This window comes from Lepisosteus platostomus, chromosome 27 (genome assembly GCF_059453375.1).
Source record: "Lepisosteus platostomus isolate fLepPlt1 chromosome 27, fLepPlt1.hap1, whole genome shotgun sequence".
Taxonomy (NCBI): Eukaryota; Metazoa; Chordata; class Actinopteri; order Semionotiformes; family Lepisosteidae; genus Lepisosteus; species Lepisosteus platostomus.
The window spans coordinates 6,064,352-6,334,165 of NC_142637.1; the positions used below are offsets into that span (position 1 = coordinate 6,064,352).

Consider the following 269,814-nt stretch of genomic DNA (forward strand, 5'->3'; position numbering starts at 1 on the left):
TCAGATAAGATGTAAAACCGAGGTCTTGAGTATCTGTGGTCATAAGAGAGTCAGGGCGTTTCTCGAAAAGAGTAGGGGTGTTACCTTGGTGTCCTGGCCAAATTTCCCCCCTGGCCTTTACCAATCATGGCCTCCTAATAACCCCCATCTCTAAAGTGGCTTAATCACTTTGCTCTCCTCCCCACTGACAGCTGATGTGGAGAGAGTTCTGGCGCACTACGGGTGGTGGTGGAGGAGAATCCCCATTACCTGTAAAGCGCTTTGAGTGGAGTGTCCAGAAATGAACTATGTAAGTGTAAGCAATTATTATCAATATTATTATCATAGCTACAGTACTGTGTCCCCATCACCTGCATGTACTGGCATGTGCTCCAGTGTACACTGCAGCCCAGGATTTCCAACAGGGCATGAAATGCTAAGGAAAGCTTTGCTCCAGTGGGTTTTAAAATTAAGCAACACTTTTTTTTGTGAGTGGAGGGGAGTAAAATATTTTTTGAGCACTTTCACCTTGCAGAGTTCCCATTTCTACTGAATTGAGGAGGAAAAAACAGTGCGTCACATGGCGAGAATAAGACTCGATTCTTTCTCACCACATCCTGAGGTGTCAAATAAACACGACAGCAAAGGTACCACACCCGTTTTGATATGATAGCACGGAACCAGCCCGTTAAACCTCAAGGTGATTGTGAGTTGTTTTTTTTTTGGGGGGGGTTTGCAACTCTCAATGTTTTTTTTTCTGGTTTTACAATTTAAATACCAGGTCAGCACTACTCCCTGAACTGCCAGTTTGATTCACTGGGAATGAGTTCAAGGTACACAGGCAGAACAAATCCTTAGTCACGGGCATCGTCAGCCTGATGAGGACTGACGCAGCTCATAACACAGCTGATTTTGTTAGCACCGCAACTACTTTTAACGGGCTACATGCATTTTTTTTGTAAGCAAATCTACCCAAAGAAGAATACACTGTGTCGTTCCCAAGAAAACGTAGGCTGAATGAAAACGCAGTTTTAAATCGGGAAAGCGGTAAACCAATGACTCTCGGAAGCGAATTTAACGTTGAAGATCGCGATTTTTTTTGATCGCGATTATTTCATCAATGCATTTGACCGCGTCTCGGTTTTACGTCTACAAGGCGAGACCCGTTGCGTTGTGTCGATTTTAGAATAGAAGAACGTGTGTGTGGATAGAAAACGCAATGGCATCACGCTAGCTAATGGGCGACATGATGGCAGTAGAGTTCGCCAACTGAAAAAAACAACACGCATATTGTGAAAAAATGCCAGTCAGCAATTTTTTTAAAATAATTTTCTGGAGTTTCAGCTCTCCCCTACACGCACACATGATCTGTACACAAATTATGTTTCACAACCTTCAAAATTTATCATAACAGGAAGTGGAGGAAAAAAAGCGACACTGCTCACACATGGTAAGTGTGTGTGAGGGTGCCCCACCGTTCATTTTAAAAAATATATCAAGCGCAAACCCTGTCAATGAAAAAACTGCTCAATGCAAACACACCTTTTTTCTTTTAAAAGCCCGTTTTGAGCGAAACAAATGTCAAATATTGTGACTACCCAGCCTTGCTGTTGAAACCGCTACCCTGGTTTCTCTCAAGAAGCGGATGGGTGAGATTCGTGGAGGAATGAATCGCTCATTACCAACCGGGCCAGTTGGGCCCAGTCGCCTCCTCTCATGTGCTGTTGTTCTTGTGTTCTGATTAAGACAGGTTTGAGATCCCTGGTTCTTGTCAGGAGGTGTGCAGTGGGCTCTCTGCAGCTGCCTGCCAGTAGAGAGTCTGTCACTAAAGCAGAAATGGAAAGCAACAGGCCTAAGGGCTCAGAGGTAGTGTCCTAGGAACAGAAAATTTGGTCTATTTTCAACCTCCTAATGTTTTCAAATCGCAGTTAGCATGAGATATTGTAATCCATATCTCCCACACAGACACGATAGATATACAGTATAAGCACAGTGGACAGGCTTTCATATGGATGCTGTTGTCCCCTTGAGCAAGACTGTGAAGAGTGACTGACATTTGTGCCTGTTCATACTGCTGGATATTTCACTCTAGGAATTTGAGTGAAGAGTCTTGCTCACCTGGGATTTGAAAGCACATCCATATGTGTATCGCTTCACACTGGTAGCCACCATCGCCCCACCCTCCCGGACAGTGTGCCTGGGCAGTGCTCAAGCCCGTCGTGTCAAATGCGTCCTGGTATTTGGAGTTTTCTTTAAACTTCTCAAGCTTAGCCAAATTTACAAGACAAGACGAAGAGCGGAGGTATTAGTTTCTGAGATTTGACAAAGGTGACACTGATGAACATTTTGTCACAAGGGTTAAATATTAAGAAACAGCAAAGGCATCAACACTTTAGTGGTTTTTGGTAAAAAAAAATGTAGCTTCTTATTACAATGAAAATGTATTTTCCTGAACCTGGACACCAGGAGCGAATCAGATCATTTTAAACCGGTAAAGATATTGCTGCAGCAGGACCTGTAGGTAAGGGTTTAGGTTTGCTGCCACTGCTGTTGCTGGGGAGCCATGTGTCTGAGGGCTTTAAATGTTCAGGAAAGCTCTCTCACACTGATGCTGCAGATCTGTCGAAATACGACGAGAGGGATTTCGTCAAGCCTAGAATTTCCTGTTTTGTTAACGTAGACAGTGCGAAGGCAAAGATTGTGACGACCAACTAGGCTGTGGACACACTGCAACTGGTTCAAAGGGGTGTGAAATGCGGGATTACTGTATATGAGCCTTGTTTTCTAATATCATGGATATAGCTATGACTCTGACATGCGATGCCTAGTCTCTTCTAGATTTTGTCTTACTGTTCTCAGTTAATTATACAATTAACCAATCAATCGACTGCGTCATTGTAATTCCTTTTTTTATAGATAACTGTAGTTTTAATGAAGAGAAAGATTCCTTTCTAAACTGTACAAGATCTTAAGAATCATTCTGTATATGTGCAAGTGAGAATATAATTACATTAATAGCTAAACTGACAACTGAGTTTGACGCCCCTCTGTGAAGCCATGTGTCGGGACAGGGAACATCTTCACTCGACAGCATAACATCACCATCTGGAGCAAAAAGCAAGGGCTTGATTTATATGTGACAAATACACTTAATCACCAAATAATTAAATTATCCAGCCTGGGGATTATGACAGATTACTAAAAACAGTTTCTAAATCCAGGTTCCTAAAACGAGGGTGGGATTTGCACTCCTATGATGGGAACAGCCCAACTAATCTGCACAACAAAATATTTTATTCATAAAAATCTATATATACAAAACAACCATACAATAAAAAAGTATATTATGGGATCATCCAACCTTATGATAACAGAATGTGGAGCCAACAATGCTACATGACATATTCACCCAGTGTGATTCAAGCAGTAATTAAGTAAATCCACTAGAAAACAATTTGTTTAGAAAAACATTACAAATATGAGAGGGATCCTTTCATCCTGAGAAGCGCCTTCTTTAGCACCTTTAAGTCTTTCAAATTTTTCCTCCAGCAGGAAGATCAAAGAATTGTACTGTAGGTTCTTTCGTTGGGAGTTTGTAAAAAAGGCATTGAAGACCCCGCAGTTAAGACCCTATCAGTCCTTGTTTCTCTGGAACATGGTGTTTAAGGCCAAGTAGTTCTGTAGTTAAAAGGTGCAGGCTGGACTCTGCTAGTTCTGCTACAACACTGTGAAATCCATGGACCGCTGAGAGGGTGTTATATCAAGGCAGTGTTCAGCAATTAAAAAACAAAACTGCTCATCTTTCTCCGGGTCACTGGGAGAGCTCAGTTCCCCTCTGCAAGTTTCTCCGGACTCGGGTTCGGATCCAATGTACCAGGAAAGCCAGTGATGACAGCCCGGCCACTGAGCCCACAGCGGAGCTCACAGACACAGTGACATTGGAATCTTCTTGGGTAACTGGAAAACAAGGAAAGCCAGTGATCAATCTGCAAAGGTGCAGGTTGTTTGTGTGGGTAAAGTGAAGGTAGCCTCAATAAATTCCCTAGAAGTTTAGCTGAACTTTAGATTTAGGAATTGCTTAAGCCAGCAGCCATATCACCCTGCAGCTCACAGCTGGCAGCACACTGAAGCTCAGCAGGTGTGAGCCTGGTCAGTACCTGGGTGGGAGACCTCCTGGGAAAAACTAAGGTTGCTGCTGGTAGAGGTGTTAGTGGGGCCAGCAGGGGGCGCTCATCCTGTGGTCTGTTTGGGTCCTGATGCCTCAGTATAGTGACGGGGACACAATATTGTAAAAAAGGCGCCGTTCTTCCGATGAGACATAAAACAGAGGTCCTGACTCTCAGTGGTCATTAAAAATCCCAGGGTATTTCTCTAAAAGAGTAGGGGTGTTACCCCCAGTGTCCTGTCCAAATTTCCCCCTGGCCCTTACCCATCATGGCCTCCTAATAATCCCCATCTCTGAACTGGCTTCATCACTCTGTTCTCCTCCCCACTGAGAGCTGGGGTGTGGGGAGCGGACTGGTGCACTGTGGCTGCTGTGGAATTTATTGGCACTGTGGTGGGGGCTACATATTGGTGGCGGTGGAGGGGATCCCCATTACCTGTAAAGCGCTTTGGGTGGAGTGCCGAGAAAAGCGCTATATAAGTGTAAGCAATAATTCTTTATTTATTATTATTTGTTGTCACTGCTGATTCACTGCAATGCTCACAAATCATGCCACTAGCTTTAGAGAGAGGTAGGTGAAATCATTTCTCTAACGTGTGTTTTAAAAAGGATAATTCTGGGACTATAAAAACTAAAAACTGATTTCCTATAGGAATGCATTTAAATAGAGAGGGATGCATGTTTATATAATGGACTGAAATGCTTTTTTAAACTAAATGTTTATTCATTGCATGTAAAATTAAAAGGGAAAAAACATCACTGTTCATGATGAGTCACAAACTCACCTAATCTGCATAGTTAAGTTTGGTCCTTTTACTCTCAGTGAGCCTTTTAAGATCACTTTATTAACCGTTTACAATTTCTTGCATTAGGAATTATCTTTTCACATACCCCAGCTTGCTCTCTTCCAAAAACACAACCAAGAGAACATACCCAGTATTTCAAAATTGTAATCTCAAAACGATTTTGTTATCACCATACACTAACAAAACAATGATGGTGTATCTGCCTACAGCTTCAGGAGACCTTCCTGCAGAATGTCCACGGGGACTCACCGAGAGTTGGTACAGTGCTGCTTCTAGGGTCTTTCTGAACGTCAGGTTTCACAAAGGCCGAGTACGTCGCTTCAACTTCAGCTGGAATAAAAACCAAGCCTTAAAATCAAAGTGGCCATTTCACTCTGGGTAAGAGTGTGGGAATGGAACACATGAAATATGACTCAAACTACAGTAATGCTATGGCCTGCTGGATTGTCTCCCAGATCCTTCTCAGCATAACGTGAGTGATTAGGTTTATGCACTAAATAAAGATTTTAAGGATATTCCCCTTCATTGTCTTGTTATCCACCAAAATTCTACAGAATGTCAATAAGTCCTCCACAGGCGTGCAGTAGTGATGAGGTCGAGTGAAGGGTAGGGTTAGTATAAACACTACTGTGTATGTATGGATGCTGTATTATTATACTGTAGAAGCCCACAGTAAAACGATAATTAAATCCAGACTCAAAACCTTCTTTAGAAGAGCATTCACTTAACTGGTTCTATTCTTTACCCCCCTGCTCCTACTGTATTTGGTACCACCATCTACTGTCTCCTCTCAGTGTGTATCGCCATCATGCATATCTTGTGTATTTTGTTTATTTTTGTTGTTGTCATTCGGTAAAGCGCTTTGAAAGCCATCTTTAAAAGCGCGACATAAAATCAAGTTTATCATTATATTATCATGAACAGAATCTTTTAGACCTAATTTATACAGCTCAAATGCAAGTGTGATGGCGAGATCTTCATGCTTCATGATCAGGGTGTGTTTTCATAGTATTAATAGCCCCATTGCTGGTGAGGGGTGAGATAGCGGTTGTTATTTAACTGCAGCACTCACAGATCACTTTCTGCGTGCTTCGGCTCAGGGCGATGTCTATGTTGTTCCAAGGAAAGGAAGTAGTTGTACCCTTTGGCTCAGCTGAAAAACAAGAACGGACAGACCAAATCAGGGTTTCGCTTGGAGTTTAACCTCACTGTTAAATCCGAAATTGTCATCCATGTGGATTCCGCTGCAGTGCACACAACAGGAACTCACATGGCTCTGGGGCAGTGCTGAGGTCAGGGTAGTAAACGTCATTGGATGTCACACTGTCCTTGATTGTTGTGGACGAATCTGTAGGGGGATAAAAAAATAAAAGTGGTCAATGCTTCTACTCTGTGGGTATCAAAGTCTGGATTTAATTTTCCACGCCCTTTTATAATACAAAGACACACCAGTAGTCTCTTCGTTTTGAACTGCTCAGGATAATGGCTGCTCTAATGTTTTTGAAAGAAGGTACTCACTCAATGACACCACTGTGCTGTGCTCAGCCTGATCGTCATGGGCAGTGGTCTGGGGGACTGCACTTGTCCTCTCTGGGGCATCTAGGCATCAAAAGCAAAAGCAAAGAGATTCATAATTATTTCCACGTTTTTAAAGCCGTGTAGTGTGATTGAAAATTGTTGCAAAACTCGGGATCTGTTGTCATTATCTCTTCCTTTTAAGAATCTCTTACTAGGCCAAGTACTACAGTGATAATCTATTTCAGACATCTTGAGGAATATGTGTTTGAGCAATGTCTGTGTATTTGAATGTTATCTACTGTATGTACTCAGACACCTAATCTATCAGAAATAACAAAAATATTAATAGTAATAATATTAATGATTATAAAATAAAGTGCCTGTAATGACAAACACTGCTTAAAGGCTCTGCACAGTAAAAATTCACTACACTATTTGATATACAGTGTAAACAATTTGCCTATTAGGTTTTTATTATTTCAACATCATTGCACAATATTACATGATACTCATAATACCCTTACAAAAAAGCAACCTCTTTTCATTGTCAACACCTCCACCCTGCGGAACGGTGGTGCAGAAGGATGACAGAGGCGTTTAACCTCGATGTGGATCTCTCAGTTTCGTACCTGTGGCTCAGAAGAAACAGTCATTTCTGTCTTAGAAATATTTCTCAAACTGATTGTTGTTTGCAGCTGGTGTCAAGACATTCATTACACTATAGCCAGCCAAGTGAAATTAACTGCTTGTAAACTATTCATGGTTCGCAGTGCTGTAAGCCATCAGCCATACTCAACATTGTAATTGTAAAACTCCTATAATTTGTATTATCATTACTATTATAATTAGGAGTAGTAATGGTTCCAATAATAATAGCTTTGCTCAGTGATACACTGGCAGCTTAGGAATATTGTGTCACAGTGACAGGAGATATGTCGAAATCTAAAGAGAGCAATCTTTATCATTTCTATAGTTTCCTGTTTATTACCGGTTGAGTTGAATATAGACAGCCCTGGGGAAATGACAGTAAAGACCAGTGTGCTTTCAGACACTGCCCCTGGCCTGGAGTTTTGTGAAATTCTCACATGCTGTTGACTTCCCTAGTTTTATAATGATACAGTGGTTCCATTGCATTCGACATTCCTAAAGACACAGCAATCAAACATTTCCAATTGATCTTATGGGTTATGAAAACTACCCTTTGCGCATAAGTTGAACACAGATATCCCCTTCACCCCAGCTGTTCTGCTAGCAGTATTTTAGAAAGCTGCTGAAAGCAGCCTGTCATCTAGCACTGCAGAGTAACTGCTGAACAGGAAGCCAGAGGTATGAAAGGCGAAGAGCACTCCAGCAGGCAGTGGATGAGACTTTAAATCAGGTTGAAAGAAAGAGAAAATCTGCAGATCTTGCATTCTGTTTTAGCCCCTGTCAGATCTCTTGGACTTTGTCCTCTGAATTTGTATCGCACCTCTCCATGATTTGTGAACAATCCTGTCATTTCAAACAGAAAGGCAGACTTTGGTAAAGAAATGTGGGAAAGACCTTAAAGCATTTTTAACTGGTGGAACTGAGGTCTTGAAAGAGTCTGGAACAGTGGGGAGCAGTGGGGCAGCAGTGAGATTTGGGGAGCAGTGGGGCAGCAGTGAGATTTGGGGAGCAGCGGGGCGGCAGTGAGATTTGGGGTGCAGTGGGGCGGCAGTGAGATCTGGGGAGCAGTGGGGCAGCAGTGAGATTTGGGGAGCAGTGGGGTGGCAGTGAGATCTGGGGAGCAGTGAGGCTGCAGTGAGATTTGGGGTGCAGTGGGGCAGCAGTGAGATCTGGGGAGCAGTGGGGCAGCAGTGAGATCTGGGGAGCAGTGGGGCGGCAGTGAGATTTGGGGTGCAGTGGGGCGGCAGTGAGATTTGGGGAGTGGGGAGGGGCTGGCACAGTGGGGGTCACTCACCCTGTACGCTGAGGGAGATGGGCCGGCTCAGGGTTCCCAGAGTGTTCTCCATGGAGCACAGGTAGGTGCCGCTGTCCTCGCGCCGGGCCGCGGGAGTGCTCAGGGTGGACCTGCCCTGCTGGGTGCGGGCTGTCCAGCTGGGGGGGGGCACAGCGCTGTCTTTGGTCCAGGTGATGATCGCCGGGGGGTGGGCGTCCCACCTGCAGCTCAGTGTGACAGGCTCGCCCACTCGGACCGAGAGGCTGGAGGGGCTGCTTTCAGCATTCCTAGGGCCATCTGTAAGAAAATCACAGAACCCCCTCCCCTTAAAAACCTTTTTCAGAGAGCAGCTTAAACTAGAGGTTAGGACTCCAAGGGTCTGGGGCTCAAGTCATTACTGTGCCAACCATCCCTGGGAAAGGCTCTTGATCATGACCACCGATCCAATATGAACAGTACCAGGCCTGCTGGGATGTGACCAGCTTCCCAAACAGGGGGCCGTCTCGTATTCTGTCTGCTCATGCTGCTGCAGAGACCTACACAGGCATAAACTGTTTCCTTCTAAAGCTTAATACAGGGAGGCTGTACAAGAGACTCCTCTCTGTCCTCCATGTCACTCCTCATTCTAATATCACAGTCTATATTAATAACTCTGCCAAGGCAGGTTTCAACAGAGATTGTGCTAGGATCCTTCTAGCAGAGGAACACCAGAGGCTTTTTTGGGGACATCTAAGGATGTGCAATGGTTAGTACTCAAATGTAATTATCATCTCTCTCACTCATGTTGGGATCTGCAACAGAAGGAGGTGGCTGTCCCGCCTGCCTGGGATTTGGGTTTTGGGTTTTGGGTTTTGAGCTGGCCCGAACTATTTTGGGATCTAAGAGTGACACCAGGTTGCAGGCCCATGTACTGTAACTACTGTACCAGCCCTGGCCAGTCTTGCGTGTTATCTGAGAAAACATAGTGGTGCACTGAAAAGTAACACCAGGCCTTTCAAACAGTGATTTAAAAATAAAACGATTACCACCTTCTTGTAAAAAGTATCATTTTAAAACATGATTTATTACAGGAAAAAGAGCCAGGGGAAGTTTTTTTTTTTCCTCCTGCCTCCTGAAAGGTTGTCAGGAATGATGGCTAACAATAGCACTTGTGTATTAGGGAAGAGATAAGGACACTGTACAGAGTGTACTATTTAATTCAGAACACTGTGGAGCCTAATAAGGGCTAACCTCGTTCACCTCTCCTCTCAGAGGACAGGGTCTCTGCCTTGGAATCACATGCTCTGTGTGACTGTGGCTTGCTCTGGCCTGCACCTCAGCCCTTCACATATAAAAGCTACAGCAGCTAACACAGACCCTTGTCCACAGGGGTGTCTGGCCAGTGTGTCCAGCTTGCTGGGGAGAACTTTATATGGAACAACAGTTTAACTGTTCATTCTTCTTTCCTCTGCTCTTTCTTGCTCTTCCCTTGCCCATAAACAGTCCAAATATCAGGAACCTCCCAGCTGAAGGAATCATCTTGCCCTTGAGGATCACATCCTCCCTGGCCAGAGCAAGGCTCTGCAGCAGCGGAACAGGCAGGTCATGGCCACTACACCTCAGCACAGCCTCAGTGAAGGCTGTAATTTGCTAGAAGATCTGGATGGTAAACAGGATGAAGATATTTTAGCACCCTGTAGAAAACACAGCCTGTTATGTTCAAGCTGCTCTCGCAGAGGCAATTGTTTAAGTAACAACATGTTATTTAATGGAGGTTCCTAATATTTTGGCCAGTGTGCGTGTGCAGCTGTAGTTAGTCCTACTGTAGATTGAGGAGTGAACTGGCCACAACCCCCCCCTGAACTCTGGTGTGGCTTGAACTCTGTGCTCTGATCGCAGAATGACTTTGGTAAACAGGACACTTCTCTCAGCACATTAGGACATTTATGCTTCTACTACATTGAGGGGAAACGTTTAACTCTTAACCGGAGGGTCTGTACTGTGCCCACTATTCCTGGGAAGGGCTCTCGCCCCTGTGGACCACCTCCAGGCATGCGCTGCGCCATATTCTGCGATTCAGAATGAGGCAGCAAAACATCCAGTGAGGTGAAGCGGCCCTGTGGTATCGAAAGCCAGCAGGTTTGGGAATACGTCTCTTTGAATCCCACAGAAACATTGCCCCTGACCTCGAGACCGTTTTGCCAACAAATACTTCTGTGGTCAAACGTCTGCTGTGCAACCTGTATTCATTCATTCCCTCGGACGGCTCATCACATTAGTCATTCCAGGGACTAGTGAGCAGGAAGGGCGGCTTCACGTCCCAATTCTCGTGCACTCTCGCGCTCGCTCCTGGAGAGACCAGGAGCTTGCATCAAAATGTTCTGCTAATTTTGACATACCGTCAATTCAATTATTGCGTTACCAAGATTTAATAACTGCTCTGAGAAATTCAGACTTCAGTTCCCTTGAATGCTGTAGAGACCTAATCGGCTCCCTTGTAAAGCCCAGTACAGCGTTGCACCCTGGTCTCCTCTGCAGTCATCGCTAAGCAGCCCTCACTGCCCGGTGTACTCACACAGCACGTCTATGCTGAGCCCCCGCCTGACCTGCCCCGCCTCATTCTGGAGGACACAGCTGTAGTTGCCACTGTCCTCCACCCGCAGCTGTTGGATGTCAACCTGCAGCCGTCCTGGGCTCCGGGTCTGTCTCCAGCGCTGTGGGAGCTGCCACCCTTCGGTGCCTTCCTTCTCCCAGGAGATGAGCAGGGAGGGCTCGGGCTGGGCGCGGCAGGAAAAGGAGGCCGAGCGCCCCAGCTCTGCGGCTATGGAATCTGGGGACACCGACGTGATCTGTGGGAGATCTGAACACAGAAGAGAGCATGGGTCACCAGAGGTACGATTTCTGCAAAACGCAGTGTATGTATGGATTGTATTGGTGCCCCACCCCTTGACTTCCCTCTGCCCGGGCGGCGGTGTAACAAGAGAGGTGGGAGACTGGAACGGCAGCTCGCTCATTCGTGGCCCTTTGTGGAATACAGGGGCGAGCCCGGCGCTCAGGAACAAGGGAATGAAGGTAGAGAGGGGAACAAGCTCAGCTTGGGGTTTGGCGAGAGAATGTGGGAAAAAGGGAAAGAGGACCCCTATTTATAGAGGAGAGGAAAGGGGGAAATGAGTCTGCGAAAATGTGTTCAGGCTCCCAGGCTTCCTGTGTCTGGAACGCTGCAGTATATGTACATTGTACTTGTCTGCTATAACCAGCTCTAGCTGTGTCAGTCTGAGGGGTCTTAGACACAGCATTGGAGTGGTGATGCATTTGCTGGGGTCTGTCTGCTCTGAAGAGGTACTGTAAGTGAACGTGAGAAGTGTCTCAGAGTGAGGCCACATAAGCGTTATTTCAGGGCGGTTTGGGAGGGATTTAAATGCTGTTTTTTAAAACAGGTGGGAGGTGGACAGGGCCTTGGGGCAGGTGAGAGCTCTTTGTTGCAATGATGATTTCTCTTAAAGTCATGTGGCTGGAATGAAATGCAGCCACTGTGTCAAGGACCAGGACAAATACCTTTGCCCAGAGTTCAGCTCTGAAATCACAGGTGTCACTTATTTGTGAGAGCAAATATGTTTTTTGTGTGTAATTAGCCATTTAAGCCATTTTCCACAAATCTTCTGGCAGTTCATCCAAGTCTGTCTAAAGATGATTTTAAATCACATTACAAAGCGAGATTAAATCGGTTTCATTCACAGGTAGTGGCAGAATGAAAAAATGCATATTGCGTACCTTTAAACTGGATTGGCAGAGTCGTGTTTTTGAGTAAGACCTGCCCATTTACGGTCAGATCTGCTTCACATCTGTATTCCGTGGAACCGGCCCCAGTCTGGTTTGTTACTTTCAGCTCATAGTTTGAAAGCCTGGAGTCCTCCTGTTCGCTTTCCTCGGGCTCCGAGCCGAAAGCCTTTCCCCCGTGAAACAGACGCAGACTGGCCTTTTCAGGAGGATAGACGCCCCTCCAGGAGCAGAAGACATCAAAGAGCCTGCCAGAAATGGGGTTCTCCGGGACGGTGCGCACAACCGGCTCTGGGAACGCTGGACCGAGAGAAAAGCCAGATGGGTTTTTATTCCTTCTCACTTTCACTCAGACTGTAACATCAGGTATTCGTAGCGTTATTTTGTTTGTTTTTTTACTTTGACGCATTCATTGAGCCTCTTAAGACAAAATCGGAGTCATTTCTCAATGAATAAAATAGATAAGCAACTGAGGACGTACAGTAATTTGGAACTGATCCCAAAATTTCTGCCCAGCCTGGCTCCTCGGAGCCCTGTTTTAATACTCTGTTGACTGATATTTCAGGATTTCTCCTGTCGTTCCCCTCGCAGTGTCTTCTTACTAACAAGCCCCTCCTTTACTTACCAAAAACATGCACACGTGTTTTCTTCCTTTTGGTTGCTTCCCCGCAGCGCGACAGGCAGGTGTAGTCTCCCTCGTCTTCTAACTCGGCGATCCCGATTTCCATCGTGCTCTCCTGAGCGGTGCTCCTCACCAGGAAGCGACTGGCGTCGATCCCCTTCCTCCACGCGGGTTTCCCCGCGGGGCAGGTGGTCGTACAGGTGACGGAGACCGGCTGGCCCACCTGCACGGCGGGGTTCTCCGGCTTGATCACCACCTCGCCGGGGAGCGCCGGAGCCGCTGGTGGGGAAAGAAAATGAAAAAAAAAAACTTTGGAATTACCGAGTTATATTATATATTGCTGTGTATAATATATTAATATCATATATAACATATAACTAAAAGGGGGTGTGGGGGAGCGGTTAGCGTTTCCGTTTTTTATAACCGTTTCATTGCACTTGTGCAAATGACAAATAAACTGAACTAATATATAATAATATATTATATATAGCTGTTTAATTCCGTATATCAGTACAGTATAATTCCTTACTATATCGCACTTTTCTGGATACACGACTCAAAGTGCTTTACAAGTAATAGGGACTCCCCTCCACCACCACCTGGGTGATGTAAATCCAGAATTATACCTTTCCTGGCATGATAACTGGTACTTTAACGCCCGGGGGCTGTAATACCTGTCAGATGTGCGGTATTGAATCAGATCTGAGCTGATGCTCTTTTGTGAACAGTTACATTTTGTTTGCCAGTCACACGGGCTGATCTTTGTTAGAAACAGCGGACAGCGATCAGTGTTACCTGTTGCATTTGAATGGGCAGTAAGCGCCAGTTTGCATCTCAGAGAAGTTGTGTCACACTGAATTTTTAATAATTAATATCTTTCAGTTTAAAGGATGTTAAAAAAATCCCTTCAAGTCTCCTCGCCTCTCAGTGAGCATGCAGCCACAGAGTCACCCTACTCCTTAATGTATTAACATAAATTACTGATGGGAATAGATTAGACAAACAGAACAGCATAAAGTCAAATCTGTGTTGTTGAAAGTAGAATTTGCTACTAGCTGCCATATCTGTTAGAGATCATCTTCACTGAACAAATCATCACATTTTAAAGAAAAGCATTAACACGTATAACCATAGCATCATAATCCAGGTGCCGTGGACACCCAGTGTCTGCAAATGTTTGCGCCAATTGAAATCTTCATTATTTAGCCCCACGTTTATCTCACAATTATCTAGGCAATTGTGTAAATCCCTGTGATTGTAAGACATTTCAACTTTACCTATAAATATCAATCATGTGAAAACTGCATATCTGTAGAAAAAAAACAGTCAGTCCCATTAGTAGTTCAGCCAGCAAAGGTCAAAAACCAGCAGACAGTGGAGTTGTGAGGAACCCGTGTCCTTACCCTGAGTAGCCAGCTTCAGAAACAAGCACGCGAAGGAGATGACTTGCCAGTGCCTCATCGTGGTTTCCATTAGCGCACAGAGACTGGAGCAAAAACTCCGGAGGTGATCTGAAGGCTTCGTTTCACCCTCTGACTGTATCCACCCCTGCAGGTGACCTGCCTTATGAGAACTGGACACTGGATACCATACTGGCACCCTGCCTTCCCCTGCCTCTTAGCTTTACTTCATACCCCCCCTTAACTCCACCCCTTCCTGTAGACCCAGACACACTCATCTGGCTTCTGGAAACATAGCGGGACTTTACTGTAGACCCCCCACTACAAGCATAAACCTTTGAGAGGACATGACCTTTAAATAGTGCTGAGACTGCAGGAGGGCATAAAGACTTTGCTACTATGGATGTCTGCAAGGAAGATAACACAGAATAAGGGTTACAAGTGACAGCAGGCTCTTCAACGTTACTCAATGTGAATAAAATAGCGTCAGGACATTTAATGAAGCGTCTCAGGTAGATTTAGTTTCCACAGTGTTGTTAGGGAGGTTGTTCCAGAGCCTTTGTGGGAAGAAGGCTGTTGAATGTTTCTCAACATAGCTTTCATCTGTGTCCAGGGGTCACAAAACACTGAACTCCCAATTCATGGTGTCCAGTGAAAACCTATGGTTTTCTCTTCTTTCTCTCTCCCCTCCTTTCACATGTCCTTAAATTTTTGCCTTTTATTCAGCTTTCACTTTCCACCACTGAAGCATCTTCCACCACTCTGCCTTTCCTGAAATAATAAACAACAACTTCAACAAAAATTCTAAGGAATTTCACATTATATAGCCCCCTTACAGGGAACTTCTGGGAGAGCTTTACAGGAAAAGTGAAAATAGTTAAAACAAAACAAAACGGTTAGATAGGATGTAAAATTAGCACAAAGAAGCAGAAGAGGTTAGAAATGCATTAGAAAACTCAAGGTGCAGAGGCAGATACCAATTAAAAAAAATTTTCTAAAGAAGAAGGTTTTGAGGCTGGATTTGAAAGCACTTGGGGAAGTTGACTGTCTGATATCGCTCGGGATAGAAGTCCAGAGCTTAGGGACATAGCAAGAGAAGACCCATTAGAAGGCACACAGGCTTGGGTGACAAACAGGAGACCAGAATCAGATGACTGCAGTTTGCGAGGTGGGGAATGCATCTGTTTGTTTTATTCAGCCCCTGATACACAGCTCCCTTCATCCCAGATATACTGGAACCTCTCCCACGTTCTTGCAGTTCCTCAGACCTTGTTGCTTGGGTAGCAATGAGACGCGCTGAAACGCAGACCTCAGACGAAGGTTTTTATTTCACTGACAAAATAACGCTCAAAATGTCCGCACCGAAACCAAAAATAACCCTCGGATCAGTCACATAAGGAATTTCAGAGGTACAATCCCTTTTGTCCTTCCCTTCTGCCCCCAAACCTTTTCATCCCCCTTCGCCATTGTATAGGATGACCATTCAAATGGAACCATTTTCTTTCAATCCCAGCATTCAGCTCATACCGTTTGACTGCCTCAGACGTACTGCTTTCCTCCCCACTGCTGTCTTAACCACTCAGAAGCCTTTCAAGACAAGTGCTTTTTACAACAGCAGAGGCTACTGCATCACCTACAAACATTTCCAACAGATGGTCCCTCAGGATCGCCCAGAGGTGACGAAGCCCTTTTCCAGGTGACATAATAGTGGAAGGCCACAGGGATCTGTACTAGGACCAGTGCTCTTTATTCCAAGCAGTTATCTAAATCTGGTGTAGTTAGTAAACCAATAAGGTTTGCAGATCATACCAAATTAGGAGGATGAAGAAACTTTAGAAGCAGCAAATAAATTAAAAAAAGATTTAGATACACAGATGATGTGTACTGCAGACCCAAGTTCAAGATTTTGCAGGCAAGGGGTAAAATTCCAAACTCCAGGTACAAAATGGGAAACACTGAGATAGAAAAGCCAAAGTATGAAAAATAGAGGCCTTTTATGCTGATGCATAATTTACATCTTCTAGACAATGTGGGGAAGTGATTAAAATGTGATTTATTATTTGTTTCCAGGCATGATGTATTAGAACAAGCTAGGAACAATAGGACAGGGAGGTCAACGCCCGGCTACTACCAGATTAGAGTTTATTCTATCATTTATCTTTGTCGATGATACTAAAATAGGAGCATTAAGACAAAGTTTAATGGCAGAGTAGGAGTTTTTTAAAGACTTAAGATACAATTTTAAAGACTGGGCAAACACGAGGCAAATAGCGTTTAATGTGGACCTTCAGAGGGTTACTTACAAGTAGTAAAAGCATAAACTATAAAAGATGGGAAAAAACATTAGAACATACAGTTTAATAATAATAAGAAGAATATTGTTGTATGGAATAATTTAGAACACTGGGTAGACTACTTTTCAGGAAAGATGCATCTGTGAAGTGTGAAAGGAAGTCATAAACATTGTGCTGCAGGAGCAGGAAGGATCGGAGCTTGTGTGTTAGGAGATGGAACGAGGGGAGAGCACACATCAGATACAGAACACTGAGCTAAGGCCAGGGCAGGATGGGGAAAATGACACAGAGTTAAGATACAGGAAGGGCAGCACAGGGGCTCCGGGTTCAGTTCCAGACCTGGGGTGCTATCTGTGTGGAGTTTGGATGTATATTTCTACTGCTTTAAGTCAGATCTTCGGTTGTCTGTATCTGGTATATTTAGGACTTAAAAAGTTCAAGTGGGTAGCTGCGGCAGCAAAGGAACCAGTAAAGGTTTATTCCATGCTGACTCACTTACGGCCAGGACACTGACACTGTATTTATTTCTCTTCCTGTATTACCAGTTCTAAGGGGTTTATCCACACATTTGCATTGCATCCTGCAGCCCACTGAAGCTCAGCAGGTGTGAGCCTGGCCAGTACCTGGATGGGAAACCTCCTGGGAAAAGCTAAGGTTGCTGTTGGAAGAGGTTAGTGTGGTCTGTATGGGTCCTAATGCCCCAGGATAGTGATAGGGACACTATACTGTAAAAAAAAAGGTGCTGTCCTTTGGACGGGACCTACAACTGAAGTCCTAACTTTCTGCAGGGTGTTACCCCGCTGTCCTGGCCAAATTTCCCCCCAAGCCTTTACCAATCATGGCCTCCTAATAATCCCATCTCTGAACTGGCTTCATCACTCTGCTCTCCTCCCCACTGATAGGTGACATGTGGTGAGTGCACTGGCGCACTATGGCTGTCGTCACATCATCCAGGTGGGGCTGCAAACTGGAGGTGGTGGAGGGGATCCCCAATACCTGTAAAGCTGTAAAGGAGGTAAGGAATTAATGAATTTGCAGCCCTTCTAACAAAGTGCTCTGGAGAGTCCCTCAGCTTGGCTGTGCATGTGTTGGCCTCACCCGAGTGATGGATTATTTAGACGGAGCTGATGCTGGCGGGATCGGGCTCGGGGCGAGAGCAGCTCCCTGGCGCAAGGAGAGAGGGAAGGTGGAGGCTGTGTCCAAAGAGTGAGTAATTGGTGTCAGTGACTCAACTGGAAGATTTTGCAAAGTGCCAAAACGGGCCGAGTAGGGGGAGCGGTGTACAGTACGTGGATGATGGACTTTCCAACTCTGTCCACCCTTCCCGTTCGGTCCATGTGCCAAGTGTGGAAGTCCGGCCTTCTGGGAGCAGCTGTTGTTCGGAACAGTACGGGGTCACTCCTCCAGTAAGACTTCAAACCCCTTCCAGTTCCCGAGCAGCATGGGACACTGGTCCCAAGGACACATCTGCCATTTTCCAGCCAGTGGAAAATCCCACTTGTCCGGAACTACTATGGAAATTGGTTTCTTCCGTACAACTGGGAGTCCAGCTGCAGGTCACGTAAACCCATCCATCCATTTTCCAACTACTTTATCCAGTACAGAGTGGTGGGGGAGCTGGAGCCTATTCCAGCAAGCACTGGCCGCAAGCAGGGTGCACACTGGCCAGGACACCAGGACGCCAGTGTGCCAGTGCATCGGGGCCAGTTTTCCTAGCAGCCAATTAACCTACCAGCATGTCTTTGGACTGTGTAACACCTGGAGGACCCCCTCAGACACTTGGGGAGAACATGCAAACTCCACACAGACAGCACCCCAGGAATCAAACACAGCATTGCTAACAAGTGTGCTGCCGTTCCACCTAGGATGTTTCACCAAGGTGCTTTAAAATGTGGAGAACATGGTGATCTTGCACTTTCAATTGCATTTTTGTTCTCCAAAATATTCAAAGTATATTTAAAATAAATCCCTCTCCCGATGTTGTTCATTAAAGAATGACAGGCCAAGGACACAGTTCTTGCATTTATCTTGTACAGTACAGTCTAAGCCATAAGAAATAGTGAAAATTTATTGCTTATCTGAGGCCAGAAGGAAAATGTTGCTCCACCCAGTATGCCCCCTCAGAACCTTAAAATAAATTTGTCTTGCACTGGTCAAGGAACAGAAATTTATAGTTGGAGTTCCCCCCAACTAACTGTGTGGACAAAGGATCATATTCTGGGGAAAGTGTAGGATCACACTGCCAGGGGATTTTTTTTAGTTAATTGTCTTAAATTTTAAGACAACTCTGTGTTTCCCTTTTGCACCATGCACAGGAAATGTTAACTGTAAATAGACAAGAGATAGGACTTTTTCTTCAGTTCGAGATGCTGACCTGAGGTTTTACAGTAAAGGTAGGGATAAAAGGATATAACCACTTAATGTTTGCGTGTAAATTACCAATAGATCAGACTCGGGGGTTGACGGGGGGGGGGCGCTGATTTAGAATCTGGAATTGCCGATTGCTTTCTCTTTTATGTCTACCCAACTTACTGTCACGAGATGTTTGGAAACGAGATTTAGATACAGCTCCCGTAACAATCTCCTGAAGATTTGTGGGAATGGGGGGGGGATCTGGGGGGGGGGGGAAGAGCGAAGAGCTAGGCTCAGAACAGTGAAGTCAGGGGCCTTTACTGCTCAAGACAATCAGGACATCTCCGGACAACGCAGGTTGTAGAGGCGTCTTTAATCCCTCACCTGCTGAGGACAGTAATGAGGGCCAGCGAATTCAATTAAATACCTAAGAAGCAAAAGCATTTCCAAAACTATTCAACCACAGACCGTGTGAGGTTGTATTACAGCTTAACAAGATGAATGTTATCCATCCCTGTTGTTGCTCGTGAATAAAAACGTAAAAGAATCTTAGACTGTATAAATGGATTATTCTACTAATGTATTTTGGGGGGAAAAAAAACAAACAATCATCGATCATGTACAATACACCTTTAATAAATAATTTTGACATTAGTTTTTCATATCTACAATTTGTACACATGTATTCGCATATGTTTTAGGCACATTAAGAGGCTCTGTCTTTTCTCGGGCCATGGAGTGGATTCCACCAGGGGTGGTCAGTGTGAGGAGTCGGTCCAGGCGGTGGCACACCTAGCCCCATGGTCTGTTCATCTTAAGTGTGCACACCTCAGTGTCTTCTCTCTCACGATACACTCTCTATCCCCGCCTATCAGCCCGAAAACAAAACCTCCTTTAGTCTCGTGCCCCCTCCTGATCTTTATGGGTCCTGTGCCTTCTAGTTATCATTGAAATAGAGCGTAACTGAAGACCCGGTTATAACCTGCTTAAAGTTTTCCCTTCTTTGAAGTTTGGAAACTTCAATAATCAGTTTATACTGTAACTCACTCGGCCACTTTGGAATGAGGAAACTGCTTATCTGAGCAGTTACGCCCCCTGCAGGCTCCGCGGGTCCACACAGGAGCCTTAGCTGAGCTCATCCTGCACTGGACAGCTGTGCTCTGCCATGGAGACTGGAGACTGATTATTGACATGACCCACTGCTCTGGGGGTCCGCTGTTACTCATCGGGCTAGATGAGAGCTGTGAATCAAATACTCAGAAATTATTTTCAGTGCTCCATCACCTAAGCCCTTAGGTCCCTAAATCTCCACTGCTTCCTAGGGGAACTGAAGTCTCTGAATGACTTAAAAGGGCCCTTGATATCTTTCAGTTAACTATAACAATTCTAAGCCGTATCCCACTTTAAATAGAGCTTAGAAACAACAATGTCTCTGCGTTTTAGTAGTTCAACTAAGATTACAACTAGGTTTAGGGGCACGGAAACTAGGAGAGACGGGGGTTGCTTGCCCTATAATCTAAAATTTGGAAAAACTAATAATCCAAAATGATAGCAAAAATCAAAACCAAAGCTTTTGAGGGACTTTGAATAAGAACGACTTAACGATCCCAACAGTATAACCTTATCCTACTGGCTATCAGAAGTGCAGCACTTTAGATGAAACTCCAGAGGACTTTTTTAAATAAAATACCCAACACCGTGTGTGAATTAATTTCATGAGGGATCCACAATATGCCACCTATATTCCAATTGAAAGGGTGAAAGGATTGTGCAGTCAGTTCATCCACCCATCAAGATGCAGGAAGAGCCAGCTGCTCAGATGCCCACAACAGGCTGGATGGCGAACAGCAGTGAAATAAGTCCTGAAATATGGAAGCGCTCCTCACTCTATGGTCACTGGGCTACCGAGATAGGCTGGGATCCTAAAAATCACCCTAAGACTGAAAGCAAATCGCATATATTAAACCTTACACTTTTGTGGAGATGAGTATTTGTGCTTAACAGCCATGCAGTAAAGCAGTCATAAGAAGCAGCTTTGTTATTCCTGACAGAGCAGACTGGATCAACAGCTGGTCAGTCTTCTGTTTGTTTAGGAGAGCAGCTTGCGAATGAAGTCTTGTAGATGATATCTAAACAGAAACCTGTCACTATTTCATGAGTATCTGCAAACATAATAACCATGAGTATTCATTTTCATTGCTTTTCTGTGAGGTCATAAAGACAAAGCGTAATGTTTAAACATTTGGTAACCGTTTAAAGGTAGTTTTAAAATCCTGCCTCAGATTATCTCAGTAATCAAGGAGCCACACTACAACTCAATCAGGGATTCAATCCCATTTGTATTCCTTGAGATCCATCCTGCGGGGAGCAGAGAGCAGAACTAGAGCTCGAAAGGAGATATTGCCGCCAGGTTCTCACCTCAAACAAACAGGCAAAGTGGCGCTAGGACTGGTTCGGTTAATAGAATCAGGAATAGTAAACTGCGCAGAATCAGCTGGTGTTGGTCGTACATTAACAGCTGTGTAAAGACTGTACTTGAGCTCTATACAGAGAAGCTGCTGGAGAAACGGTGCCCCTCAGACTAGCCACACCACTACCATAGCCCAAAAAACAGTAGCTCACAAACGGATTCTGATAATTAGCAATGATCACGGTCCTCAAAGTCCAAAACGGCTGTACTGAACAATACATTCTAGGTCAATGCAGCCATAAGGAGAAAGATGAAAACTTCAAAACCGACACAGAAACGGGAGCTTTTCGCAACCAGATGAGTGAAACAAATATGGCACACACGTAAAACTCTTCATACAATGCAACATGGAAAAAAAAAAATGTCTGATAGCTTTATTTTAATTTACTATTATCTCTTCCCTAGCTTACGTTTTGTGATTTGTTTGCTCCAATGCACTTGTGAATAATATTATAGAATTCTAAGACAAAAAAACTATTTTTCTGATGTACAATAGTAAATCACTCCACTTGTTGTGCACAGTATATTAGATCTTTTTTTTTTAAATCCAAGACGAGACATATTCCTGAAAAACAGAGCACCCTTTTCTGGGGAAAAATAGTAATCTTTAAATACTTTTAAACTGTTAATAATTTAAATCATATACCAATTACAACATTTATATATCACATTAAAAATGTAACATCTGCGTCGCTTAATGTCGCTCTAATGCATCAGTAAATACATACCAAACACGCAGTGTCTCTACTTAAGTCAGAATGCTAACGAACAATATATTTTTAAAATAAAGCCTGTGCTCACGTACTTGTACCACATTTAAGAGCGAAGACTTTCAGCAGCTCAGACTACGAAAATGTGGTCGACTTGGGTTTAAAGCAGCGTCGACCTGTACAAAGTTTGTAAGAGGTGTCAAATATAGAAGGACAAAACATCATGGATCTAGAAATGTATATGTGCTCCTATGGGAGCAATATTAGAAATTACTAACCCATTTCAGAATGCATATTCTTCATTCAGGTAATGTAATATTAGTATTTTAAAGGCATTTTTTCCCTATGACAATTATAGCACAACTACCCCCCCTAGAGGAAGAATTTGGAAAAAAAAGCAGGACCTGGGGATATAGGCAAGGGCTTGCTTTGCAAAATCCATAGCTGGTCCAGCGTACAGGATCTGCATTAAAGTGGCAATGAGTTTTTTTTTCCCCATAAAAAACCCTTAACTATATAGCTCGTTTTTAAAATCACATACGGTTGGAATACTTGAATGACTCATGATATTAACCGATGTCTACATGAAGAAAAAGTGCATTAGAATCCTCTCTTCATCAATAGGAATATGAGGTCATCTCTTGGACTGATCGTCATTACAGTGGTGAAGTTCCATTTGCGCCTACGCATCTAAGTGAAGTGGTTGAGCCTGACATATTTCCTCCTTAAAATCTAAAAAATAAGCAGTGGCATCTGGGGACAATCCAGTCTTAAACGAAACACCAAAGCAGCGTCTCAAGTTGGTTTCCACCCAGCCTCAGTTACGGATGAGGTTAGACTGTGCAAGGTCAGTTACTTCCCTAGGTTTCTTTGGATAGGGGAACGTTTTGGCTGTTTGGGAGAAATGAAGCTCTAAAAACAACAAGGACAACAACAAAAAAAAATATCTACAAGCTCATTAAAAGTATGATCCAGCCAAAATAAAAGACGCTCCTCGATCGGCCCTCGTGTCCCGCGGGGCACGGCCACAGACCTCACCCCCACACACTGCGTCTTCAGCGCAGGGCAGCGTTCCCCTTGGGCACCGACTCTCTGCCAGCTTCCTCCGGTGCCCCCCTAGCGGCGGGCTGCATCCAGCAGCTTCCCGGATCCGACCAGTCCTCAGAGCGGCCTTCCGTCTCCAGCTTTAAAAAGGGTGTCTGGCAGCCTCCTCCGAGCTGTGAAAGCCAGGCTTTCGGGAGCTCGGGGCGAGGGCAGGGGGGGTAGGCAGCGCAGTCCCTCCGGGGCTATACGCTGCTGTCCTCCAGGAGAGGCTCCTTGCCCTCTGTGCCCCCGGCCTGGGGGCTGTGCGAGTGGCTCTGGGCGCCGTTGCTGTGCTTCTTGTAGCTGCCAGCTCGCAGGTTCAGGCCGCTGTGCTCCGGGATGAACAAGGCCACCAGCAGGGACAACAGGACGGAGCACGCTCCGAAGAGGAAGGGCGGGCCCGGGATGATGGCGCTCTGGTAGAGAGGGGTCCGGGGGGGGGGATGAAAGGAAAAGAAACATGAAGGCAAAGCCAGTTGTGAATGAGGAGCTGAGAAGTTCCCGCCCTGGCAGATCTTGTGTCTCTGAGAAGCTGTGTCAGTCTGGCTGCTGAGAAAGGTGACAAACTAAAACGCACTTGTAACCAGACTGCGGTCTAACCCGAGTTTAACTGAACCCTGTGCACTCCTGCCTTTCAGAACTACAGATCGTGCTGATCTTGTGACCCCATTCTAGCTCTTGCGATTTTAGATTAGCATTAGGCCCCGTCTTTATAGTCGTGCAATAGCTCAGAAACCTAAGTCACTGGACTCCGAACGTGGTGACAACACCAAGCTTCCCTCGGACTGAACGCATGCTCCCTCCTGCGCGGTCGGAAAGCGGTCCTTACCTCATCCGTGGGATTGGCCATGTTGGGTTTGGCATCTTTGCCCGGACTCTCCACAGCGTCCATTTCATTAAGTTCGACATGGAACAGGTAGAAGACGAACCCATAGAGCGCGGGACCCAGCCCGTTACACAGCCCTCTGATGCCAGTGATCATGCCCTGGACCACACCTGCACGCGGACAGAAGGACAGACAGATGGGCTGAATACTCCACATCAGCAGAAAACTCTCAGGAGGCATGCACTCCACTGCAAGAAATCCTCAGAACTGGGCCACATATCAGATTGACTACAGGAAGCCTTGCCCCTCTGCTGCAGGGAAGATAACTCCTTCCTTTATTCACTGTCGCTGTTTTGCAGGCATCTTATCCGTCTTTCACTCACTTCAATTGAAGAGATTACTGCCCAGCAAACTGCCTCCAAAGCTGAACGTTTTACAATAAGCTGGAGCTACTGCAGCAAGACAGCTACTGAGTACACGATTTCTGCAGCCTACAGACATTTCTTGTTTATCTGAATTCTTGCTAAAGCTGTAAGCTGGGTAAGGGAATGAGGCCCATTTGTGGTCATCTTCCAGCTTCTCTGACCTGACCTCTGATCTCCTCTGGCCACAGTTGTGACACCCAGGAAGGCCTGTCTTTGCTGTTGCTCTGGGTCTCAAGACACCCCTTCGTTCTCTCTGTGAAAAGTCATAGGCTTGTACGAAACTATTTTCATTTAGCTCTTTATCTCCTGCATTCCTCCCTCCCCCCAACTATGTAATATGTTAAGATCAAGAGAACCATACCTCTTTTAAATGTGCTTCAAATAAGTATTATAGGATACTCATTTCAAAGTGATTTTTCTGATTCAATTAGTATCCGTGTCAAAGGCACTAAATGTCTAAAAATCCAAACTTAAAATGTCTTATTTTTCTTCCAGTACGAAGTTTAAGAAAAACCTAAAACTTTTGTGTCTGGTTTTTCATCTGAACATGCACTTTAGGAGATCAATGTGTTGCTTTCATATCGCAGGTGCTCTGTAATAATGAGTACAGGGACGATTTTCTTTTGCAAATCCTTTACGTCCTCCAGCAACAGCACCTGGGCTTATCCCGAGTCTGTTCAAATACGTGAGGCTGCAAAGACGCGATAGTGTCAGAGATCTCAAGATCGCAATCCTTATTAGACGGATAATACTGGAATTTTGCCACGTCTGGGATCCCAGGAGGTCGCGCAGTGCCGCGTGGCCGAGACTGGCTCTTACCCTGCTGGTCCGGGTCAGCGTTCCGGGAAACGATGGCGCTGATGGCAGGGAAAGTAATGCTGGACATGGCTGCTACTGCCCCAGCTGCCCACATCATCCTGCGCCGAGACAGAAACACAAACCCTTGCTCATCACGGCATCACGGTCTCCCCTCTACAGTCCAGTGAGCTATTGCTTTTAACGTTGCATTTCTGAATATTACTTGCAGAGCCTTCCATTTAAACAGAATTCATTCTTTCTGGATTTTGTAAGTGAAATATCTACAATGAGAGCCTGCCCCTTAGGCTCACAAGACTTTGGGATAGCAATAAGCAGTTTCACTTTTTTTTTTTGCCACACGTGACGATTAAAACACCTAATGTAACAGAACATTCGTGAAACCCTGTGTCAGAGCTCGGAGCAAGCTTCACCAGGATCCTGAAGTGACGTTTCTGACACAGAGGTTGAACATCTGGAGATACGACACTTACCAAGGCTGTGATCCAAACCCATACCAGGCTAACTGGAGGATCTGGAACCCCAGTCCGAGCAGGATGGTGTTCTTGTTTCCTATGGATCTCATCAGGATTCCCAAAACTACCGTCTTGGGGAAAGAAAAGCAGTGGGTAAACACGTCACAGCTTCTAAGGTAAACCTATAGTGTACTGGCTCCATATTTTAGTGCCTATAAAGCCAGAAATGCACTAATCATAAAATTAATTTTATTTAGCTCTGGTAACTATGGAAGCGCATTGTTGCCAGCAAGAAAATTATTATGAGACAATACTGCATAGCTTATGTGAAAATGCACTTTAATCTGCATTAGAAAAAACACTTTTTTCCACTTTTTGTTAGGAAGGAATTGACACTATTTGAGTGTGACATAGCCAGTGCCCATATACTGTGGCTCTCCTTTTATATATTAGAAAACAAAACATTTTAAAACAGAGGTTTTAGAATATTTCCACTCCTCATCAGCTCCAATGAAATTGTATTTACAATCTAAGCTCTTGAAAACCAGGATGGACTTTGAGACCCATGAAACAGTCACATCTGAGGGTCAAATACCTGGGCTAAAATGGAGAGAATCCCAACCACAGCTATGAACGCTGCCACAGTCTCAGACGTGAAGCCGATAACCTGGAAGTGAAAGGTCACAGAACAGATGTGTTTCTGAAGAAGCCCTGCACTACAAAACCATATCAGCACAGAACCAAAGTCAAAACAGTCCTTTTTAAAAATTAAAAAAATAATCCTATATGGCTACCAGAAAAAAAGATATTTGCAAACAATTGAGCATTTCTTGGCCTATTACTTGAACAGGACAATGTGAAAGATTGGAATGAGAAAGACAGCACTTTCAGTTTAACATTAAAATATATCTTGAACAAATTTACGGTCTCCTACACCATGCATGTCTGCTGCCATTCGTTTTTGTTCTGTTAATGAGATTTTAGCTAGACGAGACAGAGACAACGGCAGCTCGGTAGCGTGGCAGCTTTGTATAACTGAAAGAAGTGTAGGCTTCACTAAATGTTGTCACTACGATCTTGAGGAGAGTGCTCTTAATGTAACATGAAGATGCAAGTCTTCCACTCCTTGGCAGGGCTATAATGGAATATGTGAAGCTTTCTGAATGCACCGGAATGAAATTAAAATCTGCAGATAGCCATTATTGCAAAGTGGTTATTAACATGCCCTGGGCGACACCTGGTTTTCTTGTGCAGTCTGTTCACTGCAGTTAACAAAACCGATGCCCAATATCTAATCCTGCCTCAAGGGCAACACTGTGAAGCCACAATGAAAACCTCAATTACAGCTGGCCTACTGTGATCACTGCTTTGTCATCTGGAAGGGCTGACAGTGCTGGACTAGCTATTCCAAAGACATGCCAGAACCTCACATACCTAAGAATTGACTTATTACAAAGAAAAAGACTTTGATATACCCTGTGCTGTTGATTACTACCTAGACATGCACAGGATTATAATGAAGAACGATTCTGGCTTTAATTACACAATCCAGTTGATGATGAGTCCTTAAACACACCTCTAAAAAAAGCTTTGCACTCATTTTTTTTAATTCCTGCCATAGAGCCTCGGAATAACTCACTTGTGGCCCAGAGGATAATCTGAGCATTAGTATCTAAACTCTCGTTTTACTAGACTAGGCCAAACAAAATGCTTTGACCTCTGCAAGCGTCCACGAGGAAGGAAGATGCATAGGTAAAATGCAGCCTGGGAAACATGAACGTTACCTGTCTCAGGTATAGGAAGAAGCTGGAATATTGCCCTGCCTCTGGGAGGTAGGAGAGAAAAACAGTGATGCAGATGAGAAGGACTGTCGAGTCCTGACCAACCTTGCGAAGAGACTGTAGAGAAAAAAAATGTAGGGGAAAAAGAAAGCACTGGATGAGATTCTTGGGTCTGTTAGCTACTAACTACAAATAAAGGGCCAGATGAACCTTCTCTCATTTGATGTCACATCTTTATGTTCTGGACCGCTTACAACTAAACTAGGTAGGTTTTCTACAGAAAACCAGGGTTCTTTCATTTTCTTAGGTCTTACTGGCAGTTTTTAATGTCATTTTTCAATTGCAATTGCAGAGTCATTGGAACAGATGCTAAAGGTGTACAATATACTAAACTGTTTTTGTAAAACAATTTGCTTTACAGCGCAAACAGGCAAAATTACACTGCTGATCTAACTGACTTAAAAGGGGGGGCGTGTGAAGCACTTGTTCAATATAGCTATAAACAAGATTTGTTTCATTCTCACTGTAGTGCCTCTTACATACAGTAAAATTACCGTTCCAAACATTTCCATGGTACTAAACCTTAAGCATTTGCTCAAAATGCTATACGGTCTGCACAATTGCCACCTGAACTGCACACTCTTTCTGTTTTGGATCCTTAAAGATTATACAAGCCAAATAGCAAAAACAGCAGAAATTGATGAGATTTTATACTTTTCTCTTCAGTCTGTTTGAGAGCCTAAAGTGTCTCAGTCTATTAAAATGCAGGAAAATAAATTGACAGCACTCTGTAAATCACTGCCAAAGTCCTGCAGTCCAATCACAGGTTACAAAGCTCAGATGTTACTACAAGCTCAAGGACCGAAGAAAATCAGGACCATTGACACTCACAGCAAAGGGGTCTGCCTGCTCCCAGGAGATGGGGGCACCCCAGGAGGCGGGGCGCATCTTCTCCGGCAGCGACTCCGGCACCGCCACCAGGATGAAGCAGATGTCCAGCAGGGCGATGGCCGTGGCCAGGATGACCACCAGCGTGTCCCCGTAGGCCTGCGACAGGTAGGCCCCGATCGCCGGACTCGTCACCAGGCTGGCGGCGAAGGTGGCGGACACCTGACCGCAGCCCGCAAAAGCAAAACAAGAGTCACTCAGCGCCCGCGGGACACCTCAGCCCTCATCGCCTCACCCAGGCTCTCTTCGAAAACACATCTCAGACGTTACGCACAGCGCACTTCATGCCTGGTTCCTAATAATAACCACACTAGCCTCCCTGACTCAGGCCTCTGATTCTCCCCCTGTCTGACTCCTCCTTTAGAGAACAGAATTGGATCAGAGCTGAGTGAGGTCAGTGGCATGCATTAACTGTTTTCTAAACCACAAAATACGGCACTTCTTGCTGTAGACGGTTACCTGAAATATCCTATATTCAATTTATTAGACTCAACCATGCGTCTTCCTATAAGCATCTATATCTATGTAGAGATGCATAAAAAGATTAAATTCAAGTCTCCTTTTATCAGTACTCAGTTTGCATGGCTCGCCTTGTCCACATTGCGTCATTCCACAGGGCGGCGACGTACAGATTGTGCTGTGGGCCGTGGCTGTTTTTTTGCAGCAGTGCAGCTGTAATCCGAGAAATCCCCCAGCATTGCTCACCAGGCCGTAAGCGGTGCTTCTCTCGTGCTCCTGAGTGATGTCTGCGACGTAGGCGAAAATCACGGAGAAGGTGACGGCAAAAACGCCAGACATGGAGATGACTGCGAAATACCACCTGCAGCGGGGAAGACAGGGAGGAGCTTACGGGAGGCATGTGTATCCGAGCAAACGTAAAACGGTAATGAGTGCATACGGCCATCTCAACTCCCAGGCATGGGAGTATCTCCTGGGGCAAGTTAAAACTGAGACATAGTGCTTCTTATTGAAGACGGATGAAAATAAAAACAAACCGGGACCATTTACCCTCTTTGAATGTGTGATGTGATCAACCAGTATCTAAACCGTGTATGCAAACGACATTTGCACAATGGGTACTGCTTGACAAGAAGTTTATGGGAAAGTCAGACCTGAAAAGACTAGTAACAAAATGTTAACTAAGGTGAAACTAAGAAACCAGCAGTTTGTTTTGTTGTAATACTACTTCCAGATTTAACGTAACTGCATGCTGGTTTGCATTCCTCTCCGACGCCGAATCATCTAAAGCTCATTAGTCTTGTTTCCTAAATGACGCAAGCTGACAGATCCACAGGCTTCTGAAACGCAGCAACCGGGGGGGGGGTTGGGGGGAAGCAGGAGCCTCACCAGGGGCTGATCCTCATCAGGGGGATGGGGGCGCAGGTGAAGAAGACCGTCAGCAGCAGGAAAGACTTCCGGCCCCAGACGTCCGACAGGGCGCCTATCAGAGGGGCGCTCAAGAAGGACAGGAGGCCCTGGAAGACAGCACAGGCAACCGGGGGGGTCAATGGGGCCTAGCAAAGTGTGTCCTGTCCTACCAGCCACCCCCAAATAATCGGGGATTTAAAAGGAGCGAATTCTGTCAATAATGGTGTCAGAACTGGAATCGCAACTCACCAGGTTGACATTCAAACGTCCCAACTGGAAAAAGTTCTTCCCTTTCACTGTGCAGCCCAAACAATGAACTTTGCAAACCCACACCAAACGCTATCTTATTCTTTAACCAACTGCCCCAGCGGCTTATTAATTTAAGACACTTTACACATTAATGTACAAACGTAACAGGAAAAAGCAAGGTGGTAGACTATTCCCTTGTGACCGATGCGTGCCACACTTTAGCATTTGCACAGGTATTAGACGTTTCACAGAAAAACGCACCTCAAACCAATGCTTCACTTTAATGATATAAAATATAAAACCCTTTAACTGCTGTTCAAAAGGTAAAAATGTGTGGGGAATTTCAAAATCATGAGGTCATTATTGGATTTATAAATAAATCAAAGGGTTTTGACTTCTTTCACAGACCTAACAAAACATGGTTGTCAAAGCAAAATACAAACCTATTGACAAATACCTGACAGAGCCTACCACTAGCTATGTCACTAAAAGGCATGCCTGATGATTTTATTCTCAAATGCACATTGCACTGCTGATCATGCAAACAGTTTCTGTGTGCCTTATCGGAATAGTCTTATCTCACCTTGACACCATGAATAAGGCCGTTCATCAGGAAGGTGTGCTGTGGGAAGGTCTGATGTAAAACCTGTGCAAATTGACACAAGCAAACAGCAGTTAGCTTTCAGAACCCACTGCAGTGTAGCAGCTCACTGACAAATAAAAATGTGAGTTATTAGTGTTGGTTGCCATGAACTAGGTAAACAGTCTAATTTACTTTAGAAGTGCATTGACTCTGGAATACAAACTTTGTGTTTCAGCTGGGTTTTTTTTCCCAAGGGTAAGTGATTCATGTGCCTGTTGTTTGCAACTGCTCTGAGGAGAACAAAACACAGATCTGCTCTGAAAGAATCATTGTTTTAGGGCTGAGTGAATGCGCAAGTGTTATGGAACAGTTCACACACAATGAACCTCTGACAAGGAGCGCTATTAACCTGGGATCGAGCAATTCACAAAAACAATACAGAAAAGACGCACGACTGCAGCGAGGAAATGAAACCTGTTTCGGAGATGGGCACTTGGAGCCCCGGGTTATTTTTAGCCAGCACGGATTAATTCAAAATGAGGCTGAAAAATTAGAGTGAGCTTCCGAGGAGGCTGCCTTTTCTAATCAGGTCAGAAAGGCCTGCAGAGTGACGGTGGTGTGAAGACTCCTCGGAGACCGAACGATACAGATCTCAACGCTTTCTGGTCCAACTCGCTCAAAAGGTTCCAGAGTGAAAGATGAGGAAGACAGCCACCTGAGTTCTCTGGGTTACTACTGACAGCCTGCAGCACTCCAGAACATCTTACCAGCCACGGGAACACACTGTGGCTTTCGACAGTGCCTTAAGATACCTACAGTGCAATTGTTCACTTGCACACCAGCAGCCTCTGGTTGGGGATTTGGAGCCTCAGCATCAAAAGAAGCTGCCCAAAGCTGAATGTGAACAAACAGATTCACCTTAAGACTGATTCAGAAGGGAAGAAACTGCAATTATGGATGTTTAAAACATTGAAATTGCTTGTCTAAAAGGGTGAAATATTGTCCATAGCAGTATGAATAACACTCAGATGAAAACGCCCATTTTATGTAGTAAAAGAACTGCTACAAGGCTCACAGTGGCTTGGAAAAAAACTTAGATCAATGAACGCGCCATCATCCCCAGTCTCCACTGCTTGGACATGGATATTTCTGAGCCTCAGATGCAGGATTTTAAATTTATTTTAGATGCAGCGAACAAATACTGGCTTTCTTGTTGTTACTGCTGAAGCTACAAGTACAAAACCAGATAACCTTAATACAGAGCATGTTGTTATAGAGATCTTTGGCTACAGGTTCAGATGACTAACAGACCCATCAAAAAACACAGGGTGCTTAAACTCTGTATAAACCATTAACACAAAACCTACACACCAACAGATGAAAGAGAAGCAAGCTGAAAAATTGTACTAAGGCCTGCAATTAACCCTGGATAGTTTATAAAAAAGGAAACATTTTGGTTGCCTTGACTTTTTTTAAAAACTACATTTAAATCCGAGATAAAACAACAATCCATCAAATTATTTTTTTTCATGTAAAATTAACAGAATGAAAGCAGCAGGTGCTTAATGCTATGGTTGATAAGTGATTTGAATCACTAACCATAAGGATTCAGGGCTCACCCTTTTGAATACCGAAATATATGTACGTTTTCAGCAACACCTCTAACTGGATCCAAACCATTGTTCCCTCAGATCCTCAATTACATAAGTGATTTTCAATTAAGCAATCAAAAATAGATTCTGTAATTCAAGTATTGGAAGAGCCAACAATGCCCGCCCCAGTCGGAGAGGGTATATGCCCAACTGCTTGATATTCAGGACAAGAGAACGTTTTGTAAATCTGTGCGCTGACAAATTGCCAGCAAGGTTGCCTTTATTCTTTTTTTTTAATTGTACAGTCATCAAAGCTTTTGTGCGTTGCCCGCTAATGAAGTAGGGAGTAACACAAGCAGCCGATCATAACTCAAGATTGTTTTGATAGAACTGCATGCAATCATTTCTCCCTCATCACAGAAAATAATGAGCAACAGCCAAGGCACATTCAGCATCTAGACAGCCTTGCAATGGTAACTGCATTAACATTCAGCCCATGCAGAAGCATTAATTATCAATAAATAATGCAACAACAAAATGTACTGCTTTATTCTTCACTGCACTTCCTGTATAATATGACCTATGGCAGCCTGTAGCGCACCCTCAAGGAAAGATAAAGAGGAGTGTAACATAATGGCCTCTTTTGCAAGTCAAAAGACTACTGGATTATTCTTACATCTAAAGTGTTTGGAGAAGCCAAGCGCACAAAGTTGTGTTTAATTAGAATCTCCAAGCAATCTGTGCTGACTGAAGCCGAGAATTTGCTCAGCAACAACATCAAGCCTGATTCACATCATCTAGAGCTGCACTCTACTGGAAAACGAAAGCAACAGGTAGGAGTGCTCTCCTACACTGGCTTTAATAAGAAAAGACAGTAGGCAGATTAAAAACAGAGGCTTTTATGCTTAACGCTTTGGTAACACACAGCTATGTTTTAACAAGTGTGTCACTGCACTCTAAGGTTAAGAGGACCGGTGCAACACTGAGATGGCCAAAGCCATACAACAAACTCTGTCACCCACAAACCCTACGAGCGCGAATACCGGACTTGTCATCTTCCTATTTCTGTTTATATGTCAATCAAGTATGTTAGGGCATCATTCTGTCAAGTCATGTTCTTGTTGAAGCAGGGTGGGCGTTGGATGGAGGAGTAACACACAAAATCAGCATGAGAGATAGGACCACTTACAGTGAGCATTGGGGTAGTAAGCAAACCCCAGGCAAAAAACTCAAGGAAAATGACCACCACTGCATGGTAGACGCTGGGCTCCCCTATCCCTTGGGGCTGTAAAAAAAAGAAAAGAAACAGCATTACTTTACAAAGGTAAGGGCAAGACAAAACACAATGTGACAATAGTTGTGTACCTGGTACATCCACTAGGATGTTGCTCAGGCATGCATTTACAACACAGCCGTGGTACAGATATGAAGGTTTGTTGAGCGACAGCTCTTGAAACAAAATAGTTCTAAATATTTTTCAATATTCAACATCAAGAGTGATTTCCATTTTACTTATTTTTCCCTTAACACACCAGTTGCCCTCCCCTTCCCACTCAAACTGCTTACTTGTCTTGTGTTTGGTTAGTTGGCCATTTTTTAGATCAATGGCTTAATGAAGGACCTTTCACAAGACATTTTATTGTTTGGTACAAACTCCACCGGCAAGAAAAAAAAAAACAACATTCTGAATCACTGTTAATCATCTGTGAGGCTTGCCATGCACATGGATCATTTCTGGGAATAATGATGAAAACTGACGCAGAAATGTTTCACAATAACACCTTTGCTAAGCGTGGACAACCAGCTATGTGGGTCCACTGAGTAAATCAAGCCACTGTCCGCAACTGCAGCTACAGTGCCAGCTAATCAAAATCAAATCAAAAGCATTCCAGCCAGAATGTTTCGGGACAAATGTGACACATTGTCTGCGGGTTATCCACCCCAAGACTGAATCTGCAGCTTCTGTGCTCCATTTGAAAAGCAACATCCCACTGGAGCAGGGTGGAAAAAAATATCCACCACCAAATGCGGAATTACAAATGATGCCAATGATATTGATTCTTCACACTACACAGCGGCTGGAAATAGGACAAGCTTCTTCTCTGGACTCTTTCATGACAATAGAAGGGCTGTTTTGTAAAACGCCACACAAGCTAAGCAACTGTACACTCTGCTCTGTCCGAGAACAGTGTGTGATTTGAACGGTTTATTTGTACAGTGGCGTGATTACAGGTTAGTTACAGGAACCATGTGCTTAACTGCTGGGAGAAAATGGCTTTTTTCGCAAATCTATCACCAACACCTGCTTTTGCTCAGAGAATTACTACCGATCAGCTGAACAATTTAAAATGCCTCAATTATTCTTCCAGGATCTTGTCTCAAAACAGCGATTACTTGATTGGAGGCATCGTGGAATGCAAACAACTCTTTTAACACTTCAGTTTTAAAAAAAAAGTATAGGAAATATTTCTTAGATACAGTAAGTCTGGCTGGTGATGAAAACGGAATTTGAAATATGGAAACAAAAGGGGAGATAAATAGCTGACCAGACGGATTGAAAGAAAAAAGTCAAACTACCATGTGCCACAATAAAAGGGCTTACAAGGCCGGAAAATGCACTTTTGTGACAAGACAAACTGGCAATGTGCATTCAACAATTAGGCCAAGATGATACATCAGTGTGCTGTGCCAGAGTGGCAAAACTTTAAACTGCTGATAATGGGGAGGCAAGTGAATAAGCGCACATCAGCTCAATTAAATTGATTCCAAAGAGCAAAGCCAGATAACCACTTCCTTGCAAGCCATGCACAGAGACATCCTGCTGGTAATTGGTTTTTAAGTCCTTCCATTTACATGCCTGTTGGTCTGCCATTCTCCATCCATTTATTGGCAAAGATCAGGTCAGAGGACTGCATTAAAAAAAGGACTCTGGCATCCCTAAAGTCAATACATACGCTTGTGATGAGCAAACATTCCAGTGATTAACCTTAGACTACAAAAGCAAATGAAGGCTCTTCAGTGAGAGTCTATCCAGTGTTTTTATTTTACTTATTTCAAATAGTCTGCTGGAATATTTTCAGTGGGAAGCAACCAGTGAAAGCACTAATTAAGATTATGACAGGACACAACAGACCTAACCCTTATCTTTCTTAACTCAATAAACAAACAGGAGACTATCTTAACACACTGCAGACAAATAAGAATGATTCAACTGATAGAAGCACACTAGGGTTTAACCCATTAAAGTACAGGGAAGCTTTCAGGTAAAACAAACTGAAGGGCATCTATAAGAGCTTAAGAAGCCCGTTGCAACATGTTACTGTGAAGTCAGGCAATGTTATTCAGAGAGGGTCCTCACTCACTGGTGTTCATTTATTGCTTTTGTTATTTAGCAGAAAAAAGCAGGAATAACCTGCATGAATAACCAGGGATCCCCCCCTGAAAGATGCTACTGTCAATAAAATTACAAAGTACTATTACCGCTTCACCATTCTGGGGGGAGCTCTTAAAGTGAGGGTATTTTAAAAGAAAGTTATAAAATGTACCGGATTAGACTGCCCTCTCCTAGAACATCTATCTATACGAGAGCTGGGTCAAAAACAACTGGCTTTCCAGCTCTGTGCTTCGCCTTGGTGCAGCTCTGCGTTTCAATACAGGAACAATCTCTCACTTCCACCTATTCTGCACAGGGCTTCCCATGAGCGCTTCCTGTTTCACAAATCAGTAGAGTACTTCCACAAACAGGTTGGCTCAGAGAACTGCATTTCTTCTGCAACGCTGCCAATCAAGGAATCTTTTATGTAAGAAGGTATACCAGCAGAGAAGAGTCTTTATCATCTCCGGGGCGGTTTGTTTTCACAGCAGCAGACAGTATGAAGAAAAACACACAACAAATAAACAATACACATACAGGGAATCATCTGTTTGAGCAGGGTGATGGCCTCAGGGATAAACGAGAACTTAAGGCTGTTTGTTTTTAGATTGGGAAATCTGGATCTGCGTTCTGAGGGGAGTGATTGGGATTCACTAAACAAAGGGATTGAAGGATCCTCTACATGGAATACGCTTTATGCAAAACCCATGATTGGTAGATGTGGGATAAGGCCAAAATATCAGCCTGCCCCAGTGAATTCCTGACACAATCCGACAACACTCTCCAGCTTGGTTTTACTCCTCAGGTTCAGATGCCCAAACCGGTGTAAAGGATGAAGCATATTCAATAAAAGACATAAAACATGATCTACAACGAATTTCCCGAACTGTAAAAGGAGGAAGATCAATGGGATGCTATCCTTATTAGGACTCAGGCTGTTCTGTCTGTTGGATACCAGCTCACGTTTCCTGTAATGTGTGTTATTCTCTTGAATTAGCGTTATATATTAAATCTGAATCTAATACAATTAGAGGTCGCCAGGAGCACGCATCTCTGCTTCGGGTTTAAAAAAAGAGAAACCTTTGGATTCCCCCAGTTCTTCCGTCTGGAAAATGATTATAAATGTATTTCTCCTTCTTGTTCTGACCTTGCACAAACTTACGATGAAACCTGAATCACAAAAATATTTTGAATTGGTTTTTCAGCGATTTTATTTGACCCGTTCTCTTCTTTGGAACAAGATATTTGTTTTGCAAGAAAAGTCTAGTGAAAACAGGGAAATTACAGCTGACCCACAAGCTTACCCTGAATGCTTTAAGATAAGACGTTAAAAAGTACTACTTCGTATCTAACGCGAAGCATCACAACATAGAAATGCGATTTTAAAGCAACCATCTCAATTAAATCGTATAGTGACAGTTTATTTTTCACCAACGCGATGTCACTGTATCAAGCAACTTTATAGATCTGTTTGAGTCGTTGCAGGAAAAAAAAAACACCTAATTGATGAGCGACCATCCTTGGGTTTAAACTGAAACTGGCTGGGGAAACGAAATTAAGAATTCAGGAGACAACACTGCCCAATCCGCTGGAGAACACGCCTATGGACTTTACTGAAAGTAAACAAGCCCCCCGCCCTCCTACACACATACAAGCCAGGGAGACGGGCCGTCTTCCTGGCATATAAAATCATTATTAATTACAGTTGCGAAAAATACAAAACAGAAATGATCAAGTCAGTCCGTGACGTAACCTCACCAAGCGTAGTTCCGTGCATAAGCCGGCGGGCCTTGCTGATATGGAGCAAGAGCGGGGTAAAAGTCCTTTACCTTACGTATTTCCTTTTTTTTTTAAAAAAATGACATTTGAAAAGAGAAACAGGTAGCCAAGGCAAACATGCAGTTTGCAAAACTCTCGTTTCGGGACCCTATGTCAGCGAGCGTCAGAAGCCTGGAAAGTAAATGCGTGTGGTTTATGTTTTAATGAGCTACAGATGTTAACATGAGCAAAACAACCTTTTATAAACGAAATACTGTAGCAGAGCGGACACGTCGTGAACAAATGACAGCATGCAAAATGCCCAAATGTACCATGTCAACAATTTGATGTGGGCCACCACTCCTTGCAAACCGATGTTTTAAACTCTTGCCATCAAACTTGAAAACGTCAAAGACCCACAGCACCCACTTTATACATTTTACGAAGCCAAGAGTACGTTACCAATGGCTGTCTATTGGCAAGGAAACGTTTCTATGTAGACTTGGATCCTTCACAACAGTGCTGCAGGGTTGAAAACAATTGTAAGCCCTCCGCGACGTTACAGAGGGTGTACTTTTGAACAGATAGCACAGACCAGAATTGCAGTTTTACAGCTAAACCCATAACGAAATAAATATTTAACTCACACTGCCTCCATCTTTTATAATAATTTTCTTAGCCAGCAGAATACTGCGGTTCAGTCGCTTTTTCTTCTTTTTCTCCCCCGTCATGGTTAACTCGCATCCATTCTTGGGCGCAGAAAAGGATCATATATATTTTAAGAGTCCCCCCCAAAACGTAAAATAATTTAAATGAATCCCTAACCATCCAGCTCACTTAGCCCCATCTTCCTGAACAACGTTTAATCCCGCCTCCTCCCGCACGACGCGAGGGCCCGATTGGCTGAGGCGGCGGGCAAGGGGAGCACGCTCCGCCCTCGATTTGCGAAGAGATGTGTTCGTCAAGTTGTAGTTCTCACGCTCATTGGTCGAAATCATCAGATCATTTCATGGTAATGAAGTTTGTGTCCGCCATCTTAGTAATGGTAACCCCCCCCTATCGCACTGGGCACCTGACATCCAGGTAAGAGCGGCGGAAATAAAGTAAAGGGTATTAGAGGATATAAGGGTAGAAATCTGGTGCACACCTAGTGAAATTTAATTTCTAGTTATAATTATAATGGTGTGCCAAACACGGATAGTAAATAGAAACAGGTATGGGATCAATTGTAAATTTTGAAAGTGGTTTGCAATCTCCGAATTGAAGTGCATTTCTAAGTGGCTTTATAATAGTTTTCAAAAAGAAATCACATTGTGTTTCACGTAGTAGGCTGGGACCTACTTCCGCTTAGGTGACGTCATGTTTCCCACCTCCGGGGCTCGGGTTCCTGTGGTGTGTGGACGGTCATGCTCAGATGGGTGCAGACTGCACTGCACGGCTTTTTCATTAAGCCGAGACTGATGAGGAGAGTAAACGTGTGGTACGATCACTTTCCCCCTCACGTTAAGTATTAATCTATCTGTGACAGATACAGACGACTTTGAACTAATTTTTAACTTAAACACACAGGTGACTGGGCATGTGTGAAATGATTAAAATGAAGTAGGCAAAGTTCCTGCAGTACTGCCGAAAACAGAACGTCTTATAGTTAATACATTGCCTCTTGGGTGAAAGCATTTTAATGCACTGCTATTTTCAGTGGGGGGGGGGGGGGGGGGGGTTAGGGTCAGGTCTTTGCAAGATACTATTTTTTTTTTTTTAGATTTCTGGATAAATTTAAAAGGACTTTTCCAGACTAATGAAATGCTTAATTTTTTAAAAGTAAGAACTGTGGTTAAGAGGACTGTAACAAAACCTATTGCTTTAGAACTTCCACAGATTAGACTGCAATTGCACCATAAAAAGATTACACAGTTTAATACCATATATGGTCCTATTTACATCTAACCTAGTGCACAAAGAGCTCATTGAAGTTGGTATAGACAATCCATTTGTTTTTCCACTGTTCTATCAGCCCAGAGTACAGATATGTAAATCCAAAAGCAAACAATTTTACTGCCTTCATACCTTTTTTTCTCTCCTCAATCCACACCTGGATTTCACCATCAGATAAGGTTAATATCTCGATTAGAAGATAATCGAGCACTGAAATACAAGAATTTGAAACCCAAGAAAAAAAGGCTAAAACTCATGTTTTCAACATGTTAAAATGACAGCAAATGGATCTGTGGAACTCCCTCTGGTAACTCCTTTCAAAACCAATTTACAGAGAATACTCTTCGTGCTCTAGCCATAATCTATCAGCATTTTGCAGGTCCTCAGAAATCAGGTCAAATATATTTAAAAAGCATTTAACTAGTCCAGTTTAATTCATTTAATCCAACTACAGCACTCCCATCACAGTTGGGAAGCTTATTTATCCTCTGATCTATAAAAATGCTAAAACACGAGAACTCCGGTGCCAAATACAGGGGTTTGCACTTCAGTTCCAGGTGCTTCTAATAAGACTCAATGGGAGATTGTCAAACAACTTTACCCCCTACACCTTTCAAATCAAGAATGTTTCAGAGCTGCTGCACCAAAACACGGGCACTGAAAGCTTGTTCTGCGGCTCATGAAGAAGGATCAGACATCAGACCAAGTATGATCGGAATGTGTCAAGTGTACATTAAAGAAAAAGAACACCTTGATGGAACAGCTCAAGTAGAGGAGCTGTGTCAGCATGTGTAGGCTGCAAAGGAGCAAGTAAAAGTTTATTCCCTGCTGAACAGAGAAGAAAGGAAACAACGTTTCAGCTGTGGAGCCTTCTTCGGGTGTCAACCAAAGAAGGCTCCACAGCCGAATCGTTGCGTTTTCTTTCTTCTCTTTTCAGCCATGAATAAGCCTTTACTTGTTCCTTTGCGCCTTGATGAAAACTGTTTTTCCGGTTATTCATACTCACATGACGGCACAAGTGTTTACACACAGTAGACTCAGAAAATTGACTTTCCAAAGTATGAAACCCTTGTATGAACCTCAGAAACCAAAGAAAAAACCCCATCACATATCCTCCAAGTCAGTGGTTCCCAGTCCCGGTCCTGGTGACCCATACACCTGTTGGATTTTGTTCCAGCTGAGCCCTCGGCTACACAATCAAACTCTTTGTTGACTTCATCACAAGAATTAGAAAGTGAACTAAAACCCCCAATTTGTGACTAGAAACAAAATGCAAATATTCAACTGAAGCTACAGCATAGATCAATTAAGGTTTCAATGACCTGATGAAGGCAGGCTGATCATGAAAATCAGAAGGTGGATTTGTCACCAGGGCCAAGAGTGGAACCACAGCTCTAAGTAAAAGAGGCATTAATGGAAAAAATGGATACTGCACTTTCCCACTGCACTGTGACAAATATTCTGGGATTAGACAAACATTCCTCCCCAATTTAACAAATCTAATCCCAGGATTCTGGAGGGGGGAGCTCAGTTGAATTGGCAGCCCAGTACGTGATCTACTGTCACAGCCTGAGGAACAGTGAGCTGGTCTCTCAATAATGCTCCATATGTTCGTATGTAAATGTCTTATGAGGTCTGTATTGTAAAAGTTGTGTTAATTGTATAATGCTTTGGCAACATTGAAACTCATTGGTCATGCCAATAAAGCTTTTGGAATTGAAATAAATTACTGCCTCCAGCATGACTCACCCATGCTAGTATTTTTACACAGGGGACTGTCGTTTTCCCCAAACATCAGTGTTTTGAATTATCATCTACATAATAGTTTGTCAAAGTATCTCCCACACTCACAGATGCTGCTAACAAGATGCACGTTGAGGAAATCCAGACAGATGTGAGCACCGTTTACTTAAAAGGATTTATTTTCAAAACAGCCCAGTCCAGATGGGGGTTGAATTGAATAACTAGGCTCACGGCCCTGAACAAGGATAATCCAGCAAAACATACTTTTGGAATTTCAAGTGGTTGGTCTTTACATGTGGTGGTGGGGGGTTGGGGGTTGAGGCACAGACATCCAAACACTTACAGTCACTCATCTACTTTATTTTCAAATACCTACTTGGGCACTGAAAACTGCTAAAAATAAAACTGAACATTCGGGCAGTCATGTTGCTTTTTCATTTTTTAACAATATTTCTATGCTTTGCTCCATGATGGATATCCTGGTTTGCAGAGCAAAAATACCATTTATAGATGTGCAATAAAGTCAAGTGGATTTTACAGTTCAGCACTGCATTTCTTTTATACATCTGGATACTCAGCCATAGAAGAACACCTGCAGGCTGCAGTCTCTGAGCGACATTTAAGGTTCGTTTAAAGTTTTACGCTGTGGCTGTCTTCTACCTTGGTTCCCAGAGCCCTTTTCTGTACACTAAGCATCAATAAACAAGTTTTATACTCTCATACACTGAGAAAAGAAGAACCACGTTAAACAGAAAAAATAAAAGGAAATAAGAACGTGTACATCCTGCGCAGATTGCCGCTGACAAAATAACTCGCAAGGAAGCTGAGCATCAGAAAGGTAATCGATGTGCGTCACTGGAAAACGTTCTTGAATGTGCAAAACCACCATATATACCCTGACTGTGGTACTCTGCTCGATGAGCCTGTGCAGCCATTATTCTCCACTGGTGAAAGGTGCCTCAGTATTGCATGATGGCTCCATTTTTCTCAACACTGAAGACGAGTATGCAGGTAGGGTAGTGTTGACTTGGAAATGAGAAAAAAAAGACTATTACTAAGAAGCACGGGAAAGGCACCGACACTAAAGTTTAGAAAACTATACTCGAGCGTTAAGTGCTTTATTTCACAACAGGAGATTGTCATTCACTTTGAATCAACCCAGAACCGATAAGGTCCCAATATAAACTTGTTTTATTTCCAATCCATTGTGGAAATGGATTTGGTCTTATAAAAAGTGGAAGAGGTATCGCAGCAATTCCAACAATGCACACCCTCCTAAAAAAAACACCTGTCAGGAAAACCATTTGGTGGGGGGAGGCTGTGAATTCAGATATATGAATGCTTAAAAACTTTATTAAACTCTGACAAAAGAGGTAACACCACGTTTTAGGAGTACATTATAATTTAGTTATTTCACTAACATCCTGTCACGTAGCATCTTGGTTAATTAACCACTGCACAGTATCAGTACATACAACCTTTTTTTTCCCCCAGTAAGAAATGCCTAACACGTTTTCATGCCTTTATACATGCTAACATTCATACTTTTTTCTGCGATAACTTACAATGTACACCTAAATAAAGTGTTACCCAGAAGGTTTGTCATTGGCGTCTTGACAGCTGGTGACCCACCCAGCAGGAAGGAAGTGGACTGTGACAGATGTGCACAGCACTAAAGCAGCTGTGTATACCGACAGGCTAAAGTCGGTTGTTATACTGAGCTTAATACAAACCAAGAGACATTCATTAGAAAGCACCTGCACTGGAAATGTGCTCTTTTTCTTTATGTGGCATCGTTCCGGGGGATGATATTAAGCGTTAATGGGATACAAAAAGGTTGCTCATTAATCTCTGTTGCTGCAACGGTTTGGATTGGGGAGAGCAGGCAGAGCAGTTTTGTTAAAGGGCACAGGACTGCAGGGGACATTTAATATCTTTTTAATGGGGCTCTCCTGCTGGATCGGAGATGCGGACCATTTGTTACAGGGTGTATCCCAGGTGGAAAAGAGACGAACATCACTGTAATTACTGCACAAGTACATTTGGGACAATGCAGCAGATAACTTTAATACACGGCAACTGCTTTGTAACCTGTAAACAAACCAATACCTGTTCTTTCTTATGCCCAACTTCAGAGTCCTGGACTGGTGCTAACAAATACCCGTGTTCACTGTACGAGAAAAAGGTTAATTAAAATTAGTCAAATTCATGATTGGGCGATGGACACTTCCACAAAAGAGTACAGAACTGTATAGGTGTTAAAAGCACCACCACTTTAAGACAATTTCATTAGCCCTGAGATGAACTGGAGAGAGAAAGCTGTCCACAGTTTTACTCCGGTTTCCAGAGAGCGAAAACACAAGCACATCTGGAAACAGTCAGGTCTGACATGCAACAGGGACAAGTGAATTTAGGGCTAACTAAATCAAGTTGCTTGTCAAAGCACTCTGAGGGCATTACTGCAGAAATCAGCACAGCGTGACAGACAGGATTGAGGCCATGCAGATTCAGAAATCCGAGAGCTGGATTCAGCACGACCACCACCAATCTGTACAAAGTTCCCCTGTTCCCGAAGAAAATGCCACCGCTCAACACCGGCAGTGAAAGACAGTGGGTTATGGAAAATTGATATACAGATTTATTCCCAGTCTATACAAGGATAAAAAATGTTCATGGGGGCAGATTCCAGGTATTATTCCCCACCATTGTTGGCTTTATGGGTCTTGCACAAGAGCATTCTCATCGCACATATCTGAACCCTCTGCCCTTACAAAAGGCTTCTGAATGGATTTCCCCTAACCCCAGTGATGGCGGACGAAGTGAGAAGGTGAAGGAGCCATCATGTCTGCTACAGCACTGACAGAATAAAACAGCATGGTTTAAAGGAAATACTATATTAATAACAACAAAGCCTCAAATTTAAAAGGCTTCCAATATTCCAGAGACTTACAAAACCAAAAGGGCAACTATGAAGTAGCTTTGTGCAGAAACATGGCCATTTCTGAAAACGAACTCCAGCTAGTGTTACACCTGACATTCCATTGCTAAATTACATCTCCCTTTGAAGAAATAGCATTCCCCTTCTTCTGTGTAACGTCTCTCAGTTTTACACTAGCTATGTAACCAAAAGGAGCGGGGATGGTGCTGGAAGCCCACAGCAGACAAGGCGCAGCTGAAGTAATAAATGCAATTGACTCGTCAAAGATCTTGTCCTATAACAGGAAAAAAACAAAGTAGCAAAAATAACCAGATACCCACTGCAAGGAAAGATTTCCCCAATCTCCTCGGTTAAAATAAACATGCTTCTTTACAAGTCAGAATTAAAAAAAAATAAGGCACAATTTGGAAGCGAGTTCGAGCACTCTTTTGGTCCTCTCCAACAGTACTTAAAAAGAGTTTTTTAAAAACAGGCAAGGGGAGGTGCAGATGAGCAGATCAATATATTTAAGGTAGTCCCTTTCGAGGAAGGAGAGAAAAGGGCAGGTCCTCTCCCTCGGTTATTAAAAAAGTGTTTTTCTGGGGGGCCCCCCCCCCCCAACATCCGAATGCAGCATTTTTTCTGAAAAACTGAATAAGGTACAAAAGTGCTTGGTGATGCAAAATCCTGCAACCTTTCCTCCCGATAGCAGTAAAAAAAAAAACAAGGCGAATGCACGGAAATCCGCCCTCAAGCCTCGCCGTCGATGTAGGAGATGTCGGGGTTGGAGAAGCGCCTGTGGGCGGTGGAGGCGGAGTCGCGGCTCATGGGGGCGGGGTCGCGGTCGCAGGGGGCGGGGCCCGAGGGGAAGGGCTCGGCGCCGGGGAGCACGTACAGGGACTGGATGCTGTCCTTGCGGCGCGCCGGCTGCTCCCGGCGCTTCACCAGCTGCAGCGTCCTGACGTTCCGCAGCGGCGGCGCGATCCCCTGGGCGGCGACGGCGGGATGGCTCAGCACGCCGGGGGGCAGCCGGACGTTGCCGGTGGGGAGGACGGGGGTGCGCCTGTGCAGCCGGAAGGTGTGCGCAGGCGGGGGCGGGGAGTGAGCGGCCGCGCGGAGCAGGCTGGAGTCGGAGCACACACGCAGAGGCAGCGGCGGCCGGTCGGCTTTTGCTGGGGGCTGGACGGCGGGCTGGGGCGGACAGGACGCTCGCAGATTTTTCAGTCTCTTCGCCATCCCTAGATCGGGAAAAAAAGGAGGGACATCTAAGAACCAGGATCTGCAGAATCGGGCCATGCCAATAAGCCTTGCCACATTGCACAACACGAAAGACGCCACCAACCCGTCCATTTATCCCACCTCGTTAATTTTCAGGCCAAAACAGTGAAAAATGATCCGCTATGAACGTCAAGGTGCCGAGAACCCCACCAATAACATACCACCTGCATCTGCAGTTGATAAAGTCACACATATTTAAAGGTATTGTACCCAGCAGACATGCTTTAGGTTTTTGAAAACGATATCAATACCATTCGTGTTCAGAATGGGAAAAATTGTTTCTGTCTACACTTAAAAAAAATAGGTTTGTGAAATTGAGAAAAAGCAGTCAGAATCGCAGAAAAACATGTTGATGTTCTTGTATTAGGGAAGGGCTGGGTCCTGCTTGGTTTTGAGAAAGGACTTGGAGAGAGTGGGTAATCCGAAGGATGTCACTGCTATGCGTACTGGACAAAAGGTTCTGAGCAACCTATAGGCAAAAAGGATCAGCTGCAGAAAAGCAACAACATTTGCATCTACTTGGGCACTTGAAGGGTCCCGCTGCGCTGCAGGCTCAGGGAACGGCGCGACCTGAAACGGAACGGACGGCGAGGTCGCCCGTCGGCACGCGGAGATCGGCGCCCGCCGCCGTCTTCCTCTGACCTGGACCAAACGAGAGTCACAGACACGGAGGGGGGGGTGGACAAATAAAAAACACGGATCGACACGGTTAGAAAAAAAAATGAATAGAAAAAAAGTGGCGACTGTACCTTAATACTGACCTTCGGTGTCCGAGTTCACCGGCCTGTCGTCCAGCAGGCTCTCCGAGCTCACCGACGCCTCCGAGTCCATGTTCTCTTGGTCCGAACCGGGCTGCTCCAGGTCGGGCAGCCGGTACGTGATCTCCTCCCTAGGAAAGGAGGGGAGAAAACACACGGAGGATGATCCCAATACCAATGCCCATCTGTATCATAATGATAATCCTCACACTTCTGTAGTGCTTTTCTGGACTCTCCACTCAAAGCGCTTCACGGGGAAGGGGGATCAACCTCCACCACCACCAGTGGGCAGCCCCACCTGGAACGGGGCAATGACAGCCAAAATGCGCCAGTACGCTCCCACACACCAGCTCTAAGAGTGACAAGGCCAGTTCATACATGTGGTTTATCGGGAGGTCATGACTGGTAAAGGCTGGAGGAAAATGGCAAGGTGGCAAGGACACTGAGGGTAATTACCCTACTCTTTTCAAGAAGTGCCCTGTGATTTTTAATGATCAGAGAGTCAAGATCATTAATGCTTATATTAATGTTATTTAGAGTTTTATGTCTCATCCGTAGGAAGGTGTGTTTTTTTTTTTTACAGTATAGTGTTCCCCTCACTATACGTCAGCTTTGGGACCCACACAGACCACAGGGTGAGCGCCCCCCACTGGACCCACTGACCACTGAGGCTGCAGCAGGCTTTGCTTTCCCAGGAGGAAATAACTCCGATCACATTTGCTGAGCTTCAGTGGGCTGCCAGTTGTGAGTTGCAGGGTGATCCAGCTGAGACCAGCAGTATGCTGAAGCAGTGCTTCTATCTGGACACAAAAGGTACTGCTCCGATCTATGCACACGTGATTCCAATACAAAGGGGTTTTTGTTTGGGAGTGGAGAAAGTCTTGTGAAAAATCACCAACGTTTCCAACAGCCAAAGCGCAGTGTTTATTGCGTAAATATCTGCCTGATCGTTCTTGCCCCCTCTGGCAAGCTGTGCAAACACGATGGAACAAAGCCAACAGGTCTGATGAGGAAACAAACACAAAAAAAAACCTTTGGGAGGGGAGAAGATGTCTAGGAGCAGGATTACAAAAATTGTTAGTAAGAAGCGTCTGGCCCAGCGATTAACGATGTTGGTTCCCCAGTCACTTACTTCTCCTGCTTGATAGACCTGATTCGCGCCATGAGCGTCATCTCCGCCTCCACGTCCGAGTCCGTAGGTTGGTTCTCCGGTACCACCCCCAGATCCGAAGACCGTTTTTCATTCACCTTGGAGCAGATGGATGCAAACAAACAGTCTTTACGAAACACTTCAGAGTTTCCCTGGGCGGGTTCCCCCCCCCCTTTCTGTGTTAGTGCACGAGGTCGCCAACCTGTGGTTTTACAGGTAACCATTAAATCACTCAACACCCGGGTACAGTGCGTGAGCAGCTAAGCGTGTGACTCATTCAATGGAGAAATTTAGGAGACTCTAAAACCAGATCCAAACACACTTAAATGATTGTGTCTTTCAAATTCTGAAAAACGGGTAGCCTAGAAAACACACAAGATTGGGACTGTGCAAAACCATTGTTGGAGGTTCCTGTGTTAGTTTGTGAAGTAGTGGCAAAACTGCAATTAATCGATGTTTTGATGTTGCCTTTGCTTTATCCAGCATTAGTGAATGACTAACAGCTCCAGAGTGGTCACTCAAATCAGGTTCTTTATGGGTTACGTGCAGGAAGAGATGGAGACATTCAAAGTGCATGAGGCTCAAACAAATGCTGGAGAATCAGTGTTAAGGTTGGATTCTGTTTTAAGTGCGAACGTGCAATTGCTGACTACAGTTTGGTTAGCACATGTCATGAGGCATACTTCAGGTCAACTGTTTTCAGTGGCATGCATTTCAGAACGCTGCTATGTTTGGTGAAACAAAAGCACCGGTAAATTGTGCATTAATGGGTTTAAAAAAATCAAAATCTGCCTTCACAATATTGATGAAGTCCCGGGAAGAGTAATTAAAGATAGAGAAATGTCTGTTAAACACTTAAACCGGTGTGAAGCACCAGGTTGTGGACTCTCCTACAGTAATATGGCAGTAACTGTACGTGCAGCATAAAAACCTGTTTGTATGCTGCATGTACAGTTTTAGCATGAAAGAGGGAGATATTTAGAGTTCAGGACATTTACAGTGCCAAAGTATTCAGAATTGTATGTATTATAAAGTAATTCTCGTTAAATTAATATCAGGAGTTAGAACGCAAATTCTGAATACTGTTTATATGCATTAGGATTTCTCCTATGCCTTACATACATATTAAGCGTAAAAATCAAGATATCGGTAAAAACTTTGTCTCAGCAAGAAGACCAAACATGGTCTATAGTTTTCCCAAATCCCTGAATTTTTGCTATTGCTTTTAAACTGCAGTGGAGCAAGTTTTCTTCCCATCTATGTTTTATAACACCCATTTCTTTCACATTCCTTAACCAAACTGCGGTTTTGTAGTTTCGGATTAAAAGCAGCTGTGCCTCCTGGAATTATTCATCCCATTTTCACATCCCAAGTCCTGCTATTTGCTCGTGGATACCGAGTATTCGGCCTCATTTTTGAATATGCGGTTTACAAGTCTAGCTAGAAAGCTAGAGGAATACCACCACTGATATTTGGGGGATTCACGAATGGAAAATACCTTTTATCATTCAAATATGCCATTCCATGGCAAAATATATTTGGCAGGTTTGCTATTCCGAACAGAAATCAGGCTGACTGCCACACAAACTTCACGGCTTATTTACAGGCTTTATATTCCAAAATAAAGATCTCAAAATTATTTCATTAAGTCAAATTGTAGACTGTGACACCAAAGGATTTAGAAGCAGTGAATGGCCTGAAAGAAATGGAAGATTCTATGCAGATCACCACCAACTCGTTTCGGGAGAGTGGTATGTTTGTTAAAGAAGGCTTTTTCAAAGTAACCAAACCTAGGAAATTTAATGAACTGAAGCATTACTAAAATCAACTGAATCAGGGACAACCAGCCCCACTCCAAACCCAACACATCTGCAACAGTCTGCATGACCACTATCCCATCCACTGGAAAAATCCTTGCAAATGGTCATTTCATTAAAGCCTTTTAACAAAGGTACCTGAGAAAACAAAATAGAAAAAATAGGAAAGGAGCCACAGCTAATACTTAAACTAAGTAAACACACAAGGATTAGATAAGACCCCTTCCCCCCACTTCCTTTCACACAGGGGAGGGAATCTTGTATCTCCCAGGCAAAATTAAATCGGCAAACTTCGACTGAAAACTCAGAAGCTTCAGAGAAGGTACTACTGGTCAGACTCCGGCAGAGCCATCTTGTTTAGAAACGCTTGCCATGTGGTATTGGAGAAGAGGTTCTAAAATCAGCACGTCATCAGCAATCTGCAGAAATTGTTCTGAATCCCATGTAGCAAATGGCACGTTTTCTTTTATTGGCTAAATTTTGAACTTTGTTCAGCTTGGTTTTCGGTCACGGACGAGACCCAGTGAAAATGACAATCGCATGATCTCAGGTGCCAATGCCTTGGATCCAGGGGGCGTGCGATCCGTCAATGGTAAACACGAGGGGTTTGGGGGGGCTTTTACTAGACTGCCTCCTCCACTGCTGTCACAAGAGTGATGAGCAGATGGAAATAGGCCACATCCTTACCAACATGCCTGAATCCACTGAAAGGGTGCTCCAACTCAGATGACACCCAGAGAACCTCCTCTTTTGAACCCCCCCCACCTATCTCTACCACTGACAACCATCAGAAAAAACCATGCAGCTTGATGACGTTAGTACGAGGAGTGAACCGTTCCACATCATGCAGAGTGAAGGTGGAGAACAGCCCTGTGTGGGGGTTTTTTTTCTGCCACGAGAAAACCGAGCCGGGTCCGATACATACCACCGCTCCTCTGTAAGTAGAGGAGAACCTGAGCGGCACAAGCCAGTGCTACAGGAAGAGGAGGAGAATCAGAGAAAAACGAACCAGGTTACACTTGGGTGCAGCGGCGGCCGACACTATCACAGCAATAATTACTCAATCACGCTTGGAAAATGAGAGGCCCTGGCTTTTGTGAGACTTTTGTTTTTCCAAATTGGATTAATAGTCCAGAAGACGAAAAAGCCTGGCTGACAGTTCAGCTAAACAGAAAAGCTGGACACTATCGGCGCTCAGCAAACCTGTCACATTACATTCCAGGAACTACAAAAGCGTAAAGAGTCAGTGAAAGATAAAAACACTGACATTTCCTGCTACCGATGTCAAAAGGCAATACTTGTTTTAAACTATTGTTTAGCTTGGGCTCTATACTTTGTGTTGGTATTCTCCTGTTTTTCCCCAAAGTATGCAACTTCTGGCAGATCCTGAGTTTAGCTGCTCGTGCTGCTGCTTGCAACAGAGGTGCACCTGTCTCACCCTGCAGCTATCTGGTCAGTCTGACTTGGCCATTTATCAAGAATTACCGTGTTCTGCCTCTTCAGCTTGAGCTGTCTCTGTGCCAGGGCTTCAGCCTCCTCAAGGTGCTCAATCTCCTCCATCTTCTCGTTGTACTTCCTGATCTGCTCGTTTAGGATGAGCTCCACACAGCTGCAAGAGGGAACGGATAGCAGGCGATCGATCGATCACGTGGCAAATAAAAATCTCACTGTTCTCAAAGTCGCTGTTCGAAAGTTAAAATAGTTGCTGCAGGACTTATGATTACCTAAGGTAATTGTCCTTTAGCTTTGAATAATAACTCAATTTAAATCCACAGAAAACAGCCAAACACAACATTCTGTGCTTTAAGGATTTAGGGCTTTCCAGCAGTTTGAACCACACATGAATAGTGAACACGGCATCTCCATAATTCAATTAACAAAGGGTGCGTTATGCTTGAACATATCCCTGATCGATAAACACTGACTTCTGTATAGCTTTCGTTTACCTAAAAGACATGCAAAATACAATCTGATTCTCCAAGAAGACCGTTTACAAATCCATAATATTGTCTCGAATATGGAACTGGAATCCGAGCCACTTGGAAGGAATCCTGCATTTGGACCGCTGGGATGTTCCCGAGCCTTGCAGCTGGGGAAGAGCCCCAGAAACTCACGTCGTTGTCTTGGCCACATCCTTCATGCTGGTAAAGGGGTCAGCACTGTCCGGGCATCGCAGGATACAAGGAGCAAAGACAATAGCCAGGGCGTTGGGAGACATGCGGTTGCTCTGCTCGTGCTTGGCCACCCTACAAGAAAGAGGTTGGATTCCTTATGTGTTAATCAATGTCCAGGTATTCCAGTAATTTTAATGCTTTGGGGGAAACCGTTGAATATGCAGGTGTACAGTTGAGTTGAATTTTGGGACCTTTTAATAAAACCTGCACCTTGGTGTGAACCGGAATAACTGGGCCTCAGTTTTACCAGTGCACCCCACAGAAGCGGCAGGGGAGACCTACGTGACCAGATGGAAGATCAGTCTCTCCAGGGTGTTGTAGTTGGCCGGAGGAAGCTGATCCAGGACTTTGTAGATGGCTTGAATCTGCTCCTGCTTCTCGGGCAGCTCTGCAGGGATGGAGAGACAGGTGAGGATTTGCCATGGAAAACGGTGCCATTTTTTTCCGCACTAATTTTTTTTCCCTACCCATTTACTTCACTCATTTAAGCACAGGCATTTCTACTCAAAACACGTTTCCAATAACACGTTTACAGCTTTCCTGCTTTGCCGATTCACAATCAAGAATCTGGTTTTGGTTTTTAACACAACCTCTAAATTCTATATACCCTAAATTATGGCAGCATCATAAGACTTCCTGAATATATTGACAACCCCGTTAGACCACAAAGAGCTCCACATAAATCCTCTTTGAAGCAACAACTAAACGCATCTGACTGCTCCTTCCCCAAACCCATCCTTCCTATCCAGCCCCGCGACCTATGACCTTGGACCTACCCACAGCCCGCAGGAAGTCGCTGTAATGCTCGAAGGTCATGAGCGGGTCGGGCAGCTCCCTCAGCCACTGTTTCACAAGCCCCGTGACTGCGTGGATGGGGTAATTGTCCAGGACTACTGTGTTAGGGTCTGCAAAAAATAAATTATATGGATGGAAAAAAAAAAAAGATTGATTTGACCTCTTCCCTCCTCCAGTATGCAGAACCCATTGTGGGCTCAGGATAGCGAGCTGCTGGCGTCTCGTCTCCAGCCCAGCAGGATAACAAGGAGAAAGCCTGCGACTCACCAGACTCCAGGAGCTGGTGCAGCTCTTTCATGCGGTTGGCCGAGCCGGACTTGCGGTAGATGCCCTCCGTGTACAGGCCGTTCATCTCCACGTGCTCCAGCAGGATGGACAGGACCTCCGGCACGGGGTTCTTGCTGCTGGTCAGGGCGCAGACCCGGACGCCGAAGTGCGATCCCGACTCTTCCTCGCTCTGCCGCAAACACACACACGGAACGCGTAGCAACGTTGGAACGAGAGACGAAAAGGAACACCGACGCAAAAAAACACAAACGTACACAACCAACGACGTAGAGCCCGTCCTTTGAAAACACAATGTTAAGGGAAGACTACATCTTAAAATTTAGCCATGAAGTGTTCAGTTAATAATTTTACCCTTAAAGCACCTACCTAAGAAAAATAAATTGAGCCGGACGATGTATGGTTTTAAACCACTTGAGAAGACTGACAGACATGAGGTTTGTGCAGTCTCGGGTAAGGCAATGCACAGTTTATATGCAATTTTTACTTTTAACACTGCTGGTGAAGTTATTCCACTCGAGTGAGGGCATGTATTATCAAGCTAGAAAAATGCTGAGCTTCCTGACAGAGCATGGCTTTCCTCAAAAACTTTAGTGTAACGAACGTCATCACTCAACTTGTTTTTCTGCTTTTAAACTACTTTTACTATTTTTTCCTGTTACTTTTGAAATGCTTAAATAAGACACGCCTTTATCCTTAAACATCAACTATAAGCAGCATGTGTGACGTCATACTGTCTGCTTCACTCTTTATAAAAACAATCTTAATAGAAATAATCAAATCTTTGCTAGGCTTTTTCCTGCAATGCTTCTTACCTTTTTTGCACAATAGAAAGAGCAGCTTGTCTGGAGTTTACTGATGCATTTCTTGTGACACACCATTTTGCACACTGAAGAAAAAAAGCGCAAAACAAAAAAAATCAGTGTGTGAAAGATATTCTAGTACTTTAAAGGGGAACAACAGTCACAATTTCTCCGTCCAGTGATTAAATCTTTGCATTCTGAATCAATCACAAAATAGTGAACTTTGCAAAAAGACTGGATATTCACCATGTTGAGAGTTTGTGTAAATTGTGACGTGATGTCATGCTCACTAGTCTCTGTGATGACTCATGTAATGCGATGCCGAGCGAATACAGTACAGGTTGTGCAGCAGACATTTCACCACAGAAATGTTCCAGTATAATCTTCATGCAGAGCTAACAAGTAGTATTTGTTGGCAAAACAATCTCGCAGTTGAGAGCCATATTTTTACTGGATTAAAAGACATGTGTTCACAAGCCTGCTTCTTTCCAATGTAATAGGGCTGCTTCACCTCACCAGAAATTTTGTTGCCTCATTCCTTGCACAACAAGGCGCTTCTCACACCTGGAAATTTTATGATGTGAATTGGAATTTTTACATGTTACTGTTTTACTTCCATTGTGGTTTGAAATGCACTCATCAACACGGATTCATTCTAACCCCAAACAAAAACAGCACCGCTAATAATTTAATAATTCTGTCGCCATCGATTCCTGAGCTGCTTCTCGCCAACAGGGAAGACAAGACCACACCACACTTTCCCCCATCTGTCCATGCACCCAGGCAGGGCTCAGTTTCAGACCAGTTCAGGCATGGTTTTCCTTACAATCTGAAACAGGATTCTTAAGCTTGGAACACTGCATCCCTTTAATGCTTAAAATGCTGATTACTCCACGGTACAATGCATACACCCGTACAAATCAACCACTGCTTCAAATCAGAAATATAAAAATCATAAGCTTACATAATTACAATTTAAAGTGTAGGCTGAAGAATCTCAGGACATTTATAATACGCGGTATTACACTGGATGAATCTAGCTCCTGATACTCACTTGTGCACATATAGGCCTTCTCCATGCCCCAGATGAATGAGTTGCACTGATCACAGGACTGCATGATGTTCACCTGGTACGTGTTGAATATGTGGTCCATATAGTTTTCCTTCTGAAACAGATTTGACAAAGTGAAAATCCTGGAAAGCTACTACCCAGAAAAGAGTAGAAGCAGATATTCTAACAAGACTTTTTGCTACTGTTTACCAACATCACTTATGAGCATTTATTTTAGCAAAAAAAAAAGTTATAAACATTTTTAAAGGGTATTTTTTAAAATCATTTATTGATTAAAATGAGGTGCTGGCGCACTTACAAATTTGTCCTTTTTCCTCCTCTTCTTCTTCTGAGCTTTTGCAGGCTGAAATGAAAAAATCTCAGAAATAAGTATGAGCGTCACTACATGTTCATTACTTACAAAACTGCTGCCCAACTGAAACTGGGCCTGTAGGTTAACATTTAAAAAATGAAGTACCTAAAAAACCCGATTAATTACCCTTCTTTCATTACTTCCTTAGGAAGATGCTCTCGTCCACATTGAAGTCTTAAACATGCATCTTTAAGCTAGAAGGTTATACAAAACACACCGCCCAAGTTATGCTTTTACTTTTACAAATGTTTACAGGACACCTGGTTGTTTAAGCTCACACTCCCTCAAGGTAAAACGCAGTTCAGAGTTTTTTCCACTGTGGTATCCCCTTTACCTTAGCTTGCTCCCCCTCTTCCCTCTTCATCTCTCCACGGATGAACCCATCCAGGACCGACTGGAATAGATTGACCACCAGGTGGACTTCTGACTCCTTCTGCTTCTCCGTAGCCTGAGTGTGCACCACCATCTTGTAGTGGTTCATCAGCCCCTTGTAACCCATTTGCAGCTTCTGTCAGCCCAACAGAAGGAAGACATTCTGCAGGTTAAGACCTAGACTGTTCTCACCAAAATCTTATCAGATACTCAAGTGAACTGTTCAGTCTCTGTGGAAAACTGCTGGCTTGTCCGGGGTTACTGTCATAAAGCACCCTGGGATAACTCAAGCAGCAATGGAATGAGCAGTTCCATTCATTTTCTAACCACTTCTTCCAGTTCAGGTGTCGCAGGGGAGCTGGAGTCTAACCCAGCAAGCAACAGGTGAGAGGCAGGGTGCATCCTGGACGAGTACGCCAGTCCATCACAGGGCAGACGCCAGCAGAAGCGCACTCACACCAGGGCCACTTCACCCAGGAGACAATTAACCTCCCAGCATGACTTCGGACGGCGGGAAGGAATCGGGTCATCAACAACAGAAAGGACCCACCTGCAGAGAGTACATGCTCTTGATGAATTTCCTGAACTCGGTGGTGGCGGTGATGAAAATGAGCTCGGTGCCCGACAGCTGTTTCCCTTTCGACCGCAGTTCGTTCACCTGGCAGAGGGGGGGAGAGAGAGAGAGCGAAAAACCTCCAGGTCACACCCCAGCCCCGCAGTCCCGGCCCGTTGGCACGCCACACTGCTGAGCGCCGTACCCAGAGCAGCGGGAGCCACCGGGTCCTAAAATCGCACCCGTTTCAACACGGTGACCCGCGTACGGGGCGCGCAAGCTCTGCCCCACGAGCACTTCGATCTCTGCATTTTGGCGTGGAAATACAAAGACGGCGGGGCCTTTGGGCGCTCGGGACCTGCGGGAGGGAGACCTCACCTGGTTGCCCAGGAACTCGTCCAGGTGACGCAGCTCGTTGGCGTTGCTGATCTGGCGGTCCAGCGAGGCGTTCCACTGCTCCGAGACCCGCGTGGCGCGGCTGATCTTGATGGTGCCCTTGCGCTTGGCCTGGGTCCCCGCGGGGTTGGGGTGCTGGGAACCGGACGCCGGTGGCGGGATGTGGGCTGTGGCTGCAACAGGGGTGGGGGGGGGGGGGTGCGAAGCGAACGGAGGACAGCGAGGAAGAGGAGAGAAGAAGACAGACTCACTGACCCATAATGCCTTCCGCTCCTCCGTTACCCACTCTTTCATGGAACAGGGAGAGAACAAAGGCGGAATCTCTGCTCGCTTCCATACTTGTTGCCATTCCGATGGGAAATTCCAGCTGGCTCCAGTAGAAATGAGCGACTGGTTTTGCAATGCGCGGAACTGGTATTTAAAATCGGTACGAACCGCTGTACTGGCAACTTGAGGACCAGGAGAATGCAAACGCTCACTTTAAAAGCGACGCTGTAATAAACTGGTCTCCGCTTTGATACGTTTCTAACTGGAAGGTCCTGGTCACCAGCAGATACCAGCTGAAGCTTCTTGACTGCAATTGCCATTAGGATTTAAAGCCTAAAGCGGCTTAAATCCTCTTTTGGAAAAGAGGTTTAGTAGGGAATGAAAATGCTCAGAGTGCCGAAGAAACGGATGGATTTATGTAAAACATTTTAAAACACTGTAAATATACTTCACTTATATAAATAAGGACATTTCACTTATTGGGGGCCTCAGTTTCATAGGCTGAAACGTGTTTATTAACTCTTCTGTTCTTTCTGCAACCCCCTTCCAAATAAGATGATGGGAATAGGAGAGCCTGGTTTGTACCTTCAGGGGAAAAAAACTGAAAACCACTAGAGGGCAGTAGAATATCACTTTAATGACTGCAAGGCTATGCTAGGGACTAGCTTTCAAAAAAACTACTAAAAGGGGAAAAATATAGCAGTATCCACACATGCATCTTTTTAATTATATGGCACAAAGCATGCTGTAAGAATTTCCACTTTCATGTGGGAGAAATGAATTTTGTGACTGACGTGGACATTCTGTGATGATGCATCTTTCATTACATCTTGCAGCTGCAAAGAAAGGACCATTTCAATGCTTTTATCTTTCTCCTTATTGCCTAGCAGTAACACACAGGGGTATGGGGATCACATTATATGTCACAAAACTGCTTCCTGAGGTATCGATCAGGGGAAGGACAGAATAGGGATGCTTATAGCTGCAGGAAATAAACAGGAGAGCTATGGATGTCTTGTTTTTGTGGTACAAAATGAACTCCGTGTGTCCTTGAAGAAGGACAGGGAGAATTCCTCCGCTGGTGAGGCTAAGCAGTTTCCAGATATGACAATACAGAGCCAGTGCCCCAGAATCATTTTTGAATGATTCTAAACTCAAGTCCAAGAAAACACGGACTTCTGAAGGTCAAACCTCCCTCCCCCACATAAAGCACGGGGGAACATTTTTTCTGTGCCACATTGTGGACCAAAAGAAAATCTTTGTATTCTCCAGCTACAAAGCTCCTAACTGATGAGAATGAAAAAGCTCTGCATCATCCGTAACCCTTCTCATCTTCTAGAGCACTTGATGAATTTAGCTGTTTTTTTTTGGGTCTTTACCTTCTGGTATCTTCAACGCCACATGCGCCTCCAATGACTGGGGCGTGGTTGGCTCCCCCTCGTCGGGAGTCTGGGGGTCCCTCTGAGGTCGCCGGTCGCCATGCTTCCGCAGGATCTTACTCAAGAACCCCGATCTGGAACGGCAGCATTGGAACACAATGATAGTCTAGACCACTGCTTCAGGGGCACCCCCCCCAAAGACTGTTGAGCTTGAGGACCTGGGGTGCTATCCATGTTGAGTTTGCATGTTCTCCCCACCCCCCCCAACGTGGCGTGGGTTTCCTCCAGGTGCTCTGGTTTTCTCCCACAGTCCAAAGCCTGGCAAGTTAATGGGCTTCTGGGAAAACTGGCCGCGACGCGTTTGTGTGCCAGTGTGTTTGTGCCTGTCTGCGTGTGCCCTGAGATGAGCTGGCGTCCAGTCCAGGGTGCACCCCGCCCTGTGCCCATTGGTTGCCAGGATAGGGTGCAACCTCGAATTCGATGAAGCAGTCAGAAAATGGATGGATGTGTGGGTGGATGCCAAGTTAGAACTGTGCCTTGCATACATTACCAGCCAACAAGAAAGCCTGCAAAGCAAGGACAAGCAACCCTGGCTCTTCTGCTCTAGCCTATAGCAAGACTTCCACCATGTCGATACTTTTGTTAATTTATACTTCATTGCTTCCTTGGCCCTGCTTGCCAAAGATGACATCACATAGTAAGGAACGAACTAATACTGGAACTGAACTTCTCCTACATAGCAAGGAGAAGATGTTCAAACACTAACACCTAATAAGAAAGTGGACCCATCCCAGGATGGAATGGCTGGCTCCAGCTACTCACCTCACAAAGAGTTAAAAAAAAACATTTGTATTTAAGCTCCTGCATGCAAGCAGACAGTTTGTATATGATGTATTTAACAGAGCCGCCATGTCTGCGTATTCCATGAGGGAGAATACAGGTACAGCTTCAGTCTAGAGGCTGCTTTTACGAAGCAATATTTATAGATCTTTCACTAGTGAACTCTTGAGTGCCAAAGAGCTGTCTCTTTCCAGCTGTGTACTTAGGTTCCTCGATCCAGGCAAAATTACAGGGTGGAATTTCAAGAATCTCTTAAAAAAACCTCTACAGTCCTGTGTTTCTATATATGGAAATAAACAGCCTGTATGATATCCCGAAAGCAGGAGAACCTCTCTGTGACAGGTCTGATTAAAACAAGAGGAGCCGTTTCCCACGAGCCAGCTCTCCTCTTCTCCCCCTGTGCAGGGGGATGAGGTCATCCCACTCTTAAGAACCACGGTTGATTTTTTAGGAAAGCACTTGAGGGATCTCCAAGAACAGAGCTAATGACTTTCCCTGACAAGCAGCTCCAGAGACCAAACCCTGCGCTGCGATTTCAGTAGAGCAAGAAGACGACTTCTACTGCTGTTTTCCCATACTCACTGCCGTACAAGTCTCGCTTCCCTACTGCGCTGTAAATTAGTGCAGACAGGAACTCCGAAACGGAGAATTGCATCCTACAAAGAGACTACCTGTTGTATGATCTTTGTTCATAATTATTAAGGATTTCCAACCTTGGTACCAGAAGGCCCCCATTGACTTCTTCCAATAAGTCACACTAAATCACCTTATTAAACATTTGTTTAGGTTATTGATCAATTAAGCAAGTCATGTTCACTGAACACTGGTCCTTTAGGGCTGAAGGGTATTCTGATTTTGTTCCAAATGATCTCTAAATGACTTAATAGAACACCATGTTCTTAACCGATAATTATTCAATGGATCCAGGCCAGTAGAAATTGATGGATTTCCAAGTTACAAGATTTACTGGAATGGGGCTCTCCAGGACCAGTCCAAACCCTTTAACCCCCTGGGCGTTTCCCGGAAGAGCTGATGATATTGAGGTAGTGAAGGGGAAGGGGAGGGTAGGTGCAGTGGCCATACTTTGGCTCTGGTGTGACCGGGTGGGGCTGGAGGGCGTGGGCTGCTTCCTGGAGTCCAGGGCTGTCGACGCGTCTTCTCTTCAGCGTGCTCGCCTGGATACCGTCAGGGGTGGTCTCGACTGCGGACTGAAACATGGGGAGATCAGGCCAGTGTCAGACAACGTCTGCATCCTCAAGAGAGATGCATGCACCTTGTCAAAAGCATTACAAAACAAACCATCAAAAGATGAAAAAGAAGGGGGGAGGTCCTCAGGACGGGGAGTTTCCCCAAGTCAGACGGTAGCACAAAGTCGATCCCCCAACACCGGGGTCCTCGCAGGAAAGATCAGACCCCACTCCCAGCAGGGAAGGAGCGGACTCGGCCCCAGCAGGAGGTCCACACGCAGCCAGAGCCCAGCACGAGCTGCAGCAGCCCCACACTCAACCACCGTTACAAGCCTGAACTCGCACTGCCCAGGATCAAACAGCCACCTCCCTCAATGGCTGCAGGAGTGCTCCGCTCTTTATTTTTTTAATTCAGACTGACAACGCCAGGCTGCTCCCCGAGTGGAAATCTGCCCCAAGCCGTGCAGCACGATTTTGTCTGCCGCTCAAAGGAACCCAACACCACGAGAAACTCTCAGCCCTTACTGTGCGACTTTTTGCAGTTGCAGTTGTGTACAGCGGTGTTGTTGCTTTATTTCACAACAAAATGGTCAGACGGACACTGACTACTCATGGCTTTAAAGGAAATTGAAACCGATTTGTTTCCGGCAGATTAAATTGTAAAAGCTTAGTTTGGGAGCTTTTCTTTGATGTATCTTTTAAAGGCAATTGTGGTCATATAATAGCAAACATGATGAGCCAGACAGAAGACTCGGTTTTATACATGCATTTTTTTTTTTTTAAACGCAACGTCAAATTAAAAAATGAGCTTAAACGTTAGGTGCTTTTCAGAAACGTTCCAGAGACGCAATCCAGCAAAAATAGGTACTGTATGCAACCCCACAAATACAAAACAAGTCAGAGCTCCTACCAGCCTAACCAAGGTGGGGTCTCCAAAACATAGCCTGTCCTACTGATCGCCACAGCTGTAAACAATTCAACCAGTTTAGGGTTCGATTTTTGTTTTCCCATCGAGGGCAAGGACACGGGAACTGCAATGCATCCAAAGGAATTGTTAATGTTTGGTTACTTGGTTATTTCCGTTTATTTTACGATGAGTCATAAAAGTAAACCAATACTAGAACCGGCTCCCACTGAATCCTCAGGTTGCAGAGGAGACATGTCTCTTTAAGATCAACACAAAAGAATGGGGTAACTTCAGACTGAAGTGAAAGGGGAGCCAGACTTGGGAAAGTTAGTGTCAGTATGTGGGGGAATGGATCACAGTGGTTGGGCTATATCCACACACAACAGCCAAAGTACTCGGGAAGACAGATCAAAGGGAAGATTATTTGTTTTAAAAGCATCTTCCATTTCGGAATAGACCCACTGGATTTAGAAAAAACGATTGTGGGTGTTTTTCACATCTCGGCTAAGAGCTACCAACACTGCCACCGCACACGGGGGAGAACGAGGAGGTGCAGGTAGACTCCCCCCGGCCTCCCGCCTTCAGGTTACCCAAGGTGAGCTCAGGGATCACTGCGCTGATGAAAACCAGGACAGCCATTGGCAACTAATCCCACCCTGTAACTCGATGGTGCTCGGCTAATTGTGCTTCACCAGTTGGGGGGGATCCTGGTCACCATTAACGTGAGCCAGAATTAAACCTGTAAACTCATCCTGCACTCGGGCAGGTGTCCTTTTGAGTCCCTCATTTCCTACAGCACTACAGATGACACGGCCCTGTGCAGCAGGTCATACACACATCCCTCACCAACAGCACCGCGAGCCTGCAAGAGCCGAGGAGGGCCATGGGGGAAGCTATCCAAGCAATGAGGCTTTCGCAGCAGGCTTGGAATGTACCCAGATCCCTTTTTTTTTTTTTACATTGGCTGGACTAGATGGATACGCCCAAGGCAACTGATTTTAAACTTGCAAGGATCTTAACGAGTTATATTTGGAGAATCGCCACACAGTAGGCTACAGTGAGAGAGAGAGATATATATATATATATCAGTCAGCCACCAGAACACAGAACAGATCAGAAAATGCCCAGAGAATTGAACCGTCACCCTCTAATCAGAGCTGACTGAGGACTGTGGATACGCAGGAGGCACCCGATGCTGGCTGGGGCAGTTTTTCCACAAGCTGTATGCAGTGTGGCACCTTGAACCCAGGCCACAGACTGGATCATAACCGGCATGCAGTGTCTGCCACTTTCCCTTGGTGTAGGCTGTACCTGTACCGGTGGCTTGGGCCGCATGGGTGTGAGGGGTACACCAGGACTAATGGGGGGCAGGGGGAAGGTCCAGTATTCGATGTCCTCCACCTCCGCGCTTTTAAACATCAGCTGACTGCGCACAAAGGCTAGCCTTCGCTTGTGATAGCGCACCCTGACCTACAGGGCCAGAGAAGTCAACACATGAAGACACACAGAGCTCCTCCCCCATATTCCAGCTCCGCCTACTCCTGCACACCAGCATCATCCTGCCAGGATGACTGGCCCTGTGCACTGTTCCTAACTACAGGGTCTCAACAAAGATCCGTCTGCAGACCCTTTTCCCGAGTTCCTCCAATTCTCTCTGCTTTTTTTTGGGTATCCAAGCAGATGTTCAGAGACCAGCTAGCCTGAACAGTAAAAAAAGAACCTCAATGCATGTTAGCAATTTAAAAAAAAGTTTAAAATTAAACTAAAAATAAAGTTAAAAAATATTAGTTTGTCCAATGTTTTAATCAAAAGCAACTTAATGTTTGCACCCATTTCTACAGCTGGGCATTCTGCTGAAGCAATGAAATTATCGTCGCGCACCCAGCAAGTTTTGTTAGGAAAAAGAGACAGCTTTGCCTAGAGCCAGTTAAATGTTTGCTGTGCCAAGCTCTTACAGGAAACGTCACAACACCTCAAAAACTAACGTTGATTCACTCTCAGATTGTCTCACCATTACTTAATCATAATTACAAACAGACTTCAGAAATATGATCAAAAATGATTGAAATGAGATGATTTGCTGCCCTCCCTTACACTCCTAGAAATCTTACAATCGATGGGGGGGAAATAATAAATGCATTTTAAATGTAGCAAGCACAGAAGCTCATTCCTCAGAATTGCTTGTGCTGTGCAGAATACAACCAGGGCTGCAAATGCAAATAGGGAGGAACGGTAAACATCAGGAAATGTCTTGCCTTGGGCACTAAACTATATTTCGTGACAACCCTGCAGTTCAGCAGAGTCTGCTGCAAGTTGAGAAATGGGGTGAACTGAGACGTGCCCAAGACTGAAGTTTACTCAGGTGCAACACCATTGCAGAGGGCGGGCCAGATGTACTATAAAAACGAATAGAATTGTGCATTAAATCAAAACCCTGGTTAAAAAACATCTAATACCAGGGCTGATTTCATGCATGCATGACGCTGCATAAGGGCGTCTGCAGCGCTGAGAAGGTTTTGTAATAAAAGGTGTCTTTGACTTTTCTGAACTCATTGCTCTGTTCTGCAGGTACCTCTGTTTTGGAAGAAGCTCCACTAGGGCTGTCCGATCCAGAAGAGCCGCACTTGGACACATTATCCAGCGAGATGGACATCCCTCTGCTTCTGCAGTAAATAAAACAAGAATTTGAACCACAGGTTGCCCTGCCTCTCCGATACAAAAACCGCGCCCAGGATCCAACCAAGATTGCCTTTGCTTTATTGTAGAGTGCCTTGACATGCCTCATGAAAGGTGCTAAATAACACATTAAAACAAGCTATGACAATTGCTAGCTAGCAAGTGGAAAAAACCTTTATGTATTTAAACCTTTAAGTTGTGGCAGGTAAAGTAGTGTATTTGTACTCAGCCAGTATTGCTGGGATAAATCACGCCAGAGGCACACACCCTGGGAAATGCCAGTACACAACCTGCATTTTAAAACTGAAATTATAAGACTAAAATGGGACTAAAACGGAAAATGGAACTGAAAGAAAGGCAGAAAATCCAAAAAAGGCGAGCATAAGAATAACAGGTCACAAAAAAATGTGGTGAAACGGAAAAAGCTTTGTCCCTTACTGCAAGGAATTCTTCCTCTTGTCCTCGGGACTGGAGGTGTCCTGGTGTCCCCCCTCGCCCCTTATCTTCTCCCTCCACTTCTCGCCCTTGTCGCGCAGCTCCGCCTGCTTGCTGTAGCGCTGCAGGGTGCTGGTGGGGCTGCCGGGCTCCCTGTGGCCGTTCCGCTCGGGCTGGGGGCCGTCGAGGGGCAGGGAGCTGGGCCTGGCCGGGCCAGGCGAGCCCCTGCCCTCCTTCCTCGCCGGCTGCTCCTTCACCTTCCACTCCACAAAGGTGTACTGGTCCAGCTCCCTGCTGTCCGCCCGCTCCTTCCCCTCCGCCCCCGCCGGCTCCTCCTGGCCCCTGGCCTTGGGGGGTTCGGGGGCCTGCCGCTCGTCGGCCGCGGAGCTCCCCGAGGCCGCCCGCTTCAGCTCTCGCTGGCTGTGCTCCATGGCGCGCTGCCGCCTCAGCTCCCTCTTCTCCTGGCTGCTGCTCGTCCTGTGGGGCGGCCTCTTCTCCTCTTCGGGTTTCGCGTCCGGCTCCGGTGGCTTCGCCTTCACCGCCGAGCCTGCCCCGGGGATGTGCTCCTCTCCGCCCTCCATCTCCGAGTCCGGCTTCTCTCCCCGCCTCTGCCTCTCCCTCTCCTCCAGACGCTGCTGCTCCTCTGCCTCTTGCTGGGCCTTCCTCGCTTGCCTCCTGGCTTCCTCTGCAGCCTCTTCCTCCGCCTTCGCCCTGGCCTCTTCCTCCGCCTTCGCCCTGGCCTCTTGCTCCCTCTTACTCTTCTCCTCCCGAAGGGACTGGCACCTAGATTTATTAGAAAGAAACAGTTCGGCACAGCCATGTCCAAGCAGGGATTGGGATGATGCACTTCTAGTCATACATGTGAAGGAACTTTCAACACTTGATTTCAAACCCAGGTGCAAACAGACGGGTATATCCCAGATATCCCAGGGCATTTCTCAAAAATGACTCTACAGTACCTGGATGGGAGACTCCTGGGAAAGCTGAGGCTGCTGCTGGAAGAGGTGTTAGTGGGACCAGTAGGGGGCACTCAACCTGCAGTCTGTGGGCATCCTAGCACCCCAGTACAGTGATGGGAACACTGTACTGTAAAAAGGCACCATCCTTCAGATGAGACATAAAACTGGAGGTCCTGAGTCCGTGGTCAATAAAAATCCCAGGGCGTTTCTCGAAAAGAGTAGGGGTGTTACCCCAGGGTCCTGGCCAAATTTCCCCCGGCCTTTACCAATCATGGCCTCCTAATAACCTCTGAACATCACTCTGCTCCCCTCCCCACTGGGAGCTGGTGTGTGGGGAGCAGACAATGCACTCTGGCTGCCAGGTGGGATCTACACATTGGCGGTGGAGGGGAGCCCCCATTACCTGTACGGCGCTTTAACTGAAGCATCCAGGAAAGCGCTACATAAGCGTAAGGAATTATTAGCAGATGTAAAGGAAGGGAACATGAAACGCACCTGCGGCGTGCCGAGTACCCCCTCACCACCGCCTGCAGCCTCCGGATGCCTTGCCGCTGCCTCCAGTAGGCCTGTCTCTGACGTGACCCGCGCCACACGGCCTGGATGATGGTGGCAGCCCTGCACCTCACTTGCAGCTGATAGGCCCGCCAGGCTCGCTGAAAGCAAAAACAAAACATAGGAAAACAGAAAAAACGAGCGAAAAAGCGAAAGGGCTAGATAATCCGGTACAGAAAGAGGACCGTTCCAGCACTCAAGAAGTTTTCAGGTCGCCTCCACCACTGCCAAAAGTATGGTATGGGGGGGGGGGGGGGATGAGGGAATTCTAGGAGAATTTGCCAATCCCTTTACTTGAACAGGCTGTCTCTTTCGTAAACAGGCTACCTTCCCTCCTGCTAAAATAAGTTCCAAGATGAAAGTCCCCTTCAAGAACAAAAACACCATTTTCCCTCCCCAGCGTGTGTGCACACAGCCCGCAGCGCCCCCATCTCTCCAGCAGGGGGAGTACCTGGATGGTGACCGCTGCCTGCCTCATGCGCAGGAACTGCATCCTCTCCAGCCGGGCGCGGAACCAGCGCTGCAGGAAGACGATCTTGCGCATCACTTCCTTGTGGAGGGTGTCCTGCAGCTCCTGCCTCTCCGCCTCCTGCATGAACACCTGGGCAAAAGAAGAGGAGGGGAGATTGGGCAAACAGATAGATGCTGGAGCTGAAGAAGATGGCCAAGACGGCGAAGCAGAAAAGAAGGGTTTCTTTGAGTGGGTCTCAACAAAAAAAAAAAAAGGGTGAAAGGCCAACCGACAGCACAGCCCAACAAGCATTAATATCCTCAGGTGTTTGAGCAGGGAGCTGCATCAGCATGCGTAGGCTGCAAAGGAACAGGTGCTGGAAGGTAAAGAAAACGAACGTTTTCGGCTGTGGAGCCTTCTTCAGGTGTCACTGGATTAATAATCGGAACGTTTGGGGAGAACGTTTCCCGTTCTGCGAGACCCGAGAGGCCTCCAGGCGCTACCTTCGTCTTGCCGATCTGGTAGTGGGTGTCGGCCCACCCCATCTTCTTAAACAGAGCGCCGAGGTCCTCCTGAGCCGGGCTGGCGCTCTTCGGCAGCAGAACCCGAAACTGCTCGATAAACTCCTTGAAAACCAAACCAAAAGAAAAGATCAATGGTGGTACTATAAAACAGTTGCCTTACGGATTTTCCATCCCTTGAGTAACCTTCCCCTTCGAAAGTTCGTAGAAAATAACAAGAGGTGTGTTTTATTTGTTACAGAATTTATTTCACGAGTGTAATTATACCTTGTTCTCCTCAACGATAGCAATTACAGCCAATGTTCCATAAATACCTTCTTTGGCATCAACACCACCCTTTTAATCAAGGGCAAAGATCAGTTGCCGGATGTCATTTGATTCTCGCGGCGCACCTCTGCCTACCTGGAAGGTGTACTTGGCACTGTATCCCGACCGCCTGATGCGGACCGTCTCCAGCATGCCTGTGTACCGCAACTGCTGCAGGACCAGGGCCTCGTCAAACTGCATCTCCATCTGCAGGCACAGCAGAGCGAGCACACGCCGTCACGCCGGCCCCGGTAAACAGCCGTGTCGCCCGGCCCACGTGCATCGCGGCGTGCGCGCAGGGCACGAGGCCTGGGTGCATTATGGACGTGGAGTCCCAGGCGTTGCTCAAGCACTTCCGCGGTTCTCGAATCACACAGAGACCAGTCAAGAGACACGGGCAGAATGGCCTCCACTCAAGAGTGACTGGTCTCATTACTGCAGTTGACAGCCGGGAGGTGTCCTCACCAAGGACTCGTTTTGACAGTCTGGAGACAGTAGCAGGACCACATGGGCAAAACTCCATTCTGCTTCCTTCAACAGCTCAGAAACACCCACTAACGAGGCTCAGTGGGCAATAAGGAGTAGGACACTAAATGTACACGCATGTGTCGTCTGACATTTCACATGGTCATACTTTCCTCAGTCTTTATCCATATGCCAAATGTGGATGTGAAATAAAAGGATTTGGGTTTCCATATCAATGGAATATGCAAGGCCGTACCTTTTCAGCGTTGGAACGAATGCAGCGGATGAAGAATGGCTCTGCTCTGCCCAGCGTCTCCATCAGCTTGCTCAGGGATGTCTGAGGAGCACACAGAAGACACTTTAAAGAAACGGCTTGCTAAGCACCGATTGTCAAGTGTGTAAGGGCCTGGAACTTTATTTTAGAAGCACTGAAGCTAAGGAGTTTCACACTTTTCTGGCTCAAGGTCTTCTTTGCAAGCAACTTTCCAATCCAGATAAATAAAATGACTTTAAATGCACCATTAATGTCAAACAATGTAATCCGATTGACTGTAAGTCCTTCTGGACCAGACCCACTGTAAATGGGTGATTTTATGTGCTGCTACATGGGGGATGAGAACTTCCTTACTTCTGGGGACTCCCTAGAAAGCTCCCAGGGACCAGCCAGGGTTCCCCAGACCCCTCAATCCGTGTTATCTATGGGGTCTTTAATCTTCAGAAAAGATGGAAAGTGAAGAAAGCGGAGCTGTTCCAGAGAGGTGGGCAGACAGAGGAAGGCTTACCTGGAACTGCGCACTGATGCTGGGGGGCTTCTTCTTCTTGTGCAGGTGCAGCAGAGACTTGGTGGTACGGTCATGCAGCGTCAAGCTCACTATGAACTTGAGGGACCTGGAGTCAATCAGGCTCTGCGAGAGAGGACAGGAGGCACATAACATGTCACTGTGCTTTTATCCCTTTAAAAGAAAAGCTATGAATACGTCTGTGATATGCTAAACTTCAGCACATCTCAAAATACATTATGTTCAATGTGACTCAACCGATGACAAAACATTACATTTCTTAAAGGAATCAGTAAGGCCAACCCTGAGTAACCATTTTACTTAAGTTTAATTGGGTATAATATAATCTTTTTTAAGAACATCAAAATGTATTAAGCATTGCTTTGAAGGGTGCTTAGTGTTTCATCTATTGCTTCAGACATGTCCAAGCTGTGTTCACATTTACCCTCCCCAGGGAAACCGTGCATGAGGCCATATGGCAAGCAGTTCGTCTTACCACAAAGAACACGTGTGCATATGGCTTTCACTCCAGGGGGGAGAGGAGAAAAAAACCCACATCTGATAAGGAAGGCAAGATTACCTTGGGAATGATCTGCTTCTGTCTGGTGCTCTTACTTTTCCTGCAAGAAAGTTAGAGGTTATGCAGCGACAGTCGGGAAAGCAAGGAGTGTCTGGGATGAAAGCCACACGGCTTGTGATGTCAGTAACGCAGTGAGCGGTGAGGGGTTACACCCGGCACAGAGACGAGATGGGGGAGGTGGGGGAGCCGAGGCCAGTCTGGGGGAGGGTGACGTGAGTGTTGGGGAGATCGATCCAGACAGCCAGCCCAGCGACCCAGGTGTGAAAACCATCCCTGCCTCCAGATCTCATTTTCCAAACATCGGCAACGAGTTCCATAATGTCCTGATTTTGCACAGACCAGATTCGGCGGCAGGGAGAGGAAGTATTCTTGCCATTGTTACAGTAGTGGGGAGAGGGGTGGATAGAAATCTCTCTTTTTAATGTCACTGACTCCAAAACAACTGTGCGTTGCAGGGAAATTATCTGGTCAGTCTGCTCATGGTACGGATATTTTAGGAGCCACACTCAAATAAGGTATTTCTACCCCTCGAAGCAATGCAGGCAATAAGGTACAAGGCTGTTCTGTTTGGGGAACAGGGCTTTGACTTTGTACAGTCTTGGAACACAAAAATAAACTCAGTAGGTGATGCTGTACATCCTTAATAGCAGTGTTCCAGAAACAGTAGCACTCATGCTTCTTTCATGAACCCATGCAGCAGCTGCGATATTTAAGCATTTTCACCACGAGCACACAGCAGGCCAGCTCTGACACACGTGCACGCGGACACGATAACTCACTACAGCCATCTGATTGCAGGCAGTGAAAGCTCAAATTGCACGAGTTTGATCTCTGTTCGAAGGGCTGAATCAACACGCTACAGCGTCTTTGGCACCAAGCAAGAACACTGCTGACATACTTTCTGATCGACTCTTTTTAGGGTTGGGGAGGGGGAAGGGTTTAGTCACTTTTCTCGTGCCTTGTTCTAGAGGCTTGATGGAAAAGTTTATCTGGATAATAAAAACCACAGATGAAAAAGAAGGAAAACGTTCACACTGCTCAGTGACATAACTTTAAGGTAGGAGCCCGAATTTTCCAGGAGATGCCGGTCTCCATTCATCACGACGAATTTAGACAAATTTCTGTATTTGAAAAATAATGACCCAAGTCTTTCACAGAAAACAATTTGTAGGTTACCATCAGGGTCATAGGACTTTCAACTAGTATTCCTACTGCTGTCTTGTCTTGGAAACCCCCCACCGCCTCTGAATTAGTTCGATCAAGCAGGAAGAAAACATGTCAGCACTGCTCTTTTGATAACGGGCAAAGAATACTTCCATTAGCTACAGACGAGCACTGGCAGCTCGTGCAATGTGGAGCTTGGCCATCAATGGGTGGGCCTGGGCTGGGCTGTCCTGGGTGGTGGGGGTGAGGGTTTAGACTCACTGAAGGACGTGACGAGGGTACCGCAGACGACCCCAGGACTGGAGCAGCGTGCGAGGGTCTTCGCCGTCCCACTGCAAGCCCTTTATGGAGTTGATGATTTGGGCATGCATTTCCCTGATTTAACCACAATCAGAAGGGGACGGTTTTCGGGGTGGGAGGAAGTGAGTAGAGAGCAGAAGGGGGGGGGGGGACAATACAACACAGAGTGGGGTTAGACACCACGAGAGGACAACACCCCTCCAACTGAAACCTCTCACAGGTATCACACGCAGAACAGGCTCAGCGCTGGTGGAAGCCACGAGCAGATGGAAAACCGTTTGTTGGCACGCTCTTGTGACGGAAGCTCACTTTCAGAAAAAACACACCTGGTGTGGATTATGTTAAAAAAAAAACTTGTTTCCTTGAAACCCAAGCACTGGGCTTCAGTCCCCTCAGTGCATGCATGCATGAAAGCAGCTGGTACATCCATCTATTCTGTGTGCAACATCAGCAGTCTGTAGCTGCAGACCAGCTTGCCTGTGAGAGAGTTCCAGGACACATGTTAATCACTTCACTGCATGCTCCTGATTGACCCGCCCTGTGCCCACACCCGTCCAAACTGGCATGCTGCTGTATTAATTTTTTGGCAGTTAACCCACGTCCCATGCTAGATTACACTGTGATTTCAGTGTTAACATGATGGGATTCCACACCACTCCACCTCTGTGCATGCACTCCTGTACGTACCACAGAGGGGTTTAACAGAAATGGGGGAGGCCAGACAGGGGGGACAGGGGTGGAGGACAGGGTACACATGGGCAATAAAGTACAATGAAAGGAAACTCGGATACCTTTTAGGAATGCTCAAGACATACACGAGAGATCGGAAACTAGGGGTTTAATACACCTACAAATCTTTCCTGTCATTTCTGCAGCAACAATTTTTTTAAAATGACTTGCTGAAAACATTAATTGGAAATGAAATAAAAAAAAAACACTGCCCTTTCAAAACTATCCTCCCATTCCTACAGGAACAACCCCACCTCACCCCTGCTTCGTTTTCCATGGCATCCTCAGGTTCCCATTCGAATTTTTATTACCCTTCTTACGAGCTCAAGCTGTGTTTCCAGCTTCCTGTGGTAATCACCAGATTATCAGAGCTGAGCAGCCTGTGCCATTTTCCTGCCCCGTGCAGCAAGAAAAATAAAACTGGGAGAAATAAACGATTACTGCTATACGTGCCGAGACCCAGCGTGGAGGCGAAGCAGACACGGTGTCACGGTCCCTGTTGACTGAAACAGTCGAGTCTTTACGCAACACTCATGTGCTTCTGTAGTTCTTTCCGGCTAATTGCTCTGCTGATTGACTGGAGGTTTAAATGCATGCCTGGTCCAAAATAAACAATGGCAATGTCGAACCTCGAACTTCTCCAGAAAGCACCGTACAAATGCTCTGCAAGTATAAGTCCAGGTCTCATTTCTAACTTGAGAGAGATCGTTTACCACACACCGCCATTAGCATTTGTGTTTTCTGACGGGGAATAAAACCCCTAAAGCGCATAGAAACTCCATTCAGCTTTGAAGATGAATCTAATGCAAAGCAACAGTTGGGCAGCACTGCTGCAGTCTCTTTTTGCAAGTGACCGTGCAAACCTTGTTATTCGCACCTCGAACCGTAACTCCTGTGGAGAGGTTTAGTTTGAGCAATATCTAAAGAGCAAGAGCTTCATTGGGATGAAATACCTGCCCCCCTAAGAAAGAAGAAACATACTGCCGCAAAGCCGAGCTCTGCACAGAGACAGGCAGCAGCCATTCACTGAAGTGGGACCCTGGTGGATGAATTGAGCATGCCCAGAAGATACGGAGGTGGCCTCCCTGCCCCAAGCTCTGTCCCTTCCTGTTCCTCCACCAATCCACTTACTTCTTGTTCTCATAGCTAGCAAAGATGTCTTCAAAAGCCTCTAGAGGGAGCTCCTCAGAATGATCAAAGGAGAAATCAAGCAAAGAGCCACGGCTGTGGAGGGGAAAAAAGGTCACAATCCGCATCAGAGCCCAGGAGGGTTGGCACATGGGCACACCGCGCTGCACATCAGCCAACGCTCTCGAAAGCCGATTTGGAAAGGTAACGGGAGCTCGGTTCGGTTCTAGCTGGTTTCACAGAACTGCTTGGCTGGTAACGTTAAACTTTCTGATGCCGACCACAGGCTAGACAAATTTACGTTACTAGTTACCCAAATTCACCAACAAAACAGGGCATTATTAAGAAAGCTTGAACAAAAACAGGGCAGCCTCTGGACCTAAATTCCACGTCTTGTAGATCCTAAAAAGGGAATTATAATTAGAAACAAGAAACGAATAAGGGATGAAAACAGCCCAACGTTGTGCACATGCTGCAACATCACCTTTAGAGTGGGACTTGTATTTTATGGTCCTAGAGGCATACAAGCATAAAGCAGGGCCTGCTTGCTGATAGCGACTGGCTTGACGACAGCTTGCAGAGGGGCACAGCGGTTCAGCAGCAGAGGAGGAGGAAGACAGGGGAGGAAACCTTACTTCCACGTGTCCTCCAAGTGCCATCAGCAGCTCCTGCAGCCTCTCTCTTCACCTAACGCACCAGCCCCACCCTGCTGCCCACCCCTCCCAGCCCCAGATCCCTCAAGCTTACCGGTACATCTTCTCCACCGCCGTGTTCGACCGCTGCAGCTCCCCGAGCGGCGTCCGGGAACCGCGGCGCACCACACCTGCAGGACACAGAGCCGCGGGCAGGGGGGTTCAACAGCCGCAGAGCAACAGCCAACAAGGCGGACAGCACACTGTGCTGGAGAAACGCAGCAGGCGACTGAAGGACCTCTTTGCGCACTGGCTTCTGTTTTCATTATAGATCATGAATCCTCCTCACGGTTGCAGAGGTCCCACAAAAGCAGAGATTGCTTAGATTGCAATCACAAAGTTACAGGGCTGTGCAACACGAAACATGGGCCTGAATTCTAGAGGTAAGCCAGTATGATGCAGCTACTAGTGTCTTGTGTTTGTTTTCTATGGTACCTGGCTATTTGGTGACATAGCCAGCATATGCATCTCTCACCACTGGCAGCCCACCGAAGCTCCTCGGCTGCTGGAAGAGGTGTTAGTGGGGCCAGCAGGGGGAGCTCACCCTGCGGTCTGTGTGGGTCCTAATGCCCCAGTATAGTGACGGGGACACTATACTGTAAAAAAGGCACCATGCTTCAGATGAGACATAAAACCCACGTCCTGACTCTCAGTGGTTGTTAAAAATCCCAGGTCGTTTCTCAAAAAGAGTAGGGGTATAACCCAAATTTCCCCCTGGCCTTTACCACTCATGGCCTCCTAATAATCCCCATCTCTGAACTGGCTTCATCACTCTGCTCTCCTCCCCACTGAGAGCTGGTGTGGTTAGGAGGGTACTGGTGTACTATGGCTGCTGTCGCATCATCCAGGTGGGGCTTCACACTGGTGGTGGAGGGGAGTCCCCATTATCTGTAAAGCGCTTTGAGCGGAGTGTCCAGAAAAATGTAAGCAATGATTATGAATTGTTATTACTTGCAACAACAGCTGTGAGACTGGGCTGGTCCTGCTGTAGTTCAGGGTCCAGAAAAGCGCTATATAAAAGTGTAAGGATATATTTTTACAGCTACAAAGGAATGGTTAGATGCCTAAAACGGCCAGTGATTGAGGCAAACGAAAGCACGATGTCCAGCCAGCTCCTGGACTGCAGTCTAGCCCAGCTCCAGGAAGGCAGCCCGGGCCTACCTGCTGTCTTGGCTGCCCAGCGCCGGCCCGCCTCGCAGAAGGCAGCAATGCTGCGGATGGTGGCCCTCAAGATGCCCCAGCGGAACATGGCCACCGGGCACATCCCAATGAGCTCGCGCACGTACGCCCGGTCACTGCTCCTCAGCAGCGCCACGATATCCGGCCGCATGTAGTCCGTGTTCTTCTCCCGGAAGTCCTGTGGAACAAACTCGAGATTTGAAGGCTGAAAGGGGACACTTCCCCGTGGCTCCATGCTCATTGAGGACACCAGGGTCCTTCTCTCCGAGTGTACAAACCTACAGCTGCACAATCAGAGTGGCCAGGGGCCCCCGAATGTCCTTCTAGGTCAAACGTAGCTAGCCGAGCCCTACCTTGATCTGGTACTTGACCGTCCCGGCGAAGTGCCGGATGACGAAGGCGGGCTCCATCACGGGGGTCGGCACAAAGAAACCGTTGCTCTGGTGCTGCTGCTTGAATTTCGCCAGGAGGGTTTTGTCAGTGGCACGTGGAAAGCTGCCGGCGAAGTGAAGAAAAGAGAGCGACATCAGTTCACGAAATGAGAATCCTTAAAAAAAAAATCACCAGTGCCCGACCTCTGTAGGAGCAGCTTGTGGTCAAACAGAAAACACCATTTACCTGCTCATTGCAGGTTTGGAAGCTCCCACAGGAGACGCACGCTAAAATAAAACTCGGCATAATTCTCCAGATTAATAATTTTATACACAATACAATCGGCTCGTGTGATCTGACGCTGCACTTGTTTTAAGCCACGGGTTGCCACCAGCCTGCCTGTTCTGGATCTCCTAACTCAGTTCTTGGTTTTTAATTAAGGCCAATTAATGTCTTCCCTTAGCGAGCCTGAAGTAAACAAAGGAAGAAGGATGGCGTAGATGGAAAGCACCTAATTAAAATCGGAACTAACAAACTGGGGAAAAAAAAATTAAGGTGTACATCATCTGAGATGCTGGATATATTGCTCTTACTTGCTCTCCTCGTCCAGCAGGTAGAACAATCCTGTGGGCTTCTTGCTGATCAGATGGATGCAGCCCACATTGTCTGTGTACTCAATGTTGTGCCAGCTGATGCCCTCAGCCTTGTACTCCTCCTGCAAGCAGAACCATCTGACCCTCAGTTGCAATAGACTATTTTCTGACAATGGCTATTTTTTTTTTTACATTGCCATAGGGGGAATCTTAAAAACATTTCTAGGCTACGATCTGATGCCAATAAGCCTGTATCATCTCATACACATAAAAAGGAAGTGAACAAGATCTGCTTAGAGCATAAGGTTGATGGACATCTTCCTGAGACGGACTGAATGCATTCGTGTTTGCTTTCAAGCAATGGAAGAGGACAGCACTAAGTTAAAGCTTCCGAGTGGACCAGAGACGATCAGAGTTCATCTTATAGACAAACGCTAGGATAAAAGAAACAGCTAGACAATGGTTGGAGACCATATTGGATACATTTGGTCAATGAGCCTCTTGTCACAGCCTTCATTCACTTCCTGTGCAGCAGGTGATACAGTCACACTAGCGGTCTTTTGCCATCATCCACACCAGGATCCTGGGCTCAATGGAAGCAGACTGCTGATCGAGGGCTGGGTAGCAGATGGTCCTCACCTGCTCCAGTTTGAAGATGTGCTGGTTGAAGTAATACTGAAGCTGCTCGTTGGCATAGTTAATGCAAAACTGCTCAAAGCTGTTGTTTTCAAAATCTTCAAAGCCAAAGATATCCAAGACACCTATGGACAAACACTAGGATAAAAGAATTAAAAGGTTATTAACATGGTGTGCATAACCTCTTAAGTACTTTATTCAAAGAAGTCGGGTGGAAGCCTTTGAGCTCCACAGATTGAGACAGGGACACTACACCAAAGAGTGAGGATAAACACGGGCTCTTACAGTAACCGATTCCTCCATGTCTTTCTTGTTCAGCAGAGCGTGATTGATCCGCAGGACGATCCAGTCAAACAGGGCACTGTACAGCGACTTTGCCATGGAGTCTCGGGCTGTGATAGCCTGGGACAGCAGTGCAAGAAAAACAGCTTTCACAGGGTACCAGTGGAGCACAGATAAATCAAGGTGCAAGTTTACAGGTAACACGGTTAAAATACAAATACTATACCAACTCAACACTGAGAGCATACAAGCTTACACATTCACACATAAGAACTACGAGTAACTTTTGGTTTTAATGTGCAGTGGAATTCTATCAAAGAGAAGCGCTGATGTGTAGCCATGGGAAGCATAAGATTATAAGGTAAGGTTAGAGACCCAACCTGCAGTGAAGTTCAAGTTCAGGAGTAAAGAAAATGGCAAACGCGCTCTACTTTGCTGAAGGACAGTGTCCTGTCAACTGACTCAGCATTCTGCTGCAACCCATGAGTCAGCGAGAAGACTTAAGTCAAGACTTGCTGTTTGACAAAAAAAAAAGAAGCAAAACTACCAAAGACTACCCCCCCTTCTTCTATCCCTAAGCCATTTTGGTACTGTTCGGCCAGGATCGGCAACCCAGTTCTCTCAGGGACCCAACCAATTCCAAACTAAAAAGGAAAAAAGATCTCAGATCCTGACCTCGGAGTGGCTATAGGGCAGGATGAGTTTGTCGTTGGCTGTCACCGTCTTCCGTTTGGTCAAGGCCTCCACCAGCAACTCTTCTTTAACCTGCAAGACCAAAAACTCATGAGAGTGCACATGCTTACCATGCCAACGTTCCCATCACCCCCCTGCACTCCTTTCTCTGGGAACAACAGTTGTGGAGCTGCTGTCGTTACCCTGACGTTTTGGAGAAGTCCTGCCGCTGGTGAGGACCCTGGACTCCGACTGGTTCGCCAAACACTCTCCTCTTGCTTGCTTTTTGGCTAGAAGTGCCATGACCAAACGGTCAACAGGAGATTTGGGTTTAATGTCATAGGAGTTTCTGCTTCCCATTTCCCTGTTGTCAATCTATGTCTAAAATCACTCTGAATGGCGTCTGCCATCACATAATATTGCAGGACCGAGGATGCTGGGGCAGCAGCTCAATTTACTTGGATCACGTTTTTTTGTCCTCCAGAGAACCTCAGTTTTTAGAACAGTGGTATCTAGATGGGTGCACACCTAGCAGCGGTGGAGAGCGTGGCACGACCCCCTCCTAGAAACTCGGCCCAGAAGTTCCCATGATACCTTGAGCAATTCAGACAGTGTGCTGAGGACTTCAGGTGGCCCAACATCTAGCCCCTCATCTCTGCCTGTGGACTTCCTCCTGTAGGTCACGTTGCCCAAGTAGAGGATAGCAGACAGCACCGAGAAAATTCTAAAGGCCATCAAACAAACAAAAAAGAAATTAACTCAGAGTACAAGTTCCACATTTTTCAGCATGACTTGTTGATAATGAAACCACAATGCAAATGAAGTATTTAATATACAACCTTCCATATTAGTTTCAAGGCCTTAAGCAATCGGTTTGCTGAAATTCCTGTCACTTCTTCCAGCTCAGTTTATTTTAAGGCCTGGCAAGTTCAGACTAGTATGAAACAACGTTTAACGGAGAGCAGCTACCAACATGAACACGCACCCCACGCACAGACGAATTCTCAATCAAGAATTTTATTTTTTCACCTCCTGGTGGCACTGCACTTACTAAATTCCGATACGGAAAAACAATGCAAGTTAAGACACTTTCATGGGAACAAAAGAAGAAATATGCATGCACCTAAATGGCAAGTAAAACATGGATACATTGAAACTAAAACAAGGCAACATGTAAAGGTAAAAAAAAAAGTGGGGAGATTCTCCAGGTGTGAAACATCACAGTGGTCTGTCAGGGCATTCTGTCACAATCAGAGAGTACAGGTGGTATAATGCTGATCTTTAAAGAAATACATATTGGAGGAGCATTAAAACAGACCTAAAGTGGTAGTTTAGACATGCATTTGCTGTGGAACTAAAGTAGTAGGGTTTCTGTTGCATCAGTACAGCAAGCCTGCACCCAGAGCATGGCCGCAGTGATAACGTGCAGTGCTATGGTGCGAGGGGCACCATAACCCCCCTAGACTGCCCACTTACTGTTTCTTGGTGGAAGGCAGAAAGCCCACCATCTCCATAGCCTGCTGCAGCCTCTCAAAGTCATGCTGCAGGTCTTCTTCATCTTCTATCTTAAAGTTTTGCTGCGGAGAGTAATTCACAGAAGGGGAAGAGAAAGTTACTCAGAACAATCTCAAGTGTCTTACAAAAAAGCACGTGCCAAGCTCACCGAAGTACTCGCATTTATAGGAGGAAAAAAGGTTACAGTAATTCATGAAAAAAATGATAAAAAATGTAAGAACTTAATTAGAATTTTTCTGACATGAACACTGCTGTGATCATTAAAAAGAATTTCGAGCACTATGTGTGTTTATTAAGTCTATGGGAATTGTAAATCGGAGGACACCCAGAGGTCAGGTGTGCTCCTGGGAGGCGTGTTCTGTACCTGCTTGAGGTAGAGGTAATCTTCGGGCTGTAGAAGCTTGAACTCCTCTCGCTCCTCCTCAGATGCTCCTAACAGCAGGTAGTAAAAGACGTGATAGTTCCTGCGGATGACACAATATTGAGGACATGGGATTCTGTTACAAGCCCCATGTTTTCATTGCAAAGAAAAGAGAAGATCCCAGCACAACTGAAACAGGGAATCATATTGCACTGCTGTGAGTCCAGCCCAATGTTTACTCAGCCACAGATTGTGGCAGACATGCTGGTCACATGGCACCGTTGTTTTTCTTCCCCTTTCAGTCTCACAGTTCTGCATGCACTAGGACAACACCGGCAGGGGCCAAATGTTACTGAATGGAAGTTAAAAGGAAAATAAATTTAGTAGATCTTTGAAGCAATTAACATAGACATTACATGTTACATGAATACATAAAGAGTTGAAAGTAAGGAGCTACTGTAACAAGTTATGAAGGTGGAAACTAATGGTCTTGTCAATGCATGCTGGCTGACTTCCCCCTTCTTCCCAATAAACTGCACGGGTAAGGTAGCGCGATCTGCGCAACCTTCTGAGGCTTATTTTAAATTCTTGGCTCTCTACCACGTCAAAATCAGTCTAATAAAAGGTATTGCAAAATTTTACCAATTTCTAATTAAGCACAAAATCGTGAAATTTACGAAAGTACCACGTAGTTGCCATATTGTGGCAAACCCCTGGTCTCACAACGGGCAAGAGTGAGAGTTTGTGCAAATTAAGTACAGGTTGTGCAGCAGACATTTCAACACGGAAATGTTCCAACGTGATCTGTACACAGAATAAACAAGTGGCGATTGTTGGTAAAACCATCTCAAATTTGAGAGCAATATTTCTACTAGTTTAAAAGAGATGTATTCACAAACCTGATGGTTTACAACATAATTTGGCTGCTTCACAACATGAAGTTTCATTGCCTCGTTCTGAATCAAAGTATGGTGCTGCACATAGCTAGAAATTGTCTATTTTGTATCATAAATAGGAGATTTTACTTTCATTGTGGTTTGAAATGTACTCATCAATGCTAATAGCTCCTAACCCTGAAATAAAAAAAAATACTGTTGCAGTTCGCCCTTTATCTTCTATATAACTTCTCCCCCGAGACGTTAATGCGTTCAAAAATCAACTAAAGAAATACTTGACAGAAAAGTTAGTGAAAAGCAAGATGCCAGACTATTTTTATTAATTCAGACAGGGAAGACAGTCCTCATTTCCTCCTTCGTCTTGCGTAGTACAGTGCATTTCTTCTAAATTTACACGTTTTGCTTTTGCATGGAAAAAATGCTGAAGTTTCAGATTAAGCTGGTATGAAACACCCTACACATTCCCCACTGAAATCAATTTGATTAGTGGGACGCATTCACTTTAAAGTTAAAAAGTTAAGTTCATCTCAAACAGGAAGATACAAACTGTGTATTAGTTCCTGGACTAGACAGCTTACAACATGCCACAAAACTGTGATAAAACACAGCGCCCTCCATCATTCACAGGCACCTGAAATTCCTCCACTTATGACGCACAGGTTTGAAAAGGTTTAAGAAGAGGTTAAGACTTCTTACCTTTCATTTTTTTCCCGAGAAACCAGCCGAGATTTCTCCAACAGGTACTTTTCAACAACAGCCCTGAAACAGCAAGAGGGACAAACAATCAAAAGATGGCTGTGAGCATTGCCCCTCTACAACCTGGACTCTGAAGAGCAGCACATCCAGCAGCAGGGGAAGTCCAAAGCACACAAAAAATATTTGAGCTCACGTTACATTTCACATATACATAAACCTTACAAGATGGCCAATTTAAAAGAGCATACACGTTAGTAATGCCACCTGTGCACGGCTATTATTGTAGCATCTGAATCGGCCAATAGGGTTCATCTTAACGTCCTTCCCAATTCAGATGCCAGCCAAGATTAAGCACAACAATTAACTATACATATCGGTCTGCCTTCTCAGACCAGAATGATGCACAGTACAGCATACATGCAAACATGTTCCTATGTGTGGAAGGAGTTTTCTTAACATGCAGTTGGTATCACTGATACTAATCTCCAGTCTGAAATTATATCTCACACACAAGTGCTTTTTTTTTTTTAAGAGTTTTATTTGCTGTTCTCTTTTAAAGCTTTTAAAACACAAAAGCTCCCCCCTCCCCACAAATATCTTTTGGAATCCGAATTCTAGCATATTTAATGGCAAAGCTCAAAAACAGACCTCTGATGTCAGAAGTACAAATCACTTGAGTACTGATTGTGTAGATGTCAACACCATCTTAGCACAATGTCCTTGGTTTTTTTGCACCAATTTTTAGCTTTGTTATGAAGAGGAACTTCCAGGAATGTGCATTATCTTGTGCTCAGCTCCTCCTTATCTGGACACCACTCTGCAGACAACCCTGACCCACGCACACACTTGTATTCCTACATTCGTGGGGGGCTTCCCACTAACACTCCATCAAAGTGATACTCCATGTAGGGTGAAAGTTTTAGCACCTTTAGATTTAAAAGCCATTTGGTTCTTCAAAAAAAGTAAAAGTAGTTGTCCACACACTGTCCATTCGTCAATAGTAACTTTTTTTGGCTGTTCCTGCATTAATAGCTGTACACACCCACATACAACTCCTCCCACCCATCAGGATCAAGAATGAATGGATGGGATCATCACCACCACCATAAGAAAGCATTTCCTCTGCTGCCTACAAGAATGAAGTTCAACAGTAACAGGGCTTGGACCAGTGCATCCAATTAGTCCAGAGCAGATGTTCTAAGTTCAGCACCAGCAGAAAAAAACAACCCAGATGACATAACAGCATTATACTTTGACAATATGCAACTTTGTAGGTTGTGTATGTTAAGGATATAGATGTGACAGAGCATTACATGCAGGTAGTAAAAAAACAAAGTATAGGATGATGCACTGAGCATGAAACTGTTTATGAAAAAGGACTTGAGCGTCTTTCATCTTCTAGACACCTTGGGGAATGAATAGAAACATCATCATCCAGAGAGCCTCCTCTAGGATGTAACTTTAGTGTGCAAGAGCCATGTGGCCTGCTGCTCCTGATCACAAGGTTACATTTACCAAATGTATGCACTGAGAACACAGCAGCAAGCGACACAGAGGTAACGCCTAAAATGCAACACGCTCCTCTCAGCACGCCCAATCCATAATGCATAACCTGACATTCCTTTGCAGGAAAAAACCACCAGGCATGGGTGATCCGACAGCGAGCAGAAATGATTTAAGAGTTATCCTTTAGGTGCTGTAAGGGGGAAAAAGTCAAATCTGCTCAGATTAAACTCTGCAAGTTACCTAAAGAGGCTTAGAGTCAAAAACCTTCCAGTCGTGTGGCGTGCAAGAGCTGTGGTTTGAAGAACTATGAGATTTGACACCAACCCCCCACCATGCCACCAAAAACAAAACAAGTCCAGATCTGCCGAATTGCAGCTCGCGAGTTTAAGCAGGAAAAACAGACCCTTTAGACAGAAAAGAGCTCGCATTGTTGTGCAACACGAACCAGCCTATCTGCAACGATAACCCCTACAGGGATAAAGCTCTGAGAAGAGCAGAAGAGAAACGTGGAACCAGTAGTGGGGCTTTTCCCATGGGGCAGGTTACACTGAAGCAGCCAGGAAAAATAAACCCTATCAACAGCTCCTCTTGCAGGAAGACTGGGGATTTTCCTCTTGCAGTTTGGTTCGCGAGATAACCGATTAGGCTTCGCTCGCACTGCCGGGAGAACAAGCCCACGTTTTTTGCCCCGGTGACCTCTCAGATGCACACATCAGCTGTAATTAACCGTTTAAAAGTGGCTCAAGAGTGGTGAAACATGCTGGGTTAATCCTGCACTTAGCATATGTTTTTTGCACAAGTCTAAGCCCCTTTAATAACAGCACTGTTTGGTCTTGTTACAAGGTCGATCCCAGACTATAAAATTTAATATTAAACAGTAAACAAGGATGAGGAATGTTTTTGGTGCATGCAGCTGCAGAGCTTCTAAAGCATTCCTAACGAATTATACAAATCCAAATGACAAGAAAATTAAAGTTCCTTAAAATAGAGTGCAAGCAGCGCTCCTGGGTGTTTCTCAGACTTTATGAAGCAGCAGTCACAGGCATGTACTTTCTATTTATTTCTCATTACGACAAACTTCCTCTTAAATTTGCCACTTCCTGTACAAGGAGGAAGTAACATGCTTGAAAGATTCCTGTCTCATGTTGTTGCCACGTAAACTGCTGGAGGAGGAAGAGGGGAGCAAAATATCACGAAGTCTGTTCCTTCTTTTTAAAAGTTGCGATGCAGACTGGGGAAAAAAACTTAAAATCTCAGAATATACCCCAGTGAACTTTCCCTCCCCGGAGTGTTTCCACCAGCAAGACTGTGTGGCCTGGCTGCTCAGCAGTTTGTTACAAACGCGGGGCTCAAACCACACCGCTGATGAAGAAACAGTAACTCTTCAAGCACTCTGCTGGGAGGGCAGTGGGTGTGAAGACGGGGAGTACACACAGCATTTCTTCACATAATGCTTCGGAGAAATTACTCACCCTCTCACGACTCCACTTTCCAAGTAGTTGACTTGGATGAACTTTCCGAAGCGGCTGGAGTTGTTGTTATGGGCTGTCTTCGCATTCCCAAATGCCTGATAAAAAAAGAATGCATAATATATATTCAAATGTGCTGAAATGGTGGAACGAATTATGCATATTATGTAGCAAATGCACAGCACGCCCTCTTTTAACACACTACATGTAACAGGCCTAAAGGCATTCCAGGAACAGGCAATGATAAGAATAACCGGGAAAGAAAAATTCACTTTGTTGACTACCATAATTCACTTTCATATGGGACCACAGTGTCAAAGGATGTCTGGGGTCATACTGCTCTAGGGTCTGAGAGACAAGTAACTTCCTGAGCATTCAGATTAAAAATTTAAGAGACCAAAGTTCAATCTGCTTTCTACAACATGTGGTGCAACGACCACCCCAGTGTGATTAATAGCCAGAACCAAAGCCCGGGAGCGCTCCCAGTCCAATCTCCCACTGGCTAATGCCACTGTGAGCTACAGGGCATAGGGGCTCCAACAGGTCTGAATGGGGATCACTGTTCTGACAACAGCAGTAACAGAAGCCTTCTAGAAAGGAAGCTACCACAGTACATCCCAAACAGGCCCTGTATTGTTCCCGGGAGACAGGGAGGATCAATTTGATACAGTGCTGGTACAGGAGGAGGGCTCACGGGGTGCTCGCCTAATGAAGGCTCAGTGTTCAGGGTGGAGATGACCTACAGTACCCCAGAACCCAAATCAGTCCCCTCCAAACTTGCAAGCCAGCCAAGGCAGCAGATTCTCTGCTGATTCAAGGATGGGTTTCTGGAATGAGTGCAGGGAGCTTCAATGCACATTCAGGTTACTCAACAGGTAGGTGTTGAGATACCAGGTCATCAGCAGTGTAAAAGGAAAAAGCCAAGTAAAAGCCAGAAAGGAAGGTATAATTTAAAAGGTTCTCCGTGTATACAGTGCAGACAGTTTTTCTTTTTTATTCCCAGTTCTTTATTCAATTTTAATAATAATAATACTACTACTAATAATAATACTAATAATAATTGCTTACACTTACATAGTGCTTTACTGGACACTCCATTCAAAGGGCTTTACAGGTCATGGGGATCCCCCTCCACCACCACCAGTGTGCAGCCCCACCTGGATGATGCTCCAGTACACTCGCCACACTCCAGCTCTCAGTGGGGAGGAGAGCAGAGTGATGAAGCCAGTTCAGAGATGGGAATTATTAGGAGGCCATGAGTGGTAAGGGCCAATGGGAAATTTGGCCAGGACGCCGGGGTTACACCCCTACTCTTTTCGACAAAAGCCCTGGGATTTTTATTGACTAGAGAGTCAGGACCTTGGTTTTATGAGTGCTGGTGTGCGGGGGGCGTACTGCTGCACTATGGCTGCCGACTCTTCATTCAGGTGAAGCTGCGCACCGGTGGTGGTACCCGCAAAGCGCTTTGGAGCCGAGTGATACTATTATCTACAACCACTACTACTGATATGGCCTATCTACAGCCCACTGGCAAAACAGGTGTGCTGAATATCCGTGGCTGTCCTCTTATCTCCCTGCGGGAAAAACAGAGGACCTTGTTTTCACTTGCGGGAGAACCGTAAATGCCCCACAGATGCATAGCAAATTAATTAGAAGAAAAGTTTCCCCACAGCAAAAATGGGGCTCTCTCTTTACCATCAAGCACTAGCAATTAGAAGATAATGCTGAACCATTCCTCTCTCGATTAGTAATGCCCTTACTGAGGGGGTCAGAGGTCAGCTGCCCTCTTGACACCTCCAAGGGAAGGAGCATTGAAGTCTCTGAGAAAGGACAGAAAATAAACCTCTACTGACCCCACCCCCCCAACCCCCAGATTGTAACACTACTGCTAAGGCTTAAGATGCACTCAGGACACTCCCATTCCACAAGGTATTAGCAGGGGGGTGACGTGGCTAGGATCTGGGACCATGTGATGCAAGCGGCCTGCCGGGACAAGCTGGGGCAGGAGCCTCACTCTCCTCCCCGCATCGCGCCTGCTCTCGTCACACAACCCTCTCGACGGCACCAACGAACGCTTCAAATCCGACAGCCCCAGAGGGACAGGAAACAAAGGTTCCACTGTCTCGGCTCTGGGGGCGCCCTCGTGAATATCCGAGACGCCCCAGACGCCATCTTCAGACGCGGATGTGTAAAAACCTGAAGTAGGAAGCAGCCGCCTCTCTGGAGGTAAAAGAAAAGCCAGCCTTGCAGAGGAGGAAGCAGAAACGGTAACTTCAAAAATACTCTCAGCCCTAGAGCAGGCTCATTTGCCTAAAGATTCGTACCAGCATCGTTCCTGGGCGCTGTGATGCGCTGGGCGCAGGTCTCCGTTAGAAAGCCCGTGTGTGAGGCCTGCCCCTCCACTCCCTCACTCCCCAAGAGTCTTCCGCGCTGTGCATTTCCACTGAAGTGACTCAACCACTGACCTCACCCGGACTACAGATGAGCAAGTACGGAGTCACACTGCTGCAGCACACCGTTAACTGGACACCCCACCCACACACACAGCTCCCCAGTACTGACTCCCAAAGGAGCATGGAAGAGCAACTCTTTCTCTTACACCTCTCTCCAGGAGAAAGATGAAGTGCCTAAAGCTCGGGGTGGAACCTGTGTTTGGCTGTTCTACATCTGCAGGCCGAGACACAGTAGCTACACGTAAACAAGAAATCCCATCTTTAAAAGATCAACTGCGGAGGGTATAAATTATTAGTTTAAATCTTTGGGGAAAACAGTTTAAAAGAGTTTTCATAAAAAATGCTTAATTGTCATATTGCAGTGACCACACCACCTGTTGAAAAATCTAGTTTTTCCACTTTTAAATAACACTAAGATCTCTGCAGGAGATCAGACTTTTCTTCTGGTGGAAAACAGCAAATAAAAACTTTTAAACTGACCGTTTGTAGCCTGAACACTGACCTACTACTTAAAACACGACTGGAAACACTGCATCCAGGTGGGACAAAAGTAAACCGAGAGTTAAATACCTGTGGAAATCAAAAGGCTGAATATTCAAAGCAGCACGACGGTGTTCCTAGAACTACAACGCAGCACAAACAACCTGTCTGAGCAGGCAAGTGAACATGAAACTCAAATTCAGCCTCAGACAATATACAGGCTATACCCCCAGTGATGGAACTAATCACTGAGCAGCTGAGAGGCTTTGGGCCAAAGCTAGTTTATGGTTGAAACCACCCTGCACTTTCAACAGGTCAACTTCTTTTATTAATGTTTATTTTTCCCCTCTTTGCTAAAAATCTTTGGGGATTTGGAATCCCCTTGGAATCATGCAATCCTGCCTTGCGGACAGGCGAGTAGTTATGCCAGCTGAGCCACTGGAAAGCTCTTGGGTTTTTATCTATACCCAGCACTGTATTGCAGGCACAGAAACGGAAGACGTGTCGGTCTGTTTGTTTTTAAATTCCTAGATTAAGATTTCCACATCCAACTGGAATTGAACGCCGAACACCTGGGGCGAAGCTTCTCTCCCTGTCTGTGCGTCTCATGGAGAGCAAGTTGGGGTATGCGAAAAGACGAATTCCCTTATGCAAGAAATTGTATACGGCTAATAAAGTGATCTCTCCAACTCCGTACGACTCCGTCTTTCAGAAATACCGCTCGAGAAGTATATACAGTATATTCAATCATTTTGAACAGCTAAACAAAGACAAACAAAAAGAATGACTCCTCGTACTAAAGCGTCATTGCTTCTGCACTACATTTGTGACCTTCTACCACTCAATTTTAATGTCACCCCCATGAGGACTATTTCGATAACCAGCACCACCGAAATTTAGATGCCATATTTTGATTCAAGCCGCTTAACATCGCGTCTCTGATCCGATATCAAGATCAATTAAGCTAACAACGCCCAGCACTTTTCCCCAATAATGTCAGACATCCAGTCAAAGCAAATACAGTCAGGCCCTGCAGACCTGGAAACAGCAGCTTCGGATAAACAATGGGCACAATACCCACAATTCCTCTAGACTTCCTGCAGAACAATACCATGGAATGCGATAGGCCAGTAGTAAAGGAAGTCGGCACTGTAAGAACTTCCTGTGCAGAAATCTTATTTCCTGGAGGAAAGATCAGACTGATAGGAAACCCCCCCGTCTACAAAAACGTGTGCACTGTATTTCACCGTCTTTGGGATAGAAAGGGGCCGTCTGGCATTGTTTCAGAATTCAGGTGGACAGGTGTAGCGGTGGTGTATTTCCGTCCCATACCACTGCTGGGGCAAGAAGGAGCTGTGGCAACACTCGTTAATACCATACTGGTGCACGGGTTGGTGTCTGGGATTAATCAGAAAGGAATGACTCAATTCCCAGTTGATTTTATCCTTTTAATTTATAATTAAAAGGAGTGAGGCCAGCCAATAAGCCCATTAAAAAGAGACCTCTTGAATGTTCTCCCAATGTCCTGTCCTATGATCTCTCCCCAAAGGTTGACTGAGGATCCTTTCATTCATTCAGTCCACAACCTCAGGCAGGGAGCAGCTGATCATTATGTAATTTGCATGTGGTTACAGCACTTTTTTTTGGCTCACACCTTCAAAGGCGGTGATGGCGGTGGTCGGGGAACACAAAACGGCGAACACTAAAGGAAGGAAAAACCTTTTCCTCTATTTACATGTGCGAAGGAAGTTAAGAATGTGACCCGAGTTGAGTGGGCTGTTTTTTTTTTAATCCTCCCCTCCTCAAACAGGGTGTAACAGTCTCTCTCGCCGCCCTGATGACAGAGACCAGGAAACTGGGGTCATTCGTGATCCAAGCAGATGTGAAGAGGGTTACGGCCATCGCAACCAAGAAGCTCCTTACCAGCACCCCCACCATTAAAGAAAATCACCTATAGCAACATCTGCATCACATTTCCCTCTCTTCGCCCGACGCATGCCCAAAAAGGTCATCTAAAAGCAAAAAGGCCCCCCGCGCAGCTAACCGATCTTACGTTCAGGCTAAGACGCTGGTATAAAAAAAAAAAACACGCCCAAGAAAACAGAAGCAGCAATCTCCGGTTGCAATAGCGTCTTCTGAAGCAAGGGGTTCCTGGCTGCGCATGGGCAGTGTAGCATGAGCAGCTGAGGAAAAAAAAAACCTTGCACACACAGGAAGTCATTCTCTGCATGACCCAGTGTTCACTGTCTGCAGTCCGGAGAGGGCTGCTCAAATGGCTCGTGAACAACCTTCGTCTTTAGATGCCATCACCAGCCTTGGGTTCCAGCACCTGTAAGCCGTGCTGCATTCTGACTTGATAGCATATGGCCTCAGCCAGAAGGAGTCATGGTTGGAATTGGTCAGGATAACTAGCAGCCCTCTTGGGAAACGCTTGAGCAAGAAGCTTCTACGCTTCTCTTTATCTCTCTCTCTGGAATCGACTGGAGGAGCCTGTGTACAGCAGCAAGACAGGTCTAAGCAAGATGGGTGAGCAAGTGGCACAGGGGTAGCAGGCTGCCCTCCTACACTCCAGGGGGGACGGGCACGTGTCAGCAGGTCTTCATTTCCCTGACCTCTTAATGAGCTCAATCATTCCACTATTTCATTGAACCAATTTAAAACTTTCTTTATTAAGAGCCTGGAGTTGGCTGATCTAAACCAGCAATGGTCACAGGTTGCCTTTTAAAACCAGCAGAATTGGAACCAAGTCCTACCTTAGTTTTTGGATGACAAAGTGTTAAATGAATGTTTATAATAATAATAATAGCTTACACTTATATAGCGCTTTTCTGGACACTCCACTCAAAGTGCTTTTACAGGTAATGGGGACTCCCCTCCACCACCACCAATGTGCAGCACCCACCTGGATGATGCGACGGCAGCCATAGTGCGCCAGAACGCTCACCACACATCAGCTATCAGTGGGGTGGAGAGCAGAGTAATGTAGCCAATTGGGGATTATTAGGAGGCCAATGGGAAATTTGGCCAGGACGCCGGGGTTACACCCCCTACTCTTTTCGAGAAACACCCTGGGATTTTAAATGACCACAGAGAGTCAGGACCTCGGTTTTACGTCTCATCCGAAGGACGGCGCCTATTTACAGTATAGTGTCCCCGTCACTATACTGGGGCATTAGGACCCACATGGACCGCAGGGTGAGCGCCCCCTGCTGGCCCCACTAACACCTGCTTAGCTTCAGTGGGTTGCCACTTGTGAGTTGCAGAGTGATGTGGCTGCTGGCTCGTGGTTATACTGGTGTTTATACTTTATCATCAAAGCTGGTTAAACTGTTTTTTTTCTTATTTCCCAAGTGTGATTTCTCCTTGGCTGTAAGAAGGTCTTCTAGTTTGGAGTGGGGCTGTCCCATCCCGGTGCTGGAACACTGGTGTGCATTTCGGTTTTTGGGGTCTTTGATGGCTGAGAGCAGCTCTTTAATTTAAACCGATGTCCGTCTCAACATATCTGCACTGCACAGAACAGCACGGTGTGTACACATGACCTCACCAGTAAGGAATGCAGCTGCAGCTATAAACATCCCTCATGGCTTCTCAACATGGAGACTTCAAAATAAACTCATCTCTTCAACTCAACCTCTTTTTATTCTAAAAAAAAAAAAATCCTAGATTTAATAAAGGATGGAGAGGCAAGCCAACTGCAGCAGGCCATTATTTGAGCAACAAATGTTACTGAACCTAGCTCAAGTTGCACACTGAAATGAAACGTTTAAATCGCTGCTTGCCTGCCTGGAATCCACACACACAGGTCCCGTGATAAGAGGTTTTCAAAACTGCACAGTCAAATTAAGAGTGTAGAATTCTGTTCCTGTGATCTAAGCCTGAATTTCTGCTATGATTGTGTATGCTGCAAAACTACCGAAATCAGCGTCAGACAAGCGCCTTCCAAGATTGCTGGGTTGTTTGTAAAATGAATCATGTTCTCTAAATTTAACTTTGCATTTTTTCCATATAAAGCATAGTATTAAATCATGCGTTCTCCAGCACACAATTAATCTTAATTCTACAGACCATGGTAACTAGAGACCAAGTCATAACAGGCTCTCAAATTCAGTTTTTTTTTATATAACCACAGACATTTCAGATGATTTTTCTTGAGGGAAATACCAAAATTGCAGTTCATTTACACTTGGGCAGTGAAAACCTGAAGGATCTCCATTCATCACTATTAATAAACATACACCAAAACAAATCTGGTTTACAGGCAGCTTTTATCCCCACTTTGATTCCACATGGGGGGGGCTGTCATGTGATACATTCTCTGCAATGGTACTGCTGCCCTGAACACTCACATTTGCCGATTATATTAGTCTCAAGAGCGTAACAGCTCTGAGAGCACTGCAGCAGAAAATGCACGTTGATAACAGCAGGCTTGAGAGTCATCAGCTGCCTGAGTAGCTAGGCACCCAACAAACACTCCAGACCGTTTGCATGTGGATAAAAACAAAAGGTTCCAAACAGAGGTCATCCCGCTGATCTTGCTCAGTCGGTTATTAATAGTTCATTGATCTATTGATCTCTTCCAGTCATATCATGAAAGAAGCCAGGATATCTGCTGCAATGACATGATGAGATAGTTTGTTCCACCCTCCCACAACCATTTGCGTAAAGAAGTACCTCCTGTTCCCAGTTTTAAAAGCACTTCCATGGAACTGGATGTGAAAAGAGCTTAGAATACCCATTAAATCCACATATATTAAAGGCCACCTTGTCACAGTGTTTCCGCAGTTTTGCTCTTAGCATTCACCAACATTATATGGTGTACTTACACTGCTCTGCTGCACTACTGCAAACACCATGCCTCTCTGAGCTTCATCATAATTTCACCGTTTCACTTGTCTTTATCCTGCTTCCACATTGCTAGTGCCTGTGGCTGCATGCTCAAGCCTCTCAAATCATCAGAACTCAGTGCCTCCATCTCTATCCCTTGCAATCAATGTCCGTTTCTTTGCATATTCCCTGTCACACAAACGTCAGGGGAGTCCTCTCCTGGGCCAGAGCACCAATCCAATAAGTCTTGGAGGTCACCCTATCACAAGGGCTGTTCTGACCTATTCCTCAGGACAGACCATCTGTAAATTAGATGAAGAATGGTGGCTAATTGAAGCAATACTAGCTCTTGATGGATGGTGGGTGTTCATCTGTTCCAAACAAAAACTCTAAATTACTTCATTTAACCCATCACTGGCAGAGGGACAGCAGCCAACAGCCTAAACAAACCACTCAGCCCAGTCCAGTCCCATCACCAGCCGATGGGAATGACCAAGTGTGACCAAGCACCTGGCAGAAAAATCCTGAAGAGTTTGATCCGACTTGCTGGAATCAGAGCTATACTCGCCGAGTTTAAAGACCATCCCTAATTTTCTTTGTATGTTACTTGAGCCTCTGTGCCAGGGCTGTTTGGCACTTTGCACACAACTTCCCCAACCTCCACTCCTCCTCAGCCAGTTAAAGGCTTTTCTCTTTCTACTGCTTTGACAGAGCTCAGGAGATGGCTGGAGTCCTGTCCCTTTATTGCTTTTCTTCCTGGTCGTTTCTGGGGCTGGTCTTAATCTGCCACTGGCTCTTTCTTTTTCTTTTTTGCTTCTCATCTGCATCCTTTTAGAAAGCTGAAAGGGGAACCGGGAGGGGTAGCGAAGGGCGGGCCAGACTGAAGCAGCCCACAGCAAAGCCAGCGGCAGGAAGGCAGCTAATCTCCCGTTGAGCCATCGCACTCAGCTCCAGCCACACAGCTCGGAGCTCCTTCCCCAAAACACACGCGCGCACACACCGTCTGCCTCCTCAGCCCCTGCGCGGAGCACCAAGGGAGGAGACGCAGATCGCCAGGTGAAACCGCTGCCCTGAGTTGGGTAAAGGACAAACAAAACTCTCCTTCATGCAGTAAGATTGAGGGAAAAAAGGCATAATACCAAATACTACCATTTTCAAGTCAAGCTATCATTTTAAAAATGAGACGCTTATCTTTGTTTTAAAATGCACTCAGATACAATGAGCAGCACACATAAGCACTGGATTTGATTTGATACCATTATAACTGCAATGAACAAACAAAGCTCCCCATTACCCGCAAAGCCATTTTTTTGTACTGTACAAGAACTCTTCCAGCTCTTCCCACAATGCAGTTCAGACAAACAGGAGGCCGGCCGGGAGGTTTAATGAACCTCACCTGGCACCCCTGGACAGGAATGGGTTAAGGAAGCGGGCTCGGTCCTATCTAATGCCTCTGTGGGCACTGGGAATGGGAAACAGAACTTAGGAAGTGCTTGCGCCAGGCCCGCAGACATGGCGTTACAGACCACAGGCATGGAGAAGCTGCTCAGTCTTTAATAAAGCCCAAAGCACAGGCCTGGCAAAGGCCTCCAGCCCTTCATAAAACTTGCTTTTTAATCTTCTCTTGCCGAGACCAGAATGGCAGGCCTCCGAAAACAATTTTTAAAAAATACCAGATGTCGCTCTGTTCATCCTGAAACATGAGTCTCCTGCAGTTCACATATACTTATTTCTCAGATCGATTTTTTCTTAAGAGGACTAATGAAACAAGTTAAAAAATGTACAAGAGACTCTATGGGAATTTTCAACAAGGTCAAAGGCCTCTAGCATTGCTACATACTGGGTCTACAACACCCTGGTGGGTTTTCACCTTAAACATCTTAATGCATGAGTGAAGGTGACTCCTCTCAACTCAACTTCTACAAGATCTCTGCATTTCAAAAAGCTCTGAAGCCGAGAGAAAAAAGACAATTGTCACAATGCCTCTCTTTCTCCCCCCAAACCCCTCGTTAACTGCTTTTGTTTTACTGAAGCCCCATCTTGACCCCCCAAAAAAAGGGTCTGAGGCATTTCTCCAAAAGCGCTTGCCAAACCAGCACTGGGATTAAAAGCGGGACCCATCCGTCCTAAACTGCCCTCTAGAGAAGGAAAATAAAAACCGTGATCAAGTCAAGAAAACCCACATTAAATCAAAAACATGTTTTTTTAAATAGCTAGAGCTGTTTGACGAAGAGAGAGGGAGCACGAACAAAGAGCTGAAGGTCTAGGTCTGAAGGAAGGACTCTTTGTGGGAAGGAAGTCTGTTTAGCTCCTCAGGCCTTTGGAACTACCAATAAAAGATCTATATTTAACTCCACAATAGACAAGCCAGCCATTCTCAGGTTTTCCCAACAGACTGAATCCTTCCAGCTGAACACCAGTGGGTGATCAGAAACAAAATGCCCTTTTCTGGCCAGGGTAAAGGGATAAACAACCGATAACTTTGGTGCATGTTAATGAGCAAAGCTGTCTGAATAATCCGTTAACGTTGACTGTGTAATGTGATTATCCTTTAGAGAGCACTGGCCACCAACTGTCAGAAACAGCTGAATCCCTAAAGGGTTGGATTTTTTTTTTTAATGCGGTATATCAAGTCTGGATACAAAGACCTCCTGTGTGTCAGCAGGGAAGCCATGACTATATCCCTCATATTCACAATCACACACTAATGGCTTCAAGAGCTCAAAAGGGGGAGTTCAAACAGTGTGAGAAAGGCTAAATACACACGCATGGCAAAAAAAAACAATTCAGCGCAGAAGACGTGGCAGCATTACATCATAAGAAAAAAAATCAGACCAACAAAAAAGAGGGGATAGGGAGGAACAGGACTGATGACCCAAGTCAGGTCATTTGATCCATTTCAGGTTTTAAAAACTACAGTCTTATTACTCAAAAGCAGTTCTTCAGTATTTCAAAGTTCGCCTACACGGATGCAGTGTTAAAATAGCAGGATGGTGTTCTGCTTCAACACGACGTCAAGATGCAGTGTAACGGGAGTCGTTTATCCTGTTCCAATGCTGAATGTTAATTTAGGGAGTTAAAATTGCAAAGTGATTCCCTAACACAGCACAGGACTGAGTGAATGAATAAAGGAGCATGCATTTACAAAGAACCTTTAGTCTCAGTGCATGCAGGAAATGGGGTCAAGCTTCCACGGTATTGCAGTGACACAGCTAGGCTCTTAGCTGGTGCAGCACAGCCCTGGGTGGCTTATAAGCATTTGCTCTAACTGTGCTGACCCTTGTTTACCACCGCCTTCCCCAGGAGCTCTGGCGTGGGACAGGCCTGGCTGTGCTCCGGGGCAGGAGTTCCTGCGTCTGGGATGCCCTGCCGCTGAGTCACTGCAGCCCTGCCCGCCTGAGGCCACAGCGCCTGTCCCTCTCCAGAGCTCCCGGGTGGCAGGCGAGATTGCATCTACAGCTGGGGTGCCCACAGGAAGTCGTCCATTACAGTCACATGAAAGGCACTCGGCGCAAGAGCTTCAGAGAGCGGCAGCCCTCTAGGGCAACTGCTCACGGAGGCCATGTTAACGAGAATCTCGGGGACCCATGTGATCCACGAGCAAGCATCAGGAGCACAGGACAGTAACCACGTGGGCTGCCCAGCATACAGAACCTGCTCTTATGTGCTTTAAGTACGGGGCAAGAGCGATACTTATACAACTGGACTTGTATAAGTGGTCATCTATGTACCCTGCGCCTTGATCAAAGGGGCAGAAGCTGCGTCTCAACCTAGAATCTTAGCCACGGCTGTGATGTTTCATGGCTGGGTGACTGAAAATGAAAATATTGAGAACCGGAAATGTTGTGTTTAACCAGCGACAGGAAGGCACCTCTCAAGGCTCTTTCATCTTTAGCTGGCTACACAGACTACAACTTCATGTCACACAAGCGGGAAGGTTTGCATGATCTTCCCCAGACATGGGGATTCTGACATCCGATTGTTTGCTGTATGACCGTTCGGGGACTTTAATCAAAATGATAACCCCACACCCCACCCAGAGCACACCTATTGATCGCTAAAGACTTTTAGACAATGACAGAAAAACTATCAGATAACATTCGTCTAGCTCCACACAGGCTGCACTGCATCCACAGCTGCCCTGACAAAAATGAACACCACTCTGAAAAAGTCAACAGAAAACGACAAAGCAGAAACGCTGCTGAGCAACCATGCGAGAGCTTCCTTTCAGCACGTTTAAAAAGCTCCGCTTCTTCCTTTACAGAACCCACTGGATCTGCTTACATATACAACCAAGGGGGACATCAACAAACACATTTCTCCGAGCTGAAGTCATACTGTTCTGTGCAAAGCGAGGGAATAAACAGGGGGGGAAGAAAAAAAAAGTCTTGCAGACCAAGGCAGAGTTGCAGACATGCACCAGGGCGCTGCAGTCCGTCTTGGGGTTTATCTGCTGACGTGGCTGAGCCAGGAGTTTATCTGATCGCGGTGTCTGCTGCACCCTGTGCAGGTAGGCAAGGCAGACCAGCAGCTCTTCCGCACCGAGAGCAGGCCAGCCACCTACAGCAGAAACAGCCCGAGAGGTGCCTGCCAGTCACTGGTCAAACAACGCACAGGGAATCACCTGTGCAATCTACTAATCCTTCTTACATTCCCACCCCCATGAGGAGGCCAGGAGAACCATGTGATCTACCCTGCTGAGTCACTGTTCCTCACCCCAAAAACGACACTACTGAAGCAGGACACATCCTATTGATAATCCAGCATTCAAGAAAACCATCACTCTTATGAGCCTGCAGGGGGGCTTGCGCTTTATAGAGTACTTTCCCAGTTACTGCGCTTTAAATTAAAGCAAGATTCGCAATTCCTACCGACAGATCATCAGTTAGACAATTGTTAGTCGAGAGAAAAAAGATGCATGGACATCTTGGTCAAGTATCATGAAATGATCATTAGCTTTCTTCCTATTCAGGGCACTCAAGGAAAACAATCTACATCTATCCATCAAGAGAAAGCTGCTGCCTATTCCCAGTGAGTGCCGTGGCAACCCAGAGGCTGCCTGGAAAACAGAGGGCCAGACAGGAGCCGCACCCTGGATGGGAAGCCAGTTCAGCACAGAAGAACTCGAGGATAACCGAGAGGCACCGATTAGCCTAGCCAGCATGTCCTTGGAAGGTGTGAGGACGTCAGAGCACCTGGGGAAAAACCCAGGCAGATGCAGGGAAAGAACATGCAAACTCCACACAGAAGACACACCAACCTGGAATGTGAATCCAGGACCCAAGAGCTATAAGGCAGCAGCTCACACTGCTACACCGCAATGCCACTCAATGTAACACACATCATACCGCATTTGCAAAAGTCATGAACGTATTGCAAACTGATACCCTAGTGAAGCCACAAAGCCTCATCATGCAAGATGACTACCGATCACTGCTGAAAACCTCAAAAAGCAAAAACAAGGTGGAAGAAAAAGCTGTTGTTGGCACCAATCTTCAAAATCGAGTGCATAACGTGTAAGGTCCAAAGGCTTCAGTCACCACTCGGGTCAGAAACAGCTCGGAGCTCGACAGCTCGTGACTTTGTAACTCGCATTTGAACTTTTCCTCTTATTCCAAAATGTTAAATATGAACTGCTCCAAGGGCGTTTGTGAAGCAGCTGGTCCACAGAAGACCACAGCAGGATCAGGCACAGGAGAGCTGCTCTTCACCAGCCTGAGGTGTAGCCCCTTCCCCACAAGGTGCACTTCCGTGATGACTGGAAATAGGCTGATCTAACCAAGACAACATACAAAGCCTTTTTTACGTCAGACAAGGAGCGAATCCACTGCTGTAGGAGAATACTACAAGATTGTAGCAGTGAAGACATTCATCTCTCTCAGAAACAGGCCAACCTGATGTCGCCTGCTCCTACACCACCACGTTGGAGACAGTGGAAATAAATGAGGCAGGAATGCCCTGTTCCCAATGCCAAATCTACTTCCACAGAACTGACCAGTATTAGTACCATACTCTGCCACGTAGATCCACTCTGAATACACTGTAGGGAGTTAATGTTTTTTATGATAACAGATACTGCAGTGCTTCCCATTGTCTCTTTCGTTTCTTCTTTTCAATGACCGGGACCGACGTCGGAGCGACCTTTAAACCCACTGACAGCAGTCGTGTTTCTGCTGCCGGCTGCTTCAGATCCATCACGGCGAGACGGCTCATTCGGGCCACGCCCAATGAGCCCCACGCTTCAGGAACTCTCACAACAGGGACAGCATGCAGAAAGGAGGAAGCAATCCATGTTGCTTCCTTCCAGAGAAAACTGGATTAAGCCGCGCTGATGGTGTCCGCGAGACAAAAGGCGTCGATGAAACGTGAACAAGTTAACTTCACGTTCAGCTTTACGGTCTCTTTCTTAAGTAGCTGACACCTAGGCTCTGCGTTTGCTGCTCCTCAGTCGAGTATGACAGCGGAGCCTTTTCACTTTCCCATCTCGCTACACCTCAACCGAGTGTCAGCAACTGCATCACTTTATCAACGATATCGCCAGATGAGGGATATCTTCATGGTGCACAATCTTACATAAAGTGATGCAGTGCCCTGACGTGATAACGGTCATAATCTGACAAATTGCCGAAATAAAGCAGAAGCAAGCATTGGTACATAGTGGCATAACGACCAGCAACGCCACCTAGATCTGACGTACACCGCACAGCCCAAGCACACTGAAAAATAAGCAGCTCGACACAGATGATCGACGCGGCATTAACAGACTGCCAAGATGAACAAGGAGCAGGCGCAAACCCAGAAGTACTTGGATTCATGCATCAGGGAGAGTCTCATGCACATATTCTTGCTGAAGGCTGAAAATTACACTAAGTGCGTGCCAAACGGTCTCCGTGGATCCTTTTTAAGATACTTTTCCAATAAGTCAAAACAGGCTATACTTCTTAAACCACACAAAATTAGATGCGGTGGGCCTTGAGCCTTTGCTTGGCGTTAATGCGAAGATAAGCCGTTTTTATAATCGCATCACTTCGTTACTGAAACATTTGTGCAGCGCCAGTATTGTCGGCAGCCGTGTTCCGGTAGGATATACATTTAAGATGCCAAAACTGCACATCTGAACGCAGCACTGATCTACCAAAGACACTAAAAATTACAAGACCACCACGCTCCCTTTTCCCCGTTTTGAGATCAGCCTGCTCAAGCATTTCAGAGCTCCTGGTGGAGGGGACACGCCACTAAAGAAGGGAAATGGACACTGCCACGCCTCACGGCACTGGTGCAAAATAAATTCTCTCCTGAGACATCGGCTGAGGAAAAGGGATCAAAAGGAAAAAGAATGGGGAGCAGCTGCGTTCGGCACACCTCTGGCTCATGCCGCAGGTGGGTAAACGACATGCTTCCACGAGAACGTCAGGCAGGCCTGATCCAAGGCGCCAGGCCAGCCGACCGCGCAGCGGCGCCGGCCGAGCCGCGACAGCCGACGGAGCCCCCTACCTCCAGCACGGGCCCGGCCCCCAGGATGGTCCTCTCCACCCCGCTGGCGTAGCCCTTCTGGCTGAGCGCGGTCAGGCAGTGGATGAGGAAGTTGGTGCTCTGCGTCTTGCCCGAGCCGCTCTCCCCGGAGATGACGATGCACTGGTTGACGCGCTTGCGCAGCATGGTGTAGTAGGCCACGTCGGCGATGGCGAAGATGTGGGGCTCCAGCTTCCCCAGCTGGTGGTTCTCGTACATCTTGACGTACTTGGGGTTGTAGATGGGCAGGAACTTGAAGGGGTTGATGGCGATCAGGATGCTCCCGGCGTAGGTGTAGATCTTCTCCTTGCGGAAGCGGTTGCGCAGGTTGTCCAGGATGGCGGCCTCGGTGAGGCGGGGGAGGTTGCAGAGGTCGGCGCACTCCTCCTGCCGCGGCGGGAGGAACCCCCGGGCCAGGAGCCGCTGGGCCTCCTCCTCCGGGCGGGCGGCCGGCAGGTGGACGTACAGGATGGAGCCGTCACGGTCGCGCTCCTGCAGCAGGAAGTAGTAGCCCTCGCTCTGCGGGTGCCGGTCCTGTGCCTTCCGGGGCCAGAGCAGCACCCGCTGCACGGGGAGGTCGCTGGCCTCCAGCACCCACTCCTCCCCGCCGCACTCCTTCACCTCCGCCAGGACGTAGCGGCGGGAGGCGTCGAGGGCCAGGGCGGCCGCCGCGTCCCTGACCACGGAAGCCGCCGTGGCGTCCTTGGGGACCCTCAGGGTGCAGCATGGCGCCGTCGCCAGGGAGAGCCGGGGGTAGATCTGCAGCACGTAGGCCTTCCCGTCTTGGCTAGCCGCCCCCTCGCCATCTGTGACACTCATTCTGAGGGCCGCAGGCACGCTCCAGCATACCGCAGCGCCGCGTGCCTCACCATCTAGCTGCTGGGGGGAGGGGGAGAAAGAGAGAGAGAGAGTGGGGCTGTGAGCAAGACGGGCACCTTTCCTGCGAGTGGGGGGACTGTGCCACCGCAGGAACACGTCAAGACTAATTCCACACTAGAGGACGGGAAGGAGAGACGCTCTTCGCCTGCAGAGCCTTCGCCGTGAGGTGAAGGAGGAGGCTCTACAGCCGAAACGTGAAAAACCAGAAAGCAGAAGCTCCGTTTTTGTGCGCGGAATTAACTTTCACGCCGCTGTAGAAGGACAACTTTGCATTACAAATTTAGCTTTAAATTCGAAAAAAAAACGCTTGTAAATTCTAAAGCACGTTCTCGGGACCGTTTCGAAGACGTCATTTAAGGGTCAATGAAGCGATGCCAATTACTACAGCGGGTTGGGTTGTGATAAAACTATCCCAACGCCGGCGCTCCACGCTGAGGGTTCTGCAATTCCCCTCCACATGCAGTCACTGCACTGCCTCCTACAGGTCTGACTTTGAGCAGCTGGAAACCTGGGACTACAGGTCACCCTCATCTCTCTGCAACCTTTACGAATCAATAATACAAGGACGGCGCGTGGAATTGGCCAACGGTTCCATTTCTCCAAAGTGCAGACAGAAGAGCCTGAATGAAATCTGAAAGAAATGACGTGGCACGGCACAAGGCAGCTTTGAAAACCACAGTCAGCTTCTCTCTGGCAGGCAGCTCAGTTTATTTTTATATGCCCAGCTTTTGCGTCATTCCCGACGGTCACCGAGAACAACGCTACGTTTACATTCCGGGAATTCACATGCTGCCATTACATCTCCAAGAGCTCTTGGACGGCTGATGCTACACAGTGCACCCACAGAGTTTGCCTAAATGGATTCACTACAGATCTCTAAAATCCTGTCCTAGAATATGCTTCACTTACACTGGTTTATGAAAACCGGGCCAGTTGTTTCATCTACTTAAATTACAGGTATCCCTGTGGGAGGGGGCTCAGAAATGTTCCAGAGGAAAAACACTAGATTAGGCCCTGGAATGGAGATGTTTTCAGTTTAATCTCAGAGTCACTTAATGGAGGGGAAATGTGACCTCAAAAGATGCCTGCCTCACAAGAAGAGTCCTTAAAACCTGAAAACTGTCCGACTTGAAAGGGATGCTACAGGACATTGGGCTCCTTTGAATCATGAAGGCAAAGATTACATTGAGAAAATATCAAGGTTAATTCAGATAAAATAATCGCATGTTACAGTCTGGTAGAACCTTTAACCTAAAAGGCAGAAACCAGGAAATCACATGTACAGACACTGATTCAGCTGCACAAGCGCATCCACACAGGGTTGTACAGGGTCACTTTCTATATGGAGCTTAAGTCACTGCACTGCGGCTCCAACAAGCGTCACAGATTAAAGAAGTGAAAAGGCAAGATTTCCATCACGGCTCCACAGTTTCCAAAGTAGCCGAGGTGTTCAAATTAGTGGGGTTGGCTCCAGCTTAAGCGATCGCTTTGAAAACATTCGCCTTTAGAGCAACCCGGAGAATAAAACAATGCAGGAAAAAAAGGTTTAACAATTAAGCAGTTGGGAATCACACTGGAAATCGGGGAGCATTTCCTCATGCCAAAGGGCCGTCGAGGTCTGGAGCAAAGTGCCCAGCCGTGCTATTGAAAGGGCTTGTCCGGGGACGATCAAGAAGGGCTGGGCAAGATCTTCAGATCAATAAACTTCTTGTAACCTAATTAAGCAGGGTAAGTTATGTAGGGGACCTTCTGGCCCTGCATGTGTTCAACGGACAAGTCAAAATCGCCTCTGGTTTTGCTCCGGTTCCCCAAAAGGAGGGAGAGCACTTCCCGGAAAGTTCAAGGCTGCTTTTTCTTCCATGCTCTCACTCCAGCTCTTGGCTCTTTGGTCCTACCCTGTCGTGGGCTCTTGCCCTTTATCATGCTCCCTTCTTTTCACCCACCCACGAGACCTGACCCAGCCACAGAGGGCGACTTCGAGGCTCAGCGAGCCCGTCTCGCCGGCAGCTCTTCTAGAGCAGCTCAGAACAGGCACAGCACAGAGAGGAGGAAGTCGTGGTTTCAGCACGTACAGGAACAGGGGCTGGGCCTTACTCGGCAAACCCCCCCCCCCCTCACCACCCCACTTCGCTATCTCAGTAAGCAACTCTCTCTCATCAGGCATAGCGAGGAGCTTGGCGTCTGCAGCTTCATGGTTCAGAACACACTAAATGGGGAAATGGCCAGAAACAACTGATTCTCTAAGAATCTGAAGAGCTAAAGCTACTTCCTTGATATAGAGATGTTCCAATGCTGCCTACAGAAAAGCAATCTAACAGCCCATCGGCACTGAAGCTAGGCAAGGCTGTACCCAGGACATTACAAGAGCTGTTTCTACTACTGGCTAACTGACCACACCAGCTGGCCCAGATTGGCAACATAATTACATCAGCAGCACAGGGAGGAGTCTGCTTGGACAGTTTCTCACAGGGAACAAAACTGCTCATGCACTGGGCCTTTGAGCTTTTGAATACAGCAGCAAACAATGGAAAAACAAGCCATGTAGAGCTGAATGACATCATCCAGGTGGGGCTGAACATTGGTGGTGGTGGAGGAGATCCCCACTACCTGTAAAGCGCTTTGAGTGGAGTGTCCAGAAAAGCACTATATAAGTGTAAGCCATTATAAATTATCATCACTTTCTTCTGATGCAGAGATTATTCACGTGCTTGTTTTTAAATTTTCTAAAGTCTAACACCTAAGAGTTTGTGATTCAATGTCTTAAAACATAAAAAGATAGTGCAAGTTCTTATGTGAAATGCTTTATAAAAACTACCTCTTGTTTTTCAACATTACCAAGTGCTCTGAAGGACATTTTGTGCTCACCTAAAAAAAAAAAACACTGGCTTAATAAGAGAAATAGCAGCTGACGCAAATTGTGTTTAAAATAAAAGTGTCACTAATTCAAGATGAATTGCTGTTCAGATGTTTGCCTTGAACTAAGTGACCTTGACTGCTGTCGATAGCCTCAGCTCTTGTGCCACTCTGCAATTTGTGCACTTGTTCAGGAGTGACATACAGAAAAGGGACATGCAATTTGGTTGTCAAAGTTACAGGACTTTGATACAAGCCAGGTGAGAAGCTGCATGCTTTTTTACCACCTCTTACCACACAGGGGAGAATGAGGAGGTGTAGACAGACTCCGATCTGCTCCCCTGCAAGCCATTAGTCTTAATACATCGCAGGCAACACAGGCCCATACAGGAGGTTCACTGCCCATTGGCAAAGAGGCTGGTCCCTCACCAACAGCACCTCATGCCTGCTCGAGTGCAGGAGACCGCAAGGGAATCCCAACTGGACAGCGGCATGACTGGAGACCTAAGTAATCAAATTCCTCAAGGGCACGGACTGTTAGCTCCTCCGGCATCAACAGATAACATGAACAAGAGTCCACGAGCGGAAGCTACATGCAAGTGCATTTAAATCCAAGAGCAGGAAAGCCATCTCTACACTAAGAGTTGCAGAAGTATGGAACAAGCTACCCCTCCACCACCACCAACGTGCGGCATCCATCTTAGATTAGGCTAATAAAATCAAGAGATGTAAGCTTTCAGAGTAGCAATACCACTGAACAGAACGCATCACATGAACACACCCCCTGCCACGTTTCAAACTTATATCACGGGACTCAACCTGTGCCAGGGCGAATGCACGGAAGGCACCAAAAAGGCCTGAGAAAAGGGGATATGAAAATAGGCTTTCAAAGAAACTCCGGGAAATTTTACATCCATGCTGAAGTGACAACTCCATTGTGGAAATCTTATTTCATGACTTAAATGCAAGTGGTCAAAGATTGTACCCAAGGGAACTGCCCTCATCTAACAAGCAGAGAGTACTGTATAGATGGATGACATTAAAACCTTTCATAAATAAAGCAAACACTTGGTTTTCACAGGAATTTTCATCAAGAGATGGGTTGTCAGGGATTTTCTTGTCTTGCTTGGTTTCATTAGGAAGGGACTTTTCCATCTCCAAGTCACAACTAGAATCTAAACCACTTCTCTTTTCGCACAACTAGATCTCCCTTCGCTTCCCCGTTTCATTCGGCCTGGCTTCCTCCCCTGCCCCCCACAAATTCAGGCAGATTTCCTGGTTAAATTAAATAAAAAAACGAACAATAAAATGGAGAATCCCCCCCCCCAGAACAAAGATAAAAGGATTTTCTTTTCAGATTGGACGACCTCCTGAAAAACTCCAACATGCTGAGAAATTTCCACCCAAGCTCTGTTGCATAGTTGGCCTAATTATTTAATTAACTGTGCAGCTGTTAATACTTGTAAGCAGGCTTGAAGGTGTTTTACAGGCAACTGTGCCTTTAACGAGGTGAATGTGTGGAGTAATTAACTGTAAATGACCTAATGATGTTAATTGACTCCTTAGATTGCAACAAAAACCAGAAGAGCCTAGATCTCCAGGGACTGAGCTGGAGGCTCCTGCACTAAGTCAACAACTGCTCTACCCCCGACCCCTCCCTTCCTCATACAGAAGTGGCTTTATTGACTGCTTCATGCTATGCTTCTGCCAGATGGAGATAATTACGTTTAGAGTGGGGCAGTGCAGAGGAAACCCCAACATGCCAATCACATCCCGACAGGGAAAGCACTCGGCGCTGCCGGTTTGAAGACAGACTTCGAGGTCGAGGGCAGCAGTCGCGCAGTGGAGGGGCCCTGGGGACACAGATCCTGGGCCACTGGTGTGGAGTTTGCCTGGGTTCAGGGGTGGGCTTCCTGCAGGTGCTACGGTTTCCTTCCAAAGTCCAAAGCTTTTCTGGGAAAACTGACCCTGGTGTGAGTGTGTGCATCTGTGTGTCAGCCCGGTGTTGGACTGGCATCCAGTCCAGGGTGAACCCCGCTTTGCCACCACTGCTTGCCAGGATAGGCTCCAGCTCCTTGCAACCCTGAATTGGATGAAGTGGTTAGAAAACAGATGGACGGACTTCGTTGGCCTGGGTGCAGTGGAACGGAAACTCCCTCATCGAGCACAGTGGGCTGCTGGTTTTCACTGACCTTGAGCTCGGAGGCTTTTTTTTTTGCACACAAGTTGCACCATGTAATCCGAGCAGCCATGGCCGTCTCAAACCCTTTCACACGGAGATAAAACGACAGCCTGACGCCAGTGCCACCCCTGCTTTTCTCCCCGGCAGTGTAAATGGTCCGGGCCTTGCATTTCTGACGCAAGCAAAGGCGCACCTCTGGAGAGTCTCAGTCCCTCCGATCTGCCATACCACCGTTCCAGCTAACGGAGCTAAAGTAACTGACCTACCTCCTGTGGCGCTCACTGGTTTCTCCCAGTGCAGCTCTCCAACCGTCCCCGACAAAGTGACAGGAGGAAAGGCTGCACTAACGGCAGCCAATACACCCACAATGCAACAGGCATGCTGCTCTGCTGACAGGCAAAGAGATCGCAACCCAAAATGGCTCTGGCCTTCATCACCTGCGCCACACCTTCTCCAGCTAGAGCATGAGGTCTGTTGCGTTGGAGGCTGCCTAATTTTATGTGAAAATCATCATTTATTATGCACGCGACTGTACACATTAAGACGGGGGGGGAATCTTCCTCTGTTGACCGACGAGTTTCACCCTAAACAACTTTTCCTTTCATAAGAGTAAACGATTCATGGCATCAAAAAAAAGAAGTAAAAACATGGCGTTGTGCCACTGTTCCGTGAGAACCTGCCTTCAGAAAAGGTCAAGTTCAAGAAGACTCTTGTTTCATCACTCTGCACTGCTGTGATTCGAGTGCCAGCTACCCTTGCAGCGAGCTTGTGTGTGTGTTTTGGGAAGGGGGTGGGCGGCAACATTAACCAGTGAAACAGCCTGGGCTCTTTCCCAGCTTCCTTCTCTGATAACTGCTCCCCCAAAAGCTCGACAACTCTGTGCAACCTCTTTGCAAACTCAGGGGCAGGCTGAAGCCAGGGCACTCTCCTAGAGGGACTGTTGCTAACAATTCAGGTTCATTCTCAAAACATCCAGTAACTTGGAACTGAAGACAAAAGCAGTGAAGTTGTACTTAAGCAGAAGCACTCAGTCTGGTGCAAACGCCAGACGGCTCTCTTTGCTTAAAGCAGCTGCTTTGGTATAAACAGCCTGATGCTCTATGAGATGAGATGATTTGTTTGATGTTTGAATCATTGTTTTATGAATCCTCCCAGTGAAGAGAAACAGGAGGAGGTGGAGAAACTGTTTTACAGGAAGGGTTGCGGGGGTCTATAACAAGCAACTCTACCGATACCCTGGCATCCTTTTAAGAAATGGCTGGATGAGATCTTTCCGTCAGCTGCCAACTGCTAAACGAAGGGCTAAATGGCCACTCCTCGGTTTTAACCTCGTTCTGTATTCTCTCATTCCTTAAACAAAGTTCTTAAATAACCAGGTTACTAGCAAAACACTGGGTCCATATTATACAGCCGAAGGATTTTTCTTGTAGTGAATGCTAAAAAAAACACTCGAGATCACCATAATCATTATATTCAATTGTGAGCTGCTCTGGTTTAGATCACTGTGCATTTAACTCTTTCCACTGACATCCAGAAGAGGGACCGGAGAAGTCAAAACAAGTTAAGCTTCTTGAATGCACAAAAAAAAAAGTCAGGGGAGGCTGGGATGTTTTCAGCCCTGGGAAATTCTTCAAAAGACCCAACACTCCAGTGCCAAAGATAATGGGTTCGGAATTCCGAGGGTCTTGGCCATCCTTGCCGAGGCAAAAAACTTACTTAAAATAACTGGCTTGTAACTACAGGCCTCCCAAAGAAAACATCAGAGCACACTAAGGAAACCTGGAATATATTAGCCCTCTGCGAGCCCCTCTGGGTTTTCCTGAAACAAGCCGGAATGCCTCCATGTGCTGGGCTTGGCTGGCCGTTCCTGCCTTTCAGCTTCTCCGCAATCGGAACAGAAGGGTCGCCCGCCCAGGAGTCCCCCGGCACAACCGCTGGAATACCCAGGAAGCGACGTCCGCCTGGTACCCCGAGATCTTCGCGCACAGAACAGCCACCGGCGACACAAGACCAAACAAGATTGGACACCAGACCTCCTGCTCAAAATTGGCTTTAAGCTTGATCGCAATTCCAATAAAAACAGGGAAGAGTTTTGAAAAGACGGATAATTGTATGGAAGCAATTCCCCATTATATGACTTTTAAATCCAATGTTTAAACACTCCAGGATTTAAAATTAAATGATGAGTTAAGTAACATAATTTGACAGTATACTACCCCAGCCTATTCACGTTAGTAGTCAGGATGTCAGAATTGAAAGGGTGCCAGCACAGAACTTCATGGTACGTTAAGGTTAGGGATTTGGAAAAGGTTCGTTACACTGGATGTTGTGCTCCACTTGGCCCATTCAGCTCCCAAATATCCTGCAATTAAATGACGAGAAGGAAGTACAGTTATCTGGACACGCATGACCTGACCACTCTTGCTTGAAATGCCAAACCACCAGCTCTCTGACTCAACTGTAGAACAAAAAAAGCCAGTCAAATCATTTCCTTTGTGCAAGTCCCACCCCAGAGTGAAAAATCCAATCTTTTAAAAGACAAGACTGAGCCCAAAGCCTTCACCACAGCAAGCCAATTACCCAGCTTCGAGGCAAGCGCCTTGTTTTACAACAAGAAAAAACACTCCAGATTCCGGCTGGGAAGACGATCTCAAGGCAGGGCAGGTGACCGGCGGAGATCCATGGAAGGATTTCGGCAGTCACTGGGTGACTTCACCGTTTCAAAGAGATCCTCTGCGTGCAACTTCAGTGAGCCTGGAAATGAGACGGCGTCCACGATCAGCCGTGGGATCTGGAAATCGCTGCTGAAGGGCTGCCTGGCACTATTTGGTGCCGAAGAGGGAGCAACACCTCAGAGCACAAGTGAAAACGCAGGGACTGCAGGACACTCTTTTAGCTTGCAGCACCATCCTAACCCCCGCAGAGAAAAAGGCTAAGCTAATGTTTGATTTTTCTGGCCACCTATACCTTCCTCCCAAAACACATCCACACATACAGAGCTGTGGATAAGAGTGGAACACCCTCCCCAGCACGGGCCTAGGATCATTTCAGTTACATCTATGCAGATAAACCCACTGCTCAGTTGCTAGAGGAGTCGGTCAAACTGCCAAGTAAGGGGGTGGGGGTGCTCTTTTGTTCAGACCAATCTGCCCGACTCTCAAAACCCTTACAATAAAAGTGCAGCTCAGTTTTGACTCATGGTGATCCATCAATAACCTCTGCAGATCGATGCGCCCATTCAACTTGACTTGAACACCCAGCAAGCGATGCCCTGCCTAGACTCCATTCTCCCGAGCTGGGTCAAAGAAAAGAACACCCTTGGACTGCCCCTGCCCAATAGGGTGTCCTTGTGCCAAACCTGCTCTGCTCGCTTGGGGACACTGCCCAGGGTGGAGAACCAGCCACTGCAACACTGAGGCTACCCTTTTTCACAGCAGCAAAGAAAAAAAAAAACAGCTGGGAAGGACGCAGCCTTTGCTGACCTCCCCTTTCACAACTCCCCATTTAAAACAGCCGGAGCGCAGGTCTTTCACAAGAAGGAAACCAAAACAGAATGCCAACTAGACGCCCTGCTTGCAAGACATGCAGAGGAAGAAAAGAGCGTGCCGAGCACTGTCCAGCTCTCCCCGCCCCCCGTCTGCTTGCGCAGGCTTTTCTTTTCCCTTTGTCAGACAGCTGCATAGAGCCAGGCTTTGCTATAACCATCCTGGGACCACGATGCTTCTAATTAGGCACCTCTGAGATCAATACACACCCAGCAGACCAGGGAGGAACGCTCTGGTTTACACTGGGAGACATCTCTCTCTTGTTTTTTTGACTGGAAATGAGTGCAGACTCTCGAAATAGATGCCAACGCCTTCACTGTCTGCGACTGGTCCTCAGAGAGTCATCACGAATGCCTTTCTGTTCTTAATCCATAAGGTAAGGGCGCCACAGGGCAGGCCGGCCATGAACTGAAGTCAAACAAACATACCTGGAAAACTGGGACTTTGCTAAGCCATCTTATGATAAAAGCAGACTGTCCAGAGAACGAGCAGGACTCTGGAGATGCTCAGGGAGATCATATCTTTTCATTGCTCACAGCTGCCTTTCCCATAGGGAAATCTTATCACTAATCCTTATTCTTCGATCTGTATCCGTTTTCACATTTACTGGGACTGCTTGTGAACTACACTGCTGCGCAAATGTCTCTGAACACAATCAGGTCTTAGAACATGTTGTAAGGAGCATCAATGTTTCTCTCAAAGCCTCAACTTGTGTTTTCTACCATAAATAACTTTATTCTTACAGCTAGGCTCAGGCAAGACAAAACCTAGCTTGTTGTTCAGCAATCTTTAATCCACACTGGGCACAGTCATCCAAAACAATTCCAGTTACTCAGGGTCAACTGCAAGTGAGCAGCTGATATGAAACGCAACAGTAGCTTATCCATCACATTTTCCAATCAAATCCAATGAGCTCATTTTCATGTGCATCTTTAATGTGCTCCACTCTAAGCATAAAGCTAAACGGCTTCTGTTTGTACTACAATCTACTGATCTAGATCTAGCAGGAATAACGGTCTTAAAACCCAATATTTCAATGAACAAGTCACTCTACTCTGCTCTTTGCACTAACTTTTGCAATTTTGTGGACATTTATTCAGAACATGTCAATTAAACCCAACAGACCCAAGCTGTTTCTTTATTTGTTCCAGTAATTATTATTCTACACTTTAGAAGACTGGTTGTCACAGAGGCTCAAACAACACTCCAGTCAGCACCAGCAGGATGCAAATCTTTTTATAAGGGAGTCGACTCCCAATCAGTCATTATCCTCCACATATCCCATGGCCCCATTTAATAACACACTGCCCAGAAAGCACAAAAGGTGACAGCACTGAGGTTGGAACGGAAAGGTTGCAGGTTCAAATCCCAAGCAGGACACTCCTGTGGTACCCTAGAGCACAGCACGTCACCCAAATGGCTTCTGTTAAATACCCAGCCGTACAAATGCGTGCAAACAAACTGCTTTGGGTAAAAGTGTCAATCAGATATACAGCATAAAAGTAAATATAAATATTCGGGTGGGTAGCTGTGTTAGCATGCGTAGGCTGCAAAGAAACAAGTAATTAACTATACCTGGGCTGACATGTTGTAGTTCTTTAAAATCTATCGCGTTTTCTCATCATTTAACCCTGATTTAGTGTATAGTCAGGTTATTCAATGTGTGACTTGTTTGTATCCCAAACAAGATTTGTAAGTTGTTAATTAATTTGCACTTCATAGAGGCAGCGCTTATGGAGGAAAACATCTGAGTCACACCACATACGAGTGCTGTGAGCTGTGCGTTGAAAACTGCCTTATTTTCATACATTTGCATAGAAGCTTCAGGATCAGATGATATGTGGACAGAGCCAATTATCAGTGGTTAGATCAAATCCAAAATAGACCCAAAGTCAGATTTAAATCAGGAAAAAGCACTTTGCTTCCAAGCACCATGGAAACTGTGGTTATAACCCATATGGTTCCACATGCAACATTCTGGGGTTTCTTTGCGGCTTATTGATTGATTGCAGGTTTCAAAGCCGTTCACAAGCTACGCTTGAGTCAATCGCAGGCTGATGTGCAGCCAGTCTCTTAGTAATACAAGGGAGGTGGGTGATGTCTGTAGGCGATACCTGTGCCCAGGTCTCTCAAGGCATCCCAGCCCTTCATCCCTGGGCGAACTGGGTCCTATACCCACCTTCCTGGTAGGAAGGGTGGGTGGAGGTGCGTTTCGGTCACAGGCTCTTGAACCTGTGTTCCAGCCTACATGTGCAACACGAGTTTAACGAGAAACAAACGCCAAACGCAGGCCTGTTATGCAGGACGGTGCTGAGGCGTCATGCGTCTCAAAGCCGAATAGCAGATGATACTTTTACAGCCATTTGGTTAATATTGCACTTTTCCTAGCCTGGCCTTTGCGTTTCAGTCAAGAAGGGCTGCACTCTCATAGCTATAACCATCTGAAAGAGGATATTTGACATCTGGACAGGATTACTGAGCTCTGCCACATGTGCTGGAGTCCTGTGGTAGCAGTGTGAAGGGGGGTGGGGGGGATGAAGCCAGGTTGCTGCTGGTATATTGGCCAGGTTGCCAGCATGCTGTGTGGCTAATAAGAAGGCTGTTTTATGGAGTGGCACTGAATTAGTGTTCTGTTCCCCCGGGATAAAGGGAGAACATGCCCAGTGCCCAACAAAATTGTCATCCAAACAGTGTAGGCAAGGGGATAGACCTGTACTGATGTAGACTGGAGCTTGTGAGGCCTCACCATGGAACACCTTGTCATCTTTATGTTTACAAGTCACAGGTTTATTCCATGCTGAAAGGAGAAGAAAGAAAACAACGTTTCGGCTGTGGAGCCTTCCTCAGGTGTCGCACATGGCTGCTTTCTTCCAGTGCTGCACACAACTGGAAAACCCTTACTGTACTCCAAGAGCTGCTGGCGTGCCTGTCTTTATAGGTCTGTTTAAATCTCCTGCTTCTTGAGAACAAGGAAAGGCGGCACTTTCTCCCAAGGAAGCACATGAGTTCAATTCGATAATTCAGGACTCGGCTGGAAACAAAAGCAGAAAGATTCGGGCCTCCAGGACTGGAGCTGTGCACTTGGTCAGTGGCCTCAGTATCTTGTGCTGGTTGACCACACTGACAAATCAGAGGAATGTATTAAAAATTTGATGCATACTAAGTTTGGAACTGTGAAGAGTCTTACATTTTCATACGCATGGTTAACAATGACCCAGAGGACTTCATTCAGAGCGAGCAGAAAAAACCAGAGCCCCAAGATGACATGCATTTCCAGACTGAGAACGGGCAACACCTTGTCACAGGAGGGCTGGGGATGCTTGGACCAGGCTCCTCTGGCTTATTTTTGAACCGATGAACTGGGGTTCTCCAAAGAGCTGCCAGGCGAGATCTCCAGATCAGTGAGCTACAAGCAAACGGACGATTAAAACGAGCCACATGGCTCCTCGTCCACAGCTTCTCCGATGTGAAAACGACGACAGAGAAAACGCCCCCCCCAACCCAACCAAAATTCCTGGTCTCAGACCACCGCCACTGCCACCGGGCGGAGAGGGGGATGCTCTCCGAGGGCACGGCCCTGACCTTTCCGCATCTTTTCTTCTTCGAGACGCTTCAGCGTTTACAAGCAGCCATGGGAGGAAAACGCCGAGCTCGGCACATCTGCGGAGAAATCGGGAAGAGGAAAGGGGAAGCCGAGGCGTGGAGCCAGACAGAGGGCACATTGTGCTGGTGCACCCATGTGGGCCGCTCTCAAAACACTCCCAGACACATGATCCCATTGTGGCATTAAACTAGCCCCTCGGCTCCAGACAGATAAGCTCTCACTCCATCCCTGCCTCTCCCTCCCCCTCCCGCTCTGGCCAGACAACACCCATCTTAAGACGCAAAATCTGAAGTGCAAATCTGACCAGGCCCTTCCGGACAGATCCATCTGCTCATTGAGCCTTCCCCCCCACAAGCAGGGAACCCATATGACACCGAGCAGGAGCCAGTAATCAGAGACAGAAGGCTTGCCGACTGCCACTTCCTCCATCGGTGACCTCTGCCTCTTGATCATATCACCATACATCTTCTCTTCCCCTTTTCACTTTTGTTTCTATTTGCAATATTTCAATACAGACCTGCATGATGACCTCCTTCTTAGATTCACTCTGAAGGTTTTCAACCCCCAATTCAATTAATGTGACTACTTAATCAAATTTAACAAATACAGCTGCCCTTTGTTCAAATTGTAAGGAAACTTAACCTCAATTCCAATGCAACTAGCAGACTTTCAATGCCTTGCACACGGGGTTGTTCGGTTCTTCGAAACCCGCATGAATCGTGCTTTATCTGATGTTTGTATTTGATCCCCTGTCCAAGCAGGAGTGAACCACATTGGTCCTGAAGCACTGAGCTCAAATTCAGAAAGGCAGCGTGAGAAGCTCGCTCAATGAAATATACAGCTGTACTCAAGCACGCGCAAAGTTCCAATAAAGACCAAGAGCTGCAGTTCTTAGCCTGGGGCCTGGAAACCCTGAGGATCCTCCGAGACTGCACAGGGAACCCCCAAAAAAGGAAAAACCCCTTCCTCTGCTACACCCAGAAGGGGTGAAAGTGAACAGTCAGTTAGGTCAGTTAACGTGCAATTCTATTTTAAATGTCTTTAGCCACGGATTTATACTAATTATATTTTAAATTAATATTATTCCGAGGTTGGAGGGTCCTTTCTGAGAGTGACATCGTCAGAAAGTAGTTGAAAACCTCCGATATCAATAGCATCTGCACAAACCCCTTTGAGGTTTTGAGCAATGGAGTAATTGCACGAGAACAAACCAGTTTTCCTTTACAAGGATTTGTTCTCTGCGAGTCATTGCTCTCATTTCAGCAGACTCGTTAAGGAAAGCATAAAGGCACTGCGCGTCACACACCGGGTGTGGGGGTGGGCAGGCACGTCTTTTAAAAGGTCCGCTTCCTCTTCTACTTTTTCGCACAAACCACCCACCCAGGAAAAGTAAGGAAAAAATAAAACGCGGGCAAAGGTCAGCCAACGCCACTATCCGAATGAGCTCCGCAGGCACCAAACTCTCAAGGCTGCGTCTAGGCCACAGCACCGCGCCTACTGCAAGAACAGCAAGAAACAACAGAAACAAGATCAGGCTGCAGGGCTCATCTTTCAATAACTCAAAGGACGCGATACCTCGCCTCTCCTTCTTCTGCTTATCGTGTACAGAAGGACACAGCCACTCGGCTCTCTCCACAGAAGAGCACCTTCTTTAGGGGCGGGGTCAGACCTACGGTACAGCACTGTACACTACAGACAGAGCAACGCCAAGGATTCAGCCTTCACTGTCAAATGCACTGAGCAGCACAACGAACATCGCCATTTATGCACCCATGTTATGACAAAAAAAAAATACAGATTTCAGACCTTGATCACATTTTTTGGTCAACAGCGTCTACCCTGGAAAGACACAACAACAAACTGCAGCCTAGAACGACTTGTATATAACCCACGATCTAGGAGACCACGAGTCACTGCACCGCCCCAAGACGGAAATCGTCACGCTCCACCCTGACACCGGGATGCTCCAGAGGGCAGGAACGAGACGCCACTGACCACCCGCGCAGTGACATGTGGCACGCGGGGCTCGGAGACCAGTGCATGGGCACGCGCTGGTACAACCCCTGCGAGAGGAATGAGATCCAACCCCACAAGGCCACATCTGCAAGCTGGGGCAGAGCACGCGTGGCAGATGCGTTTCTCACACAGCGCCCAGTGACGTCCATGTATGCCACTAACCCAAGACTTGCCTCGGATGATGACAAATTTTAGCTAGCAGTGCAATCCTCCTCTTATTCTGTGAAATACAATTTCGATGCACGGGGTACATTTTCCCAAAAAAATATGAGACTATTTCAGTTGTGATTTTTTTCTTTCCAGGATGCTTATAAAATAAGCAAAAGGATTCCGGTTATAAAGAATTTATAATGTTCCTGCCCTGAGCCACGTTAAAACTCCATCATTAAGAGCATCACCACATGTTATGGCTGCTTAGATACATCTGATAGCTGACTAATAATGAAAGAGCTCTTCGTCGAATGCCTGCACCGCGTGCTGCCCTCACCATGATGTCATACCGCAGAGGAGCGCGTGTGCTCGAGAGACGCACAGCCTGCTTCCAGCCTCTGCTCCTTTCTCATGCAGCCTACCAGGTGAAATGATTCGCAACCAAGGGTGAGCAAGACCATGAATAATCAACGAGTGTACCAGACCGCTGTCTCGCCCACACCCCGGCTAACCTCCAGCACCCTTCCCAACAGCAGCAACTCCAGCCAAACTCTTCACTGCACTAAAGGAACATTCTACTACAGTGTTTTGTCAATGGATTCAGCCATCAACTGTAGTATGGGGCTGGAAAGAAATTAGGGCGAACTTTGTCCTAGATGCCAAATTTAAAAGAATAACCCCAAATGACTGGTGGAATTGGAGTCCAACACTCACTGAACTCAATTCACCTACCAGTATCTTTGGACTGCGGGAGGAAATCGGAACACCTGGAGGAAACCCAGGCAAAAACGGGGAGAACATGCAGACTCCACACGGACAGGCACCCCGGAACCGGTCCGGAACCGGCGCAAGGCAGAGCGCCGAGCCACCGTGCCAAAAGCAGAGTGGAGATCACATAACTGCTTAAAATAAGAGTCGCAGAAAATAAATCCCAAGGAACTTGCGTTGAAACAAAGAGAAGAAAAAAAAAACAGCACCGGAAGACGGTGGGGAATGAGCCAGTGCTCTGGAAGACAGAAGGCCACAGCCGTACGTCTGATGGGACTGGAGCAGCCTCCTGAATCACACAGTTCACACCCACAGCCCGCTTTTACAGCTTCCTCCCTGAATGGCTGGCGGGGATGGCCGCGGGCACCTCTTGCTTTTGAAGGCGAATCGATCGGGCCTGTTTTTTTTTTTTGTAAAAGGGCCCCACGACTGATGAGGTCTCGTGGACCCTCCCATGAAAGACCGCCGCCTCTCGTGCACCGTCTGCGTCTCCCGGCCACGGCGCATTCCTTCAAAACTGGGCGGGAGACGAGTCCCTGATAAAAAAAATGTGCTTGCTGCGATGTCCTGTTCTGAAGGAAGGACACAACGATTTGACAGTTAAGATTCTTCCCCCCCACACCTCTAAACTGGGCATTATACACTTTAGAGAGTGGGTTACCCGCCACAAACTGCAATCACCCTTCACCCTTGCTCATAAACAGGAAGCATTCTGAAGTGGAAGTGGTATATGGCTGATTTCTCACAGAACAGGGGGGGGGAGGGGGCAAAGGAGCACAGACTGACCCAGCTTTAGTGCCCAGTCAATGTCCAGTTGCTGTTGGGAGAATTGAATTCTCAATTGAATCATGTGCTGTTCTTTCTACAGACGCGCATAATGCTATAATCTACAAGCACCACGATCCTCAGACCAACTTCCTGCCAAGCAAAGCACTCAACTTGCTGGATCATGGAGGAGGAGTAGAGTGGAGTGGGTGGGGGGGAAGCTACAGGAATTTAGTTGACCAGAAATAATTGGCGGCAGTGAGAATGAGGTCATTCGCAATGACCTGGGGTCATCAGAAAAAGCACATGCTTGGAAGGACTCACTCCCGTCTCCACACGGAGGGCAGACAGGCCACTTCCTGTACAATCAGGCCCACCACACCCCAAACCCGCCCCCAATCAAGTCATGTGGACCCAGCCATGCGACAGCCACATCCAGCTCAAGCTTTTATTGATCCCATTCCGGCAACTCCACAGGGAAGTGCCCTTCACGTTCGTAAAACAAAACCATGCCACTTTGGAAAAAGAGAAAAGGCACACAACCCAGTAAATGTGAATTAAAAATGCTGAAGCTTCAATTCAACGTTGGGTGCCAGTCTACTGTCAATTTCTTCACTTTTGTTTTGTTCCTGAAGGAACAGGATTCGAGGATATGGAAGTTTCAGTGAAGGCAACACTGCCCGAAGAAGTAAGTAGAAATATCTCTTTGGATACAAATAGAACTCCTGATTGCAGGGCATGTTCATGTTCATCGGTGAACTTATAAAGGATGGATTTGCGGTTTCTGCCCACCTGACCAACACACTGCACAGGACAATGGCTGCTTCTAAACTGTCCCACTGTACCTGTGCGCCCACACACTGGACTGGTATCCTATGCAGAGTGCTGTCCTGTCCGGTATCTGGACCTCAGTGCTTCTTTGAAAAGGCTCTGTGGTGCCTTGAAAAATCCGCTTCCTGATAACAGATGGGTTGGCTGGTTCTCACTGTGCTTTACAGTGCTGTGCAGGCAAAAGGGTGGAGACATCAGCCAAGCTCCCCTGCTTTTTTTCCCCCCACATTTAGGTCTGGTTTAAAAACCTCGAAATGTCTTATACGTGCTCTAATGGTGTACAATTTCAAACCCCAACAGAAGACACACCCTGGCACATTCCTGTGAACCTGCACTGCACAGTCCCCTCGGGTAAGATGCACATTACAGTCCGGAGACCCGTTCACTGGAGGACAGAACCAGGACACCAGACATTTGAGTCCCTCTCTGCTACTTGAAAAAAAACATACCACATGCTTTTTGCTTTTATTCAGGCGCTGCATGAATTTACCACATAGAAACCTCTCTCTGCAGCCAAAAGTGTGCTAAAAGCAAGTGTAAATAACTCAAATAAAAACAAGGCTACTTCAGTTTATGACTTTGTGGACTACTGCACTCATCTAGGCAAAGTAAACCCTTTTGAAACAGTAGAAAACAGGACAGAAATTTTGAAGTTGACACATAAACCTTGAGACCTAATGTTAAAATCAAAAACAGAGCTCCAGCTGGTAGGCCAGAGGAGTTTGAGAAGGATGAAGGCGAGGTCAGCACTGTATATGAAAGGGAATCTAGAGCAGCGCCGCCAAAACCAGCAAATATCTCCTGAGCGGAGACGCTGCTGCAAGAGAAGAGGGCAGGGACAGCGGCAGCTATCCTGAACACACAAGTCTCGACTTGGGCGGCCGCGCTGCCGGATTCTCTCCTGCCCTGGGCGGAGCATGAGGAAACCCCAGAGCGCTCGCCTGCCATGTCGGATTCTTCACCTGCGGCCGGGAGAGAGCAGGCAGGCCAAGTCCCCTCGCTCGTCTGCGGCCTTCACCTCGACACGTCCCCCCACGTCAGGTCCGTTCGCACCCGCCGTTTCAGTGAAGCTAGTGTATTTCAAGCGTGTGACCAACATCACTGGTACTAGCTGCTTTCAGAAATGCAGCAGGACTGCCGCGTACGAACTGCCCCCGCTACAGTCATCACAGAAAAAAACATCCAAACGCAGCCCTGTTACTGACTGACATTTCCGTACAGCGCAGCACACAAGAGATTGACCATGATATAGCGGGAACTATTATTAGATCTGTTACCACTTACGATCAGATCACATTAGAATAAATACTTTGCATTATACAGCAGACAAGCACCACTTCCAATCAAGAGGGGGTTTAAATGGATTTGTTTTTGTGGATCAGGTATCTCTGCTCCGCTAGCTATCCACTGCAGAGCGCCCCCAACAGGGCAAACCGAGTACACCTTTCCAAAAGCCAATTTTACAGAGATGGCATTTTCCACAGAGGCCCATTTCAAGCCCCTGCTTGAAAATGTCTCCAGACAAAGAGAAAGCCAGAGACTGTACTCTGCTACTTCACTACTGGACTAAACTAAAAACCTTTGCAGTATTTTTTATGAATACGACACCTTCCTTGTGCCCTGCCAGGCAAGCTATTAGGAGGAGCAGCGTTACAGAATGGAAAGTTTTTTTTTTTAAAAGGGGACACAAACCCCGCAAAGGAAATGATTGCAAATTAAAACCTTTCACTGTGACTCGAACATAATGAATTGAAAGTTCATTTATTAATGACGGTACATTTGCCAAGAAATGACATTGACTTTAAACCTTTTCAAACAAGTCCTCAATGTACAGGCCTGCAACACACAGTGTCTAGATGCATCGTCCCACTAAATGGCAACATTTAACTCTTACTTCATTGCAGCAGTCCGCAAGTAATGCACAATAACACCCTGAGAAACCCACAATTAATACTCCCCGCATGTTCAATGCTGTATAATTGCCAGATTCCTTTCAATTGCTGCGCCACAGGAGCCTCCAGTCACATGGCTTTTCAGAACAATTGGAGAATCAATCACAGGGAGGCTCTCTGCAGGCCAGGCACCCCAGCTGCACACTCACAGTGACGTAATCCAGGAGTGCACAAGCCCCAGTCCTACAGAGCTGTAGAGCCTCTGCCCTGTTCCACTCCCAAGTCCTTAATGACTTAATTGATAAGGAAAAGCTCTACAGGGACCTAGAAAACCCCAATATGTATCCATCTGTCCCAGACCAAACCATATCTCCCACTGATACAAACAGCCAGTCCCAAACAGGCATGCTCATTTCCTCCACGTACAAGAGCACCCTCTTTTGTGACATCACAATCTGGGGGGAAAAAGAGAAGTCTACATTCCACAGGTTCATAGTGGGTGCCAGCAACCAGCTTCCCCACCATGTGGTTGAAATGGACTCCCTTAGATTAGTCAGGATGTGGCTGGATGAACTCTTCATATCAGTGACCTCCTACAAACAGGATAAGTAAGAACCCCTGAACTCCCTCCTCTGGGATGTAACCTATTTCCCATGTTGAGTTGTCCTCACAATGGTTATCACCTACTGCCTTTTCCAGTCACACTGCTGAATAATATTAGGTCCATTAATGCATCTTTGTAGAACATAAATGAAGAACTAATATGGACTCAATAACACTGCAGGTTTAAGAGTGGGATAACTGCACTGGATTACTCAAACCATGGCTTATTCTTGGTCATCACCCTTTTAAGGGCAATTACTGACTTAGTTCACAGAGGAGGCAGTTTCAGGCTAAGATCCACCAATTGCTAGGGGGTGGGGGGATATTGATTTCTTTTAAAGACTCCCCAAACCTGAAAGCAAAAGCATCCCAAAACAGGAAGAGTACATCTGAGAAAGTCACAAGCCAATTCAAAACAGGTATCGCGGACTCTCCAACTGATATTTGATGGAGCATTAAAGTAAAAAAAAGTATTAGTTTGGCAAAAACTGCAGTATACAAACACGCAGCCAAAAATGATCACACATCCACAGGTTACAGGAAGACAAAAGCTCAGATTTAAAAATTCACAACACTGTTCCACTTCCTCTCACAGCAGCATAGGAGTTTAGCAGGACTGTCAATACACAATCAAAGGCCAGGCACTAAGAATCTCATCCCAACATGCATGCAACAGCATTTACAGCTCTGCCCTGTTCACAATTCACTTCCTCAGGGAAAAACAGAAGCTTAAGACTTCTTTCTCCTCAAAGAGGCCTAAAAAACAGCCAAGTTTTGATTTTCTGGAAAGACATCCAATATCCAACCTACAGTTACTGCTTTATTGATCTGGGGAAAAACAACACCAATATCTGCAATAAGAAATAACTTGGGGGGTTGATAAACTTCTACACAGCTTCACATCTTGCCACAAGATATTAAGAGCACAGCAGTTTTAAGCAATATTTGAGATTCACTTTAAAAAAACCACAAACACTCTGCGTGCTGGAGCTTCTCATTTAGTGCTGTGAAGTCATGAGAACAGAACCCATCCAACCTGCGTGACTGAGTACACAGAAAACAAAACTAACATTAAACGTTAAAGGACCCTGGCAATTGGAATCTTTTAGAGTTGCGCTGGTGTCTTGAAACAACCACTTCCACCCGATCGGTTAAGCTTTGCCCTTCCTAACATGAGCCGAAAAGAAACCAAAATCTTCTGCAAGTCGATGCTTTTGAACAACACAATGCCAGACACAAACAGATTGGAGCTTTGAAGCCATTTGCCGCACAGGAACTAACTCCCAAACCAGCTGCAAGTTAGGCAGCTGTGAAACTTGAAAGACATCTGAAGTGAAGCAGCTTTACCACAGCAGTAGCAATAAAAACACCCCCCCCACCACCAAGACAGTAAGGTCTGAAAACATCCCAGATGAGCAGAGCCTTTTTGGACCCTTAGTCGACATGACTAACACTACCGATCCTGGAAGTGCATCATCCATTATGTCATTATGTCAATTAATCATCCACTGGTGACAAAAACAGGTAGCAGGCTGGAGCAGAGGTTAGCACGGCTTCCCTGCTGCACTGGGGCCCTGGGCTGGAAACGTGGAGCACGCGTGTTCTCCCCGTGATCACGTGGGCTTCCTCTCGGACGGGCTTTTCAAGGTTTTCCTGCGATCTAAAGAAGGGATTTCCCCATTTGTCTTTACCCGTTGGGCCATTTTCGAGAAGGCAGAACAGTCAGGGCCCTCGGCTCACTGCAGCCCCCATGCAAGTTCCTCTTTTCAAGGAGCACAGCATTTCCTTGTCGAAAACCCCAAACCAAAACAAAGAGAACGAAAACTAAAGAGCTTGCACGCTTGAAAATAATACTATAATGTTCTATACAATATATAATATTAATTATCCTTATATTTATATAGTGCTCTGCTGGACACTCCACTCAAATTACTGTACCGTTATCGGGGACCCCCCCTCACCACCACCACCAGTGTGCGGCCCCCACCTGGAAGATGCACCAGTACACTCCCCACACACCAGCTCTCAGTGGGGAGGAGAGCAGAGTGAAGAAACCAGTTCAGAGAGGGGGGTTATTAGGAGGCTGTGATTGGTAAAGGCCAGGAACACACCTTACAGCTCGTGTTCATCTGCTCAGAAAAAGAAACTTCGCCCGTGATCCCTGCTGCCTGGGCTGGAAATAAGGTCCTGCAGTCAGGAATAGGGATCACTGCTAAATCTGAAACTGCAGGGATATATACGTGGGGGAGGGAGACTGTCACTATATCAGCCTTTTCACTTTTTTTGCCGAATCGGTCCTCAATTCTAAAAATCACTTCATAAGTTCCCAGCGTTCATCACGGACTCAAACCTGAAGGACGTCTCAGCAATTAGCAAATCATGATCTAACCTCGCACAAAACCGGACATGTAACAAGAGCCTGTTTATATAAGGCTCCCTTTTAGAATTGCATCCCTGTCCAATAAGGCCAAACCCTTGCCCTCGTCTTTCTCAGTGTAACAGTATCTTTCTCCATTAGTTCCACTAGGCTGGATGCGCAGAGCCCCTTGCAGGTACGTCCCTATGAAAGAAACGGCCACTTCGTCACAGTATTCACTCATCACACTCCCTGCAGAGTTTAAAAGACATTCAAGACAGCTACAACATTAGGGCGTGAGCTCAACTTAAAGACCATATGGCCTCTTCCTGCCCAGAAAACAAAAAGCACTAAATCCTTACGGACCAGACCTTCTGTTAAGTCTTGTGTATAGAGGCTTTCTGAAAAGGACTGACAGATGAATAAAAAAACAGGATGTACTCAGCGACTTCATCAAAGACGTCATATATAATATTAGTGTCTAAAAGATGCCTGTGGGTGGTTACTTTTTCGTGGTATTAAACAAAATGCTGCAGCGAGGACATTGGACGGGAGCAATAATCCCCTTTCAAAACACCCAAAACTGTAGATAAAAAACTTGAAGACGGAGCAACCACCTAGATGTGCAGTATCGATCTTGTGTAAAAATATGCCCGAAGTTACATTGGCTACTTCCCTTCCTGCAATATGACAGAAATATAATACTAGACTAACTAACCATGGCGACCTCAAAGCCAACTAGTCATTTAAGAAAAACCCTTCAGTAGCCCTTCGAGCACCAGGGGCTGGTCTTCATTTGTAGCAGAAATTGCTGGGGTGGAGGCTGTACACTCTCAGCTTCTGACACCTCAAAAGACGGAGACCATGTGTGGTGATTGGGTTTTCCCCAAAAAGGTGACTCACTCTTGGATATTTTGGTGAAGTTTGCTCACTGTACAGCCCCAATGCAAACTAAAAGCGATTCTCTGGTGAAACGCATTATTCTGAGAAGGCAGAACAATCTTAGGACTGCATTAGTAATCATTATGCGGCCATTTAAGCGTAACGTGCTAGTTAAGTTTAAACTACTCCACAATTGCAATACGACCAAAATTAAGTCAATTTGTGAGCTGTTTTGTTACTGCCTGGTGTAGCGCCGTCTTTAAAGTAGGACAGGGCGTGCTCTTATACATTCTGCGTATCGATAGCCCAGCCCGCAAAGCGTTAGTCTGTAGCTACCAGGAAAAAAAGCAAAGAAAATTATACGTGTATATAAAAGTTTGAATCTTTTCAGGACGGCTGCCCGCCCAGTGTGGGGACTCGTCAGTGCTTGGGGTATCATGACTGACTGCTGGATTCAGACTGGCTACGGCCGTCTGGGAGTTAGACACGGGTTTTTTTCGTCTGACTGTAGCAGCTCTCATCGCGACTTTGTCACCCCCAGTCTGATCTTTTTAACTCTAGTCCAAATATGGTATCATTAGCAAATATCCCCCAGTCAGCTCGGTTTGTACGGACACGAACCCGGGCAAGTTTTCTCCGCAGCTCCTGCTGCCTCCTTCAGCCCGGGGGGTTAGTGACGCGACCGAAGTGCGTATTTGAAAACGTTCACGGCTTTTCCGATTCAATTCGGCAATAAAAGCTGGAACAAAAACGAAAACACTTTACTGGGTCGCTGTGAGCCCCAGCGCTCGTCCATTTTCCAAACGGATTGGCCCCTGAATCAAACCCTTTCTCCTTCCCAGACCGCCGCACTAAATCCATCCAAACAACAGAGCCCGGAGCCTCTGGAAGAACACACACACTCGAACAGACGTGTCTTTTAAAAGCGATCAGCAGGTTTTGACAAAAGAAAAGAACCATAAAACACACAAGAGAAGCGTGTGGTTTTGTAAAAAGAAAAAAAGGGGGGGGGGGTTGGGGATTTTTTCCGGCATGTAAACTTATTTCAAATCCGTTTTTAACACACAACAAAAGTCAAATGGGGGAGGGAAGAAAGTTGGACAGAGAACAACGAGACCATTCCCCTTCCAAACAAAATGTCTTTTAACACACTTAAATACGCGACCGTGAACACCTGCCATTTCATTCACCCGGACACCAACAAGAAGGGGGAAAAAAAGTAAAGACCGATGACCGACTTTGAACGTGTTCGAGGCGAGACAAACGCGCAGTTTTACAAACTTACCTAGTTTCATTACTCTTGTGTTGGAGGCTTCCCACTCGTTACAAAGCTGCGAGGAGCTAACAGAGGAGTTCCGTCCCGTTTCAACAGAGCGCACATCAAAAGGCGCCCAGTAACATCACCGCGGCGAGCAACAAAGTTTTCCCTGCTCCTTCTCTGAAACCATTATAGAAAGCACATCCCACAGAAGCAAACCGTGTGGCTCGGAAAAGGAGGCGGCTAAGTCGTTTATAAAGTTATCGACAAATACATCCCGTTCCCGACTTCGCGACAAAGACAACTTCCTCCAAACTTCTTTCTCTCCCCCCTTTTGCAACCGACTGGGAGTGTGTGTGTGAGGAAAAAAAACCCACTGGCTAATTTTATAAAATACTTTTTTTTAATTCTTGTTGCCCGCCCATTGTCGCTCATTACCGCCCTCTGCTGGGTGGAGGAGAACTTTGCCGCCCTCAGCCTCCTAAACGCAATTAACAAGAACGTGTTGTTTTATGTTTAGTTAAGTTTTATTAACTATCCACGTGTTTCGTTGTTAGTTAACCTAACTGTGCTGTAATCTTAATCTTATTTTTGGAAAAAATGTACTAGTCTGGTAATCCATTTGAGTCAGAACTCAGTATTCCAAGTCTAAATCAAACCTGTGTCTGGTTTTCTTATAGGTATGTATGCCATGAATGTATAACATTTTTGACTGCTACTATTCCTATTCATTTTATTGCTTGCCAAGTATCATAAGAATGTTATATACGTTTCTTCTAAATGTGTGCCGTTCAGCTGATGTTCTAAAATATCTTCCACCCTGATCTTTCCAGGTCTCAGCTCGGCATGGACGGGCTAGTCAGTAGCGCCGCTGGTGGACAAGAAGTCCGCCGGGTGAGACGTTACACAGCACTTATATGAAGGTAGGGCTCTCAGCTGCATTGTAATGATGACTCCAAGTGCGTACAATCTGCTCTTTTAATTAAACTCTTGCTTCTTGCATGAAGTGTTTGTAGGCACGCGTGCACAACAGAAAAAAAATAACCCCCAAGACTGCTGTTTATGACATTTTATACCTTTGAAGTTAGGCTGCTGAGTTTAAATACACATGGCAAAATTAAAGATCATTCATTGGATATTTAGTTAGATATTTTGCCTCTTCGTTTGGGATATATGTTGCTGTATCCATGACATGTTTAACATATTATTCGCTGTTTGACACTTTAATATCAATAATTATAGCGACATTTCAATTACATGTTTCACACAGCCAATGTGAACGAGTCTGCGAGCAGAACAACAAGAAGCATTAAACTTCGCGCACCCAGACTGAAGAAAAGCAGCTTCACCTTTTAGGAATCGTTTCCGGTGTCGAACCCACTTATTGCGTCAGAGTAGCTGCGTCAGAGACAGGCGACTTCCGGTGCTGCTGTAATCATGGCGTCTTCTCGCCTAGAAATCAACTTTATTCGGCTTCTTTCTCGCTGTGAGTCTATAGCTGCCGAGAAGCGGGGGGATACGGAGTGGAGGTTAGAAAAGGTGAGGGGAATTTTTTTAAGCCTGCTTTTTTTTAAAATAAGGTGCTTAGACGTAAACACGATAGCCACGTCATAACTTGAATACTGAAACCCCCAAATGTGTCAGAACTGATTAAAATCATTTGTTAGATAGATACATGCGACTTGTGTGGAAATTACTCTGGACTGAGTAAACACTGTATTTTGTAGATCATTACTGCGCGTTTTGGGAATTGAATGACCTGTGTCCTGGAGATAGCTCTGATACGTGGCAGCAAGATGAAATGCATGCTTTCAAACCTGTAACTGCGGGATGTCTCCCTTTTAAGCCCCTTTTCCGGCAGTGTTTTTGTAACCCGCAGTATTAACATGTTCTCTCATGCATTTGGGAATTTAACTTGCCCTGGTATCTATAAACGTTAGAGGGTTCATCTAACGGTAGATAAGACGTCAAAATTGGGTCCCAGGACTGCTCACCTGTTTCAGAGACTCCTGACTGACGAGACGTACTGGGAAATGTGATGTGCAGATTTTGTCAGTCATTTCCCGGTTGATTCAGGCTGATTGATGGCGTTGGCTTTAACCTCATGCTTCAGTGTCTCTTAAGCCTCCCCGTTCTGGTCATGCAGAATGTGTCTTATCGCCTGAACGCTCTCAGTCTGTGCCTAAGCCATCCTCTCTGCCCTCGTTACAGTAAAAAAAAAAAGCGGGCATTGGTAGACAAAGGAGTCTGGAAACGTGATTTCAAAGATACATTCGGACCTGCAGTGTTCTGCTTCTTTTTCAGTATGTGGGAGCACTTGAAGAAATGCTGACTGCGCTGAAGAAGAGCACAAGGTAGAAACGACTTCTTAATCATTTTTGTGATTCTGCACTCTTCAGAGTGGCCGCCGATGGGGCGAGATCCTTCAGCTTCACTAGCTCATCTGGTTACTAACAGCTGAGCAACATGAGCGTCTTTTCAGGCTGGTTCTTGAAAGCATGACTTCGTAGCTTGTTCTAGGGTCTCACAACCCTTTGTGTAAAAATAAAGCTAGTTCTGCTGTCAGTTTCAGTGAATTGGCACGTAGTTTCTACTTCTCTTCTGGTTCGTGTTTCTTTGCTCATTACAAGTCTGTAAAGGTAGCGGTCTTGCATTTTTAGTCTCAGGTTTGTTGCAGCCCTTCTATGGATCCTATATTCTGGGAAACTGAAATTATTTAGAAGTTCAGTGGAAAGAGCTTTTTTGTGCTCCGAAAAGCGTTTTAAGAGTCTTGAGTATGAAGCGACTGATCTGTTGTGAAGCAGCTTCTTGTTATCCCGCACGGAGTGTCAGCTTGTATGGATAGGGATGACCACAGCATTTAACCCACAAAAGACTGGAACACACAATATGACATTTTTAAAAAGATGACCAAGCTCATAATCCGGTTCATTTGGAAACAAGACATTTATCATTATTGTTATGCAAGAATATAATTGTTGAGGATTTAGGTTAATATTCTAATAATAGAATGTTGATCAGTTTGTAACAGTTCTTCTTGCTTTGTGTAGTAAACCTGTCCCAGAGGTAATGACAGACTACAGCCGAAAGGTGGATTTTCTCAAAGGATTATTAGAGGCTGAAAAACTGGTAAGAAGCGATCTCCTTAGGATGGTAACCCAATGGTTGGAGTTCTAACGAAAGGTTTCTTCGATATGTATGCCAAATATTTGGTTGGTAATGTTAAAATAGGCATTGTTTTATATATGATGAATTATACCTTAAGTTGATCTTGATTAAATTGCTCTAAATAATGTGACCCTCTGTGTGGAACCCTACTGGACTTGTGAATTACACACCTCTGCATACCTTTGTTTCTGCAGACTTCTCCAACGGAGAAGGCCTTAGCCAATCAGTTCTTGGCCCCTGGTCGCAATCCCACCACTGCGAACGAGAGGACCTCAGCCAGTAAAACTGTTCACCTGCAGACAAAGGCTCGTTGCACTGGAGAAATGAGGACTGAGTTGCTTGGAACTGTAAGATACTATGAAAAGTGTTTTTGTTTTTAATGTGTAGCCACTCTGTCAGCTGGAGAGACTGATCACAACTGACCTGCAAGGTTGCACTATAGGGCCACCTGCTGGGCAGACATTTGAAAAGCCTCAGGAAAACCAGCTTGCATTAACTAAAATCTTACTGCTTGGATCGGTTTCTCCATCCTGGAGTCCCTCGTATTTGCTGGTATCTGTTCCAGCTGAACGTTTAATGATCAATTCTAACTGCTGCCAGTAATTGATCTGATCTGATCAGCTTTACTTTTGCATTTTGTTCTTTACTCAGGTAAATTATAAATTAATTTTCCTCTCTTGTTTTATGAATGTATTTTCTTACCAGCTTTTATCAGTTGGGTTCTATCACTACATGAAAGTTGCATTCAACCTTTACTTCATGGCTTTAAGTGTTTAAAATTGATCACAGCAGTAAATCCAGTAAAATCAAGGATGGGAATTAGATGGATTGTTTTGTTAGTGAGGTTCCCAAATCTTTACTCTTGTTCCTTTTGTTCCCCAGGTATCACCCAATGCAGGTAAATTTACTTTCTTTATTCACTACTAAAGTTGTCTTTTATACAGAATTCAAAAGCTCTGGTTGGGGAAAGTCTGACCAAGCGGTTGCAAATACATTTCTCATCCACATCTAGCAGGGACGCATTGGTATGTTTTATTTAATTGTATATTCAAGAATGTGGGGTTTGTTGCTGTTGTTTCAGCATTTGTACTTTAAATGAAATAGCTGCTGTCCTTCCTTTTCAGGTAGGACAGACGCAGAAATGAGGCAAAGAAGGTCAGTTTATTTTTATTTGTGTTTTATTGAATTGAAAGGATGGACGTTTGTGGGAATGTCTCTCTCCATGACGTGCCCTGACGTTTTCCATATATACTCAATACTTAGAACAGAGGAAATATTCAAAGCAACAATTGCTCAGCCTTTCTATCTTTTGGAGAAAGTTAATAAAAAAAAAATCCCCCAAAACAATGTGGAAGGTTTTATCAGTATACTGGAATGCGGTAGGCTGTCTGTGCGCTGTCACACTTGGGTGATGAAGTGAGGGAGTGAAAGGGTTCGAAGGCATGAGCAGTGGATTGCAGGAGCGAACCCCTGCCCGCGCTGAAGCTGACCCGTGTGACCTCGGCGCTCTCCCAGGGGTCTGCCGCTGGACGAGAAGCAGTCGGACGCCGTGCTGGACGCCGTCCTCCAGCACCATCACAGCCTCCAGGAGAAGCTGGCCGAGGAGATGCTGAGCCTGGCACGCAACCTGAAGAACAACTCGCTGGCGACGCAGAACATCATCAAGCAGGACAACCAGGTGCGGCGGGCTTGCTCTGCGGGTGGAGCTGAGGGGGGGACCTGGATGGTTCACACTTGCAGTCAGTTGTTACCACGGCAGAAATCTTCATCCTCCTGGACTGTCAGTTTTAAAACTGACAGATGTGGCATCTACTGGGAAACCTCAATTAGGGCTTGGATTGACATCTGACCTCATTGTTCGATTCAAGGACCATCACCTAAACAGACCTGCTGCAGCTGTTTGCATGCAGGTCTTTGGTTGAATTTTCAGCTGGTGGAGAAAAAGGCCAGTTACCACATTGCTCCAGAAGGTGGCAGTGTTTCACAACCAAGTCAGAAATGGTCTGTTAAGTTGGCTATGAAGAAGCCAAGTGAAGCCATAAGACAGAGGGGCTGTTATCCTGGAAAGCTAGAACATCTTTTAGGCATTTCCTCTGCTTCAGATAAAATCAGGAGCAAAATGAATGATCCAGCAAGGTCAAGGCGATTTTCGTAGCACTGTAGTGTTATCTTTTTAATGTGAAAAGTTGTGGTTGATGTTTGGTGTTCCTGCTTTTTACTGAGAAGCTGTGTTCAGTGAGCAGGCCAGAGGAGTTAAAGGGGATGAGGTCTTAAAATTGGGGCATGTGGAGTATGGTTTGTGCTGCACCTTAATAAAATAAAGCTCCCCAGACAGTCCATCTTGGGAAGTCTTGCTTCTAGCGTGTCAAAAAAGAGGTTAATTGTATACTTTCAACTTCAGCATTTTATGATGATATAACTATATTGCTGCCTCATTGATGTATTACTAAATAGGAAATATCCTGCTTTTTTTTTTGTTCACAGTGTGTCTTGGTGTGTCCTGAGTATTTGTTAGTGTTGGTGCAGACCCAAGGTGAATTCAAGTATGAGTGAATTTCCAGATGGGTCTGTGAACTGGCCAGAAAGCAATACTGTTTGACACGGGGTGATCCAGCCCTGTTCCTGGAGGGAGGGGCCGTGTGCCCAGAGGGTTTCTAGGGCATTTTAAAGCAGCCGCACCTAAAGAGCTAAGCGCTGCTGTTGGTAAGTCGGTCCAGTTAAGTTCCTGATGAGCTGAGCTGGGCCGTGAATTCCACGGACATGCCACAGTTGGGCCACCCTGGTTTGAGCCCCATAAACCCCCGAGAGGTTATCCGGCAGCAGTTAAAGGCAAGCACTGGGTCTGGTCTGGTAATCCCAGTGCCGCCCCGGGCTGGGAACGTGACCTCGCGGGGGACCCGGTGCCCTCTTGCCCCGGGCCGCGCCCGGCTGTGACGGCAGGTGGAAACGGACCGCCCGGGAGGAGCCGGCGGCTGGCGTCAGGCTGGTCCCATTTCGACCCGCAGGGCTGAATTGGAAACGCTCCACCACAACACGCGGCCGAGCACGGGAAAAACGGGGAAGCAGCGTCCAGAAAGAATCTACCTGCCTGCGTCTTTTGTCTAGTGAAAGGAAGAGGGGCGCAGAAAGAGTCCGGATCATTGTTGGGCTGTGTTGCGTTGCCACTTGTTTAAATGTGGGCCCCCCAGCTCTCTCCTCACAGGGCTCTCGTGCTGAGTAGTTGCGAAGTCTGGTGTCTTCTGGCTTTTCGTCCAGCCTCAGTAGTCAATTAAACTATTAACCTCGTTATTTTATATATTAGATGTCCGTAAGATTTTTCTTAAATTACACATGATGCTCATTACCCGTCACCTGTAATTAACTTTTTTAAACCAGCTTAGAAGTGTTACACTTTTGCAGCTAATTAAATAATTAAACTTCCCCTGTAAGTGAGAGAGAAAACCAGATGACCCTGGGCCGTGCAGGAACTGAGTTTGATACCCCTGCCTAACGAGATGGTTGTAAAGACAGTTTGATTCCTAGTATCAAGTACCATACGTCAAACGTAATGTTGTGCCTATGAACAAGCTGTTTCCCTGTACTCTTATTTTTCCCCTAATTAAATGCAGTCTTTAAGAATTCAGTTACTGAAACCTGCATTACAGTTCTTAAGCGATTGATTTTACAAAATGCTTTAACAAAAGGAGAAAAGCATTCACAGTCATCGATCTGGCTTACAAAGGTTGTGATGTTAATATACAGAATGGCTGTGCAGTTAGTTAGAAAAATCTCTCTTTAACTGGCCATCTAATTAATTTGAAATGGACAGGGTATGGAGATAGACAACAGGTGCAGATAGCGGCTGTCTCACCTGATTTTACTGCCACGCTGTTCGTTGGGTGGTAATGCTGTCTGTATAATTCAGTCTGGTGAAAGATGGAGGAGTCTGCAAGACCGTTTTCGTTCATCGATGACCTTCCCGAAGCCAGGCGGGCGGTGCTGACCAAGACGGTCTCCTTTCCTTTCTCTCTCCTCCTCCAGACGCTCACGCAGTCCATGAGAATGGCAGACCTGAATTTTGAGAAGCTGAAGACCGAGTCTGAGCGACTAGAGCAGCACACCAAGAAATCGGTCAACTGGTTCCTCTGGCTGATGCTGATTGTCGTCTGTTTCACTTTCATCAGCATGATTCTGTTCATAAGAATCTTCCCTAAACTTAGGTGATGACCCCTGTATCAAATGATTCTCTAGTACGGATTATCTAGAGAGGTATTTGGGTATGGAGAGGGATCCTGAACAGGTGCAGTGTGGCCTTAAGCCCGACTGGAACAAAAACAACAAAGAGCCTTAATCTTGATCCATTGCTGGTTAGTAAACAGCAAACGATGTTATTAATTTTCTTCACCCTGTTGTTTTCCAACAATACAGAAGCAGGAGCACCCAGAAATCCCGGGGTCAACCTCCAGCAAAGGCTGGGAAAAGTGGTAGGACAGGGGCGTGGCTGGTGGCAGACACCCCTCAGTCATGTGACCCTGACATCAGCCTGAATTGGGAGCTGGGAACTAGGCGGTGATGAAACTACCTGGCCTCATAGTCAGAATGTTTCGAACGAGGGTACTAGCATAAAGAGCGACATATAATAGAGTTTTTCAGAGGCTGAAAACCTGGTCACATCTCTTATAGGATGTGCAAACTTTATTCGTGGATAAGCTTGCCCAGTTGTGGTGGTCTAACTGCTACACCATCTGTCAACCATTTAAAGCTGCTGAAGGTATTTTATATGGCTAATTCCACACTAATGCCTGACGGAGGAGCCCCAATAGTTTTAAATCATTACAGGAGCTGGTTTATCGGTCTCGTTTTTATTTTTATTATTTTACGTTGAATGCGTCCAAACAAATGTGAGATTGTTGCAGTGGTAAAAGGGGCTTAAAATGACAACTGACTGAAGAGACTGTTTTTAGACGCTAATTTCTTTGTTTCAAAGAAATGTCTTGCTTCTTTTGCAGAATTTCAGGGCATTTACATGTCGCACATCACATTACCTATCCCACCAAGGCACAGACTATCATGTTTATGAAGCAGAAACTGCAGCGCTTTATTACACAGAATATCAAAACCAAGCTTTTAAATATGGGGTGAGATTGAAAGCACTTATACCCTTTTGCGTTCAGACACTTTGAGCTGCAAATGATTGAATTTACATTTGCTTTTTTGTATTCTTAACAGTTATGAATCGCTCCTGTTTTGATTACTCAACTTCTGTATTAATAACAAAAAAGATCTAGCTGTGATTTACAGGTTTGTCCACTACGGAATTGTTCTCCCCCCGTTTACAGAGTATACAGCTCTCTTTTGTTTATTGCAGCATAATATATTGTAAATAATAGGACTTTATGTATGAAGAACCATATTGTAATTTAAAAAGTGTTACATCATATTAAATGGTTAACATTCTTTCATGTTTTCTTTTCTCTGTCTGGCTCTACTTTATACACTTCAAAGCAATCACTTGATTTTTGAAGTCTGAAGATCTTTTTTTTTAATTGGACAGCTCCTTATTAACAGCTAGAGCATGGTTTTCTTTGTCAATGTCTCAGAAACCGTGTCCTTCTTTTTAAAATCCTGTTTACTCAAGTAGTCAAACATCTTTCTGGTTGTCAGATACTGTGAATTTCAAACGGAACTCTGTGAGTAATTTCAGCGTAATAGGATGTGGACAAGCATGAAATTGGGTCAGAATCAAGGTGATAAGACAGCTCTTAACATTATTCACCCAATTATGTTCATATCGCACCGTCAAGAAGATATGAAAGGTATTTCTCTCTATTTCGACCTCTCCTAACTGCAAGTCAGGGCTGACATCGCAGTCTTGATTTTCCAGTGAGCTGCCCTCATGGTATGTGATGGGTTGACATTGCTCTGCAATGTGTACAGGGAAAAAATTGAAATACATTTAGGTGTTAATGACCCTGATAGCATGTCTTCATCTGTTAGGAATGCCAGACACTGGTGTAATCAAAAGTCATTTCTAAAAAAAAAAGAATGGGGTGAGATTGCAGAATCTGCTTAGACCCTGTTTAAGTGCCATGTCCTGTTGAACTGGTATGTAGTTGGTATGTTGATTTTTAAGAAATAGTAAAGGGACAAAAGAGCAGTTCAGTTCCTGATTTTGGTGGTTCATTAGGTCATCTGTCTCAGCCTACGAAACTGAAGCTGCCCCTGCAGCCGTGTCCACTCTTCCTGCATCAGGGCAGTGCTTTGCTCTAGCCACCTGCACCAGAGGAGCCATAGCCTTTCCCGAATGATAGACACGCCGGTCTGTGTGGCTTATCTACTCATCTGAAGGCTGGGAATGCAGACATTCCAGATCACAGCTGGCATCGGGTGGTGTGCAGAAAATGTACGCGGGAAAAGGCCGTGTTCAGACTTTTTGTTCACTTAACAAACTAAATTGTCACCAAAGAAGCCATTTGTTTTTAAACTCCACCTAGTTGGCAAGTATCTTTTTGTTTTTTGCTGCTCCTTTCTGCTTAATGGAGGGAGAGGTGGGGTTGTGAGCATAGTACATGATAGCCATTAGATAAAAAGCAAACAAGCTTGGACATTGATTCGGTCCTGTTGTGTCTGATTGTTATTCATTTTAGGTGTTGTGCTTTTAGAGCTGTAGAAGTGTTTATTTTGCATGCATGTTGCTTTGGAAATTCTAGGATGCTGGTGTGTTTTTCTATGCCAATCGCACTCTATTAATAGAGCCCATATGGGTTCCTCTCTCTTGCTAGCTACTTCTGAGTTCGCTAATTGGCCTAGCATGCCTCTTGCACACGGACATGCTAGTGGAAATAACCTCTGTCAGATCATCCACAGGGTCTTCCAGTAGCTCACTAATCGCCACACTAATCAACTGGCCAGGCTGTAAGAGAAGCGAAAATGCTAGATAGCCCAATGGGTTCAGCTGTAATGGCTGGGTTTCTGCTGTAATATTGCCAGTGTCTTTCTAGTACAGGTACATTACAGTCTTGTACAATATACCAGCCTTGTATATTTGCAAAAGTGTTTGACATAAACCACGTTACTTTTCTGTGGGCACAAACGTCACTGTCCAAGTTGTTCGTAGATGTAATGGCATCCATATTTTATCTTGCCATAAAAAATGTAGATAAGATAAGAAATGACCCGGGAGCAATTCACCATTGGTTCAAAGAACAAACAAGCAATGCCATTTTCATCATTGTGGGGGGTTAGAAAGCTTTAGCATGGATCAGTGCATTTCAAACCACACTAAAAGTAAAATGAACACATTAACTTGTAAAACCTCCAATTTACATCACAAACGAGACACAATTTCCCAGTACGCGCAGCGCCATGTTCTGCAATTCAGAATGAGGAAACAAAACATCCAGTGACGTGTTGCACCATTGTAAAGAAGCAGGCTTGTGAATAAATTTCTTTTAATTCAATAGACATATTGCCGGAAATGGAGCTTATTTGTTAACTCTGCCTGTAACTCTTTTCTACCTTGGAACCTTTCTGCGGTGAAATATCTGCTGCACTACCTGTATTTATTTTCTCGTCCATCACAGTGACTAGTGAGCAGGAAGGGCTGCTTTATGTCACAATTCGTGGGACCTCTCCCTCTCGCCTGTGGCGAGACCAGGGCTTGTGACAGCATAGCAACTTACAGTACTTTCACAAAGTTCATGATTTTGTGCTTAATTTGAAATTTGTCAAATTTTCCTATTCAGGCAATGAATTTATTCTGTTGCTAAGGTTGAATCAGCGGTCTGAGATATTGAGACTGCTGTTCCACTTGAATGCCACTCCCACACACACTGCATTTTCATCATTAATTCACTGTTGACATTTTTACGTAATTTGTGTGTTTTTTAACTTATTAGTTATTGTTAGTCCTGTTAAAGTACTTAAAATTAATTATAAATAAAATGCTTTAAAAATTCAATTAGAAATCCATGTCCTTAGGAAGCTGGGCATGGTCACATAGCTTCTACAAGCACAAGGACAGGGAGGTGCCCCACTACAAAAATAAAAAAAATAATTGCAGAGCAAGAAGCCAACAGGGGAGACTCACCTGGGAGAGGGATCTGCTCACGTCTCAAAAACCTCGCTTCAGCTGACTGAGTGTCAGAAACGCCCTGTTCCAGATCCATCACACCCACCCATCCTTAATAAACCTCCGCAGAGAGGAAGTCTGCAGATTTCCGGTCTAGTTGTTCAGAAGGAAAATGTCTGGGTAATATGAACAGCGGTCAAAGAGCTGTCTATTCCAGGTTTGTAGCTCAGTAACGGCAAAGAGGCTCAGATACTTGGTAACTTCAATATCAGACTTAGGAATCAAAGCATTATTAACAGTAGTAGAATACTTCCTGCACAGTGGTGATTGTTTATAATGTCATTGCTGTACTGATTTCCTCACTGTCCTTTCAGGTGGATATTCCTTTCATTGTTACCAGGAGGAAGCTGCAGTAAAAACAAAAAAGGACAATGAAAACAAAGCACCAAAGCAAAAGAAATGAATCTCTTACTGACTACCTATCACAGTGAGTCTAGAATGTGCCTTTGCTGGACCAGCACAGAACTGAATAGGCTTTGTTCACTGAAAGACTGAGAGTCGTGTCTCCTGGAATTTTCTGGAAAAAAAATGAACTTAACAAATTAACTCAGTTAAGAAATGTTCTATTTCAGGTATTTCGCAAAGCCAAACATACGCTCTTGCCCCTGTCCCTGCAACTGCTTTTCACCCAGTCGAGCCAGTGGCTAGTGTGAAGGACCTCGCACTGAGGCCTGAGCACAGGAGAGCCTGTGTGCTCAGTTCACATTGTACAGAAGGACGCCTTGATGAATTATTCCCACAGACAGCTTAGGTTCAGCCCAACAGAAGGTGCCTCACTGAATTTACTTTGCAAGAAACGTGTATAATGTTTCCCATGTGTTTTCATTGTAGGTTAAGTACAATTCCTTTCACTCAAATCAGTCTGGTCTCTTCTAATCAAAAAAACTGACAAACATCAGCTAAAAATGTGATTTGTCTGATTGGAGAAAAAACCCGAAATGCTTGCCTCTGTTCCCACATGGCATTTAATCAACAGAAGCACAGGAGTGCTCACAGAGAGGAGGGTGTAGACACACCTGCACATGGTGTTCAGGTCTTAAGCCATTGTGTGGGTCTGTATTGCTACCTTCTCTGTTCTGTTGTCATGGCAAACTCAGACCAGGTGGCTCTGAGATCTTTATCTGTGCCTGGCAATAGGCAAAATCTGTGATCTTTCTTTTGTACCCATTTTCTTCCACAACAAGAGTTCGTGCTTTGATCTGATGGCAGATCAAAGTGCGCGTCGGGGGAGTTGTTTCTTTATTTTTTCAGACATACTATAATTTCTTTACTGTGTATCGCTCTTCTGAGCTTTCATTAGTAATCTCGAGACTGGCCCTTACTGTCTGCAGGATGGAAGAAGATCAAAGCTGTGTGGGGAAACATTGGAGGCAGTATGCCAGCTCCTGGCCATACCTGAGCTTTTAGGGATATTGAACTAGCCCTTGACATCAAAGGTAAAGTGGGCCACATCACAAATTAACTCAAAGCGGACAGCAGTCATCAGATCCATCCCCTTTACTCATCTGCAACTGCAGTGTCTTTAGAACGGTCACAATTCTCGTTCACAACAGGAGAGGAGGTGGGAAAGGTTGAAGCACAACAGCCCATGACCCAGTGGACCCGATATTTCCTGTGGACAAACCGCCCAGTCTTTAGTGGCACTATTAAGAGACGGCAAGACCTCATGTGTTTCTAGAGCAGTTTGAGGATCACATCACTAACTGCCACCTCTGTATCTATCTGAGCAGCTCCGGCACAGCTTTTTCTTTGCCTTACAGGGATGGTGGAGTCGTGCCTAAATAAGAAAGACAAGTCTGAGTTTATTGCTTTTGTTTCTTGGCTGTACAGGCGAGAGAACTCACAGACTCATCCATCAGCAAAGCTGCTGTTAACACTGCACAAAACCCCCCTGTCCTTCTCCAGCCTCTCTCTGCCTCGATCCGTGCAAAATGAGTGGCTCACGGCTTTTTGTTTTAACCTCCTTTGCCTTTACTGAGCGGAATTACAAGCCATTTGAAATCCGGGTAATGGGATTGCAAGGGGAACCCCCCGGGTCTCAAGCTGGACTCCAGAGCTCTGCCCCCAGGATGGCCCCAGCAGGCCCACAGCTTTTCCAGGAAGAAGCCGAGAGCAGTGGCACAGCTCGGGGCTTCGGAAAGCTCATTGTAGTAAATTTGTTTGCAGTTAAGTCACGTCTGTTCCCCACATTAAAGATTCAGCTTCCTACACCGTGTGATGCTATAGCATAGTAGACCATAATGCAGCAGCATGCTTCTCCCATGGTTTAACGGTGCTTTACGAAGTTTTGGTGATATGAGAGGTGGGCATCTTTACCCACCAACGGAGATCTATGGCTACAGGCACCCTCCTTTTCTATTTTAAATGCCCTTGATTCTTTTCTCTCTGGACCCCTGGACTCGCAGCTCCTTACTGGAAAGGCCTGCATTCCCATCCTTTCCAGCTTCTCAATCCTGGTGCCCCAGTATCATCACCTGACAAGCATTCTTTTTCTTTTTCCTATTAATAATAATAATAATAATAATAATAATTGCTTACACTTACATAGCGCTTTTCTGGACACTCCACTCAAAGTGCTTTACAGGTAATGGGGATCTCCTCCATCACCACCAGTGTGCAGCCCCACCTTGATGATATGATGGCAGCCATAGTGCGCCAGAACGCTCCCCACACACCAGCTCTCAGTGGGGAGGAGAGCAGAGTAATGAAGCCAATTCATAGATACGGATTATTAGGAGGCCATGATTGGTAAAGGCCAGGGGGAAATTTGGCCAGGATTTTTAATGACCACAGAGAGTCAGGACCTCGGTTTTACGTCTCATCCGAAGGACGGCGCCTGTTTACAGTATAGTGTCCCCGTCACTATACTGGGGCATTAGGACCCACATGGACCACCGGGTGAGCGCCCCCTGCTGGTCCCACTAACACCTCTTCCAGCAGCAACCTTTGTTTTTTCCCAGGAGGTCTCTAATCCAGGTATTGACCAGGCTCACACCTGCTGAGCTTCAGTGGGTGCTTCAATAGCTTCTATTGACAACCCTTGATGCTTATGCTGTCAAAGGTTTAGACGTGTGACACGTAAGCCTGTGACGGGGCAGAATGCGTCTCTTCAAAGTCGTTTGGAAGAAGGAGATTCTGCTTGTTCAACGCCCCGAGCGTCTTTTCTACCATCTCTCTAAGAGCAGGTAATCTGTAACCCTCGCCGTGTGCGTTTACCCGTGTTACACTCACACGTCACCAAAGGAGTTGCCAAACCGCATCGCTAGAGGGCAGCCGTTATTTGTCAACCAGTCGATCTGCAAACGGCACCTTTCACAACATTAAACGTTACATTTGTAACGTGCAAATCTGCTGTCAAACCTGAACTTAATCACTGCGTGTTAGTGAGTCGAGTACGTTCTTCTCCTATTAGACTTAAAATGTACGGCGAAGTGCAGAACAGAATAGGTCAGATTTTCTACGAGCCCTCTTTCAAATGAAGACACTATTAGGTGTGATCAGCAAAACTGCATTGTAGATAGTACTTAATTTTGTTTCACTAGATTATTGGAGACACAAAAATAAAATAAAAGCGCCTTTCGGTTTTTGTTTCAGGTACAAAACGTCTGAATGCGCCTGTCTGTGTGATAGGAGGTCATGGTGAAGGGCTAATCAGTTCCCACGCGTGTTTCCTCTCGTAAGAGCCGAGTACGGTATTCAGTTTGACTCTGAGCAGTGCTATCAGTCAAACCCTTGATAAGGACCGTGGACAGGATATTGTCAGCAATACATCAAATAGAGTAATCGTCGTATTTATCCCACAACTGGATTTTCCCATAAGATGTACAGAAATCCGCCACTCGAATTGCTAGTTTCCTCTTGATATTTTGGGTTTTTTTTCTGCATACACATTATTAAACTCTCCTGTCTTTGAAACGGTTGAATGTTTTATTACTTCCGCGCGTCTGACACCTGCTTCTGTTGTTGTACTATTCGTATTTTATGTTTGTTTGAAAAGTCCGGACAAGACGGATCTAAGCAATTCACTGCATTTGGGCACACGGCAGATGAACGGAACCGAACTGGACCCAGCCTTGTTTTCAACGAAGCGGTGCCGGGAGGGTACTCGGGCAGTTGTCTTCAGAAGCTGTTTTGAACAGAAACTGGTCGATAGCTAAGGAGCCGGCCAGGAGCGACTGAAAAGCAAATCTGCGGGGTTAAACCCGTTAAATGTTGTTCTCGGATCGTTTCAATAAACGGCATGAGCGGTGCTGCTTGCGAAGAGACGGGGGGGTAGTAGTTATTTGCAGTGCTGGGCTGTGAGGAGGGCGTCAGTACACATTGTAGTGACCGAGAACCAGGCAGGCCGGCAATATGAAAGGCACATAAAAAGTCGGCACACGGCTCTATACCCTTTTCACTTTAATTACGGCGCTGGCTCTGATGAATGAACCGAGGGGGGATGTGACTCTTCGCACGTCTGCCAGTCCCAGCCCTTTCTGCCTCCCCCCAAAAAACCCGAGAGGTGACGTCATGTGTGTCCCACGGCGGAGGAGGCGGCGCGGGTAGAGAGCGGGGGGGGGCTGACTTCAGTCCAGTCCCGTCCGGCGCCGCATGGGACGCCCGCTTCGGCAAACGTGTGAACTCGGGAACGAGAAACAATAGGAGCCCATTAACAGCCCGAAAGCGAGAGCTAAATGCATAAAGGAAAAGTAAATTAAAGATCCTTCTTATTTTGTTCGCTCTTGGTCTCACAGGGAAGCTGTGTGAAAACCATCCAGCCCTTGATAATGAGGCTTTGAACAAACCAATTAGATAATGTACCCCGAACACTTTAATGAATGCTATCTGCCCTTTCCTGATCTCGCTTTTCAACGCCACGAAAGCTCAAATATGGGTAGTTTCTGGGCGCATTTTCTATAATACACCAAGTTAAAATAGTAATCGTTGATCTACCCGAGTAACACCGATATTAAATAATAAACTCAGATCCATGGCGCCTCATTATCACCGTGGGAGAGTGTAAATAAAAACCACGTGTCCTTGCGCCACCTGGCTCGTGGGTTCAGCGTGTCCCACACACAACACGAGTGGGTCTTGCAGATGTGTTGATTGCGAGGCGGGGGGGTCAGTCTGACTGTGGTCTGGGCTTTCAGGATGACACTGGTTTCCACCGTTTGTTTTTGCCTTTAAGGAAAGAAACACACAGCTAGGTGTTAGAAGCCTCTTTCTGAGGCAGACAGGCTTGTACAACAGGGCAGAAATATGCTGGGTGCACCAGTTTCCATAGTGTAAAAGGAGATTATTATTACACTGTCAGAGTACGTACATCACTGAAGGGATCTCCTTGGGTTCCCACTGTTCCCACAGTTAAATCCTGAACCGGACTCTGCATATTAAGTCCTTGGTTCCCAGTTGGTGTCTCATGCTTCTTATCCTTGGATTGGTGTCGTTCCCTTCCTCTGCCCCTTCCGAAATCTCGGGCAGCAGGGAATTTGGTGAAACATGACCTCGGAACGCAGTCATATCTGGACAGGTGGGAAATTTTGGTGGGCATTTTGGATGAGTGGATTTCTTTTCTTCTGCTGGTGTGGCATCTACAGCCTGGCAGTGGGAAGGTTCCTTAATGGCAAAGACTCAGCTCCTGTCCTCGGGCATCCAGGAAGCACGCCCGCACTAGGATACCCTGCTTTTATTCCTCTGGGTTTCGCTTAAGGATATCGGAGCTAACAAAAAAAAATTAAAAAACATAATTTCACGTAGAGTAGTTCACTCACACTAGAACAGTACCTGGAGAGCAGCGCTTGAAATTCAGTTCAGCCGACTCCAGAATGGAGTTGGACAGCAGCCCACAGCACTGCCCCTGACACAGACAAATCCCCACCATTCCTGTCACAAATATCAGCCTGGCCGTGTCACGGGTTCAGGGAAAACAGCCTTCAAGCTGTCAGAGACGTCTGGAGATGTGGCCGAGTTTCCTTGGCTACCGCCTGGGACGCCGGTTCAGCTGAGGGCATCAAGCCTGGTGCCTCACGCGCCCGCCGCCTGGTGTGAAAATGCCAGCGTTCTGCAAGAACGGCTCTTCACTGCAAATGTCACACTGCCCTCTAGCAGCATATGAGATGAGGAACTGTACTTTGCTTGGTTTTTTTTCTCTGTAAACAGGAGTCTTCCAGAAGGCAATACTGAGCAAGAGGAAAGAAAAACAAAGATTCCACACTGTACTTTTAAAATCAAAGAGAAAAAAACAAAACTGCCAAAACCACTTAAAGTGCTAAGAAAACAGGAATTCGTGCTGGTATATATTTACTGATGCCATGCAATACACTGCTTGGAAATGTGTTGTCTGCTTCTACCTGGGAAACCCCCCGAGCTTGTTAACTGGAGTCTTCCACCTGCCATGAGCACTGCTCTTTCTTTCCCCAGTAACCACGTCCAGACACTGAATCTGCTTTTGGCTCAGACATTACAGAGTGCTGTAGGGTAATATATGATCGACCTGCCCCCTTGCTACTGCAGATGAAAGTTAAGCACATGGAAATGATGGCAGATCCAGCAACAATGCTAGCTTGATGCACAAATCTAGAAATTCAAGGCGCTTGCAAAATGTGCTTCTGCAGGGCGGATGTCTGGTCCAGATCTGAGGACATGGACGTCCTAGTGAGTACTTCCATCTCCACGACCTGGCAGACTCGTGACCTCTCCACCTCAGCAGCACCCCCTAAATTTGGACAATCCCGGTCACCCTCCAGCCCATGACATAACTAAAACCCCAGAACAAACGCACTCCTGGGATATTCATGGCACATGCTGATGTACACACTCAGCCCCTGCTCCGGTCTGGACAAGCGCCTCTGCCAGAGAAGAGTTTCAGAAGCCTCCCACCTGAACTCTTCATTGAATTGCCAACTGCCTTGATTGGCATCATATCCAGCTGTTGAGGATTCAAAGGTGGTCAAAAAGCTACTAAATCCATTTCGTGGCCATTTTAATTGCTTGTGGGCTAAGAACATTAAGCTGTCATGAGGTGACTTCACCTCCCCAGTGACCCAAATGGAAACATTTTACTAGGACAATTGCTCTACACATGTGCCTCATTAAATGTTTATTAAGGTAATTACTGGGTGACTATGAAACCTGGATAATTAATAAATAATTATGTATTAACTGTAGTAAGTGGGTAGAGAACTTAATCCCCTGACCTCAATACACGTTTCCTTCACAGCTTTTTGTAAAATTAATATCTGTTTTTACATACCACATAAACCAAGTGATGAGTGCAAATAAGACTAATTTCTCTTTGCTTCCTCCAAGCCATTTGCTTATAGTCTGAGTTGCTACATAATGATCTGTCCCTTTGCAGCAATCAACAGCTCCAGCACAGCTGTCTTACGGTCTGACAAGGTCCACAGCAATGAGCTGCAGCTGATCGCTGCTTGTTTACGAGCTCCAGTGCTCTGTGGCCTCAGAGCATTCTGCAGTAGACTCTGTACTTTACTCCCTTTCTGTCTAATGTGAGAGTAATGATGTGAATGTTTTTCTGCACTCATGTAGTTAACTACTGCCTTCTGCGGTAACATTCTGTAACTCCTAGTTAAAGCTAAACCAGCAATCTGTCCATGACGGAGGAAAGACCTGTCTGTGGGCAGAGGAATCAGAGGGGAAATTCCTAGTTGGTTGGCAAGCTACAACAAGCACCTTATAGCTACTTCCTATAAGCAGGACATACATGCACATCAAGTGTAGTCTAGGAGACATTTGTGAACTACTATTCAATTGTGAATCTCAAGTTTAGATGTTTTATTTTTGCAATTTTGTTTTTGCACTGTACTGATTTTATAAAGCCATATGCGTGAAATCTGAGATGATAAATATACTACCTATTCAGAGCTGACCTTTTTTTATTTCAGAGCCTATCCTTAAGGGAAACCTGGAGAGTCAAGAAGCTCTGAGAGCAGGTCACAGTAAGACGGCGCCTCGTAACCAGCGTTGCAGGAGAACAAGAGAGTGAACCTCGCTTGCTTGACGTTGTTCAATCGGTCTTGTCCCGTTCCAGAAGCAGACGGGTGTTGTCTATACATGTGAGAAAGCACCACAGCACAAGCGTGGAAGGAAGGAAGTGCTCGGCGCGATCCAGAAAGCACAGCCTGTTGCACCCACCCGAGCAAAGCTGTTTGTAACTGGATTGACAAGTTTCGACGGCCTGTACTCCACATGCTCTGCCATGAGGCTGCCATGGAAGACCATGGTGGTTGGCGTCGGTGATTAAGGGGGAAATCTTCTCAAGGTTAGTGGAATTCTTTCTCCAGATCAATCGGAAATGCTACTCTGTGCAAAAACCACTACAGGAAGGTTCTTGGCCTTTTTAGCTTTTTGTTTTGACTTTCGACGTCTCATGAACCAGGGGCGGCTGGTTTCCTTGTCATTGTGACAGCAGTCTCGTTTTTGGGGTCCTCTCGGTCAAAACCAGGGCACGTGAAGGACGTCGCTGTAGAGTGACCGCTGTGCGCCTGAGTGCAAGCACTTGATCTTCTGAACGCCAGCTGAGTGGCCTGTGGCTCCCTTTCCTGTGAGCTGGAAGCTTCTGGGATGTTTGAAAAGTCAAGTGCTTTTTTTGGGGGGGGGGCTTTGTTTTGTGTTGTTGTTGTTGTGAGCTACAGAAAGAGACCCCTGATTGACTTACAGGAGGTCATGTTATTCTAGCTACGCACATTGCATGAGTTCATTACCGCTGATGGACAGGAAATACGACTGTAAGAATTCCGATTGGCATGGGCCTGTTTCCTGATTTATTCTGTGTCTGGAGTAATTATTATTAGATGGGCCTTCAGTGGATTCTGGGAAAAAAAAATGTTTTGACATGTCATGGAGTTCCAAAGGCCAAGTAGAAAAGGCCATTTTTGCAATCTCGATTGCCTGTCAGACACAAATTAATAACAAAATTATTTAAGATCTTGATTAATACTTTTTTCACCAAGAAGTCCTTTTTGTAGAGATAGTGGTGAATTTTAAAGCTGTTTGTCCTTTGTGGTTAAGAGGGACCATAAAACACTTTTTTCAACTTGTTACTCTTAAAAGCTACTCAGAAGAACTTTAGATTTATCCCTTTAAAAGGGCATTAAAAAATGTAAAATAACTCAGTGAGCTCCTTTATTCTAATATTATACACAGTGGTTGTTTATATAATACTATATGACTCCATTGCATACTGTTTTTTTTTCATTAGAAATGTAACAAAAACTGCAAAGTACGCTTATGAATGAATCCCAGCAAATGCTGACTTTTGTTGGAGACTTTTTTTAAAATATAATTGGGCATCCAAAGAAGTGTCTTTTGTAAAAAAGAAAACGTCAGGCCTTCTGGAGCTCTTTTCTACAGCACTCCTCCTCAAATTGGGACACATTCTTTTCCTATCCATCTGACCTTGAATTGTCCTTGAGTTTCCCGACTGAGCAAAATAAGTTTTTCAGCTCCTCTTGGGAATGGCATTCTAAAATAGTTTGGGTGATTCATGTGACTTTGATAAAATGTGTCTTACTACAATCCTGCTACAAACGCGTCTGTACAAATAAAGAACTTTGGAGGCTATGAGTCTTTTGATAATCTTGCTGCTGTTTTTTAAAAAAGAAAATATTTTGGCTTTTGGCTAAATAAACAGACTTCAGGAATTCTTATATTTATATTGGATCAATTCGCTGTTAACTACTAAAAGATCTAGATGTTTTTTGTTGTCTCCTCTCTTTTGTAAATGTTTTATGTTCCTATCTTGACTTACAAAAACAGGAGCCATCAGAATGTTACAGTGTTTGGGCCGCTGCTAACTGGATAGGTTCCCCTGGCCGTTATGTCTGATATTCTGGCATAAAGGCAATGGATTTTATATACTCATAAACTCATGCTTCACTTGCAATGGTTACTTAAGATGTTCCTCAGTCTTTTTGTCAGCAGTGATATCGCCCTGCAGCTCACAGCTCACAGCTGGCAGCCCACTGAAGCCCAGCAGGTGTGAGCCTGGCCAGTACCTGGATGGGAGACCACCTGGGAAAAACTAAGGCTGCTGCTGGAAGAAGTGTTAGTGGGACCAGTAGGGGGTGCTCAATCTTAGGTTTGTGTGGGTCCTAATGCCCCAGTATAGTGACAGGGACACAATACTGTAAAAAAGGCACCGTCCTTTGGATGAGACCTAAAACTAACGTCCTGACTCTCTGTGGTCATTAAAAACTCCAGGGTGCTTCTTGAAAAGAGTAGGGGTGTTACCTCAGGGTCCTGGTCAAATTTCTCCCTGGTCTTTACCCATCATGGCCTTCTAATAATCCCCATCTCTGAACTGGCTTCATCACTTTGTTCTCCTCCCCACTGAGAGCTGGTGTGTGGGGAGCAGACTGATGCATCATCCAGGTGGGGGAACAGATGGTGGAGGGGAGTCCCCATTACCTGTAAAGCACTTTGAGTTGAGTGTCCAGAAAAGCACTATATAACTGTAAAGAATTATTATTATTATTATTATTATTATTATTATTATTATTATTAATATATTCTAACCACAGTTTGGCCTCTCAGCTTAAAATGTCTGAACTGTTGAAGTTTATTCAACTGTGTTCAGAAGAGAAAGTTAGACTCCGAATTTCATGCACCTATTCACTGAACAAACAAACGGCAGGTTTAAAATCCAGGCCCTCGTGGATAAGTCGCACAGCTCGGTGCCACAGCTCCTGGGACAGAGAGAGATGACTGGCACCTCTTGTCCTCTGCAGGAATCCACAAGGGAAGGGCTGCTCAAGAGCTATCGTCTCGGATTAGAGGCGTGTGGGGCAGGCAAGGGTGAACCTTGACATCACAGGCAGCAGATAAAGCCTCACCTCAGTCCGGGCTGGGAGCTGGGAGATGTCCTTGTGGGGTTCAGAAATCCTCTCACCCCGCGCAGCTCTGGCCCTGGCCCAGGCGCGGTAAGGTTTCGCTCGGCCCTGGGTCACGTCTCCTTCCAGCTGGCACGAGGCAGGAGGGCAGCAGGAGGTCAGACCCTGTGCTGGCTAACTCTGCTGAGGTCAGGTCGGGGGGCGGATAGTTCCTAACCTGTATGGTACCAAACGAGAGGCGAAGTCGTGGTCCTAAACGAAAGCGAGGAGTCGAAGCCAGCAGGGTTCCGCATCGAAGACGGACCAAAAACGAGAGGCGAAGTCGTGGTCAAAAGCGTAGCGCTGAGTCGGTAGCCAGAAAGTAATAAGAGATGATTGGAGAGATTTAGAAGCTCGTTGTGGAGCTCAGGGTGGAGACCTCGATTGTGAGTGAGCTAGAAGAGGGGTTTCAATCATGTGCGGTGTCAATTGGTGCAGGGGGGTTTGGGCTGGCTGGAGCTCGTGGGAATTCAGGAGCGCTTGCATGCTTGAGTGCGGGTCGTGACACCAGCTCATCCTGGCTTGCTCTGCTCCGGGTGCCAGGGACTCGGCCGTGTGACAGCTTATCGCGCCGGGTGTGTGCACTGTATTTTCCCACCTGACCAGGGCTTTACTGTCCTCACAGGCTGCTTGTACTTTGCTGTGCCATTAATTTCTATTTTTTTTCATGCCGTGCTTTCCCTATGGGTTCATCGTGCTGTACTGCACAGTCCTGATCGTGTCTCTTCCTCCACGGCAACCCACCCTAGCCTTTCAGAAGCATCATTACTGCTCCAGTCAGTCGGTCCCCTGCTGCTCCTACAAAGCAAACGAGGACCTGAAGTCAGACCCGATTATAAATCCTTTACTAAGAACCTGAGAGAGCTAAATCTGAGAGGGGGCAGATCCTTCACCATCAGCCCCTCTCGGGAAACCAGATCTCTGCCTGTTGATGTTGGAGAAGCAGCTGACCCCTCCTTCCTCTAATCTATCTAAAGAAACATCTGTTCTCTGTAAATTTGACCTGATATTGTTTCCTACCCGTGTCATGGTTTTTTTTTCTCTGAACGATGTATCATGGATCATTACTGGTTTCTCCTCCTGAAACACCAGGATCGCTTTTAAAATAGAGACATCACAGTGTAAATATTTAGCATATGGTATATTCAGAACATTTGTGAATTATTAATTTCCTGAACTGAATGCTTTATCGGTCTAGCGCTAACCTCTTATTTATGGATCTTTATATTCCAGTGTATGTTACTTGTTCTCTCTTTAACATGTCCACTTACAATGTTACCTGGCACAATACCCTGAAAAAGCTCTTTAAAAAACAACAACAAGTATACTGATTGGTTGGTGTTCTTTGCAGGTGAGTCGTGCAATACAAAGATTTGAAATCCCCCTCGAATAAACTGTGATTTTCAAGACCCAAGTGCCCTGCCACTAATACGTTCCTTTTATTCTGCAGACACACGACAATCTGAGGCAGACAGGATAGAAACCAGCGCTGGTCCATCACCTTCACCACTTGGCCACGACTACTGTTGGCTTACTTGATTCGAGTGGCCTTGTGTAGCTGGAGCTCTGGGACTTAACCAGGAGATGGGCAGCATCAGTTATGTAAGATAATGGGTGACAAATCATGGATTGGACTCACAGGCTACCTCTGAACCAAGCACACTGCCCGCAGCTACTATGTACCCTTAGCAGGAATGTGGAGCAGCTCCAGTCATCAGCACAGGAGAGCAGCCTTCATCAAGGACTTTGTCAATAGTCTAGCAGGTCTACTATCACTGTGTTTGAGACAGCCTTTTTAACCAAGACATCTTCCTCCAGTGTTGTTTCATTTTAGAGGACTCGGGGGGGCAGCAAAGGTTTTTGAAAAAACACAAAGTGGATGGAGGTCTCAAGGGAAATGCAGAGGAACTCTATATTCGTAGGTGGGGCTCTGTCCAGAGTGACGGAAGATGCAAAGAGAGAAAGAGAGAGACCCAAGAGAGGCTCTTGTGCTTTTCTGTTCACATTGTCTTTCTCAGGGACCACCGTGAACATACGGAAACAAAGATTGCGAGGCACTGGTATTGCTTCCCAATCCTTGAGCTATCCCAAAGTCCCTGGCTTTCCTCCTACTCTGGGCTCTTAACGACGTGAAGCAGTGGTTCACTTAATTAGGTTAACACCTCCGCCATTTCCAGGTCTTTACCTACTGAGAACTAGAAGGGTGGTGAAAAGAGGCCAAAGGGTTGACTCTCAGGAATACAGTCTCAGAATTGTCGACTGCAGTTGTTTCAAAGGCAGTGCAACAGGATTTCACCCTCCTGGCTGGAACTGAAGAGATTGTGACCCAGTAGAAACCAAAAATGTTCAAACATGTTGGAGTTACCACAGGAGACAGCTAAAGAATTTCCAACGGCTTATATACAAGTAAACGGATCTCCTGGCAGATAAGGGGACGAGGCACGTATTCTGTAATTTTCCAGCTTCTCCGACCTTGGTTCTCTGACTAATGTTTTGATACCCAATAACACTTGTTCGTGCTATCTGGGTCTTGCACTGCTCCTTTATTCTTTCTCACGCACGTAATTAATTTTTACCACATAGACGCCTTTAACCCTCTGCCTCCTCAATCTTCCTGAAACCTTTCCAAGGCACATATGACACCAGGTAAACGGCAGGACCCCCCCCCCCCCCCCCCCGAAAAAAAAACAGAGGTAAAACTCGAATTATGGATGGTGATAGGTATTACACTAAGAAAGCAGAAGAAGAGGGGGGAAAAAGCCGGGATGCGTTTCAATGCAAGGAAGCGGCGAAGTATACAGAAACACTGCAGGTCCTGGGAAAGGGCCGCCAGCGGCTTCTGCCAGGAAAGAGTCTTCGTTTTTTTTTCCTGAACGTTTCCACTTTCTTGCGCGTTTTCCTTCTACCGGTGACTCAAATGCAGCGGGTTCCCACGGAGCGGCCGGCAATTTATTGCGATCATTTCAACGCGTTCCCCGTGAGCACTATTATTGTTTTCTTATGGTTTTTTTTTTAAAAAAAGAGAGAGGAAGCCTGGGTTTTCACGCCACGATCGTGGCATACTGGTGGGCTTGAGAGAGGGTGGATGGAGGATGTGGCTGGCGGAGTGTGTGCGAGAGAGACTTTGGGAACACATTGTCTTCGCTTCTCTGACACCTACTGACTCAGTAGCAAAACAAAACACAGAACGCTCGAGGCTCCGGTCTTTTGTTCTCATTTTTATTACGCCTCTGTCCTTAATTGTTTAATTCTTCTTTTTTTTTCCAGCTTTCCATCGTCCAGGCACCAAGAGTGAACAATGAGCTCCGCGGCTCTCTTTATTTATTTCCCGTCTGAGACCTGACTAAGCCTCCACAGGTGTATTTCCCACTCTTCTGACGCAAGAGAACATTTGCAACGCGCTTGTGAACTTCCTTTGTTCCATTTTTTCTCAACCAACTGATGGGTGCAGGACACTTGAAATTTATATTTTTAAAAGTGAGCTGCGGTCTGCCTTAAAATGGTATAAATACGTGGCGAGGGATAACAATTTTCGACATATGCACAAACATATTACGGGCAATTAACGGGCTGCTTCCAAACCTGTTGTTTTCCTCTCTTAATTGTAACTATCTCCCCAATATTTCTGCAACAGCGCCACCCACTTTGGAATCGCCAATCATGTACATTTACAAACACCTCGACCTCACACGGCAAAAATAAGGAACCGAGGGCAGAATGGGCCGGTCCGCCCCCTCCCTCAGCCATTCAGCTTCTTACACGTCACAGGATGAGCCGCCCCGTGCAGGAGCTTCGACGTGGATTGGAGAAGAGGCACGTCCCTCACCGCACCGCCGGCCTGTGCGTCTTGACCCGAGGGGTTGCAGGTTATACGCCATGCTGTCGCAGACCGATCAAGCTTGTAGCCGTGTGCGCATCTCGGCGAAACAAGCCTGGCTCCAACCTGGACCTGGCTCCAACCAGCCTGGAGCGGGCGAGAGCCTTTACCCGTCGACCCATACGGCACCGCCCCCCCCACGTTTCAATGTTTATTTGACACCTGGCTCACAAACAGTTAAACCCTCCATAAGCAACGTAGGTAAATCATTAGAAACGTATAAGAAAAGTGTGAAAGGGGAGCGCGTCCCATCCACCATGACTGGGCAGTGCAGTTGCGAGCATCACGAGAGGGTGCGTTTTTACCTTATCATGATGACGTTCAGTTTGACTGTGCCCTGGACCGAAAACACAAATCAGAAGCACGCTATGCGCCGATACCTGTCTGTTTCCGGCTGCCAGACATGGGTGACAGCGGTAGCAGATGCATCTGATGCCAGGCGGCGGTAACTGACGCTGATAACCATCACGCCTGAACCAGAGCGGTGTAGCAGGTGCGCATTGCTGGTCCTGTGCCGCCCACCCCCCGCACCTATATTACCGCACAGTGCCCCGGGACAGCAGGGAGTGCTTATCCGCGCAGCTGCTTGCGGAAGTCAGAAAACACAGCGCAACGGGCTTTGGCCGTCTGGGCTTTTGAAATACCACATCAGAAGCTCGGTTTTGTACTTCTGTTGTTATGGTTGTCAGTCAACAACGAGCTGCAACTTTTGTTTTTAGAAAAATCAGCTCGCCTTGAACTATTTATAGATTTGTTGGGGTTTTTAAAAAAAAAAACACCACATAGCCTCTCAAAGCCTGTGTCATCTTCTGCCTGTGTCACTTCTTATTTTTGTCTCTTGTCTGAACACCCCTAAGACAGATCTCTCTGGAAGTAGGAGGATCACATTTATCTTATTTTGAAATGTGTTTTTGTCTGGTCTGAAGAGTCTAGGCTACGATGCCTGTGGTGTGCACTAATGTTGTGTCTGCATTTCTCTCATCTGTATTCTTCATCTTATTGCCATCTTGGCCAAGGGCAGACAGCCTAACCTCTAACCCACAGGCCTGATGCTAAGCCATTACATTCTTCCAGGATTAAACTCTTACGCATTTACAGAGATCGTGCAAAAATTATGCAACATTGTACATTGTCCACATATGCACGTATATAGTATGTTATTAAACAGCGTAATGGAAAGTTTATTTTTTGGTTTGTTTGTTGAGCTAGCTGTTTAAATTTGCGCTTTTATATTGTGCATTGGTGCAGAGGTTAGGAGTCCTGCCGGGTAGCACTGGGGCCCTGGGTTCAATTCCAGACCTGAGGTGCTGTCTGTGTGGAGTCTGCATGTTCTTCCTGTGTTTTCTCCTCTGGGTGCTCTGGTTTCCTCCCTCAGTCCTGAAACATGCTGGTGAGTTCATTGGCTTCTGCGGAAATGAGCCCTGTTGTGATTGTTTGTGTGTGTGTTTGTCATACGGCCCGGTGTCCTGTCCAGGCTGTACCTTGGTTTGCACCTGTTGCTTGCCAGGATAGGCTCCGCCTCCCCGGCAACCCTGAATTGCAAGCAGCATTTAGAAAAGGGATGGATATTAGCGCTGAATTGTTCCCAGTAGCAAGCAATTCTTTCCAAATTCCTACCCCAGCAGGTATGATAGATCTTTGCAGTATCATGACTCGGGCCTAGGTATATTCAGTGAAGGCTCTCCTATGCTGCTCGTGTGGCTCCTCATCCATGAATGACCCAGTGCCCTCAGTGAGCTCACACCATGCACGTCTGGTCAGATTTAGAAAGGCAGTGGGGCTGAGGACAGTGCTTTGTGTTGTGCACATCCACAGCCTCTCTCCTTTCAACATACCGGCCCTGCAGTTGGACCCCTGTCTGCTGTAACTCTCATGATCACAAGACAAGGCCGCACAAGAAGGAGAGAAAGAATGCCGTCTGTCAGAGACAGCCTGTGTCCCTTCATAGCTGCCCAGCCCCCAAGTCAGCACGATAATTTCTGAGGCCGAGAATTGTCTTTTTTTAGCTAACCTTACTTAACCCCATTCTGTTATTCCCAGCTCAATTGCTATGATTTATCTTCTTCCACTCCACACGCCTGCTGTGCTGCGTCTTGTACTGACACCTCTTGGTGGTGGGACTTACTGCGGTAAGGGGAACACGGAGGCCTGGCTGTGCACTCCCAGGTGAAAAGGATCTGCACAGATCTTTCAGGAGCTGTCGGCACATCAGCGGAAACTGCCCTGCGAGGTTATAGATGCAGGAGAAGAAAGTTTAAACACAAAAAAGTACGTCAGATCTTTGAAAATTTCAGAAGACAAAGCCCGGGCATTATTCAATTCAAAATAGTACAAATCACATTATTATTATTATTACTCATAATAATTATCATCATCATCATCATCATCATCACAGACGGTTGGGAAATCAGTGTTATGTCCAAAAACAGCTGCAAATAATATAAGTCAAAAGACTGTGGCCTCCAATTATCACGTCGATCTGTGGGTCATAATTATACAACTCGCGAACTGAGCCTTCCCGCTTTGAAAGAAAATTGTGTACTCTCCATTATTTGTCCTAACGTGGAGGCTTTAAACGGAGACGGTGGCACGTCCTCTTTTGACAGGCGGCGTGATGAATCAAGCTCCTGCCGTCCCTGACACAATGACGAGGGAAACCTCCTGGTGAGATCACAGCCACCCTGTCCTTGACTTTCAGGTATTGTTGCGGTGCCCTTCAGATACCCATGGCACACGCACAGCGGACTTTAGGAATAATTGCACACTCCTGTTTATTTTGAAACAGAAACAAAGCTGCATTCTGTTATTGCACTGTAGTGATTATAGGAGCAGGTAACTAAAGACAATAAGCTTGTACACAATGTCTACCATTATCTGCTGTTATGTCAGGAACTGGGTAAATGGTGTTTTCACTACTGTCCATCATTCTTCTAAGCTGACACAATGCACGTATCTTTAAAACATGCCTTTTCAACTGTATGCCTTTTGCCTCTTGTACAGGAGAAAAGACGTGAGCCCTGTTGTTGCGATGTGGTGGTTTAGTAAATGTATCTCTCAAATTCAAAGCTTGCGCTCAGCATTCTTACCCTGGGATGTTCAGTACAGGAGGTGTATCGATCGTTACCCTCCAGGAAGACTAGCTGGTCTTGTCTGAATCACTTCTAAAACGGAGCAAAAAACAAATGCTTGCTCAAACTGCTGTCGGGCTGGATCAGAATGCAGATGTTCCCTTGTTATTTCATCACCACTTGGCACAAAAAGGGTTAGGGTGATTACGTGAGGTTGGTCTCAGTGTGAAGTGGGTGTTGCTGCCAAGTGTTACCTGTGCCCAGGGGATTGTTACTAGCTCCCAACGGAAGTGGTTGAAGGATGTCTCGTGTTTAATGGCCTCAAGGCGTGAGAACATTCTTTCGGATCCTGACAAACAGACATTTAACCAGACTGGAATCATATGGAAGGACATGAGAAACGGCAAGCCCTGCCGCGGAGTGAGCAGCATTAATAAAGAGCAGGACTCCTAAGTGGCTCAAACAGCAGAGGCACTATTTCGGGGGGGCCTCCCGAAACAGACCGTTCGCATCGGGTTCGAGTCGGGGTGCAAAAAGGCAAATGTCTCTGACAAGGGCGAGTTTCAGAGGAGAGTCCCGACATCACAGCCCCAACGGGTGCTGTACAGAGGACTGCAGCAGGAATCTAATTCCAGATTGGTAGAATGCAAAAAAAAAGAAGAAAATAGCACCCTTCAGATTTCCATGAAAAGTAAAAAAAATAAAATAAAGGCTCAGTAAGATACCACACTTAGCATGCATATACTGTAAAAACTATGGTTAGAACAAAGGTTCAACATCTGCTACTGCTAATTTACATTTATATAGTGTTTTTCACCCCAAAAGACTTTTAAGTTTTGGGGACCTGCACCTCTGCCACCACTGCTATGCAGGACCCCGTTCTGTGACAATGGCCTGTCCTTCTATACCAGCACCCCCAGTAATTACCCCTACTCTCTTGAACGGCATCATGGGATTGTTAATGACCATGTAGTCAGCACCCCTGTTCAGCATTTCATCTGTAGGACTGCACCATGTCAGCTTAAAGAGTGCCCCCTACAGTACTACTTACAACAGCAACCTGTTTTTTAATCAGAGGTCTCTCATGCCAATACTGGCCAGCATATTTCTAACAATCAGCTCACAAGAAAATAATGCTGCTGTCACCGTCATTATCTTGATACCCACAATGTGAGTTTTATTCTCACCTGTTGTTGGTATTAAAAGTAGCAGCAGGTGCCTATTGGTTTGAAATGCCATTAAAACCTGCTAAAATTTGGAACAACTCTCAAAAGCTAGAATTAGTTCTTTGTGAAGTTGTCACTTGCTTAAAAACTCCTGATGACTGTCAAAGGGCAGACAGACAACTGAGTTTAAAAAATATATATTTGTTAAAAGGGAAATAGTGATGCGTATAGCCTGCAGGCTGTAGAGAGTAGGTCTGGGTTGTTTTGTGGTGTTGCCCATTGCAGGTGAAGATTTATTTTGTGCCAGTTGGAGCAGCTGAGACAAACAGTCCAGAGAGCTGAGGCTCGCGATAATGAGAATGGAAAAATGTTTCATTTCCAACCAGCCCCTTTCCAAGCTCCCATGTAAACAGCAAAAAAAGTTATTTAAGGAAAGCAGCCTCTTATTCAAGCAACCTCTCAGCCAAAAGATCGCAAAAGCAGACACGCAGTGACCTGCTTTATTTCAGGAAAGTTCTTCTCTCACATATGAGAAACACACGGGACAGATATTGTGGAAGCGCTCTTGTTTTGCAGAACTCAAAAACAGCTTGCTGCAGGGGCCAGTTGCATATTTATCCACCAACAGAAAGAAGGAACCTTACTGATATAAATCTTATTTTGTCAATAAAAGCAAATCTACAGTGGAACACGGACTGCTATTAACGATTTGTATTTCAACAGCCCATTTAAATACAGACACACAATTAGATGTTTGGTGACGTTAACCTTCCAGCAGACAAAGGTGTTACTTACAGGCAGATCAGGTGCCACCTCCCAGCCCACTATAAATGAATTACTTTTAAACAAGGAAGTGCGTGACAGGTAGAACCATCTTCACAAGCATTTCTGTACCACTGGCAGAAGATCACACCCCTGGCAACAACAATCTGATAATCCCAGCACACCCCTTTTCTACCACGCTATCTGTGACAGTGATCGGGCACTTCTTAATTAGCGTTAAAACAAAGAACGCATCACAGACCCTTTCTCACACGATCATTTGCTGGATTTTCACAGCACTAAAAAACAGTGCCTCGCCTATCTCATCGCCTTTTTAGTGTTCACTTTGTGTGTGTTTTCATCTGCAGGTCTGAGCCCCTCTCCTGCTGACCCGAGTGTGCCCAGCAATATGGAGTTCAGTCCCGAGAACAGAGCTGCCTTACTCCTGTTGCAGCACATAGACTAGTGTTGGCACTATGGGACTGACAACCGAAATATAGGTTTGGAAGTAGTTCAGGTGGGGAGCTGCGTCAGCTTGCGTGGTCTGCAAAGGAATCAGTAATAGGTTTATTCCATGCTGAAAAGAGAAGAGAGAGCACACAACGTTTCGCCTACAAAGCCTTCACAGCCGAAACGTTGTGTTTTCTCTCTTCCCTTTTCAGCATGGAATAGATCTATTGCTTGTTCTTTTATAGGTGTTAAAGCAGAGAATCAACACACACACATATATATTACTTTCAGCCACAGAAATAAGAAACAACAACTAACTATCTAGCGTTTGGCCAATGACCTTTGCTAAATCTATGCAAACTGGGCGCTAGAATGTGTATAGTATGTTTGGAACCCAATATCCTGCCCAAAGATGAGACGGGTCCGTTTCCGTTTTGTTTTTCAAGTGGGGCAGCCGTTCAACACACCACGAAAGTCGAGCAATTACCGGGGGGTTATGCTAATGAAACAGCATGCGTTCAGGTTGCACTGATGCACTGATGTCATTCCCCGGCGGTTCCACCCCCCTGAACATACTAAACATACACCCCCTCATCCCCCCCCCAACTCCCACTCGTTTCTGCTGACTCCAGGTCGTATTTTTTTTTAGGCTGTCAAATCCAGTCCGTAGTTTGCGCCGTGCCTTGCGCCAGCTGACTGGCAGCTCTTGTTTACTGGCAGGGAGATACTGAGAGACTGAAAAAGGGGGAACTTTAGCGGAGAGAGAGAGAGGACGAGCGGTACTGCAGATTCGGGGGGGAAAAGAGAAGTTTTTTAGCTTTTTTTTCCGCAGATTCGCTTGCTGTCGACGCGTGTTTACCTTGCTGTCGCGCTTTTCGCCGTCGTCCGAAAATCTTTTCTACAGCCTGCTTTCCAAAAAAAAACACGAAAGGTAAAATAACCTGTCCGGGCTCAGATTAGCCCAAAAAGACGAAGACGAAGAAGCAGAAGCAGAAGAAGAGAAAAAAAACAGTGCGGGGAGTTTTGCACACTCCAGAAGCACCGTGCGTTGTGTTTTTTTTTTATTTGTACTGTTAAGTAACTATCATACATTTCCATTGTTTGGGACGTGTTTTTTTTAAGACTCTTTGGGAAACTCGCCAAAGAGTTGAAAAGGAAGCTGAGCGAGGAAGGACGTTTTTACCGAAAGGGAAAAGCAATTTTTTTCGGATTATTTCCTGCGGAGTTCCTGTGATGTTTATTTTTCTATTGGACGTTGTAACACTATTTTCCTGTGATACGGAAAGGGCAGGGAAGGAGGGGGAGGTTCGGGAGGAAATAATCGTGTATAAAACACAGTGAAACCGGGGATTAAAAACTAAACGTTTTTTTTAATTTTCATGTCAACAGTGCGAGAGGAGGAGAATACCACGCTTTATAAAAGGGCAGAAAAATAAAAGATCTTTGTATTTGCAAGTCAAAATAAACAGTTGCATCTTGCAGAAAAGCAACAGCTAATCCAGGAATTTTCTTTTTTTAACCTTTTGAAGGAAACCCCAGCTTTTATGTGGGTATGAGCGACTCGCTACCCCTTAGGGTACCTCCTTATTAAAGCGGTTTGCTGGTGGGAATTATTTTCTCGACTGAAGGAGGATTTTGTCAAACAAACTTTACCCGATGAAAGTGGACGACTTGTATCACTTGATTTAAAATGAAGCTCTGGGTTCGCCAAAGTGCTGTCAGAACCCAAGACCACATTATTTGATGCAAATCTAACCTGGCGAAGTAGTAAAACAACAAAAAAAGTTAATACATATTTTGAGTATTAAAACGCGTTTAAATATTCCCTCACCCCCCTTTTTGGGGGTGGTGTGGTTTTGTTTTTTTGTTTTTGTTGTGTATGAAAACGGCTTTCAAGCAAGAATCTCTGATTTTATAAACGATTAAAGGAAAAAGTTTTACTCAATTTTTGGATTTTTTCCCCTTTTAATCTGGCATTTTTTGGTGGATTTAAGGACATCACTGGGGTCAGAATGCGGTTGGACACCCCGGTGGTTGCTTTCGTTACTTTTATCTGCGTTTTAAGCAATTGCGGGATATCGGATGGAGAAAGTAAGTAAATCAAAGCTTTATTTTCCATTTAAGGATGGCGTTGGAACTCTTTCGCTGCGACAGTGTACAAATGTGCTATTTATATCATAAATCAGTTAAATCGTTAGAGGGTTTTTTATAGGCCTCGTGTTTTGTGGAACTGCTCAGATTGTAAGAAATGCAAAATGTATATATTGTTTACACCTAATTTGAGTATTTACGTAACGTTTTAAAACGCGGTTTTTGGTGGGAGAACATTTCCCAATACCATTTTCTTACGGCGGAATAAGTCAAATTTTAAGTGTTTTTTTTGTAACATTTTTAGTTTTTAAATATTTTGTTTTTAGAGAATATACCAAGTGTTTACGATTATATTTTGAGGCCTGCTTGCGCATACATGAGCCCGAAGGCTAGATTAGCCTTTGTCGCGGGAAGAGGGTGGGATATAGACAGCGATTCTAAACTTAAAGGTCCGGGACTCGTCTGTCCGCCTAGGCCTGTGTTCACGTTGAACTAATAATGCAACAAATGAGATTCAGAAGTCCAGTGTTTTGTAGGATTACATGTGACCCGGGCATACACAAGATGTGGTGCGTGCTTATTTTTTTTCTGAGCATTGTAGGAAAGCAAATAGTTTGTCGTGTTTTTATTATGGCATTTTAATGTATATTATATAGAAAACTGCGCAGAAAATGTAAAAGAGACCACCATTTTCAGTTGGTTATCTGAACCCTTTTCCCCTGTTGGTCAGGGTATAAGCCATATAAGTCTATATAAGGCACAGATTTGACCGAAGATTACCGTCATAAAATAATTAGCTCACACGCACACACTAATTTTTGAAGAACCGCGTTCATTTTGTTTATGCATTTCATCCACTCCCGACACCCTGCTGATACACTGCACTTTGCCACAAAGTACTCTGTGCGGGGGCTTAGTGTATCTCTGGGCAGTTGGTGTGGGTCATGACAGTTTCTACACTAAATTTTCATCTGCTTTTCCGACTTATTTGATATGCAAAGCAAGAGGTCGATGTATGCAGTAAGCGATTCTAGATAAATATCTTGATAAATGCATGCACGCACAAATAGGATACTTAAAGATTTTGGTAGCCTAGAACATCACGACATTATGTTCCGCTGTTCAAACAGAAAAACAAAATCTTGTACACACCGATTTCATAACCTATACTGTTCTGTCGGTCACAACCCAAAAACAGTGGAAGACTAATGCTGACTTTTCCGTCGTGTGAAGTACCCATCCTATCTAGATGTGAACGGATGAAAATGTATACAAAAAAATCACAGCAAATGAATTTCCCCCAACGTTTTTATTGAAGCTGGATTTATTTTAAAACCATAGAGAGTAAAAGTCAGCTTTTGTGCAACTTCAGGTGAATGCAAAAGTCTTTTTAAAACGTTTCATTAAATGATTCAACAAGTATTGAGGGGAGAAAAAATTAACAGGTGTCTGGTTCTCGTTTAAAAATAACCAGCTTTTAAAAGACGAGTCGGCAAAGCAGCCAACACTAAAGATAACTTTATAATAAAAACTTTGAACTAAAGATCGATTACTACCCCGTGTTCCAAATTGGCAATAGTATGAGTATACGTGTCTGGAGATGTTTTCATGTTTATGCATCATTAATCGATATTGTGTCAAGATTATCACTCAAAACGAGCGTTGTTAGAATAGAAACCAGCTATTTTAACGAAGTGCACTGCTTGTTGATTTTTTTTTTTATATTGAAACAAACTTTCTCAAGTTCAGAAAAGGGCAAAATGTAAAGGCGGCTGTCGGTCAACTTTAAATTCCCCGCATGATTATTAGGGGTCTTTTAAAAACAAATCTCTAAAAGAAAATTTGAAACTTGCACCTTTGGTCTAGTTTATCTCCCGAGTTCTCTTAAGAACGTTTCGAAAACCGCACAGCCTGTATTTTTAAGATCTCCTTGGAGTCCTGTCACAATTTGTGGCTTTCGCAAGTTAGGGAAACTGTCTCGATTCAGATAACAACGCGTGTAATTCTGAAATAAAAAGCATGTACAAAATGATTAAGTACTAATTACTCGACAGCATCGCCATGTGACATTTCTGTTTGTGGTTTCGGATGAACTATTTAACAGGCGTTTGTGTGAGGTTACTGTAGGTTAGTCCCACAAAATACTTCATCCCACCGAATTTGGCACCTCGCATTTATTGCGAGTAAAGTTGATCTTCTTTGAGAATTAAATATATGAGCAGTAATCGTTTCAAACGTATTTTACAAAGCGCTTAGCCAGATACACCCCTCGAATTCAAACTCCTAGTATTCTTGATTTTTTTTTTCATAAAACGGTAAAATTCGTTCAGTTAGTAACTAAAAGTGTAAACACCCTTTCTAGGAGAGATTTGGGAAAAAAAGGAAAATATCATTTGATATGCTTCAGTAAATAAGTAATCCATCATCCTTTCAAGTTGGCGCGTTCGGGGGATTCGGTGTCTAACCGGATTAAATGTAAGTATAAATAATTACATGTAGCTGAGTGATTTTGACATAAATACACTTAAAGTATTGTTAACGCTTAGTCAGCTAAACGGTAATTCATCTAAAAGTTAGTTTCTGCAATAGAAAACTGCCTGTAGTTTCTTGCAGTGTTTTCGATACATCCCCAAGACATATTGTCCGGGTCAACACCGTTATTGCATTTTAAAAGAGGGTTTGTGATGGTGTGAGCGATCGACATTTTTCTAAAGGATGAATGTTACATGCTAGAATATTTTAGGAAAAGGTCTCAGAAATGTATGCAGTCACGCCGCCTGTTTGCAGAAACGCGAGTCGCAGTTGGCGATTTGAGAGGAATTCAAACTTGTTAGCTTAACGCGAGTTAAAAACGGAGGGGTGAGGTGAAAAGGGGAAACTTTAAACCTTCTTTCAAAGGTGAATATAGTTGCTGTTTTTTTGTGGTCCTGTGCTTTTCTCTGTTCTGACAAAAGCGGGGCTTAATCCATAGAAGAATTTCAGTTCCTGCCATAACCGGATTTTATTTTAAATCCACTTCCAAAGGCGGCGGATATTATCTAGATTGATTTTCAAGCTTTCGACAAGTAAATGCCGTGTGGAAGTTCTTCCTTGCACTCCCTCAGAAGCGAGTTGCCATCCTTGTATTGTATATTTTCCCCCTCGTACTGTACCTGAAGTAAATTTCCCCTTTTGCAGCTCGGCTGTCTGGTTTTTGCTGTGACAGATTCAGTGGAGTACTAGGTCCAGGTTTTGTCCTGAGGTGGTGGTGGTGGGATAAATGCTGAATTTGAATCGAATTTATTTCTGACAAGCATACATCAAAGTTTTTTTTTTACACGCACAGCCATTACTTTTCACAACTGACAGAAACAGTGTTGATTTTTGAAGACCCATCCGAGACTGCACTAAGACATGCTCTGTACTGGCTTGTTGAACCCCTATTGACTGTGAACTGTTATCCCTTCGTAGCTGTACTGTCTTTGTGTCTTAAAATAAATGACCCACGTTTTTAACACTCGTACAATATTAAAAACGGATTAAATCAGTGCTTAGCCTGTTATGCAAATACTTGTATGTCTTAAGAGGTTTGGTTTGTGTGAGTCTAAATTAGCATGCCTCCTCAGCAGAGACTTGTCTTCCTCCTTGATTTTCATATGCAGCATTGCTTTTTTTGAAGGGGGAAAGTATTTATAGTACCATTGTGTGAGTTGGTGTGCTAGTTGAGCTGCACACAGGTTATTAAACCGACAGGAGGTAAGTAAAGTTGGTTTGGACTTGTGTAAATATTGTTGGAGTGACTCAGCAGCATATTGCAATAGGTGAGCTCTTAGTGAAGGTGTTTAAGATGCAGTGGCTAATGTTTGTAGCAGGCATAACTGGAATACCTGAGTGTTTTGGTCTTGACCTGTCAGGACACAGTTTCTGAGTGTAGGGTTGCTTATGTTCTGTTTGCAGTTAAGGATGCAGTTAAGATCTGGCGATTTGCATAGCTTATTTTTCATTTATCTCTTGCACCTGGTTAAGTGGTTCAGTTTGACAGCTTTATAGGTGCTGTACAGGCTCTGTGTAGTGTGGCCACAGAAGGTATTTTTCACAGTTGGAAGACGGGCATCTACCTCGACAGTGCTTGATTTCTCAACTGTGTGAAGCTGTCACATGATCCCCCGTTCCTCCCTTTTTCTGTGCTATGAGTCTATTGGGGAAACAAATTCTAGCAATGATTCTTGTGCTGCTCCTGTAGGTATGCCAATGGAGACAGTATTTGAACAGCATGTTGTTAGCAGCTCTGCCTGTCTCCTGCTCACCTCCACGCTCACAGGCAGGGAAGGTTTAATAAAAACAGTTGCTGAGGTTAAATGTCACCTTAGTGACATTTTAAACATGAGTGCTGAAACTTAGAATTGGGGGAAATGTTTCTGGACAGCTCTTGTCTGCCTGCTTTTTCATGGAAATGATATTAACAGGGTACCAGCTTGATCCAAAGACTCGGCACGTCAGTTGGTAGTGATCTGCTGCCAGTCTGTTTTTGTTTTTTTTAATCCTGCCATTTGTTTATGAAGTTTTTTACCCTGCTACCGTGAGAGTTTACTTATAGGTTTTCTGTCTTACTTGAGAGCTCAGGGTCATGGGGGAAGTGGCTGTAAGCATTACACAAGAGGGGGCATAATCTGTCAGGTGATGGTAAAAAGGGGGTTATTATAGGAAAGACTGCTGTAGCATCAGCTCTGCAGGTATGGCTAAATGTTGTCCTTGCACTCAGGAGTGAGAGGTCTTCTGCTGGGAGCCTGGAATCCGATGGGCATCAGTTTTATTTAAAACGCAGCAGAAGCCCTTTGCTATCCAAATTGTGTGATAAAGACGGAGAGCAGCACTTTTTACAGATTTCAACATTCAGGATGTTTCCTTTTTAAAATGTGAGAGCAGAGACACGTGCTGTCCGTCAGAAAAAAAATGTCCTTTTTCGCAGCGAAACCCAAGCTTGCAATACAATAGGATACATTGAATTATCCAGAATTACATCCAGAAAAAAATGTATTTCATAATTGTTTAAAGCTTACCAATTATTTCCAATCATCGTTTAGAGAATAAAGCCTCATGGAAAATCATTGTTGAACAGTCTTTTGGCACAGGTGTCTTTGAATAAAAAGCTTGTTTAAAAGGGAGCTTGGATTCCATCCATCTGCTTTGAAGTATAGCAGTGTGTCTGTGGATGTAAGTAAATGATTGCGCTGATATTGACACCAGATATTAAAATCCTGTTTGTGGTTTCCTTTGAAACTGATGCATAACTGAGGAAATACACTTGTATCTCACACTTATTTGGTTGTTTGTGTGTTTGTAATTCTTACGGAGTTTAATGTAGCTTTAATGGTCTTGTGCCAGTGGCTGGACCTGAACTGGGAAGTCATTTTGGCAGGATAAGGCAAGATGTTCATGTACGTTTGTAGGGAATCTGTCATCGTGAAATCCCGACAAAACCAGAATAGTTTCTCAGAGCTGCTCTCTTATAGCGTTCATATCTGTGCCTTAACGAATCAAGCTATCTTTTATCAGCAAAGAAATGTGCTATTACATTGCAGTCGTTTTGAAGAGGGCCACAGCTCAAGAGCATCTCTGCCACGTTTTGTGTTGAAAGAAAAGAGCTGTGTCATTCTTTTGAAAGCACAACGCTTTTAAAAACGAAGTGCGTAGTGTACACTCAAGTCAGCGTCAGATTGCCCCAGTGTACTGACTCTACTCGAGAGGAGCTCCTTAATTCCCAATTAAACACACCAGCAGCAGAAGAGTGTTCTGAAATGATCGTGATCTGTCATTTAGTGCGGTTATGAAGTGACGTTTGAGTATGTGCTGTTCCTTTCCTTGGGACTGAGCCATTCATATTCAGTAAATCCCAGTTAAAATGTACTGCTCGTTCCTAATGGGTATTAAGACTTTCTTTGTACCGTTAAGCTGTTTTTGTGATCGGTTATATCTGTTAAAGGTATCTCTGTAAAATCTGTGTGCGTAACCTTAAAGGATCCCCTTTCTTAGATCTTGTCTAGAGAGATGTGCATGAAAGAGGCCTTCAGCTGCATCAGTAATATCTGTGCAATATCCTAAAAGTTACCCGAGTCACCTTGTATTCTTGCAAGACTGCAGAACGAGGTCACGGAGTTAGGAATACCGTTTCTGGGAGTTTGTTCATATTAGGTCACATACAAATGCTATTTGTCTTGCCAAGTCATTGCATTTTCTCTTCTTAGCAGTTTGGGTAACATTTTCCAGTTTGACCGTTGTTTGTGCGAGAGTAACCTCTCTGTTCACAAAAGTAACTTCTTTTTCAAAAGACATCTGCATCAATGAAATCGATCAGGTTGTAGTCCCCTATTATGGTGATTAATTATTCAAAGACGCGGTCGCTGTTCATGGCCCTTTACATACAAATGCCTAACTGGTATTTGTGTTCCACCTGCTGCCTTACATGGGACAATTGATTTCTGCGTAAACGTTCATTTTTTAACCATTGAGGAAATTGTACATCAGTGAATCGATGAGTCCTCACAGTGAAATCTTTGGTTATTCCTCTCAAGAAAAACATTAATGAGTTAGACAGCCCCAGCCTTGAGTTTTGCCTCCTCGGCTTAGACGAGTTCTCTTTCTGAAATTTGCATGGCTTCATAATGCAGACTGTACAGTTAAGAATTCAATCGCCCTCCATTTGGGTTTGCAGTCCTTTTGACCTTTAAAACAGGGCAGAAATGCTAACAGGCAGGCATTCGTCAGTACGCAGCGCCATTAAACTCCTCAACCCAGACCCTCTGTTTCTTGTCTGCCTGTGATGGATTGCACAAGCTGCTCGGCTTTGTGGCTTTTAGAGAGCCGTTTACTTTCTTCAAAGGGGGCTTGAGAGTATTACTACAGAGCAACACCTTGGGCTGAAGGTTACACTTGAAATATCAAGTCGGCGAAGGAGGCGGCGTGGCTGGGTGGGGGGGGATTGAGCAAAGATATGCGGAGAGATGCAATAGCAGCTAGTGCCTGACCTTGCAGTCTGATCAGACAGAAACGCGTCGGGGCTGGCCCCCTTCTCGTTCCTCCCAGGCCTCCGAGCAAGCCGAGAAGAGGGAAGTGTTCTGGGGCCTCGGCACAGGCCTCTCTCGCAGCCTGGCGCCTTGTCAGTCCCCGGCAGCGGAGACCGCGTGTTAACCCATCCCTGTGTGCACCCTGTACATCTGGATGTTTTCAGAATCAGTTCTTTCTCCTGAATACAGGGACTGCACGTGGGCTTCGAGCTGGCTGTAGTCACCCTCTGCCTACGCGTGCACACCTCCCAGTGCCATATGGGATTCCTATGGTATTCCCCTCCTTTAGAGTGTGTTCCTGTGGAACGGCTTCAGCCAACCTGGCCAGATTGGAGAAGGACTGCCGCCACACAGCACCTGTCTACCCTAGGGAGGTCCCCTCCCTCCTTCTCCTGCAGTAACTCTTCTCTTTGGATGAGCTTATGCTAAAAATGGGGATCACGGAGAGCCAGGTTCAGAGACTGACAGGATACTCTTTTAGCCTGTTGTCCAGCCTCAATGTGTTTACTGTTCCCTCCAAGGTAATATTTAACCTCTTGAGTTCTAACAGTTTAGAATAGATTTTTTAAATTATCATTGGCAGTAATGTTGCTTGGTCCTCTGAAGCTTAAAAGCTTGATAAATGAGCACATTCATTAATTATGCTACATTGGATGGAAGGAGGACCTGCTCAACCTTGACCCAGCTGTGGCCTTTATTGGTCAGACCTTTTCTCCAAGGATGGAAATAGGAGCAGCTGCTCTCGAGTTGAAGCCCTAAATCACTCCCAGTGCATTCTGTCTGGCCCTTTCTGGACTGTGAGCTCTCCAGAGAAATTTCTTGATGGCCTCCTAATAAATGCATGTATCTGTGGCTTGTGTTGTCTCCTCCTGCTGAGGAGGAAATAGGCACCAGTTATCTATAGGAGAGCAGGTTAAGGCATTCTCGTGGAGGAACAGGATGTCTTTAATCACCTCCAGTTTTTAACAGTTTCTGCCAATTCAGGGTTGTTTGGGAGCAGTAGGCACGAGGGACACTAGTCTGTCGCAGTCTTTAATTGTATGTTAATTGGTCATAGGCATATTTGCAAATTTGCTTTCAAGTATTAAAAGGTCAGAAATGATGAGTGATGATCACACCTGTACCAATTTCTCAGTTTTAGAACTAGCCTGGTTCAGGTGTGCTGCCTGAAATATAACTGGACCTATGCAGAAGGGAAAAAAAAACGTATTGTGTGAGTATCTAATAGTTTTTTTACCACCTGTGTTTGTTCATCATTAGTTGATCAAATACTAAAAAAAATTATTTAATAAAGATTAATCTTATATATGTGAAGAGGCTCCACAAAGTTCGTTACGCTAAAGTTCGGAAAGGTGCCCCCTTGAACCCGTTTATTGTTTTAAACAAGTAACCAGTTTACCAATTAAAGTTCTCAGTTAGCACTGGGGATTTAGAGGTGTGAATGAAAATCAGCAGAGACCATGTTCCTCCGGCTGTATTGTTGTATGTATTAGAGCTGGGCCGATATGTTGATCCTTTGATTGATTGATTGAGTAATATAAAAACCATTGCTAAACAGAATCATTTCTTATCCTTGGAGTGAGAGCAGTAGAGGATAAAACTGCAACTAGGTTTCTGGTAATGTGTTTACCCTCCTATTCTTAAATTTGATTACGGTAATTTAAATATGAGGTTTAAAGACACCCCACATACTATACATCCGCACATCTTCTCACTGTGCCTTTTTACCAGCAGTAGCCAGAGAGAAACATGCAGTTCAATTAAGAGTATGTAGCTTTTGAAAATGGTGATTCTGGTCTCGCTCGGTGTGCCAGCCGTTTATGATGGTCTCTGAAAGCCTCACCGACAGTCTGCACACCCAGCTTTCCACCTTTGTATGCTGGAATCAGAAGCTGAGACGTCTGGCTCTCTTGCTCCTGGCCGGCTTTGTCAAAGCACAGTTTAAAATGGAGACAAGTCCGGTTTAAGAGCTGCAACGTTTAAAGGACGTTTTTTGCACTACTCAGTCCTCATGTGGACCCCACTTAGTTATGGGGATTAAGTTAACACTTGCATGGCTGTAGTACTGCAAGTGTTCCAATCAGTGAAGTGTCTGCTGCCACTTAACCGTTATTGATGGCAAACCTTAAGTCTTCAGTGTTCATATATCCCCCATCGGAATGGGGGGGAAAAGAGGAAAGGGGGACTTGGCACTGTGTGGTGATGAAATTCTACTGTATTGGTCTATAAATATGTTGTGTGGGGAGTTAGTAGGATGGTAATGTGCACTGTACAGGAAATGAACTATTGTGTTCTTTTCCTAAGTGTTTCCTGTAGAGGTCTAATCTCCCAGAGTGCCTTTTTCAACATCTGTAATGGTCTTAATTTATAATCTTGTATCCAAGTGTGTTAGAAAAGCTCGACAGTTAAAAATAGCCCCCTTTATTTAACTATATATCTTGGCTTAAGACAATCAGAAAAAAAGCTCAGTTTTTGGCTCTTATGACATGAGTTTGATTTGTAATTAAAAGAAAAAGTTTATATTTTGGTCAAATGAACTAAATTCTCCAAGTGCTCATCTGTGTTTACACAACTTATTCCATGGTTGGTGGGTGGGGGGTGTTCAGTCATGTCAGTTTTAGTTCCAGGTTTGTTTCTGCTTCTTCTCTTTAGGGCAAGCATGGTGGCATTTCAGCTGGACTTCCTGTGCTCCATAGAAATAAATGCATTGAAAACATACACAGTTATTGTGACATTTTGGCCACTCTAATCCCTGTATGTTAATGCACACAGGCTGTGTTTTGGATTTAAACAAATGAGTATAGTGAAATGCAATTAAATTGCTGCTAGTTATCCTCCTCTAACCTATTGATCAGATGGTAAGTAATAATTATTTAGCAGAACCTTCCCCCCCCCCCCCACACTGTTTGAATGAAATCAGAAGGGAGACAGGTGTGATGTTTTAAACTGTTTTGAAACTCTTGGGACACATTAAGGTTATAGAATATGAAACCCTCATTATCTGAAATCTGTTGCTTTCCAATATCAGAGTTGCAGGCGTGGGTAGACACTGCAGAACAAGCTCACCTCTCAGCTTACACATCCCTTGGTTTTGGTGCAGAATTGAGTGGCCCTGAGGCAGTGCCTGATTGGTTACATTTAGATGAAGGACAGTCATATGACTGAAACATAGACCTTTGACTTAGTCTCCTCTCTAGTTAATCACTCTCTAGCTCATAGGTTTTTGCAAAGGAAAAATACAGCAATTGGAAAGGCCTGGTTGCAGACGTAGGATTGAGTAAAAGCAATTGAAAACGAAAACCATTGAGATCTTAAAAGCTCAATCATGCTGTTAGCCATATCAAAAGATTATCCATCTGAAGAGTGAGATTTGCCTTGCAGATGAGTCATTTTTGCTTTAGCAGTGGCTAATACATGCAAGGACTGTGGTATGTCTTCACTGTTCCAGTTCTCACTGCAGAAATGAATTCGGTGCAGTTAAGCAAATACAAGATTTCTTTCCTCCCTAGTCATCCTTGTGATGATGTATGAGCAGCAGCTCAGCTGTAGCTCTGAGCACTCAGTCAATAAAATTTGTATGATGCTTAGGGCTTTTGTGGTGTTAAACCTTTTGACAAGGTTAAGAGGGTGACTGTAATTTGTTTTACTTTGTAGGTGAATTTAATTAGGGTAGTGTTTATTCCCTGGTTAAAAAGGTTTTGCAGCTCATATTGGAGATAATAAGGCAAGTCCATAGGGAGATAATTACGTGAATGCATGTCAAAACTGTTACATTGTATAGCCACTTCTGAAATTATTTGATGCATGTAAGGATTTTGTTAAATGAAAGCAATGTTTCCATTTTAATATTTAAAAAGGGACTGTTGTTTTCAAGTTACTTTGTCATATTTTTGCAATATTATTTAACACTGCAGTAGTTAATGGATAGGTGTCTTTCAAAAATTGGGAAGCATGTCTTTTTAGTCAGAAGCACATACATGAAGAGAGAGGCCTACACAGACAGTTCTGGATTTTATTAAGTGGTGCACCTAGAGAGCATAAATAAACAATACAAATCTTACAGGATGCCAATTTAAGGTTAAATGTGGAAATTAAAAGCATTAGGCAACTAGAGGCTCAACTGTTTTGGAAGGGATTTCTAAAGAATGGACAAAATGAGCAAAATGAGTTCCAAACATTGTGAGAATGGTGATTCGGTTTGTGCATGGAGGAGATCGCAGTAGAAACATCTCCAATCTGCTGTTTGTGTGTCAGTGTGTTTCTCTGGCAAAGAGCTGGGTCAAGCTTGAAGCACTCCTGGGTCATAGATGAGTACTGCTGGTTTGGTGCCTTTTGACTTTGCTGTGATTTAGTTTCTGTGCGCTGCATTAGGAAATTTCTCTCGTTAGGAGCTTCAAGACTTCATTTGACATACACTCCTCTTGAAAGAAGATGTTATTGAAGGTTCCATCTCTATAACGTATCAGGAAGATTTCAGCGAAATAAAATCGTAATTCTTTGCCACCTCAAACAGTGCATAGCTTTTTATTTTTCCTGTGTTTCACACTCTTTCCCTTCTAGGACTAACATCAATGTTTTTGCAACAAAATGCTCTTGCCTGACCTCTTCTCTGATTAAGAGAAGATTAAGATTAAGATGCACCAGAGATAAAAGATTCTCTTGGATTTTCTTTGTGAAGGACTTGCAAATTATTTTGAGTGCCAAAAATAGTGTGGCCAAATAATATGGGAAATAAGGGGAAGAAATGTGGTTAGCTTGAATAGCACTGGGGAGACAAAATGCTGAATAATTACTAGGCAATTTCGAAGACTTTTTTTATCTGTACCTTCTGGATAATTGAGAGGAACCTACATTGGATATGGTTTGTTGCTTGAAGAGAAGTGAAAATGATTGCTTGTGCTTGGGGCGGTGTGGTGGCTCTGTGGCTAAGGATCTGCGTCTGTGGCTAGAAGGTTACTGGTTTGTATCCTGCGGCCAGCAGAGGAATCCTACTCCGTTGGGCCCCTGAGCAAGGCCCTTCACCCCAGCTGCTCCAGGGGCGCCATATAAATGGCTGACCCTGCGCTCTGACCCCCAGCTTCTCTTCCTGTCTGTGTGTCTCATGGAGAGCAAGCTGGGGTATGCGAAAAGACAAATTCCTAATACAAGAAATTGTATATGGCCAATAAAGTGATCTTACAGTAAAGGAACAGTCATTGCACCTGTCTCTATGTTGGATGGGTTTTGGACAGATTGCTCTTTAAACTGTGTGTGCCTGGTCCCTTTTCACTGGTTCTGTTTTCAATGTCATTGAAGAACCTTTTGAGGAAAATGGCTTTGAACGAGGCAGAGTAGCCTGTTGAACCTCGGCTCTCCCTCTGCAAGCGTTCCGAAGAGCTGGAGCCCATTTGTGGAAAAAGCCGGAGAGGAGACGAGCTGTTGACGTTTCAATGAGAGAAGAATTTATGTTTGTTTATAGAGTGCTAACCCTGGCTTGTTTGTTTACTGGCCTGTTAACTCACCAGAATGGAGCTGACCTCCTGCCTGGCCAAGATGGCTCTTTCATGTCACAGTCTGGATGTTTATGTGACAAGGTCAGGGGTCAAGGTGTCACTTCTGTCACAGCAGGGTGGCTGAGGGCAACGTAGCAGGATTCCGGCCCACTTTGGCACCTCTGCTTCAATCTGTTTTAATTACAAATACGGCTTCTTTAATGCAAAAGTGACATCATTTTTAACGATCAGCCTACGAGTTGTTTTTGATTGTTTTTCTCAGTGCCCTCCTGGTAAGTAACCGATACTTGAGTTACTCTCTTGCCAGAGGTTTTGTTATTGACAGCCAAATCGGACTGGGGTGAGGTTTATCGCAGGTTTGTCATTCTGTACCTGGTATCAGAGGGCTTTAAAACCCATTTCGGGTTTTTCAGCTGCAACCCATCGTCTTGTCTCAAAAGTCAGAACGCGAGCAAGTCTGAGAAGCACCTGTCGAAGATGGCAAAAGCCTTCAATTAAAGACGCTCCAGAACAAGTTTTTGACAGCTTGTCTGGAAAGGGGCTGTGTTTTAAGGACTGTCTCAATTTATTCTCCTCTGAGAAGCTGATCAAGTTTCAGTGATTATGTACCAGTATACCGCAGAAGAGGGGAGGGGGACCTCCAGGAATTCTAGAAAACGAGCTTTAAACCCTCAAAGCCCATTCAAGACGAGCCCCATTAGTCTCTCTTCATGAGTGTCAAAGAAATAAAACCGATGCTTGTGCGCCCTGCGAGCCCACACAGCATGCCTGCGCGGTGAGTCATTGCAAAGCCAGTCTTCCGCACGAAGACCTGAAGACACCTGGACACACCTGTCGGAGTTGTCTGGAGCCTTAGATCTGGGGGGGTGTTTCAGCTCTGGAGAATGCAAAGGATGCGTCTGATCCCTGGGTTTTGTAGGCTGTTCCAAAGACAATTCGGCTGCTATCCTTCCCAAGTGAGAAGAATAAACCTGCAGCCCCCAGTCTCTCTGGCTGGGCTCAAAGATGGAAAAGAAAATCCAGTTCGAATGCAGTTGGTCTGACTGTGCCGACTGGATTAAACACAACACGGTCGTCCTTAACAGGACTCTGAGGGGAGAAGAGAAAGAAAGCAAAGATGTTGTCATCCCAGCCGTCAAGCACAAGGCTGAATCGCTCCTTTGAGATCGCAGACGTCAAGGTGAAGGTTGACTCCTCTGCACAGGCTATTCATGTCGGCTTGATCATGATTTTCAGGAGCTCTAGTCTTACATTCAGGTGAATAGTACAACCCCCCCCCATCACTGCTAGACATCCAGGTGCACATGGGCTGAAGTTTATGCCGTTCCTATCACATGCACAACATGTACAGCCCGTGCAGAGCTGTTAATCCTTCCCCCGTACACTGTGTTTTAAAGGGCAGGCGTGAGAATGGCACTGTGCACGTTAATGGTTTTTAGAAAACAGTGGAAAAAAAAATCCCACTCTGTTCCTTTAGATATCAATTCGGGAAGCCAGGGTGAGATGCTTATTACTGACACTTGACGTCTACGTGTTGTAGAGTGCGGGCGATTTGTTACTTCTCTGTACCTGGACAGGGGAGGCTAGGCCAAGAGCTGGGAAGTGCAGTGGGAAGCTGGATATGAATTTTCCTTTTGGAGGATCACATGGAAGCCATACAGTTTGTGGGCTCCCCAGATTCCCCAGTGCTCAGTTAGCTCAGTTGCAGATTTTTTCGCAATGTGCCTCAACAGTAAAGTATATCTTAACAGCACTGCTGTTATCAACTGAACCTTTTCTCGAGGGGAAGGACTTTTTACACACCAGCTTTGCACAGCGCAGTGCTTCCAGAAATAACATGAGCTGTAGAGGCTGAGAGCAAAAAAATCCCGCTGGATGTCACGCTGCGCTTGTCAGGCGTGGTTAACAAGCACTTATAATAAATGCATTTATTTCCTGACTTCACAGGGATCATTGCCACTTTCAGAAGGACTGCTGGTGTCGGCTGGCATCTTCTGTTTTGTTAACCAGTCAAGTGCGTTTACGTGAAGAAGGTGGAACTTTCTACCCTTTTCTCTAATTTCCAGGAAATAATAAATTAGTGCATAGCTTGGGGAAGGATCTCCTTTGTTGTGGTTCCTCATTCCCTCCTCTTCTGTAGCCTGATCAGTCAGCATAAAGCCTGATTAGCCCACTGCGTGCTTGTGCATGTTGGGCAAATCATTTTGGTCCTGTTTTTCCTTGCAAAACAAATTGTCTGTTCAGGCTTCCAGCAGTGTTTTTTTGTGGGGGAGGGAGGGCAGTAAGGTTTCTCAGACCTGATCTTTGTAAACATCTGGGTCTCTCAGTGCAGTTATCATGTCTGTGTCCAGCTGCTTGGAAAGGAGTGTTGGAGGCTAACAAAATGGCACCTTTTCAAAAAAATAACTTATAGAACCAGATGTACACGGTCTAGTTGAGGACAGAGTGGCCTGTTTTCTGAAAGATAATAAGCCCGAGGTTGGTTTCTATGGCAATCTTGTCAGCTTTTCTGTCTCCTCAACAAGCCCCACTTTTTGCTAGCAGGTGAGGCTCAAAATCTCTCAGCAGAGTGACGTTATTTTTATTTTCCTGTTTTTCCTCTAAAGGGCAAAGTTTTTAAACCGCTGTGTGTTAAAACTTCAGCAGATGCAAGATATTTGATTAAACTATAGTAAGCCAAAATAACCCTCACCTTCTCGTATACACTGGTGAATGCTTCAGTCAAATTAGTTACGTTGGGTTCAGGGTATCAGGGGTTGTTCATCAGTAGAGATTGATCACCATCATATTGTTACTCGAAGACAATATAAATCAATTTCTTAAACATGTAGAAGTGTTATATATATATATAATCACTTATTTGAATTAATTGATTCATAGATATTTTAATATTAAAATGAAGATCGATGGCCCTATGTTGTCTTCTTTGCAGCTTCTGGCACCTGTGGGGAAAAAGTTTGTAACCGCGTAATGTTAGTAACAGGGTCTCTAAATTCAGAACTTGGCCACAGTTATTTAGATTGTAGTTTTTTGCTAAATGAAAAGTGGATATTAAAATCCTGTCTCACTGTGATGCAGTGTGGCGCATAATGATCTTATCCCCGTTTGACAACCGCAGTGTTTTTTTTTTTGAGAACGACGAGTTACCCGTTAGGATTTGGGTGTAATAACATCAGTGAAGGAGTGATGCTGTTTTTGTCAAGTGTTAATAACCAAGGATTTACTGTCGGTGCGGGGAGGGGGTGATATTCAATTATTTTATAGATCCACCTAACTAGCTAGAATAAAGCAGTGGAGTGAGGAATACCTTTTTTGAGCATGTGGAAAATGTTATGTTGCGTTTTGATCATTTTGGAATGTAATGCTCTTGGATATTCACAAATAAATCCCTCCCAGTCCTTCTTGGATATCAGTCATTTAACATGATCAGAATGTTTTCCCAAAGTCTAGAAATTGACAGTTCATAAAGTGTGTTCATTTTTTTTAAAGCATAAGGCAGTTGAAACTATTCTGTAACTAATTACTCTACACTGATAGGCTGAAAGAATTTAATCTTTTTAGTCTTGGATAAAGACTAGGATGAAATCTAACACAAGTATTCAAAATCCTTAAAAGCACTGACAAAGTCACTGAATTAACATGAAACACAAACCAGAGGACACAAGTGGGGAAAACCAAGGACAGCCAACTCTTTACTCAGAGAGTAGTGGGTGTGTGAAACAAGCAGTCCAAGCGGGTTGTTGAAGCAGGGCCTTCTTTCGAGAAACAGCTGGATGAGATCCTTGGATCTGCTAATTAAAAGGGCTGGATGGGCAAGTCTCCTCTACTTGGTAAATGTTCTTAACCTCAGTATGTTTTATAAACTACATTTAATTATTGCATTTTTAATGCATTGCGTCATAACGGATCTCATCTTGGACAAACGCAAAAGGAGATAAAAAGCCGGTGGTTGCTTGGAATTCAGAACCAGAGAAAGTCATGCAGAAGGGCAGAACAAAGCATTGCACTTTGTTCCTGCCTTTGTTTTTGCTCATAGCTAAAGCCAGACGTTTCTGCAAGGAGTGTGCTTAGTGGCGACTTTTCTGCAGCGAGTCAAAATACTGCAGCCTGGCAGCTGCCAAATCCGTGCCACACGCTGTGGCTGGCGCCACGCCACGGAGGGAATTGAGCTGTGGTTTACAACGCCGTCGCCGAAACACTCAATCTATTGTTGATGATAAAAACTCCATGTGTAGAGATCTGGCTGCTGCGTGGGCGCTGCGTCTCCTCCTGGGGTGGCTGTTCTCCGCCGAGACGGTTGGGACAGAGCGGCGGGCACACCGCTTCACCCGCCACGCGCCAGCCTCCAGCGCTGGCGGCTGGGCTGGATCAGGGGCGCTGATGATGATCTTGACGGCTGTCACGCTGTCGGAGCCAGTGCCCCAAAGCTGATCCCGGCCACTTTAATTTGCGAGCTTTTAAAAAAAAAAAAGTAACGAGGCTGAGCTTCCCAAACTGCTCCTGCCTCGTCCTCCTCCTCCTCCTCTCAAGAGCTCCTCCGGTCTCCTGTTTTGTTTTGTGTCGTGCTGCAGTCAGGAACGACCTGCTGTACTTTTCTGAGAAAAGCAAGTAAATAAATAAATAATAAAAAAAAAGCTTAAAGCACAAGAGGCTTGGCTATAACCTCTCTGCCCACATTCAGTTTGGCTGAGGTGCTGCGGTTGGGTTTCGACCAGATGCCGTCTTTGGAGCCTGAAAAGGTCGTCATAACCTGCACCCCCCGGGGCTGGTGGCGCAGGGCAAAACCTTTGATTGAATCTGGAATGGGAAAAGCACCCCCTAGAAAGGGCCCATTTCGGCCCCCATGGGCGTTTGCCAGGATGGAGAGTGTGCCGGGTGAACTGGCGCTTTTCTTCATCCAGTGAGGAAGTATTGGTGCTCCGTGTGGGGAAACCAGCAGATCACTTTCTTTGAATTCTTAAAGCCACGATTCCCACATAGGGAGGAAAGGCAGAGGAAGAGTTGCGTGAGGTTCAGTTTGTTAACGCTGTGTGAGCGAGTGACCTTTGGCCCCTGGAACCAGAGACTAGGGTGAGCACCCCCTACAGGTCCCGCTGACACCTCTTCCAGCAGCAGCCTTGGCTTTCCCAGGAGGTCTCCCACCCAGGTACTGGCCAGGCTCACACCTGCGGAGCTTTGAGTTGCAGGGTGATATAGCTGCTGGCTTCTCAGAAGGGGGGGACACAATCCTGTCTTGATTCCCAGGTCTCTGTCCTTGTAGGAGACATTCAAGTGCAGGAACTGAACAGACCGAACCCGTCGTGCATTTTGGGTGCAATCCGAAAACTTTTGCAAAGGAGTGGGCGGTGGTGGGGAGAGGAACACGGGAGAAGCAGGATCTTAAGGAAATAGAGCCGGTTCCTAAATGGTGAGAGCAGCCTTAAGACTCCGACCACAGCAGGGGCAGACTGTGGCCGTGTGGCGGCTTTCCTTCAGCTGGCGGTCTCCGGACCAGACAAGAACCCCATTAAAAGCGACCTTTTATTTTTGTTTTTTTCCACGGCAGTGCTAATAAACCCCAGGCTTGGGGCTTCAGCAGCTCTTACTAATGCAAGTATTCATTCTCATGTGAGGGGCTAAAAAAAGGACTGATGCAAGAGTCCCCCCTTTTTGCTTGTCCTTCCTCATTTCTTAGCTGGAGGAGGGGGATTGCATCAGTTCAGCGGTCAGCTACTGCTTTCTTTTTGCCCCTTTAGCGCTTAACTACCTGCTATGCTGTCCTAGATGTCACTCACTGTGCAGTGCAAATGTGTTGTGCTATTTACTAATTTATTGGAGCAGTTATTTTGGATGCAGTACCTTGCTCCCAGTAGCTACAATGGGCACAACTGCTGTGTCGCAAATTGGATTTAAACCTGCAGCCCTTCGAGTTACTCGCCCTGCTAGTTTTTCCCCTGCCCTTTTCGAAACTGGCCATCACTGGGTCGTCGCGTCCCTCTGTGGGATGTGCAGGCACGGCTGGGAAGCTGAAAAAGACAGGAGTAGCTTGTTTAAAAAAAAAATTTCCAAAGAATGTCCGAGAGACTGTGGTTGCAAGCATAATAGGCATGAGTTCTGTGCATGTAACTGGGCACGTGTGAACAAAGATCAGCGCAGCAGTGGAAAACTTGATTCACCGTGCAGACTGGGGATGCTCCTTCTCCCCTGCGTGTGGGAACCCAGCGTCCTGGCGTGCCGTTCCTAGAGATCTTCATGCAGTTTTATGGAGACGCCTGTAAACCTCATTACCCTGTAAGAGTGATTGATGATTGTAGCGTTTCTCAATTGTTTACTTTTAAGAAAAAAACGTACAGACCTCTTCAGGAATCTGCAGCTGTTCCGATAGTACTCCAGTAGAAGTCAAGAAGAGACTTATGGCTTTTATTTTCAAGCACCTCTTGCTAGTCAGTGGCAATAGGCATCGGTGTGCTCAGTTTTTCTGTGGTGTGTTTAAATATTTAAGGTTCTGCAGGGCTGGGTCAGGCCTTTCTTCACTGTATTGAGATGTCAAAAAGCTGATTTGAAAGATGCTCCCCTCTCCCGCAACGTGGTTTCTGTGGGTTTGCCGTCGAAATAGGCCAGCGAGCACACCGTTGCAAATCTTCAGTTTTATCTCCTGGGTGTCTCTCCAAAGAAGTAATTGCATTGGCGGCAGTTTGCAGAAACGACAGGAGCCGCACGCCTCCCCGCTGCCTGTAGTGGTAATCTTCGGGCTGCGCTTTGTCGGAGTAAACAGCTGCTCTGGCTCGTGAGCGCTGCAGCCCTGTGCCCTGACTGTCAGCTAGCGGACACGCTGGGCTGTCCCACACCGGTCCCCTTCACCTGCGTGTGAATGGATCTTCATTCCCTTGTCCCCCACTGTAGATCCAACCTGACTGGGTTGCCAGCACGCCGGGGGAGCACTTGTGCAGCAGGCTTAGCTCTGGATTATAGTGCCTCCGCTTGCCAGCCGGTGGAATGCCTAGGGGGAGACTGGAAAGGCGGGGGCGTAGGTCAACCCAGGGCACAGAGGACAGAGGCTTCCATTGGCCCTGGCAAGTCCTTCTGGAGCAAGCCCACAGCCTGCCTCGGATTTGGCCTGGGAGCTGGCAGAGGCATGCAAGCCATCGGAAAATAGCCCCTGGATTGCAGTTCATGGGTCTGATGGCACGCAGGGTCTGATGGCCTTAAACTGACCCTCGGATGTATTCCAGCTCTTGCTGAAGGGTTTGCGGCATCCCCTAAATAAAGCACATACTCTCCTCAGCTTTTCATACTGTATTTTTTTTAAGGGGGGGGGGGTTTAGGTGTTTGAATGTTTGCCCTGTTTCCTGCACGTTACTCTGGGACTGCTCCTTTAAAATGCCAAGAGAGGGACAGAAGTATGAGGCAATCTGTAGCATCTGCAGGTGTTGGTGCCTCCTCCAGTCTCCGGCTCAGTCTCTGTTCTCTCTGGCTCAAGGCAGCTTGCAGCCTGTTTCCTGCCCCACAGAAAAGCAGGTCAGAGACCACAGTGGGCCTTCTTATTGTTCACCTAATAACAGGAATTCAGCAGGCCAACCTCTGCTGAATGTGCAAGAGGGTAAAATCACACTTGTCATTTCTAGACTGTTTTCGCACACTTGTACTTATTTTTTTCCATGCATTTTTTAAGGAGCATTTCATTGCACCCACTGTCTGGAATCGGTTACCTGCTTCGCCTGTTTTTTTTGTATTTGCTAGCTTCTTGCTGCACTTTGTTATTGAAGGAGTTTTCTCTCCAGGTTGGGTTTTATTCTAACCAGGGGTGGGACATGGCACAGATGTGGGTTGTTCTCAGTCTGTGTGTTTTCAGCACTGTTCCTCTGTGCGCGTGTGCTGCGTTTCAGGCTCTGGCAGGGAAGAATTCTCAGAAAAGCTCAGAAATTATTCCAAAGAAGGCAGAAAGGAATGAGCTGGCAAGTGATGCAATATCAGTGCCATATTAAAGAGGGAGAAGCAGAAATGTTTATTTGCACCTTTTTAGTTTTATATGGAGTCTGATGTTTGTACATTATGGTGAAGTACTTTGGGGATTATGATGCAGGCAGCAAGGAGTATTAAATCTGATTTTAATTGGTGAAAATGTATTTTTTTCCAATTGAAATTTGAAATGTCAGTGAGCAAGGGGAATACTGACTTTATTCTTTGGTTTCCTAAACAAACATGTGCTTCTAGATTTACTATTTTGCCAAATGATGGGAAGTTTCCTCCTCGCCCCTCCCCATTAATGTTGTCGGAAATCCAGGGGGCAGATGCACATTGGTTTTCTGTGTCTGCCCCCTGCCTACAGTGAGTAACTGCATGCAAAAGGGAGCTCTTTTTATGGATGAAAGGTGTACAAGTCAGTGTCGTGCTGTCAGTGTTCCGCTGATGGAGAAATGAAACCAGCATCACTCCTGTGATTTAATTTAGGTTGTCTCTTGGCTGAGGATCTGACAGTGAAGTCCTTGACTGTTGCTTTTTTATTGGAGCTTCAATCTGGAATATTTGGCAGGTGTCCTGTATCCGATTACTGTACTAATTATAAATAGGCTTTCCAGTGGTTTTGAATGGGAGGCTGAGTCAATGTCAAAGTGTTTGGAAACTGATGGATCTTTTTTTTTTTAATTCAACGGCACTTCTTAGATGCTGCTTAAGTTTCATTAGCGTAACTGAAAACCGAAGGCTAGAAATGTTTTGTGGCCTGCATTCTACACTCCAGAAAAGCAACATGTTTAATTTTAAATAACTGCTGGATTTTCAGTTAACTTGATTGCAAATGGAAGTTGTCTCAACCTCTTGCCCCACTTTTAATAATGCATTGTATTTACATTATTTTAAACAGCGCTTGAATTCGTTTGTAATTGATTGTAATTTGCTGCATTGTTGACTATGCCCCAAGAGTGCTTCTGAGAATTACTAATTGCAATGCGTTCCTAATTCATTGTTTCTGAAATGTAGACTGTGCTGTATCATTATATAGAATCGGTTTTCCGACTGCCTGTTTGTTTACAAACCTCACTTCTGTTTGCCGATCGGCTCAGCTCTTCTTTTGCATTAAAGAACCTGTGTGGTCTTGCCCAGATTGAGCTGCAAGAAGAACCGGGCAGCTTGAGCTCGGCCATCAAAAAGCCAATTATGATCCTTAGGACATCTCATTTGCACTCAGGTTCAGTTTCATGGATATATGATGTGCTGCTACTGACCGCCCCCTCAGCCAGCTTCCTGGATCCCCCTCACGAGCTCCAGCGGCGCACTGCTTCCAGTTTTCAAGTGCCTGTTACCGGTGGCTCTGACCGTGTTAAATTCTGAATCGGGAATGCGATGCTAAAAATAGTGTTCCAGCTGAAAACGCTTGCTGTTTGCCGAAGGTGGGGCGTTTGCTGGACAGGACTGCAGACAGGGCTGTCCGTGGGCTCGGGCTGACTGGGGCTGGCCTGGTCTTTGGTCTCTGAGAGCAGCTGTACCCCCCAACTGCTAGATGAACCAACTGCTTAGGCTGTAAAGGTGGGCAGATTACAGCAGGACTAAATCGGGTCTCGTCCCTCTTGTGGGTGTTTATAGCTAAGCCCAGGATGGGCACCTGGGCTTGCACTGGACTCTTCTCATTGCTTCTTTGTCTTTCTCTCCTCCTCCCCATCTTTCCTCCTGCTTCCCCTTCTCCCCTTTTCTCCTCCTTTCCTTGTTTTCCTCCTCCACTCCTTTTCCCCCCTCGACTCCCCGATATGGAAATGCCCTCGCTCCTGAAAAGACTCGCGCTGGGGCTCGGGTTACACTGGGATTCCCATTCATGCATGTGATCTCCAACTGCCTTGGAAGCTCTTACGTGTTGCTCGGTGGGTGTGTGTGTGTGTGTGTGTGTGGGCGGGCGGTCATGTTACTTCAGAAATGTCCCGTTAATTTATAAGTGCCTGCGTGTAAGGGTCATTGTTTTAAAGTTGAAGCCCCCCTCCCCCCACTCTCGCCTCCTGCATCACCAGCACACTGACACTTGCCTGTGTTGAATAAAAACGTTATTTTTATAGCGGATTTTTTCTGAAGGCCACCCTTTCACAGTGACTTTTAGAAAGCCGGCTACCCTGTGCGATTTAATTTCCCCTGCAAAGATTTGTCTGTTCTTGCTGCTGCAGGTAGGTGTGGAGTTTGAAACAACTGTTTGCGCTGTGAATGCACGGCATCTGTGTGGAGATCGACGTGGCTGTTGGTGCTTCAGTACTGATCACAATGCAGAAAAGTCTAGCATTCATTCAGCTGCGAGAGGCCAAGGACTTTGTTTTCAGCCACAAAAGAGAAAATGTCCTGTTTATGGCTAGTAAGAATGATTCAGCCAGTCCCTCCCCAGCAGTGAAGAACACCTAATTAAATTCCAGTCAACATCAGTGTGTGAATATTAAATTAACTCACCCCTGTGAGACAGCTCTGTCCTTTGGCTTAAGCGCAAATGTCCCTGCTTGCGCTTGTTTGCAAAGCCGAACCGCTTTCCGGAACTGGCCTTCTGTTTACAGAAGTCATTTAAAATGAAAACAAATCCACTAAGGAACGTCGGTGCTGAATAATTGCTGCAGGTCATGTTGACACCGAATGCAGTAGGCTGTCCGAAACAACATCCCAGAAAAGCCAGTTCAGTAGCCTGTGTGGAAATGGCTCGGTTAACTGGCAAACGGTTTGTGCTCAATGCTGCTCAGTCTGATTCCAGGAGTTTTTCCCCCTCTAAAAAGATCCTTCTATTTCTGGGTCTGAGAGGCTATATACAGGGAGCAGACGGTACGCAGAGTGCATCCAGGTTTGATGTGTAAAAATAGGACCGTATTTTTCATAGAAATTTATGACCAGGATAGGGTTTCTCTGTAAGAAAATGCAACCAATGTAATTTTAAATTGTTCACTTCACTAGAGTTTTCAACGAAGCTAGGCGGTTTTCCTAACTGCATAGAAACCACTTTTCATCTGATAATGCTAAGCAAAGGTATTTAGGTTCTGTTTCTCGGAAGTTACCCAATCCCGAATTAGGAAGGAAATGATATTGGACCTGATTACCATGTACAGTCCTTAGTCTGTTACAAGACGACCACTTAACCAAGGGCACTGTGCTAAGGCAGTGCTTTTGCCAGCTGATTCTTTTGCACTAGTAATGTCTGTTCATCCCTTGAGCAAAACCCCACCATGCATGGACCTTTTCCCAGCTTGTTGAGTTAGAGAGTTATGTTGATTTTATGTTCTTCAGAACATCATTTACACGAGAGAGAGGAGGCCCTTCAGTGTATTTTGCCCATTTGGTAGTTACAAGCTTATTGATCAGAGGATCTCAATCCAGTGCTCTCTTGAAAGAATGGGTTCTTTATGAGCTCAGTGTCCAATTTAAAATCAGCCGAATTGTCATTAGTGTGATTGTGATTACCGCTGGGCAGCATGGTGGAGCAGCGGTTAGCACTGCAGAGCTGGGGCCTTGGGTCCGATTCCAGACCTGGGCTGCTGTCTCTGTGGAGTTTGTGTGCTCTCCCTGTGAGGAGCTGACGTCCTGTCCAAGGTGTAGCCTGCCTTGCGCCTGTTGCTTTCTGCGACGGGCTCTGGTCCCCCCCCCCACATTCCTGAATTTAAAGAAACGGGATAAAAAATGGGCGATCGGATGATTTGCCCATCCCCATCGGGGATGGGGGTGGGGTGATGGTGAGGGTTTTGGAAAGTTTACAGCTTCTGAACTGAAGGACAAGACACAGAATGTCACTGGCAGCTCCGTTTTAGCTGTTACTGATCGCTGTGTTTCTGAGTCTTCATCTGGATGGCTGCTGTGGGAGGGGAAGTCACGGCAGGTTTGGAGCAAGGCCGCCAAGCACGTTCTTAAATTCCATTTTCCCAGCCTGAGAGACAACCCTCCCGTTTTCTATGGAATCTCTTCTGTGAGACCGTGCAAAAGCTGGAGTTAAATGCAGTGCTCTGACCCTTTAGTTTTTTCCTCTTGACCTGGGTAATGTAATTCCCCAGCCAGACCTGCCAGATTCTGGAAGGAATTTGCTTTGATTAGAAAACCCTTCAGGATTCACAAAGCAAAGCTCAGTCGCTCAGCCCACGTTGCATGTGTGGTGTAATTTCGGCTCTGAAATCAATGTTTTGGAATAGAGGAGGCTTTTGTTTTTGATTAATTAAACACAGCTGTACAAAGGGCAGCAGGTGTGTACTTTCTATCCATTATGTGGCTTGGGGTGGCTTTTTTTATCTAACCGTTGGTGATTCCATGGCAAGGTGTGTTTCTTACATTATCTGGGAGAAGTTTTGCTTCTAACGCTTAACCAGATTGCAGTGACAGGCCCCTTAATTCAGGCCAGCGTTAGCTATCTGCTGAGCAAAAACAAGCTTCAGTTTTGGTTTCATTGTCTTTTATGAGCTATTCTTGGCTCTCGGTGCTGTTTTTAGAGGCTTAATACTCTGAGTAGCACTTCTCCTTGGCTGGTGAGTGCAGCCTGTTTGACTCGGTCCCCCAGGGCGTCTCAATGCAGCGCGCGATGCAGAGGTTTGGAGCGTCAGCTCTCGTGTCTGTGGGGGAGTGGGGGGGCAGGCTGGGAAGTTGGGGACCCGAGAGAAAATAGGATGGGGGGGCATATGACCCCTTCTAGTGTAGCTTCTTGGCTGCAATTTGCATACATCTGGAGGTCAGGTAATCAGCCAGCGCTCTCTGAACTTCAAGCCAAGTCCTCTTCTGAATCATTGAACATGATAGGCTGCTGCTCGGCCAGTGAGTGTAGATGGTGGGGCTTGGTGCCAGAGAGCACAGAGCAATGACAGAGCTGTCTAGGGAGGTCCTCCATAGACCAGCTCCACAGGATGGGTTACTCTTGCCTCAGGTGGTCTCCCTTTATACTGGCAGCAGTTCCCCCTTTCAAGCAGTCCCTGTCGGTGACCTGCAGCTCTGACTGGTTTCAGATGTCATTTCTCAGAATACGACTGAAAAGGCAGATCCAGGAATTAAGGAATCTCTTGATTGTAGGGCTTGAATTAAGTGGTTAGGGGCTGGAGGGGGGTGACTTCATATAAGGCAGATTGTGCATGCCCAGAGTGGGTATCACTCTGAAGTGTGCCTCTAGCTCTAAAGCCAGCTGATGGATCCTGTTCTACCTGGGCTCCTCAAACACAATGTGCAGTTCTGTAGCAATGCAATATGAACCATGTGTGGCAGGGTTAGATGTTGGCTGAACATAGATGTTCTTTGCTGGAATATTAATATGTAAGCTGACGAATGTAACTGTCACCACATTGTAGTTTTCCTACCCTAAATAATTTAGCTAGTTTAAAATAACTCAAATATATGCATTAATCAGAATGCAGCATTGATGCTTTAATCATATGCATTATTAATATGTAATAGCCAGGGTATCGGCTTCATCCACAGGAATGGGCAGCTTGTTCCAGATCCCTACAACCCTTCGTGTACAGAAGCTGCTCCTTCTCAGTTTTCAAAGCACATCCCTGCCATTTCCACTTGTCATCTGGTTTGTGTTTCCCCGTTGATCCAGGACTTGCCTGTTGGTTTGATGTCGTCAATACCTTTGAGGGTTTCGAATTCTCCGATATGTCCCCTAACAGTCTGTTCGGCTTGTGGCTAAAGAGGTTCAGAGTTTTGATCCAAGTTGGAGCTGGAATGGAGACTGGATTTTTTTTCTATGTAATGTGCAAAAGAAACAGTACTGTTTTAAAGTATCTAACTTACTTGGTTTCACTACAATAGTTTGTGTATTTCGGGAGCACACACGCTCAGATTTCTTGCTGTGGGTTGGCATGTGTGATTTAGCTGTTTTAAAGCAGACTGTCCCTTGTGAAGGGAGTCAGCACCTCACACCAGCCGAATAGATTTGCTCGAGAAGAAAAGACAGCTTTTTTTCCTCCTTCCAGACTGTGTCTATGGTAACAGCTGAGCCTTGCTAGCCCATTTAATCAAATGTTTGGTTTCTGCCGACTTTGTACTATATGCTGCATTTTATTTCCTGTGTTTTTGTCTGGTGTCTAGTTGTAAAAACACACGTATGAAATTATGCTACCGTGACCGTGAACTTTACACCTGCAGGAAGTGTTAGATTGGTTTGAGTTTTCATGGGAGGAGCAAAAAGTGATACAGCTAGTGTTTTTTTGTTTTGTTCTGTGAATTGGAAGCCCAGATATTCAGGATCATTGAAGTCAAATGAACACTGCACATGGCAAGGATCAATCTGTAAGAGGTGACCACAGGGTAGTGTAGGAAGATTCACTTTCCTGCCTCTCTCAACTGGCAAAGCCTCGTCGTTTAGTTAATTCTGCAAAAAAGTGCTGATCAACAGTTAAACCTAAAGAGCAGCCAGAAGAATTTGCATTGATTAATCGCTTCACTCCGTGTCATTTTAACCCTCACCCGGAAAATAGTCTGAATAATTTGTTCTTGCAAATCCAATGCGCTTTGGCAGCTGGGGGTGGATATTTGTTTAAATATCTAGATTGGCGTCCTTTCCTGTCGACGCCGTTGATCTGAAAAGTCAGACCTGTTCCCTGTTGTGCGTGCACCCCCCCCTGTCCTGGAGCAATCTCTTGTCTGTTCACACTTGCCACGGCTTGTTGCCATGGAGCAGTGTTGCTCTTTTATGTTGTTTACCCGAATAAGTCTTAAGGGGCTTGATGTAACCGTATATTTGTTTTTGTAATCCAAGGCCTCGTAATTGTGAGCAATATCGTAACACCGCCATAGTCGGCTTGCGACATCATCTCCACTGTTTGATCTGCAGCCGTTGATCTACGCCGCTCCTGCTCTAGTTTAAACAGAGCAAACCTAGTTACCGATGACCGCATACAGTACGTGAAGGCGGATGACAGGCAGATCTTTGGTTGTTGCACAAACATCCCATCTGCCAAAGGCAGCGACAGACAAACATTTTCTCTCCTGTCTAAGTGGCTTTACGTCCTGCTTACAGGCTCAGTCTGCAGCCGAATTGATTCCTTGACCCAGGTAAGGTGTGCCCCAGCAAGTGGGCAGCGGTGTGGTGCGGCCAGTGAGGTTCTGGACTTGAGACCAGAATGTTGTGGGTTCGAACCCCCCGGGTCCGATACTGCCGTTGTCCCCTTGAGCAAGGTGCTTCACCCAAATGACTCCATAAAAAAATCTAGATGAAACAGATTTGGTTGCAAATGAAATTGCGTTGGATCAAAACAGCAGCCAAATAAAATAAGAAGTTAGTTGTAGTTGAAAGTGCCGTTGGGTCAAGCTGTGTCCCTGCAGGAGGTTGGAGGTGTTGTTTGTGCAGATTCAGAAATTCAGGATCATTGCTTGCTGTAGTTGCACTGCGTTGCAACTTGGAGTCGGCTCAGTGTTGTGTTAGTGCTGGCAGAAGAATGCACCTGGGGAATTTGACTCTTCTTTCATAAGGCTTGATTAGTTTCACTATGAGACCGAAATCATATCTGAAAGTCCTAACGGGTTGGCGGTTTTAGTGAGCAATTGATAGGGTTAGAATAGGGCTGCCCCAACCTGACTTGTTTTTCAAGATGACCTTTCCTTGTATTAAGCCCTTCAATGGGCTTTTAGCTGGCTTAATTAGGCCCCATTGTAGCACCTGAAAAGGCTGTGAATTTGAAGATGGCTTATTGAGTTATAAGTGACTTTGTTTCTAGCCATCAAAGAGTAAAGGTTTTTTTTTTTCAATTAAGTAAATTAGTAGTTCACAATTAAGGTTTTTGTAAATGGCTCAAAAAAGCAGAAGGCACTGCGTGGGGTGGTGGGGGGACTGCTCACCCAGGGAGATGCTGTCTGACAGGCTGAGAGCTCCGAGACTGCAGCAGCACAGGTAGAGCTTTGGCTGGTGGGGTTGTCTCCGTGCAGCGATGGCTGTTTCCTTAGAGACCACACTGACCTGTCGGCTCCCGCCTGCAGGCATCACAGAATAATTCACTTATTAGGGGAAAGCGGCCTTTACCATAAGCACAGAATTGCTGTAAACAGCACAGCCCTGCCGTGTTAGAATGAACAGTCTCAAGGTCTAGTGTCTGTTCTGTTACCTGCAGGATCAGCCTGTCGGCGCCTGTGATTTTACTCTGGCCATTATTACATTGCTTGACCTACATGTGCCGTCTAATTTCTTACTGACAGAAAAGTCAAATGAAGTAGCGGGGCCTGTAGTTTTTCTTTTATAAATCGTTAACCTATTTCTCTTGGGTTCCAATCAAAATAAAGAACCAATTGCAAAACGGATAATATATTTCTTAAACAAAACCCGAGTCACCACTGCTGTTTATTGGTGATCCATTGGCTGTAGCTAAGCCTGGCTGGTTTGTGTCCAGTATAAACTCTTCCCTCGAGCACGCAGAGAGGCTCTTGTTCGGTCAGGGATCATTACAGTTGATTGCTTGCTTGGGCAATGGCGTGGAGGAATGACGTATTTCTTTACGCAAAATGTTTTTGCTAGAATGCCTCCTGGAGTCAGGTGTGATCAGCCAAGTATCTTTTTTCTAACAGTGATATACCCATAAGAGAATCCTAGAGTATGCTCAATTTATTGTTTGAGTACTGACACACAAGCTTGTATGCATAGGTCCATGTATGGCTTTTTTAACTCTAACCTCATATTTTACAAAATGCTTCATGGGTTTTCTCAAAGTTGAAAATGGAGAGAGCTTTGGAGGGGGGTGGCGGGGTAAGATTTATACAACTTGGAATGCTTTTAGGACTGTTTGATGTTTTCATCTAAAATAATTGAAGCCTGTCCAGCCCTGTAAAGGCAACAGATTTTAACATGATTTGGCTCCTTTTTTTTCCTGCGCAGTTTGCAAGAGCATGGACATCCGCAACAACATCACCCACCTGCACGCCATCGAGAACTGCACGGTGATCGAGGGCCACCTGAAGATCCTGCTCATGTTCAAGACCAAGCCGGAGGACTTCCGGGGCCTTCGCTTCCCCAAGCTCACCATGATCACGGATTACCTGCTGCTGTTCCGCGTCTACGGCCTGGAGAGCCTGCGGGACCTCTTCCCCAACCTCACCGTGGTCCGCGGCACCAACCTCTTCTTCAACTACGCCCTGGTGCTCTTCGAGATGCTGCAGCTGAAGGAGATCGGCCTGCACAGCCTGATGAACATCACCAGGGGCGCCGTGCGCATCGAGAAGAACCCAGACCTTTGCTACCTGTCCACCCTCGACTGGTCCAAGATCCTCGACTCCGTGGAGGACAACTACATCGTCTCCAACAAAGATGACCGCGAGTGCGGGGACGTGTGCCCGGGCACCGCCAAGGGGAAGACCAGCTGCCCGCAGACCATCTTCAACGGGCACTTCAGCGAACGCTGCTGGACGCAGGACCACTGCCAGAGAAGTGAGTTGACCTGCTTTCTTGTTTTTGGTGCCCCCCACCCAGATGTGTTTGTTTTATTTACTTTAAGGCCCCCCCTGCACTATATAATGGGCAGATGGGATTTTGAGGGTCAGAGCCTAGACAGCATTGTACTGTTGGTGAGAAAAGAGACCTTATGATTAGATTGAAATCTATACACCGAGAGTGCCAATGCTTTTTTGCTGGCATAGTCACTCCCAGCATCCTTTCTCTTAGATGAACCCACTCTCTGGCTGTATTTAATATACAGGGGCCGTAGTTGGGTAGCAGCCAGCCCTGCTGCTCCCACGCTCTTGGAGCTTGGGATCCACTCTGGGCTCTGGTGCCTTCTGTGTGGAGTTTACACGCTCCTCTTTGGCCGTGTGGGTTGTCACCAGGGTTTCCACTCCCCTTGCACTTTCCCAGGACGCGCGGTCTAGTTCGGTTCACCTCTCTGAACACCACCTCCAGAGCACCTGGAGGAACCGTGGAGAGAACATACGAACCCCATGCGGACAGCACCCTAGGAATTAAACCCGGGGCCCCCCAGCGCTGCGAGGCAGAATGCTAACCCCCGCTTCACCAGGCCGCCCGTGTTGATACACACCTGCTTCAGTTTCCGAGCGTTAGGTTGTGTGTTGCGAATGCGTCTCTGATCCCCTTCAGCGAGTTGAGGGGCAGGGCTGTGCAGGGAGGCGGGGGGCAGAGCAGGGCAGCAGGGAGTGGCCTGGCCGTGTGCTGTCCTTCGGTCACAGAAGGGCAGGAGGCAGGTACGACCCCCCCCCCCCGCCCCGCGTCATGTGATTAGCACTAGCTCAGTCAAGTGGTGTGTCCGAGCCGGCGCTCTCGCGGCAGAATGTGATGAAATGTTTCCCAGCCAGGGGAGGGAGGAGGCTATGCCAGTGCTCCGCTCGAGAAGAGGCTACTGAAGGGGGAAACTCTCCGCGGAGGGAACGTGCCCCCCCCCCCCTTTTACTTCAAATCACGTTGCAAGACCACCTAAAGTTATTTGCAGACGTGAAAAAAAACGGCCTCCTCGAGTCTAAATTTAGTTGAAAATCTTTACTACTTGCTGGAAGGAGTGAGTGTTCAGTGAATTTAGAAGCACAGTTGAGTTAAGTGTTTATTACGCCTCTTCTGGACTTATGGTCGCAGCGCTTCCACTGCGCTGCATGTGTTAGGATGTATATATAAATGTCTGAACACAGATGTGCATGCATAAGCACGCTGATTTATTTTGAAGTAAATGTTTGTTGGAGTTTTTGTGGGTTTTTGGACCGACCACAAAAGCACTGTACCGCCGTGATTCCTCCAAATTACTAGCTTGCAGAACGAAGACAAATAACCGCATGTTGAGCTCGTTATTGCATTTGGCTGCAGGTTAGCTCCCAGATGAAATGCTTTCTGAGATTGTCTCTGGTGTTTGTTTTTGGTTTCGCAGCGCTCTGGAAATAGCAGAGTTAGGGAAGACGAGTCCTGTAATTTAGTTTCTTCAAGAGCCTCGAGGCCGGAGAGACCACTAAGTGCTGGACAATTAGGAAAACATCACTAAACCTGCGGAGCGGGATTGTCCGAAGGGATTTGTTTTGTTTTGGTTTTCGAGTCCTTCGTTTTTCAGGACATCTTTTCAATGATCAAAGTGGAAAAAGAAGAAAATGGCAACATCTGTATTGTTTGTAGTCGGCTGCAGTGTTGCTGAGGCTTGGGTTGCGTCAGGCTGATTTCCAGGTAACACAATGTTGTAGATCTGTCTGGTTTACTAAACTGTGATACAAAGCTGTAGTTCTGTTGGTTTTATGAGACTTGAGCCTTTGTGGCATTTCTGGTTGATTATATGGAAGTGGAAAATTCTTAGTTGGGTGTGCGCTAGTGTAATATTCTTGGTTACAAGGTTTGAAGTGGTGGGCAAATACCTTTTATAAACTATTAGGACGTGTGTGAGGGGTAGGATTTCCAGCACAGTCTCCAGGCACTTCTTAGGATAGGAACACGCGTGCAGGGAAGTGTCTCTTTGGACATCAGAAATGGTAAATAAGAAAATATTGGACCAACTGGGCATACTTCAGTGTTTTTCCAGGAAGGTAAGCCAATAAATGAAATGCTCCAAAATTATGCCAGCTCTTGAACAAGAACTGTACTATCTCAATAAATGCTGCAAAGTCTTCATTTTAAAAAATTATGTACACTTCTTTGTGACGTTTTCATTAAAACCTATTAGTGTGAAGTGTTGGAGTGGATGACATCTCATTTTAAATAGATGATCCCCATCATTAATATTTGTCCCTTTCTACACATCCTTTAAGCTAAAAGGTTGCTTCTTTTGTATTGTAAAATTAAGATCCATCTAGATTTAACTCTCTTCTTAAAAAACAAATTGCTTAAATTTCATTTGGCAATCCCCAAAACATTGTTCCTGAGTTAAGAAGTAAAACTGAGTGAAAAGGACAGAATAATGCATAATGTCTGGGACTTACTGAAGTGGATATATGTCTCTCTTTGACTTTCACCTGCAAGCTTTTAAGTAACTCTAAAGCTTGAATGTTGAGCTGTTACTTTTATTCCGATTTATCACCCGTTGACGACCAAGACCCTACGCACCAGGACCGAATGTTCAAGTTTAATTCCAAAGTGTCTTTCCCATTTGGTTTGATGGCCTCTTGTTGTTGTGGCTTTCACCAGCTGGGACTCGGTGTTGGCAGCCCTGTCACCGTGTTAGTTACTGCTCTGCGAGAGGTGGTGGCTCTGTGGTTTGCAGGGAAATGGAGAGCACTCCACGGCTCTCAACCGACGAGCTGTTACGTGACCTCACGAACCAGCCTTCTAAAACCGTGGCAGGATGAGCCGTGACGCGAGCCGAAGGGTGAAGAAGATGAATCCGAGTCCCCTTCCTCTCGTGGAGTTTGAGCGAGAAGAAGAAAACGGACCGGTCTGATAAGAATTGGGCTTTCTCCTGCTGTGATGGCTGCCAGGTGGCTGTGGAAGCTGCATGAGAACTGTTGTAAAAATGTGGAAGAACCCCTCACAGAAACAGGAGATTTCTTCTAAATACGTAGGGAACAACCTTGGAATGACCTTTGGCTGTGATGTATTTAAGGAGACTAAAAATCCACAGTCATATTTATTTTAATGCTTGTGGTGGGGGGTATTAGTGATTACTGAAATGTGTATCGTTCACATGGCCTGATTCTAATCATCTTGAACAATGGAATTGGCACTGTGCTTCGTGCCTTTTCTTGCTTTGTTTAGCCGAAATCCCTGCCTAGTGGAGTGAACGGACAATAATCCCGGAAAAGCCAAGGGAGCGTGCACACAGTTCCCTGGGATTGGTCTTTTTCAAGAGGTTTCCCACATCCTTGACAATGAGAGGAAAAATAAAAAAGGGGGTGAGAGTACAAGAACCTGATCCCCAACCCCCCCCCCCCCCCTTCAGGATCAGTAATATCTTTCCTCTGGCACACCAAGTGCTGTTATTGTGAAGTGGCGTTTGAGTGTGTAGACATCAGCTCTTGCGCAATGCCAAAGTTTTTCAGGTCAAAGTTCAGCTGCAGAAGGCTGTGCTTATTTTGGTGGCTTTAACTCTGTCTTCTCCGCCACACATTCCTAGGCATCTCTCAAAGTAAATGTGTTTTACTAGAAGTCTAGTCTTGGTGAAGAAAAATGACAAGTATGTACCGTTACTGCTGTTTTTAGCCCGTTATGCTCAGTCTTAGTTTTGGGAACAGTTTTCATTCTCTGTTTTAAGTAGGAGAACAGTACAGTAGCTTTGACTCACTTGTGGATTGCTCTGCAGGGTTTCTCGCTCTTTTTAAGTGGCTTGTGTCTAATTTCAGTTCACCTTCGTTTTCTTCCTTGAATCCCAGGAAACGTAAGCGATGGTAATCCCTATCCCTTGAGCCACAAATCTCAACATCATGTTTACTGCCAAAAGAAAGTATGCCAACTCTCTCTCTTCAAGGTGCAAACGGCACTGAAAAATTGACATCGGGTACATGCAGAATGTTAGTTTTCTCCAGTGCCAAGAAGCAACTGGCACTCGTGCACCAATGCATTTTGTGTAGACAACACGTCAGGGTCTGGCCACCAAGGAGAGAAGCTCGTTCACACAGCGTGCTGGTTCTTGGGTCATACCCGACCAGCACCGCATGTCCAAAACGGCTTCCCGACTTCCTCTCGGGGCTGAAGTGAGCCGGGACAGGAGGCGAAAGGACATGTGTGCTGGCGATCCAGTTCACGGGACCTTCCAGGGCTGGGTCCCGAGGGGCCACCTCGACGTCTCCGCTGCGGTCATTGACATCGGCGTGCGCTTCCCCGCGAGGTCCGAGCCAGCCGATTTATGACCTTGTGCGCCAAGTGTTGGACCGTGGATTCGCTCCGCTTTCTTCCCGTTGTCAAGCAGGACGGTACGAGCGTAGATTTATGCGCGAGTCGCTGGATACAATTGTATAGCTCCAGCCGCCCATTCCTCGCTCCTTGCTTCTCGCTGTAAATCTGCAAGGCAAGAGGCCTAGTGTTCTCTCTTCCTTCCCTGCTCTATTTTTATTCCCTGTAATTAACTGCTGACATCTTCAGACTGTAGTTCAGCAGAAAACCAGGGAAATGCGTCGATCTGAAAGGGGGCCAGAAAACTATCCTCTTGGGCAGGTGTACCTTTTCTCTTGGGCTTTGGCCATCTCGATATCGCCAGCTTGTGTCCGCTTGGCCACAGCTGCTTCACTGTCAGCCTTTTGCAGCAGTCAAGGCAGAAGAGGGTCAGCCCAGAACAGTTCAGGGACCATCAAGCCGATTTAAGAGGTTTGGCTGGAGAAATCTTATTCCAGAAGCTGAGATTTTTTTTTTCCCTCGCATTCAGAATGGTTTGACTCCACGTCAACTGCCGTGAATATGGAAGACAAGTTCAAGACCGTCAACGAATATAGTCTTCAGCTTAGAACATAAGAACAGTTACAGACGAGAGGAGCGCATCCAACCCATCTAGTCCATTTGGTAGTCAGAAGCTCGTTGGGCTGACGATCTCACTTATGCAGTCATTTCTAGAAAGAAGGCAGGGCGTCACCTTCCACAGCTTGTCTGGGTAGCATGTTCTGGGCTCCTGTAACCTGATGTGAGAGATGTGACTTGTGATAAACATGGTCATGTCTGGATGGCGATGCAGTGGAGCTCAGGGAATTTCTCTTGGATTTTTCTCTGCAGACATCGGGCTAATTGCATTGACAATTACTTGAACAGTGGATGAATGGAGTTTCTGAAATAGCCTTCACTTGGAAAAATAGCACAATGCAAGTGTGTAAACCTGGAGCTGGAAACCAACAGAACCATTGTTAATGCACTAAAGAAAAAACAACTTTGCACATGGCGAAGTGTGGCAGAAGAGAGGAACTGCAGTCCTTAGGGCTCTAGAGGCTGCTTGCCTTCTGCTTCTTGACTAGTGATTGCAAAGCAGGTGCCCTTTTGGTCCTGTCTCATTCTCTCCCTCTGCCTGCTGTGGTGCACACTATCAAAATTTGTTTTGCTAGAGATGAAAAAACAACCTCTCCCCCCCCCTTTTCTCACCGATGCGCACCAAGTGTCTGGACAGAAACATGTTGTACCCTGCTAGACGCTTCTAAGAAAAAAATCTTAAGCACTGAGCTCAGGGGTTGAATTAATCCCGTTAATCAGAGTGCACATTTCCATCCCCCTTGGTGTAAATCGGAACACTGGCTTCCCTCATCCCTGTTCTCTCAGTCAGGCACTTCACCTCTCAGCTCGAGTACTGAGATGCATGATGCTCTCGATGCAAGGTGGTGAAAATGCCGCAACAAAAAACAGAGGCTGTGTGCATGTGAGATGCCTTTGTTACACCCCACGTTAGGGACACAGAAATCATAGCAGTGCAAACCCAGGGCTGAAATCCAGCGTGCTAAAATCTGGCGTCCCCTGATCGGCCCTGAATGATCGGCCGTCTTTTAAAGGTTGCAAGGCTTTGGATCAGAGGTTAGCTTCTAAATATGGGGCGTCGGTAAAATCTTCGCCCCTCCTGGATTTTCATCTAGCGGGTTGGAAACTGCAGACGTGCTCGGGGGATTAATAGTTGATGGAGACGAGCAGGAAACGGCAAACTGAAGCAGGGGAGCCTCAGAACTGAAGGACCGTTGAAAGCTGTGGCCCCGATCACCATGGGGTTGCATCAGGGACCCGGGTTCGACTTCTTTTGGAAAGCCCATGTCCTAAGTTGCAAGTAGACATTATTTCCTTATAAGAAGAAAAATATCAGTCCTTTCAGCACCTTGGGGATTGTCATGCTCCTAGCGAGCGCTTCTTTGCATTTGGCAGGTATTGGCTATACTAACGACATCCCTTCCAGTGGCTTTCTGGTCCTCAGCTCTTCATCTTCGAGATACTGGAAGCGGGTACCCATGACAGGATCATGCCGTGCAGGGGCCTTGGGCTGGATGTCCGCAGGGGGCTTCCTCACCTCCGGTATGAGCTATGGCAGGAATGACAGGAATTCTGAATGTGAGCAAGTGGAGTTACTCAGGGTTCTTGTTTCGTGTCGGATCGCCTGTTGCTGAGGATTTTCATGGGCTTGTTTTTGTTCAGACTCTCCCTTACAGGATTTCAAGAGAACTTTTAAAGGCCGAAACATTAGTAATTTCATCTTGAGAGAAGTCCTGAGTAGATCAAACCAGCAATTGGAATTAATGGCGAGCGTGGGTTGCGCTGTATGACCCGGGCATCACGGGTTCCAGTCCGGATCTCGTCTGGTTGGCAGACTTGAACAATGTCACAGCAGCAATGCGGTGTCGAGGTTTAGGATATGGCTTAGTCACCCAGTGACACTTGGATCCCTGAGATGTCCTGGGGGCCTGCAGGCTTGAGGGAACTGTACGTCGCCATGGAGCTTGTAGCGTTCAGTGGAGCAGGTCTGCACTTCCTTTGGGTAGCCTGGGTCTCTTATTCATTTTAATATTATTGGTGGCAAAATATAATGCAAAACATTTCTTGAATTTGGTTATGCACATAGCCTGCCCTAGAGCTTCCCCGTTCTTTGAGAGCAGCCTTGCTGCTGAAGGTGTGCCACTGCCCAGAAGCCCTTTCCCTTCCCCAGCATTCCCTCTAAATCCCTTCTGCAGCCCCCGGGAGACGCCGGAGTGGCCTGCTGACGTGTGAGGGTCAGCTACCTTTGATCTGCACTGCCTCAGCATAGCGCAATGCTGCCTAATTGACTATTTCTGCTGAGCAGGTCTTGTTTGATCTTGTTGTGGTGTACAGCCGCTGCTGATCACTGGGGACACGGCTCTGCAGTTCACATCAGCACTCTCAACAGGTCATGTGCTTGGTATGTGTTGTGAGCAGGAAAAAAACACATCACTTTGGCTGTTAAATCATGTCTGTTCTAAACCTTTTTTTTCCCCTTTTGCCTAATAGGGGGCAAATTAAACCCTGTATCTGGAACTGCTGTTACTAATTAACCATTGGCTAATAAATTGCACATTTGTTGAGCATGCTTTTTTTTCCCTCCCATCAGTCTCTGCTTACATCCCCTCTTGTAGATGGGAATTGCCAGGCTTGGGCTGCTCCTCTGCTCCTCTTACTCATTTTGTGGATTATCGTTTATCTGTCCCTTTACTCCGAGAACAGCCCCTTCCGCCTGCCCCGCCCTGCCCGCTTCGCTGTTCGATGTTCGTGGAAATAAAAGCAGAGTTTTGTTATGGCCTCCTGGAGATGAGAGGAGAAATTCCGCTGGTAAAAACCAAACGTGTCATATAATGTCATTATAAAATGCCCAAGGCCACCATGTAGGCGCAGTTACCAGTGAAAGCTGTTTCACTGTCAAAATAGCTGTGTGGGATATATTGTGAAATTGAGCTGCAGCCGAATTCAAACAGGACGCCCCTCTTTTAACAGTTTCTATGGAACATGCTTAACATAACATAACATCACCTTATTAGCCATATACAATTTCATTCATTAGGAATTCGTCTTTCCATGAGCCACAGACACACAGACAGGGAGAGAAGCCTGGGGTCAGAGTGCAGGGTCAGCTATTGTACAGTGCCCCTGGAGCAGCTGGGGTTAAGGGCCTTGCTCAGGGGCCCAATGGAGTAGGATTCCTCTGCCAGCTGTGGGATTTGAACCGGCAACCTTCCAGACACAGCCACAGATCCTGAGCCACAGAGCCACCGCTCCTATTTTTGCTGTCTTATTTGCAGTCGCAGGCGATGTGACTTTCAGAACTTGAAACACTTTCATGGGGATCCCCTCCACCACCACCACCACCAGTGTGTACCCCCACCTGGATGATGCACCAGTCTGCTCCCCACACACCAGCTCTCAGTGGGGAGGAGAGCAGAGTGATGAAGCCAGTTCAGTGATGGGAATCATAAGGAGGGAATCATTAATTGGTAAGGGCGAATGGGAAATTTGGCCAGGACACAGGGATCACACCCCTACTCTTTTCGAGAAACGCCCTGGGATTAATCATGGGGGCCTGCTTTGTCGTTCTTGTCCGGCAGGGTTCTGGCCTCGCTCTGCGTGAGCGTTGCTCCGGTTCCGTTTACAAGAGCCCCCTCTGCAGCCAGTCGGTTCACTTTGCCCCTTGGTGACAAACACCATGTCAAAGACGTTCTACTGAGGAGAGAGAGAACCTGCAGTAGGAGTCGGTACAGCTGGGCAGTGAAATTGAGAAATGAGCTTAGGCATCAGGGCACAACTATCAGCTGGTACAGTGCCAGGGGATTACAGCCTCTCCTCCTCCTCTTTCCCCAGCCCCTCCGTTTTGAAGTGTCCCACGCTGGAATGCCCATGTGTCCTGGAGATGGGAGTTCAGTTACGGGGCTGGTGAACTTTGACACACACTTGAAGTGTTTTCCCTCGGAGGGGGGAAGGCGGCTTTGACATGGGCCTTCTTTTCCATTTCTTTCCTCGTTTGCTGTGTTTGCTGCGTCGAAGCAGCGTCTGTGGTCGGGCCTCGTCTCGGGCCGGATTGTCCTTAGCCAGAGTCCCGCAGGACTGCGTGGAACGCCCGCAGGCCGTGCTGTTCGAGCTTGGATGTGACTGGGAGATTAATTCACGTGAAGGCTTATCTCAAATCATCTGGGGGTCATGCCGCTAATAAGAAATATTGACGTGGTGATGCGATGCTGTCGTCTTCGGAAGCTGAAGGTTAGAATTAAGGCCTTAATATTCAGAAAAGTGACCTTGGTGTGAATGGAACACTATGTCCTGTGCATTTACACTCAGTCTTGTTTATAGTTTAGACACTGCTTGCCAGGTTGCTTGTGTTGTACGCAGACTTTTTTTCTTTACTGCATTTGGAGTTTCAGTGCACAATTGCAGAAAGCAAAAAAAAAATCTGAGGCTTGCTTGCTTCCCCGGCGGCTGTTTGTGTTGGGGTTAGGAACATAGATCGTATTTGATTAGCGAGAACAGTCTTGTTTTTTTTAAGAATGGGTTTAGCAGCTGCAGTTCCCCTTCCGGTTTGCTGTGCGCTCTGCCTTGTGTGTACACTGCCAGCTTGATTGTACTGTTACAGTAGCTCCCATTCATTAGCAGCAGGAAGCCCCTGGGGCATCTGGAAGAGGCTCTGTCCTCCAGATTATCAATGGCAGCTCTTTAAAATGTTTATTTGCATAGCACAACTTGTGCTGCGTTTTCCTACTCTGCAGCGCGTAATTGGCAACTCCCTAGAGTCACATTGGAAATGGCGATCTTGTGATGCCAAAGAAAAAGAACACAGGCTGTTTTTCGGTGTTTCTTTTTTTTCTGTTTTTCCTCCCAGCAGAGTGGAGTCATGGTTAGGTCTCTAGGACCTCAGGGGAAGAAGGTCATGGGTTCAAATAACCGAGGAGGGACTGCAGATTCATTGGGTAAAATGCTCCGCTACGTTACTGGGTACTCTTCAGGTTTTCAGTTAAGTAATCTTTAAGGTTTGTGCATCTTCCAGGAGATTATTATTCCCCTAACTTTATAATACTATTAGCAGCCTGGCTTTAACCCTCATCTCCTACTTCCTACTTTCAGGGTGTTTTCTTAGACTTCTGTTCAGAGCACATGGCCAAAATCGTCACGGGGAGGCAGCAGGTTTTAACTTTCCCAAGTAGCCCGTGTGACTCAGTGGTCACTGGGGTCCTTCCCCTGTGGGGTATCAGAGTGCTGTCTGGTTTTCTGACCAACAGTGTACAGTGGGGACACGCAGAGTGACCATGACCTGGGTATCTGGCACCTGGCTGGTGACTGAGATATGAAACGGCACAACACTGAAAACAGTCTGAAATTGTCCTCTTGACTGACTGTCATGTACCCTGTAAGATTTTATATACTGGTCTTATTGCCTATTCTGGACTAGAGAGATTTAGTTCCTTTAACCTTTCTTTATCTGACAAGCCCCTGAGTCTCAGAACCATTTTAGTTGCTCTCCTTTGAACTCTTTTGAGCACCCTGATGCGAATTACATCTTTTTGTGAGCTCTCCCTAGTGTGCTGTGAAGCTTGAGCGCGTCTTCCCTTTAAGTCCTACACGCCGTTGCAATATGAAATGCATGTGCTGACTTGTTTGTAAATGGTTCAATAGACAAAACGTCTGTATCCAGATCATCCAGAGGCGTGCTTCGGGCTGGATTTTTTAAAAAAGCCTCCAAGAACACGAGGGACTGGGATCTGCGCTACGTGGAGGAAGCCGATGCAGGGTCACCATGTTTTAAACACTGCAGACTGATGCTTCCCGCTGTGCAGAGGTTCCAGATGTCTCAGGTTTGCAAACCCGAGGGAGACTGCCCGGCAGCTAGCCTGGCTACGTGGGAAATCGTGCCGGCTTCCGTAAATCCCAGCCGGGATTTGTCTGACTTCCAGTATAACGGACGACAGGTCAGCGAGAGTCATTGCAGAGATGGTACCTCTTTTTTCTCTCTCTCATTCCTCTTCTCTCTCACTCTGTTCCAGCAGTGACCTGGCTATAATCGTGTTTTGCATTTGCCACTGGCAGTGGTGGAGTAGGGGGGGGTCAGTAAATTGGCCTGGGAAATGCTGGATTTGGATGTCCTGCCAGCTCACCCAGGTTTCCTGAACCAGGGCTTCCAAGTGCAGCGCAGGGATAATTTTACGAGTGTCCCTTCCTTCGTTTCCACACCTGTCCCTTTGGTGCTCCACGCCCCCGCCCGATTGTTTTGGGTCGTAAATCCCAGCCGTGTGATTTTGGCAAGGCTGTAGAATACAACAACACCGGCAGCAACATTAATATAAAAATAATTAAAGCAGCCTTAGTAACAGACAGCTTCCGGGACACAACAAAGTTTTGGAGTCTTTGTTAAGGAGAAAAGTCAATGAACTTTAAAAACCTTTGCAAGTGCCTTTTTTTGTAACTTGGATCTAACTTTGCTCTGTCCCTTGGCTTTTTGCTGTCATTGTTTAAGCTGATTATTAGATTTTGTGTGTGATAAAGAGGCAAGACTCATTTTTGGTTTAAACATTGACTTTGTTAAGTGTACTTCACATTTTTTTTTATTGTATTGTTTTTCTTTTTGTGAAGTTGGTTACTGATATTCGGTTTGGGCTAGAACAAATAAGGACTTCAGTGAAAGTGTTTTCCTCCTTTCATTGTTGAAAACGCACTTATGTTCTGGAGACCCCAATGTTTTTAGGGTTTTCATTTATACTAAGTTGTTACTGAAGTTGAAAACTGTGAACCCATGTGTTTAGTTATGTATTTGTTGTCATTTTCATCTGCTCAAATTTGGAGATTTCATTGCCTATTGTATATAATAAATGATTGTATCATAGTCAGTTTAAAGTCTTTAGCTTGTTTGTTTATGACTGCTGATTATATTAATAATAGAGTGGAAAATGACCATCTGCTTAGTTGATCTAGGCGTTGTGATGAGGTGAGGATTTAGCCATGACTGATGGTTTTTCTCTCCTTGGCAGTTGTATTGTGACATAGCTCCTCGCTGATCTCAGTGCCACCATCATTCCCCCTGAGACAGTGCCGCCTGGTTACAGTACATCCTCCTGGCAAAGCAATAAAGGTGTGCGGAAAAAATGTTTCCAGGTTAAAAAATTGGGAGGAAAATAAGACATTTATAACACATTTATTGGATCTTGCCAGAAATCATAGACCTTACAAAACTGCCGATTCCATGACCTCCAAGCCAGAATCGTAAGCCCTAATCATAAGGAATAACTGAGTGCGTGCCGGCACTGGACCACAGCTGGGTAACTTGTGCTGTCATTTAAGCTTTGGATGCACCTGCGGCCTGTGAGTCATTTTCAGTCTTCAAGGAACCCATGGGAATTGCAATATATATATAAAATAGTCTTCCTTGCAGGTCATACACAGATGCCCAAGCTCTTGCAGTACTTGAGTAAGTAGCAATGCATTGTTTTTTTTGGGGGGGGGGGGGGGGGTGAGTGCTCAGGTTAAGGGTTAATAGGGAGAAATTGTTCTTTTTTTGAGCAGTTAAGAGCAGTCTTGCTGGATGACCATAGCTGTTCAAGGCCGAGGAAGGCTGAATTAGTCAGTCAAGGGGTGGGGGAAGGGAATTCAAATTGACAATGTTGTTGTCACACTGGTCCTGTGAAAAAGGAACAAGTTGTATCCAGGTCTAGGGGTCTTGTGTTGGTGTGACTGAATTTCCCCTATAGAGTTTCTCCCATCCGTTCCCAAGGAATGGGAAAAGGGGTGTTTTTTGGAGCCTCTTGGCCTCTGTTCTCTCTCTCTCTCCCTTCCTAGCTGGTGCTCCGGTCTGAGACGGCCAGACGAGGAAGAGCAGTCTAGTATTAATAACCCCGGGTGCTTGTGGACAGCTCTTGTTTTCCCCTGCTGCTAGGCGACAGGGGAGCAGCCCGTGATGTGAGCTGCAGTGCGAGCGCGGGTCGTTCCCAGCACAGAGGCGCTGCCCCCGAACCCCCCCCCCCCCCGGGTTCGAGCTGCGTGCTGGAGGAAGCGCTGGCGCCAGGTCAATCTCGGCGCGCAACAATAGTTGGTCAAAAAGTTCACAGAACGTGCCTTTCGATTATTTCCTCCCATTGTTGAGCAGTTCCTACTTGCTCGTTCCGAATGGACCCACTGGGAATGTCGCTGGAGTCTGGGACTGAGACGGGGCCGAGGTGATGCTGTGTTGTGTGCGCCCCTGGGAGATTTGTGCACTGCAGGATATAAGGAGAGATTTTGGTGTTTGGGGGTTCATGCAGAAGGAGGGGTTGTGTAACGAGAAGCATGATCAAAACATGTCCCCCAGCCGGTGGGGTTAGATTTGTTTTCTTTTAAGTATCAAATGACCTGCTGTGCAAATGCTCTCACCGGTCATCAAGGGGGTCTTGTGATGGGCGCACCCGTTAAATGACTCTGCGAGTTACTAGGTCACTGCAGTTGTTTTTAAGACCAACAGATAATGCAGTAGGTCATTGGGAAGGGAAATGGTTGTTGTGCGTGTAATCATTGCATTAGAGATGGTGGCTGTCAGTCCTGGAGCGGTTTCTTTTTTTTACTTCAACTTTGTAGAGCTGGTCTGTGGCGCTCCAGGCAAGGAGCGACTGTCCATCTTTCACCAGAAAAAGACCGCACCATCCCGTTAAGAATCTGGCTCTTCATTACCAACAGCTGAGGCAAGAAATTTAGACTTCCTCTGGCAGGCAGGCTCTGTTAACATCCGGGAGCCCGGTCTTTTGACGTATTTCCACGTCCAAGGTGAGAATGCTTGAAAACATTAATGTTGCAACCTGGCTCCGTGTACCAGTAACTAGAATGAAAAGGACGCGTCGCCTTGTGTTGATAATGTGTGATCGAGCCTTTGGGTAAACGATGTCTGATGCCTAGTAGGAGGGCCATCTTTTTGTCCCTGTGGCAAAGGGATGGTTTTACACTTCCTAGCATGTTTGAAGGTAATGCGTGCAATTTGTGGAAGAGTGCTTTGAGCTGGAACATTAATGAAATACAGGGGAAATAAAAACAAACGAGAGAAGTGAGAAGTTTTGCGAGTCTTTAGATTTTGCATGGCTTTCCTACCAGGCAGTGCACACAAACATGGCATCGGTCATTGCAAACGCCCCACTCGCATATGAACGATTTAGAGGTTCTCTGCCCTTTAGGATCTCTGCTTTTTCAGCCCTCCTCCCTTCTTTTTGCATATATGTAAGTGGCGGGGAAAAATTTGCGTGCACAAAGACGGCTCAGTTGAACTGGGGACTTTGATGAGCAAGAAACGCCTGATCAAAGCTGCTTCCAGCCGGGGAAATGAGCTCGAGCCAGCTCTCTCATGAATAGATAGAGCCTCCTCTGCAGTTTCACGCCTTTGGAAAGGGACCCCAGCAGGCCCTGCAGCCTTCTAGAAGGTATCTGTGCAATCGGAGCCGCTGACCAGCTCCTCAAAGTGCGCAAGGCCCATAGATTGTGAAGTTACAGAGTAGAGGCAAAATCAATGTTGGGCGAATATTTACAAGGATGCAGCACACAGGAAAAAAATGCAGCTGAAGCAGCAGTATTTGAATTCTGCTGAGATAAAAATGCTTCCAAAGCAACAATTACAGCCGCTTTGATTCTTCATTTCAAAGGCTTCCTAGGCCTGATGTAAGCATTGACCTGCACTCAAACAAAAAGTACAGTTTTCCCAAGATCCCTTTTGGCATCTTTGTTTGATAATGGTGTTCAGTCACTTTAAATACAAAGCAAGAGAAAGGTCTTGGAGGATTTTAGAATGCTGGCCCTTGTTGAAGGCTTTCTGACAAGCTGGGCTTAAATGTAGCTTGTTTCAGTGTACCTGTGAGGTCTGTATTCAGGGCAAACCAGGTGTGCACTCCATCCTCTGACGTGTTGCGTTGCGCAGGGCGATAATACCCGTCCCCATACCCTACCACGTCTCCCAGCCAGCGAACCACAGGCTTCTCCAGCCTGACTGTACATGACTCGGTGACAGAAACCGTTTCAGGACAGCTGGAGCCCTCACAGGAGAGTCTGCTCCCTCACGTTGAAAAATGTGTAATTGTGGGCTCGGCACCTGACTTGAAGCGAAGGGGGGGGGGGGGGGGGGAAACGAGAAATACCTGAAACCTCGTCTGCGATGGGGGTCAGCTGAAATTACACCGGTAGCGAAATAAGTGTCTGCTTCTAGGTGTTCTGAGTGTTCAGGGCCGGCACGTGACCGAGTCCTTTTCTCTTTGCTCCACCAACCGTTGTGCATAAGGGCAAAGACGATCATTAGTCAAGTTCTGCTCGTTATAATTAATCACACTTGCATAATGCTTTTCCGGACACTCAGAGCACTTTACAGGTAATGGGCAGTCCTATGTAGCCCCCACCTGGTTGATGCGGTGGCAGCCCAAGTGCTCCAGTACAGCTCCACTGCCAGAGCTGTATTCTTAATGGTTAAACTGCAGGAACCTTCATTTTGGAATCTGAAGTATTTTAAGCATTTTACTAAGCTCCTGTTGGCATCATGGGTTTGCTGCTTTTCTCTTTTAAGCTCTAGTCATTTTTGGTTTGTTTGTTCTCCTCACCCCCCAATAGGCGTTCTGAGACCTAACCCTGAGCCAGTTGCAAGTAGATCCCCCCCCGTTCCTTTTCTGTTTGTAAGTGGTGGTAGTGAATGTCGGCAAGGCACCCAAGATGTCTGGTCGCTGGGCTGCAGTGTGTGCAGGTCAGCACACACCAGCACAGACTATGCTTGCCCAAACTGAGCCCATCTCTGCTGTTCAATTCCAAAAGCCCAGATCTTTGGAAAACCTGTGAAGCATGTTTACAGAAGCTTTCTTACTGCATAACCACTGGAAAGCCAGCCTAGTCTCTTTCTTCCTGAGAGCCAATCCTCGTGTATCCCGCCATCTTCCCACTTCCTTCCCATCAGTATTTCTGTCTACAGCAGGAGGCTTTCTGTCTGACCTGGGAGAGCACTAGCCCAGCCGGAATTCTATCAGTTGAATAGGTAGATGATTAGTACAGGTGTTGCTAATCTTTAAAAACAGGTTACTTATCGGTCTTAATGGAACAGGAATCTCCTGAACCAGGGTTGGAGATCCCTGGTCTGTGTCTGTCTTTAGGTCTCTTTATATTGTAGGAGCAATTGTACATGCATTTGTAATCATGATGAAACTAGCTCCCATTCACAGCTATTAAGTGCGCTATCATTAGTTGAGTTTGGAAATGCTTTGAAGCAGAGGTTACTTTATCTTCTAGTGGAACAGAAGGCGTAAACACAACAAAACTCAAACCTAAGTAACAAAATTGTGTAGTTTAGAGTTTTTAAAGAAGGGCACATAGCTTAAATGAGATGGTGTGAGGTATGACTCAGGCTTGTGCTGAGCCTGTTGAAGTGACCTCACCCCCCCTCAAAATCCCGGTGATGCAAAATCCTACCGGTCTAGTGAGGCTGAGTGACGTTGTTTGCTGTGAGCCCATGGGCAACTGACAAACTTATGGAAGAGCAGGGCAAAGTTGTGTGTGTGAGCCGGATATGGGCTTTTGTCTGTAGTTAATCCAAGTGCAAACTCTTTCCCCAGCCTGCAACAACATCCGACAAGGTTCAGAACACTGCTAATGTCTTTAATCCCTGTGCAAATGTCACTATAACATTTATATTGACATCAAAGATGAGGGGAAAGTCTTCTCTTAAATATTATTTCCTGCAGTTGTCTTCTGAGATGTCAGGTCATACTGGTGGGTGGCAACATTGCTGTCCTTGCATATCCATGTCTTTCTCTCAGTCTGTATGTTGGCCTATCGATCTTTTTATCCCAGAGCCTGTACATCCCAAAGGAAACTGCTTTAAAAAAATGGCATTGGAAGGGTTTGCTGCCCAGAGGTGCTTGGAACTGCACTTCCAGTATGTTCGAGTGCAAACAAGGAGAAGGTTTGAGAAAACGAAGCGTCTCCTCCTTGGATCCAAGGAGGGTTAAGTGGCATCTTTCTTTCCTGGCGGCGCTGGTGTGGGGTTGCTGGGAGGTGTGTGTGTGTGTGTGGGGGGGTTTGGATCCCGCGCACGCAGCAGTCAGGAAGATGTGGCGCGAGTTACGTCTCGGTTCTCTAGAGAACGAGACCTTGCGCTGACCCCCCGGCCCTCCGGGGGCAAAGCGCTAAGCAGTTTCCCATCCGGTGCCGGACAGTCCGGCTTGAAAGACATTCCAAGAAACTGTCGCTGTTGGAAGGGGGGGGGGAGGAGGAGGAGGGCAGGGCTGGCCCCTCACGTGGCAACAGAACATACTTCTGACATCCTGGAAATGAATATTTGTTTTACCAACCAAGTGCCCTCACTTGAACAATAGCCGTCCAGCAGACGAACCTCCACTGTCTTCCTAGGCTACCTCCTCTGTGACAGCCCCCTTTCCTGTACATGCCCTCTGACCTGTTCCACTTCACTGTTTCATAAATAAGATCAGAAGCCAGTCTACCCTGCTGCGATTTTCTCCGAGATATCCGTGGCAAAGAGTTTCCATGGATTTTTCCCTCCGTGGAGGGAAATGGCTGACAGAAATACCCATGCTTATTGGAATGCTTCTCTGAAGAGCAGTCTGTCTTGCACAGGTGTCACCCATGTCGGTTACCCCAATGTCCGGTGAAGGATGACATTACTGTGGCAACTCTCCTGAAACAATAAGAAAAGTCTTTTTGCTTCCATAAAAAAACAAACCAGACGGGATCAGGTTAGGTCAGCGGCCTCACTGGCAGATTGGCTTTCTGAATACTAGTAGAAATGTACTGTATTTGAGCTTTTAACATGAAACTATAGAAACTTGTTTCATGATATACATCTGTCCCTTTTGACAGAGACAGTGCGTGTTGATCATGGCACCGGAGTTGTGAATTACTTTGGAACCTTGTTCTAATGAACATTTTTCCCCCCACCTAATTCCTTTCTGGCTCAAGCGTTTGCCGGTTATACGTACTAAATCACTTTCACCGGAGAGAAACCTGTGCTGTTTGGGGGTGCTCTGGCTGGGGTGTCAGGTTCGGGTGGGCACATATTGCTGTCAAGTGTGGGGACCCATCAGAAAAAAATGGCTTTTTTTCACAAAACAATTGGAATTGTTTTCAGAAAACACAGAAACGATGCGTTTTACGTCTGCTTTCACCCTGTGGGACTTTTTTCATTCTGCTGGGGTCCTGAACAGGTATGAGAAGTGCGAGTAGCAATGGAAGATCCCCACTAGGACCGGAAAATGGATGTATAGAATGAGCTCACCTTCGCTTTGCCTCTCTCTTCCTGCTCTTGCACCCTGTGTCTCTTCCTCCGTTTCTTCTCCCTCTCCCCCCCCGCCCCCCCCCCCTCTCTCTCCCTCCCTCCCTCTTGCGCTGCGGTATGCAGACACGCTGGAATTTCTGGGCCTCGAGCATGACAGACCATACATGTCAGGCCCGGCTCATGTTACTGAGAAAGATGGCTGCTCTGTTAGTTGGGGAGGTAGGGAGGGGGGCGCTCGAATCGAAGAGAGGGCAGAGGAGGAGCGACGTGCAGGTACAGCGCCACACCGCCGCGCGCCCTGGGCCCAGTGCCTCGGGCAGGTGCGAGGCACGGTTTCGCTTCTGGGTGATAATTACGCATTCTGGCACATTCCTGCATCTCAACAGGTAGGGCTGCTGCAGACGGCCGTCTCTTCAATTGAATTCTTGAGATGACTGAGCGCTACTCCTCACCTTTGCTGGCCTGCCATTGGCCGTTCCCCAACGGGTAATGAAAGAGACGGAGAGGGAAGGAGACAGGGTGCCGTCTCTGATCGTGATGGGTGATAGTACCTGCGGGGGCCGGGAGGGAGGGGTGAGAACGACAGGGAAGCAGAATGTCCAGGAACAACAGCTTGCGGAAGACGACGTGTTCATGTTACTTGAATTATATTTTTTTTACCTGGTGGCCACGGGTTCAATTCCGGTTCTCCCTTTGTGTGAGTCTCCCCCGGGTGCTCCTTCCCCCACCCCACGGTCCGGAAACATACTGGTAGGTGTGCGCGCCTGGCAATGGACTGGTGCCCCGTCCCCACCTGGCGTCCACTTCTTGCTGGCTTAGGTGCCAACTCCCCTGAAACCCTGAACTGGGAGAAGCGGTGAGAAAATGGAGAGAGGGTAGAAGGGTTTCCTCTTAAAATGGTATTTAACTAAGGCATTCTGAGTTGCTGCTTATTTGACAGTATTGAGGATAAAGCTGGGTCGCTGGGGGCGATCTGTGAGGTGTGACACCTCTCGTCTAGAATTTACTCCTGGCGTTTCCCCGGGACATCGTCACAAATGACCGGCAGAGGCTTGAGCACAAAGGAACAGAACGTCATCAAAATCCACTGGCCCGAGCCCGGTTATTCTGACACGAGATGTAGGCGTAATGTTTTCAGTCTCCCCTCCAGCTGACCAAATTTGAAACCAGTGTTACCCAAGGGGATAAACCTACATCACAGTACAGGTATGCAAGTGCTATAAGCTAATCGCACTGATCCATCCACATTAGAGGATGTGCATGACGCTCAGCTCCATATAGGTTCCTGGGCAGATGGCAAACCACCGACGCCCTGATTTTGTGAACAGTTAAGAAAAAATATTCATCTACCAGCTCTGTTCTTCTGAGCTCTCCCTGCCTGTCTGGGCCTAATCATTTATTCACAGGCGACTGACTGCCCCCCCCTTGTCATGGGCTTGGAATTTTAATTGGGAACCAGCACACGGCCGCATTCCAGTAGGCATTTGCAAGTCTTATGCCATCTTAACATGCACGCGCACACAAAAAGACATCTCGCAAGAGTCACTTACCAGTCTTGGCTAGAGGAGCCTCGGCAAAGGCGTAGGGCAGCTGAGGGAGCCGTGAACAGGCCTGGTGTAGATATTCATCATCGGGGGTCGGTCCATTCGGATCCCAGTCTTCCTCCGAGAGCCGGGAGCTGCTCTTCACTCCCTGGCCCAGCTGGCTGGAGGAGGCAGGCCTCTTGCTGGGTTTCCAGGAGGGGTACGTGCACGAAACCCCTGTCGCGTTACCTTTCAATGTGGTGACGATTCTTCCTTGGTACTCTTTCCATGAAAAAACAGCTAATTCTTGAACCTTGCCTTAGTTGTGCGTCTGTTCCCACAAATTTGAACACTTGAAAAACCCCATCTTTTTTTTTTTTACCAGAGAGTCTATAACTTCCATGTCCTTGTCACACGTCGTGCTGTTTTTCTTTTTTATTGTTTCCGGTCCCAAGTGCTGGTGCGAGTCTGTGCTCTCTCAGTTTACACTATTGTCACAAGCCCAGCAATCCCTGGGCCTTCATGTGATTATCTTCAGCCCACAATACATTAATCACATGAGGGAGGACCTGCTGGAAATTACCAGTGTCCCAGTAATGCTTAAACTTGAGGCCTGTGCACATTTACACAGTTTCCCCCCCCCAGGGAGCCCAAGACTAGAGAAAGCAACAGAAATCATGCACCGCCTTGTGACGATGAGAGCTCGGCTTCTAATTTTGGTTTTTATTTTGTTGGGCGATTTGGCACAAGCTGGGTCCCTGCCAGGGATTGTCAAGGCTGATGACAAATGCTGTTGCCAGCGTGACTGGAACAGTCTCAGTTTCTGCCCCCGGGGGCAGCAATAAAACCTCTCACTATAAGCCATAAGTCAAGACGAGGCATGTGCACGGCAGTGGGGAGAGAGGGCTGTTTTCTTCCGCACGCAAAGGCGCAGGTTGGAAGGGAAATGTGCTGGCTCTGCCTTGGAACGCCTGGAGCTGGAAAGGTGTTCCTGCGCTTTGTCGCCTGTAGTTTGAGCTCTTGAGGGTAACAACAAAAAAAAAAGCAAGCACGGTTCTGTCAGGAAGGCTTGTCAGGTGATTGGCTGGACGTGACTGCTGACAAAGTAATTGTGTAGTAGCCTCTAAAGGCCTCTAAAGGCCAGAGTTAGTAGTATGTTGCCATTGTTTGTTTTTAATGAATTTGGTTTTTAAAGTTTTGCACTTTTCAGCATGCGGATTTGTCACCGGCCAGGTCTCAGGCCTGCGTTTAGGGTAAGGAGTGTGTGTCCACCACAGCGGATTCCGAAACAATTCCCATTGTGTTAGGGATTCTTAGCCTGCCGTCTTGTGGTTGTTGTCTCAACCGATCTATGGAGAAGTACTAAAATTTTTTAAAAAAAGCTTACTGGGGTAGAGAGGTTGAGAGAGCGGTTAGCCTGTGGATCTGATGGGCTACAGCAAATGTTTATTAAAGCGAAAAGAAAACATTTGAACGAATTGAGAATGTCATTGAAACACATTCCTTTTCAGAGGAATCTCGGCTGGAGCTCAGTTGAAGCCTCGCGCGTGTAACAAAAGAAGGCGGCTGTTTGGCTGTTTGTTATGCTCCTCTTGTGCGAGAGGCTGTAAGCAAGACCGGAACAGTACTGGGCCTCTTTCCTGATTTTCACCCGTGTTCTGCGAGAGGAAGCGTCAGGTGTGGTTGAGAAGGTGCACCTGGGACAGGTCTGGCTGGGTTTTTGTGATCCGCCTTGAAGTCCACTCCCCCCCCCCCCCCCCCACCCCCTTCAGGAAGGGATAGTTAAACATTGAGGTTGTTGGCTTGACACTGCAGATAAGGACTTGTTTTGTTTCTCGGCCTGAAAGCAGCGCCGTTCTCCTGAACGAAAACAACGTGTCAGGAAAGCACAGAAAGAACAGCCTCGGCTGTTGTCGTCCGCATCTGACAACTCTGTTGCGTGGCAACTGCAGTGGAGGTGATTTAGGGCTTCCCTTGAGAAGCAGTACGAGCCGTTCCACCTTTCTGTTAGACATGCTTGTTTGTTTCCCGACGTGCCCATCCTCTCCCACTCCTCCTTTTTCCCCCCTCATCTCGGGCTGCTGCTGTTGTCTGGCTGGGCTGATCCAAACGTTTCGGACAGGAAGACTGGAGAGCAGTGCGAGCACTCCTGCACCCAGCACCTCGCTGTCAATCCCAATTCATCCAGGAGAGGCGCGCAGATCGTAGGTGCTTTGTGTGTGGCTAATTTGCTTCCCTACTTCCGTGCCTTGAGCGTGTTGAGCTCAATGGGTCTACAGGAAGGTCTGATGCAAATCTCTTTCGTCCCTTTAGGGTACATTAACCCTGTCACTGTCCTCTGCACTTTTCCATTTTGTCATTATTTAAGTAACTCCTGCTGCGCAGGTGTGACCAATGCTGGTCGCCTTCCTTCATGCAGAACCCAGTGCTGTCAAATGCCGATAGCATTGAATTAGCTTGCGTGATTGATCTGGGGAAGACGCCGAAAAGGAAGCGTGCTCTGTGAGAAGATGCAGGCTCCCACAGTAAGCAGGGAGAGGGTTCGCTCTTCTCTGCAGCATAACCGTATTACCAGCTTAACAAGCCCTCCCTAATGAAATTTACTGTTCCATATTTGCTTCCTTATATGCTACAAGAATGTTGCTTTTTATTGATGGGAAGTGAGATGGATTCGAGTTAAAATATGAGCGTTGCAGGAAAGAAAAACAGCAGACCGCTGACCTCAGTCACGTGTGTGGACTGTCTGCCTCCAGTAGGTAGGAGGCTGATTTTTGCATGACTTCTAACTGCTCGCCAAAGGGTGTACCTGCACCCTAATACCCTACTGTTGCGTTCTGGAAATTCTCCCCTCAGTGTTTTTAAAAGGGGTGAGACTGTCAGATCTGGTCCCAGAGAGATTTACTACCGGCGTAAGGACTCCGCATGTCGCTCATTCCTCGGAAAATGGAGCTTTAGTTCCCACCACGCAGCATCTGAAACTCTCTTCGGCGTTGAAGCGGTGAGATGGCTGTGGTCCTGTCCCGTCCGCCTTTCTCCGGCCTTTGCCGACGCCACAAGCACGGTCGTTCCCATAGGAAAACGTTCGCAGACAGACGCGCTCCCCCCCCCCCCTTGCCAGAAGCGGGGCGGTTAATTGTCGATTAGCACAGCGCGTGGTTAATTCTGCCCTTGTAAATATCGGAGGTTGGCTGTGGCCGTGCTGATCGTACCTTTCGGCTCCTGATTCCGTTCACTACACTGTCTCAGCCCACCCACCCCAAGGGCTTGAACAGTAACTCACGCAGCTTTGGTCCCTCCATAGCGGTGCAGCAGCTAATGTAGTTTTAATGTATCTGTTGCAATCGCAGGCGAGCTGGACCCTAGGAATGCTCTGCTGCAAGTGTAGTCTTGGCCGGCAGCACACACTCAGCACTTTTTCTCTGAATGTTTTTAAAGAGTATTTGCCATTTCCATTACCATTGCGTGTGGGGGCAACAACGGATGTATCATTTTAGACATAAAAGCATTTCTCCGAGATGTTTGTTTTACACGGCCTTGGGGCAGAGGAGTTGATTACAAAAGATGAAAAAGTCCTGACCGGAAGGGGAAAAAAACACTACGGAAGATGGTCCTTCTTTATTTTGAAAACCTCCCCCCCCCCCTTTAATGTACAGTATTGGCATTAACTTATTCTTGGTAACAATGTACAAGTGATTGAAACATCCTTCCCTTGTCCTTCCCTGCTGTTTCCCACAGTACTTTCTCAAGAAAAAAAAGGAAAGGGAAAAATTGCACTCCATCATTCGGCATGACGCATAGCTGTCGCTGTGGCGGTGTCTGCAAATAGCTCAAGCTGCACCTGCGGGACCTGGGAAGGCGGTGTGATTCGAGCCCAATCTGGTTCTGGGCTTTCCTCTTCCCCAGCGTCACTGGGCTCCTGGGTCATGCTGCGTGCGCCTTGGCCTTACCGCTTCCTTCTCGGGGCGCCACCGCGCCCTGCTCCCCTCGCGGGCTGGGCTGGCAGGATGTGGGGGGGGGGGGTCGGTCGGGTAACGTCACAGTGGCTGCAGATCCGCTGACAGATGCCCATTCCGGTGCCCAGATGAAAGCCCGGTCTTGGGCAGACAGCGCGGAGAGCTTGCCTGCCAGCTTCAGCCTTCCGTCTCCTGCAGTTCTCAATAGCTGCCCTGGGACGCGGGGTGGGTTACTGTACTGCGGCCTTGTTGTCCAGCAGGCACCTCTACCCCTCACCTGCTCTGTCTGGCTGTGGCAGCAGATTCTGGGGGTTTTCTACCAAGCTCTGGAGCGTTGGAGGCCGGCAGAGGATGGTAGGATCTGCACAGGCCCTATGCAGGCCCTAACCCTAACATGCAGTGTAGCTTTGCTTTTAACTGTTGCTGTTGACTTGCTGTTTTCCATTGCTTGGGTAGCAGAAGAGGTGTTTGAAAACCAGGTTTCTGTTATGCATTAGGGTATACCATCATCATTGAGAACCTGCCTATTCCTAATGGCTGGATAACCTGTTCTCACTACCCACCCCAAAAACTTAGTGCCTCCTGTCCTGGTTGGAGGATCTCATCCAGCCATATCTGTAACCTTTAGTACTCCCATGTGTCAGTTTGTACCTGAATGATGTCCTCTTAAACATTTTGTAATATCTTTATTAGTATAGTCAGTAGAGGCCTGGATCAGGGCTTGAATTGAGCCTAAAGTAGCTAGGTTATGGACTTCAACAACATGGCTGTGTTCTTGTCCCGGCTTCCAGAGCCCAAGCTGAAGCTGTTGAAGCTGAGTTACAGTAGTTGTGGCAGGCTACCCTGGCACTGCCGTTCTTAATTCTGTCATGTCAGCCAAGGTCTCTTCAGATAATGTTTATCTTACCCAGCGTGACAACTAGTACCCCCCACCCACCCTCCCTGCCTGCTTTGAAAATCCTGCAGCACAACTGTTTTCCATCCTTCTTGAAATTATTCCTGTTGGCTAGAGAAATCCCCAGTTCCTTTGTACCAGGATAAATGACCTCTCCTACTGGGATTAACAACACAAATACTCGGGGGATAACACGTACCTGCCATGTTCAAGATCTGTAGTTTATCGCTTGCAAATTTGTCTTGTTTACTGGTTAGTAATTGCTGCTGTTTTTTATCGGACTAATAAATGTGTTTTTCAGATTTGAAAGTGATGTCCACACTCTTATGTAATCCCCTTTATTGATTTGTAAGCGCATTGCTTTAACTCAGATGTGAAAACAAAACCAAGTGCACAAGGGGGAGGGGTGCTGGCGTGCACTGCCATTCCTGACTGCCTGCAGTTGCAAAGAAAATTTTACAGTTGGGCTAGGCCACCCCCCCAGTGCCAATGTGTACAGACTGTGTTCTTCCGTTGGGCCAGGGAGTGTGTACGTTTCACTGGTGAAGCTTTTCTTGGTACAACGGTAAAACAAATTCACTGGAATTTCCATTGAAGAGCTGTGTTCCTAGAACCTTGTTGTACTTTCCCTCTCTCCTTCCTGCTTGCTCTGTCCTTACTCACGCGAGGTCTGTTCCTCTGTCAGCATGTTGCCCATCTCTTCTGTCTCTTCCTCTCCCTCCCTCCCTCTCTCTCTATCCACAGGGCTTGAACAGGTCAGGTGACTGAGGGAGAAGCACTTGTTTACCAGCTCCCTGTAGGTCGGTGGGGCTGCAGTTAATCTTTAACATTGGGTGGTACAAGCTGGTGTCTGTCGGGATAGCACAGAAGGAGTGACGCTATGAGTAAAAGATTAGGTCCACGGGCTGCTTCTGTGCTGAGAGTTTTCCTCTCGACTTTCTTTTCCAATTAATACGAAACATCTGGAATCCTAATTAAATTAGTTAAAACATCTATTGTGAAACAGGGGTTTTCCTCCTCTTGAGTTCATTCTTCAGGAGAAAAGGAATTGTTCAAAAGCTCTGAGTGGGTTATCATTCTCAGGCATATCACTCAGGTACACACTAGCTGCACTGTAGGTCTGCAGTAGCTTGCAGTATGGTACTTTTTACTGCAGATACTGAGCAGGAGTTTCAATATGCAGTTCCCCCTAGATTTTTAACTACATGTACAACTGTAGCCCTTGCTAAACTGCTATATGCATGAGCGCTACCCATGCCTTTTTAAATGAACAGAAAGGCTTGAGCAGTGGGTACAAAAGGGTTCTTATGTGGGCTTAGTCCTGACACATGTGCTGCCTTGTATTCCTCTGGAAATTGTTTTGTGCTGCTGGCTTGTTTTCCTTTTTTGATCTGAAGGACGAGAACAGAAGTAGGGAGGTCTGCCAGCACTTAATCTGCTGCACGGGTGCCCATGTCCTGTTCACTTGTTGCAGACTGTTAGCGAGTGCCACTCAGCATCCCGAATCGCAAGAGCCTGGCTGCCGATTGGTTTTCCTGCAGCTGATAGTCATGGAAAAGCTTATTTAGCCGTGTTGAAGCTGCGGACATGCTCCTTATTAACTCGTTAAGGTAGCTGAGCTGATGAAAGTGTGCCGGCAGACCTTAATGCCTCCCAGGCTTCCTCGTTTCTCCACCAAGTCCTTTCAGTCAGCCGCAGCGAGAAACCCCTCCCGAGCAGGCCCCTGTGTGCTGGCAGGTATAGCTCCTCCTGTCCCCTCGCTCCATGTCCACACTGCTGTTAGAGGAGAAACTCTCACGCATGTTGCAACCGAAAACAACCTTGATCAAATACACAATGAGCTGGCTTTCCTGAGCAGCAGCAGCCTGTGGTGGGTTCCAGAATATTTTTTGTTTTACAAAGGGAAACTTCATTTCACAGCAACGCATTCTAAAATAAAGTATTAAAAGTGGGAACTACTGTACCTTTTGTACACTTAAGTACTGCTTTTTTATCACTGTTTGTTAAGTGCGAAAGCAAGTGACTAATGTTTTCCATGGAGCTAAAACACCAACTGGGCAGGATCCCATTAAATATTTTTTTCCCCTTCCCTTTTAGAGCAGAAGCAGTTCTGCATGTCAAGAAGTGCAAACTAAAAGATCCCTTTTTTTCTTCAGGTTTTGTCTCTCTGGCTTTAGGTCTGAGATTTTGTAATACCCCTCTCTCTCTCTCTGGAATTGGGAATGGCTAGTTGGTACCCGGCTCACCTTGTCCTTGTGCCTGTGTGGTTGGAGGTGAGGACTGGGCGCAGCGACCCCTGAAACATGCATTTCCTTCAGTCTTCCACCATCTAGTATCCTCTCCTGCTCTGCAGCCCTTGTGGAAACGCGGAGACGATGACCCTAGTCATCTGAAACCCACACCAGCCCCCCTGGGAGAGCTTGATCATGTGGGTGCGGTGACCTAGGTCCCCTGTTGGCAGTCAGCCCATAGCCCATGTAAGTAGTCCTGCCTCAAAGGGTGTTGATTCCCTGTGGAGTTGGCATGTTCCCCCATGTTCCTGTTTTTTAGCTCTCCTCTGGTTGGGGAAAGCCAATGGAGGAGGATGATGATGACGACCATAATAACGATTCCTTTCATTTGCATAGTTCCTTTCATCCCAAAGGATACCACTGGCCTTTTACAAACAGTAGATCGGGCAGAGATGTGAGAATGTTTGCAAATCCCGCCTGGCAAAAATCTTTTTTTATACTACAGTGGGCTACATGTTGCCCTTTGGAATCGGTTAAAGTTGTGGAATGTCATCTTTGCGTGTCTACAGATAGCTAAAACGTGGACAAAGCTACATGTTTCTCAAATAACTGCTTGAGGGATCGGAAGGGGCTCACTGCAGTTATTGTGTTGTGGGGTTGTGGGTGATGCAGGATGTTTTGACAAGGCTGGAGCTCAATCGCTGACCTTTCCCGTTGGGTGCTAGAGCTTGGGACACCCACACCGCCTTCAGCAGGAACAGACCCTTGTCAGAGCTGCCAGAGCTTCTCTCCCGCCTTGTGGGCTGTCTGCAGGTCTGGACAGGGCTGGACTGGGAATGAAGGCACCTGCCGTCTCCAGGTTTGTTTTATCTAGTCCGTGCCCATGAGACAGAAGGAGCTGTGGCCATTCCCAGCCTTCTCAGAGGGTAGATAGCGACCTGTTAGAGGAGTGGAATAACTAACATCCAAGCCTTCCTGCTCTTGGGACACGAACCTGGTAGCTAACAAAATGATCTCATCAGGCTTCATCAGGCAAGGGAAATGTCAGCACTTACCCCGCAGATAGCACAATTGATTTATGGAGATCAGGCCTGACCAATGTCTGAGTTTCCAACCCGAACAGCTCGATGGTGAGCTGCTTGAAACGGCAGCGTTGCTCAGCTACTGTGGATATTGGTCTGCAGGCTTTTTTTTTTTACAGCAGTCAGAAAGGCAAAATTGAGTGAAGTAAAGGAGATTGCTCGGATGCGTGCCGCTTCGCGTTTGGGCTGCTCTGCTGATGCTTTAGCAGATGCTGGATTTACGATGAGGTCAGGGGACAGCGAGGCCTGGGGCTGGGGATTGAAATGTGGAGTAGGGGCCTGTTCTGACGGAGAACAGGAGGTAGAAGAGGAGATGAGAAAGGTTAAACGCCACGCTGAACAGGACAAACGGCAAGCTCATCTTGCGCGGGGCTCTGTCGCACAGCTGTAGAGCAGCCTATAGCTTTCGCCAAGACAGGAGCTACTGCCTTGCTGTGCTCTGCTGGCACCAAGCCACACTGTCTGCGACAGTCTGTGTTGTGAATATGAAGCAGGCCGAGCAGTCCCTCTTGAGCGCACACAGTGCCATCTCGCTGTTCCTGTGAAGAACGTGCCCAGGCTCCTGTGCTTCATACTGTTTCGCAGCGAGGGAGTGTCCTGGGCTCTGCATGATCAAGGCATCCTTCTGAGCCCCCTTGACATTTGTTCTTCTGGGCTGAGCCAACTCGAAAATGAGGGGAGCCCCTTCTGCTGCGGTGTATCCCCAAAAGCTGATCTGTACGTTTGGGGTCAAGCTGTCCTGAGGCTTTGTGAATCTGGCTCAGCCTTTCCATCTCGGGATCGAAGGGGTACCCCTTCTTCGCGTCCCCAAAACGGCACGACCCAATTCTGTCCAGAGCCGAATGTCCCGCCGTTGTTCACCTCCGATGCCCTGGCAGTGCCGAGTGCCTTAGCTCGGAGTCCAAGCCGACACGTTTTTCCACCCGTTTCCCATAGCCTCAAAAGATGCTCACGCTTAAAACGGCCGCACCGTTTAATAATTGGCTGGAGTACTTACTGTGTGTGCGTTCCACAACGCTGCTTTTTTTCAGCGATGGGACATGCTAGGGGTCAGGGGTTAACAAAGTGAAGGGCACGCATTTAATTTGAAAGCGTTTCAGTCACTTCATGCAGCTGTTGATCTCTCTGGAAGCCTCATGGTATTATATGTAATGTAGTCTTTGGCTGACAAGAGATACATGCATGTCTTTTGTGTTATTTTCGTCGTCTTCATCTCTGCCTTTCATCACTTTCTGTTTGCAGCGAACAGTTTTGTGTGTTGCTATAATTGACTGTTGACCTAAACCAGCAGTGGCTAACTGAATTATACTGTACTAGGGGTCAGTTGTTTGGAGTCTTCAAAGGGCCTGTGGGCAATTCAGGCTAAAATAGGCCATCTGACACTGCGGGTAGCAGGGCTGGTCATTTTAGGAATTGCCTCTCTTGGCTGACTGCATCTATTTCTGGTGAGGCAAACGGTTTGAAGCCATTGCTGTGGCCCTGGTAAACGGAGCCAAAGGTTGAGATGGACACAAGACACTGTGTCCCGGTCACTCGCTCGTTTTTGGTGGGGGTTTTTTCTCCGAAGTGTTGGGAGATAACCGCAAATGAACTTCTCTTGTTTGTGTTAGTCCTTTTAAATGCATGTGTTTTAACTTTGTATGCAGCTGTGCAAAGGTCTGGGAAATTTTGAATAGCTCTTCTCTTTTCACTCTGTGTCTTTTCTCCTTTATGGCAATATGACCCATTTCTGATGATCTTATACTGACCTTCTGAATGCTTTATTTTTAAGATAAAAGTTAATCCAGAACTGTATTATCGTGCAGAAAACTGATATTTTGCTGTATAGAAATGAAGAGCAGAGAAAGGGATGGGAATGATGAGGCGAGTTTCATATTTCATTGGTAGATGTGATGGAGAAGCTACTTAAGCACCTTATTTTGCCTTTTCATATATAGTTCTTACCTTGCTGTGAGTTTTTAAAGGTTCTTAAAGAAGAAATCTGTGAGAGTAACAGATTACTTAATGACAGGCTTGTTTTTTTTCCACCCAAACTAAGCTGCATTAATACAGTTGTTGTAGAAGTACAGAGCTCTATTGGAGTATTGAAGTAAACTTTTGCTGCATCTGCTGACTGTGTCTAAGATGTCTTAACAGTTTTACACATCAGTGTATATCACCCAGGTGTTGCCAAATCTGGCGAGATAATGAGGGACAGATGAGTCATATTTGTAAAGGGAGCAGCACAACTAGGTGCCCTAAAAACGAGCACAGTGTTTTTGAGAGAGCTGCGCCAGAGCCGCACATGAGCTTTATTTACTAGAAATCAAGTGAGTGAGTGGCTTGAATTGAGATCCGGCGAGCTCCGGATTGGTCAGCTTTGCAAAAAACAGCTTCACTGTTGCGCTCACCTAAATGAACGGAGCCTGAGGACGAGTTCCTTTGTTTTTTCAGGGCAGGGGCAGTTCGGCCGAGACCTATACAGGCTACTGAAAGGGACAGCTGTGTGCTGCATTGTTGCCCTAGCAGCTTCTGTAGGGTGCGGTCTTGTGTCACCTGGCATGCTAGAGGTGACGTTAGCCGTCTGCGTGCATGACCATAGAGCTGTGATGATGTCTGATGGCAGAGGATATCGGGAATTGTATATAATTCCAAAAACATCAGCTTGGACAATGAGTAAGAGCAAAGATGAAACACACAGCTGACAGCAAATCCTGTTACCTTTCTTTTTCAGTGGAGTTCAGTTTCAGTTACTGGGAACTTTGGAGGAGTACTATATCCACCTATCCACCCAGATTGGTTCTGCATTTGCGGATCTTTTTGATTTTCCGTTGTGAAAAGTGGCCTGTTCCTCTAATCAAGGATGCGCATGCTCTGCCCAGCTGCAGTCACTAAGCCAGAAACCTCTGTGAAGCAACCTGCTGCTCAACGTACGTTAAGTGCTTCTTCACCCTTTCGGCTTGAGGGGATTGGGCTGCATTTGAAAATCTTCCTGTTCTGCCTCCAGATTTCCCCCTCCAACAGATTCTGAAAATTGCTTAACCCGTAAACAAGTTTTCACAGAACTGCCTGCCTAATGAGAACTGATGCGTTTTGCTCCAGAAAGAAAATTTCTTCTATTTCTGCTTGTTGTGTACTGTGCTTTTCTCTAATGAAATAAAAACTGTTCGTTGCGCTCCATTTATGGTGGTTAAGACCTAAGCACCTAAGCTGGGCAGTTGCACAGTCTGCTTAATGGGACTGTGCTGATTCAGTGTACTTGATCAGTAAAACACAAAAACTATAGGAAAACAGAAATCACAGACATGTACTTAGGTATCCTGTACCTGTGTTTGTCATGAGGAAAATAAGCATTTTGTTGTACAGCTAATTAAAAGGCAGAGTAAACAGCCGGAAAGGCATGTTCTGTTGCAGTGTTTTTGTTGCTCACTTTTGTCATTTTATTTCTTTTCTCGGTTTAATCTGTTTTATTTGTCATGCGTTTTTCCAATTGGGAGTGAGCCTCGTCGTCGTACACAGTGTTATGCGAATGAAATGTCCATCTCAGCCACTTGTTGTTGAGTTTGTTGGCAAATGCGGGAAAGAATCTTGCAGAGACCACAGATTGAGAGGAGAAGGGTGGTATGGGTCTTGAGGTTGTTGGAGAGCAGACAGGAGGAAGAAGGTAGCTGGACAGGGAGTGAGATCTCTGGCGATCTTCGATCTCGATTGGCCAGAGCGTGGGGAGGGGACACCAGCTGGACCTGCAGAGACAGAATGTAACTGCTGGTACAGTGACCACTCTGGGATATGGAGCAAGCCACAAACTTTGGAAAGAAGCATGGGCTGCTTGTGTTATTTCAGGCTACATTTGCTGGGCAGACAGGAGGAGAGAGTAGCCCAAACTGCAGAAAGGCATTGCTGAGGTGCATTGATTTTTTTTTTTTTAGAAACTCTGTAATGAGATCTAGTGGTTGTGGTTTTATGGAAGAGCTGAGGAGTAAATAATTCACAGGGCTGGAGTCCTGTGGGGGTGGGCAGGGCCAGGCAGGCCAGAGCTCTAGCACAAAAGGGGTTCCGCGTTTACGATGTCAAAGTGCGCTTCCGGGAAGGATGCCTTTCCCCAAACAAATGGCAGCTTCCCTGTCACTCTCTGGGCCCCTGGGGAACTGTGCCGGCGCTCTTTCTGCGTGCGTGCTGTTGGAGCTGTGCTGCGGAAGGGAAAAGCTGCAGTAGAGAAGAATCAGTGGGCCTCCCTAGGTGCTGTTCGCCTTTTAGCTTCAGATCCACAGTTTCTTTTAAATGTCCTGAATGGTTGTGATGTAAAGGATCTTTGCTCAGCAGTGAGGAGGAAAGGCTAGCTCCCGAATGGTCTCAGCGGTGATCATGTCCGTAACACATGCTTGACACTTGCAAGTCTGCCTCTCTCCTGCATGAAATGAGAACTGCGTCCCTTTTTTTCGTCTACATCTTATTGGGCACGCTTCTTTTTATATTCGAGGAAGTCGGGAGACGCAGCCGGTCAAGAGATCAGCATTTTTACCTTTCATCCAGGCATTACGAGCTCAGAATCTCAACGAACCTAAAAGTCCAGTGACGGGAGAGGTTTCTAAGAAAACGCCTAAGAATAATCAAGATTTAAATAAATGCCTCAAAGAATTTGCAAAGCCATTGACAAACAACCTGGAGAAGCCCCTTCCCCCTGTATAGCTTATTCAGGGGTGTAAGTGATGTGCTGATATCAGGGCTCATCCCAGGATGCGAGCCGGTCAAAGCTATCACTGACAATCAGCTCCATGTCCTGCAGTGCACGTGATCACAGATTAATAACTCTTAAAAGCACAAGACCGGAAGAGGGTGCTTTAGGGATGCAAGCTAGAAATTGTAGTAAAATTGTAGAGCTTCTGATCCACTGTCCTGGCGCCGACGTCTTTACGAGTCAGCGTTTTAACGCTCTTGTGTCTGTGCCGGAGTGGCGGGAGTGCGCGAGAGAGGAGGGGGCAGCTAGGAGGAAGTGGGTGGTCTGCTCCTAGATTCCTGGGAGTCAGGTCTCCCCAGGCAGTCCGTAATCAGATTGGAGCTCTTCGGCACTGGGAACACTTTAAAAAATATATATATATTTTGCCTGCATCTCCACATGCCCGGTTTCCAGGGCTTTGTTAAACAGACACCTACCAGGCACTAGTTTTTACTGTGTGTCTTGTTTGCACCTCAGTTCTCAGCAGCTTTCCACTTCCTCTTTTGGAATAGTGCTGTTGCTTCCCTTTATGATCTCATCCTCAACACCTGCCGGAATTTGCATCAGCGGACAGTTGCCTCCTGTGCAGCTCCACCCCTGTTTGTCATCAGACAACACCTGGTCCTGTGTCCTGAACCTTCTTTTCACCCGAGGTGAAGTGAGAAAAATGCAGACAAATCCGCTTTCCTCATCGGGTTAGTGCAAGAGCTGTTGCGTTAATACTCGGTGCCGTGCTTTTTACGGGCTGGTCCTTTGCCGGTGATTCACACAATATGGCCGAGCAGTGAATTCGTCCTCTGCGGGGCATTCCTGCGATTCTCTTGGCTCGTGACCAGTAGTGTGCCAGAGCTGCTGTGGTTCTGTTCCAGAAGGGCCCTTTGCCTCCTTTTTCCATCTGTGCAATTACACGTGGAAGTCAAATGCTTCGAAAGCCGCAGAAGAGATTTCTGATGACATTCAAGCTCTGAAAAGGCTTATTAATGATCCCAGAAACCGTTTTTCTATAGTGTTTCAATTTGGTTTTCATGGTTCTTGATGCTGAATTCCTAGTTTGTTGACCTCTCTGTTGTAAGTGGAATAAAAAAAAACGTTGTTATCTCTCAGTATGTTATTCTACATGTACCTATAACTGCGTGGTATTGTGTTGGTGACACTGTTCTGTCACAGCTTTTGAGTTCTGGGATCGGTTGTAGACTAGAGCACCATCTGTGTGGAGTCTGTGTGTTCTGAGTTTTTTCCAGGTGGTTTTTCTTCTCGCCTTGCAAGTTCATTGGGGTCTGTAGATTGTCCCTGCGTGTGTCCTAGTGATTGACTAGTGTCTTGTCCAGGAGTGTACTCCTGCTTTGCTCTGGGAGTGGCTCTGTTTCAGTAACCTGAAAGTGCACAGACGTGCGATATTAGCACCTGGTAAGTAAAGCGGTAAGGGAAGAATATCACGGGTAGCGCTTACGAAAGCACGCAGGGCAAGTTGAAACAGTAGATAGCTACTGTTGAGCTAAGAGAGGAGACGTCTGAGACAAAGTGGAAAAAGTTTTTATATAGCCAACCGCTCAGCTCTGCTTGGGGTGCTTGGGTTTGTGAAAAGGCATTTTAACCTCCATTACCCGACTGTAATTGAGAATTGAGTGACTCGAGCACTGACGTTTTTGAATCCGGGAGAAAACCCAGATCACTCATGAGGAATCCGAAGGTGGCCTTTTCCACAGTGTAAGAAAAGGGAGATCAGGATAGTGTGTATTCACCGGGCGCCCTGTCCAGACCTGGAACATGGAGCTCTTATTCAAATTCCTGTTTAAAAATAAATGATGGATGCGTGCGTATCAAATCAAACAGGAAAATACACCACTGTCAATTATTCTAAAAAAAGACTAGGTTTTTGCTATCAATGCTGTGATGCACAAATTCAGATTGTTGTGTGTTGCAGCGTTCTACATAATGTTAAGTCTCCATCTCCTTAGTATTCCTCATTCCCCTGACTAAACAAGGGCAGAGCAGTAGAGGTTTTTCATTATGAATGTGTCCGCAGCAGCATGTGGCGTGAACATGACCCTGAGTGCTCTGCCCAGTGCAGACGTTACACAATTGTTCACATGCTGTCATCAAGGCCAAACGATTGAAAAAGAATGAGATCTTCAGCTGTCTGAATGCACTCTCAGGGTACTTTTGTTTATTGGGTAGACCTGTCAAATTCTGCTATTATAGTAAATATATATGCATCTATACAAAATATAAGGAGACTTATATTTGGAAGGGCTTTTTTCGGGTGTTTTATTTAACAGCTCATCTAATGGGAAGTTCATATACTGTGTGCTCCTAGTAATCCATAACTCTGTCTGCGGGCAGCAGATACTGTAAAAGTCATTACTGTGCTGGCAGTCCAAGCAGAATACAGAGGCATATAATGTAGGTGCATCTGTAAGCGAACTGGCAGTTAAACTCAACTTTTTAATTCCTTTGCTTGTTGCTGGATCAGGATTAAAGCAAAAGGCAAACAGAACAAAATAGGCTGTTGAATCACAGTCTAATAATTGACATCTGCATAATGTCACAACTTTTAATACTCTTAATTTATCCTCCCTTTAATGCATGCCTTTTTGTGCTGCAGTGTTCTCCACAGAAGGTGTGTGTTTCATGTTTGGATCGCTCTGAATGCAAACCGCTCCTGAAGCCTGTTCAAGCAAGTATGGAACTGTTACTATCTCGTTTTGGTAGCCTGCAGGAAAATTTTACTCATTGCAGCAAAAAAAAAAAAATGAATGCAGTGTTAGCTTGGTGGGTGCCTGTTACGGAGCAGGCTAGGCGTTCACGGAGGCTTGTGAGTCAGTGTAGTGATGTCTTCCTTAAGCACGGGCTATCTGGGCTTTCAGAGTGTACAAATGGACATCAGCAAGGGCAATCGGGACAAGAAAAGGCAAGCAGTAGTAGTGTGCATTTTTAAATTCTTCAGGCTCATCTTCGACACAGTAGGAGGGATTATTTTGGTCCCTGTGGTTGTCATGGCATTTACATTGCTTTAATGTGGCTGACACTTATTCAAAGGGATTGTGAGTTGATCCCCTTTCCATAGCTGGGTAACTACTGGAGTAATCCTGGTGGAGTACCTTGCTCAAGGGGGCAACAGCTGTCTCGCACTCGGGATTTGAACCTGCAATCGTCCAGTTAGAACTACTGAACCCTGACTACTGCTTCACACTGCTGCCCTGCGTCTGGACGCTTATTTCATCTGTCCATATGTCCCAGTGGATAATACCACCGCCTCCTTTGTAGCGCACGTTTGCTAGTTTGAGGTACCTCAGACATGAAATTGATTCAGTGTACCTCATGCAGCATCTTGCTAGTTGTTCGTATCGTTTATTTTCCATGCTAGGCTGCTCCCTGCTCCCTCAAACGTTTTGAGTATGGGAATCCCTCCGAAGTAAGTGGGTACGCCTGTTTCCATAACACATACCTGCACGTCCCACACGACTCCTGCTCTCATGCCGGTTTGCTCCTCATTAGCGTTTTAAAACCGGGAGTGAGACGGTGTGGGAAACCGTTGAAAATAATTGAGGGCACCCAAGGTGAGAATGGCCGAAGAGAAAAACAAGAAGCTTTTGCCTTTTGCAGCATCTCGCAGCTCTAACAATGACTTGAACATCACCGGTGTCTAGCGCCTCTTCATTTCTGCTTTTCCTGGCTTTTCATGTTTTTTCTCACTCATTTATAAAAATAGTATTATGGAGTGCTCTGAGCCAACTTCTTGTTATTGTATATACAACGCCAGACAATGCCACTGGGTTAATGAATGGCTGTTTTGTTTTTCCTACGTGTTTTTTCTTATTATTTCTTCCGTTAATGATGGCAGTCGCTTCAGCTTGAGGGGTGAGGCTCAGGTCACAGGAGTTTGATAGATCCAGGATTTTAAAAAGACAAAGATGGGGGTGGATTTTTGGATTAGGTCCCCTGTGAACCCCAGTTCTCTGTGCCATGCATGTCTGTATCTCTGCTTTTGACACACACACACACATACATGCCACCTCCAGAGAGTCAGAATTGTCCATAGCCCCATAAATCGGCTCCAGTGCCTAATTCTCATTGGCTGCCCATTGCAACATCTGTCCACAGCTGTCCTGTGGAGAGCAGCGAAGGGACACCCGTCCGTGCGGACATGGCTGAGATTCAGAAGCTTTGTTTATTGGCTCTTGATTATTAATCAGCCCCCCTGATGGCGTGATCCGTTCATGGAAATATTGTCAACTGCTGTTGTGGGATTCGTGGCTTTGAAGCTCTCTTGGAGGGGCTTGCAGTGTGCTGTGGAGTGAAGCATGCATCTCCTCAGGTACCCCCTTCACGTACAGCCTGGAAGACTCTCCGAAGAAAGCATCCAAAAAGGGCTCTTTAAGGTTCCTTGCTGAATCTAGCAGGACAGTGAGCTAATGTGGTTGTGAAAATTAATTCAAGCATGGTGCAATGTTTTGTGCATATAGTTATATATATATAATACTGTAGAGAGTCATTCGTAGACTACACTCATACAGTCTGACATGAGCGGTGTTCTGTATTTGAGGGATGATATGTGCATGATGCAGGCCATGGACTACTGTAAGCACTCCAGCATTATCTGATAGCTTCTCACTTTGGCGCCATCATGCAGGGCCTGGTGTTCATTTGGAAGGAAAGTGTTCATACTGCCTGGGCTGCAGCAAATGACGCAGTGTCACCTGTCATATCGACAGGCGCGCCTTTCTTGCACAAGTCTCCTTCTGGCCAGCAGGCCTTCGCTGCCTCCTTTATGGGGAGAAGGGCTGAGCTGGCACATCTCAAGCAGCTGATCGGGCTGGGTTTATCTTCATCATTCCTTTCTGTGCCCTTTTTGGATGACTGTGCATTTCGAATACGGTGTTTTATCCTTTGATCTATTCTTTTTCTTCTAACTTGCAACGGTCAGCACTTCTCCATTTTTGAGGAGACCCTAGTGTAGTGTTGGGATCCATTTATCTTTTCTTTGTGGAAATAAAACCGTGGGTTCTATCTTTAATGGTCAAGTGTAAACGGATCAGTATGGCGGTTGTGTTGAACTGGCTCTAATACCTGTTGTGTAGTTGGGCAGCAATGTGACAGAGGTGAGAGCTCTGGACCTGTAAGTGGAAGGTTGAGGGTTCAACTCACAGGTGATATTTCACTTTGGATAAAAGTATCAGCTAAATTAATACGTTTGCTGTAATCAGAAATTTCTGTGCAGTATTTTCCAAAACAAAAAAAGCGCAGGTTTTTGCAGACGCAAAGGATGTTGATAAAATAATAGTGTAATGTTGCTGCTCACAGAGCACTAACCTTTAGAGGAGTGGTTTAGTGTTGCATAAACAGCTTATAGGAAAAGTGCTGGTGAAATACATTTTCCAGTATTTAATTAAGCGAAACATCCCTATCACTGAACTTGGCAAAAAGGTTATGTGCTTCCAAGAAACAGTCCAGCGGTTTGCTAAATCCCTTTAATTAAAGAAAGTGATGTGGGGGTGGCTAATGGAGTTGTTGTTGTAGAAGATATTAACAGGATTGAGAAGGAGTTTTCTTACAGATTAAAAAGAAAAATTCCCGACAGTCAGCGATAGGTGTTTTTTTGTTACAGTTTGTAACCACTTTACACAGGGAAAACAAATTAGCAGGGAGATCAAGATAATCCTTTCGCTTAACTCTTGCAGTGTTTTTTCCTGTAGACAGTGTGACTCCGTGTGTGTTGTGTGTTTTGGGGGGAGGGGGTGATTTGAGCTCAGGTTCCTACTATCCGAGCAGTTTTTGCCTTCATTTATTCTTGTAACGTGCTACTGCTGCCGCTGTCTGCTCCCTGGCTGTTTTACAAAGACAGGCCCCACGCCGGCAAGGGTTAACGTCGGGCTGTTTTTTTTCCAATGCTGAGATGGAAGAAGCCATTGAATGGGCTGCCTTCCACAGCCAGCAAATACATTGGTTAAGGGTGAGGGCGGCGCTCCTGTCAGCGCTGTGATCTGGCCTGGAGTTTTCCAGGGATCTGGAGCCCAAGTGACTGGTCACAGCTTGCAGACAGCCTTGCCTGGAGAAAAGGCTGGGAAGCATGTGGCATTTTGTTAGTGTGCTAAAAAAGAGAGAAAGACGGAGAAAAAAAAGAAGACAAAACAGCTCCCAGACAGAACACACGGGACCTTTTCATGAACTCTTGTCCTGATGTGCGAGTTGTGGTCTCTTTGTATTTGTTTATGGGCTTTCCCCACCCTGTCCCTCTTTCCCTCTTTCTCCCCCTCCTCCTTTAAGCTAACACCCACCCAGCCCCCTTCCTCCCCGGCTCCCTGTGATTTGCAGACAGGCAGTGCGACGGCCGTCCTCAGCTCTGGGCGAGAGGGAGAGAGGGGTCCATGTTGTTTTGCTCCTGCAGGGGCTGACCTCACGTCACATGACTGAAGGCTTTCATGACACTAACGAAGCTGAACAGATCTGTCACTGAACTGTGAGCGCGGTCTCCTGCTCCAAGGTCTCGGACTTTCAAATCAGTTGCGCACGTACAGTCCCAGGACAGGCTTTTGCATATTTCCCCACACACCTTCCTATGTAACTTTACAAATCAGGCAGCCATCCATTCGGGTCTTGATTACTTACACCTCCATACTCAGCCCTGAGTTTGACTTCATCGTGCCCCGGTTGGGCCTCAGTGCTCTGCTCAGTGTGAGAGTGTTTCATGTAGCCAGGTAGCATGGTCCCGCCAATGACGGCGACTTCACTGTGCATCTCTGTTTTTTTTTGTTTGCTCTGGTCTTTTCGGACTTCTCCTCACCCCACTCATCGAAGGGTTAACCTCTCGGATGGTTTAAGAGCTGTGTTTCTTTTCTGTCCCCCTCTGCCTCTCTATAGGGCATTTCTCTTCCTACAGAGAAACCTGAGCTCAGCAGTCAGTCGAAAATATTTTTCTTTTCCTTCCTCTCCACGTTGCCAGCAAGCGTTCTGTGGTGAAGGAGATGGAACTTGCAGTTGTAGATAAGGTGTCTTACGATAAAGATAGTTCAGGTGGGGAGCTGCGTCAGCATGCGTAGGCTGCAAAGGAACAAGTAATAGGTTTATTCCATGCTGAAAGAAAGAAAACGCAACGTTTCTGCCGTGGAGCCTTCTTCAGGTGTGAAGAACACCTGAACACCAGATGTGAAGAACACCTGAAGAAGGCTCCATGGCCGAAACACTGTTTTCTTTCTTTCTTTCTTTTTTTAGCATGGAATAAACCTATTACTTGTTCCCTTACTATAAAGATGCATCGCTCTGACTCTTTAGGTCTTCATTGTTGTTGCTGTGTGCCATTTAATGACGCATTGATGACGAGTGAGCAATCTATAAAAATGGCTTCTTCAAACAGTGCTATTTAGGGACCCAACTATGGTGGGATTATTATTTTTTTTGACAAGACACGCAGGGATATTTTATCACTCTGAGCTTCTGGCCCCGTCTTGAGGTTCCACACCATAAAACCTTTTTCACAACACTGCCTTGTAACGATTGCCGTATCATCCTTACAAGCTTCATTCATTTGGAGAGTGTCAGGAAAATCTGTGTGTGTGTGTGTGTAAGGGTTGTCAAATTGTGATGTCCGATTTGTGATCTGGACAATTGGAGGTTCCCACAGTAGGTTATGGCTGTCCTGTTCAGGTAGCCGGGGTGGTGGCCACATTTCAGGCAGTGCGTTTAAAATCTGGCAAGAAATCGCAGAAGTATGATATCATTTTTGTGCAGTGAACCAGGTAAGGGTTTGCCTGCTGGTAAACAAAAGCACTAGTGCCGAAGCTCCTGGGGCTCAACGGGGTCTGGGTGTTGGAATACACGCCTGCAGCTTCAGTATCGCAGCAAGGAGTGCTAACCTGTTTTGAGCAGATCTCAATCTTCAAAGGACCCTTGGTGACATATGTTTTCTCTTTTACCTGCTGCAAAAGATAGCTTTTTCCTATATAGCAAAGCCAATCAAGTCCAAGCGTCTTGTGACCAGATGGAGTTAATTCGGGGTTGTGAGCGTCTGCTGGTCAAATTAGTGTGTATGTGTGCCAAATATATAATATACATATTAGCTTTATGGATCACCATCTCATCTGCCGCATACCGATGCAAGAAACCTGCAGCTGCAGTCCCACAAGCAGTTCAGTTACATGAGCTACATCCTTATATCGCACGGTGGCGCAGTAGAAAGCATTGCTGCCTCACGGCGCAGGGGCCCTGGGTTCAATTCCGAACTTGGAGCGCTATCGATTAACTCAGGGAGGTTAATCGCACGTGATGAGTAGCCCATTTTGTTTCAGCTCCAAGAGGGCCAGCCTTGCCCGCGCCTGCAGAATTAGCTCGCGTGACGGGGCACGTAAAGATGGCCGCTTAACCTGCTTTTGTCTGTTCTCTCCTTCCTCCCAGCATGCCCCTCCAGTTGCAAGCACCGCGCCTGCACCAAGGAAGGCCAGTGCTGCCACGACGAGTGCCTGGGCAGCTGCACGGCGCCGAATGACCCCCGCAAGTGCGTGGCGTGCCGGCGCTACCTCCACCAGGGGGCGTGCGTGGACAACTGCCCAGCGGGCTCCTACATCTTTGAGGGCTGGCGCTGCATCTCCTTCAAGTTCTGCCAGGACCTGCACAACAAGTGCAAGCAGGGCACGGGCTGCGACGAGTACGTCATCCACAATGGAGAGTGCATACCCGAGTGCCCCTCCGGGTACACCACCATGAACTCCACCATGTGAGTGCTCCGCCCCTCTCCTGTGCAGGCCTTGCGTTGATCGAGTCACTCCTTTTGGGCATTAATCTATGAGGATAAACTCCCTGCGTCCACTTGGAAGAGAAGAAAGGAGACGAGCTGGCGCTCGGGAGGGTCCTGTAGTCGGTATCCGAATAGAGCCGAGACATGCGATGAGATCGTTGCTCAGTGTAAACGTAACTCTTGCTGGCACATGGCAAGATATGTTTGATAGAGAGAAAAAGAATGCACCCCCCCTCCCCCAGAAAATTGAGGTGCTGTCTGGTAAAATCAATCACTTTCTCCATTCCACAAATAATCTATTAACACCTGTGGTGTTACAGTGTGCACAAGCCCTTGATCAGCCTTTGATTGCATATATACATCCTTGATGTATAAGGTAGGATTCTTTAATCACAAAGGGTTCCACCTCCTATCAAATTATGATTTATAAATCGTCTGAACACCCTTGTATTTAAAAAAAAAATAAAGTTAATGCGAATAAATCGTCAACAATATGAATGTTATAAAACCATTAGTTTTTCCAAATTCCAATTTCAAATTGAGTTGACTTCTTATAGAAAAGGCTTGAAATCTCGTGTTCAGTCCACAAAGTGTCAAAGTATTGAGATAAGAAATCCAGCAAGTCTCCCTTGAAGCATATTCTCATTATCGCCACTCTTCCTAGAGTTGTGAACGTTTTCAGTGCTCACGCACCAATACCACCACAGGAGAGAGTGCATGATTCACATCGACATTTAATACAATTACGATGTTCAGATATTGTTTTCTAGCTGCTTTCACTGGGACTTTTTATCATATGTCATTTTTGGCTCAGGCCTTTATCAAAGTTGTCATTTACAAAGGTTGCACACAGGATAAGGCAGTGTATTATGAACCGAATATAAAACCATGCAAGTGGAATTGAGAACAGTATAGCATTTTGCATGAAGTGAATGCGGCGCGGTGGCGGTACTGGTGAGTGTAGCTCCACTAAGATGACGGCGCAGCAGCAGTGCCATAGTTAATATGCATTAATAGTAATAGCGACTTTTTCTTGGTCTTCTCCGCAAAAGGGAATTCAGAAATTGAAGATGTTATGGTGAATCCAATGCAGGGAAACGGGCTGGCAGTCAGACTGAGAAATGCCTGGATTAGCATAATGATTTGCTTGTCAAATTTGCGATAATCTTAATCGGCTTAACGAAGGATCATCCATTTCATTTACATAATAAAAAAGTACAGCTACAACATTTGCTAATCGGTCTCAAGGACGTAATTCGGTCTTTGTTTAGGGTTGCTTAAGTTCATCTCAAAAGTAGGCTTGTGGGGTTTCTCTGTCCAAGTTCTCAAGTTTTAAAAAGTCATTGCATGCAGACATGAAGTCTTCTGAATTGTAAAGCTCAGTTTGTTTTTTTGGGTGATTAAAAATGCCTTCGCAGCCTCACCTTAAAATGTAATAAAATTTAAAGAAGAAAAAACCACCAGGCTCAGCTGGCGCATCACGTGCAGTGAGCGTCTTGTCAGTATTTCCAAATAGTTCAGCGTTAGCCGGATCACAGCAGCCGCTCAGTCAATGAGTGCAAGCGAGTGTGAACAGGAAAGATTAAGCTACTTGCTTTACCCGAGATCTTCCCAGGAAGTTATCGAACTAAACGAAGCACCTCATTGAAGCAGAGGGCAGCAGAGGAAAGGAAAACAAGTGAGAAGTCAAGAAGGCTGTGAAAGGCTCTCGTCAGGGGTGATGTTGAGTTTCCTTTGGGGCACATGCGTTAACTGTCCTCTGCACTCAGATAAGTAGACAGGACACAAGGATGGCAGAAGAACGTTTTTCCATTTGCCTGCAAAGATCCTGCTTGGTTACTTGAAGGTCTCTAGCAATGAAAAGTAAGCTGAGACCACCAAGAGAGGGAGCAGATGCAAATGCAGTGTGCATTTTTAAAGTGAAACCTCTTTTTCTTTTTCCATTGGATTACCACTAACTAATAGGAGCCTAATTAAAACTGGGTATTGATAAGCTCCATATAGTGAAATTTAAATTGTTGGTTTGTTTTGTTTAAAAAAAAAAAGTCAGGGAGGCATAGATGGGGATTACAAACGACATAATTCTACCCTGTTTACACTGGTAATGTATGTTATATGTTCCCAATGTGTCGCACATTGCATTTTGCAGTGCATTAGATAGTTTGCAAACAAGAGGGTTTGATCAGGTGATCTCAGTCAGCCATTTCTCAAAAGAAGCCAGGGTATCGCCTTCAGTATGGCTAGGCAGCTTGTTCCACACTCTCGCCACCCGTTGTGTAAAGTAGTGCCTCCTGACCTGATTGGAGGATCTCATTCGGCCATTTATTGAGCGGAGCTTTGGCATGGACAGCACCGCTGGGCAGGTTGTTCCAGACGCCCGGCAGTTTGTACACCAAACTCGATGAACTGCATTTTAAGTACCAGGCAAACAAAATTGTTGTTTGCGTAACTTTACATAACTTCACGTAAGGGTTGTATCCTTTTCGTTTCCTGTTGTCTGTTTACAGTGAGCTTTTGTACAGGGTACGTAAAGAGCATCAGAGCAGGTGGACAGGTTCTGCGACGTGTTGCCTCGCCAGGGGTCACCAGAATTTTCAGTTTTGCATTGCAGAAACAAGGACGTGTTCTTTTTTGTGTCTTGGAACATGAGCTAGTGACTACTGAGTAGGCGTGCCGTAGATGGTTTAAAGGGAACATTGAAGATCGCCAGTGAGACACGCAAGGAGGAGATGAGCGTTTCTCAATGTCAGGCAGGCCCTACGGATCTTCCCATTTTGTTGCGAAATCTGGGCCCTCCTGGTGTAATTTATGTCTTCGTTATCGAAAACAAGACGGCGAAATTCCATTAGCAGCTGCGCAAATCACACAGGCTGTCTCGTCAGGGCAAGGGATAGGGGGAAGAGCTCTGACATCTTTTACCTTTTGTCGAAATTTTTGTACACTAGACCGATATAAATAAGACTGTCAGACATTGCATCAGGACACCTCTGTTGGAATACAGCCCTCTGCTCCTAATAGCTGCTGGGAGACGTCTTTGGCAGTGTCCGCAAGTCTGCTTTCTAAACATTTTCGTGGCATCTTGCCTCTCCTTACATCCGAGACGGCAATAAAGAATTCACTCTCCTTTCCCCCAGACACATTTTGTCGAGGCACTCAGTTCAGTTTTTTTCCTCTACCAGGACTGAATCCCAGGATGAAGCTCAGATTGTAGAACCGAGCTGCAGATGTACTCACAGCTTCAAAGCGAATGGAAATCTGCCCCTTCGGTTCCGCAAATCTTTCTTTTGGGTCAAGAGTTGGCGAACACCTTTGCTCCCGTATTTTTCTCTCTTTTACCTCCTCACGTCACCTGAGGATTTAACGCTTAACTGCCAAGACTTTTGACAAGCTAAACACAGTGTTCAGGGAAAAGGGGGGGAGTTTTTCTCATGCAGAAATTGTTCACTACCCAACATTTTTGGAGCTAAAATCTTCTTTCCTTTGTGCGGCAAGTGAGCAGTAAATCAGGTAACAGGTATTAATGTGGGCAATAAATCAGGTTTGTGACAGATATTAATATCAGGTCTGTGTCAACAACGCCCCAGTTCCTGCAAGTGAAAACAAACACTTGGCAGGTGAGTTTAATACAAGAATGGCCTCATGGTAAATTTTATTGACCCTGCGACGTGGCCAAGAAAGTCAAAGAACCATCAGAAGAGAGCCGCTGCGTTTTCCTGGAGTTTTCTTTGCCCTGTGCTCCACTAAAGGTGGCAGGCAATCAGGAGCTGTTTTGATTTTCTGTTCCTCCTCTGGCACCCTGAGATGCGCGCGCCCTCGTGCAGCAAGGCTTCATGTGTGGTTATTATTTGCACGCTTATAAACAGAGCATTAACGCGGCAAATGGGAGGCTGTGCTGGGAAACCACAGCCACATGGGAACAATAGCGGCCTTTGTCTGCCCGCGGTCGGGGCCTTTGTCTCCTGGTAATAGGCGGCTGAAAGAGCGCGCTCTGATGCCATTGTCCCCCCTCATCGAGGGGGCTGGCGTCGCCCGGCGCGCTGGGGCTCTCTCCCCGGTCCTTGGCGTTGCGGGCGTCTATAATGCTGCCTTCGACGTCGCCCTGCTCGTCTTCTCCGTCCAGCTGGGGGCGAGAGTCAACGGCGGCGCCGCCGGGTGGTTCGGGAAAGCAGTCATGCGGCAATAAGCCCAGCTTCACAACGAAAGCACCCCCTCCTTCCCTCGCTCTCTCAGGCTCTCATTTGCCCTCTCCTCCCACCCCTCCTCCTTCCTCCCCGGCCCAGTTTGGGCCACATGACCAGAATGGAGCGCATCACCAGAACAGTGCCGGCGGATTAGATAGAGCTTCCAGCAAAGGCCCTTTTCCCTTGCGTTTCAAACCCATATGTTCCCTTCAGGCTGCTGAGACTGTGGAGGGAGTCGGGGCTTGGGATTGTCTGTGTGAGAGGATAAAAAAAATCTCGTTTATGAATGAACTGTCTGCTGCCTTGTTTTTATCTCATTCCCTGGTTTTGTGAATGGATACCTGGAAGACGAGGCCTTTCCCTTTTTTGCATGGTTGTTCCCCTGGAGCGGGAGCTCCCCAGCCCAACACCTGTTTGAGCCCTCAGCTACACAATCAGACCCTTCTTTGACTTAAAGGGAGGAGCTGCAGTCCCAATTTCTCAGACCGGTTCTTAAATCTTGGCAACGGAAATAAATTCATTGACGGTATCGAAACGTTGGACAAATTCAGAATAAAGCACAAAATCGCGAACTCCGTGAAAGTACTGTGTGGTCGCAGTGTTGCCATGGGCGAGCGCAAAGGTTTGTGACGTGGCCCTTCCTGCTCACTAGTCACTGTGATGACTGATGTAATTTCGATGTGCGAGCCAATAAGTTGTGCAGCAGGCGTTTCACCATGGAAATGTTCAGTGATCAGCATGCCGAGTTAACAAGTAGCATTTGTCGGCTAAGTTGTTTCAAAGTCGCGAGCAATATTTCTATTGGATTAAAAGAGGTGTATTCGTCGTGAGACCCTGTAACACTGGGAACTTTGCAACCTGTTTTGGTGCCATGTCCCATTCAGAGCTACACAGAGCTCTTTTCTGGAATTCAAAAATTACAGAAGCAAAAGGACTGCTTTGCTCTGTCTAGTCCTTAAACACTTTTCTTTCCATTTTAGACCCGACCTGCTTGCAACTCCTTATTGTGCATCTGAGCAGATTTCAATAAGGAGTGATGAGCAAAGTGTATAAACAAGGTCTAGCTCCTGCCCCTCTGTGGTGGCTTTTGGAAGTGAAGCTGTTTTTGCACTGTCAGACAGGGGAGCCCTTAACAGTAGCTTCCTGAGACCTTTGATCCCGGGACATGATGTGAGATGTGGCAGAACCAGACGCCAACAAAAATGGCTGTGCTTTCTTTTAATCACTAATGTGATGTACACTAGCCAGCTTGCACTGCCTTGAAGGGTTTTGTCAGTACAGCTAGACTCTACTAGCTCGCTCTGAGAGGAAGCCATGTGTTCTCAAGTTAGTTTGGTATTTTTGCCAATCTGTGACATCAGCGTCAGACGGTTCACCCTTGGTTATTTTACCAAAGCTGCATATTTCAACAGAGGCTGAACCATTTCACTGATAGTTTATCTGCACTACCAAATGATGTGAAAAACGGAGGTATGCCTGTCATACAATTAATTCCATTCCTGTGAGGTTCAAAGAAACATTCTTGGCATTTTTATTTTATCTAGCATCAGAGGAGGAAACTATTTTATTTCTATATTTTTTTTTTTCTAGGCAAAGACAAAATGGCCATTATGTTTAGTTTTTTTTAACAAACATTTGCACTGTGACAGGCAGGCACTTTATCGGGAAGGAATGTGTTGTGCGGTTTCAAAGAAGACAAAAACAAGCCAAAAGGAAAAACAAGACGATTGTCTGCTTCTGAAGGTCAAGATGTTGTTGGGGAACAATGAGCTCTTATGTTTTTCTCTGGTACATTTCAAGCAATGTGTGAAGTTGAGGGGGATCATCCTTGATTACTCCACTCTGCCCACAAGATAAAAAGCCTTTTTTTGCTCAGCCCATTTATCTGTTAGTAGTCAAATCAATTTCCTTGGCCCCCAGTTAACATTAAATCCTATTGAAGTTACTGTACAGTTTCACTTGTCATATGTCTTGTCTGATGCATCACAGAGCTTCTTGTGTTTTATTAGAAAAGGGAACTTTTATTGGAAAAGCCACACATTTCTTTTTATCTGACTAGCTTGTGCTTTCTGAATGTCAAGCCTTCACTTAGCTTTGTTGCTCTGCCTAGCATCAGTGAATGTTTTTATAAAGTGCTCTGCGAACCCAATCGCAGTGAAAAGAAGTGCTGTTAAATGAGACCTTGATTGATGGCTGGATTGTCTTTAATTGCAGGTTGAACTGCACCCCCTGTGCCGGCTTGTGTCCGAAGGTGTGCACAGGTGTGAAGACTGTGGACTCTGTGACAGCAGCACAGGCTCTGCGTGGGTGCACCATACTCAACGGCAGCCTGGTGATCAACATCCGTGGTGGAAGTAAGCTGGGAGCTCACTTGCTTAAGTGTCCTTAGGAAGATTGACAACAGCAATGCTGCTGACACATGAACTTGGCCAACAAGTGTCTTAGTCAACACAGGTAGTTGTGTCGAAGATTAGTGGCTCTTTATCTTTGAGATTGAACCTTGGATTTACAGTCCTGGTCCTGGAGAGTTCCAGTTCAGTTATTCTTACAGGTTATTCTTTATCGCTTGCTGTTTGAAGAATAGGAGCACTGACATAACCTATTGATCAGTTAATCAGTTAAGTAATGTTTCATTGAAGGGAGCACAGGTCTTGGAGGGCTGAAGGATTTTCTGTTTTTTGTGCCCTGTGATCTGTAAATTATTTAATTGAACACACACCACCTGTTTAATTGGCCATGGTTAAATTCATTCCCGGCCCTTAACAATTGATTTAAAGGCTGCCTCTGAAACATGCTGGACTGGTGCTCATCTGGAGCAGTAGTGGAAACCACTGGGCTCCACACAAAAACATAAAATGTTGGGTAGCTCAAGTGAAACAAAAGACCTTTGACCATGGGAGAATTAGAAGTTCCCATAGGCTTTCAGACTGAGACCTTTTGTGTTTACCTGCCTTCAGACCAGGCCAGCTGCTGACTGGTCACTCCAGTCTTTAACTCGTTCCTAATAACCATTTCTTCTGTTCCCCCTTCAGACAACATTGCGGCCGAGCTGGAAGCCAACCTGGGGCAACTGGAGGAGATCACTGGCTACCTGAAAATCCGCCGGTCCTATGCGCTCGTGTCCCTGTCCTTCTTGCGCAAGCTCAAGCTGATCCGTGGGGAGGTTCTGGAGTCGGGGTACGGGTTTGTCAGCACGGTCTCAGTTCTCATGAAGCTTTTGGGTGTCCTGCTCACTGACAGCGAAGGGGCTTTGGTTGTGATCTGGCACTGTTCTTCCAAGTGCTTTCTCAACCCATGAAGCAGTCCCTGCTTCACTAAGCCAAGCATGCATGTTGAAATGAGCAAGCCCTGGTTCGCTAAGTTTGGGATATTACTGATATGAATCTGAAGGCAGCCATTCAGACAGAGAAGGGCTGTCAGGTTGTAGACTGCGGGACAGGTTACTTTTAACCTCCTGGTGAGGTGGTTGCAGTAGTGATTCTGCTCAATATGCGAGTTAAGACTATGGGAACCTGTGCCTGACTGAGAAGCCAGTGGTGTAAAGCTCCTGGATTTTGACTGCCTCCAATTCGAAATGCCCTCTAAGAGGTAGTGCATGTTGAAGTGGGACTGTATACGTTGCACCTCTTCAGCACTACAGTATTACTACTGAACCACATTGTGGAACATATTAGAGTAATTGCTGGGATCTTTTCATATAGCCTTTGCCAAAAGGTATAGTAAGACTTTAACATGCTTTAACAGCTGCAGTAAGTAATTTCCCTTTGCAAGGTGTTAAGAGTAGATGTAATCGGACCTAATGACCTAAGGACCTAGCACTCAAAAGCGTTACCCATTTTTGTCCATGGAAGGACAGGACAAACACCCACAAACACATCATAAAACAGGACAATAGAGTGTGACAGACTTCTTTCTGACCCTGTGTACTATATATGAGAGCAGGGAAACCCTTGCAGAATTTGTTCCGCAGGGCAGATCCATTGCTCGTTGCTGTACTTATTGAGGCTCAACATAACTGAATCGGCGCAAGACAGCGTCCTGTTTCTCTCATGAAGAATTCCCACAGCACGGGATGTTCTCTTCCCGGGGATGCAGGATTGAATTTATTTCATCTGCTGCTTTCAGGAATTTCTCGTTCTATGCGCTGGACAACCAGAACCTGCGTCAGCTGTGGGACTGGTCCAAGCACAACATGACCATCCTCCAGGGCAGGATGTTCTTCCACTTCAACTCCAAGCTGTGCATGTCGGAGATCAGGAAGATGGAGGAAGTGACGGGGACCAAAGGCCGCGACATCAAGAACGACATCTCCATGAAGACCAATGGAGACCAAGCATCATGTATGTCTGCATCCTGCAGTCATGCTACCAGATACGAATGGGTTTTTGCGTCCACTGTCACAGTAGGAATATTGGAATGTCAGGGCTGATTGTTTTTAGTCTGCCCAGGCACTGTTGTTTTCATCTTTCCATTTTGCTGTCGTCTTCTGACCTGGAAGAGTGAAGACCTCATTTAACCAGTCACTAGTATAACTGAAGATGTGTGAGTGGCAGGCTCAGGAGGAACAGAGGCTGCTTTATTTCAGTGTCATTTGATATTATCCAGCACATCTTGGCTTTCCATGATGTTACTTCTCAAGAAAGAAATGCCAGTAGCTAAAAATGTAATTGTAACCTTGAGTGTCAAACGTTGTGAAGGAGCATCTTCTTCACAGCAGTGTTGTTTCTGCCTTCCTTCCAGGTGAAACCCAGGTCCTGAAATTCACCCAAATAAGAACGTTGTCTGATAAGATCATCATTAAATGGGAACCATTCTGGCCACCGGATTACAGAGATCTACTGGGTTTTATGGTCTTATACAAAGAGGCGTAAGTAGTGCAACATTCATGTAATAAACTGAACATAGAAAAGTTCTTAAAGGCAGCCCTCAATAAGGTCTGTGCACAACACCTCATTTACAGTTCCCCTTAATCACTCAAGCATTCCTGTTCACCACTGGAATAACAGATTGAAAACATTTAGTGCCAGTAGTTTTGTAAATGGTAGAGCGTCATTGAAGTTGAATTTGCATTTTTCATCGAGGAGACATTAAAATAATAAAAAAATAATCTTTGGTGATATTTTGCTAAATTACATTGAATAGAAGTTGCTATAGACTGTGTGAAGTGCAAGCCTCATGAAAACAGTAATACAGGGTTGTCTTTGAGTATAATGTGAAGTGCTCTGCTAGCAATGTGATGGTGACAGACCTCAGACCTGTAAGATACAGCTGATGATCACCACAGGATTTCATTCTCATAAGCCATGATGTTTTTGTCAAAACTTGTTGATATGAGACGTTGCTATATCAGTGTGAGACTAAGCAGGTCTGCAGCTCAGGTTCCTTAGGATGAGTTGTTTAGTCACCATTTTAGATATCCTTGATTCTCTAACCTAGATAAGCATGGTGATATCATGTTTACGTGTCCTGCTTCCACACCTCAGACCTTGTAATGATGGTGTTGCTAACATCCACAGCACCAGGGCCCGGTACTTAACCTGAGTGCAACTGTTAGCCTGCTTTTCATTAATCGCCCCACAGCACTAATTACGTACCGAGCTGGATAAGTTTTAACACTGTCAACTATGTACAGAGACATGTAGGAGGAGATGTAGGCTGTGCAGCGCCTCACCTGAACTGCACTTCAGACCTTGTGATTGAGTCACGTCCTTTAATCACAGGCCTTTCTGTGAAAAGCTATGGTTCACCATGAGCCGAAGCTGACATGCTAACCAATTAGAGCTTGCAGAAGATGGATGAGGGTGCTGTTTATTGAGCCGGTGTTTGTTTCCTGTGTTCTTTTGTAGCCCCTATCGCAACGTGACCGAGTTTGATGGGCAGGACGCGTGTGGATCCAATAGCTGGGTGATTGCTGATGTGGACCCGCCGCCTCGTGCGTCGGATGGCCGGGACCAGGTGGAGCCCGGTCACCTCATCCATCCTCTGAAGCCCTGGACCCAGTACGCCATCTTCGTCAAGACCCTGCTGTCCGCTTCCGACGAGCACCAGGTCCACGGGGCGAAGAGCGAGATCATCTACGTCCGCACCAACGCCACCAGTCAGTACTTCTCATTTCGTCCGTTGAAAGTTGAAACGACGAGCGGTCAAACCAAGAAACAGGTGGAAGGGTGAAAGGGAATCTCAAAGGGTGGCCATTATCCCCATTAAAGCTTGGCTTCCACGAGCTCCTCGTCATTGCTCAAGGTCCCAGCACAAGCTCTAAAAAAAAAGGCAATTAATCACAAACTTGCGAAATTGTATAAGATGTTTCCTCTAAGCTGAACTGACCTTCGGTGACCTGGTCTTTCTTCTCGGTTCTCCTTGAACCTCTCTTGGAACAGGTTGGTCTTACTCACAGGGCAATGAGGAGTAAGAAACCTGGCCTTCCAGGCGTCAGCTGAGACGAGTTCACATCACGCTCTTATAGGGCATCATGGTGCAGAACAGAAAAACAAGAAAGTAGTGCACCAGTAGGCCTGGAGTTGACGACGTGGTTCATCATGTGTGCAAGACGCATTGCAGCTTTGTTTAAGAGGTTGTCATTATTGATGGACTTATCCACATCCCTGTCTGACAAGACATGCCATCGAGATTGCAAGTCCTCATGTGATTACGTCGGTTCTGAACAGGGTAACGCACTGTGGGTTCAGGGTACCCCTTCACACCAGATGAGCTGTTTGCCTAATCTCAGTCTTGAGCTCTGAGAACTGGGACCAGGCCAATACCAATACTTCTCTTTTGTTTGTTTTTGGCGCATTCCAGAGCCCTCGGTCCCACTGGATCCCATCTCGTCCTCCAACTCTTCCTCTCAGATCATGCTGAAGTGGAAGCCCCCCACAGACGCCAACGGCAACATCACCCACTACCTGGTCTTCTGTCAGCAGCAGCCCGAGGCCAGCGATCTCTACAAGTTCGACTACTGCCAGAAAGGTAGGGGGAGAAAGGCTTTTACCTCACGGACTTTGTAAAGCAAGTCTAAATACGGGCCCCTCAAAAAAAAAATGTCGCCCGAGCCGGCGGTGACAGATGTCGTGGAAAGACTGAAGCTGATTTGCCTCTTCTCAAGTGATCCTGCTTAGCCAGGGTCGCTCGCTGCATTGCGTCCTTTGTGGAACGTTGTGGAGATAGCAAGGTCGCCCTGCAGCACAGGAATGAAAAGTTCCTTCACTGCTGCCTACAGCTCCCTTTGCTTTGTCCGTTTTCCATTGCTGGCGCGAGCCGTCGCCCGGGAGCCAGGTGCAGGACTTGGGAGAGGCGCCTTTATGCCTCTGACTCCGGATCATGGAGTCAGATGAGATCGGCGGGACTGACCGGAGCCTGGTTGTGTTGCAGTGAGCTCATTTTACAGTGTTCGTGCAAGGTGCTCACCCATATCTTGACCGTGGATTACATGAGTTACTAGGATAAAAGTACCAGATTAATGTTCACTAGGGCTCATGTGGCGTGTAGATTGATAATAATTAAAATTCTTTGCACTTATCTAGTGCTTTTCTGGACACCCCGCTCAAAGCACTTTACAGGTAATGGGGATCCCCTCCACCACCACCAGTGTGCAGCCCCACCTGGATGATGCGCCAGTCCGCTCCCCACACACCAGCTCTCAGTGGGGAGGAGAGCAGAGTGATGAAGCCAGTTCAGAGAGGGGGATTATTAGGAGGCCACGATTGGTAACAGCCAGTGGGAAATTTAGACAGATTAGACAGGAGCAGGTTGTTCCCTTTATTGTAACGTGACTTGCTTAGTTGATCAATTGATGAAACATTTTCCTATTCTTTGAGTAACGGGTGATTTCAGTGATCTGTAAGAATAGCTGGAAGGTGATGCACCCGGACCAGGCCTGAGCCAGCGTCTTCATGTTGGTTGCCTAGAAGTTGTTTTTTGTGTTGTCAGATCACTAGTAAAATGGATAAGCAGAGGCCAGAGGAATACATCTTTGGAGGTCCTTGCTTATGCATGGACATGACACCGCTTTGTTCTACATTCTGTCCGTCTACGAACATAAGAACGTGGGAGAGGTTGAGAAGAAGAACTAGGCCCAGTTTGCTAGTTTTGATTGCTGGTGGATTATTGATCCAAATCGGCTGTTTCTGGGTGGATCCAAGGGAATTATCTTCAGCCTTTTAACAATTCGGACAGGTACGGATGTCCATGCTTTTGGGTTGATTTCAGTCTGATTTTTAAAACTTTCCTTCTCTCACCAGGGATGAAGCTACCCTCCAGGGCCCCCACGCACCAGGACACAGAAGAGGCGCAGAAGTGGAACCAGACCGACGAGCCGGGCCAGTCGGGCCGGTGCTGTTCCTGCCCCAAAACCGAGACGCAGCTGAAGCGTGAGGCAGAGGAGTCGGAGTACAGGAAGACCTTCGAGAACTACCTCCACAATGAGGTCTTCGAGATCAGGTACCTCCCCATGAGCATGTGCCTGCTGTCACTCTCGGCTCTTCAGATGCCTCTGTCCCCTTGTCACTCCTGGTCCTAATTTTATCCCAGTGTGTGTTCAGTCACCCGGCAGAGAGCAGGCCTCGATAGTCAAAACCTAAGATTGCGCGTTGGGATTTCACATTTCAAGTCGTTCTTCTTTCTTGTTTTGTTTTTCTCCTCAAATCCTCCGATTTCATTGTTAAAATCTTCCGTTTATATTTAACCTCGAAAACCAGCCCAACCAACCTGACAAAAGGGTTTTTAGAGAATTAAAAAAAGAAGGATTTTCTTTTCAATTGGAGGGTAGCTCTGGAGTTTTTCCCAAAACATCTGCAAAAGGTTGCTGATAACTGCTGCCACCCCATCTCTATCCCTGGCCTGTCAGCAGGTCCTGTCCAGAAATTTCACCTACATCTCCTGCAAACAAGACGCATCCAGTGAGAGAAACATCCTGTTAAAAATATCTGGTCCTGTTTCACATTATTTCATGGGGCGGAGCGTGGAAGGTTGCAGGTTCAAATCCCGCAGCCAGCAGAGGAATCCTACTCTGTTGGGCCCCTGAGCAAGGCCCTTAATCCCAACTGCTCCAGGGGCACTGTACAATAGCTGACCCTGCGCTCTGACCCCAGGCTTCTCTCCCTGTCTCCCTGTGTATCTATGTGTCTCATGGAGAGAAAGCTGTGGTATGCGAAAAGACGATTCCTAATGCAAGAAATGGCATAGGGCTAATAAAGTGATATTATTTTATTTCTAAAATCAATTCAGCAATAGGATCAGTCAATCATGCGTGTACAACATGGAGGGGAAAAAGGGTTAAAGAAACATAAACTCCGAGAGAGTTCTCTGCACAACCGCAGTCTGATCAGATGAAGGTCATTCCAGGCCGTTCATGTGTTTGTGCATGTAGATGCCATCAGGCAGTGCAAATTCTTCTGTAGTGTTTTTTCCCTTTTAAAAACAAGTCCAATGACAGTTAACAGCATGTGATCCTTTTGAGTGGAGACAGCCAGACCTTGCAGTCCAGTAAGAGCAGGAATTATCTGATCTCCTGGGTATCATCCCCCTTAAAAGAGAGGCCCTCCAAGCTGAAGTTACAAGACTTTATTCAGCCCTGTTCCCCGCCTCTCCCCACTGCACTTTATCATCAGGTAGGGTTTACTTGACACCCAGTGCAGAGGCGAACGCATGTATTCAGGCCTGGTCTTCAAGTCGGTGGAGTATCTCGGTCGGGCTTGGATAGAGGTGGGAGAAACAGGTGCCCTGAACGCGGCTGGTTTCTTGTTTTCACAGAACATCTTCTGCAGGGCTGGAGACGAACGAGGATCGGTAAGCACGGCGTTGGGCAGAGACAGCACTCTTCTCGCCCTGCCGGCAAAAATAAAAGCTCTGATGACCTCTGTAATTTGGTGCCTTAATTTGGAGATTTGCTTCAGCATCCTTTCTTTTTCAAGCAGCTGATTCTCAAAAGCTTTAATGATTCTATAATAAGAAAGCTATATATGGAAGCCTCTTTGCTCATGGCACTAATAGCTACACAGTGTCCCAACAATACGTGGAAGATGTCTCCACAGATGATACAGGACACAGAGCTTGTGGAACAGTGACAGAGCTAAGACCTTTACCCCTGAGTTTAAGAAAAAGGGGAAAGAAAGGTTTTAGGTGTTGAAGCAAGTCATGGTAAAATATGATCTCAATCAAAAATGTGCTTACCTTGTCAAATGTGAGTTGCTACTTTTGTCATTGCAAAAAAAAACCTTAATTTGTAAAATGACATGCAGTTGTTTTATTGTGCTTTAGCATTATGTGAACTGCCTTTGTTTTAGCTTCCCAGTCTTTGGCAGTTGTTAATGTGGGGAAACACTGTTGTTGGCCATGTGGTCTTGTGGGATGGTATGCCTGATTATCAGTCTTTGCTGGCACCCACTGGCGTGAGGTTCCCACATGTCGGGCCTGCCAGGGTAGTGTCGTTGGTGTGTGAAATGCAGGCCTTTCTTCCCATAACTGTACCCATGGGGCCAGTTGGCTGTGATCATTCTTGCTAATGCCAGTCTGTGTGTCTGTCATCCGGACAGCAGCCCTGCAGACCAGGACCCTGCGGGGGTTTAACCTTGTGGCAGAGGTGATGACTAGATCATCCAGCGAGAAGAGGCAAAATTTGTGCCGAATGTTGGCGCCAGTTTTTTCTCAACCTCTTTCATAGAAATCCCTAGCACACTTCAGTCTCTGTGGAAGGGTCACAAAGGGTTTTTCGTGGTTTTGTTGTCTTACACTTGGAAGTTCAGCGGGTGCAATGAAGGCATAGTGATTGGTGAAGCTGCCGCGCAGCTCTTGGGTCTCGAGTTTGTTTGCGAACCTGGGGCACCCCTTTGGGCAAACAGTGTTTTTGTTTGTTGGTGGGTCTTTATCAGGTCCTTCCGTTACCTCCTGCCTTACAAAGACCCGCAGATAAGGTTCAGTGGGGTCAGCTGTGCCGTGATGGACTAGCGGCCTGTCCAGGGTGTAGTCGCATCTGAGTGTGAATCCATACACAGGCCCTGTGACATGGACCGGCATCACGACCAGGGTATGCTGCTGTGGTGGGCTCTGGGTTTCAGCAGCCCCTGCCGAGGACGAGTGACTTTTTTTAAGAATGGATGGAAATGCAGTGACTTTCACTTTTCAATACCTGCAGCACTGTTCACAGGGTTTAAGTAATAAATAGATAGGCGGTGTTCAGCAACCCTTGAACATAGATCCCACCTGGGACGAGTGATCAGTGCCAGAAACATCCAGCTAATTGATCTTCTGACCTATTTCATGTGCTTTAGGGTTGAAGCCACTGTTTCCATGTATCCATTTCCCCATGTGTTTCGGAGACTGAAGAGTCTGAGGTCTTGCCTCATTTAAACTGTAATTCCAGGATCTAGACCAGCTTTTTGAGGTGGACTTTTTTCACTTTTGATTAGGCCTTTATCTTTGTGGCTTATGGGCTGTTATAGATTTCCCTGCATACTTACGGACTGAGATTTTATCATGGAAAAACCTTTGCCCAGTGCTGTCATTTTCCTTGTCGGTGCTGGATTCCGTATCTCATATCCATTCAACATGAGAATGAAAAAACAGATACTCCCTGGAATAGACTTGGGTGCCATCTAGTGGCGAAGAGACGTTCCCACACATGGTTTCTCGGAGAACCAGGCCCTCTGGTGCTGTTTGAGCCCTTCTTCCTTATTTATTAATATCCATTTGCATTTGCTTTAGAATAAGGGCTCTCCCCCTGATATATATGCAAGAGCTGTTTATGAATCGACAAAAGATTTTGTTACCTTTTGAATACCTGTCATTTTTGTTTTTGGAATCATTTGGCTTAAGCGTAAGTCTCCAAGCAGTTTGATAATCTTTCAGAAACTGTTGCATACATAGCCATGACATTCTTATGCCTTGCCATGTAATTTTATTTAGCTCTTCTGGAACTCAGCTGGAAAGTGCAGGAAAGGCAGAACAGTGTTTTGATGGTAACGTTGTAACAAGTCTCTGTTCTGTGTTTTTTCCATTGTCTTCCGCTTAGTCTTAGAGAAATTGCATTGAAACATGTTATTCTTTGTTCCATATGTCAGCTATTAATGCTGGTCTTGGGGGGTTAATTTTGGTGTAATCTTTGCTTGTAACCTGAATGGAAATGTTCACCGATGAAATGAAGATGCACCCAACCTCGTGATAAGAAAAAGCTGAAGCAAGAGGTTCTCAGCGCCGGTGCCGGGGAACCACACACCTGCTGGTTTTTTATTGCAGCAAAGCGCACTGAAATGTGTCAGGTCAATGTGTCTCTCATCAAAGCAGCAGGTTGCTTGGTTAGGCAGGGTTTTTTTCTTCTCAGAGGATGGAGATCGGCTTTACCTAAGCACCGTAGTTACAAGGACGCGCCCTGAGTGTTTAAGTACTGAAAATGGAGCTCAGATTAGGCCTGCGATTTGGCCTATCAAGGGTTCAGTTATTTATGCAGGAGCTCAGGTGTGTGGGTCCCCAGGCCAGGGTTCAGGGATTACAAGGGTCGCAGCCTCGGGCGGCTGGGGCAGTCGGACGTCTTTCTGCGCCCCCCTCACCCTCCTCTCTCACTCCCTCTGTTTTGTCCATTGGCCCAGGCCCTCCAGGCGCAGGAGGTCGCTGGGCGCCGTGGCCAACAGCACCATCCAGCGGTTCTTCACCACGCCGTCTACCCTCCCCAACGCCTCCACGACCCGCGGGCCCGAGGAAGAGGAGGGCGCCAAGGTGGTCCTGACCGTCCACGCCAAGGAGTCCGCCGTGATCTCCAGCCTGCGCCACTTCACCAGCTACCAGATCGAGATCCACGCCTGCAACCACCCCACTGATCCATCCCGCTGCAGCATGGCAGCCTACGTCAGTGCCCGCACCATGCCAGAGGGTACCGACCTTGCGCCATTCTCTCCTCCCTCCTCCCTCAGTGTTCCCACTGACACTGACCGTCGTGTTGCGATCGGAATTCTTTTTTTTTTTACAAATAACACAGGCCACGCCATTTCCGTCTCGCTCAAAAACACTTCAGCGTACTTAAGAGTTGTGCTGTCCTAACAATAAATCATTCTAAGATTCTCTGACAGAGGTCTGTTCTTTTAAGGAAAAGAGCACATCGCTTCTATCCTTATTCCGTGTGAATCATGTTCGGAAATGGACAGCATTATTAGTTTGTATGACATACAGTATAGTTCAGCAGTTAACCCAGGGTTGTTTCAGGACAGGCCATCGAAGAGCACTCCAGCACAGCCTCAAGAGAAAACAAGTTAAAAATGCTACGTCTATCAGAATATTTTGTCTTTGAATCGCAGTCGGTTTTAGCACTTTTGTTTTTTAACCAGCTGTCGTGCTTTTAAGACTCATTTCCGACTTAACCCAGGCAGCGTGCATCTCGCGGACATTGTGCAGATTTTCTTGCCTGCAGCCAATTCCTCTTCCTGAGCAGCTTTGTGTCTCGTTGTCCCACAGACAAGGCCGATGATATTGTGGGCCAAGTGACTCATGAAGTGTTGACGAACACTGTTCACATCAGGTGGCAGGAGCCCAAGTCTCCCAATGGCATGATCATACTGTATGAGGTCAACTACAAGAGGCTGGGAGACTCAGAGGTAAGCGTGCCCTGGCACAGGTGTGTGTATATCTTTCCAGGTCTCTAGGAGGGCCTAGTGATTAATTATCTTCCCGCTTGAACAGAGTGAACCTGGCAGGGTGAGGTCTGTCTCTCACACCTGTATACATACAACTTTGTCTTTGGTCCTCTGAACCATGTGGTAGTTCAAGTGTCATGGTGACGATTTTGTCTGACAACATGTACTTTTGTTTCTGTTTCAGTGGTGAGAAGTTTTAATTGCTTGAAACTTAGAAGTATGCTTGGATTAAGTATATTACACCCCAGTTGAAAATAGATGATTATTCTGAAGAGTTATAGTCATGCCTCTGGAAACAAAACAGCTGAATATGTGAGGCTGTGTGATAAGATTCCTGTGAACCAGACTGTCTCATCAGGCTGGCTAGCTTTTTTAAATGCATGAAATTCCAGAATGTGTTGTTTTTTTGATCTTATTTCAAGCATTATATAATATACGTTATTTGTGGATCTTTATCGAGGTTCTCAAATTACAGTATTGATGTGATACAATTAAGCTTCTTCTGGAAATTGCTCGTTCATATTTTTTTGACAAAACCTAGAGGTGAAATCATAAGGGACCCTAGACGACTGTATTTATCTTCTTCTATTTCTAATCAGATAATTATGAGTTCCCCATAATATAGCGTTACCACTTGAATCTCTGGTAAAGATAGAGCTTAATCAATGTGGATTAAACACTTCTCCCAATTCCATTTCCAGGAGTTGCATCACTGCGTGTCCAGGAAAAGCTATTCTGTTGATCAAGGCTGTAAGCTGCGAGTTCTGCACCCTGGGAACTACTCTGTCCGGATTCGTGCCACGTCTCTGGCAGGGAATGGGTCATGGACAGAGCCGACGTATTTCTACGTTCAGGACCCCAGTGAGTCTTGTGTTGAACTATTTCTTTGAGAGCAACCAGATATTTATAGTTCGGGGAAAAAAAATATGGAAGCACTGCCTTGAAAAACAGTTCTAAATTAGGAGTATTACCTTGATGATTTTCCCAAAAACTCCCTTCCTGTGTCTTTCACCTCTTCCACGGTAAACTGCAGTTCCCCAGGTTTAAGCTAGCTTCTTTGAGAGGGGCTCTGTCACTTGTGAGTGTTTTGTGGTTTCGTGATTCCTGGCTTACACCTGTTCCCAGGAGATCCATCCAGCGTTATGAAGATTGCCATCGGCTCTGTGATCTGCATCGTCCTCATTCTTGTTGTGGCTGGCGCGGTCTTCATGGTGGTGAGGAAGAAGTGAGTGCTTTCAGACCTCTTCTCATTTGCAGGGCTTGTCTAGAATTGTGGGTAGTAGCCAAAGGAGCTGCATGATGTTGAAGGGCAAGGGGGAGGCTAGATCACCCGGTCCTGTCGCATAAGTGTCCTTCGGTTTTCATATGTCAGTGATGAGCAGGGCTGCCCAAAAATCCCATTTTAAAACCTTTGTAAATGGGGGTCAGGGAAGGATGAATTTGGATCTGTACTAGGAAAGTCTTTGCTTTGTAGCAATTCAGACTCCCAACGTGCAGTTATGTGTACCCCCCCACCATCACTGGGGAGCCCCTTCTCACATCCTTCCCCATCCCAGACTTCAGTCAGATTGGTGTGTCAGGGGAAATGTGATTAACTTTGCAGCCCTGGTGTTGCATTAATAACTGATCCACTGGTGTGTGCAGCACTCTGTTTTGGGGGTTCCAAGCCCATGGATTGCCTCTACGCAGGACCATTTCCTGGTAGATTGTCTTTGGTTTTGAACATCATGCAGACAGATTGCAGTCCCCATGTGCTTCAGAACCTGAAGCCCTTTTGTTCTGGGTGCTGGTGATCTTTTGGATTGATCACAGCTGTCCAAGGTGGCTGTCCTCTCACATCCACAAAACAGAGCTCTGCACACAGCAGTGTATCAGTAATCAATGAAAAAGGAGGGATGCAGAGTTAATTCTATTTCCACTGACATACTAATCTGACTGGAGACTGGGGTGTGTTTGCCTGCTTTTTGGCGGTAGCAAGCCAGACAGTGGGGCGGGCAGAGTTTGGTTGAACTGGAGACACCTTTACATGGAGAAGGCTCGAGCCCTATTCTTTCCTTTTCCCACCTCGTTTGGGACGAGGAGCTGCAGTAGCGGCTGGACCTGACAGAATGTTGCTTTTCCTGTTCCAGACAAACTGAGGGACCCACTGGACCTCTCTACGCTTCCTCCAACCCAGAATATCTGAGTGCCAACGACGGTAAGGCCACCCGTTGTCATGAATTGAGGTTCTTCACTGTTCTTTTCCTGTTTGAAAAAGGCTGTGGTAGAGAATTGATGGCCTATAAATAGAGCTGAATTCTAAACAGGGTTGTTATCATTCAGTGCTTTCAGGTTTTCCATGTAATTTGACGCCATGCCGAGAAAATTGACAAGTGTTGGCACATCTTCATTGTGACAAGCCCAGACACTGGCTCTGAAATGGCCTCCGTTTTTGCATTGCACGATTCGGCTGTGCGACCCCTGGGGGATTGTGGGGCCCGGCTGAAACGGCGTGCGCGTCTCCCGTTGCTTGCAGTGTACGTGCCGGACGAGTGGGAGGTCCCGCGGGAGAAGATCGACGTTCTCCGAGAGCTGGGCCAGGGCTCCTTTGGGATGGTGTACGAGGGCATCGCCAAGGAGATCGTGAAGGGGGAGCCTGAGACCAGGGTGGCGGTGAAGACGGTCAACGAGTCGGCCAGCCTGCGGGAGCGCATCGAGTTCCTCAACGAGGCCTCGGTCATGAAGTCCTTCAGCTGCCACCACGTGGTAAGAGCAGGAAGCAGGCACTTTGCCTTTCTTTCTTCTGGCAGCTGTTTGATAAGCTATTTAATAGGCAACGCTTCTTTTTATCATAAGTTAATATTATATTCTTAAGTAATTGTGTATTAAATTAATGTCAATGCCTTACCATTTTCTTAACATTTAAAATATACCAGAGAAAGTAAGTTAAGGCTTAGCTTTAACCTTACCTGTAGGACACAGTTTATCATAATTCATGAAAATATAAAATCTCTCCAACTTTAATTTATGTGCACAGCCTTCCCAAAAGCATCCTTAATTTTAGTTAATTGAAAGTAATAGTGCTTCCCTTATTATGATGTTAATATATAGTTGCAACTTCTGATACAAACGTATGCCAGACAGAACAAAGGGTTGTCAGAGAAGCGCGGGTGTCTCTGTTGATTTCAGAGCCTGTTGCTGTGGGATTTTGGCACTTTAAAGACAGTTTGTTGGAAGAACCCTTTCCTTCACGCAAGGCTCTAAACAGCGAAGAGGGAGACGGGTGGGTAAGAGGAGAACCTTCAGGGGTGGTAATGGGCTCTCTGCCGCTGTAGGTACGTCTGCTGGGAGTGGTGTCCAAGGGGCAGCCAACGCTGGTGGTGATGGAGTTGATGACCCACGGAGATCTGAAGAGCTACCTGCGCTCCCTGCGGCCTGATGCTGAGGTATGACCGACACCTGCTTTACAGCAGGGGTTCTGTGTAGTGTGTGGCTCTACAGAAAAGACTGGCGTCACTTGAGAAAAACAACACGAGATTGCAAGACAGGGTGCAGGTGAGAGCAGGCTGTTCTGGCCATCCTGCTCATTTTGTTGCCAGTAGCTCATTAATCCAATTATCTCATTGATGCATTCATCCTTCCCAGTGCTGGCTTCCTCTGACTGTCGCTCCTGACTCTCTTACTGTTCAGAGCTTGTGTCAAGCAATCCAATGCAGCTGTGCATTCTTTTATTTTCTCAGTTTTCTCATTCAGGTCCTTGTTTGAAATGTCAGTCCTGAAGCATTATTCCTGGTTAACTTGGATTTAGTGTAGATCTGCGAAAGCAAGGTCTTCAGCTGTGCAGGCCGCAGTCCTGCTGCGGCCTTGTGTCCTGGCTTGGTTGAAATTATCGGCGCGTCTGTCCTTCAGAGCAAAAAAACAATTTTGATTTTGGATCTCTATTCTTGTCTGTGCAGAATAACCCTGGCCGCCCTCCGCCCACTCTGAAGGAGATGATTCAGATGGCAGCAGAAATTGCGGATGGCATGGCATACCTGAATGCCAAGAAGTTCGTGCACAGGGACCTAGCAGCAAGAAACTGCATGGTGGCAGAGGACTTCACTGTGAAAATTGGAGGTACTGTCGAATGGCCTCGTCTGCAAACACTCTGAATGCCCTCTGATGATGAGGGGACTGCCTCGGTGATGTCTGCCTACTGGGAACAGTAGACTCCTGGAAAAACACAGATACATTGCAACTGAGACAGCACTCTTAATATGTTGCACATTGAACCTGTTGTAAGGGTTATGCAAGATAAATTGGACTGGATCCATCATTTGAGCTGGATCCCTTCTTTGTCTTGAAATAAAAAAAGACAAGCCGCATGGATATAGCAGATCCCGTACACAACGATTGCATTCTTTCTGGTAACTCCTTTCTGGCTCCCACTGATACTGCCTGTCCAAACCTTACTCTCTTACTGCTAAGTATGACGAGCAACCCAATGCAGCTCTGCATTCTTTTGTTTTCTGAATGTTTCAGACTTCGGCATGACGCGGGACATCTATGAAACGGATTATTACCGTAAAGGTGGGAAGGGCTTGCTCCCAGTCAGGTGGATGGCTCCTGAGTCCCTGAAGGACGGGGTCTTCACAGCTCATTCGGACTGCTGGTGAGTCTTCCCTCCCTTCCAGAGCGTGGAGGTGGGGGCGCGGATGTCGGTGTCTCTCCATCATTCTCACAGGTCACCCCCTGCCTTGTTAAAATGCACAGCCTGGGCTGCCACCAGGCATCGGGTTTAGAGGGCTTGGCCGGACCTGCATCCACAGCTCCGTTCAGGCAGGTGACTTTGCAGAAGGCTGGCATATGCACCACTGGAAGAAGAGAAAATCTGATAGACCCCACCCATAAATTGAGGATTCCTTTGTAATAGCACTCGGCTTTTCCTACATGCCTATTTCAGTTTTACTCCACATGGTAATTCTTTGTCAGAGTCGGCGAATGTCCATCTGTTTTAAGAGGGGATTTGCATGCGTGCCGGAGCTATTAGCAAAGCTAGGAGCACTACTCCTCACCACCTGTGTGTTGCCTGTTCCAGGTCGTTTGGTGTGGTGCTGTGGGAGATCAGCACCCTGGCTGAGCAGCCCTACCAGGGGCTGTCGAACGAGCAGGTCCTCAAATTCGTCATGGATGGAGGGTATCTGGACCGACCAGACAACTGCGCAGAAAGACTGTGAGTGCATTTCATTATTGATTCTGTTTCTTTCTCATCAATGTTTTATTGGGAGATTCAAAAGGAGAAATGATTGGTAAGGAGAAAATTAACGGCCTATTAGCGCTCAACGGAGCGATCAGAAAACTGCTTTACTTTTTTAATTTAAACTTCTTTTCTGATAGGATGGTCAGTCTCTGGGGGAAATACGGTCTTTACGTGTTTACCCTTTAGCTTGGTTGCTCTATGCTGCGCATGAGCCTTTGTTAAAATAAGCATGTCCATTCTGCAGCAGTATACCACAGCTGAAGGATGTTAGAAGATATTCCTTCTGCAAATCTCTGTGTGGTCTGTCTCCTTGCTCTCTTCCACAAAATTTCAACTTCTGCTTTCCTGCATTCCTTCATCATCAAACTGCTGTGGCTTTACTCTCAAATCAGAGCTTGCCGTTTCATCGATTTGAACAAAATGCAGCCTGTTTGAAAAAAGCCGAAAGAGACCTGGGAGATGCATGCTCACTTTCCTCTGCCCTTTCTCGCACGGCTCCGCCCTGCAGACACAACCTGATGCAGATGTGCTGGCAGTACAACCCCAAGATGCGGCCCACGTTCCACGAGATCATCGAGATGCTGAAGGACGACCTTCACCCCAGTTTCCAGGAGGTGTCCTTCTTCTACAGCGAGGAGAACAAGCCTCCCGAGACCGAGGAGTTCGACATGGACTTCGAGAACATGGAGAGCATCCCCTTGGATCCCTCCTCTTACTCCCAGAGAGAGGAGAGCCTCGGCAGGGACAATGGGCCGTCGATGGGTCTGAGGGGCAACTACGAGGAGCACGTGCCCTACACACACATGAACGGTGGCAAGAAAAATGGCCGTATCTTATCCTTACCCAGATCCAGCCCTTCCTAACATTTCCTCTTCAAGTTTTACTCATTTATAATTATTTTATCATTATTGTTTTACAGAGGCCCTACAACAGATCTCAGGACTTTTTTCATTTTTTTTTCTCTCCCTCTCTTAGCTACTACAGCACGATGACACCATACGTTTTACCTTTTAATCATCCGCGTCACCTTCTCGACTTCTTTCTTCATGCGTTTTTTTTTTTTCCCCCCACAATTGCCAAGTTTCCAGACTGGTCAGTGGAATTAACTTTGAGCAGAGTAAGCTCAACCAACCAGTTAGCGAAAGGCTGCTTGAGCATAACCTCCTCGGCCTGCTTGTCCTTTCGCTTACAGCTCGAGGTTTGCATTTTTCAGAGGAAGTGGCCTTGATATCTGTGCCCTACAAACAGAAGTGTCTATAAATACTTGTGTTCATTTCCTTTAAAACAATGACAAAACAATTTGGAACTGTGGGATGGCATAAACTGTCTCTTAGAACAAATATCATCTACTTTTTGAGGAACTTTTTTGTTGGCCTGTTTGTCCTGTTATATTTTTATGCAGAATTCCAAACTTCACTCAGAGCCCTTGAATCGTTGATGTTTTTTCAGTTTTTTTTTCTTTTCCATTTCATTTGTTTTTCTCGCGTTACGGCTGAAGGATATTTAAAAGTTTTTTTTTTTTAAAGAATGGACAAAAGAGTTCCTCGGATTGACCAATAGCTGCTGCTTTGATATATATTTTTTGTGGGTATAGAAGATCATATATATATTGTTTTTTTGTACATAGTTGATATTTTGGTGTTTTTATCACAGAGGCTTTGCTGATCTTAGAGGTGTTTTTACATTTCTCTCTCTCTTTGTATTGTTCCCAATTCAGAAGTCACACTAATTATTCTTTGAACCTTGGACGCCTGCAGATTACCGTCTGTTTCCAAGCCTGTGCACAGGGTCAGCATGTGTTGGGTTCTTGGGCTGCTCCTTAGCTTCCAGAGCACATGTTTTTGTTTAAGACCAAATAAAATCTTCACTTTCAGCTAAAACCCGAACCCCCTTCACAGAGAGTTCACCGGCGAGCTCGTTTTCCTGCACAGAATCACACTGCTGTTCTGGAATTCCCTCTGTTAGTCTGCATGGACTATTTACTTCAAAGTCTTGAAAACGAACAAATTGGGCTGTTTTGCTTTTTAACTAGTGATGAACCTGCACTGGTGCTGGCTAGCGTTGCATTAAGAGCAGTTAGACGTGCTTATCCCATTAAGTAGCTACAGGGCAAGTTGTTTTTCATGTTTTACACAGCAGTGCATGAGATTGAGATTTTATTTGGTCTTAACGTTGAGATATCCAGTTAGGCAGCCCATGGCCTTTTTTACTTGCAAGCTCCAGTTGACTGGCTAAGCTCTCGTCGGACAGTTTGGTGAGGAAGTACGGGGTTGTGTTCCTGTGAAAAGCTCAGCTCCTGTAGCACTTCACTAATAATTTGACCGAGGCGCCGTCAGTACCTCGTTATCGTTGACCGCTGTTTTTACAGATGTTGGAGAAAGTGCTACACCCACTTAGAGAGCCCTATCGCCCTCTTAGAGCTCAGTTCAAACTGTTCTGTAGCATCCCAGGCTCTCGGTGATCAGGTTTAAGCTGTATCGCTCACATTGAGGTAGGCAATGATGGTGCCTTTTTGTGTCTCCTCATTTCTTTGGATCACCCCTGACAAGGACAAGACACATTTCCACCCTGAAATGTTGATGATTGTCACCCACTGGGGGAGGAGGGGTCTTTTTCCTGGCCAATCCCTCAAAAAGCTGCTCATTGCTTGGTCTGTGCACGCAGCTCACAGGGGGTGGGGTGGGGTGTTAGGTGTTTAAGAAGCTCCTGCTGACCTGGAGGCTTACAGAGGGTTGTGAGACCTTATGTTGGGGCAGATGGGCTGACATGAGACCGCTGTGTTGCGGGGAGCTCTGTCAGTGCCTGCTGTATCACCTGACCCCCCCCCCCACAGGATCAGGGCAGGTGGGAGGGTGCAGCACTTTTTCTGAGGTCTGACATTCCAGGACTTTGCGTTTGTCTGTGTTCCACTTGCTCTCTCCTTCTCACTGCTGCTACACTACACTGGTCAGACAGGAGGGCAGGAAAAAATGTAGAATTGCCCACCCCCCCCTTCCCACTTTCTCACCTGCTGCAAATGTGATTGAGTTTGAACCGTCTGTTCATTTTCCTCCTCTTTCTGCCAGTTTGTGTCTGTCTGCCTGGTTAATTCCCTGTCAGGTCTGTCCCCGCCGGTTCCGAAATGCCAGATTATTTTTTTGTAGCTCTCGTCAGATGGCGCCACTGGTTTGCTCCTGCTTCTCGCTCTCTCGGGGAGCCGCTGAAAGAAATATCGAAACACAGTTACACTACATACCTCAGGTTCAAAATGTTTGTCGCTCTCTTGCTAAACTGCACTTTCTTTCTCTTCCCGTTTCTCTCTCGGCCCACATTTCACGACGCCCGCGTACTGTCGGCCTCCGATTAAGGCTTTGGTGCTCACAGAAACAAAGGAATGACATTTGAAATGTCATTCGAACAACACAACAGTGACAGGGTGCATGCCAGGCTATGTACAGTCTCCCTCTTGCAGAAGAGAAAAGGACCCACCTGTCGCATCTTTGCTGTTTTCCTTTAGAAGCCTGTGTTTTTCTGTGGAAATCTGTAGGAAACCTGTAGAAATTAATCTGGAGCAAGGAACAAAAGCTGAGCCATAGGCACATTCAGGCATGTTCCTATAGACCTTTACAGACAGAAAGACATTCCTTTGAATTTTTACCAAATGCAGATGATTTGTCTGGGAACTGTGACTTGATCGACACGTAAGCATGTAAAAAGCATACTGTAAGTCCGTAATGTGGCTACAAATACTGTATCTGGTGATCCAATCTTTGCAAACAAAATTGCCATTTAGGATTTCCACTGAAAACCGCAGGTGTTCCAACAAGGCAACAGAGTACATTTTTATTTAATCATAAGCTTTACTTTTCTGGAGGGCAGTATCTGTCCATCACTAAGTTTCACCATGAAGAAGGGACAGGCTTAGAGGGAAATGCACAGGAGCTAAGGGGAATTGAATGTAATTTTCGTTAATCAGCAATTTGAGCCATCTTTTTTTTGTTTTGTTTTGTTTGCAGCGATGTTGGCATTGCGCAGCAGACTTGATTGACACAGTGTATTTTTCTTGGGAAGTGTGTAAATACAGCAGCCTCTGAATTGTGCCTTTCTCATGTTAAGGGGCTCTTCAACTATTGAGGGATGTACCGACTGCAAGCTTTTCTTTCTTTTTTGTGTTTAAAAGAGACATTTATGTAAACGTATCTTATTTATATATATATATTAATTGAGTGGGTTTATGCCTCCTACTAGATTTGGGTTAATCTGTCTTTGAGGTAAACATCCTTCCTGCAAAGAGCTTTGAAAAATGTATTGTGATACCTTTCATCTGTAATAGAGGACTTTTCTCGATATCCAGGAGGGAGTTGTAATGTCAACTGCTCACAAGTGGAATTTCACCAGCTGGGGATGGGTACATGGGGGGGTGTGATAGTAAAGAAATTCCTCTTTTGCACCATGCAAAGCACAGATTGGAAATACTGTACCTGAGTTGTGTTTGTGTCCTATCGTAAGGTTGATACTGCAACATTGGCTTGAAGAATTTGCAGATATGGCTTACAAATTTTAGCTACCTGTCCACAGAGGGATATCGAGAGAAACCTTTAATGTAACAAGCCATTTGCCAGGCTAATTTATTGAACCATACCTCAAGTGCAATGTGGTTGGGAGCTCTTTCACAAAAGAATTCACCGATTTGCTCAAATTGGAGGCTTACTACGTCGATGTCTCCAATACAGTGTTTGAGAAAGCTGAGCCTAGTTTCTCATCAGAGAACCTCAAGTGTTCTTGCAGCTGTCCGAACAATAAGAGGTGGAAGTGATGTGAGAAAAGTAGCCTTTTTCTTTTGAGGCACTGTTCCCTGACAAGCAAGCCTGACTTCAGTGTGTGAGAGCTATGGTTTAATAAATTTCTGAACTGGCTACTTTTTTTTTAAAGAAACAAATTGTCATTTTTTTGGAAGCAAAACATCATGTCTACTGCACTTTGTGGACAGAGCAAGTTTCAGGGCCACAGGTACAGAGGTAATACACAATTCATTTTTTTTGTTCTATGGCTTTGTAAATAATGTGTAATGATAATTTTATCGTGTATGGTGCCTAGTTTTAGTTCAAAAGATTAAGAAGAAAAAAGCTTTTCACTCTAAAGAAACACCCTTGCAGCTCTTCTTACACTACAACACAAAAAATTTAAAAAGAAAGTTCTCACGATTTTGTAATTCAGAGGATTGTCTTATATTTGGAAAGACAGAAATTAATATTTTATTTATTTTAATACGATAGAAATCACTGTACAAACCCAGTTTGCATTATATTAAAATATAAAAAAAACTAGAAAAAAGTTTTAAAAAGGTATAAAGCATGTGCATTTTTTTATAAAGTAAGGAGGAGCGATGGAGAGAGGGGGAGGTCGTGCGATGAATTTTTAGTTTCTGTCTCAGCACAGTCTACCTCAGCGTGTTGTAAGGAAGTTGTGAAAATACAGTAGAAGCGCAAAGCGTCTCTTGTGGCGTCTCACAGTATTCCGATCGAGGTCTTCTGTAAACACAGAGAGGTCCAGCTGTGGGGCTCTGTTGCTGCCCTGGACGAACAGCACTGCGAAGAGGCCATCAGAGAGCAGCTCCTCGCTCTGAAGCTCTCTCCAGATGTAGGTTTTTTTTCTGGGGGGGGGTGGATGGTGATACTATCTATACCTACTGGTTTGGGAGTTTTAAGCGAGGAGCTGATGAAAGCTTGGTCCCATCAGAAGATTGCTAGGGGAAATGCTTGAAATAGTCAGGCCTCGGACAGGTTTCTTTTAAGCACACTGGAACTCTTCGCAGTCCTTTCAAAAGAAGAGGGAGAGGGTAGGGGCTTAAGTCGTAAAAATGATCATGTTTACCCCTTAAGCTGGTAACTTTAGCAAAATGAGTCCTATATCGATTTAACTTTTTTTTGCAATGTGAGCTGTTATTGCTGTAATGGTGCAAACATTCTCCTGTCCACTAAGGTCCTGTTCTCTGGATCATAAAAGGTTTCATCTGTCCTTGGAAAGCACTATGAAAAATCAAGTAGTTTCACTTTCCTGTTGCGTTTGCTGTTACTTCTGCTTTTGTTTTGTCCTAACACGTACTAATTATCTGTGATGAACGTTGCCAAACTTTTTAAAACAAACATTGCTAATTTCTGATGCTATTTTCTGCTTGGCTCATGCTTAAGAAGAGTATTCTTTTGGAATGCTCTGTGGGGCGGTTATGATGGCTTTTAAGCACAGGAAATGCAAAAGAACAGAGCCAAGGGGCAGCATTTTAAGATGCTTGGTAACTTGTTGAAATTTGCCAAGGGGCAGTATTAGAAAGCCTGGAATTACATGTATTTATACAGTAATTAAATAAAACGTTAATTTGATGTGTGCATAGTCTGGCTAAGGTGTTGTCTTGTTGGTATGATTTTTTTTAAGCGCACTATACGGTTTTGTTCTTTTAAACCCTCTTTCCCTATCCCCAACCAAAAAAAAACACGTGCATAGAGGTTGCATAATAACCCGCTCGTCTTGTGTAGCAAAGATGTGAAGGCACAGTACACAGGAGTCCCCAGACACACCATCAGGGTTTGTAAGTTTCATTACAGGGCTGCTACAGCGCGGTTGTCCATCTGTACAGAGTGCCCGAAAAACAAAAAGGTCCATCCCGACTCCTGCGCTTGTCTCGATATCCCCTTCCCCATTGCCGGACGATCATCTCCGGTTCTGCCGCGGAAAGGCCATGGGCGTTGTGCTGTCTCGCTGCGCTGGCCCAGATGGTCCTTGGCAGTCCTGGTGCCGGGGCCGTCTCTGTGAGCTGAGGAGTCATGAGGCTGCGCCTCTGGGTTTAAACTTCCCCAGTTTAAGCGGCGTGCCGCTTCCAGCTCGGAGAGCGGGCCTGGGCCGCGCTAGTTTGCAGCGCCGGGGGGGGGGGTTCGAAACGGTCTCGCTGTTCCCCCCCCGCGGGCCGCGTGTAACACTACGACGTGGTCTCCACGTGCTCTCCGGAGGTCCTTCCGAAACGACGGGCTGCAGGCCACACGGTGTGCGGACGTGGGAGCACGCTGCCTTCGGGGTATTGCCAGGACTCCCCCCCCCCCCAGCCCCTTAGAGATCAATCGGAGTGATCCGAATTAAAGCAGCTCCCCGGCTGCTCCCATCTGCCCCATCATCAATACGCTCCGTTCACGTCACGAACAGCTCACCTGCCCCGAACGCTGGAGAAGGGCACGAGTGGCCATACCCCTCTTGTCAAGAGTTTTGTTAGAACTGGAAGCCATACATCACGGAAATGAATAAGTCCATTTATTTTTGCCACACGGAAGGGTGGGTGGGGGGGGGGGGCAGATCACGTCACTGAACCAGGGTGCGTCGTGCCACGCTGACCAACGCAGAGTGAGCCAAACGCCACTCTGTTTTTTCTCGCTTGCGAAAAGTTGCTGGGACCTGTTTTTTTTTTTTTAAGCGAAAGGGAGTTTCTAGTCTCCAGGAATTCACTTTTAAGCATTTCAAGTAACTTAACTGTCAGAAAAAAAGAAAAGACTTATCATGCTCCGGTCAATCTCGTAGAGTGTCGCACGATGCACCCCCACCTGTATGACTCATGTTTCAGTGGACAAAAATCAGGCATCTAAAGTTGCATTGGCAAAATGGAGGAAAAAATTGACTCTCTCAAGAGGAGCCCTTTGATGCGCGATACAAGAAAGGCAACGCTCTTGTTTGGTTTTTGTCTGTTTTCTAGTTGACTTTTAATTTATGCCTTTTAACTGTGAAGATACCAAGAGCTACCAGGCACTTAACACTGAGGTGGTTGGATTTCTCTGTCAGAATCTGCATGGCCTCCCTTAATTGCTGAAGACTGGAGCAAAGTTATTTCTGAGACCGTTGTGCCCGGACAGTCTCATGGGCCATAAAAAAAAAAACAGCTACAGGATTGCAGGTTAAACTGCTGCAGAGCACTTCAAGGAGGCTCTGCAGAGGGAGCTCTGTCTGGCTGAGTCTTGGGCCGATGCCTGTTCCTGCCCTTCTCTCATTCTTAATAACCAGCGTACTTTTTGCTACCTACTGGTAGGTCTTAGTAATTAAAAAAATGTTGCAAAATTACAGATGTGGAGCACTAGGCAAAAATAATTTGAAACTGTGACTGTGACCAGTTTCTGAGTTGGAATATCCAACGCTCAGGATTCCCAGGATTGGGTGCAACTCATCCCTCCTTTTGGAATTGACGTGTTTGCGGAAGTGCTGGAGTATTAAGATGTGATTTAAAAAAAAGATTTCTTTATATGTACTTAAAAAAGGCCAATTGTAGGGTAGTCTTGTTTTTTTTTCTGCTTGGCTCCTTGTTACTGTATATGGATATGTGAATGATTTTCAAGGTGAAAAAGGAGCAGAATCTGTCTCTACTTGGCTTAACCTGGCTTGTTTTGTGTTTCCAATCCAGGATATTTCTGAATTATTTGTCTTTTAACTGGCACTTAGCTGATATGTTTCATCCTCACTTAAGTTTTATGCACAATCTTACCCCCTGCCATCATCTCCAGCAGCACAAGTCTTAATCTACACTGTTCAGTAATGACTGGAAGCCGTCTTGATTTTGGGCAGCATTTCGATGACAAAATGTCCACATGGTGTAAATATAGAATCCACAAAGAGCACTTTGATCCCAAGTTTTATACGACTGCCTGCCAAATAAAGACAACTTGACAAAGCAAGCTAGAATTGTAGCACAGGTGGAGATCAAGGGATTCTTTTATTGTTCAGAAATGAGTATTACTTTTACAGATGTTAATTTCTATTTTTTTTAGCCAAAATAGGGAAACCGAATTAAAGTACGTTTCTGACTGTAAAACATGTTTCTGACTTTGTACATGATGAAATTTAACAATGTTAACGATGTTATAGAAGTTTTTCGAAATAAGCCAAGTAGATGTCCCTTGCTTGTGTTTCCCCACTGTTCCTTCAACTCCCTTGTGGAAAAAAAGGCAACAGCAGAATTTGGTTGAACAGTTACCTGTGCAAGGAGTATGGTACCTTCTTCCTCGCGTTTGTAAGCACTTATCCCACGTTGAAAGATCACAGATTCTGAATTTGTTTTCCAGAAAGCAAATACCCAACCGCTCTTGTTGTCAAATCGTCCAGGATTCAAGTTCTTATGCGAATTTACAGCAAAAACAAAATGGTTACAATACTCCTCAATCCCAAGACTTGATTCCTGAAAAGGTTTACAACGTTTTTACATGTGAAACTGGAACAAGACCACCTTTTTTTTTTAAAAGTCAAAAAATACATTACGTACCAGTGAGACCTTAACCAGAAGTATCAAAACTTTGAGGTTTCTCCCCAACTGAACTTGGAGGTTTTGATATTAATGGTGGCCCTTGAGTTACTCTATAAACACATACTTAAATGAAATTATGCAAACACACTGGTGTATATGCAGTATATACACTTGAAATGCTTGTTGTAAATATACTTCTTATGGGTTCAATGTAAATTATGAAAAAATGTTTCCAGTGTGTTAAGCACAATGTCTTATTGGTTTGTGAATTTAACAGCTGTGCATATTGGGTATTCCGCTAAAATATACTGCTATTTCAACTGAATGGTCTGTTTCAACAGAAACATATTTCTTGTGAAATGCTACAGTCTGAACGAGGGCAGAGTACTGTCATTGCAGTAAGGGTGTGTGACAGATCATGCTTAATCTAGCCATGGCTGTGTCCTTATTAAACCTGTAATGAGTACTGCCTGAGCCTGACAGTGTGATCCGGCAGCAGGCCAGTGTCTGTAGTGCTGTAGCGATCAGGGCGCTTGGTCACCTGGTATTCTCAGTGGTCTGCTCCAGTTTACACGTGTATAGCAATGGGCTTCAAGCCCTGTGTGGTTGCGTTATTGGTTAAGGTTTGCAATAGTTTCACTTTTTATCTGTCTTTTATCATTTTGCTGCTTATTTTCTTCTCTGTGCACAAAGCTGGTCCCAGAGTATGTGCGTAGTCTCGCAGGATACTTCTTGTTTAACTTATATATATATGTATATGTATGTGCGTGCATATATACATATATATACAGGATCAAAAACCGCCATGATTAATTATCGCTTGACAAATTTTTTTCTACGTTTTCGAGCAGAACCAAGCAGTGACATGTACAGAACATGTTGGAATGAAATGAAAATAAATCTTGCTGTGTGTAAATTATTCAATAATTAACTGTTTATATTAAAATTATGAATAAAATTATCGGAGAGTACTTGGCTTGTGATGATCCTTTCCGTGTAGTGTGTTCTCTCCGCGGGCTGTGGACACAACACAGCCCTTCTGCTGCGTCTTCTGGTGCCCAGAATCTCATCGCCTACTGGTGGAAGAAGTGGGATCCCCTTCTATATGTCCAAGGCTTCGTGATCCTTTGGAGTGAGAAGGAATTATGCACTATGCACTACTGCCTAGGTTTTTAGGCCTTTTTACTCTTCGTAATTCTGTAGCTGTCTTATTAACCATTAAACTTGTCCTATAGGAATCCAGGTCCTGAAGGATTTTCGTCTGCTGGTTTTCTTTCCGTCTGGGCACGTAATCACCTTGATCTGCTTACTTTAGACTTTTTTGTATATGAAGTTTCAAGTTTTAAAAATAACCTAAAGCACGTCATTGTAATAGTTTCACCACACAATACTTTCGTAGTGTAGTGTGTACTCCGTTCCATTTCAGTTTGAGATGACATCACTTTATTGGCCATATACAATTTCTTGTATTAGAAATTTGTCTTTTTGCATACCCCAGCCTGCTCTCCATGAGACACACAGACAGGAAGAGAAGCTGGGGGTCAGAGCGCAGGGTCAGCCATTTATGCGGCACCCCTGGAGCAGCTGGGGTTAAGGGCCTTGCTCAGGGGCCCAACAGAGTAGGATTCCTCTGCCGGCCGCGGGATACGAACCGGCAACCTTCCATCCTGAGCCACAGAGCACCGCCCATTAAGAAAAAGACTTGAAAGACTAAAAAGGTTCAGTTCCTACGCTGACAGGCTGAAGGATTTGAACCTTTTTAGTCCTGAACAGAGAAGATGATGAATAAACGTATTCAAAATCCTCAAAGGAGTTGACAAAGGAAATCCAGCAGATTTCTTCAGAATGAACAATGAAACATAAACCAGAGGACATGTTTGAAAAGGATCCTTGGCATCAATTAACTCCTCTTGTTCATCATCTTTGTTCTTAAGAATGCTTCCTTCTTTTTGACTTGGAAAGCTCAATCTGTTTGTAATGGGCACAGATGGGAATAATATTCCATCAATCAATCATCTTTTTTCCTTCTAGTTAAGTCCACTTGCTTACATTTCTGCTAACACCTGACCTGGCACAAAGTTGCCAATCACAAACCTAAAATAATTTAAAAAAAATAAAATATAATTAATAATATAGAAATTCTAAAAAAATACATACGTTCTGTCGCTATCCCTTCGCTCTGTTGCGTGCAGTTAAACCTTTAAATCGAGGATTTTTTTCAGCAAGCCTGGTCTGCACGACGCCGCTGTGCCAGCGGGCTGAAACTGTGCGTTTCTGACGGAGCTCTCGTCAGCAGCCAGGACGAGAGACCTGTGCGGGATGCTGTACTTACCACAGGGGGGCGCTGCTGACAAACGCTGTTCTGCGTTCATTGTCGCATTTCTGAGAAGAGGTTAAGGTGACGCTTCGTAAAAGAACAGCGGCCGTGTGGTATTGACTGTGGTTGTGTCTTCTCGACTGCAGGGCTGCAAACTACTCTGTAGGGCGTCCCACTGCGCCGTGTTCCGCATATAAACATATATGTATGCACTTTCTTTGTTTTTTCATTTTCTTCTTGTAAAGGGAACACTGCTTTTGCTTCTGTTGATCTTTAAATGATCTTCTTTCTGATCTTTAAAAGCTCAAATAAGTTAAATGGCCTAAAAAAAGCAAATTATTTGATCCGGGCCTACAGGAAGACTGAAAGCAGTGTGACTTGGGTGTTCTAGTGCAGAATGGATTCACCTTGATGCCCCGGTGCCTAGTCTATGCCCCTGAAGTGCCTTTGTTCGCGCCCCTGACGGAAAACCAGCGGTTTTGGGGCAAAGCAGGTGGCTGACCGTCCGTTCTGAGAAGGGATGGGTCTTGTATGCATCTACGAATCCCAGACAAGTCGCGTTTCAACGGTTCGTCTCATTAGAGTTACATCACTGGTTTACTGTGTCAACCAAAGCTTCCTCTGCGGAGACGGTCTGAACTGTTTCCATGTTGACGTGTAGTGGTGTTGAAACACGCTGGAGAGAGGCCTGGTCCGCCTGACCCAGCCACTGGCTAGTTGCTTATATTGGCAGGAGCATGGTGGGTTGTTTCAGCACTGGGTGAATCCCAGCAGCATGGCCAATTAATCAATTAAGGTGCAATTAGGAAGATAAATGACTAGTTTGGAGGAAAAAGCCCATGCTGCATTTACAAAATATTTAATTTTACCTTTGCTAGGACAAACAATAGGGAAAGGTGATAAAGAAGATTTGAGGCTCCATCATCTGGCTTTTGTCTGAAATCTCTTCTGTGCATCCTATTGATGGCATTATTGATGGGGAAAACATCATGCCCTGTACTTCATTCATGTGTGACGGATGCCGTAACCTTGTGGCCCTCAGTCTCACCTCTCCTGCTTCCAGGGCCCTCCGAGAGGTTGGTAAAACATTTCACACAGTCTGGGGCTCAGTGAAACCATGGAAACCAGGCAAGCCCTGCCTCTTCCTCCACCACTTCCTTGAAGCTGGGCTGCGGAAACATCACAGAAGGCCTGTGTCAGACTTCTGGGTTCACTTGCCTGGTATAAATACCCCAAGACAGATCGGCAGAAGGAAATGGTGATGCCCTGTCACGTCAACCCGTCATTTTAGGTTGGTCTCAGGCCTAGCAGCAGCAAACAGATGGAAACCAGCTATTTCCTCTTTTCTGAAATCCCCCTGTTACTACTGTAAGCACTATGTGCTCATCTGACACTAATAATTCCATTTCGAGATGCCGAATGTTTCAAACTCTTCAGACAGACTGTGTCGCATCTCAATTCGTGTAGCCACGCTCCCTGCTACTGATAATTCTGATCCATGGTGTAACCCTGTGTGAAGTGAGACCTTAGCGTTTTTTAATTCACCTTAACATTAGAAAAGGGTAAAAATCAGAGGCCATTTAGCCTGCTTGGTACTGAGTAGCTTAATGACTCAAGGACCTCATCCAGCCTGTTCTTGAAAGAAGTCAGGGTATCAGCTTCAAGAGCGTGCCTGGTTGACTTGTTCCACACTCCCACCACCCTTGCGGCAAAGAAGTGCCTCCCATTCTCTGATTTAAACGCACTTCCGTGTAGGTTCCCCTTGTTCACTGGTTTGTGGAACCCCCCCCCCCCCCCCATTCCCCTTTTACAAAAAAAGGCGCTTTTAGTGTACATCTGTGTTTTTTATTTCCAGTCAATTTTAATTGCGTCTTTAAAATCCGTTTCAGAGGTATGGTCTTCAAGTCTTTATTTTCTCAAACAAAAGTCAGCGGACAGGAGTACGGAAGGAAATGATGTCGCTTGTATAGTCACAAACGTTTCATCACACCCTGCTTCACATGCCTTTTCTCTTGCAGGCTAGAGTACTCCCAGCCTCTCCCTGCTCTGGTGTGCTTTGACGGGACAGCAATGACCGATCAGCCCCATGAGCCTCCTAACCGCGAGCGACAGAAATAACGCACGCAATCATAGAAGTCATCATTTATTAGTGTCAGACAGCCATTTTGATATAGGATTCTTTTCAGTACCCACAATAGCGGGTGGACAGCAGTTAAAATGCCAACATCTGTGATCTTCTTACTGCAAGAGGATCTGAGGAGACGTGTTCTTGGACACGGTGTCCCAGGACCGTGCAGGGACCTGAGCTCTGGACTCTGTGAAGCCGGTGGGGGGGAGATTCTGAATGCTGCTCTTGCAGTGTAGGAGGTGGTTGATCTTTCGCTGGAGGGAGAGTCTCCTTTTGCGGCCCACGATCCTCCGCTGTGTTTTCCTCCCCGTCCCCCCAGTCGATGATCTCGTCCCAGCCGTCCCAGCACGCCCAGTACTTGTCGTCGGCCCAGGACGCGCCGCCCAAGATGGCGGCCGCCACCTTCTTCCTGCGGAAGGGCAGCACCCCATCGTCCGCCGGCAGGGTGCTGTAACAGAGCGGCTCCCGGCCGGGCCCGCCCTCGAACGGCGCCGCGGAGGTCGCCCCCGGGCGCCAGACCCTGAGCTCCTCCCTGTCCGGTCCCCCCCCCGGCCGGCGTCTCGAGTTTCTGCCGCCCCCGCCGTGGGCCGGCTTGTTCTCCGAGCGTCCCGGGAAGCCGCCGGAGTGCCCCCGGCCCTGCCCCGCGGAGGACAGGACGGCCCGGGCCGGCAGCTCTGCGCTGGCGGCGGAGTACGGTCTCCATTCCTCATGTCGCGGCCTCGGGCCTCTGGAAGGAAAGGCCCTGGCGCCGGCCTCCCCCCTGAGCCCCTCTGCCTCCCTGCCTGCCTGCGCTCGGAAGGCCTCTCTGCTGCTGGCGCGTGGCTCTGCACGCGGTTTCTCATTCGCCGCCCCTCCGCGGCCCCTCTCCTGCTTGGTTATGGGGGCCACCCTCCTCAGTATGACAACTTTGCCCCCCTCCCCGCCTCTGACCCCCGCAGGGCCTGTGTCGGGCCCCCCTCCTCGGTCTCGCGGGTCCCCGGTCTCCTGCCCTCCAGCTGTCCCGCTCCCACAGTCCGGCTCCCCGCCGCCTCTCCGCGGGAGCACCCTGGCAGAGGGCAGAGCTCCCGTCTCGGCTGGTCTCCTCTTCTTCCTCTTGCTCGCGTAGGCCTTGAGGAAGAGCTCGTAGCTGGCGCTGTCCAGCCCCAGCCTGTCGGCGCTGCGTGCTCCTCCCTGGGGCCCGGCTGGCCGAGACTCCGGGCCGGCCATCTTGGTGAGATCCGTCCAGCAGTGCTCCCGGGCTGTGGAGCAGGAACCCGCGGGCCGGAGAGGAAGAGAAGAAATGGGAGGTGTGTTTTTTGATTGTTGGCGTTTTGACTCTATTTTGTCATTTGCAGCTTGGTTTAAACCAGAGATCTGATTCCCATGCCAGCCACAAATGACTTAAACCCTGTGCTTGATGGCTGATTTCCATTCCTCCGCAGAGCAATGTGTGATTAGGAAAAAGTTTTTTCCATAACAGGAGCCTGACACAGCAAAGACACATCAGCATAAGTGCTTTGGTAATTGTCCAAAACTATATTGCTGTTTCTAAATACTTATTCCACAGCTACTACTACTAATACATTTTTGAAAAATATTGAAACAAGGAATCAGCCATGGACAAATGTCTTGTATCTGAATATTAATTAAAAAAAGAAATAGAAAATTAAAAAATAGAACTTGCTTTTAAATCAAAATCTGAAAGAGCACCTATGGGCTTAAGAAGACACCTTGGCAGCAGAAAAACAGCTGATAAACCACAGGTGCGTCAGTGCAGCACGTTCAGGACCAGTGGGACAGACGTTGCTGTGGCATCTTGGAGAGATAATTGGAGAGTCTGTTAGCTCTGTTTGCCAGTAAACTAACAGAGCTACATTTTCTGTCACTCCTTCCTGGGATTCTGTCCTCAGAATTCTATGATATCATGTAGCCATGGTGACGGTATGTTTGGATTTGGCTGCAGGGATGCTGATTTTGATTATTCAAAATACAACATTTTTCATCTCATTGACTTGTCATCAAGTACTTTTTATAATGCAACAGTGATTTTTACAAAGATAAAAATAAAGTTAAGGAACAGCATACACATTTTGAAAAGGTTTCTCCAGGGAAAAAAGTTGTGAGCTGGAGAGACATTGTAGTACTCCGTTTGTAGCATGTAAACTTAAAAATCAACTAAATAAAGCTCTTCAAGAACAAACTGAGAATCTTTTCTGTTTATATGAGCCTGTCAAAACATAATTGTAAACGATACCATGTACCAGTAAAAACAGTTTGTCTTTTAACCTGAAAAGGAATACTTACCTGGAGACTGATTCACTTTGGACAGCTGAGGTAGCTGTTGGTATCTATCCTTGGCCTGAGGGAGCACAGTTGTTTCCTGTCTATAACGTCTCCATGGTTACCAGATGATGATGTCCCTATTTGATGAAGTCATAATTCATTTTCTGACAGTTTTTTTCCCCAGTTTTACACTTATTAGTCCAAAATAACTTTCTTTTTTCCTGTTGCTATAAGTTCAGTTCAGTGCAAATCGTGAACACATTTCCACTGTTCTTCATTGGGGGAAAATATATCTTTTTTGGCATCAGTTGATTGGACTGTAATGATTGTGAGCTTACTTATTTATGGACGGAGAGCATTTGCCAAATAGGGGTGTTTCTACATTCTGTCTGCAATTGCAAGAATTTATCATTGATTCAGCCAAGAACTATGCTGTAGACTGTACATGCAGATGATGAGCCTGGACTTCTCTGCTCTGTGTATCTGCACTGGAATGAAACTGATTGAGAAACCATGCCACACAGTGGGAACTCTCCTGTCCTTGCCTGCAACTGTCTCTGCCCATAATTGCAGACCTCCTCTTGAGAGTTTGGAAGTCCTGTCGTAGCCCAGAGAGATGGCAGGCACCGAAGGTTTTTTTTAAATTTTGTTTTAATGTGGAAACATTTTGGGAAATTCGAACGGACATAACTTTCCCTCCTACCCCCTCACCCCAGCTGAAGAATGCTCCGATCAGATGTGTTAGCAGACGTTGTTAAATGCCACAGAGTGGCCTACCCTCGTCGAGTTCATTCACAGCTGATGTGGAACTTAATCCTTCTTTGGTGGCTATTACTTCTGTCTGGCATCTGAGCTATGGAAACTGCCCTGTTTCGGAGATCAGTAGACACCACCTTAAAATGGAGAGTGACCACATCATTGCTCTCATTGCGTTCAGCCTAATAGGGCCACAGTTTACAAACACAGCATGCAACATGAACACTGCTCCACGTCACTGTTGCCATTACGTTTCAACACAGCCAGTTTCTACCAGCTTTCCTCCAGCAGAAAGACTCTACTGTAAGTGATACACAATCCGTTTTCTTAACATGAGCAGGAAGGGTTCTGGTAATCCGGTCTGTAGAAGGCCAGGGGGGTCTTAGCTGGGTCGCCAGGTGGGTTTCTAAGGCAGGCTTTGTCAGAAGGAGGACAGATACGGAAACGTTTTACGATTCCAGCAAGATTTCTTTTTCCTTTTTTAAAAAAATGAAAACTCAAAAATAGCTGAAAAGACTGCTCAAAAATACATGGTTCCTCTTTGGAGAAGACGGATGTTTTGTTTTTTTTCAATAAAATTGAAGTTAAAGGAAACGTTGAGTGCACAAAGAAATGACATACGAGGGCAAAGTTCAAATATCTCAGAGTCAGTGCTGTAAAAAAACTCACAGCAGGCATAGAACACAGAACTCAATATTATCACGCATCCTTTCTGCCAAGACGCTGTTTCCTATAGGATCTCTCGTTTCAAATCCTCTGTCAAATTATTTTCCAGTATACGACAGAAGACAGCAGTTGGCCCAGTTTTTTTTATTTTTTCGGTTTGGCTGTTTCTAACGCCAATAGAGAATTTTATATTTCCTTCAAATTCTCCGAGACGAGCAGTGAAACTCCGCTTCAGTCGGAACACAACGCTGGGCCTCGGCCAGGACCGTGATTGTCCACTGTGTTGTACTGCACGCATGGTTTAAACACCTCTTCTGCAAAACCCCAGACAGATTGTTGGTGATAGAATCAGGACCGCTGTTATGACCACATTTCTCTCACTTTTCTGCACCGAGTCTCACCTCCAGTTTGCATCAGGAGATAGTCGGTCCTCTCAAATGCGCTCTCGAAGAGGAGATCTGCCTATAGCCTATGAGTAAGCTGCTCGGGCTGCCTTCTTGCCAGTTTGGAGAAGTCAGCTCTAACACGAGTAGATCATGAGTATGTTTTCTGGAGCTTACAGGTACACAGTACAAAGCGAAAATGAATTAAAATTAGACTATATACAGTAGCCTGCGAGTAATGCAGCTTTATTTACTTGAAAGAAACCAAGGAGTTTTTCCTTCAGCAACATGGCTGGGCAGCTTGTTCCACCCCCCCACAACCTTTAGGGTAAGGGAGACACTCCTATTCTCAGTTTTAAGTGCACTCCTGGGTAGTTTCCCCATGTGTCTTTGGGTCCCTGTTGCTGTGGTTCTATTGACGGTCCAGTGGGTGGGCTCTGACAATGCATTCGAAGGTTCTGAATATGAATCCTGCCCCCTCACAGTCTTCTCTCTGAAAGACAAAGGCGTTTAAGCTCTTCTCTTAAACTTTGAAATGAATCAGGTTGCTCTAGTCTGGACAGACTCCTGAGCAGCAATATATTTTCTATGACAGAGCGACCACAATTGTACACAATATTCTAAATGGGGCCTTACTAGAGTCAATTACACCATGCTAATATAACATCTCTTGCTTTGGGTTTGTAGGCATTTAACTTTCCTAAAATTGTGTTTGCTTTTTTATTGTTCTGGTAAACGTTTTCCACCAGTGGCCTCCTCTAGATCTGTCTTCCCATTTTGCATTTGGAAAGTAATGTTGTTGGCAACTGCAAGCAAACCCTGTACTCATCTCTATTAAAAGTCATCTGCCCAGCGCTTCGCCCAGTCTTGATGTTTCTCCCACACGCGAATCCAGTGTGGGTGATTTAGGGATCCCCACTAACCCCCCGGGAAAAGCCATTCGAAAGGGACCAAAAACAATATCCAACAAAAACAAGGTCTTGGCACAGTCCCAGCTCTAGATCCGTGCGACGTTGCGCTTCTGAGCTGACTACTGAAATACGGAAACCTCACTTTCCGCTGCTGAGCTCATATCTGAAGCCGCAGATTCAGCCTGCAGAAGACAGATCGCAGCAGAGCAGGGTGGGACATTAACAACAGTGTGAAGTATGAAGTGTGTGGTGGCTGTTGAGGGAACATTTTTTTTTTAAGAAGCCCCTACAGGGTCACACTGCCAGTAATGTCAGGTGGGGGGAGAGGGGTGGTCGGGGACGGACTTTTCTCCTTGCTGTCTCATTGAATTGAGGTCAGGCTCATCCTCCCAGACGGAGGAGGCTTCTGTGCCTGCGGGGGGGGCAGGACTGGCAGCTGAAGTTGACACACCTGCCGTCACTTTAGATAAAAGGTGTCGCCTCGGACTCCCCAGTTCACCTCCCCCTCGGCGCGCTTTCAAAACTGTGAATGAGGGAAGCAGGCGGGTTTCAGCAACCAGAGATGGTTGTAGTGAGAGACGTGCTAATCCTGTATGAGCTTTCAGCGAAAGGGGTTCAGTCGTGCAAATAAAGGCGTTTCCACGGTTTATCAAAGGCCGGTAGGGACACACGAGTGGGTTAATTGAAGATACACTCATGCCCTACATTCACCTCTTTAGTGTGGGAATCGTTGAACTTTTCTTGACCCAAAGAATGACAAACGCAATCATCTCCCACCGCCTCGTTTTCTTTTCTCTCTTTTTTTTTAAAAAAACTAAATGACAACAGGCTCGTTTCCGCGCACTTCGTTTTTCCTTTCGCGATCTGCGAACGGCGGGGAACACGTCTGCCAACAGGAACACCAGCACACGAAGCTGAAAAGAAAAAAAAAAAGAGGAAGCCGCTTGTGTCAAAACCTGCGGTCAATCGGCACCTCAGCTCTGCTCTCCTCCCCGCCTCTCTTCCAGTAGAGCCCGCTGAGAGCGCGGTGACGGGACGGGATGGTTCATAATTAAGGTCCGGGGTGCGAGCCGCTTTCTCCTGAGCTGGAGTCGCCACAGTCTGTTGGATACCAGTGGAGAGGGTGGGGGAATGTTCTGAACCCGTCTGTAAGTTCATTTGAAGTCCTACTTTTTTTTCTGCAGTGTGTGTGCGCGAATGTGCTGGACGCGGGGAGGTGTTTAAAGAGCTCGGAGTGTGACTTGATTCTGTCTCGGTTATGCCGCTCAAGGGGAGCTTGGAAAGAGGCGAAATGAGCATATTTGCACCCGCCAGAGCGAGCCTAAGCACCCTTTCAATTGCACTTCGAACCACCGGCATGCATTTGGGTTGGAGTCTGCAGTGCATAACTATACAGCGCATTATTAGCGATGCAGAATCTATAATCAACACCTCAAAGGCATTAACACATCT

General features: G+C 45.9%; 6 protein-coding genes and 2 long non-coding RNA genes across 22 annotated transcripts; 3 read left to right on the forward strand and 5 right to left on the reverse strand.

Annotated features, from left to right (window-relative positions):
- Positions 1-3,256: 3,256 nt before the first annotated feature.
- On the reverse strand, positions 3,257-14,376 carry LOC148639151 (vascular cell adhesion protein 1-like). Its single transcript, XM_088621703.1, has 10 exons — positions 14,171-14,376; positions 12,771-13,046; positions 12,140-12,445; positions 10,944-11,228; positions 8,411-8,686; positions 6,469-6,549; positions 6,221-6,298; positions 6,023-6,103; positions 5,200-5,280; positions 3,257-3,936 (listed from the first exon to the last, which is right to left on the reverse strand). Exons 1-10 carry the CDS (start codon positions 14,238-14,240, stop codon positions 3,791-3,793), a joined length of 1,680 nt encoding a protein of 559 aa, XP_088477829.1. The 5' UTR covers positions 14,241-14,376; the 3' UTR covers positions 3,257-3,790.
- A 5,052-nt stretch (positions 14,377-19,428) lies between these two features.
- On the reverse strand, positions 19,429-38,126 carry LOC148639152 (solute carrier family 71 member 1-like). The gene is made up of 12 exons (XM_088621704.1): positions 37,898-38,126; positions 33,309-33,404; positions 30,528-30,590; positions 29,675-29,802; positions 29,033-29,147; positions 28,271-28,489; positions 27,383-27,496; positions 26,194-26,265; positions 25,617-25,729; positions 25,147-25,244; positions 23,906-24,072; positions 19,429-23,492 (listed from the first exon to the last, which is right to left on the reverse strand). The coding sequence occupies exons 1-12, from the start codon at positions 37,979-37,981 to the stop codon at positions 23,280-23,282; spliced, it is 1,482 nt and encodes a 493-aa protein (XP_088477830.1). The 5' UTR covers positions 37,982-38,126; the 3' UTR covers positions 19,429-23,279.
- Positions 38,127-41,267: 3,141 nt separating this feature from the next.
- LOC148639153 (unconventional myosin-IXb-like) lies at positions 41,268-122,381 on the reverse strand. Of its 12 annotated transcripts, XM_088622138.1 has the most exons (44): positions 122,025-122,381; positions 97,396-98,292; positions 82,148-82,242; positions 79,170-79,232; positions 77,581-77,680; positions 77,178-77,278; positions 76,296-76,425; positions 75,705-75,794; positions 75,033-75,149; positions 74,751-74,885; positions 74,112-74,233; positions 73,500-73,641; positions 73,129-73,324; positions 72,023-72,098; positions 71,279-71,371; positions 69,380-69,493; positions 67,955-67,994; positions 67,378-67,500; positions 66,852-66,932; positions 66,227-66,337; positions 65,807-65,929; positions 65,304-65,453; positions 64,796-64,953; positions 63,345-64,124; positions 62,803-62,893; positions 61,542-61,700; positions 59,220-59,344; positions 57,297-57,430; positions 55,633-55,823; positions 55,252-55,359; positions 54,664-54,837; positions 54,276-54,320; positions 53,960-54,071; positions 52,918-52,991; positions 52,085-52,274; positions 51,799-51,927; positions 51,305-51,410; positions 50,963-51,094; positions 50,334-50,457; positions 49,774-49,821; positions 47,014-47,129; positions 45,885-46,012; positions 45,643-45,765; positions 44,945-45,083 (listed from the first exon to the last, which is right to left on the reverse strand). In XM_088622138.1, exons 2-43 carry the CDS (start codon positions 98,230-98,232, stop codon positions 45,677-45,679), a joined length of 6,252 nt encoding a protein of 2,083 aa, XP_088478264.1. In that variant the 5' UTR covers positions 98,233-98,292; positions 122,025-122,381; the 3' UTR covers positions 44,945-45,083; positions 45,643-45,676. The 12 variants fall into 12 exon arrangements, with proteins under 12 accessions (XP_088478256.1, XP_088478257.1, XP_088478255.1 ...); XM_088622130.1 differs by lacking the exon at positions 45,643-45,765 and having other exon boundaries at positions 41,268-45,083; positions 97,396-98,289; XM_088622131.1 differs by lacking the exon at positions 45,643-45,765 and having other exon boundaries at positions 41,268-45,083; positions 53,960-54,068.
- Positions 122,382-122,473: 92 nt separating this feature from the next.
- Positions 122,474-130,601, forward strand: use1 (unconventional SNARE in the ER 1 homolog (S. cerevisiae)). Its single transcript, XM_088622143.1, has 10 exons — positions 122,474-122,677; positions 122,831-122,920; positions 123,268-123,536; positions 124,302-124,351; positions 125,048-125,126; positions 125,360-125,512; positions 126,048-126,063; positions 126,290-126,320; positions 126,681-126,843; positions 129,186-130,601. Exons 3-10 carry the CDS (start codon positions 123,435-123,437, stop codon positions 129,366-129,368), a joined length of 777 nt encoding a protein of 258 aa, XP_088478269.1. The 5' UTR covers positions 122,474-122,677; positions 122,831-122,920; positions 123,268-123,434; the 3' UTR covers positions 129,369-130,601.
- Positions 130,602-135,965: 5,364 nt separating this feature from the next.
- On the reverse strand, positions 135,966-144,888 carry LOC148639155 (uncharacterized). Of its 2 annotated transcripts, XR_015930837.1 has the most exons (4): positions 144,114-144,888; positions 143,512-143,688; positions 138,584-139,439; positions 135,966-138,441 (listed from the first exon to the last, which is right to left on the reverse strand). It is a non-coding gene; the product is annotated as an uncharacterized LOC148639155 (long non-coding RNA). The 2 variants fall into 2 exon arrangements; XR_015930836.1 differs by having other exon boundaries at positions 135,966-139,439.
- LOC148639156 (uncharacterized) lies at positions 141,154-147,550 on the forward strand. Its single transcript, XR_015930834.1, has 3 exons — positions 141,154-141,541; positions 145,600-147,126; positions 147,417-147,550. It is a non-coding gene; the product is annotated as an uncharacterized LOC148639156 (long non-coding RNA).
- A 6,636-nt stretch (positions 147,551-154,186) lies between these two features.
- LOC148639157 (insulin receptor-like) lies at positions 154,187-259,910 on the forward strand. 2 transcript variants are annotated; one of them, XM_088622204.1, is made up of 22 exons: positions 154,187-155,563; positions 184,870-185,418; positions 226,332-226,650; positions 233,067-233,206; positions 233,885-234,029; positions 234,978-235,192; positions 235,593-235,719; positions 236,699-236,949; positions 237,654-237,821; positions 239,093-239,291; positions 240,603-240,638; positions 243,434-243,714; positions 244,293-244,432; positions 245,173-245,332; positions 245,597-245,696; positions 246,601-246,668; positions 246,987-247,216; positions 247,786-247,896; positions 248,407-248,566; positions 248,972-249,101; positions 249,528-249,662; positions 250,198-259,910. In XM_088622204.1, the coding sequence occupies exons 1-22, from the start codon at positions 155,485-155,487 to the stop codon at positions 250,550-250,552; spliced, it is 4,098 nt and encodes a 1,365-aa protein (XP_088478330.1). In that variant the 5' UTR covers positions 154,187-155,484; the 3' UTR covers positions 250,553-259,910. The 2 variants fall into 2 exon arrangements, with proteins under 2 accessions (XP_088478330.1, XP_088478331.1); XM_088622205.1 differs by lacking the exon at positions 240,603-240,638 and having other exon boundaries at positions 154,188-155,563.
- A 3,476-nt stretch (positions 259,911-263,386) lies between these two features.
- LOC148639158 (uncharacterized) lies at positions 263,387-265,824 on the reverse strand. Of its 2 annotated transcripts, none has more exons than XM_088622194.1 (2): positions 265,668-265,824; positions 263,387-264,622 (listed from the first exon to the last, which is right to left on the reverse strand). In XM_088622194.1, exon 2 carries the CDS (start codon positions 264,588-264,590, stop codon positions 263,469-263,471), a length of 1,122 nt encoding a protein of 373 aa, XP_088478320.1. In that variant the 5' UTR covers positions 264,591-264,622; positions 265,668-265,824; the 3' UTR covers positions 263,387-263,468. The 2 variants fall into 2 exon arrangements, with proteins under 2 accessions (XP_088478320.1, XP_088478321.1); XM_088622195.1 differs by lacking the exon at positions 265,668-265,824 and adding an exon at positions 265,074-265,363.
- Between the last annotated feature and the right edge of the window lie 3,990 nt (positions 265,825-269,814).

What these genes read in the sequence shown, in the direction of transcription:
- LOC148639152 (XM_088621704.1), bottom strand. Translation starts at nt 37,981, where the DNA reads ATGACGGGGGAGAAAAAGAAGAAAAAGCGACTGAACCGCAGTATTCTG. An exon ending in GCCTTATTCATGGTGTCAAG is followed by an intron (nt 29,803 to 30,527) that starts GTGAGATAAGAC and finishes GCTGTCTTCCAG; the next exon opens with GGCCTCCTGTCCTTCTTGAG. An exon ending in AGCAGGCAGACCCCTTTGCT is followed by an intron (nt 27,497 to 28,270) that starts GTGAGTGTCAAT and finishes TTTTCTCTACAG; the next exon opens with TCTCTTCGCAAGGTTGGTCA.
- LOC148639151 (XM_088621703.1), bottom strand. Translation starts at nt 14,240, where the DNA reads ATGGAAACCACGATGAGGCACTGGCAAGTCATCTCCTTCGCGTGCTTG. An exon ending in CATCTCCCTCAGCGTACAGG is followed by an intron (nt 6,550 to 8,410) that starts GTGAGTGACCCC and finishes TTTGATGCCTAG; the next exon opens with ATGCCCCAGAGAGGACAAGT. An exon ending in CAGCACTGTACCAACTCTCG is followed by an intron (nt 3,937 to 5,199) that starts GTGAGTCCCCGT and finishes CTTGTTTTCCAG; the next exon opens with TTACCCAAGAAGATTCCAAT.
- LOC148639157 (XM_088622204.1), top strand. Translation starts at nt 155,485, where the DNA reads ATGCGGTTGGACACCCCGGTGGTTGCTTTCGTTACTTTTATCTGCGTT. An exon ending in CGGGATATCGGATGGAGAAA is followed by an intron (nt 155,564 to 184,869) that starts GTAAGTAAATCA and finishes TTTCCTGCGCAG; the next exon opens with TTTGCAAGAGCATGGACATC. An exon ending in CAATGGAGACCAAGCATCAT is followed by an intron (nt 235,193 to 235,592) that starts GTATGTCTGCAT and finishes CCTTCCTTCCAG; the next exon opens with GTGAAACCCAGGTCCTGAAA.
- use1 (XM_088622143.1), top strand. Translation starts at nt 123,435, where the DNA reads ATGGCGTCTTCTCGCCTAGAAATCAACTTTATTCGGCTTCTTTCTCGC. An exon ending in TATTAGAGGCTGAAAAACTG is followed by an intron (nt 125,127 to 125,359) that starts GTAAGAAGCGAT and finishes TTGTTTCTGCAG; the next exon opens with ACTTCTCCAACGGAGAAGGC. An exon ending in TCATCAAGCAGGACAACCAG is followed by an intron (nt 126,844 to 129,185) that starts GTGCGGCGGGCT and finishes CTCCTCCTCCAG; the next exon opens with ACGCTCACGCAGTCCATGAG.
- LOC148639153 (XM_088622130.1), bottom strand. Translation starts at nt 98,232, where the DNA reads ATGAGTGTCACAGATGGCGAGGGGGCGGCTAGCCAAGACGGGAAGGCC. An exon ending in CTGCCTTCCACCAAGAAACA is followed by an intron (nt 76,426 to 77,177) that starts GTAAGTGGGCAG and finishes GATGGCCTTTAG; the next exon opens with AATTTTCTCGGTGCTGTCTG. An exon ending in GGGTACTCGGCACGCCGCAG is followed by an intron (nt 64,125 to 64,795) that starts GTGCGTTTCATG and finishes TAATAAATCTAG; the next exon opens with GTGCCAGTCCCTTCGGGAGG.
- LOC148639158 (XM_088622194.1), bottom strand. Translation starts at nt 264,590, where the DNA reads ATGGCCGGCCCGGAGTCTCGGCCAGCCGGGCCCCAGGGAGGAGCACGC.